Genomic DNA, 288,358 nt, shown 5'->3' with positions numbered 1-288,358 from the left:
AATGATTACGACTCGCTTGTCAACTGAATTAGTCGACTAATGCCCCTAACCATATTGTCAGCGTACGTAATTGGGGCAGTTAGAGCGTACGTATAATATAAAGTTCCATCTGTCATCTCAAAATTCTAATGGCCTATTGCCTAATTGCTGGTCATATGTTTGATTTCTTTTTGTCTCAATATTTATCAAATCCCATTTACATTCTCATTTATCTCAACTTATGAAGTTTTCTTACTTATGAAGTTTTCTTCTCTTGTATATAATGTTATTGATTTTTAAACGACAAACGATTTGTTTGTTCTTTTTTGTTATATAAAGTCCTCGTTCAATTTAAAGGTGATTTTGTAACGTGAAAGCTAAAACCCGGTAGCCCATCCATCCGCACCATCTGAACATACATTAGCCTTATCACAAATTATATTTTAAAACTATGAACTGTCAAACGTAAGTGACAGTTCTAATAAATGTGTCATTCGGTTTATTTTCTTTTTACACGCGCCATCAATGTCACCTCAGCATTCGATGATTTAAAAGTTCTCTGCCCTTTCTTTGTTTCGGATTTTAGTATGAGTACGCATATGACGCAACGTTTGACGTTCGGATTAAGAATAGAACATGTTTTTAGAAGTTTGGGGCGATATAACAAATTATCATAAGGCTCGATAATGAGTTCGAGGGTGACAGTTGTGTTATAAACTGCCCCCTCGATTGTTATGAATTCGTTTTCGGTTACTCAAACAAAACATAAACTTAAATATATCGGTCTGCTCATTAATACTCGCAAGATTAATTTGGAAGCTTTCAAGTTTTACACGAATCTGTTAGGGAAATGATTTCATGGAATTCGGTGAATGGTATTCAACAAAGAACTCAAAAATTCCCAAATTATTCATTGTTAATTATAATATTTATTTCTGTCCTTAAAAGACATTTGCTCCAGTTTTCCTAAATTCTCTTAAATTAACTTATAAGTTCAATGATATGAAATATTTCTAAGATTTTGAACATTAGACTCGATGCTATAATCAAAAATATATAAAGTCAAGCAAATACTTAAATAGTCACGCACAAAACGTCCGTGACCACGTATGTCATTATATAGAGACAATAAAAAATAAACGGAGTCAATGAGGTCGTATGATTGTTTTAAGAATTATATATCAATTCCTGTAACAGTGGTGTCGCGTGCGTGCACTCACGACACGGACTATCGACATACAAATGATTGTAATTAAATATAAAATAACATTGTTACCAAAAACACCCACATAATTAATTCTATCGATTAAAACTCACTCGTAAATCTAGTGTTTTTGTTATTCAGACTAACTTTGTTATTACTTGAAATTTTTGACTTAAAAAAAATCTTGACTTATTTATTCATAAGATCAAAAACCCCTTAAGATGTGAATCTTCAGCACGTGGTGAGTGACCCTGTGAAATCTATTTATGTTTTTCACTCCGTGACACATATGGCGCTCTGTGCCTTTGTTTAGTTAATGGCATGGGGTTTGCACATGGTAACATGGTGTTCCATTTTTGTTTGGCACATTCAGTGTGGATGTATTGCTTACGCTTATAAGGAGTAAGTAAATTACTTTGAAATATCAGTTCCATCTTAGTTAATACGATACTTTTTTTATTAAATGTATGGCTAGGTATTGTAAAGAAATAGATTTATGAAAATTAGATTGTTTTTATTCCATATTAATTATGTTCACATACATTTTAAGAATTATTTTAGTGAAAATATGTTATTTAGGAAGTAAAGATGGACTATTGAAGTTGACTCAGAAGGAAGAGTTGTAAAGAAGAATAGCAACCTCCCGTACTCTCTATTTTTACATTAAGCTCGGATACTTTATATAGTATTATATTCTGTTTCCTTTGGGAGAATGATGCTACCCCGGTCTAGTCACTTCAAATACCAGTTAAATACCTTAAAACATGGAGAAAAATATTAAGGTTTTTGATCTGTTTTCTAGTTAATAAACATTTAACACCAACTATTAATAGGAAAAGGTCAGATAATGAGACGTTAGGTTATACGTAATTCATTTTATTTTGTATTAAATAAAAGAATAGATAATATAAATAACTATATATACATGGATATAAAATACAATTTAAAATTGTGAATCTAGTTAAAACCGACCTTGATCCAGGCACACCAGTGACCACTTCCTGCACGCATACTTTCAATTAAATTAGAGGAAATGATTAATAGTTAGTTCAACTATAGACATTTAACTATTACGGCATATTGTTTAGTTTGGGCGCGTGTTGAACGGTTTATCACTGACTTTATATCTCCGCCATTTTATACTATTGTAGACCTTATGACTATAGCAATAAAACATAATGTTCAATTAATGTTGTATTCATGTTTGATAACTATTAAAAAAATAGCAACTAGTTATGTTTAGTGACCATTACTATTTACGAATATTTTTGATATATTCACCTCATATACCTTTTCTGAATTATTTTATTTAGTTTGTTTGTTGGGAATTAGTTAGTGTACATAAATAACTATTAAAATAAACTTAACGATGTTTGCAGAACATTAATTTGAAGCAATAAGTAATCAGGCTTCGTAATGGTAAAAATGCACTAAATGCAAATATTATAAATAATAATATCATAGCTGACTGATTGAACGTCAGCAAAATTAATCTTTGATGCCTTATTTTATTATTTTTTCTGTTTCTTCTAAACATTCTTCTACGTCATAAAATACCACATCTAGTTAAGGAGCTTTGCATCTGAGCACAGATAACAACAAACAAATAGAAGCGAATATACATCCTAATACCTTCAATATAATCCCCATTTTAGTCCGTATATATAAAAATAAAAATTCATTAAGTTTTTTTTGTGACCCTAATACTTTCTATGGAAGTAATTACTTAATAGTTGAAGATAAAATAATATAAAAAAGAAACTCCCCCAGCCACTTTAGCGGCTTACATGTAATTAGCTTTTAACATAATAAACGGGAGTTATTTTACGGTGACGAAAATTAATTTACGACCTCCGAAAATAACAATTCGGTGACTTGTCAAGACGCGAACTGAATGTGTAGGGAGATTAAATACAACAAAATGGCATAATCACGACGCAGTGAAAGTTACAGAACGAAAAAATTCGTGGAAATAAGAAGAGTTAATGCAGAATTGAGATTTTGAAAACACGATACACATACACTAGTTTAAAAGTGACTTAATTAAAGTAAGAGTATAGTAGATACATTTCAGAACGTCGTCTGCTATATCTATAATATTGACACACAAAAATAATTAACATGTCCACACATATTCACGAAATGAATTTGACCATAAAATCTATGTCATCTATTTGGTTTGCTGACAATTTTATAGCCTTTCTAATTGATAATTGAACAGTTGAAGCATTTGAAATGAGCAAATCTATGACAGCAAAACGTTCCAGAGTTATCTGAATGATGATAAACGTAAAATGTATCAACAGTGCCGTGATAACGGATTCTTAATATTGTACTGTATTAGTTAACGTACCCTCGTAGTTAATGAATATGTATGACTTCAATCAATCTGAATCCATCCCTCGTAACTCAAGGGCTCTGTCAGTCACTGCTGCCCTCATGTTTTAATGGAACTTTTAAGTTCCATAGTGTAAGTGCCCATTGAACAATAGTGGAACGCGTCCGGACAAAGACCGGGTTTGTCTTGGCAAGTTGGCATTAATTATTCTATATTGATGGGTTTTGGGAACAGGATGTTAGGATACTTAGGTTTTTTATGACTCTGTTTATATAACTAACCACACAGCTGTTCATACCATATAGGATCTAGTGTCTGAATATGTTCCTTTAGTGTTTATCAGCAGTAATGTGTAATTTCTATGGAATTCTCGATCTAATAAAAGTTACAACAATTCAAATGCGACACAAGAGAAAACCGACACAAGCGTCTCGTTTTTTCTTTCAAAAACTACTTAAAGCTTTGCAGCTCTTATGCGCATGCGCTGCGGGCGATTGGCAGCTGTGTGCGCACGTGGCCCGTCGGAAGTAAACACGCAACGAACTGAGCGAGCGTTGCATTGTTTCAGTGCAGTCCGTGAGTCGCCTGACGTGATATGAGGTCTCGGATCGGATAACAGTCGGCACAGTCCACACCAAAGTGCATCGCTAATTTTGTACTTTGGGCTTCAAATGCGCAGCTGCGATCTCATATTTAAATTACCTTATTGAAGAATACATTTAGTTTTGAGAATACTATTTTAGAATACAAAATTTTTGAAGACTGTAAAATAATAAATAATCAAAATTGCAATTAACTTAAGCCGTAAATTTACATGTTATTATAATTTGATACAGACCAACATTTACTACGTCCACCGAACGAGGGATCAAATGGTAAAAAATGTTAAAATCAAACTTGTTCGAACATGAATTCGATTAGGACGAAAGGCTTTGTTGACAAACTAGTTCGGACAAGACTGATCTTGTTATCTTATAAGACACCTCTTTACTAATGTTTCTGGAAACATATTTTATTTATACATGGTATGATGGATGTACTCTGTAAGTAATTAGTACGTTTTATTGTGTTTTTCCATTCAACATTGCCAAGTCATGGTACAATTCGTATCGAAAATAAATTTAAAAACTTCAATACATTTGTTTTCAGATCGTAAAAGTAATACACATAGTCCCACCATATAATGTGAATTAATTTTTTTATGCGAAACTAATTTCAGAACAGTGGTAATTTATTGAGAAGCGATAAGGCCGCCCTATCGGTAAACAAAAGACTCGGTCCCTCAGCGGGGTCCCAATCCATGATTCCTATACCAGTCCGTGTGATACAACACTGCACACACAGTACATTCAGTGACCCTACGCAGTACGCACACAAGCTCGTCTTGTACACGTCGCAACTTGCACAGCCACCGGCCTGTAAGTTCTGATGGCATCGCATTCGTCCGCCGACCGTCGTGAAGAGCGCACGTATCGCTCGCGATCGAGTTCAGTGAACGTGTAGTGCTTATGGACAGTCAAGATGGTGCGAAGCTTGTCGCAGTGGACGAAGACCCTCAGCTTCCCGGCTAGGTTGTCTCCGAACCGCACCTCCAAGGAGAGCATGGTGAACGTGACGCCTGGCTCCCCTGGGGTTTCCCCTACCCCCAGTGCTTCATCTCTCCCGCAAGGCTCTGACAAAACAATTTCCCCGATCCCTATCACTGAGATCAGTCAAATAGTAAGTCGCCCTTTCATTGGGGAACGACCCTAAAACTTTTTCATTTTATTATTGGGGGTGTTATGCATGTAATGAGTATCCATTTTTCTATATCTCTAAGAATTGGTATATTATATTTGGTATATCAAACTTTAAGAAAGTTCATTTATACAGTTGTATATACTTATTTATTATTGTCTTGTTTAAGTTGACCATTTCTGCAGTAAGCAGATACCGGTTTATATCCAAACATAAAACATTTCAGTTGCCTTTATAAGAAAATTCGCTTAGAATTTATATTGTCGTCTGCAATGTCACAATTAAACGACATCATTTATTTTTTCGTCATACTTTTAATGACTCGCTTTTAAAATGGCTGAATAATAAACATTAATACAAAGTGATTTGATTGTTTACAAATATTAAAAAGCGTTTTTGATTCTTTATCCCTATATGATGACACAGTTAGATATAACTGGTTCTCCATTAAAGTCACTAAAATACGTGTTTGAATTGTTAAAATATTGTACGCCATATTAGCGAGCTATTAAGCTGTAGGTTTCTGAAAGGAAATGAACGATACGTGTCTCGGTTCCCACGTAGAAAGCACTCAGTTGAACGGATACTATAGTTAGCATGTATTGACGGTTGTCTTAAAACAGTTCGATTAGAACGTCGTATTGAGCTATCGATGTATGTTAAAACTGGCGTTGTTGTGATTTTGTAAGGTGTTTTAGTCTCGGGTCTGTACGGCCGGTGCGCTGCGCAGGCGCACCGTTATGTCCCCCTTGCACTCACCTTGACAAGGCCGCACAGAGATGCGAGTTTTTGCAAAGCAAGATAGCACATGACTTTCACCTTTTGAAATGCCTTTCTAAATGCTGAAGTGTTTCAAATTTATTTAGGCCTCGTGTTGTTCGTGAAATCTTATATACAGTTGTCATTTTAAACATATTTATAATTATTTTGCCACCTAGCAACTTATTATTTAAATAAGACTTCTCTGCAAGCCTTGTAATTTTGCATTTATTTTTTTAATCTTAATTATTCACTTCATTAAAACCCGTTCTACGGTAAATGTTGGAAGTTCTAACATTCCTAAATAAGTCGATAATCAAAGTGTTGCACAACTTTAAGTTATTTAACACGATCTCGTGATTGGGACATACTAAAGATCCTTTTGAAACATTACGGTACGTTTTGTTGACCTCTATATGATTTGTTGACCTCTATATACTATACAAAACACAGTATTCTTGTTCAAAACATTCAAGTTCGACATGGTCTAAATATTAAAATTAGGCATCAATGATAGAAAAATAATTTGAGTCTTCATCTTGTGTCAATACGTATACAATATATAATTCATGTATCAAAGTGTCTTCAACCCACGGTTTTGTTTGAGAAGTCCGTAATTTATACGTTTTGCAATAAAATATGTTGATTGTCAAATTTTACGCTTCACAAGACGTCATAGTGTTCCACGAGGGCTGACAGTAAATTAAGAAACATGTAATAAAATAAAATTCATTTGTAATCGTAAAAGAAAGCCATCAATAACTAAGTGGGGTCGTTTTATAGTGCGTCGGTGTGTTTGTCATTTAAAATATTTTTGACGACATTCATTGAGTGACAATAAATTATATTTCATGCGAGTTATTTTATGAAAAACTTTAATATCCATAAAATTTTGCGATCATATGTTTCTTTGAAAAAAAAAAATGTCGAATGAAGTTTGGAATTCGAAATAAATTGAAAAAAAGTTCCAAATTTAATTTCAATGTATTATGTTAATTTCCTTCTTCATAACATTAAACTTCTTTCTATATACTATATATAAAGTTACAGACAAGTAATTGCATAGTCGATGGTGAATATAATGTAAGGTTTTTATTGTGTGGCAACACAGACATCTGCGGGTCAAATTCCTGCTTGCCATGTGCTAGCTACTGATGGGAAACGGTCCGTGCACATGCCTTAAAATGTAATGTTGATTTGATAAAGGAATATTAATGTTGTAGCGGACTCTATAATAGCTTTCACATCAATAATTAACAACTATATAAAATGTTATTGCATTTAATTTGAGTCGCAGAAAGCTGTTGTGTAATTTTATTAAAATTTTACAGCCAATTTCGACGGATGAAATTAATTCATTTGTATATATAAAAGATAAAGACAATTTACGATTCCCATTATATAACGACATTTATGATCAATGTTTTATTCATTTGTATTTTCTACCATTCAATGATCATGTACGGATGGGATATGTACAAAATAATACAAGAAGCGAGATCTTATTTCTGAAGCATCTTCTTTTTTTTGTAAGGGAAGTGTCTTAACAGCTGTTGCTATGAATGTGACGGAACCAGACACCAATACTATTGAGATCTCTAAATTATAGACATTTTCATACCGCGTAATAACTTCTTCCTTTAACTCATAGCTCTAGCGTGTTCAATGTGTTTATATTTGATCACAGACATGTATTTATTAACAGCATGTATATATTATCTTGCATAATTTGCTTTAAGAATTCTTGTTAAACAAACCCTTGGTTGAAATATTATTTTATGTTTGATGTAAAACGAGAAATAAACCTACGTATTAATAAAAATCCTTTGTTGAAAAATTACGATCAATATATTCATTTATTTACTAAAGATTGCGTAAATATAAACATTTTAAATATTTGCAAGACGTATTGGAATCTAAAAATACGAAGTCAGCAGATCTACTCACGCAATATGGACTTTGTAACTTCAAAACAGACTATCATTTAAATTTGTTTACAAAAATTATATGTTAAAGTTAATAACAAAATTATTATTCACATAACAACTAATCTATGAAAATTTTATTGTAAAATGCATCCTCAAAAAAACAATAAAAAGTAAAGACGCGGGTTCAACATTAAGAGCCCAAGTTATTGTGTAATATTAAGAACCGTTCTGTGTTATATCAAATACATATGGACGGATGCGAAAAAAGATTCGTGAAAGATAAAACTGAGTTTCCGGATACAAATATTAAACAAATATTGGAGACCATAGACTATAGATAAAACATAGATAACATATCCATAGATACTTTACAATATTTTTATAATGTACGATTATTTATAAGTAAAAATGTCGAGGGATCATCAATAAATTTAAAACTATTTAACTTTTATCGAAAGCCTCATAAAGTAAGTTTCGAAGTTCCAGAAAAAAAAACGTTTTTGGCATCACGTATGTAGCAGATGTAGCATATCGGAACCAAGTATAGGGCGAACCTTGAAAAATTTGTGAATTCCATTCAGGCACCTGCCACCAGCAGATGTTTGTCGGAAACTTATGACGATTTAAAGCGCGCGGACCAAACAGCTGACTGTCGAATTATATGAAAAAATCTTACCTGGCCGTCCTCATTGATCAGCTGATTCCGAGGCAGATGTCTCTTTTGATGCTTTGAGTGGAAAATGATTCAATGAAATCGTTCAAAGAATACATACTCTGTTTCTATGCAGACACACTGCACGGCCAGCTGTTTTGTGTCAGGGTTAATAAAAAGTAGTTATGAATATTGCAGTTCAAAGGGCAGCTCTCGATACATATTTATAAAACATCTAAACAAAAGTCGTCCCCTTCTCTGTGCGTCTGTTTTGTATCGACTTGTTTATTGACAGACGTCGAGCACGGGCCCTCAGACGGAGGAGTACCTTTGATATTTTATGCAGTACTATTTCTGTTACAATTCCATTGATCTAGTCGAAGAACACAATACACCGTATGGAACATAGCCGTTAAGTTCATATGGACTTGTAAACGAGACGCGGTTAAAATTAATATTTGGGAGCTCGAATGTTTTATGAGAGATATATAAGTGGGAATGAAGGTGAAGAAGCAAGTGGATTTAAGGCGATCCATCACAAATCCGTAATTACCCAACAATAAATTACTGACAAGGTATCATTTAGTTCCGATCGTTTCTTTATAATGTTATATCCATTATTACAGCTCTTATTCCCTTCTTTTGTTATTTATATAGTATCCATTGTAATCGTCTTATTGAATTAATAGTATGTTAGGTATGTCTTGATCGCTAGGTATTAACGATATCGCGTCTCTCAGTTTCGTAATTAATTCATATCTCCAAGAAAATGAATTTGGATTTTCTTAAAAGGAGTTTTCTGACTTGTTCGTTGGCTAATTTAATCATAAAAATGGGATACTGATTTGATTAGGACACTGATGATGATTTGGGACATTACAAATATTCGTTCTTAAAATCATGGTGACCTGGAGGTTAAAGGCCCGCCTCTCATACGCGAGGGCGCGGGTTCGAAATCTGGCAAGTACCAATGTGATCTTTTCCGAGTCATATGTACTTTCTAAGAGTATTTGGACACCACTGACGGACGGTGAAGGAAAACATCGTGAGGGAACCTGGTCTTATAATGTCAAATTATAAGATTGAAATCACCAACCCGTCTTGAGCAAGCGTGGTGATTAATTTTTTTAGCACAGCAGTAGTAGGCTCAGCAGTAGGCTCCGATACGCTGATGATGATGATGATGATAAAAGTAGATTGAACTTTATAATGGTTTCGATCAAATCAATTAATCACCAACGGGTTTGTTATTTATGATCTAGACATGAATCCTTAATTAGTAATTTCGAAGCTCAATTGACCGGATACGCGGCCATTCTAACTCGGTTCGCGAACCGAATAATTTGACCGCATCGGCATCCGGTGTCCTTCATAGCAACAATCTTGCATTCATACTAAAGTAAACCACAAGAATTCGTTCAAATATATGTATAAATAATGTTTAACTATCAGCACTTAGCAAATATTGTGTTTTCCTTCGGGGCCAAAAAATAAAAATATTTTAGGACTTATTATGATCAAAACGTGGATGTTTTATAAAGAGCCACATTTATGCAGCAATGTTAAAAGTAACAATTGAGTAAATTTTCGTCATTCTGTGAGAAAATATCTGAACCGTGACGCATTGTGCGTTTGTTTTTCAAAGTCAATGGCACAAATTTTGTCCGTTTAAGTAACGTCAGACGGATTCTTAATACGTATATGCATTGCCACTGTCACGGTAATTGGTTCACATTATATTGTTAACAGATAACTGATGGTTATTCGAAGCACAGAAATATAATAGAGTGAAAGGTCTGTTAAATACCGATTCACAAGGTATTTCGAAATGAAGTAGGTCCTGGGATATTATCAAGAGATTACGTCAATAACAGACAAAATCCAAATGAATGACCGAATCGGACGCGTGTCGAATATTGAGAGGTCGGCCGATATTCGCGTTAGTCATTAGCTATACACAGGTTGTGTGAGAGTTGAGAATATGCTGGCTTTAACTTAGTCACCAGTTTGTAATGCGTACGCAGATAGCCTCGTAAATTTATCGCGGCCGCAATTGTTGCATCTGAATACTAAATCGTCAAAACAAACTTTACCGGGTTCGCCGCGTGCTGCAATAACATCGAGTTTGGAAATCAAATATTATATAAATACCTTTGTCTAATTGACGGCTTCCTATTAAATACATACAAAGATGACCGGTTCTATATTATATCGTCCCTTGTATTTGTAATGCCATTACAATTAAATTAATGAAACACCCTTGAGTTTGGGAATATTAATAGCCTGAAGCTATTTAAATTTTGCGAATAAATTACCGCCGAAATGTTTATAAAGTTCCCACGGAGACGCACGCGAAGACGGTACAGATTAAAAAATTAAAAAACAAAGAACACATCCGCGCCCGAGGCTGAATCCAGAATCAAACCGATTTTTTAGTCAGCCGGTCATTTAATAGTCTCCTCTCTATCATTATTGTACATAATGTTCTACTGATCCTAAGCACTTTATGACGTGAGTTAGTGATGTGATTTATCAGCGTGTTCAAACTCATCTCTGTAAGAGCATGTTTACTTCTGTATCTTATTAAGTACGGCTGTATTTCATATTTAACAGCTTGTTATGTCACTATTATGCTAACGTCTGAGTTAAGTTTTTTGTTGCTACCAGGATATAAAGACTAAGTACTAAGACCGTAGGAAGTGGATTTAGCAAGCCTACTTTTGAGACCGGTTTGGTGAGATGGGATTCGCCTGTAACATACAATTTTCGTTTTATATACCCGATGTATAAATTAAAGTAATTCTCTTCGGTTTTGAGATATAAATAAATATTTAATAGACAGTTTAGAGTCATATTTCATGTATTTCGAGGAGCATATTTAACTTGATAGGTATGTAATTATTAATTTAAGCAAGTCGCTCGTTGATTGCTGTACATATATGGAGAGAGCTTTGGTAGGTGGGCGGCAGGTGTGACAAAACAGAGACAGCTCGGTCAACATTTCTTCTTACAGTACATTTTCAACAACAGCCTTCAAACTTGTAATAATTAATTAAAGTTTTAGAAACTTAAAAAATTTTAATACTTCTACTCCATACATAGTTATAGTATAGTTTATATAATAAAGTGTCATTAAATTTGTAAATAAAACAATGGAAAAGAAGACTATAAATAATAAAAAAAATATAGAACCTACATCCGTTACTCCTTAGTTTATTGTTTATAAAATTAATCATCTTCAAAACCAACAAAACAAACGAAAACTTTAATGATATTCTCTCCGTCACAAATTATTAATATACATATTAGTTAATGGCTAAATATGAAGCTCTGTTTGACATCTTAAGCATCGTAATTACTCTGTACATTGGGGTTCTTAGAAAAAGTGATCGTTATTTTAAGAGGCGTGAGAACGTTTGCACTTCATTTTATTTAACGGCTATTTTTATCCGACAACAACGTTATCAAAAAACGAGGCACAAATGACTTTTACTACGTAAAGTATCTCAAATGTTAAGGATATAGCGTAGTGTAATTTATTTATCTTATAATTACTTTTAGTGCATTAAAATACAAGGTTATTAAGGAGTTTATATATGGAACTTTAAAAGTTACATCGTAACTCATAAAATAGAGACTCGAAACTTATAAATAAATAGATAACTTGATTACGTAACCAACGAACTGATATAAGAAAATAAGGTTGAAACGGCAATAAGATCTAGCGGTTAATTTGCGTGTAGAAAAATAACTTAGATTTTAAATACATTTCATAAACAATAGTGAATTAATTGTTATTGTAATACAAAACTACTAGGGTGGAAATAAAACTGATAATAATCTCCTTAAGATTCAGATATGAAAGACATAACGTTACTTCCACTTGCCACTGGTTCATTGAGACATGTTGAACACGCTATGAATGTAAACAACCTATTATAATATATCTTTAAATAAATCGTTTCCCAAATAGGCCTAACATATAACCTTAACTTTTGACTTTAATAACGGCTAATACTTATCAAAACTTGCGATTACAGGATATTCTATATTTTAGTTTTGTGGGTCAGTTAACGCAATAAAGTGGGTAACAGACATGGGTTTACGCAAAACCGCTTCGATGTGATGTGATGTTTTTACTGCACACGTAAATACCGCTTTCTAAATCGCCAGTTTTTATGAAGCAACATCAATTAGGGATAAATGAGATCTGGGCTATGACTCGATGTATTAGTAAAATGTTATATTTATATGTTGTATGTATATGAAAGGTCATAAGTAGGCGGTTTCTTTGATGTCAAAAGTAGTTTACCGCTCCAAATGCATTATTACGATGTTTATCAGATTGTTTTTAATTAAATGTAAACTAATGCGTTCATCTGACAGTTCTCACAGTTTTGTTAACAGGCTCGCGTTCACAAAATGTATTTTACGTGACCGTGTCTGTGTATCAACTGGGAAATCATCGTCGGTTAATTACGTTATCACAAAACTCCCCTAAAATGTGTACAGACTCTGCTTGCTATGGGAAACATAATTCGAAATGTGACTTCATAATTACAACGAGACGCGTTTGCGCATTTTGAAATGAGATGGCGCTACTTCCGCTAGTCTAAGATTGATATATCCGGTCAACAAGTAACTGTACATTTTAACATTTCTTACTGTTTTATTTTTTAAACGTCTGAGAAATTTATACTATAAATTATGCGTTTGTAGAAAAATTTTGTCTTGAGGCATTTCTTTATTGTTTTGTTCAAACTTGATTTGTCTTATTTGTATATATAGTATTAACAACATTAAACAGACAGCTCAATAACAAAGTGAGTAATAGTTTTAAGAAAAGTACACAAGGAAATAATAAGCGTTCTTTTCAGGTGAATCACTTAACTATACCATTTCATTCGTTTAAAAAAAACTAAAAATCTTACGAAGTACTCCGTACTTTAAGTATTTTATTACTTTAATAGTCGGTAATAATAGTTGATGTAAACAATAAATATAGTTATATAATTTCTTAAGTGCGTGTCATTATTATTGATTTATTGACATCAATATCTTATTTTGTAATGGCAATTCATCATAAATGCACTATTATCGACGCCATTATAATTATTTATCCCTTTCTTGTGATATTAAGAAGAACGAGACGGGCGATAAAAACGTCAGTTTGCATATTACACATTAATAAACTTGGTGTTGCCGCTTTTTTGTTTCACTGTCAAATGAAGGAAACTGTTGTTAGAACGAGGATTTCTTGGCGTCTCCCGATTGTGTATGGTCGGCTTGATTTATTGTCTGTCCGTGAAGCAGCGGAGATACGTTCCGTTTAGCTTTTAATGACCACTTGCGAAATATTTATACAACATGATATTATGCAAAACGCTATTATGTTGTTCGAGCTCGGTGTCGCAAGTGTGTTCATTTTATTCCATTAATTTATAATTTTGAGATCGACGTTTGAATTTCACGAGGAACTTGCAAATCACACGACAATCACGGCGATATCCGGTCTTCGATCTGAGGGCATTTTATTAGCATTAATCTCTATTAATCTATTACCGACCTTATGTAATACCTACTAAGGCTGATTTTAAAAATTGTCGAAGTATGTGTTTTGTTCAGTATTTACTGTCGTGCTATAACGGCCTTTGTGCCATTGTTATACGGTCGGGAATTATTTGAAAGTGTTAAGGTTTAGTGCTGTACTTATAATCCATTTGATTTAAGCGGTTAGTGACTGGGGTCACACTTACTGAGTGAATTGTGTGATTGAGTGAGTTATCAATGGTACGTTATAGTAAAATTGGCTTTGATTCATTGTACGAGATTACTGTTAATGATTCGCCAAACAATGTTGTGTGTATTATGTTCTAGCATTAAGTACTGATTTGGGAATGAAAGAAAAAAAAAATATTAACTTTTAAGGAGAGACATTTTAGCGTCCATTTAAATAACAAATAGACAGGTTTGGTTTATTTTTAAAATAACGTAAAATAATTGTTAAATATTAGTCTCTTCTAATTTAATTGGTACGCACGCGTTTTACGTATATTGTGTGTATAATTTATGAAGAGCAAATAATTATTACAAATGAAGCAAAACGATAATGTTTCCGGTCCGCCGACTGATTTACTACTATAGTTGTTGCGGCGCTCCTCTCACCAATGATAACGCTATATTATTACTCACTTGAATTAATTAAACCACGTAAATAATTTTATTTGAAAGACTTGTCCCAAACTCTTAAACTCAACGAGTTAGATCTTTGAAAGAATATTTAAAATCTTCCATTACAATAATATTTAAATCTTATATCATTCGAGTCTAGCGATGTTTCATTTGAGATCGATCTGAACTATGAGACGTGATGAACGTGCCTGGTCTGCTGGAATGCGTTGCAGCGCTTTTTGGAAACGTCCTGAAAAATAAATCGCTTATATGTATGATAGGAATGTTATATAATCTGTAAAACGATGTTGGGAATAATTTGTAATCTGTGATTCGAATGTCAGTGTTAGAATAGTTTTTTTTTATTTCGTTATAATAATGGAATGCGTTTTTAATAAATAAACAAACGCCTGATTCTGGAATCCTAAAGCAACCGGACACCCGCTTAGCTGTTGACAGTCCACCTAATTGGTGTCAAATTGCTTCGCACTGAGTGCTCTATTTTGGATTTTAATTCCATTTCTTACAAATAACGTCATGATCGTATGCACATATATGTATAGTTTATCGAATTGTAGTTATTTTAATGGCTGATTTACTGTATCTGTGACAAAACAAAGCGTGTTATAAGACGTACATACATATGCTGAGCTGCGGCGCCGGCCGCCGGCCTTCGATGACCGGTCGTCGACCTCGCTTCCGGTCTTTACCATAGATAATTATGATTTTCTTTTAATTTTAAACAACACACATTCTCAGATTAGGGTCTGTTAGTTTTTTTATAGCAACACTTTCTTCAAGTTGTTCATGAAATCACTCACTGCATGTGTTAAGAACATCCACCAAGTAGCCAGTGTGTGTTGTTTCTGAACACATCAACAAGTCCATGAGCTCGTGTTTATATGGAGCCTCTAATTGGTTCAGGCCCTTGCCCTACACCTGGTTTAACTTAATACCTGTTTACGGTTCACTTCAAGTTCAATGCCTTCCCCACAGACACTGCTACCAATTGGTAGCGCAACCATATTACTTCATCTACCTCATTGGGCTCTGATTATCGGTAACTAGCAACCAATTCACTGACAGCCCAAATATACCAAAAACGCGGGGCGTTTTATTATTCAGGGATGTTTACTTTCTCACGTCATCGAGTGTCGACTGATTAACAAATAGTGTTATCTAGTGTTGGTTTATTTTGAACTTTAAGACTATACTTTAGGGTAAAATTGCTATGGATTGTTACGTTGATATGTTTTGTCGATAATTTTTCATGGAGTAGGAATTAAAAAAAACCAACTGTTGAATGAACGTACTTTAGAATAATTCACGCTAAATGCTTCCTGTGTTAGATGTAGGCACGTACTCATTATTAAATTTATACTCAGATGGAAACCTAAAGTTAAAAATACCATTCAAAGTTATAAACAAAACGAGTTCGCAAAAGAAGTTTAGTTTGTCAAAAGTGTTGAGTTCTTTTAGTAACTGAGTTTCAACGACAATATTATAAAAAAAATGTCTTTTGTGATTTCATAATAACTTCTTGAATATCTCACATTTAATTCATACAAGGAAGGAGGATGGTGTGTTTCTGTCCTACCTCCACAGCTTACAGACCCTCACTCGTTTCAACGATGGCTAAAAAAGAGACCCATTTTTTTCATTTCTGTTCATTTTCGATTATTTCGTCAAATTCCCAGTTACAATTATTATTAGTAACACATAAGCACATAATGTGTTGTATATATTTTTTTAACAATTTACTTATTAGTTCTTATACATTCCCTTATGATATTAAACAAACACATGATATTTTATTTATGTTCACAATACAAGTATATGGTTAACAAACATGTTATTATCGGGGCTTTCTTTCATGAACCTGTAGGAGTAATTATTGAAGCTCATATTATAAATAACAAAGGGTAATTTAATTTAACAGCGGACATAACCATCCAATAAATTAAGTACAATTGTGGGAACCGAAATAGCCTCTTAACACGTGCCGTTTTAACTTTTATTGCACGACGTGTTTATTTCAGTATTTTGAGGACTGTTTGAAATAACGTGTTGTTTATATTAAAACAATATACATATCTTTGATGTTAATATTGTGGTCCGTAACCCTAAAGGAGTGGATTACGAGTCGCCGACAATAAACGTTACTTCGCAACCAGTAATAATATTTTGATATTATTAATTCTTGTTGCCTCTACCTTACAAGAGATCGTAGTCTTACGACTAGTATTTACTGTATTTTATATTATCAAACAGTAATATCATGTGCCCAATCAATTGCTGTTTTGAAACTTACATACGTATTTATAAATTAGTGGTCTTAAACATAAAAGGCATAAGAGTCTCTTGTAAACGCCTACCTCGGTGTGGCAGCTTCACCCACGCGCAGACGGCCTTATATTAGACCTTGTTATTAGGGTAATTAATAGATATTCACAAATACTTGGTAAGGTATTCTACAAACATATAAATATTCATTAATTTGATAAAATTTTAATGGATCCAACGACCTTGTCTTGTAGATATTGCAAATTTGATTAGTATTATTGAATGTACCACACTAGGGGGAAATGATGAATGATTTTTTAATATCAACAGATTTTGCTTATGCATGGTCGTAAAATAACATATTTCGCTTAGAAATAAATATCAAAACATGAGCTGGAGATATACGATTCAATGATGCAATATACAGACTCGGTTAATGGTCGCTTTCAAATAGTAATTTTATGATCATAGAAGTACTTATTATCGGATGTTATAGAGGAGATGTCAGTCGGCTGACCGGCCGACGTTTCTAGCTCGTCCTAACTGCGTTCCGTGACCATTTTCACTCACCATTTGCACACACAGCTCGCTGGTCTTAATGTGTCACTGCTGCAGGTATGTAGGAAATCTGATCTGAACGTCGCATGATATCTGAAAACTATTTTTATTGTACACAGAAAATGCGAAGATATAATTCACTGGAGACATACAGAAGCTAACTAATGGTATCGTACAAATGGCATAGCAACATCACCATTTCCATCTGTCTTTCTCAGTCCGAAACTAAAGGTCCTAAGTGCGCGTGCGCCTCGGAGATCAGTGACGTTCCTCGACGGTTTGTTTACGGTACAACGCGGGCTATAATTGAGCGATGCGGGAGAGTTCAACACATCACGGTCCATCTTTTTAGAATACGACACAAATAACCTTCTATATTTGTAAATTTATACACTGCTCGCTTCGAGAGCATCCATTCTTTGTTGGCGCGTATCGGAATATTGCCCTTGTGTGCTGCACTTTTAAGGCCATATTCGCATGCTTTAATAGTGATTAAGTGTTCTATCCGAGTCAATATTGTATAAATCCTAAGGTGCTAGGGCTATGCATCCATGCCGATGGGCGATGACCACATGCATCAATGTTTGTAAATAGAATGCATCTACTATTACGGCGTACGAAAGTTCTTCTTATGAATGATTCCGTATACATCGCCCGGTCATTGTGGCGATCTTGAACGTCGATGATAACAAAACTGGTGTTGTATTGCATAACAGATGTCAACGACGATTGTCAGATAGAACGTAAACACGGGCGTGACGGCTGTGACATCTTTATACATAGTGAAAGATGCTTGGGATGCTATGGGTCGTTAGTTAAAGCGTTGTTTACAAACAACTTTGTGCGCTATTTCATCTCAGAGTTGTTTGTTTACCATTCGGAGCCAATGAATGCATTCTGCCGCTACCATAGATGATTTCAGAGAAAAATTAACTACAGTGTGTGAAAGGGAATGCGTTCAAAAGATTCTAACGAGTTTATTTGCTCGTCTCGTTAACCAGCTGGTTTGGGAAGTGAAAAATCACGCTTATCTCCGCATAAACACAAGAAACGCCGGTCCACAGAGGCAGCCATCTGTTCGTTGCACCCATATAGATAACGAAAATGTACAAATGGAAACGTAACCATTCAGTAAGGAGCCCTTGCTGCGAGCGCTTGTCTCGTCTACAATTGATAGCGCGCGAAAAACAAATCGTCGGCCATTTTGCATATTTTCTAACGATGTGCTCCATATTCGAACGTGCGGTACGCTTACGCCTGTTTGATATTCTCTTTGAGTTTTGGTTTATTTATAATCGCGTTGTCCTATTTAATCCGTTATGCCAGCCGCTACCGCTTCCATCAGTCTTTACAGCGTTCGTTGCTTTCGACGTCGTGTTTTTACTTCAACAGACAAAATGTTTAAATATATAGTTAATAAATTAAAAAAAGTGTCCACTAACCACATATTCAATCGGAACAATGTAAATATTATAGCTAACATCGACTTTTAAATTGTAATCAATATAAAAAGAACGTCTTTTTATTACAGATATATCCCGATCCAGAGTCGGAGAAGGCTATAATGGGTTCGGTGGTTTACTGCATCCACCACAAGGAAGGGTGCCAGTGGTCGGACGAACTCCGCAAACTGAAGGTACGCCTGTGAAACGTAAATATTTATCGAGATAAACTTAAGAGGGCGTATCGTAAAGAGAACGCACGATCGATCATTTTTATTCCTTATCTCTAATACGACACGTGCTGCCCTAAATATCGAACTCTGAAGTTTATTCTTCGAAGTACTTAATCTACATATTTGAAATGTACCAGACTGTAATAAAAGACGTCTCAAGCCGCGTTTTGTTTATCCGTTGGCGTAGACAGTAGGTAGTAAGATATATAGTTTAAAATTCAGACTTTTGTGGTTTCGGACACTTTATTTGAGTCATGAAATTTCTGATAGATGAATCGAAGTGCGACGGAATAAATTGCATTAGTAAAATATTAAATGAATTAAAAACTTTGAAGAATATTAAATTAGAGAAAAAAAAAACTAGCGGCAATAATGTTTTTAATAATTTGTATTTTAAATACTAAATAATTCTAAGGATCCGAAACCAAATGCGGCATAAAATTTATACCAATAATCTCCAGGCGCACCTGAACACCTGCAAGCACGATGCTGTGCTGTGTGCAGCTCAGTGCGGGGCGATGATCCCGAGGGTGTTGATGCAGGACCACCTGCGTTACACCTGCCCCCGGAGACGCGCCAACTGTGAACATTGCGGGAAGGAATTCTCCGGTAGCGCTCTGGAGGTACGTAACACTGTTTATTAAAAAAATAATTTGTTGTGATGTTTTGAAGTTGCGCTCTATATAAATAAGTAAAATATTGTGGATAAAATAGGTCGTATTGCTTTTGAGAGTACTAAATTTACTCTATAAATTCATTAACCAACAGTGTGACGTAATAAACGTAATAATCCAAGTATTGATTCTCGGACCGACACATCTTTATAACATCGATCATATCAAATTCCAGGAGCACCAAGGAAATTGCGGTCATGAGCCGGTGTACTGCGAGAACAAGTGCGGGGCCAAGGTCCAGCGGCGGCACACCACGCAGCACGCCGCGCAGCACTGCAGCAAACGATTGGTGCCCTGCAGACACTGCGGCCAGCGGTATACACAGGTCGGTGTGCTGTTCTGAAGCTGTCACTTGTGAAAATGTACTGCCAGTTGTACACATATATAATGTGAGTCATTTCTCCAGGATACAGTGTCAGCTCATGGCGCGTTATGTTCCCGGGCCCCGGTGCCGTGTCCCCAGCGGTGCGCGGCGGCCCCGGCCCGGGACGAGCTGGACGTTCACCTCCGGGAACACTGCACGGCCACCGCCGCCGTCTGCCTCTACAGAGACGCCGGCTGCCGGTTTAAGGTACGTCACACGCTAGTTCCTGATACGCGACCTTTATTTCCGGGTTGGCTTCCGTTTCCATTCATAGAGCTTGATAGTGTCGACCTGGATATATGTAGGAAGAACTGGAATCCTATGATGTGTCGATGCGATCATGTTTTAAAATGTGTCTCTGTGACCAAAACATACGTCTTTATTATCGAAATTAATAACTTAAGATTTGTAATTAATAACGCGGGCTCCTGGTCTATAATATGATTAAACCTAACACCATTTCGTCAGTGTAGCGACGCGCGGGTCAGTCAGGGGTTCAGTGATAATGCGAGGTCCTATCGAGTGCTCGCATTGAACTGTTTGAGGCGAGTCAGTTAGATGAGAGGACAGCTATAAGTCGAGCCGCTGACACCGTTTACTAACAGTTATGAAATGAATGACTCCAGACGACGTCACCTCGACAGTTCTGTATTGTGTTTTATATTCAGAGCGAGTGTCAAATTCATGATTTAGTTACTACTAGTATTTAGTTCACGTGTCGTATGTTAATGATTTGTAAAAGTTCATTCTTATCTGACCGAGTTTCGTTGGTACTTGGCAGGGACTGGTCCTGATAATACTGCGGAGCGATATGAGCTCATGTTCCTATAATAAATATTAACTAATGATTACGTCTATTTAGAACCTCTTTATATTAATCACACTTTCTCGCTTATTTAAGGATATATATTCGCTTGCGTCTTTTTTCTCATAAATGAATTATTTTATTGTGTTCGCGCTTCCCAGTAGCGGAGTAGGTCTTACCAAGTCTGACCGTCACGAGCTATGAGTTAAACATTTGCCTTTCGAGCTTAAATATTGAAATAAGTAGATAATCACGTGACTTACACGTCACGTTACATTTTTTTCGAAGTAGTTGGTCCGCTGATCCTCAATAGAGTGAAAGTAACTTAGATAAAATTATTTATCGCAGGGCACGAGACAGGCTCTGGAACGTCACACGGAAGAGAGTGCCCAACAACACTTAGCCCTGGTGTCAGCGCTGGCGACGCGTCAGGCTCGGCAGCTGGATTCGCTAAGGGCGGCCGTGGCCAGGCTCGCCGTGAACTGCAGCGGAGCCCTGGTTTGGCGCGTCACGGACTGGGCCGCCAAGATGGCCGACGCTAAAACCAAGGACGGGGTCGAGCTCACCTCACCCGCCTTCTACACCAGCCAGTACGGATATAAACTACAGGTGAGCTTGGCTTAGGAATAAACTCAGTTCAGAGCTTATGAAAGCATTCATAAACAAAAAAACTTAAGTTTACATAAAGACGTGTCTTAATTAAATTATATCTCCACATGAGATTACGTGAATCAATCTTTATTCAACATTGTTTGTAAACGAACTCAAGTTAATAATAAATGTGAATAATGTCATGACTAATGTCGCTAATATCGCACGGCTTACTCACGAGTCTCAGCGCTGTCCCGAAATAACTATCGACCCAAGGTTACGTCTGTTTCTCTTTCTTGCACAATAATATTATATTTAAATTATATAATCAGAATCAGAACGTTCAGGAATATGTCTGATGATGTTCCAGGCGACGTTGTTCCTGAACGGTAACGGCGCAGGCGAGGGGACGCATATTTCCGTGTACATCAAGATCCTGCCGGGCGAGTACGACGCTCTCCTGCGGTGGCCGTTCGCCCACTCCGTGTCCTTCACGCTGTTCGACCAGAGCTCGAGCCCGGAGCGCGCCTGCAACATCGTGGAGAGCTTCGTGCCGGACCCCACCTGGAAGAACTTCCAGCGGCCGTCCAAGGAGCCGGACGCGCTCGGCTTCGGCTTCCCGCGCTTCGTGTCCCACGAGATGCTCAAGAAGAGGAACTTCGTCAAGGACGACGTCATGTTCCTCAGGGTCAAGGTCGACCCCAGCAAGATCGTCGCCGTATAGTCAGCTAGTGTTACGCGTTAGTCATAGGTTAAGTGTACATAATCGAGTGGGCATTTTTGTTATGTCGGTTATAAGACTGGAATCATATCGTTTCTTTGGAAAGCTGTCTCTTTAAAGCGCCGTCTTGTCGCTAGATGGCGTTGCTTAATATATATTACCGGTTAGCGGATATGATTGAATATATTTTTGTTAAATTATAATATGCCATTGTCGTAACGATATTTATTGTAAATATTTAGCTTTAAGGGCGATTACGCTGCATTGTTATCCTTTCACTGAAGATCTCTTGAGTTTCACTGCCGCGGGAAGACGCTAACGAGCCGAGCTATGGTTCAGAATGTTTCTCGACGCTATCTTTTCGTTTCGTACCGTAAGTTCCTTCTCCCGAACTGTGCCATATTGCGGAACTCTTAAAGTACCCACTGTATCCCTCGCATCTGTTACACACACTTTTATAGGACACTGCAAAAACTGTGTGTTGCTATGACAACGTTCACTCGCATTTTCTTTGGCCTTCAGACTCGATATAAAGGCGCTTTGAAGAATGCATGGACTTCAGACCCCTCTCTGGAAGCATGCTTCGGTTCAGTTACAGCGGCAGATCTTTTTGTATATAGTTTCTTAATTTACCTTAATATCCTTGTATATAATACAGTCGTCTTGTACATAGGTTGTCTGTCGTATTTCTGTGTTTACAAGCTGGAGTTAGACCAAAGTGTTTTGATGACTTTGCGGTAGCGATAGTTGTGTACATTTTTTAGCAAAGTTAATCAATGCAAAACGTATGATCGCGGCTAAGCTGTTTGTAATTATTTTATATATAAGCAAACTATATCTAAAAAGTAAATTTATTTTCAAAATTATAAACCTACATTTATATATTAGTATGAATATGTTTCGCCTCTATCCGTCGGATCTCTAAGACGCTTGTTTCGTCGTATAATCTCAAATGTAAAGATACATTCCAAAAAAAAAAAACACTATTGTAAGCCTGGTTCCTTCGTCGTTTCTTTTGGACTAAAATTAAGTTCGTCTCGTCTGTTAGGAGTGTAGGCTAGGTTAGGTAACTTGATTACAAGTGTTTGAGTCTAGCAATACAGGAATTTTCTTGATTTCGGTTATATTTAGTCCGTTTAGGTTTCAGTAACTCTAGACAACTAGTTAGCTTAGTGTTTTGTGACTTCTTCTATTTTAGTACCTTATAAAGAAATGAGACTAACGATATGGATTAAGTCTAGTATATAAGTCGCGTTTACGCATCTAGCCTGTAACCTACACAATGTACATTTTACGTTAAGATGAAAAATATATATTTTTCTCTCATAATACTTTTTTCCTTTCTCTGTCCTTTTAGTTCCAAGGCTTGAGCATTAATTTGCAACAGAGTGTATCATGCAGTGCTCCATGTATGAGCGACTGTAACTGGGTCACTGATACAAATGTTGTCTCATTAAAATGATTCATTAATATTGATTTCCTAATTTAGTATATATTTAGACATTTCGATGCCAGTATCAAAATAGACATGTTACAAAGTAATTGGAAACAGATTAAAAATATGTACAACCAAAAAGGTTGTCATAAAAAATATATTTTTTGTATTTAATGACCACTTGCTGTGTCACCGCTCCTTATTACCTTTTTCTTCATCATCTCAGACTCCAAATGGAGTTTTGATTTAAGACCTATTGAAATATTAAATTAGTATACATCAACATCTTATTTCACACATTTTTCTACAGCAGATGATGTGACAATGCTTACTAAGTGTAGCACTCAGCTTGTTTTGGAAATTAAATGTATTTTATTAATGGCAACATTTAAAAAAAATAGAATTATCAATACAGAGTAAATTAGATTATTTTTTTTTAATTCTAGAAAATAGAAAATATTTTAAGAAATATTTATTCTAATAACATAAACTTAATCTAAGCTCATTATTTACATACATATTAAAATACTAACTCTTCAGCAATTTCAGTTACCACAGATTATGAAACTTTATTAATGACAAATTTATACATTTCATTTGTTGAAAATTAATAAAAAAAATATATACAATATTTATAAAATGATCCCAATTTATTTACATAAAATCTTACAAGACACAACATTATCCAGTAATGGTTGTGGATAGGACATCTGTTCTTGTTCAAGTTGTCAATTCAACTCGTATTTTTCTTTTTGCTGTGTAATCCCTATACCAGTCGCTCATAATGTCAAGTGTTTTGAGAAGTCCCTGACTGACTGTAGGTGGAACTGTTCAGAGTGGCCGGTATAGTTTTTCTGCTCGTCTGAAATGAAAAAATATAATATTACAGACATATGTGTACATAATGAGATTTAAGACTTTCATGAGTATTCATTATAATAAAACTAATATTGTTTCAGATTTACTACAAGAATTTGATTTTCCAATCCAAAGAGAATCCCAATATTTTACTAACTGTTTAGCAACCGTGATCACAGGCAGGCAAGATATAATGGCAAAAAAAACCAGTTTTATTTCACATGAGTACATATTTTCCATACAACTACTATAAAAATTAATTAAATTAAATATAGTAAAATACCACTTTGATTCTGTACAACTCATCCATGGCCTCCGGCAAAATTGGTTTGACTGAATTTATCTCCATCATGGTTAAGTGATCTAATCTACCATAAGATCCTCCCGACTTCATGAGTGCATCCATAGATGTTCTTAACTTTGACATGCGGATGTCCCAGATATCCTTAATTATAGTTTTTATCTCAGCTGCTCTTGGAATATCTTCATTAGCCGCTCCGAGGATCAGCTTAGCTTCCACCATGTAATGCTCATTTGGCATTTTGGTGAAAAATCTGTTATTAAATGCGATAAGAGGAAATATTTGAAATATAGACTTAAAAAAACTTTTTAGAAACATGGTAATAAGTAGTAATTTCCTACTATACCTCGATTTTTTCTCTTCTTCTTTAATACCTTCTAAGATCTCTATGTCCATCCAGTCCGGTGGAACAATACGACACTTTTGCTTTTGTTTTAACATCACAGCTAACCATAGTGGCACATTCATTGGTAAACCAGCACGGAATGGCCCAAATTCCCCACAAATTAAATAAATTTTATCGTAAGAAAAATTTGGTATTATGCTCACTATCCTATTTTCCCCAATAAACTCTATTTCATAGGGATCCATAATAACAAGTGCAACAATGTAATAGTAATACACGAATTAGATAAAATTTAATAGTGACATTGAATTTTATTCTGCAAAAGAGATATGAAAAGAATTTAGAACCTACAAAAATTATTCTCATAATGCCAAAAAAGAGCGGGAAACTAACAACTTGCTGTTGAATTCTACTGACCAATGACAGTTATATTAGGGATAGAGTATACAATAGTAACATAAACACGAAGGAAGTGGATTATTTTTTCAAACCATAATAAAGTGTCTAAAATAATCTTATTTTATAAATATGATTACTTATATTGCAAACGGAATGTATATGTGGTTATGTAAAACTAGCGACATCTTTTCATTTAATTGATAATATATTGTGGGACAGCAAACTCAATAATTTAAAAGTCCACTTGTAAAATTTCAGATGGCGTTGGCCTTAAATATTTTTTCAAAACGGTAATTTATGTTTTGAAACTATTAAAAGCGATATTTAACCATAAAGGTATATGTAAAACATATGTAAAGTAATTAAAAATGTTAGCATTTAATAAAATGGTAACTTAGTTCATAATGTGTACTAGTTGTTATTTGATATGTTCGTAACAAGAAATTGAAACTTGAGACGATCGATGCAAATCGTTTTGGCAAAGTGCAAACTCCTAATTACTAGCACTAAATTAGGGTGGCCGGTTGACAATTTAGACGGGTGTTATTTATGATGTCCGCCACCACCGAGGGTCTGAAGGTTCTTCTTTCGTCTCAGACGTGAATGGTTTTTATGATTTCATTGTAAGCCTTTCTAATCCCCAGTTAGCTAACTTTAAATACCTCATTTTCAGTTAAAGCTATGTAAAATCCCATTAAAAAGTATCTAAAGTAGGAGTAACACAAAAAGGGAACACCACACGGAAGACCAGTTACGACTTAGTATTATAAATATTTAATTAAACCTATTCAAATAGTGTTTGACTTAATGAAGTTTTGAATTAGACGCAAATAACACAAAAGCGGTTTAAACATTTAAGTGTAAACTACAGAATGTACGAGCCAACATGATTTATACTATGTGAACAGTTAAACGAATTTGTTTTCGCTGTTAAAGACACATTGTCTCTTCTCGAACATTTCTCCTGAATCTACATATAAATTCGTGAGATCGCGCAAATTCACCGAGTCATTTAAAACCCATTCGTTTCTAAAGGACTGTTTTTGATAGCATTTGTTTGGATATTGCAAAATACCGCCATCTAGTCTACGAATACAAAATTACAGTTTCCATTGCCAACGTAGATGACGCCACATGATGTACTTAAACTTCAACATCAGTTCGTAATGAAACTTTTTAATAAACTCACCTGCTTATATTTAAGTGACATTTAAGAAGACGGATTCGTAAATTTAAATTATTAAAGAGTCATTGAAAAGAAATAATTAAGAATATTAGGAAACTATTTTAGAATTCCAAAAAGCTATGACACTTAAAACCAATCCAAAAACGAGCACAAGTTTTTCTCATTCGGCACAAAGACAACACAGATTATACATGTAAATCACCGGTACGTACGGCTGACGCCTAAATTCCAACAAACGCACGTGCGAACGTAGCGATTGTCGTTAAATCTCGACGATCGGTTTGTTTACGATTATGCGAGGCGTAACCGCGACGGGATTCCACACTGTTTACTGTACGGCTCACCATACACTTATTACTCACTGTTTTTACAATAGTGTTGGATCATATCACATTCTTACACCGCTGTTATTAAAAATTATAATTAGATAAACTAATTACATGTACAGATTATATGTTGTTATCTATAAATATACATGTGCGTATTTTAGTGTCTTTATTTTTAAGTCTAAAAAATATCTACATACATATTGGCTGTTTGAAAAATGTTTGTTGCATGTATTTATATTTAACTAAATATAAAAAATGAATGTAAGCAAATAGAACAAAGTTTGCAAATCCTGATTCGTTGGATCATTAATGCGTGAGTAATGTTGATTGCGGCCGCCTTCTGCCCTCCGCAAGGAACTTTGTCTATCTCAACTTAGATAGTAAACATTCGGTTTTAAGTACAGGCCCTTTAAATTTATAATTAAAATTTAGTTTTCTACATTTGTAACATTTCTTATATTTAAATCTAATAAAATTTCAAACAATTGAAGTGTGCCTGTGTTGCTGTATCTCGCACTGTATCTATGCATTTTAGTTGTGTGAGTTTCGTTTTAATTTCTCATGAAAACTGTTTTCAGCATCTGCATTATGTTAGTCGCAAGTAACTTATATCTTAAAGAGCGAATCGTAATTTGGACGCATTTGCATTCGCGAGCACCTAATTAGTTTTATGGCGGTTTGATAACAACTTACGAGGCGATAACAGTTATTTTTAAACTATCCTCATTAGTGACTTATATTAAGACTATTCCGGATAATCAGCTTATATAAAACTCCAAAGTTCTTGACGTTATCCAAAGAAAACACTTTTTAAATCATATAATTTTATATATTCGTTAACTCAGTGATTTAATTAATTGTACCTTATTGAATTAACACATGTCTTAGACTCTGGATTGTCTCGTCAATCCACAAACAGCGGGCCATGTCTGTGTGCTATCGTTTTAATTATGAACTTTATCGATATTAGCGTATGTGTAAAATATTAATCACGAAGTTGCTCGATTAGCAATGATCAATGAACAATGGGCTCGAATTGCTCGGAGTGCTCTGACGTGCTCGAATGGCTTTTAATGGCTTATTTTATTACGAGTGACTTCGAGCGCGAAAGAGTTATAATTCCGACAGGGATAGAAGTATTGTGAGTTACTTTATGGCTGTTAGTTTTGATTCATTGATCTAATTTAATGGAATTATTTCATCTTTGGAAAATTTAATTGGGCGTTTCATTTGGATCGCGTCTGCAACTCGGCGGAGGTCACACACACCTCGGTATACGTTTGCCGAATACAAACTAATAGCTTCGATAGATTGAAAGGCGAATTAGACAATAAACGCTCACACGTGACCCGTCCACATCATATACGGACGTGACCGGGACACGAGCACTAACTATAAATCGTGAACCTCCAGCAATACAGACCTCTATCGTGTAGTCTAGGAGCTCCTCGTTATTATGTAACATAAATTAATTTTCTTAAATGATTCTAACTTGGGCCATGAATTTGCTCAGTAGGAAATATATTTCTTTTTAATTTTTTCATTATAAGTGAGATTTATTTTACTCTATTGAATGGTAGGTATTTTTGTATTTTCATAGAGGCACTCGATTGTTTCTCGTTTGAAATGTCTTTCAAATTATATTTTTCTAAACATCTGTCAGTCGTCGGCTCTCGTACTAGTGTATTGTACGGCTAGCGTCGTGGGGTGACCGTGGCGGGTTCTCGTCAGACTGGTCGCAACACGACTATGTCATTATTGAGGAGTGTTATTGGTATTATAAATAAGGATCTCATGTTATTGAGCGGATATTAAAATGATTTTCTTTGTTTTGTATTTTCGGACGCCTCTACGAAATTGGATAGTGATGTAGCACGTCTACGAGGCTACGGCGAAAGCTACGGTTACGACTACGCTGCATATCGTGTATTTGTGTTTATTTAAATGTTTCAGGTTTTTCTCTTCTTATACATTCATAGCTACTTTAATAAGTCAGTCGTGTAGTGAGTATTTAAGTTTAATGAGCAGAGTCCCCTTGATGTTCAGCGGTTATCGACTTTAGTTTTCCAAATCAAATTGAAATCGCATCCAGATTTAAGTTTTTGTTAATAACTTTACATAATTATAGTTTATTAAAGATTTTTCGTCACTACACTTATAATATTGTGCACTCCACAACGCTAACATCTCTCAATAAAAATGTGCAATATTAAAATTAATTTGAGTAATTTACAGTAACAGCTAATTAGCCGCTTGTCTGAGAGCCGTCAGTTAATCTCTGGTTTATCTGAATATATGGAGGAGTGAGTGTAAGCCGAGGTTTTTTCCTTGACGAGCCCCTCATACTAATTAAGTAAATGGCTCGGGGTGCGCTGATAATAAACATATATCATATTAAATCGCTCCTTTTGCTGCATCTTATCCTACACATTATATAACCATGAACGTATGGATATTTACTTCCAAATGACAGCCTCTTCTATTACTGGAGTCAATGTTTTTCATTTCTGTTTTATTTAGTATGAAAATTAAATATTATCTGAGAGTAAGATTTTGTTTATATTATATCAACGATTTGTTTTCGGATCGTGTAATGCTATCAAATTAGTAAAGGAACATTGAGAAACAAGAGAAAAACTAAAAAGACGCGTTCCGACATTCATCGAGGAGGTGGCGGTCTCCACGAAAGGGGGAAAGCGGGCAAAACTATAAATTGTCCTTTAATTACCCCGGGGCAGCGTCACATCATGGATCCAGACAGTTTTATGACGATTTACGGCACATTTCGACGCGGGGACCGGCCCGCTTTGGGAATCCAAGCATCCTATCTTCCTTGACCTTCCTCCCTCCTCCTTCCCACTACTCGCTAGAGGCGAACGGGGCAACATGAACACCAGCGGCGGTTCATTTTATCGTGGTCGGCATACGTCACCTTTTACACTGCCGGGGGGTTTTAAGGCTTTCAGTTCTTTATGGTAATGAAATCTGAGCAGGGTGACGTGCCGAGGTGATGCTTCTGAGAGTTTTTGTTGTGCCCCCCTTATTTATCGCACGTTTGAGGGTGGGGTGCTTCTGGAAAGTTCGAATGTAATGTGTTCCGCGTTCCTTGATGACGATCGTTGTTTTGTCGATTGAGATTGTTTTGTTCTCTTCCGACACGCGTCCTTATATTACCGAATGTTTTTATTCCAGTCAAATCTCTGTAAGCTAGTATTATAATGAAGTAACCGGTACGGTTACATCCGGTCGCAGGTGACTTTCAACAATGTTAAAACCCGCTCTAAAACCGTCCCCGGCACATTCACAATCATAATCGTTTAACAGTCAATTTTATTTGTCGATACAGTTGGATTCAAACGAGAGTTTATAAGCTATAAACGCGCAAACAGACGTTTCGGCGTAGCATAAAATCAAATCAACAGTTATCCCGTGAGCCTACATCACAATCAGGTTTAATCGTGTATGTGACAAGTTAGCCCGTTCAATTCAGCGGCCAGGTTTCGATGATATCCCGCATGGTGACTTTTAACCCCGGCTATCTCTCCGTGTCGTACCACAGGGGGAGAGGGGAGGATCGTCGCAGACTGGTTTTCGTTTTACCGTACCACGCTCTCTCTCTCCTGATATCTCTGAGTGACGGACAAGTATGCATTCAAATCGGTTACTTAGCCTCTTCCCCTTAGAATAAACACGGGCTCGATTTAGTATCCAGCCAATTTACGGTATTTGTTGCGGAATGTCGAAATGCTCTTTGAGGGTTAAATTGCATTTAATTTGCACTAAATAAAGCTTTTGATGTTGCTCTCGAAATTAAAATCCTCCTTTGAGCACCCGGCTCCCGCTAACTCATATGTTTGTTAGCTATAAGGTGTTAATTCATTTGTTGAGCCGAGAGAGATTTTATAATGTTAATGAGATCAACAAAAATATCAATTATAAGAAAAATGACAGCAATAGTAAGGAAGGAATCAAAACTATTTTGCATAAAGATATTAATCATGTTTATATTAGGAGTAAAGAAAACATTTTCTTTTTCGAAAATTATATTTTATTGCTTTTATCGTGATGGAAGAGTAAAACCAGATGTACGTAATAGTCACCCCAGGCATTAGTTATTGCCTTCATAAAAACATATAAGCAGCTATAGCCATTGATGGATGTCCTCCACAACACGACTCACAAAAACTGTAACTGGAATCTGCGACTTTACGTGAGACATGATACCCTTAAAATATATTTATATATATATATATATATATATATATATATATATATATATATATATATATATATATATAAAATAAAGGAGTATTCAAAGAATGAGTACAAAGTTAAGTCTGTAAGAGTCCTTAAAATGTGTTTGGAACTTAGACAATACCGTAGAAAATGTAAAAAAATATATCATTTATTAAAATTTCAATACTTGCAACTAATATAATAAAAGAGTATTCTTATTCACGTTACCAACACCAGTAATATTTTGATGCGTAATTATCCGTGGTTATGGGATTTTCTATGGGTTTAATGGCGTCTTCGTTCCTATTCCTCGGCGTTATGGGGTGGGGTAAATATAATTTGATTTAAGAAATGGGTGTAAATCGTTTTTATATTTATGTCTGCATATTCATAGATAGATTAAACTTTCCCAGATAGTCATTTTCAAGTAATAACTGCATAAGGATAGTAACGATGCGAACATTATGAAATATTTGTATTTATTTCATAGTTAACGAAAATTTCAACCAAGAATTCCCATTACTTACATAACGTGATGAGAAACGTCGTTAAAATTCTAAATTTAAACTTTATTCCGCCATTAAAAGATAGATGGCGTCATAATCGTTTCCGAACAGTAAAACTTGACGACATTTCGCACAATAACGCGTTGTTTTAAGCATATCCCAGCTTTTAGCGTTAATATTAGCTGTATTAAGTGCATTCGCGTCGGCAATACTCGTATACAGTAATTAGATATATAAATAAGTTCCTTTTACAATTTTCAGATGGCGACACGGCGGCCATCTTGAGCTTCCTATTAAATAAATAATCTATTTAATATTATTCCAATATTCCATTTGTTTTTCATTTATATAAATAGGCCTACAATTTTGATTGCATCTTAGTAGAAATAATTAGTTTTAGTCAAAAATTAGAAAGAGATTTATAACAGAATATTAATAAAATTTATCTAAGTAATTAACTAAACGAATCCAGTTTTGTTTCTTGTACTAACAGCCGGCTAATTAAAAAAGACATACGGATACGTAAATCGGGTAAAGCAATAACAGTTCAAGCAAGCATTAAGCCCTACACATTAGGCTCCTAATTTCCAATTAGCAAGCAGGTAGCGTAAAAAGACACCATTACCGTTGGAGCGATTCCCGCCAAAAGGTCGGCCATCTTGTCCGACCACGTGGTACGTTCGGAAAACGCGCGCGTGCGAATTATTGTCTATTGCTGCATATGTGATGTTGTTTATGGAATTAATTTCGGTCATTGTGCTTTTGCTACCATTTTCTGTTTTAGCAGAATGTTTATTGCGTAATTTTGCTTTGTTCTGTAAAAGTATATGATTATTGTGATTTTAATGAACATGATGAACATTTAACGTTTTAATATAATGCTTAAAAATTTATTTTAATAAGTGACCCCACAAATAAACTTTCTTTTTAAACATATTATATATGTTAGTGGACATGGATAATCGTAAAACTAACGAAGTGTACAACAAATTACATGAATGCAATTATATATAAAACATTATGTTCAACAGCTTGTAACGTCCCAGTTAGAATAACAATAAAGGCGTCAGAATCGCCGTAATTAGAAAAGTTGGATACATTTTGTATAAGGAGAATTCGTATTTTGTGGCGGGAACCAACATTACGGGTGTCAACGATGGCACTGCTTGCTGCTTTCTGGGTTAACTTGACTTGTAGCCAAGATTGAATATCTTTTAAACTTTTTTCCTTTGTTTAATATATTTCTCAACGTTTTCATGAGGTAAGACCGCTCTGGGAGGTATGTCACAGTGAGGGTTGTGTTGGTTTTTCCCCCAAAACCAAGTTGTAAAGTTAGTGTAGTTTTAGAACAGAAGTACGGAGCCGAATCCGAAAATGTTATTCTTTATGGTCGGCACTAACTTAATTGCTTGTACCCTCGTCTGTCCCTTGCTCTAAATGACAATTTATTTAAAACATTACAAAGGGATACAGGATGTTCGTCTATAGGAATGGAGGTACGTTATGTTATCACTGTTCTTAGAAAATTAAAATAACAAAGATTAAACTCTCAGAAATGTTTCGACAAGTTTATTGCAAATGATTATAATACTAATAAGCCCAAGTGATACTGCTTTGACACAAAAACCATAAAATAAACACAATAAAAATGAAAATGAAAAGGACAAATATCGTCCGTAAGCACCCTGTATACACTCTCCCCCATACCGGGTTATAAAACTGAATTTATATGACAAACTATAGTTTAAAATTCAAATAGTACGTGTGAAATCTTGCTCAACCTTAATTGCACTGACCCACGAATTACGGGGGTCACTTGTTCGTGCGAAACAATAACATCGTGATCTGGGGGTTGGGGGTTGGAGGGGGGGTGCTGGTCCCTCTTAATGGCTTTAATAAAGGTACGTCGCTGTGTATTTATGATTTTATTACGATATATTTAATTAAAGTTTTAGAGTATGTACCATCACATTGGAGTTAATTCATTTGATAAATACATAATAGTATTCAAATGAAGATTAATTTAGAAGCGATTGTTTAGAAATTAAAGTATAAAACATTAGTTTCTCCCAAATACTGTTAATTGGATTCCTTCTGTCATGAAGGTAGTTCTTAATTATGACAAGTTTTATTCTCAACTATACTCCTGTTACTCTCAAGTGGGTAGCGAACCTGAGAACAAGCAATTCAAAGGTGACTCTTTAAGTTTAAACTGATTATATTAAAGCATGTTGATTTTATTGTATGGGATAATAGGAATTGAAATATATTCGTAAAATTAAATATATTTTATTTGAACTGTATATAAAATCACTAGCAGTTATTATGTATTAAATAGGCAGCAGTTATTTAAAGAAGTCTCGAGTATATTTTATATATATAAAAAAATATTCATACAACATGTTACTCAGGTTTAGTCGATAAATAATCGTAGTTGCCGGCCAACGACAAAATCGATGCAGCAGTTCTTGAGTTACGAGCGGACGTACATACGTACATAAATATTACCGTAACTCACGGCAGCCGTTCACTCCACCTGTTACTGGTCAACGATAGCATATTATATACACGGTTATACTATATACTATGTACATATGTATATCACGTCCGGTTACATATTAATGAATACCCTTACTAGTTGTATAAAAGTGTCACTGGTAACCTGCATGTAAAGAATTTAAATAGATCGTCTAACATGTTGCTCAAGAAAAAGTAGTAGGCGTTGGATGCAAATTGCTTTTTTTTTTTAATTTAATTATTAATTTTTATTTTAATATATATTATGAAAAGCAAAGCAGTTTAAATATTACAGTCGTTCACTTTACCTAAAACACGTCAAAGTCACTCGAGAAATCCAAAGCTGTGTCTTAGGCAGTATAATTGTAAGAGATGTCCAAGATACTTGGTAGACTCGAAGATAAATTACAAAGTGTTTGTATAATCAACAGAATGTCAGGACGAGAATATAATCAGAACAAACCATCCAGGAACATTTGGATATAAACGATGAAATTAGAATAAAGGTGTTGATAAAAAACACGATGAACAATCAGTGGAATGGACGCCGGAGACCAGATCAAACATATTTTCAATTCTCATCAAAAAAGTGGTCACCGTTATGACGTCCCTAATAAAAACTCGCAATATTCGCGTAGTCGCAATATCGTAATGAACACCCTGTATACACGGTAGCCATTTAATCTCACACCTGTATCAGCCTGTATATATGTGGTTTAAGCTACGAGACGTGCAACTCACTTAAACGGTTTCATTAAAATAAAACTATTACTATCAGTAATTTTCCAAAATTATTTATACCTCTCCATTATTCCGTAAATTCATATATTTGATGAAAGATTAGTATACATGGTTGTTCACTGTTCACGTGTCTTATCAGTTTTCCGCTGTATCTCGTAACTGGTAGAGCCCTTAGGGTCGCTAAACGGCAGACTGTTAGCTTGTCCTAAACAAATACGTCCGACCATCTACGTAAGGGAGTTTCAGTCGCATTAAAACATTGTTTAGACCTCTAACACGTATCATTAGGTCGATCCGCTGAGTCCGTAACACGAGGGGTCTTTTTACAATCAAGATTATTAAACACGTTGATGACATTGACGGGGATGCTTTTATATTTGCCAAATTGAATGTACACCTTTTTTACCAATCTATAGATTACGGTTGTAAGGAGTTAAAGTCCTCTGCTGATGAAGGAATAATGATAGCTGGCAATGTATTTGGTCAAAATTATAATAAACTGTTATTATAACAGTTTTTTATAATCGTAAAATCTAGATGTGAGTGGAATAAACATAGTCTCTGCAAAAATTTAAACTAAAAAGGTTAATAATAAAACCTAACTTAAAGTTTTATATTCATTAAGTATAAAATAAATAATACTGTCTGTGTGTACTAAGATTGGCTTCGGTCGAATTTGGCGTAATAGAATGGGGGAAATGAGGTACACAAACATAGTGAAGATATTTCTATTCTACTTGTAAATAACATGTAGTTTGCAGACTCAAATTTAGAATCTAGAAATATTGTTTAACGAGCGTCGACTATCGTCCATTACTTTTGGAATACTAAAACTTGTCTGCGCCAGTAAGTTGTAACTTTCCCGCCAATCGTCCGACGTCAATTCCTGCGGCAAAGATATTAAAAGTTATTCAGTACGCCTCGAGCACTCGACGCCGACGGTCTCGCTGGGAGCTTAATGACAGGACTTAACATTTGAACTCTCGTCGATCTATATGCAATTAAAACGATTCTTACAGATCTTTTAGATGATTTTTATTTTCCCGACCTATAGATGACTTAATGCGACCAAATTATATAATATGTTATCATTATTTTTTAATTGATTCTGTTCATTTTCTTTGCTTTACACTGACAACCCAACAACTTGTAATCTGATGAGTTCCAACCGGTCCTTCGAAACTTTTTACGGTGTATGAATATTTAATAGAGGATGTTGTGACGCCCAACGTGGGAGCCTTATATTTTCAGCTTATTTTCGTTCGCGAGTTTAACGACAGTGATTTGAGGAGATAAAGAGTGTAATTTAATCAAGGTTTTCGTTGGAATTTTTGTTTTTTTTTTCTTCTTTATATTTCGTTGCTTTTAGCATTGATTTGAACTTTTAATGCAATGGTTTAACTTATTTCATGAGTAAAAAGTGTTTGTGTGCCTTTGTTTTAAAAATCTTTCAGGTGATGTTTTATTATTTCCGAGCAAAAAGGAAATATGTGTTTCAATATTATAACAACTGGATAATGTCGTAAAAAACATATATATATCTATATCTTTTAACCTGATTAATATAGAAAATTTATCAAAAAACAAATTTATTACAAAATATGGGTCTCTCCATTGGAATGTTATTTATGAAAAATGAACGTTTTTAGTAACTTATTATTATTACAAGCTGATACAAATAATTATTTATAGATAAAAAAAGTGATCTAAAAAGCACGAAATAAACAAATAATTTTAAGAATTGCTTATCATTTACGAAGAACGAAAATGTTATGTTGCGAATGTTTCCAATTTAATTTTATTCCTATAAATTTACTTTTCACTTAGCTTCTCACACAGAGAAGATTTTTGTTTTTAATATTGTAGTATTTAAAAGTTTTTCCAGGAAAGATTTCGTATAAATTCAAATTATATGTAAAAATATTACTAACCAAATACATATGAGACACCATATCAACTTTGTTATCATTCGAACAGAATAGAACAAAAAGTCTATTACCTGTTATATTCCACGTCCTTTGAACCAAAACAGGTGTAAGCAGTATCTTTATAAAAGTGCCCCACGTTGGGCGCCATGAAACTGTAGAAGCGCCCCAGAGAAATCATCCCAGTCGATATTTGTCGGTTAATGAGCCAGCGCCTACATACGTATTTACAACTAACTATTTTTATACGAAAAGTTAAAGAAATGAACACGATACGTATTAAATGATTAAAATATTTATACTAGCATAATACAAGGAGAGCGTGGTTTCGGTAAGAGCTGAAAAAATATGGCGTGAAAAGTGAAAAAATGTAAATGATCAAAGGAAAATATTTAAAAAAGGAAACAGAATGCTTCCATCAAACCTGAATAGCCGTTAGTGAGCAGCGGCTGCTGATTGGTCCACTGGCTCGGTCTGGAAGGAGGGTGCATTTGCACAAAGGTACAGAAATATGTGGCTGGTGCTAAACATTAACGATTATAGTCGCCAAGTCACGTCTAATTGCATGTGGATGGTTTTAATTCAGATGTAGCCAGCTGTTATTATATGTATAACAGTTTTTTTAATGCTGTTTTATTACAAGGGTTCTTGTAGATAACTTATTTGAAAGTAAGATTTTCTTTAAAAATAATTTTGTTCAAACTAAAATTAAGGATTATTTTCCTATAATTCCCACTCCTGAAAGATTTTTATGAAATAATAATAATAAAAGACAGTTATATTTTTGTTTCACAAACTAGAAGAACTATAAAGTTCCTGTATAAACCCATCCCAACTAATTGTAAGCGCGCGTTATCGCGAGACAAACGCGTTGGTGCAACGCATAACCATTACCACTTTTTGGTTTCGAGAAATTAGCGCCTTTTTGTATTGCACCGTCCCGCGATGCTCTGTATTGCTCTTTGTTCTTTTACTTCCTTTTGGATCTATTCAATTCCTCTGTATCGACATTACAATATATTTCAATATTCGTTATAAAATGCTACGTTTACTCAGACATTACCATTCATATAACGTAAAAAAGTGTAACGGTCTTTTAATTAAATACTTTTTATAGTTTTTTGGGTGTAACTCGATCAGGTAACCTTTAATTGCCGCCGCTCCGACCTAACAAATGTCGGATTAGCGGAGATCACTCGTAATTAACATTCCGCACTCTGTCAAGACAAATTAAACTTCTATCAGTACTTCATTGATGTCAGGGTTGACAAACCTTCGGATATATTTTCTTACTTTTTACTGTTGATTAATTAATTGAATAATCGAATTGACTTAATTGAAATTTAACATTTAGAGTGAGTGATTGTTTATTATGTCTAAGGTTAGGTCGTGATCAGGTTATTAAAATAATTAACTGAGACTTAAATTCTTGTCTTAACCTAATGGTTTTTGCCTTAATACGCGAATTGATTTACTTTTACGCTAGCGACCCGATAGTTGAACACCCCTCAACGATCCTAAGACGAGACGAACATTCGACATCGCTCGTTACATTCGACATCGGAATCCGCTCGCAGACGAGTCCATGTTACCTAATAACGTCTATAGAGTTACAACTTATATTAAAGCTTTTTTTCCTTAATCAAACAAAAGAATGAAAAAATTTAATTGTAAACAAAATAAATTAAATTTTAATATATATAAGTGACAACTGAGTATAATGTATGTTTGATTTTAAACTAATTTAAATTTATCCAGCAATCGATACATCAGTCAATTTTCTTTGACCATTTTTATGATGTTCCTTTTACACTGCAAAGATAGAAGAAATTAATAAAAAAAAATTGTATGAAAACATACAACATATACGGCATTTCTGTACCGATTGACGTTAAATATATAAAATGTCTAAACTACCTCGGTGCACGATACTCTAATTGGTAAACTAACTGGAACGCAAATCCGGAAGTAACAAGTTCACATTCTGTCCGTATCAATGAATTTTGTTTTCAAATTCTTTTATTTGGATTTCATTAAGGAGACTTTTTTAATGCTATTTGCACATAATATAATATGTTCCGTCAAATTTCACTGTACTCATCAAGGACCCATATTGAACCCCCCGTATTAATGTGGCCAATTTGTAAGAGAGCACGAACGTCTTGGATAAACGAAGTCCACGCGCGAATGATTCTTGACTTTCATGAGTTATGATTAGAGTTGAAAATACGAAATCAACATAACTACATTGTATCCAATGCGTACACGTTCGCGTTAATTCGCTACACTAATTTGAGTTTAATTAAACAACGAAGTCGTTTGGATCCTAAAATACACTGTATTTGTTAACTTTTTGTATATAAATTGAATGTTAAATTCACTGAAAACATTATAAGGCTTTGAAGGCTTATTTAGAATTAAAAAAAAACGTTACAATCGTTGTGTCTATGGCCTTTACTTTATACAGATTATTATAAATATAAGCTAAACTTTAAGTGATAGAGAGTTAGTCAGTTTAACCAGTTAAAATTTAGAAGTAGATTTAACCGAAGCTTTTATTTACTGATAATACACGTTCAATATACAACTTCGAAAGTAAGAAATTGGAATCTCGTCGAAGCAAAGGGTTAGATGTTATCAGATGGGAGCCGAGAACAACTCCAAACTCATTTATACATCTCAATACAAAGGGATTATATCTAAATGTCATTGATCTCATAATAAAAGGACCAAAATACAAATTAAACAGAGATATAGAATTGCTAGAATCGACAAAAACGGTTCATCTATACTTCAACAGCCATGTGTGTATATCAAGTGTGTTTATACCAACAAAAGCTATGCTTTAAATTATATATATATATGTTTTCCAAGTACAACATCTTATATTATTTTATTCTTTATTCAGTGTTATCGCGTTCCGTGTAAGGGTTATCAAGAACAGGCATTTAATATGTAGTTCGAGATGAGAAACAAAGAGATCTCTGATAATGTGACGCGGCAAGGACATTGAAACTTTGTTTATAACAATAGTAAATTTATATTATATTATTTTTTACATTGTTCTGTTGTTGTTCTGTATTCTGCATCACAGGTGCCACATCCATATTTTAAGCTTGGACCTCACCGTCCTTACGTGCCATTAGGTGGGGAGTTACTAACAAATTTGAGTGGATGTGCAAACTTCGCAGCACCTTGCTCCTATCGGACTGATGAAGGTAAACAATGTTTATATAGAACTGATTGTGAACTTGTGTTACAGCGTTTAATTTGCTAGATTGAGAATCTCCGCTGACTTCATTTGGGACGCTGCGATAAATTGAACTTAGGTGGTTTGAGCTTTGTGAGCCTTTAAAAAACTATGGTAGTATGACATTAATATGCAATACATTTATTCAAGTAATAGCTTCTCGGAGATTAGCTGGGTAGAAAAACAAGTGAGATAAATATCTGGATTGATTACACGTTATAATATTATTAGCTTTTATCAAACTTGCAACGTATCTCTATATGTGCAAGTCAATTCTAAATCGTAGGTATGGTTCTTTATCCGTTTGTCTGAAATTTATAATAAAATTTTAGTTTGGACGATACAAAGATAAATTAGTTGCGGTGTGCTGGAAGTTAAGGTCCGCCTCTCATGCATAAGGGCGCGGGTTCTAAACCTAGGAAATACCGATGTGAAAATTTTCGAATGAGGTACTTGTATTTTCAACGAGTATTTAGACACCACTGACAGGTGGTGAAGGAAAACATCGTGAGGAAACCAAGACTTATAATTTCAAATGATAAGTTTGAATTTGTCAATCCGCCTTGAGCAAGCTTGGTGATTAATATTGTAACCTTCTCCATGTGAGAACTCGCCTTTGCTCACCTGTGGACACCAATAAGCTGATGATGATGATGATGGATAAATTTGTCTATATCTTTTAATCCAATATGGCAGTGTGTCTAAGATCGCGGATAAATATCTTTAGTACACTTCTACGATATGATTATCAAATGAAAGGGCTTGCTAAGAATAACTCATAAACGTGTCTAGCTACAAGTGAAAAGTCAAAAACAAATTAAACGTCAAACACATTTTAAAGACTAACAGTCTATTCAAAGTAGTGGAACAAATAAAAATATTTGCTTTATTTTATTAACACAAGTTAGTTAAATATCTATATGTTATTGATATTAACGATAAAAAAACACAGAGTAAGTAAATGCGAATACATACATAATATTTCTAATTATTTTGTACAATTGATTGTAATCAATTGTAAGCTAGGCAGCTTGGCTGACTATAATATGATAAATTACTATACAGTATACAGTAAAGCTATTTATTAATGTTAGATAGTGTACCAAGAAAATCATATGCGAAAAATTAAAATATGAATTGATATTTTTAATCAAAAATTTCTATAGAATATATAGAGATATATTGTATAATGTATTTGGTATTCGTTCAAATATAACACATTTCTGTATCAGGAGCTATTCAAACAGTACATTTCAATAATGCCGCCGTGTGTCTTAGTTAAAATTGGTTGTTAAACAATGCAGTTTGCGTTGGAGTTTACTTGAATTATAGTTTAAGTTGGACTTCTCATATTGTTTACTGTCGTTTACCATTGGTAAGTGATTAAGAATTCTGTTATGTGTTTTGGGATGGAATGGAGTGGACGTTGATATGAAAAAAATGTTTTAGGTTTTTTGTAATTTATAAACAAAATGAAAGGCCTGTATATATGATTATATTAATTGAAATGAAGTCAATTGAAGCAATTAATTTAAAACTCTATTAATTTGTTAGTCAATAATTAACGATCGGTTCGTTGATTGATTGACCTAGTACACGATATGTGTAGACGAACAAAATCATATCCGCGTACTGCCTGGTTTTATTACAGAATAGAACATTATAATCTCAAGTCGACTTCACGGTTTCTCTGTTCCTCACAACTACAAGATACACTTCTCAAATAGCAAGTTAAACTAAAGTAAGTTGGTGAATCGGCCGATCGGCTTTGTCGTAAGCTGGAAGGCAATTATCATTAATTATTATTAAATGTGACGTTCCAGTGATAAACGGCCGGCCGATAACTTGGTCAAATGATTCAAGTTAGGGTTGTGCCGCTTTAGAATGTTATTGATATCTTCGATTTATTCACACACTGTTTATATCAGGGGTGTCACCCAACGTAATTTCGATCTGACGAGAAACGTTTCTTCTTATTATTATAGAAGTTACTATACAGGGATTTTTAGTGCCAGGATTGTTAAAATATATGAAAATCAAAGTCTTAGAACTTTAATATGATGGAAATAAGACTGTTCACATCACATCCTGACATACTATGCAGAAAATATGGAGAGAAATATGTTTTTTTTTATTTACACTAAAACATTATTTCTTGTGTGCGACTTCGTTCGTATTTTTTCTAAAATTTAGCGTTACGTTTTTAACAAACACACTCTCTGAATCTAATATACATATATATTAAGCTCTAATAGCGGCTAATGTGTTATAATATTCAATATATATTTTTATTTGTTTATGTTATTGTGTCAGCTATAATTTTATATGTAATCACAATAAATAACGTATACTGTTGAGATAAATTCATATATTAATAAGGGTGTCACTCGTGAGTTATACCGTCTACCCAACGTTTAGGTAAACCGAGCCCATTAGCATTAATTTAAAATATTATTTACTGTTCCCGGTCTCATTCCATGATAATCTTAGAAGATTTACCGGTTAATGTTAACTTTTCTTTCTTTTTTCTTTATATATTTATAGCATAAAGTTTCTAATTGTGTATCTAGTTACTTTGAGGTGATATTTTTTCAATATTTCTCATTATCGATTGGTATTATAAAACTTATTAAAATTAAAATAAACCTAGAATTATCGTATTATTAAGGTTCTATTGTACTTAGATGTTTTTATATTACTTTAAATTTACGTATTAAAATAATTTATTAATTATGTATTTATACGATCGTGAATACCACCGATATTGTTTAATGTAAACGAACAAGTTTTTTTATGTTAAATACTCTCATTAGGTGACCATCGGAAACTCAATTAATATTTTTGTTATGTAGAACTTGTTAAAAAGCTTTTTTTATGTTTATCTGAAAAGGGTTTTCGATTAAATTAAATGATTTTGTCATCTCAAGTTGATTGAAATTGATATGAAATTTTGATGATGCTTTCGACCTCACTATTTATGGAAAAAAGTCATTAAAACTACATTTATATAAAATGGACCTTGGGAAAATTTTCGCATCAGTGAAGGCTAAGTAGTCAGTTATACCAAATGCCAGTTATAGCAAGGTAAGACCAAAAAAGTATTATTTATTTCTTAAATTGACGAAACTTATTAAGGCATCTTTTAAAAATAAGTCAATCAAATATATATTACGTTTTTTAACAGATTCATCGATCAGTTAGAGAAATATATTTTTTGTAAATAAGATAGGTATATATCCATCCATAATTGATAACATCTTTAGGAAATTGATGAGTAAAAGAAGATGTGTAGTAAATGGTTTAAAATCGATGCTAAGAGATATAGTTCATTATTTATAATTAATTTAAAAAAGTAGTAAAACTATATTATTTACTGAATATTATATATTTTTATATAAAATAGTATTGTGCTATAAACTATGTTATTAATATGTTACCTTGTTAACCATAAAGTAACCTACATACTGGTCATGGGTCCCATTACACTATCAGCTCATAATCATTAGCAATGGTTTTAAAACTACCCTCATCGAGATAGTGGCTATGAGACGCCATGTTTACTGTCGTGTCAGATCCGAGAATAGTACACACATAGATGCTTAATTGATTTTTATTATATTCTACACTAATTCGTATAAATTTCCATTTAGTTGGCTTTCAGTTTGTTTGCAAGAATATTTTATCATTATTTTAAATTTGAATAAATCTCTTTTAATAATGATAAATAAAAAAATGCCTTAAACAAGTCCAATAATAAGGTATCCGAGTGTGAACTGGTCTATATCCGGTGAGGCCTTTTGTATCTAAACAAAATAAAATATCTTAAATATATCCGACCGGTACAAATATTGTTCACGGGCGTGCTATAGCGCAGGTAATCAACCATTTGCATTTAGATGTGGGTCTGTTTCTGTGTCCTATATAAAAGGTAGGGGCTGAGTTTCGTTGTAGTTATTCTGTTATCATTTGCATGTTTATTTATAATATTATTATTTTAACTTCAACATAAAGATTATTAGATATGACGCAAGTTTGTTAATAATCTAATTTTATATAATATTAATGCCGATATTTTTCATTCTACCTAAATTGTATATTTCTAAAATATTAAAAGTGTAAAAAAATATGTTTCGGTTCTATTCAGATGTTTGTATGATCGTACAAATTACAAATCCTTCAATCATTTTGACTTAGAAATAACATTTACATTGAAATTTGTTTTTTAAAACAGTGAAGATTATATATAATTGTAGATTAATCTAAATGTAAGGACCGAACATCGTCAATAACTAGAAATCCGTAATCCTCAATCATAGCTGTAAGTTTCCACCTGGGAGGACAGACCAATAAATAGCCAGCAAGAAAAGCAAAACGTATGCGCATCGGTAAAGCCCCGTACAAATCTGGCCACTGGATAGCGGGTCTGATCGACAAATCCGCCAGATTACGCGCTGATACAAGCCATGTTTATGAGACAGACTCTACCGGACTCCATCTGCTGGCTAGGGCTGCCGACTTTTAATATAACGTAAATATTGTTTACCTCATGATTACAAAACAAGATTCGGGGACACATATTAAGATAACGGTGACACTAAGATAATGGTATAGTTGAATACTTAACGCAGTCGCAGACGTAAAGTTGAAAAATACTTTAAAATACGCCGAATATCCAGTCATAGTTTAAGTAATTTCCGTATAAACTGCTAATGTTGCTAATACGTTGCGTATTCGTTTCGAACCATTACATAGAAAAACATTTTAAAAATCTAAACAAGCTGAAATTGTATAAAAGCGTGCAATCTTTATATCGGCCATATTAGTGTTACAAATACGAATTTAAATCTCCGAACAGAGAACAACATTAGATAACCTAACTTGGATAACAAAATCGTAAACATTGTACAACTTTAAAAACGGAACAAACCGAATTTTCGAACGTTGTAATAAAATAAAATAAAAATGCAAATTGTATATAGTTGGCAGCCCTGAGTCCGATACCAGATAGAAGGAAGGTAGTATAATATTTCGGCTCACAAAACGAGTCCAACTTTTAATAGCGTACCGTCATGTTTATGTTATGGCCCAATCGAAAGACAACCTGACTTGTGATATAAGGCTACGCCGCTACAAGCTTTCAGTTTCTTTAACAGTTTTCGTTGGAATGAATATACTGGTAACTTTTCACAAATTGTGTCATGTTTAATCGTATTTACTTAGGATTTTAAATTGCAACTTTTGTCTCTTTTTGGTTTATTTCTTTCGTTTATAGTTTCATGTTGTCGTTTATTTTGTAGTAACTCGATTATTTGATCTGACACTGTCAAGGACGAGATCTCACTCCGCTGAACACTTGAATGAAAGATTACATCACGGCCGCTAATATATTTTGTCAGGAGAGACACAACAAAAATTTAACACGAAATTGTTTTCCGGAATTCCTTAATTTGAAGATAAACTATATCATTCGAATCGGAAAAAAATCTTGTATTACCATTTTTATGCTAAAAAAATTACATATCCGTATAAAATGCATCAGAATTAGTCTTAAATTGTGTTAAAGTCCGGGCGTTATAATATATACAGAGTTACGTGTCAAACTGTTTATCAAACTAGCTATTAATATGTGTGTGTGTAGTTCTCAATTAATGTTTCCGTGTAACACTCAATCCATAGTGACAGTGAACATCTTAGAGCTGCAGTAGCAATGCTCGTAAATCGAGTGTCTTAATTTACGCCCGGCCATTGGCAAGGTTTAGGCTTATTGATAGGCCGTTGTCGCCTTGAGATATAGCTCGGCAATTTGTAGCTGAATTACGGATAATCAATTAGTAGTTTAGAAGAAAAATGGTACTTCCACGTGGAAATTTGGGGTGTTGTTCCGGAAGGTAATAAATTGTTTAGAATTTATCGCTGATGCTACATTACAGAGACAGCGAATTTTAGTAAATTAAATTTAGTTTAGCCACTACAGAGCTTATACTTTTTAATTTTAGCCTACGCAGAGATAACGCTGAACTGATATGGAGCTAGTTGTAATTTCAGCGCGTTGGAGACCTTAAGTAAATTTATTTTAAACACATACATCATAGTAAACCCAGTATATTACTGCCGTTCAAATCATCAATATAGGTAACAGGATACAGGCAATCCAGACGCGTATGCCCTTAAATCAATAGGTCTTTGTACAGGTATAGTACCATTGAGACCTATTTGATTTAATATAATGGTCATACACATTAGACGATCAATTGGTCGTCAATTGTTGGGTTAATTTGCAGTAAATACACGATAATCCGCCACGTTGAGGGTGATTCAGTGTTATATGACAGTGACGTTTGTTTTAATGTTTATTGTGATTATTATACGTTTTAGTTATGATATGTACTCGACGATAGCATTACATAATATGAAAGTGGGCTATTCGTATTTGTTGATAACTGGTATCCAGAAATTTTGAATATTGTATTTCCTTTTTAAATAAAAGTTTAATATAGTTTTTGATAATAACGTTATTTATATCACCGATTAAGAAAATCTGGTAATATTAAAAGTTTTTAAAATAATAAAAACAGTTAATTTAGAAGCTAATTCTGCCAAATTTAATTTCGTAACAAGAGCAACCGCATCACAAACTACGCGGTTTACAAAAGCCGCAGATTAACATCTAACAACTACTAACACCTACACCACAATTTCGCGATAATACCAATAGTAAACGCGACTGAGATCACACCTGACTAACTGCCTCTAACTGCCTCTAACCGGTTTCAGCCGCCGGAGACTGCCGTAATCCGGTGCAATCCAGTTCGCAAACTTTGTTCCCCCGTGTTTGCTTTGCGGTTCACGCGTTTCCACTCATCGTTTAATGTGACAACCTTTGTGCGTATATATTGTATTGTGTTCTACTTTATGTTTAACATAACTTTTCTATGCCACGTTGTGTAAGATAATAAGTGCTCTCGTATCAGAGTAACAGACACATATATATATACATACTTACTTTTTTGTTAATGTTAAATAAATGTATCTAATTTGTGAATAAAATGTTGACCAAATTGTAATAAAATCGGAATATTTGCTGTCACATGAAACTCAAATTAATTATGAGAATCCAAAGTAAATAATCCGAACAAACGTATCTTTTTCTAATAAGAGCATATTAAATTCCTGACTGTAACCTCATATACTGCAGGAGCGGTGCACCGATCCAAAACACCTAACACATCACGCTGCATTAACCATGGAGTCTTTACGATTACATTTGGGACATTTGCGATTCTACAGCCGCAGTGACATTCCGCTAAAAGGGTAGCTGGTAATTGTTCTTTTATTTTTTACTGTATATTTTCGTTTGGTTAAATTCAAATATATTATTGTATTCACTTAAAAAAAGCTGGAGTTTTTTGATAATCATTGAAATTTTGGTCACCAAATTATGTGAAAACATAAATACAATGTTATATAACTTTTAATATTTTCTGGACACACTCAAATAGTGTATCTAGTTTAAGTAAATTTGCTACGAATATAAAATTAAATGAGGTATATTATTTACGAGTTTTAAATTAACCGTCTGCTATTATAATTAGATTTACAAATGTAGATTTATAGCAAATACCGATATGAAAACATAATTCATAAAATATAAATATAGAAAAAAAAAAAATCAAGTGGAGATAAAACTAATACGAGGTGTAATAAAAATAATCAAAGTACAACGAAACGTACCTAACTTAGACAGTCAAATTTCGCATAGATGTACAATTTACCTACAACAAACTTGAAATTCTTAAAATTGAAAACAGAAAAGTTATTAAACATGTACCATAATAGTTTATTATGTTGGAAAAACAGATTCAGCGCAATTACTGAAAATCTAAGACTAGAAGTTTATGTAAATCGGGCTAAGCCAGCTTGAACCGGTTCTCACCAGGCGTAAACCAGTTTAAGGCGGTTTGAGCCAGTGTGCCGGTGTGGGAAGTTTGTTTTGTCACTTATCTAGAAATAGGTTAGCCTTTTGAGTCTAATTGAAGATGTTTGGATACTAGATCTTTGTTTTGTGTCTTTATTTTACTGTGTTTAATGATAATCTTAATTTTTGTTAGTAAACGCTTACTATTATTTAATAGCAATTGGTACATAGTATTCTAAATTTTGTTACTTGTTTACTCAACTCATTACTTAATTGACTGACTACTTAAGGTGATCATTATTATTGTATCGTCTCATTCAAACAAAACCGTCTTTCAGTTGAAATCAAAAACAGTGACTTGTCGTACATTTGTACAATTTTACCGCGTCAGCGCTTATCAGCTGAATAATCCTTGACACAAACGTCAGCCCAGAGCACTTGATGTCGGATTACAGCCGTCCGGACAAAAAATATCCGGTTTTGATTCTCCTCTTTGACTTTTAAAAATGTTATAATTTTTGTTTTTACTCTTTACAAGATAAAGCAAGTTTTCTGTTCAAATAAAAAGGACTCTGAGCGTTGTTGTTGAAACATGGAAGCCATCAATAATTATTCATTTTAATATAGTCCCCCTGTCCCACTAGAAACTAGAAATAACGAATAGTTTTTTTTTAACACTGTTTGCCGCATTTTATATATAGCTTAATTAAGACTTAATATAATAGTTAAAATAATAGTAAACCAAATAGGTTAAAATTAGTAGCATTAAATAATTCTTTACATGTAACAATACGTTAGCCAAGTTATGGTATTACAAGAAAGGCTTTTGTCGATCGGATCATTACTTAACTGAATTCTACACAGTTACCAGTTTGTCCGGCAACTCTCGTCCTAATGCAAATCGAATCTCGATTGTTATAAATCATTTCATTGTTGTCGTGACACGCAGTCAGGTTGTGTTGTAGATTTCTTGACAGGGATCAAGTCCCGACAACAGGCCTATTCTGAATTTACGCTTATTTGATTAGGATTGTTTTTGTTCGTTTTTAATAGTGAATCTGTTAAAATGAATAGTGGAAGGAGCTGTTTGATATTGATAAAATGAAAAGAATCCATTAATTAGCAATATCTATAATATTTGCTATTTTTATGACTAAATAGATAACAGAGTGAGCTACGTATAACCTGCAATCGAATGTGCATTCAAAGCGGAATATTTATCTTCTAATTTTTCAGGTATACTTTAGGAAATTCAAATACATATTCTTTTTTTAACTTTTAATAACCAAAACAACGGAGCAATCCCTCAGAATAACACCGCGGAGTTTGGGTGTAGTGAACAATCACAAATGAAAGGCCGCGAGACAAAAGGCGACTTCCTTTGTACTAATGAAGAATGGTCATCCTACATTAGTGTGTTAGGCGTTAGATTAATTTGAGATGGCTTCAAATTTTGCTCGTGTTTGTGAAGGAAACTAATGCTCTGATGTTTATTTTCACCTAGCTAGCTCACCTCAGCTAGGATCCTGTTACCGTTTCCTGAGAATCTTCGCGTAAAACCTTAATTATGGCAACTATTATATTTTGTAGTAAGTATTCGTTTATGTTTATCTGGTTGCAACTGGAATAAAAACTAATTCAATTATTTTATTTATGAGAATTTATGTGCCATCGTACAGCGTCAAGTTAAATTAATTTTAGACTTTTTCATCTTGGAATGCAATAAGCTGAACAGAAAACTAATTTCCATTGTCAATATCTGGGTAAATGCGATAGTATAGAACATTTGGCAGTAAATATAACGTTTTAATTTATTATCAAACTTGCTCAAGATGCACTTGGGAACTGAACAAGTTTCGATACAGGGACTATAAATTGATAAGAGGACGTTTGATATATTGGTATTAGATGTTAATACCGAACGTCTCCAATAAAATATATGAATAGATCTACTTTTTGGTACCACACTATATATTGAGCTTCAAGTTTGAATGACAGACTATATTTTTAGACTGTACGCATATAACTGTTTCGAATTTCGTCAATTCACAAAATATGTCTATGTGCCAAAGGACAAGGGTCAAATCTAAGGGTCACTTGTAGCTGGTAAGCTGAACGTTGATTTTAGTTTCACGCTGGTCAGTATTTTAAAGCTGTATATTAACAAGCTGTATATCTGTTTTCGTATCGCGTATGATCAGACGTACGATGCACCTGGGACTGTATTAGCGTTGACATATTTATGTTCTCGTTACGCCATAATTACGTGCACACTTTTCAGGGTAATGACTACGTTATGAGTACAACGTGAATAAAATGTGCTTTATTATGTGTGTGCTTTTTTAATTAACTTCATTTGTGTTTATAACATACTTACTTAAAGGTGTAACATTTTTATTATGAACCTTGTCGTTGCTATTTTGTTTGTATTTTTTTGTTTGTTATCTTTTTACTTTGATTTTGAAATGTAAGCATCATGTTTGGAATATGTGAATTAAAAATATATATATATTTTTATGGACTAAATTTAAAAATTGGTAAAATATGTTCTTTATTTAGGATTATTGTCAATTAATATAATATAACGTAATTTTTTTTCTAGAGAAAGACACTAACTATCAAGTGTTGATGTCTCAAAGTGTTTGGAGGCGGATTTCAGGTAACTTGGTGTTAAAGCAAGATGAAAATCTGTTTACAAAGACAAACTACTCCTATTTAATACGCTATCATTATTACTCCGGGTGTTATTTTTAATTTCTAATTGTACAACTTATGTATCTATGTATATATAAATATAAAATTTTGTGTCACATTGGTGTCTTTAGATTTCAGAACAAAACTTTTACCAGAAAAGAAATCTCAGTTGTCATTCGTATAGACTCGGTTCAATTTTACTTTTACCATCGACTACTAAAAATAAGCATATCTTACTAAAATGCTACAGTGTTCTTACAGGTTATAATCTAAAATGTGCGAAAATACACTTTTTCTCAGTAAAGTATAATTTAGAAGGAGTTGTAAATAAAATCAAATAAAACTGAGTATAATTGCAACATTGGTAGCATCGTTGCAATCATCTGAGATGCTGCCGTAAGTGTTACGTGTCCATCCATTAAACGGGTAATTGTATATTAATGTTGCGCATGCGCATCAAGCCTTACCCGCGTTAATGTCTGGTTAGTAAACGATGGATCATGTGTCGTAATAAGTGAGAGGTTTATTATTGTCAGCTATAATTATCTGATCACCTTATATGACACTGTATTTAGTATTGAAGTTTATTTACACACCAAGTTGGTCATTTACCAAGATTAATTGACATGTGATCTGAGATAATCGTTAGATTTGAAGCTTACATTCGAGAATTACCTTATATATTATTAACTGGATAGCTTGTGAATATTTTACTGTCTGATGGTAAGTAGAAATAAATGCTTAAGATGTTAAACGCAGTCCTGTACAAGTCTATGATAGACTTGCTTGCAGACATCAAAGCAGTTCGTGTCTGGAGACAGATGTAGTCAAAGCGTCTCAAACCTTTTGCAGTCTCTCCACGGAGTCCAAAGTCCATGAGGAAAATCTGCCAGCATCTGATAGCTGTATATCACACACCTTTTTGGATAAATGTATGTTTATCATAGCAAAAACAAACTATTATTATAAAGTGTTTTTTTTTTCCTAAATGTATTTTCATATAAAATATAGGCATCTTTATCACAATTGTGTATTAAATTTTGGGTACTTTGTATTGAAATGGCCTCACTAAAATCTCGGACATAGGTGTCACTGGTAGGTCGCCATGGAGAAGGCTGCACTAAACATATAAAATAATTAATGGCAAAATATTCTTATGTAATCTATAAATTATTATTTTTTTCATATAATAACCGTATATGGTACTAGTAGGCGTTAATTAGTTCTTAAACTATAAAGAAAATATCCGTATATTTAGTATAAGATAAATGTAATTTAAAGTGATTTTAAATAAAACAGTAATTAAATAATTATGATAAATTTTAAGGTTATAGCGAAAACTATACATCTAAATAAAGAACTATTTCCATACTAGTCACCTGGACGCGGTTCTATCAAAAAATTGTAATTGATTTTTTCACGGGCGATGCGTCAAGAGCGAACGCAAATGGCTTACGTCGGCCATATTGAATTAGTGCGTGGACCACGCGGACAATTCCAGGCGTGGAGAAGAGAAACTTACAATTAAATAATAAAATTCATATTTATTTATAATTATTTATTAGTAAATTTGATAAAAGCCTGTATAATAACAGTTTTTACTAATAACGCCACTTGCCATATCTTGTATTCACATTTGCTTCACGATTGAAAACACGTTGTTATTATTCCTCTACTATATTTTATTTGATTTCAAAAACTTCTTATCGTCGTTATTTGTAAGAGGAACCTTTAAGTCGTGTTCGACTCCACGTGTCCTACACGCTGGCGTTGCTCACTCATAAAATTAATTAAAAAACACTTCACTCCGGTGATTTCGTATAAATTGATGGAAAGCGGGCTGGTGCGCTGTGACGTCACTAATGGACTTAAGGAAACTTCATGAAAAACTGTCAAGATTCAATTAAGGGGGACAAACGTGTGTACTTACAAAACATTATACTTTTATATTTATTCACACTTTATATAAACAACGACCATCGCATGCGGGATGTTCTTAATGATTTTACGGTTCGTTTTATCGCCTCATATTTCGGCGTTCGTCATATTCATTATGATAAATGTTTAAGAATAATCTGTTAATAGGTTTTAATACCAGTAACTCAATTAACCAAATCTGCCTGAGTCGATGGCGTGCCGGCCTCATAAATTGACAAAGTGTCCAACTCTCATGAACAATAGAATAAGTTTCTGCTTACGGTCAGTGAGCGGACTGTGAGCTACATACGACTGATTATTTTGTACTTACACACTTAGAACGTACACGATGACCTCTGACCTTTTGTATATTAAACACCTCCAAAAATATTGTACTCTAAGAAAACTATTAAATCTAATTTATTCAGTTATACAGTAACATACTAAATCTCTTCAATCTAACATCTGTCTTTCCTTCTTAACTCAATGACATAAAATAAAAGAAAATTAAAGTGTAATAATAGTTTTGATAATAATATCATTAAAGAAATGTTATTTTAGTAAACTCATTCGTCGTAACTTTTATAAGAGATGATATAAAATGCGAATTATGTACTGGCCATGTACCCGTGTGTTTCTCAGCAGGGATCCGCAGGCACCATCTATGATTTAGTCCCTAACTTGGACTGGACGGAACCAAGCCACGCTTGTTTGGCTAATGAACCATGAATTTCTATTTGTTGTGCTGTGTTCAGGTAATTAAGTAATAGGTGTGTGTTTGTCTTGTTTATGTAAGCTTCGTATAACTGTGACAAAGTTCTTAAGTGTTATTGATATTCTACTGGGATGTATTTGTCTTAAACGATTTTATTGTTCCCCGAAGCGGGTTTTAGTTCAACTAAACCTATCAGATGTTGACAAAGCATTAATTAATTTATGAGTTAAAATCTTTTATGTCAGCCCATTTGAATACAATTAATTCTTTAGAAGCAAAGTCAAAGTAATGTTCTTTTGCAAAATAATTTTACAAAAAGAGAGTGAAAAGAATAAAATAGAATTTAAAAAATCTCCCAATTTTATATATGCCTTTAACTACATTTGAATCAGTATCCGGTAATTTGTTAAGTATTTATAATCAAATCTGGATGTATACTGTAAAGATTGTAAATAAAGAAATAAAAAATAACTTAAGTAAGATTTATTTAATTACATAAAATTTTCTGTATCAAAATTCAAAATACTTTCAATTATAAAATTAACGCATTAAGTACTTCGTGTACAGTATATAAGTAAACAAAACTTAAACGTTATTATTAGTAATATTTAAATAATAAAATACTTATATGATAGTAGCTACCTACCTACCTACCCTCTTTTACTTATCAAACGCACGATTCTGCCAAAATTCTGCTAATTCCCTAAACTTATCGCAGCACTCCCTTCTTCTTCTCGGACTACACTGAATTCCCGGACTATTCAAAACGCTGCTAAACTTTCTGACCAACGTGGTGACTGAATCCAAAGACTGTTCCGCACTAAGACTGGACATGGTCTCACTGAACTGTTCGAATGCCTCTTCAATATGTCTGTCGATGTCACTATTATCGATATTATCTTCCTCTGATACCGTGTCGTCGAACGACAGATCCGTCGCTGATATACTGCATTGTACGACATCAGGAACATCTTTCTTCTTCATCGTATTAGTCGCTGAAGACAGCTGCTCGATAGATTTGAAGATGTCATCTATTTTATGACATATGTCTTCAATCGAAGACGCCGAAGTTATCTGCCCGTTGATGAAATAAAAGCGGTTGGAGGAGTCGTTCTGAGGGTCGTCTTTCAGATTGTTGATGAAATCTTTGTAGTCCAAAGCCGACCCCGTCGATTTCTTGGAGAGTTGTCTTCCAATTTTCTTGGTGACTTTCTTGAATAGGAACGACGAATCGAATGTTGTTTTTAAATCTAATGTACTGAACACTGGTTTCAGCATCGGCAGGTCATCTTCTATTTCATTTTCTAAGTCTACTGTCTTCCATTCCTTCTCTAATTTCTTCCAATATTCGTTTTCTGATAATATGGCGTCTGCGTCAATAAGGCTCATGATAGAAATCGTATGTTGTCACTTCGAACGCAACCGTTAAACTGAATATGAAATAATTGTGTTTCTTATTATAAGTAGTGAATAGTACAGATTTGTGATTAGCGATAATTGTTTTGTTTTTGTTTTTGTCAATAACAATTTGTTTGCAAATAGTTACTTCTATTTACTTTGTAAGCTGTACCTAATAATAGAATAGAACTTTAACGACTTTATTACTGTATTCAATAATCTTTGTGTCGTTCTAGTTAATTTTAATCGCATTACCTACAATATTTAAACTTATCAGTGGGTTCCTTATACGTGTTACAACCTACCCTCGCACGGTTTATAATTGAATCAGTATCTCACGGTAACGACCAACGCATGTCATACATTTGTTTCGACTAAACACATTGCTTTGATTGTTATATCTATTCATTATGTATGTTTATAAAAAATCTAAATTATTTATTTCACTGTTTAATGATTTGCATTCAAAATTTACATTGTGTCGAAACAATCCTATGATTAGTGTAATTATGTTTTTCTTAAATAAAGTAATATTGAATGGTAATAATCAATAGTAATTCAATCTTCAGAACATCTCTTTATTAGTTTATATTAATTAATTTCGATGACGTATGCGATAAAGCATCTGTTATTAATAAACAGTATGTAATCGTTATTGTCTTGTAGCGCCGTAATCTTATTTATCCGTTACTCCAAACCGTCCGCGGCAATTAAACGCATCCAGTACGGCTGTGTATCATACACAGTAATCCGGGGACAGAATGATAATAACAAAAAACAATAAAAATAAAGAATTACCCCCTGCGAGCTGTGTGTGGAACAGAGCTTACGTACTCGTTCCACACAAAGTGGAGACGAAGGATGGTTTATACTAATAAATTAATTATATTGTATTTTTATTTATTTATATATATTTTTGATAATCATCTGCTATGAGTTAAATCGATGTATTAATTAAATATAAACATTGATTCGTATTTCCAATATTATTTTCGTATTTGATTACTATTAACTATTTCAATTAGTACGTATTAGTAGATAATTAATTGTTTCGTATTACATAGCTACGTGATTAATGTGTACGTTTAACTGTAACATTTTTTATGTTAACATCGACTCCATTCAATTTTAACCAAATCCGAGTTGTGTACTTTCGTTCTTAATATGGGACAAAACTGTTGGAAGAACAACAGTTTTTTTGTTGTATATTTTATGTTGTGTGACGCTATAACTCAGCGGTCTGACGCGACGCCTGAGTCCCTGATATACTTGCGTAGAACTTATTTATTTTGGGGCAGTTATTTTTATTTATATTCGTATTTTATTGGTTTATTGTGTTACGGACTGTTGGCCCCGTTTTCTTAAGTGGCTCGCATATGATATATACAGCTATGTAAGCCGTTGTGCTTATATATATTGCTTGTTATATATCATTTATTGGATTTATTTTTTGGCCGTACATAAGTGATTATAATTCTTCTACGATGTTACAGTTGCGGACGTTTATATGATATAAATTTTAATGTTTTAAGAATTCACAGCATCCCAGTGGAAGTGTCAACGGGAAAATAACAGCTGCGTTAACAAAATATTATCTCACTAAGAGATGTCTAAAATATCCTAAGTGTTTATATTCAAACACGATGTTAATTTAAATTATAAATAAACCCATAATTACACCTTTATATTTTCTAATAAATTATTTTCAACATTGTTTTGTATTGTGTTACGATCAATGAAAATGTATGTGCGATTAAAATGACATTGATATTTGTATTTCGTAAAATAAAAAGAGAGTGTCTAGATTCTGGATGTCTCACATGTTCCGTCTCTTGATTTTAATCATTGAATACTCAGCTGTTTTTTCACACCTAGAGTGAACTGAAAATTCAAGCCCTTATCAGTTAACTGTCACACCGGCACCGTATGAATGTTATTTTAACTGTCATCTCGCGTGTGTATGTATGTGTGTGTGCGTGTATGTATGTGTGTACGTGTATATAAAATATCCGTCCGTCCATATTGATTGTAATCCACGTCATTAAATCAAACCAGCAATTCGCGCCCACTCATTACGGCCGCGCCATTATCGTCCCGTTGCGAATATAATCATCGGAGTCGTTGTTGGCTTTTGATTTATAGTTCTCTGTACGGTAGTTTTTGATGATCGCGTTCTAGTTATGGCTTAGCCAGATAATTTTGGCCGATATCGTGATAAATACGCCTGCTTCCGGTCATAAATATTATAATATTACAGCAGTTTTTGTTTATCCTCTTTAAAATGTGATTATAGAATGATAAAATTACTTTTAATAATGTCGTTTCGTTTATGATATTAAAATTATGTTAAATATAATATGTGCGTAATGTTATAATTTAAAAAGTATTTTTGACCGAACAACTTAGATACGGGAAGTTATATATGTAAATGTAAACATTAGCGTTAGTGCTAGACATGTCGGTGTCTCAAAAAATTATTAATTATTATTAATAATATAGTTCTTACAGATGTTTTGTATAAAAAAAATCTATACACTGTTATTATTATTGGGATAAAACAAAACATAAATATTTAGAACGGGATATTAATGTTAATGGACAACCATAACATTTGAGTTACATTGACGTTATAACTCGAAACGCTCGGCGGATGATTTTAACGAAACAGTTAATGTACGATAAATTATCACCGGATTCAGTTACTGCTTTAAAAATATTATATTTAATTTTGAAATATGAACGGGGTTGTGACTTTGACGTATTTTTATTTGATATTTTTAATCTAAGTAGTTCTGTCACTGGGCTTGTACTTAACTTCTAGACTTCGCTAGTACGTTACTCTACTATAAAAGATAATAGTCGACAAGTCGAAATTTATTATAGATAAAAAAAATATTTTAATTAAAACAACAGTAATTTTCTTGAATATTATTATAGGTCCATTCATATGAATCAGCGAGTCACCCCGTCCTTCGGTTCATTATCATTAAATCATATTTAGTGCAGTCATTACGATCCGCGGTACTGACTGCGATCAATATAAATTGCAACAGCATCTCTAGCTCTATACTTATTTAGGATACGCGACTTTAGGATTTTGAAGCAAATTTATCATCAAAAATCATTAATTACAATATAAATTCTTTATTAAAAACAACAGCTTTTAGTATATATTAATAAATTTTATTCGGTATAGTATGTTTTAGTATTGCGTTAAAGTAGATGTTACATATGTATATTTGAATAACTCTGAATGTAAAAATCTTTGAAGTTAATAATTTTAATTGTAAGCCCCTAGTTTGGTTACAAAATTCGCAAAATTACAGCATGTAAGTATGCATTTCAAATATGCAAACAGCGTGTTCACATTCGGTTCTAAATCCACGATGTACAGGGTGCGCGTGCAATAGGTGCGCCAGATATTGCCAATACACGCCTGCAGATTTAAGATGGCCGACGTCTACTTGCCTTGTTTTAATTGGACGGTTTGACCAGTACTGTACAGAGCGGTGTGCTTCAAAAAAATAAATACAAATTACCGCCTCTTCTTATTCTCACAGTAGATGATAATTACACCCTACTAAAACAACAACACGCGAAACACGTGTATACTATATTTTTATCCGAAATTGCTCATTTTCTGTACAAAAATGTCCGCATTGTATTTTCCTGGCATTGTTTCTTATTCATTCAGCCGAAATTAAAGTATAATTGCACTACGTCTTATTTTTTTCTCTCGCTGTAATATAAAGGTTCGGGTCGCAAGCCGCATGTACCGTTTATATGATACTTCATATGCTGTGTCGCATATTAATAGTGTTATAACACCTCCGTAGAATTCCCTCGGGCTTAAACCGCACGGCGCAAGTTACGGCGGCGGCCGACTGTGGACAAGCGTCCGTATTGCAACACACTTTATAGCGCCGATATCGCCTCGCAATCACCGGACAAAGTCTGAGTTGCGTTTTGTACATTTCGGAGCAACCTGTGGATGATATATTATCCGTTGTTATTCTTTTAAATTCGTCTCTAATGTAAATAAGAGTATGATACTATCGTATCAGTTAGTTAATTTGTGTATTAAGTAAAAACAAAACGATAGTCTCCGGCCCCAGCCTTACTCGTTTATTCTAATTACTGATAATTATCGTTACCGACTCAATTGGATGCAATTTTAATTCCCCATTTTGCAGTCGGGACTAACGAGCGTAACGATGGGTTTTTGATAATATCATTAATATGCCCGGCCGATTGTTATTGCAGGTAGACGGATTGTCATACTGACATATATTAATATAATTCACATGTATATGTATATAATATTTGATTTTTTTAAGTTACATTCAACATTTTAAACAATGATTAACATTTTGGAAATAGGAAAAAAGCCGCTCATCTTTTGTACGTCCTCAGGCGAAATAGATTTTGTAAAAAGCACGTGAGTGACAAGCCACTGTCGAGATAGTGACGCTAGAACTGAATGCACAAAAATTATATTACACTAGCTTTGATATCTATTACAAAAACATAAGGTTCAGTTTCCTCTGATACATTTGTTTTGATATAAAATTCGACAGACAAACTATTGTAAAAGCATGTACGTGTGGCTTATTTCATTGGATTAAAGTCGATTGTCAATATATGTGAACGTGAATTATTGTTTGTTAAGTCTTCTTTGTGCATTTGTTTGATGGATCCAATTTGAACCGTGCACTGTCATACTTAGAGCACATAATAGATTGTTTCAAAATTATTAGTTTGTTAGTGATCGTCCGGCATTCAGACATGTTTTGCTTGTCGGACGTGGTGTCAGTTGCGAACAATGAGTTATAACATAAGATATAATCAACTGAATTTTTGACCTTTGACCTTATGTGTCATCGAAACAACATGAACAACATTTTGTTGGCAAACATGAAATTCATAAAATGTGAAATGTGTAACATTCATTTTTATTTCTTGAGTTTTTATTTTAGCTTAGTTAGAATAAAAAATAAGTTGACCGATTCGAACATTTTTTTTTGTGTTCGTATACACAGTATTGCCTATTATTGTTGCAGGTTAATGTCATGGAATAATATAATTTAAAACTATCGTATTACCAAAGGCTCGATAGCGGAGCCATCACATTAAAACAACTTTACTGTCCAACGATTTCCGAATCGACGCCATATTGTAGTGTCCGCCATTTTATCGCCACAGTCCGCGATATACGACGGAATTAAAAATACATAAACATGTGACGTTTTACGATAATTACACGTGCACTTTACATCGGTAGCTTTATAATGTTTCACATAAATACGGGTGAACGTTTCGGCTAGTTTAATTTCGGATTTAAAATGCTAACCTCATTAATGTTTTATACATCCCTCTATTTTACTTTATAAAACTTAAATTTAAAATAGAGATTTTTTTTTAAAATAACTGCGCGTGCGTCCTAACACTCACATATTTAGGTAGTAAAAGCTGGTACACAAGACTAAAGAAAAACAACTGAGTTTTAAGCTTTATACTATAGATAATAGTACCGGTAGGGAACATATATGATAACTTTTATTTGTAGGTGAAATAAGTTTTATTAAAACTATTTAAGAGTAATTCAATTCAAAGTATAGCACCCGATACTTTTTGGTGATTTAGAATTGAGAATATTTCTTTAACTTTTAGCAGTAAGGTTGCTTGGTTAACCTTATTTGGGGGATGTTCTAATTCACTTTATCTTTTTTTATTTCCACGTGATGCGAATCATATGATGCAGATCCTTACGCCTTACGGAGGTTGTACTGTTGGTTGAGTGTTGTTGAGGGTTTTGTAGTAACCATCAAGTAAGTGTGATTTTTATTGAATAATCTTCTTTTAGAGTTTATACAGTTGTGGATCCTTGGAAAGAAGACTGAGTTGGCTGACGACAATCTCAAAATGGTCCTCAATCGCGATTTAGTTCTTGGACATGGTTTTTTTAAGACCGGTACTATAAATTTGACCCATCACGTTACTTACTATACTGGACAGTGATTATCAAGAGGGAAGCTCGGAGGAGTTCTGTATGAGATACATCTATTTATGACACCTGATGTTTGACATATTTAATCTGGCTTACTTGGAGTGCGAATCATCAAAAGTCATCACATTATTTCGGATCCCTGGTTATATATTATATATGAAGAAGAATGTGTATGATCTTCGTGTTTTTATAATTTTTTAAACACCTTACACTTTCATATGCATCTGGAGAAAATATTCATATCATTACAACATAATTAAAGGCTTCATTTTGTAACAAGTATTGTAAATAATGATTATAACTAGCGCTAACTGTGAAAACATCCTCAAATTCTATACATTTTAGTGGTTACAGCGGCTTGCATACAATCCTTAATTCTTTCATTTAAAGACATTACATACATCAATTTTTTTAAGCATGTTATTATACTCAGTTATTTTAGGATAAAAGCGACGCACGCCTACATAATGGCGCGCGAAGCCGCGGTCAGCAGCGAGTGTGCTCGTAAAACGCATAAATAACAATGTTTATCCGATTTGTCCGTCCATTTCACGTAATTAGCTAAACTTAACGACTCACTTATTTAATTTAACGACCGACAACAGAACATATTTTATATATATATTTCATTTCGCTAAGCGCTAATGCTGTTATTATAATTGCACCGCACATTAGAATGTAATTGACAAACACACGGTAACATAAATTGATTATATTAATATGGGCGTTTGTATGGTAAATATTTAAATTTAATTTGCAGTTAATTGTGTTCGGTTATCATTTTGTTTGATGATAATTATTATCAATTAAATGTTATTAGGTCATCTGCTTTCGACGGATATGTTCCTGATATACTACAATATTCCCATTCATTCATATTATGAATAAAAATACGTCTAATCTAAAATATAAATGAAATAGCTGAACAACGTCATCTCATTGTTTTTGTACGAAATTCTTAATTTAATATACGTTCATTTAATAATACCTCATTTTAAATCTTGTCAATTTAACCAATGCTCTCTTTGAGGTCATAAAGATAGAATATTTCTGGGCTCCAGTAGACTGCTCTATATAACTCATTGACGAGGTCACGGTTAATATAAGCCAAGGTAATTAAATTAAAATTATTAGCTTACTTATGTCTAGCATTTGCTCGTTAAGTCGTCCTTATTGAGTCGTTCATTGTTTTCGTAACATTATGTGCTATGTTATAGAAGCGTTTGTTATAATAACAGTCTCAGTTATCCCGCGGGAGATTGGAGTTAACTTTGATATTTCATAAGGCAAGTTAAATACAGCAAGTTTATTCTTATTACTGGCTAACGCTATCGGAGGCTGCGGGCGTGCTTAAACTCGATTTATACTTTCGATTACCGCGCGGCTGAATAAAAAACAAATGAGCTGAGAATTTGTTGATATGCTCTGTGGCTGGAGGGAACGTTACGGACCTACCTTGTAATAATCACCTTTTTTATTTTACCAACCACGAATGTTGACAATTTGTGGTTTAAATATATTATCATAGATACCTTTTTATAAAAGTATGTACTTTATTGTACTGAAATTACACTAGAGATAGAAAAGAATTATTGTACGAGATATATTCCTGGATCAGTAATGGTATGTCCATAATAACCTTACTTCATCATCTCAAGGCGCGGACTTACGCTATTACACTTAACGTTGCGCTAGATTTGAATGTACTATCAAAGTCCGCTTATTTGTCCGTGTTTATTACTAATTTGTCCTGTTGTTTCATTACAATAAAGTAGGCAAATTAGATTTTATGCCTCGTCTTCGTTTGCGTTTCATTTATTTGCTACGCTGCTACAAGGTGCTACGGTGCTACGACGGCGTCTGGATCGTTGTTGTTGTTGTCGTTGGAATATTTCTTTGAAACTTAATATATTATAAATAGGTTCATTACCATAAGTTTAAAAGATGTCTCTTGATGGACGTCATTTAAGCTCATTATTGTAATCGACACAGTCAGAGTATTCAACTAAAACAAAGACCAAAAGCTACTATATTTTTGAATTTGGGAATTTAACGTGAATCTACAAAAAAAAAAATGCCTTTTATGTATAAAATCTCAATCTCAATATATCACGAATAATTAAAAACAGGAAAGCAAGAAAAAAAAGGTAATAATTAATTTAGAAGTTCAGGTCAATTTCTAAAATATACCGACGATGTTGAAAACTTTTGCTAACTAAAAATAAATACAGTCATTCAGTAATTTCCGCCAAGAAAATCCTCTTAAGCTGAAGAAAGTTAAAAAATAATTAATGCTTTCGTAAATATTCATACCTCGGCTGGAGTTTAGAGTTAACCCCTAGGGTTGGGATAACACGCACTGCTATAACAGACGGAGACGTGGCACAGTTTTATATAATAAAGCCTTGATAGGTCAACCTTAAAAATTTGGCTCATATTAACCTTAAATTTATTCGTTTATAAAACCGATAACTTAAATTTCAAGTATAACAAAATATTGTAATGTTAATGATCATATAAAATAATGTTTGACTAAATTAAAAATTAAATATAATTCACTATAAAATACGTTTATATATTTCTTTATAATATGTGTAACATATAATACAGTTTGTTTTTTAGTTGCAAGTCAGCCTAAGTCAACACCACATAAGCGATATTTTAAGCAGACAAAAGAAGAGCTGGTTTAAAATCATAATTTACCGTCGTGTGTTTCCAAGCTGAAGGGTTTGTCGAAACGGCTCCGATTTAATTTAAGTCGTGGCCCGTTATCGTCGGTGGCCCATTGTTTTTCTTCTTGAACATTTTACGCTCAATTTGACGTGATTCCTTTTTTTTACGATTAATTTGATTTTAATTAGTTTGCGGCATTGTTTCGGTAGATAAATCCTCCGAGTATATTGTTGATTGGCCGCAGTTTATAATTTTATATTCGACGGATCGGTTCAGAGATAAAATATGAACTTGCAAAGTGATCCTAAGGTTTGTTGCGACATCAAAAATGAATTAAAAACTCCCTCGCAGCCCTACAACGGCATAATACAGTCTAGTGGATATATGGGCGCGATAAAAACGTATCCATCCCGATATGCGTGCACTAAATCACCACTTAATAGTCGAGAAGATCGTAAATATGTCAACATGCGCCAATATCTTGGGATCCAGGAGATTTTTCCCTTGAAGCACTCTGTCAGGATTTAGTTGGCTTCCATTTTTTGAACAATTATGTCCATTATTTGTCAGTGAAATCTTAATATTATTATGTTTTACATTATAATTGATTCAATTCTCGCAGAAAACGCCTATCTAAGAATTCTGTAATAGTCAATTGAATGAGATTGCTTAATATTTTCTAAATGAAATTATATGTCGATATATATATTTGTTTGAAATGAAAGGCATTTATTATGAAGACATGAATCATTGATCATGAGATTAGTTAATATAATCAAAGATTTCCCAACTACAATTCCTTACAGAACCTTGGGCATTTTCCCCTGTTTTCCTTCAGGTCAGAGCGCGAACGTTAATTCTTCTTAATCTCAGGATATTCAGGCATTTGATGAGGTAATCACGGCGATTGTTTTAATGCTACTAGACCACGGTAGGCTGTTCACAGAACTATAGTAACTTTGGAGGTGACAGTCATTATAAAATAAAAATAGATAATAATTTAATTTTATCTTCCTATGGATCGCTCCATAGATGTAAGTAAATGGAGCCACGTTACTGCTTGCTAGTTTTTTTTTTTGTCATAATATAATTCCTGTAGAGTGAAGATAATAATCTACCTTTTTGTTTAACCTTCTTTGTTTAACCTTCTTTGTAGAATATATATCGCTGAAGGCGAAGTTTCTTTGCTTTATGAAATGTCTGTTCCAGTACAAAGTAAATCATAGATATAACATTATTGAGGCCGGTTACAAGACTCTGCGACGCTTCTAACAGTTAATGCCTTAATCTTGAGTCGGACGGACGCTAAGGTGTTATGGATACGCTGTCGTTTGCATTAAACAAACGTTCATTAAATAATTCATGACAAAAAAACTTAAATATAATATCTTTATCATGATCATCTTTAACATATATTCATAATTGTCAAAGCGCTGTTTTATCTCCTTGTTGAAGCATGAGAAAAGAAAGCAAAGAACATTTTTGAATGATCGTATCGTTCTCATACATTCACTCTGAAAGTGTCTTCATGCAGCTTTGAGAGTTCTTGTGTGATAAGATGTAGATTATATATACATATTTTTTTATCAGGACGTCCACCCTATCGCCGTACCATCACCTCGGAGGTGTCTCCCCAGCCATAACTCTTAAACTGTACCCCCGGCGACGCGTTAAGGAATTATTATTATGCGAATAAATACTCTGAATGTCAACCCTCCCTACGAGTAAAACAGGATACGTCCTTCCTTTTGTTTGGTTTTGATAGTTGAAAGTCGTTTTTGGAGTTTTAAAATGAGTGTAATGTTTACTTTTGAGAGAGAATAATTTTAATGCTGCAAACTAAGTGATAATTTTTCAAGACGACTATGTGTCATTAAACACGATATAATTAAATGTTTTTTTTTTTTAAAGGAATGTGATTGTTTTCATTAATTCAAAATTGTTTGTATAAAATATTGTTTAACGAATTTCAGCCTTTAATATGTTTATATATTTTTCAGACAAGATGATGCTGAGAAGATGTAAATACAGATGAGTTTTTTATTATAAAATAAAACACCTTTCTTTGTTATCTATCTACATTATATAAAACATCAAATCTTTTATATAAAAATAATAATCTATATAAAACACGAAATTATGAATTTAAAAGCCGGGTCTAAATTATGGTGGGTGAACGTCTTGTTTAAATCAGGCGAGAATGATGGCAATAACAGTTAGCGACGAGTTACGACGAGACGAGATAATGGCGGCTAGGAGATTTCGTCTAAGTAATTGTTAATCTTGCGGTGCCGCCGCCATGATAATTGTTTGTTTTTATTTCTTTGGGCAATTTTATTGTTGTATAGGGTTATTTTGTAAAGGTGAATACCTAATGGTGATACTGGACAGTACAGGTGCATTAGAAATCATATATATCATCTTATTTAATCAACTATCAAAACAGTTCATTTGTATTTTAACACTAATTTATATTTAAAATTATCTGTGAGTTGATATTAGAATATTGAAAGGTCATAGTACAATTAATTGTTTTATTTTGTTACTGGTTTAGTCGTTTTCAATAATCAATCCAGGAGTTTGTTCATCAGCACTTAATGAAGTACCCCGGCTTCCAACCCATGACAGTATAAATGCGACTATAAATCGCCACACATGCTAAACTAAGATAGACACGCTGGGACGCGACAAGTCAGCGGAGCCCTTATCACAGTCACAGTTATTTACGGCCTGGCCTGAGTTATGGCCAATTTACAGGCAGTCATTAAGGCCTTAATGGCCTCAAGGTGTCCGGGTGAAAAGTTTGTCGGATAACTTAGAAGGCGTCAGCGTTTTGATGATATAGTGCGCCTTTTTGCCTGCATTGTTAATAGCGTCGAAGTGCCTTAAATGGTAGGTATAAAAAATGGAAATATGAGGCCGAGTTAAAACATACGTTATGTTGATAAGAGAAAGGGTGAATGTCGTGAGTTGAAGACTTAGCCGTAGGAGAGCAGAAAAAAAAAATGTTTTTTTAAAGGATTAATTAACTATTTAAATTGAAAATGTTAGGTCCAAAAATATGTTTGCCATGACATGTATGGCAATGGTCCCACAAAACGGCCGCGCTTGACAATAGCAAAATTCATTACAACGAGCCGACATCGCTGCGAATGATAACCTCATTTGTATGGGATGAATCAAACACACATTAAAGCATTGTCATACGGGAAAATTATTGTGACGCCTCTCGTTACTAGTACTTTGGGTGCTAGGAACAAGGACGGCTATGGAGACGACGCTTAGTTATTCACACATTTTGAGATAATTTACTATGCAAATAGAACTTGCTAAATCATCAGGGACTAGTTAAATCTTCATCTTCTCGGGAAGTTACTAATATTTAGAAGTTAAAAAAATTACAATTCCAGCCTTACAATATGTAAGATGTTCCAAAAGAATGAAGGTCTTAAGGAAAGACCTGTTAACCAACATAGTGTCCCTTTTCAAAATATAAATAGCAAACACAGTTTAATCCTCAACTACATCGTCTAGTTGATTCAAAATTTAAGGCTCAAGTTAAAAGTAAAAACCTTCAGAAACTTCAGTAGGATTAGAGTCTGCTAGGTGTCTTTCCGCATAAAGATATCGATGGGAATGTTATGACTAACATTCATTGTCGTACAAGTGACTATACTTGTTATAATCTCCAAGCTGGATATGTAGTTGTGAGGTTTGAAAGCGAACATGAATCCGGATCAATCAAATTCCATTCAATAGAAACTTCGAGTGGGATTACGTGTCTTCTTTTCGTTGTAATTATTCGGAATATTCTTGTTGTTTTCATGTCTGTATAATAATCCCATAATTTATCATCCTCTCCACAGATTCTATTTCCAACAAATTTTACATTATCGGCCGCCAGTATGACAGCCATGTGATATATACTCGGACGTATTATAAAGGCGATAAATAAATAAATTTCGACTAAAATTTAGGACGCGAGTGATTTTATTGGCGAGATAGAATAATGGATGCTTTGTTCCGTTTTATTATGCCGTTTATGATAGATAATATGATAAGTGACGTCCATCATCCAGAGCAATGTATGCTACATACCGTATCCAAACGGAACATTTCCATTATAAGCCATTTTCACTTCCAGCTAGTTTGGAATCAAATCAATCCAAATTTACTACCTTTGGGTTTGTTCCACGATGTTAATTATCATCGAAACAGATATTAATTAGTGCTGAACGCATCAGTCGTATTGTAATCTGTTTTATCTAGTTTTTGCGGGCTGACAGCGGTGGTTCGTTGTTTTGACACGGACGCCACAATCGCACAAATAAATATAAACTTATTTTTGTTGATAATGAATCGCATTTAATGCACATCTGGGCGTGATTGCGGTCGTAAACTGTTTGTCTGTCCTGTAATTATTTTAATTATAATAAGTACACGGCAATCTGTTTTTGATATTTCAAATTGTCGCTATAATCCAATAGCTTTGAAACAGTTATTGGTTAATGGAATGGCTGTTGTAAATGGAATTCAATTTGTGAATGTATTATCTACATTTATTTTTTATAATGAAACTTAAAAATATACCGATATAAGAAATGAAAGGTACAAATAGTTTTAGTTAATGAAATTGTTTAGTACCATTATAATATAACCTATTAGAAATGTTTTGTAAAAGGTAAATAAATACCATTTGTTTTTTGTTTCATGTAAGTGTTATCTATTGTACTTACTAATGGGTATTTCTAAAATAGCAAAGCAAAAGTATCTTCATCTATATATACATACGAATCTTGTTATGTGTACATTCGTCACGTTTCGATCGTCTGTCTGTCATCGAGTGTGCGCGGGAGTCGATTGAGACGACTCAGCGAGATTGAGACGAAATACTATGTTGTAGAGTTTAAAACTCATAGAGAGGGCACTATGATAATTATATATTAATAGAAGCGTTGTATCATCAATAAATCTTTGGAAAAATTCTTGTATAAAATAGATTAAAGAATTATTAATTATTAATTTAACTACACATTGATACATTGTAAAATTTTTAGTTTAAAGTTTTTTTGATATAAAGAAAGTTTATTTTACTGAATATGATTTGATAATATTGTCAAGAGAGTGTATATATATATAGAGAGTATATATATATATGGAAAAATTACCACTGTATGTCGGGTCTGTTATTTTTGCATGTTTCATCTGAGCAGTATGCTGTATGGTTGGTGTTGAGGGATTCATTCGCTTGATGACGAATTGTTCGAGCGATCTCACGCCGTCTTAACGTAAACACAGCAACTTCGCTGTATGCTGTAACCATGATTTTAACATCAAATAGTTTGCGGTTATTGTGTTAAATCATTGAAATGATAAAAATTTATACTCATCATTAATGAACACAAGGCAAGTTTTAATAATTTGTACATTATAGCGAGAACACTGTGTTATATTTAAATATACATTAATCATATTCGTTTGCACATAGAAATGTAAAGTTTTTAACCAACATACATTTTAAAACAATTTTAACCTAGTTAACAACTTTCCTACCTATTCCTACATTTATTATACAATATGATATGCGTTGCACGCCGGCCTGAGAATTACGTCGGAAAAATTTGCCTTGACATGTCGGTCCCTGGAGCAAGACCCCCAGGACGCCCAAGAAAGCGATGGCTGGACACCGTGAAGCAGGATATGAGAGCCAATGGACTTACCACCGCGGATGCTAAAGACCGTGCAAAGTGGAGGAGTTTGGAGCAGGAAGGCAGACCCTGGCTAATGCTGGGATAATTGCCAGGAAGAAGAAGAAGAAGATGCGTATTACATAATAAGAACAGATAGTATTATTGTTATATAAAAATTTATTGTATAGAACTATTAATTTATATCGCACCCATCATTTTCTGACATTCAACAAATGTGGATTATATGAAAAATTCCCATTAATTTCAATCATGATGAACATCATTCAACTGATATTCAATTCTATTTTATTTAATTTAACATCCAATTAAAATATCTGCGAATGAAATGTTAGTAAATTATTTTTTATTTATTTATTCTATTACAAACATTTTTTTATGTTACAGAGAAAAGGATGAGAAATATCCTCAAAGTTATAAAAATCATGGTCGTTATAAAATCGTACACGCACGTTTCTTGATTTAAAATCTTTAACAAAATATGTATGTAGTGTTTTAAAGGTATCGATAGATTTATATGGACCAACAACATGATTCAGAGTAGAGTGGCCAGACTTTACGATCCAAATATTTATATTAATACAGTGTTAGTTGGATAATGCTTTATGACCTATATTGTCGATTGGATAACTTGACTTAAATAAAATCTTTCGTTGGTTCTTTTATTCTGTTTGGAACCTTGAAAAGTCAATATTAGTTTATATACAGCTGAAACAAGTGAGGAATTTGTTAGACATTTAATTTTTTGTGTATATTATTGTGTGTTTACTAATTTTTTTCGCAATAATTTTGATTTTTATTTATGCTTTAAATCTGAACCGGATACACGACTGATTAGATTAACTTTAAAGTTAGACTTGACGAACAGAAACCTGATTTTTAAGTTTAAATATGTCTTTATTTTATGATATGGTGTATTATAAATTTTGTTTAAAATAATAAAAAGATAAAAACAGAGTCATAGAACGGTTTAAAAGTTTTTGTATAATGTAGTCATTCTTGAAACTAATACCAGATTAAACATAATAAAATATATTTATGATAAGATTTAAAACTAAGATTATATTGGAGAGTGAATACTGAAGAAATTAAGTGAATTCAACATACCTAAAATATAACAATATAATTAAAGTAATGTGGGAAAAAATATAATAGTCTTTTGTAACAATTCTAATAAAATGGAATATTAAAATGTAACCAACATCTATTATAAACAATACTCTCAAAAACATTTTCAGACATGAATACCTTCACATAATAATAATTACCGAGCACAAAGTACAGTAATATAATTTCCCTCTAAAAGGTAACGTGAAATATTCTAAGCGTGCATTCTAAAAACCAAAGCCCCGTTAACGTTGAATTTAATATCTGTTTAGTTGTTACGCTAAAACCTCTTATAATTCTGGCGGCACCACACGCTGCTCGTAAAGAGGGAACACTTGCAGTTTTTGTCTCTTGAGCTCGTGGTCACTGCATTGTTAAGAGGTAGTCGAGATAGGCCGATGTTAGCATTAAAGATACCGAGTTTGTTAATGAAAAAACTAGATGGCGCTGCTGTACCTACTCCATAATTAATTCATTATAACTTACGTCAAGTTCAAATAAGAGTGACATAAAACCAGCGACAATGATATATTTTTAATCTACGTGTAAGTTAATTAAGATTAATAATCTGTATTTTTTCAGTTTTCGTCCGCTTCAGGAAAGCTACCCCTTAATAGACGACCAGGTATTTAGCCGAGTATTTATAGCGGCGTGTTTAAGAGACTCAGCCAGCTTTGCCGATCTCGGCTGATATTATGTGAATATGTGACTTCGTGTTGCACATTAACGGGGTAGCGGTAGATCGACGCCTCTCCTTACCTTAATAGTTTACAAACTTTACTCTAGGATGCAGTCTAGCGGATGATTCCAGATAAAAAATATATGAGGGATAATTTCATGTATGAGTATGAAAAATGAAAATTTGGTATACAATATTCATTATATAATATTACGAAAAAGTTACGAAGGCTGTAACTAAACCTAGGGCTCGAAGTGACAGCCTCGTAACATAAATCGGTCGGAGCCCTCAAGCAGGCTGTCAGGTTCTGATAGACGACGCTGAATAAACCTGACGAGACGAGCTGAATGGTCCCACGGAGCCCACTATATCATTTTTATTACATGCCATCTTCATTTCCATATTTCATATTTGCATTACACCCCACCACCCTGTTTTAAGCGTTCCAGTTTTTCTGTAATCATTCGCGGTCGGTTAACTAAATGTTACTTTTTATTATAATTCGACTGCAAATGAATCAACATTTTGAACATCAATCTGTTTAATGTCCGATGCTTCCTTCTATTTTTATTTAAGATTTGTCTATTTGAGTCCTCGGTTGCAATTATACTCACATCAAAACTAGTTAAAGCAATATTAGTGATGTCACTTCACTCTTCGTATACAACCTCTATATTATTTGAAAACATATTTCATACAAGTCTATATTCAAGAAATAAAAATCAATTAATATTTCAAAAGTTGTTGACTAACGTCACCATAATTTCAATATTCCCACCTGCTTTATATTGACATCGCAAAACATACATCATGTCAGTACAAAGAAAATGCGGCGAACAATGCCCAAATTAATTATCTCACGCCCATTGCGATGCAGATGGAAACGAGACAACGATGTGTGGTCCAAGTCAGAAACAGAAGCGGGTTGGAGTTATAAACGTGAACATTGTTACTATTGTTTGAAAATAATAGATGATATGAAAAATTGTGTACTTTACATATCAATATTGGACGCCAAATAATGTTTTTGTTCCAATTTATCCGATAATTACAAAATATTTCAGTTCCACATAAGAACACTTGTATTATGGGAGTAATAATTTTTAATAATTATGGTGTACTGATTCAATAGTTATATTTTAAGTAATAATGAACTGACAATTCTCGACGCTCGAACAATTATTGATAGACGGGTTTATATTTAAGGCTTGACCATAACCAGATAAGGGAGATAAATATTGGTTTCTACGCTTGTACAGCCCCTAACCCTACTTTATCTGAAGCACGGGCGCAAGCAACAAAATTATAAAAGGGTAAATAAAACAGAAAGCTTACACAAGTCATAAATTTGATTTATAGAGATTAAAAAAGGCGCTTTAGAAACGGCTCGGACGAAAATTTTCGGTGGGACGAATCGGGAGACATCGGTACTGTTTGTAAAAAAAAAAAACGAATCTTGCTTTATGTGAAGCGACTCACAAAATGAATTTCATAAATTTTAAAAATAATAGCAAAAAAAGAAACTGCCGCTAAATATGATCGTTCCACAAGATTTCCTTCATAATAAAATTCTAAGATCTCATGTTGTGAATTGTTTGAAGATAAAAGAAAAACATTTTCTTTTTTGGGTGTAGTACATTTCATCGCTGCCGATGGTCCTAAAGGGGGTGCGTAAGAAAATTTACCGCCGCCGACATATTTCAGGCGCGCTAATCCACCCTTAATGCGTCGCTTTGTTTACCTGCTGACCCTACGTTTAACGGACGATTATACACCAGGTGCTGTGCTGCAGGCTGATTTGGTGACGTTAGAATTATTAAAACAAATAAAAAATATAAACAGATTTTAATTATTATAATTATAACACAAGTCATTTAGAACCTCAGACAGACCTGATAACTAATATATACTTGTGGCGACGTGATAGAATGTTGTATTGAGAGTTTTAATGCGTCTCTTTTGTTAACAGTCTCTTGAACGATCAACGTTTCTATAAGAATAACAATATTCTGCAATATTCTTACCTCTTCAGTACCAAATATCCTGCATTTGGCGTATATTTGTATAATTAGGTTAATTTGATTGTGATATAAGCATCAGATCCAATATTTTCGTTATAATATATCTATATATATATATATAATTTATCTTTATCTGATGTCTATCACCGATGACAAAAATGTTAGTTATTTAATACTATTAAATAGTTAAAAAGATAAACCAGAATTAAGTAAAACAATAACAATATCATTAGTGAGGATGCATAAGTTTTACATATAGTTCTGAACCTACAAAAACACTATAACAAATAAACCAACCAAACATTATACATAATAAAACTAGGATCTAACCGTACTTATGCCTTCTAAGATAATATTATATATTGCTATGAAATAACGTTAACTTAAAAGTCAACCTTAATTACATATAAAACAGAGTTTCGGTATCAAATCTTTACTCCACTTTTCGTATCACACTATGCATATTAAAGTACTGGAGAGAATATCTGTTATTTAAAATATATTATCTTCAAATATCGATACATGCACTATGCTTCTCTCTCCTTTCAGCATTTTTCTGCTCCAACTCAATCGTCTTCATCTCAATCGTTAGTGACCGACGGGATGGGAGGTGGGGTCAGGGACAACGGCCGTTAGGGGGACTCGATGCCTGTCATACGTGACGTCTGAAGATGGCAAGTTTTATGACACATTTTCTTTCAATGATATTTTATTTTAAATCCTTATAAATTTTACGCAATTTATATTTCTACATCACCCGATGTCAGTTTCGATATCTCCGATTTGTATTATTAAAATTACACTGTAAAAAAATATAGAACGTAAAAAATTATAAGGGTAGGTGTTAAACAGTTTTTTGTACTATTTATACTAATTTATTTAATAAGCTTTGGTATTAGTTTTATTAAAAATAGGGGGAATCAGTAAAAGATCATAAATACACCGAGGGGCAAAATAAAGAAGTAATTGAAAACACTAAAGGAATTCAGCTGTTTTATAAAACTACTTCTTATGCAAATGCTTGCAGTAGATTTGGCTGTAGGGGCCGTTGTTTAGCTCAGTTTTCGATTTGGCAAGCCCCGCGCAATACTTGTGTCTATATTTTGAACTGAATGTAAGGGAACGTATTTTACTATATGTTATTATAAAAATCCAAAAAATTACGGACAAATTTTATTTCAACCGTATCAATTTGGCCAAGGATTTAAATTTATTGCTATTACCTAAAATAAATACATATACGAGTAAGTAAGCAGGAAGATAGGTTAATGCTTTCATCAAACAAATATTCACCGTATTAAAGAAAAAGGTTGTATAAAATCTGGAACATAGTCTCTATATATGATTATATAGTTGAATACAGTACATTAATAGATTTAATTATACAGTAAAATCCTATCCGGACTCCGGATACATCAGCGTACAATCGAAACGATAGAATTTTACGACGCCCTGGACGCACTTCGGCAAGCAGCCGTTGTTAATATCGCCTCCCATGTAAATCTACTAGATGGTTCATATATATAAATTCATTCGCAATTCACTTCTACTATTTAGTTAACAATACATTTCTAACTGCCATTTCTCCCGTCTTTTCTTTTATATTTCAATTGGATAATATTCTTGTAATTTGTATCACATTAAATCACACGTACAAACGTAATCAAATCAGTTTGTTTTTATAACTGAGATGCATTATTGTAAAAATATATATTCTTTTATATTATCGCTTCATTTCCAGTATTTTTTCTTTGTCTACGTCATACATTAATGCAATACATTTTACGACTATTACAAACTGAGTTGTGGATTTGTTTTGGTCAAATAACCGAAATTATCAAAGTTGCCTACAAATTGATCGGTAATAAACATACGAATGTCCTTCCAATACAATTTTATTGCAAATTATCAACTATATGATGTTTTGTAGTCACAACGAAGCAAAAACTAGGTAACTATTAAATAAGTTGCAACGTTGCATTTAGTTTATAGTTCCACATTCGCAATAACTAAGACTTACCCATCTAATAATTGGATTATTAATTATGTAATTATAAAAATAATTGTCAAATAAAACATTACCTTCCTTTCAGAGTCTAATGTAGAAACTACGAAAGGAACTTTTAATTCACATCTATAATTTTGTGTGACATAAATATTTCGTTTAGGTTATTTCGAAACGTCTCAAGGAATATTATTTTATATAATGAAATTCAATATGATTCACTTACTACACGAAATTCATTACTATATTAATGTCGTCAGCATTTTTCCATCTTTCCGACATTTTTAAAAAACGGTCTCAACCTTGGATATATGTACGTATGTGTCGAGATACCCTCATTTTCGGTTGTAGGAATAAAAGATGGCAGATTGCAGACTTATCTGTTTTAAGGGTAAGATAGTGTTATTAGTATATAAAACGGTTTTCATAATTATTGTCAGATTACGTTGTTTTTAATAAATAATACATATAAATTCTGTGACAATCGTCGTCTGATTTTTGTGTCACCATTAGTTATTTGGCGCGAACAATTCAATACAGACTATTGTTGAATACTACTATTTGTTATTTGTCTGAAAATATCTGATACAGTATAGTTTGTAAAATAACCCTTTCTTTTCTTCGCCTTAAGTGCAAGACGGGGGCAGGTGAGGGGTCAAACGTCATCGATCGACGTCCACTCCGTGCAATCACATGTCAAGTTACAAGATGTATGACTTATGAAAAGATATACCATTCTAAAAATATATATGTACCATAAAATAAGATTCTGTAACTAGTACTATGTGTTTTGCATATTATATAATTATGTCTAAGTATTTTAGGTGAGGTGAGATTTTTAAATTTGATATGAAATCAAATAAATGAATAAAAAAAATTTCCTTGAAATATCTATCCTGCAGGTTTATTCATACAGAACAGGAGAATACATTGTACATACATATGACATATTATGAGTGTGTAATTTCATGTATAGAGTCGGGATTTAGCACTTGATAGTTGAGCTATGCATGTTTAATGGTGGTCACTTTGAGAGGACGCATCTCTCCCCAGGGATGGACTTAAAACTACAGACTGTCTCCAACGTCCCATACGATACGAGAAAATTAAGAGCCTCATTTAAAAAACTTGTCGTAAAATTAATATGTTAGTGTTGAGTTATAATCCTCATACTAACAGTTTTCTACTAAATGCTTTAGAACATGAAGTAATGTAGGCATAATATCAAATAATGCTATTACGAACGCGTTCCAATGGACACGCACACTCTCAAAGCGTCTCCATATGAACTGTCTTACCGTAACACTGCTTTGTAAAGGTCACATTCGATACCACCTCTGCATATTTCAACCCCGCCGCGACCACACCTCGCTCCGTAAATGCTATCTTTACACTGACCTCCCAACTTACCGTCATATGCAGCAAAATGAAGTTCAAACGAATATCGCTCTCATGTCGTCGACTTTGGAACAGATTTTCGATTCAAGAATGAACATGTTAAATTGCAAAGATGGTAAAGCCGAGTGGTCGCGTTTGAAATATTAGCAGCTTCAGCCCAGATGTGTGCATTCACGGAGACACCTAGGTACGTGAGATATTTGCGTTTTGATAGCGCCTTTGAGGGGAATGAATTTGCCGAAAGGCTTTGGCTGGATCGTTTGAAAGTTGAATGAAGGCTTTGGGTGTAAGTGAGAATTGATAAATTCCACATATAGATAGTATTCAGCAAGTGTTCTTTGATCAGTAAAATTCACTTTAATTTGAACGTAGTTTTAGTAGCTAAGTATGTGGAATACTGAAAGCTTCTTACATACATAGCAGCCAGACTTTATATAGTAGTGGATATAAATGTTCATAAAAAGTTTCGTACAGAGAACAAAACGAGCTAATCAAGAATACAACCAAACGATACGTACAGCTCATTAAGAGTATGTCACTTGATGAACTAGACAGCACGGTCAAATTAACCGAAGACTCCATTGTGTATAGAGGAGTTGTAGTTCGTGGATCCATAGTGCATTGTCAGCGCATTTTTTTGTCAAGCATTGTAGTGCGAATGAGTCATTTTGAGACTCGACATTCGTTATATATAGTATTCTGCTGTAAGTACGGAAAGATATCTCTTACAATTTTATTTTTAAACGGAATGAATACCGTATAAAAATGAATGAAGTTTGTTTATGTGTTTTTGTTATTATTCAAAGTCCACCTAATTACAGAACTGAAAGACTACAAATAAAATGTAACGTTTGGAAAGCGGCTAATTACGGTTTCTTGAAGTTTTTCTTTTAAATACGTATAATAAGCTATTGTTGTCCGAGAGCAGTACAAAGAGGCTGAGCAAGGCAGCCATCACGCATCGTTGATGATTCCGCCAAAGCTGAAAATGAACTGCATATCACTATACTGTATCATGTCCGTTTACAGGGTGTTCAAAGCTTTAATTTTTTTTTACTTCTTAAAAATTTTAATTTGTTTTAAAACTAAAGGTACTTATATTGTAATGAATCCGTATGAAACACTGAACAGCGTATGTTTAATGAACTGACTACTTTATACCTGGTGAGATTTTAGTTTTATTTTAAACAGCTATGCATATTTTTCATTTAACTCTTTTAATTTAATGTAAAAGTTTTATATTTAATATATTTCAGTCACACTCACATTCGTCATAATGAAAGTTTTGTGCAGTAAAAAATTATGAAATATGGTACATTAAGTTATAACATTATAAAGCATTCCAGAGCACCCTGTTAGCTTCCTTAGCACTAGTTAGACTGTAGACGTCGTATGCCATGCGAAAAAAATTAAAATAAACAAAGCCAACACTCGTCCCATACCCGGCGGCCATTTGTAATAACGCTTTTGTCTAAGATTAGCTTTTAAGAAAGCCTTTATTCTCGCCCTCACCGTAGTGTGACTGCTGTAGAATTAGTGCGATTTTTTGCATTCTACGTCCTATTACATCTTTGTTTACGGTTTGACTTTACATGATGACAGGATGGAAATAAACATTAAACATGTTTCATGATATGTCTTAAATTAATTAACATTTTCAATTTTCTCAAAAAAATTAAAATGATACCGATTTTTCCAAAAAGTAAATTCCATTTTTATGGATGATGTAAAATTAAAACATTTTTTGGAAAATGTTTTAAATTCCAGGAATGCTACGTTTTTAATACTTTGCATACAAATTTCACTTTGTAAAGGAAGCTGTGATCGTTTTCACACGTACCGAGATTTGTTGGATGTTTTCATATAAAGTCTTAGGTTTTCTTAAATAATTGGAAAGTTGTTGTTGTATTCATAGAATTGCTATCATAAAACATACTGAATTAAGTTGTCAGTTTCTTTTCCTCAGTCTTAATGTTTATTCTCCTGGGTAAAACTTGATGGTTTTAAATATATTCGACTTAATTCAAAAGACTGCCTAATGAATGTGCTTCATTCCGATGGTTACAACACCACTTCCAACAAAAGAAAAAACAGAAAAAATAAATTAAAAAAACATTGCTCAATTGAGTCCATTTTCCTCAAGCCGAAAGGAAGAAGGCTAAAAGGAATTAATGCAAAACAAAAGTCTCGCTATCTGGATGTCTGGTGGGCGTATCTGGCAGTAAATTACGGGATGGGCGTCAACCCAGCGCCATGTATCAATCAGGGGGTACCAGATTTATGGGACAGTTCGCTTGGAATCGTTAGCCTTAGCGACGAAAATGTGTTACTGTAACGTCTTTCCCCTTGTTTGCGACTAATTTCCAACTTCAGAGCACCTATGTCGATTTTTTATGGATTATTTTCTGTGAAATACGTCTTTTCGATAATGTTCTGTCTTTGAAGTAAAAGTTTTCAGGCTGTTTTTCTTCTTGTAAGGAACGTTTGAGGGAATTCGAGCAGGGCAATAATTGTGCTTGCTACAGGAAATGACTTTGTGTTTCGACATTAGGAATATTTTATTCATTGGCTGATGTATTTGTTTTAGCAAATTAAATAGAAATAGGTTAAATATAATTATACCATATTTCATGCTTATTTAATATTCTAGTATTAGAAATCAAATCTGACACATATATGTACTCATGATTTTATCTAGCCTTTAGAGAGGTCTAGAATAAAACTATTATTTACAGTTCCAAAGCAGTCTTTGTAATTGAACAGACTTGGAAAATATATATACATATATAAGGACAAATTGATTTATTGTTAATACATGTTTATAACTACATATATCTATAAGTGCAAAAAAAAAAACATTAATGTCTTGCTTTAGTTATAGAATAAAGTATAAAACTTGGATCAGAAAAAAGGACAATATCTTTGGAGTAGAGTAAGACAAAAATTTATTTGCCTTTACTTTGTGTAATGTAAAAAAAAATAATTGCATAATAAGCAAGTACAACACAAGTAGAGTTAAAACAATGCTCCCGGTCATTTCACATCAGACCATCAATCACGAATCCTTTACCGCATTGTATCGTTGTTGACGTGTCTGGAAAAAAGGCGTCCACGCAGCCAATTTCCTTTTCATAGTTAACTCAATGTTTACTGTTTTGCCTGTTAATTAGTTCCAGTCGATGTTATGATTAAAGCTAAAAGCAAAGAAAGAAAGAAAGTAATTGTTTTTTGGATAGCGTTTTCTTACATTTATTTATTGGATTTTTTAATACTTAGTTCGCTAGCTGTGAAAATTATTATTGTGTACAGTAATAATGTTTAGGAAGTATTTGGAGAAGTGAAGCATTATTTTGAAAACAATCTTCCAAACTCGATTGGACCACCGTACAGAGGAGGATGTACGATCGACGAGCGGAACGATCACCATCCGATAAACAGACCACTACTCACCTGTATTTATGATACGAAATTTACGTCTGTTGTTGCATCGCGATTTACAACCGACTCAACACGAGTTTACATTACTTTGACCCATAACTTTGATTGTTTTAGATTTGAGAGCGAAATCGTGGATTATTTCAGACATCCGACGAAAACAAACACGAAGTTTAAACATTACAATTATTTGTTACCGCCAATGTTATGTTATTGTTTCAGAGTGGCTCGCCACTTGTGATTGGCAATCAAGAGACGTATCGCACTAAAACTTAAAGTATAAGATTCGTTTAGGAGCTATAATTCAATGTCATTTTAAAAGTTGCCAATAATAAAATATAACCTACGATTCTGGAAGAATTTCATTTCTACTAACATATTTTTTGAAATTTATAATCAATTAGAATTGTAAACAAAACAACATTACAATAAAAACAAAATCTTACCACAACATAAGTTTAATCGTTCAACTCGATTAGCCGTCTTGAGGTAACGTCAGATAAGGTACAGTCAACAGATAAGCTGCTTTCATTACAGCCCGTCGCAGCGGCGATGGATAGCGACAACAAATCGCGTCTGAGTTATTTGTAGCACTCTTAGTGCAATCTGTTGCTAACTAAATAGAGCCCGTGATGGCTAGAAAATAATTAATGGTCGGTTTAATTGTTTCGTATATTAAGATGTAATTTATGGGGTCATTGAATTAATCTTACACGTATTTTGGAATGTTAGAACATGGAATGGGGTTCAGGAATCTATTTTTTGTTCGATTACAATGGTTTATTTCAGACTGAAATTGACTTATTATTTTTATTATGACAGATAAAAAAATATTTAATTTATTTATTCACATCTCGTCTGCCCGTGATCACTGTTGCTGAAAATTAACCGAAACATCGGGATTATGTAGTTAAAATAATAAAAATTCGCGTAGTAAATCCGAAAAATATTAGTTTTTTTTTAAATATTTAATTTATCCCACATGAATAAAAATATATTCTTCAATCTTTTAAGAAAACGTAATGTAATAAAAGTTTAAGCTGTTTAAGAAGCGGGAATAAGCATTAAACAAATGTTTAAACTTGTCTTTGATGATTGAATAGTAAATATTATGTTGGTTATGTTTTTATAAACAATACTCCATAATGAAAGTTATGAAACTATTGTTTTTGGATTATTAAATGCTGGGAAGGGAAAGTATGTGTGGGAAACTGTAAAAGAACCGTTTGATTTAATATTTTATTTGCATAACAACGATGCCGGGTTGAACGTAGCGACGTAGGACATTGCCTTGTCGTTTTTTGCACAATTATGTCATTATAACGTAATTATATGTATTATGGCTTTAACAAGCCTTTGTATGATATAATATTTCATTGTAACGTTCCGTGGGCGCAAATATGTTCGATATTGATGGTTTAAATTTATAGAACGGGTTAATTATTTTGTGGTTAATTGAAAAATACTCATATTTTTTCCTGTAATAAAATGATGTCTATATTTTAAGTAGAACCTCTAGCAATAAGTCGATGATAATTTCTGTCATTTCCATGTAATAGTTTTGGGACAATGTTTGTACAGATCTAATAACCGAAAATTTTATTAAATAAAAAAAAATCCCCATACATACATCGTCATTTAACAGCGATACTGGCAGGGGTGAGATACTTAAACGAGTATTCAGGGGCAGAAAATCCTTTACATCAATTTGGAAAAGAGTTGATAATCAGGTGGACTGACACTAACCAGACATAGCTGCGGACCGCCTCAAGGATACTGTCTAACAAATCAAAGAAATAATATCGAAATCTGGAGATCAATTTGAGAGCTGTGCTACCACAGTGAGACATGACATAGATTTCAAACTTATAACAACCCTTTTTTGCTTCGAGTGTTAAAAATTATTCCATATATATGATTTTTTGATTATTTCTTTACATTCAACATTATGTTCATTTTACAAGAAAAATTATTCCAGTATTAATTTAACAGTTTAAATTTAAACAATTGTTTAAGTCAGCCTTTAAAGGTCTATTTTATATAATTACAGTCAGATATGAAATACTTTTGACTAGTAGCAAAAACAAATATTAAAAGGGTAATAATATCTATCCAAAATTGCTTTAGTTAATTAGAAATTCAACAAGCTAGCTTCATATTAAGTTATAGTGAGTTAAAGATGGCCAGATGCGTCTTCAATTATATGGTGCTGTGCCAAATTCTTATGTACGTGGAGGCTGCTGGCTTGTGATCTTAGGACTGTTAAGATTGAATTATTTATAGCAGGGCTTCAACTAATTGGAAAATTAAATGATTTGATGTAAGTATTACGCTTTTTCATCGCTCCATAGCTAAGAATGTTATAATATTTCTAAAATGCCATGTTTTGAAAAGAATGTCTTCAGAGACTTACTAAAATCACTATTTAATACACATGAATATAAAATAATGGGTTAGTTTGACTTCAAAATGACTGTTTTCTCATACTTTACTAGTAATTTCCAAGATAACAAGAGAAACAACTGTCTGGAAACTAAATGACACTGTCGTTGCATAGGATAGACAAATTCATAGAGCAACGTATAAGCCACAATTTAAACATCGAGAGGTGAGCAGAAAACCCATCTGATAGCAAGTGAGCACAACCATCTATAGACATCTGAAGGTGTTCCTTTAGATAATAGAAAAATTTGAAGAAAAACAGGATAAGTCTGCAAGGATAAACCTATGAGAGCATCCGACACTCTTATTCATCAAATAAAACAATTTTAAGAGATTTTTTTAACTTTAATCGTTTTTGTAAGATTGGCACTGATGTTGTTGAGATAGTTCCAGAACGACCTACTGATTTATGCACCCGACGGAGCACTTACAACTATCTTTTTACATCACGCATTCAGTAATAGATCAAATAAATTAATCTTCAATGTTATAGAGTTATTTATTAAAAACAATATATGTTCAGTTCTAAAATAACAAAAAAAATTAACGAGTATAGTTGTAGATTAAAACTAGTTCATACTTTTACAATTTACATTTTTATTTTATGGTCTTGAACATATATGTACATAATATTTCATTGTGTTAGAGTTATTCAATTTGAACTGAACTATATTTGAAGTCTCTATAAGGCAAAAAAGTTACTTGGATTGTTTATCTTATTTTTATAGTCTTCCGTTTTTCTTCACAGAAACAAACTCGTTTCAGATAAGCATAAAAAATAATAATAAACAAAAATCAACGTATACCAGAGGAGTTTCTTACCGGCATTAGTTCAGACCGCTTGCAAGGCAACTCCGGTTAATTTACCGACCGTTAATTAAACCCTCCGCCGGACATCCCCTAACATGCTGAGACGAAATTTTTGTCTAATAAGGAACTCTGTGTACGAGAAATTTGATTACTGGACTCTACCAAAGTATCTAGCCGGATTAAGGTTGCCTGTATCATTTGAATTACATATATTTAATCAAATCTCACTGGCGGCATTTCCGTTCTCTGATAATACAGATCTATATAAATTCAAGTCATGTTTGATTGAAATATATCGTATTTTAGGTTGCCTCTAAAAAAAATGTTGTTTTTCACGAACAGTCGATAGTGACAAAAATATTACGTCAATCTCAATGAGAGACTGGAAAAATATTTATGTATTCAAACTGTCACAGCGGGAAAAGTAACAGAATTCGGCTTTTATTTATTAAAAAAAAATATCATCACTTATCCTATCAATAAAGCGATTTAAAATAGAGTTGTTGTGTATTGAAATGAAATCATCGTCGTGAGTTAGGTCCATCGCTGCTTCGGTTACAATGGAAATAAATTTGCCCGCAGACGAGCATTGGATTGAAAGCAATATGAAATGCTCATAAATCAAGGTACTTTGGTCAATTCATGCCGCGTATCACACAGTGCCAGTTTTGTTAATTTATTCGAAATTCATGTTTTTTTTCTTTATATTTAAAGTAACTTTAATGATACATTGTACAAATAATTAAGCATTTTTTAGCTAATACTATACGTTTCAATTGCTATTAAGTAATAAAAGAAATTCATCTTATTGTAAAGGTATCCACCATCTGGAACAGTATCTGTACACTAAAATATAAACAGAAACAAAGAAGTATACATACCAAAAAAAATACATATTTTTTTTGTCCCAAGTTGTCGGTGTCAAAAGGATCCAAATTGAATCGGCGTGAATTGTATCAGTTAATCCAAAAAAAAACTTGTGACTGCGGAGGTTTAGAGTCGCAATAAAAGCAGATACCTGTCAGTTATATTTGAAGTGAACTTTTTGCATATCGGCTTTAGTGGCTTTTGTCGAAACCCTTTTATGTCGTGATCGATTTATTTTCAAAGGGGCATGTAAATTTAATGGTTTCCATGCAATGCTCCTAGTTAGTTACGTACGGTTCCTGAAAATAATTCTGCTTACTGCGAATGCAATAACAAAACGTTCCTTGTTTTTGATAGGAGCATTTTTATTTATTCAATTTCTATAAAACCCTTCAAAGTTCTAAATGTTATTTCCCTTTTTGAAAATTCGTTAAATTGAAACTTGATTATACAAAATCACTGCAAGCAAATAATACAATCAAATAATAACACACAATGCACGCGACACGTCACCACCGACTACCCAACAGGACTATGTCCTCCGGCGTTAGTGCTCCACATTGACTCTCATAAATAAAATAATAGAATATAACTAAGATACATACTCGTATTCAAGGACAGTCGAGATATAAACCATATGATAGGGGTATATTAGAAAGACGTATCAATAATGATAAGAATGTTAGAGACAAAACGTAATGGAAGCAACAAAAGAAAACAATATCAAAGACAAAGCAACACAATCATTATAAGGACAGCCGCCGGCTCTATGGTGCGGCTACCTTTGTTGTATAACATTTGTTTTTTGTTCAATTAGCTGGCTAATACGATATTTGAATAACCACAAGGTATTTTTTTAAATTTATTTTTGATGATTGCCAGTAAAAGGTCACTCGGTAATTTAATGTTGATTACTTTATATCCCGAATTCTTGTTATTATTTATGTTTGATATTTTTAATGTAATTAACATAATTTTATATCACTAGCATACATTTTCATAATTAACTCTTATATTCATATTTTTATTGCAGTTATTCGATTATCTTAAAAAATAATGTGAAGAATTATGACATGTGATATTAAAATTGAGTTTCAACATTATGAATGTTCACTGCGTTGTTGGTATATTCAAATTAAATTAGGAGCCTAATTAAGTCAATGAGCGGTCGGTAATGTGGCCTTGAAAATTTCAAAATTATTCATATTACATTATGTCAAAAATGTTTATCATAAAAGATGATATTTTTTTATTTTTATAGTTGTTTGATGTCGTGCTATCAAAGGTAATCAGTTAACGGGAATGCGACATGATATTAAATTAATTAATATGAAAATGAAAGCAAAATTAAATACCAAAAAGCTTAGTACAAGGTTAAAGCACAAATGATTGTACTGACATCTCATTAGCTTAGCGGGAACGATGCGCCCTAGGCACTATTGTGACGTGTGCAAAGCTAGAAGAGACAGCGATCCTTATCATGAGCGGTCATCATTAGAAATATCTGACGATATCATTTTTATATTAGTCAGGTAGTATTAGAAATAGTGATTAGTTTAAGACACTTTTAATGAATGAGTATACCCTGCTGAGCACAATGTTTTAAGTGTGTTATTTTAATATAAAAAAACGGAAATCGCTTCCGCTCGTGACATGAACTCAATTATAAGGTAGAGTACAGCACATATCTGTATTTTTGCCCGATCAAAGGAGCGTTGCGGATGACGTGCTTTTGAACCGATAATCAAATTAGCAATGCTTCCTTTTTGCGCGAAAAACTGTTCTGTCAGCGGATCGTGTGTACAGACTACAGAGTATTGTTTTGAACTATTCCGTTTGTTTGAGTTTTATTTTGTCGAAAGTTAAGAATGTTTATTCAATTATGATTCCTGAAAGGCGGTCGGTTGTAAAATTCAATATTACATTACAAACATGGCGTGTCTTTATTATATATATATTATATATAAGTATTACTACGTTGTATATGTGTTCATTGATTTTGTTCTACATCAATATACAAAATCAAATCATAATAACGATCATCCCAACACTACAATCCTGCAGCAACCACTCTCGACCCCTAAACCCTAAATTTTCATACTTTACTGATTTAATGACGTCACAAGGCGCCCTCTATCGAATGTCAACTCGCATAGCTTTCTGTCAATGTAGTCATGGCATAACTGAAATTATAATACCATCCAATATACACATTAATAATATAGCTGTAAGGTCCAAATTGGATTGTATTTATAATGGTGTTATTGTTGAAATGTTCTACCATGTAATGCATAGGTTAGATATTTGAGTCACGAATCCATTTTATGACTAATTCCATAACTTTGTATGTGAATTCGGGATCAGGTATGGCGTAGTGTTTACTGTCGTATCTTTGTCAAATCTCCTTGGAATAGGCCTGAGGGGATTTGCTTTAATAGCCCGACTGAAGGTACACGTTAAGTAGATTTGGTTACGGATTTTACCAAATCACCGATATGTGATATATGCAGCAAAATATTACATGAATAATGATAATATAAATGATTACATGGCAATGAGTGGGAATCACGTATAATTTAGGCGCGAATACGCGTTTTATTACATTTCTTTAACAGCAGATCTTTTGTTAGATAAGTCCACTCATATTAACATATGTTAGCATGATAAACCTTTTAGCATAATAAGTGTACCGCCCAAAACAATTATGATAAACGTCGAAAAACACATAACAACCAACACGTGTTTTAATCTCAGCAGTAACGTGAATAAGAAATTGTGATTGGATGTATGTTTTAACTCCCTTAATCCAGAAACAACTAAACAGATTAGTATGAAAGTTGGGAACTATATAATTATCATCATGGATAGTGTACCGTTAATAGACATAGTGTGGTTGACAACAATCATTTGAAAAATTATTGTATTACTTACAATTATCAATGGATTTCGTTGCACTCGGCAATAATTACACTTCATATAGTTATCATTTTACTTATTATATTGTTCACTGTTAGTATTTGAACATCAAACTATACAAGTATATTAATAACCACTGCAAGACAATTTGAATAAATCGTACTGTTATATAAGTTACAAAGACCTGACCCAAGATTTTCAATTATTTCACTTATATTTTATTATGCCGTGTCATTTTCCTCTTACTTGTAACAAAATGTTTTATATACTGGTATTAGTTTATCACTGTTCCTGAACTTAGGTTTTCTTTATAACTGATTGACACACGCATGTTTAAACTTCATACTCTTTAAGAAAGACTATAGTTTTCTTGTACCCATGTAACCTTAATTTCATTCCGACGAGGGCAAATAAGGTTATGTCTTTAAAATGTATTATTGTGTTCGTGTATATGAGTGGGTGTTTTAATGTGCTCTTTAAATAAAGAATATACAACAAAACCACAACGTCCCAAGACCTGTCTTGTTCCATGTTAATACGATCAATATTATGAAAGACCATTTTTTTGTTAGTGTTCTGGAGAAAAACAAGGTTAATTTATTAAGAAACTAAATGCTTATAAAAATCTACGAAAATCCTACAAATATTAAGGATTTTTATAATATGTTATTGTAATTATTAAACATAAAAAGTCTCAAACAATCAAATGATGCGAAAATTTAAAAAAAAACTGTCATTTGATATCTAAATGGTTAGTATTCTTTATAATGTTTTTTGAAAAACAATTATCGTATATTTTAATATCTGTAACCACGGCAGTTTATTTCACAGAAGAAGCAATAAGTCGTTACTTTTGATAAATATCGATAATAAATAAACAAAAAAAAAAATAACAAAGTAATCTGTGACAGGACAATTGAAACTGAAAAATTAAAGGCTCAATCATTATTATAAGTAAATGATTATGTTGCCAGATCTAATCATCTATAATTAGAACACAGTCTTGTACAAATAACGAAATTTAATTTCTTATATATTTCGGTGATTGTCAAATGTACCAACATCTGTTCCAATAATTCGGAGCGGCTCGGATCTCATTAAATGCGTTTAATTTGAATTAATTACGTTTTAATTCGCTTTCAGTTTCATTAGGAACGTCATATGTGATATAACAGGAGCTGAGTAATTAAGGGAAACATTCACAACGTATTTAAATATAATGAAGAGAAGTAAGAGAAGGATTTCATATTTTAATTTATTAATAAATTAAGCTAAAATAATCAAAAGGTATTTGTACTTCTGTATCTTTATATCATTGTATTTTTTCTATTCATCTTTCTTAGCCCTGAGTAACGTCAACAATTTTTATTGATATCAATAATAAAACAATTTTTTTTTTGAAAAATGCTACAAAAATATTATGGAAAGACTAGGAACCAATGTATTATTAATAGCAATTTATATATAGTTTGTTTAAATCTGATTTTAAATCATTACTTTCCAAATAACTCTATCAACGTGGTTTATGCTTGACTAGCTTCTGTCCGCGACTTATTTTGAGATATTTGAATTATCTAATTCCGTTTAGGGATGGTTGAGTTAGATTAACCCACTATCAGTAAGAATAGAACTATCTACATTTCAAACGGCCATCACAACGGTAATCCTTATAAGGAATAATTCCTCCCCCTTGTAACATTTCTTTTTGTTTAGTTTTCCTTTTGGCCTGAACTTTAAAATGTGTACATCTAGAGACTTCTTCAATGAATAGCCGATATGACACTGAAAAAATATCGCAAATTGGACTACAAGAGTTTGTGAATGTATTTATTTCACTGTATTGTACAGACTATGATTTGACTTGCACTGTTAAGGATGGCAAGTCACGTGAACTATTTATACTTTACTGTCGGTTGAAGAGTTTCTTGTTACTTCATTATGGTCGTGCGAAACATTACACAGTGGAAGGTTCATTAAACCATATTCGATAATTGAATTCCTAAGATGTTTACGTAACTCCAGTATTTCACGCAAGCAATGAAAAAGAACACGTGAATGCACGAGAAGCGTTTTAAAATATATTGTTTAATGTAATACATAAAATTTACATTATTAATATAAAAAAAATGAGTACCCAACTTAATTTTAAACTCAGTTGAAATATATTTCACCTGGAATTAGCTGCTATATATTTGTTTAAGCGTAAATCTATATGGTCATATCACAGTACGAAATAACATCGTTTAAATACAGGAGCAATTTGTGCTATCGTTCATGTCACTATATTATCCTTCTTATATAATAGGCGGTACAGAAAAACATTGTGTAAGTTATTACCATAAAATGTTAATAACAATGCGCGGTCGTTTTAAGATCGTTCTACAAGGAAGTGTGTCAATGATACGAGTTAAAAAACCCATGTGTTGGTAGTCACAACGAACGTTAGGTGAATTGACCAACATATGTACTGTGGCGTAAATACAAGTACTTACTTACTACTATATTCAATGAATTTTGACTGTAAAAAGAATTAAAAAACCTTACAATTTTTGCATATAACATGTAATTTAAAATATATTTATAATATGGAACGTGGACCAAATGTAAATGAGCTTATTCTTATAATTGAAACTTGCACCACTCTACCTGACACGTACATACATATGGTGGAACGGTTTGGGCTGGGCTATGTAGTGACCGTTGTGTAGGTTCGACGTATACTTAGAAGTACTTAATACATAGTTTCTTAATTTAAAGAATATTATTTATGCCAGTTGTGATGATTGTTATAAAAATACAACGATTTCGACTAATCCAGAAATGTCAAGTTATTCAGTATAGTTAAAATTTAATTTGAACTTATGAAGTATTTTATATTTTTGTAATCGATTAAAAATATATTTGGTTTCATTAGTCACTTTTTTGTTATTTCGGTAGGAATAGAATCACGACTAAATTAGCCATATAACATTGTCCAAAATCTGATGATTCCTCTCGCAACCAAACAAAGCATGTCTAAAAACATTTCCGTCGTGTTTTAAATTAAATTTCTAATTATCATCGAAGATTTAATTATAATTTTATAACACTATAAGTTATGGCTTAGCTTTATTGAACAACTGGTCGTCTGATCTCATGTTACAACGCAACTCAACGCAGCGCAGCGTTACATAAAACAACTTAGCGGATAAAGTTTAACCGACCTCACCTGGACATGCACTGGATATTGCAGATGTAATACACATTCTAGCTATTGTGAAATGTTACTTTTAAATATTTTTAGTTCTGATCTCTTTAATATCTCAGCCATCATCCAGCGTATGCTTCACAAGCAATGCATTCGGTCTCTATTATTTGCGATGTTTATAACTGTCTAGGTATAATATGAAATTATAATTAATTGTTTAAAAAGTTATCTCCTATACCTTATATGGCTACGTTAGTATCTACATATACATCCCTGTGATCAAAAGAATTTTAGGACATAGATATTTATTATTTGAATATCGTCGAAATGGGTTACTTAAAGCAACAAAAATCTCGCATACAAAATAAATAGACGTACACGTAGAATACTAGTAGGTAGTGATAGCAACCAAAAATGTATAATAATGTACTGTATACGACTCGAATATAACATGGAATATTATAATACAAATAACAATACGAATAATGGTCTCCAATCGTCATTACGCAAAGACTATCGGCAGTAAATAATTTAATACAGCCTTTGTTGCCACACCGGTCCTTTCTAAGAGATCGTTGAACAGTTACTTAATCCTGTGCCCATACAATATGTATTAAACGATTTAAGACATGTTTCACACTAATAAAAATGTAGTCGTCTCACCGATCACCGCGTAATGTAGAATGCTCGGGAACTGAAGGCGCAGTGAAAGTCACGAATGCAATATATGTTTATATAAAGACAATCAAATATTTTAATGTTAGATTATTTTGTTAAACATATGTAAATCAACGTCTGGCGTGTGAGTGTGATCCATTTCATAAAGCCATCTCATCTGCCTTTCTAATAATGAAGTCATCTATGAATTTTTCGCAACGCGCTAACAACCTTATCTCGTGTCGCTCATTTATAGTGACAGGTGAAACTAATACATACAATTCATTTTATTTCTGTAATCTTCATAAATTTGCACGTTATTTGTTTAACTTTTACATTGTCAAGTGTTCCTTTGGTTTAATTACAGTGATTATAGTAATGTTAGTTTGGTCGGAACTATCGGCCTCTGTTATTATGATAACATATAGGTTTTAGGTTTGATTTAGAATTATCTTACGGTGAATAAAAATATGAATTATGTTGTGTTATAGTATGTAAAGCAAGTCGCTTAAACGTTGATTATTCACTGATAATACGTGATTTATTATTTTGCAACTAAAATAAATAAATACTTCAAAAATTAAGTGTATTTTATTTAATGAAATGACCGTGGCTTGTACGACTGGAAACATTAAAATACTGAATCCTTGAAAGATATTTCATTAATTTTAAGTTAAAGGCTACTCAGCTTTCAAATATCTTGATTGTTGCTTGTGATTTTTATTGAGGACATTAATTTTGAAAATATGTGCTTGATCCTAAATGATAATTAATTGAAGTGTACACATATCATAAATGTAGAAAAAATATAACTATTTTATAAATGAAAGGTGTCTGTGTGTGTGTGTGTGTGTAGTGTGTCAACTTTTACCTATTACAATTTTTACTGTACATTGTGTAGAGGAAGTGCTTTGAGTGATGAATCGTGATTACGGTACACATTCAGATAGCGTTGCGTAAGACGAGTGAATGTGCGGGTCAACTTTAGCTTATGACGTACTGATGTCCGTTCCCATTGTCCCTCGCTAAAGATATGAGCGATGATGGACAATGAATACTTTTTGTTTTATAATATTCGGGATTATTCGAAGCATCTTTTTCGACAAACTAATTATTACAAAGCAACACATTCGATACGCCACTGCGTATAAATTCACTCGACATTATAATTTTCTTTTGCAATGTTTTTGTTACAAAAATAATGTATTGAAACAAATATCATCTTCTTGTTATTACCAAGTTAATTTGGGCTGAGTCTCAATAAATCCTTTAGTTTTTTAATACTGGACGATAATACGACGTACGTTAATGACTGTTGTAAACGTTGAATGGAAACGATATCAACGGGTGCGGAGTGCGGGATCCGTGGCCTTTCTCTGTTTTGCAGACGATTTAACGATATTCAATATATGCAAGTAAGTTTGTGCGTGTGTATGTTTGTATATTTTAGATTGCTCATGAAAGTTATCAGATGGGTGTGACTGATTACTGGAGATATCGAAGTTGGAGGTTAAAAGTTCTTTTGAGTGGATTTTGTTTGAAAGGTTTTATTGATTACCATACTATTTATATGTAATAAAGTAACAAATTATATATACCTACCATTGCTAAAAATAATAGAACACTCAGAAATATATAAATTTATTTTTAGATTTGATATAAAGTTTTTGAATACGTAACATCTGACACGGTTATATCATTGATGACTATGGAATATCAGTTGCTTGTTTGTCTGTTTACTTTGCGATTACACTACGTCGTCAATGTACACAATGTTGCACACGGGCAATCCTCAGACCAAAGTCGGATTTGATGACATGACATTGACCCGGGGCCAGTGACCGCTGACACGCGAATAATAGCGCCTCCTCGCACTTGACAGTGCAATGAAGATGGTATTATCCAATGTTTTGAACGATGCTGTTCAGATTCATTTTGTTTTTTTTTTTGTGACTTGAAATAAAGAAAAATTTCGGCGATTTTAACTGCCGTGGTGTTCTGTTTTTAGAAAAAATTAAATGAGATGAAAATGTTTTTTTTTTTTAATGATTCTGTATTAGAATAAAAAAGAATTGTAGCGAAAAAATATTTTTCAAAGATCTTATAATTGAAAAATATTATTTTGGTGTACTTCATATCCATTACTCCGGAAAAGTACTGAGATGAGGAGTGGATAAACTTACTTATAAAGTTACGGGTGTTTAAAATACATTTTTAATTACGATTTTATTGAAAAAAATCACATAAACTAATCGCAAATTATTTTACAGTAAAGTAAGAGACAGTTACTGAGTAAATTATAGAATTTTTTATTTTAAATATCCATACAAAAAATAGAGTGTCTATATGTGAGATTAAAGTACCCCCTTTTTATTGAACAAATATGTTTTAAATCTCTGTAAATTTAAATTTCTGTCTCTTCGTCTATTTAAAGAAAGAAAGAAAGAGCTGAATTAATAAGGAGACATTTATGACACTTTCTCAGCTTTTTAGTCTTTCACTAGTTTTTATTTATCAATATTAATACATAATGTACTAATATAAATAAATAATTTAAGAAAGAATTATGCTTTTAGTGAATATCATAATCAATTCTTATAATCGAGGAGACGGAAATAAGCGTCAGATTAGTTTACGAAAAAAAAATTTGGGAGGAACATAAAATGTTTAGCAATATAAATTATAGGGCATACATATAATTAGATTCAAAAGTTCAATACTTATTTCAATATAGAGATTTATATAACATTTTCTTTGAATATCAATATTTTGAGACCTTTATATGCTCAAAGGTTAGCTGGATAACGAATTAGATTGGACAACTTTCGTATATAAAAGTAATAGCTCAAATATATTACGAAACTCATCACTACAGATACCTTTCTCTCTGGTTTCAAATATTGGATTTTAAATATTAAATCATAACTATCTTACATTAAGCCAATCTCGTCTATAAAATATTTTTTTCCTAGCAATAATAATCTTCTACTGATCCGTTAATACTATGAAGAAACGTCAAGGGAATATCATGTTCTATGAAATATAAATCGGTGCACAAGTTACAATTGCTAGCTATGTGTAATCCAGCTATGTCTTATAAGTAACGTAGTGACCTGGTGACCCAACGTTGATTAAAATTTTTCGAAATAAGGCAAAAATTAAGGACATTTGTAGAATTGAGAAACCATTTTGTTAACAGTAAATAAAATTAGGAAATATTTAAACAAATCAAGCATATTAAGGTCTTTTAGTTTCATAGATACTGTTACGTTTAGAATGTACGTAATCGGAAGGTGTTTAAAATATAATTTTACACATTTACGTCGTTACTGTCAATGAAAGTAGTTGAGATAAAAATCTTTTCTTTAAAACATTCCACTTAACAAGCGCTTAACAAACTATCTATGAAAACGAAAAAACAAACTGATAAGCTGCTTAACATAATGTTTGAATTCGTTATGTTTTTTTATTAAAATTTTGGATATAAATCAGTTTTAGATTGATCATTGTAAACGTATTTTATAGTGTAACATATGCTTAAACATTTATTTTGTTATTGATGATTTTAACAAAATTTTTTTTATCGTCACAATATAATATTATTTATTAAAATGTTTCTCGAAATTAAACGTAGAAGAGTAGTCCATAAAAAATCTTTAGCAAATTTTTACATTAAATCAATAATTCAGGGTCAACTTTTAAAATTGAAGTTTGCGTAATGTATGTCGGTTTTTTTAATATATTCAGCAATTTTGTATGATAATTTCTATTGTATTTAAATTTTATGGCTTCTGTTTGAAATATTACTCAACCTCTTGAAATGCAATAGACTCCTAATTTGGATGGATATCTCTGTCCACCCAAATGACGTTATGAAATTGATGTTATTGTACCGTATTGTTATACAAATCATATAGACCCTACAGTACTGCTCAAGGGATGGACATGCTATACTCATGAGCCTGTGAATTTGTATAACCTAGTGTTTAAGTACCGATAGTTTTTTTATTTAATTCACAGTTGATTTATTATAAGGAATATAATTTAAACTTGGAACTTAAAATCTTTGAAGAAACATTAGAATAATTGAATAGTGTGTGTAGAGTGTATAGTCCTTTGATATTACGCAGAAAATCCGCAAAGTCCTAGAGTCTAAGCTAGATTTTAAAGCCGACTTTTACTTTTGATCTGCATTAGGAAATAATCGTCATTGATCCGTTGATTACCAGTTTCAATGTTTTTTGATAGTGATCGGTTAAGAAACCTCACTTATCGACCTTTAAGACCTCTCGAATCTAAAGCCCGTTATTTCCTTCACTGTGATCCAAATATTTTATTTTCAAAATATATATTCAGACTTAATAAATTTTAAGAGTTTGAATTAAAAAAACATATTTTTGTTGCACCAAAAATTATGCGAGGAATTCATAGACGGATGTCTTAATGTCGCTATTAATAAATGTTATTTGAAAAAAAATGCACGATGATTTTTTAAATTTTTATAAAATTATAATTTTAATGTATTATGTACGTTTAGTTTCTGAATATGGTCGACCTTGGCACGGTCTGTTACACTGCTCCTAATTATGAGAAAACTTTCAAAGATTTCTTAGTCTACGATTCACCCACTACACCTTTAGAGTATTTATTTGATTGCTATTAATTGATGTCATTATTATATTACACAACCGATGAAGGTATGTGTTGCATGTATGTTGCTTTATTGCCATGATATCGTCTTTTTTTACCATTTCCAAATTCAGACTCTAAATGAGGAACATATTTTAGTTGTTTTACACGGACAAAACATCCTTGATAATAAATATTATTGTTAAATCGGGTTCTTGTAATAGTTAAGTATATAGTGTCTTATACAGCATCAGTGCTAGACTGTTGTGTAGTAAATACGTATTAAGGCTTTCGGGACATCGAGTTGTCACTTTCCCCATAACGACATAGACATATGCCATGTATGTATGTATGTTTGTATGCAATACGTTGTTATATTTCATTATAAACCAGTTACTTAATATTAAGTAGCGGACCTTGGCTTTCATTTATATAAAAATTATTACAGTTAAATATGTTTCGTAAACTTTTCGTGTCGCTTTTAAACTAGTTTAAGTTTTAACCATTTTTGGTAATTAAGTTTTTAATTTTTCATGAGTTGAGTAATATCCATATTACAATTTTAAGCCCATTTGTACAAAATAAATTATTCAAAGGGTATATGATGTGTATATTTGTATTTGGACGTATCGTAGTCACTTTATAAGTTTAACGGTGTAATTTATTTAAGATGCCAATGCATGTTAAAAGAACATCAAAATTCTGTCAGCGTACGAGTAGATGTAACACGGCTTTAATCCGGATAGCAATTAAATATTAGCTTTTTTTTCTCAAAATATAGTCCATTGGTAACCCGTCTTCGTCCTCGCTACCGAACCGATAGCCCAAAGTAAAAGTAGCTGGCAGAATCTCCGCTATAAAAGCGCCTAACCACTCCAAGAAGCATCACACAACCTCGACCGTTCAGTCAGTACACAACAATCATGGCCAAGTGGAGCATTGTAAGTGTTATGAAGTGCAGTGTAGTGTTACGGACATACGACCTAGTGCTAGTGGTCCCCTCGTTCAAAACTACTAATTAAATATGTGACATAATTGTGTATTATATATACGGAATCATTAAAGGCGAATAAATTTCGCATGCGTTATATAAGTTTGCCGTTTTCTATCTCGATTAATATGTCCATATTTAAAGTTTATGTTGTCGTCTCGTGAAAGCTTAATCCGAAACTATATTTTCATGTTTTATTCATTAAAGAGATGACTAAGACGGATATTTTTCGCAGGTCGCCCTCGCCCTTATCGGCTGTGCCGTTGCCGAGCCCCCCGTCGGCTACAGCTACTCAGCACCATCTTCCCTGCTTGTCGTAGGAGGCGGCCACGGCCACAGCTCTCCTCTAGCAAGCGGCGGCCACTACCACTCGGTGCCCGTCGGCCACCAGTCCTCTGAAGGATACCATATCGACCCCCATCTATTGGACAAAATCAAGCACATCATCCTGAAGGACGAGATCCAGAACCAAGCTTACCAATCATCCGTCGGAGGTCACGGCCACGGTATCTCATCTCACTACGGACCTCCCGCTCCCGTCTACGGCGTACCTCATGACAGAATCGTGGGTGTTGAATTAGAGTCTCTCCAACAAGGCATCCAGGTCGCTCAGTACCACCAGGCCGAAGAAGGTTACGCTGGTGGTTATGCTGGCGGATACTCTGGATACTCCAGCGGTGGCTACTCCAGCGGTGGCTATTCCAGCGGCGGACACGGCTCAATCTCCTACAGTGCCCCATCATCCAGCTACACCACTATCGGAGTCCCGTCCGGTTCCTACGGCGTCCCCTCTATCTCGTCCTCCTACGGCGCTCCTCACCACTAAACGAAACGAAACATTAGTCATCTCATTACATTTAATGTTATGAAACCCATGTGATCACATCTAGACGTTAACTGTATTATATTTGTTGTTAATGTAAGTTTCTGTAAATAAATCTATCTTTTGTACGAATCACTTTTCTTAAATTTTTGATTCGAAGTAACTTATTGGGTAATCGCTTTAAAATGTTTCAAGTGAGGTATGCTCACTATGTAACATTGGTCAGACCATAAATGGTACTCGAAAGATGCATTAAGGTAACATCGCACACACAAGGTGAAGCGAAATGGTAACGAGTTTAAAGTGCGAATCGATCGATCGACTTTATGATGTTGATGTCAATGAAAGCTCGATGCAATCGATCGAGAGATGGACCACCTTTGTCTTTAGAGCGATTAAGGCGCGGCATACTTTTACTTTTAAAGACAACCGGTCATACATGATTCAAATCAGATAAACGCCTCGCCATGAAATATATTAGCAGCAATTTCATAATTGGACGTTCGGTTTAAATTAGCAAACATTTATTATCACAAGTCCATTTTAAATTCTCGACCAATATGAGTGAGGCCGTTGCGTAACACTAGTACAGATAAATCTATAGTTTGCGTAGGATGTAATGGACAGGTTACCTCATACAGTTATTTTAGCGAAATTAGGAAATATGGTCCGTCTGTTTGTAATCGAGTGCATGATGCACTTTCTCTTAAGCCGTTCTCCTGATATATTCCGAATCTGAGTTGCGTAATGATCTCGGAGCGTGGCGTGGCCAACATATTAATATATATATCACTAGATAAGAAGCGGTCTGTAAGTTTATAAAGAGTGATAATATGTTGGAGAAACATTTAGGTAAAATATAAACAACTATCCGCTCCGTTTATCAAAAGAGTATTTAGGTTTATTACTGACTATAGAAACAATAAAATCTCGTGAATTGTGTCATCATAATTTTATTGACTATAAAGTAAGTGAACATGTTCATGAATATTTAAATTCGGTGATCGCATGTCCTTTCGCTCGCCGAAGTTGAAGAAAGTTAAGTAGGCGATAGATTATATAAAACATATTCATATATAATTATTCTTGTTAACGAATTAGTGTAAATATTTTAAAGAAAGCAGTAAAATTGTACACATTTCTCTCAGTATTTATTTTGTACTTATATGTATGTATTTATATATCACCCTCAAAAATAATGTATACTTTGAACTCCTCCGGACTTTCTCTGATCTCTCCATTATAATGTTTCATTCAATGTAAAATTGTCGAATGAAATTTCTCACGGGATTCTCTAAAAACTATATATGTTGTTATTGTTTATATCGAGCAATTCTCGTGCTCTGGTTAAGTATAGACATAAAATTTATATAATTCTAGTTAAGTAACATCAAAGTGATCATCACGAAGTTATCAAATTATCTGTAAATATAACTCGCGAAGTGAAAACCAGAGTATTATAGACCGAAGAATGTATTTGAAAATTACTCTGTGATTCATTTCGCATTTTACCAATTCTTATTGCGTCATGTGCAACTTTCAATAACATTCAGATATCATATCGTTTTTTGCCTTAAATTTTTTTGGATATGTTAAATTCGCTTTACTCCCATTCTAAATTTTTATATTAAAACCTTTTGGAAAATGTTAAACCATCAACAAATGTCACTGTGAAATAAATACCATTCCACGACTTCAGATTTTTCAAGCACTTAAGTACAACATTGACATGAATATACTTCAACTGATAAATAATATGATAAAAACTGTATAGATTATTGTTTTTTTTAAGACAGAGAAAGAAAGGTTAAACAAATTTACAATCATCAAAACGTTCCTGACATTAAGTTATCGAAACAATCTGCCCAAAAATAATACACCAATAAAATCTTAAACGAGTTCGACGGTGATAACCGGGCGTTTAGTTAAATGCATTTTTTTTATTATCATACATAGTAATGTGATAAGAACATTTAATTTTCTTCAACGATATCTTTACTGTATCATTCTTATACTATATATATATATCTTAGTTCGAAAACACACAAAAAAAATATATTAAATAGTCTCGTCTTCAGTTTCATTTTACTATTCTTAATTGTAAGAGGCGTGATATAGCTTCGGTTAAATTAAGCAAAATGAATTCTCAAAAACTATACAGAGAAAGCCTTATAATATATTATTAGCTCGTGAAAGTTAATGTCGCATATAAAGGAAAGTTTATTAAAGATTAGGAATTAAACGTGATACAAAATAAAAGCAATTTAACACTATCAAGTCATCACACACACACACACACACACACACATATATAATTAAAGCATTTGATGTTAAATTAAATAATTCATTCCTACTACCTAATTGTTAAACGCTGTCTCATGTTTTATTAAAAAAATATCAAGGTTTTGGCCTCAGCTCTTCATATCAGGTTAGTTGATACTATAAAAGGATATATTTTATAATTGTATGTTTAAAAAAATGTAGGTATTAATACAATGTTTTAACAGTATTTTGTTAAAATTTTAAATCAGAAAACGACGGAAATGTATTTTTGTTGTATTAGTACTCATTATTCAACTATGGAGCAAGATAGCTACAAGAAATTAAACTACTATTATAGGTAGTTGGAACAATAACTATATGATGTGTTTGTAGCAGTTACATAGTATGGAATATGAAATAAAAAAGTCTAATATAAAATACGCAGAGGTAATATATCAGTTACGTTATTCAGACAGAAACGGCTAAATCAGCTAATTCAAAGGCATTAGCCGGAGCGAAAGGGTAACTCGCACTTACATAAGGCTAACTTGACGGATGCTTTTTCTAAAACCACAGAATTGCGCATCTATTAGAGTGGTATATTAATAAATTAAATTAATATAAATTATAACTGTTATATTAATGAGACAATAACATTTTAAAATTATATTTTCTACATCAAAATACAATATTTTTTAAAGTCTAGTAAGAATATGCGAAAGTACTGCGCACGCGCATCTTTCGTTGTTTCATTAAATACGAGTTACAAAATGCATTTTGTGAATAACAATAATGTAATTTAAATTTATTTTATATTTACACGATCGTAATGACAGTGTGTCTTAATATTTATAATATCCTTTCTCTTTATTCTAAAACAAGCTTATATTATTACAGTTGTAAAATTCCCAACGGATTTTTATCCATGTCGATTGTCGTCTCATCAACGTCGTTTCACGTCGATTCGTTTTGTGAATGAACTCGCTCAACTCATTTACCGTCATTATATATAATGACTGTGAAACAAATGTCAATAGTGAATCGTTTACACGCGCAAGAAGTTAATTGACTCGCACCAGGAAAGATACGGAACTTAAACATATCTGTTTTAGTGTGGTGGTGTATGGAATTTTAAGTTGACATGGAATATAGCTTAACATTGCAGCTGTTATGCGGAAATCCTGTACATACAGCTGTAGATAACCATAGACAATACCTACTTTCACCGATCATCGTGACGCAAATATCGTGGATAGGGGCCATTGATCTGACTTTAATATCCTAGTTATTCAAAAACTTAATTCAACCATCAATATGAGATAATCCTTAAATATTATGAGGTCTTAAAATAAAAATTAAAAGTCACGGGATCCTACTTGTTTCTGTAATGATATCCACTGTCACATTACCGACTTTTAAAGTTGTAGTAATTATTTCTTCATTTAAATGTTGCTCTCCGAAATTAAAGTTGCAACGTTCTATAACTAGCAGTTAAAAGATAAACAAGTCAGTTTTCAATGTGTGTGTCATCTGTATACCACCTACACCTACGTCATTATATTATCGCAAAATTTAAATTGATATACATATAGAAAAGGTTACCTCTGAGTGAAATGTAATTTTGTTGAATACTTATTGCAGGATAAAGCCAATGTCCGGGAAGAAAAAACATACAAAAGCAGCAAAAACCAGCGTACAAAGGCTAGTTTGAAATAAGTAATGATTCATTTTAGAACTAATTTAACAAATGAGTGAATGAATGATGATGAAGATTTTGAAATTTGAAAGGTGGACGTTTACATTCTAACACAAATTACAATCTAGAATTGAATCTTGGTCAGTTGGATGCAGGATTGCACGCTTCCTTGCTGTTTCATAATGAACGGGTTGTCCGACACGTCTCGATGCTGTGGAATTATGACCTTTATTTGATTATTATTTGGTGCATTAGTGTTTGGAAGTGGTAAATTGGTAAATAATATGAACTTAGATTGGTTGAATTTCAATACTTATTTAAATAAAGCTATAATAACGAATGTTTTTTATGGCTGTCTGATAAGTAAAAACGATTAATGAAACATTTGTTGAGGATTGCCCTATGGTGAATATATTTGTAAAAATAACTAACATCATGATCCAATCGTTATAGACTAGAGCTACTTAGCGCCACCTGTAACTTATTTTAAATCAAAAAGTGTATTTCTCACATATTCTGTGAAAATTTTTATTCAAAAAGAAGTCCAATCTGAGCAATCTTAACAACCATTTCAATCTGTACACACCGAGACTACTAAAGTAAAACACTTTCAAATGACCCAACACTCATAAAAGGGAGTTATGTGTTTCGCATCGCGCATGCAAATTATAATACGTAATGGATATTACGTTATTGTTAGAAGTTTCAATGACAAACCGATACGGGAGGTCCCGTGATAGAGGTTTCAAACGGTCATATCGACGGTATCCATTATAATTCCTATATAAAGCATTATACAGCAAAAATTTAATTAAATTGACATGTAATAATCTTATAGTTTTATTTGAATTAAAGATTAAATCCTTTACACCTATCACGTACGAACTATACATATATAAATATATAAATCGAATATATCATTTAAGATCATTTCTCGTAAACATAAAACAACAGGTGTTGCGTACAAACAAACACGCATGTGACTAAACTTGTGTCACGATATCGTTACGGAATAATGTCTTAACATTATAATCGAGTTTGCATCTGTATTTGTGTGTAATCTGTAGAGATATCACATATGTCACCTGTCAATATGTATTGCGGTTTAGAAATAGTATGGCTGAGGGTAACTAGAGCTAAACTATTTTTGTTTTTTTTTTTTTTTGCTGTTTTCATTATTGCATTTAAAGATGCAACATGTTCAATTTATTATCCGTTCAGTTTATTTTTTTTTTTAGTTACTGGAGCACATCTCCGTTTACTCAGATTTAATTGTCCAGACAAAAGAACTATTGAATGTTGAAATTCTCATATCATCGAATAGAATTATATTACATAAGCTAAAAACCGGTTTGCATTAAGCGCGGGTTAGCGCTGTTAGTCCGGACGTGTAAACAATGTTTGATATAACAGCGGGTATTTAAGAGAAAGCCGTGAGGTCAGTTTGATCTGATTCACAAAATTGTAGAAATTTCGAGAAATTACGTAAAATAAATTATCGCAAAAAATCTCCGCCTCTATTTGACGCAACTACAATTATTATTAAACGTTATAACCGCACTCGTGTTACAAATGTTACATTATATTCGTGTTGTTCTACAATACTCTAATTACTGATTTTATCAAAACTAAATTACGTTGATGAACATATTGTTAATTGCTCAACAAAGTATTCTTAGCGTCTCATAAGCTGGCTTCAAACTGTTACGTCACCCAACGTGATATTCATTACCAGCCGATCCATTTACTTTTATCGCCCATAAAGTTGCAAAATTTCGATCAACCTCAAGTAAACGAATGTGAATCATGTTAAACTGGTGTAAATTTAAGACAAACCAGCACATTTAAACTTCGCATTGCGAGAAATACAGAAAAAAAATGTCGAATATTACGAAGGGCGAGCGACATTTTCTTATCATTATGTCGAAACGGAATGCAAACATTAAAAAGTTTGAAATATCGGAGTTCGGAGAAAGGATGTACAAACGTGTTCGGTGACAAAATGTTTTGAACACCTGACTTGTTAATATATGACTCACTCGCTTATTATTGGTATCAAATATTGAAAAAATCTTCTCAAAATTTCGGACGTCATCTTCATTTGATATTCATATAAGCATATTTTTGGAAAAAATATACGTACTATTATTTTGTATAATTTCTTTACATCAAATGCTCTATTTTAATATTTTCTTGCCTAACTTTTGTGATTAATGAACTATATGTATTACGTCAGATAGCTTCTCACTTCGCAATAAGAGAATCGCACTTAAATCATATTTCATTTGACGTAATATACAAAATAACTTAATACATTAACAACAGAAGATAAATTTTAATGTTATTAACAATAGATCTTCCCGCTCACATTATTATTATATTTATGGCTTTATTTAGGATTTATTTTTTTCATATGTTGCAGACATAAACATATTTTCGGGAGGCTCGTTGCTTTTGTCTTCATAATACCACGTTAGATTGTCGTAAGCTTGGAAGTATTACCATATCGAGTGTCCGGTGAGTATGAAGTTTAATTACTATTATGATATAGACACGTCGACGTCCATCGCCATTTATAAAGTAAACTATATTAATCTTATTTAATATAGTCGCTAGTCTCGGATGTCATATCAGAGATCTTGATTGATCGTCGAAGAATCTGTTTATTATTAGACACAATGCTTCTTGATTAATTTGTACCGGCGTGGCCCTCAGCTATGAGATGCTATTGACGTTATGGAATTAATTGCTAATTATTAGACATTATTTGACTGATATCACGTTATCGTTTGTGTCTGTGGCTTATGTGTTATATTAATGATTGATCCTATTCGATCTGTGATGGATTTCTAGCAGAAATTGTCCCTTAAATGCAATTAAATCGCTTGTAATTAAGTTCATGTATTATTTACAAAAAAAATTGAATCGATCGTTTTATGTATAAATCTCGATCGACTATATTAATATCTGTGGTAGAACTTTAAAACACAATACGTTTAGAATATTCTATGTAATTTATATGAAAGTGATTATAAAAATTAGCTTAGTGTAAGTTAAGTATATGACTATAAGTTGACAAGGTCTTCTTCGTAGTCTTTTTATCTGGTATTTCCAAACGGCTTAAGTACAGGACGTTGTCATTAGTGTCAGGTCATAAGCGTCGGATAAACATGCCTTAATCATCAATTGGAAATTGTGTCGAGTTTGACATGTTTTTATTTATAACTAAATAATATAAAATTATATAGAAAGATGTTTTGTATTTATTTATTTTTTATATGGTTTAAGTTTTATGAAGTAAATGTTTTTTTTTTCTGAATTACCCATCTCTGATCTGGGTAAATTTAAATTCAATTATTACACCAAACAATAATATCCAAAAAAAAATTTTTCAGTATATTACCAATAAAATTCCGCAATAGAGATCATCTAAAAAAGCCTTATTTTAAAAATGAATAAAATTTAATATTTTCATATACAAATATTGAAAAAGTACACAATAAAAAAATTATAAAGCCTTACAACTAACCGCTTCCGATAGTTTTGATTAGGCATAAATCAAGATATATTTCATTAAAATTATTAAAAATATATAATTCTAACTAAACAAATAAAATGTTAGAATGAACTGACTTAAAAGTAATAAAAATGTGTCAAAACACAAACGTAATAATAAACATTAAAAATATGTTGAAGCTCTCTGCTAATTAGAGCAATAATATTCAGACGCCGAAACGCTAAGCGAAATTTACACCAAGACAATATTAGAGGAGAGAAATGAGGAGAGGATGCAATAACAATAAATAGCAATAAATAAAAGGATTCAGTCGCTGCTTGTATTGTATGATACTAATCCTGAAAACTGCAGAGACATCGAGTCGCTCTTGCAGCTACATGTTCTGTACAGGACCATCAAGAAATACACGGATATTATCTTGTTGGCATCAAATGAGCCCTGGCGTCCAGTAATAATTAAACTTAATGACTATAACGCAAACATATTAAGGCTTTTATATAGAATTAAAAACCATTAGTAATCATGACATTAAATGGAACATTAATGACAATATTTTTGCATCCGACCAGAAATTGGAGCATGTTTATTATGGAATTATACTCAACAGCTACTCCATGGAATAATTCCCGCAGAACTAATCCAAGGCAGCGCCGACTGTTACGGCGATTACTTTAATTGGCTCAATCTCCATTCAAAACCACCTAGCGGGGGTTCAGATTTATAGCGAAAGGGTATACTGAACCCTGTTTATGAACGGAGATAACGGAAAAAGCTAGACCAAAAATTCATGTATAGCTTTTATGTAGTTTTAGCGACATTGGACTTCGTATAATAAGAGATATTCATTTTATAGGCAGACTCCGATGTGGCACATAGATGGAGGTGCGTCTTCGAGCGTTTTTGACCCGAATGGTTCGGGAATTATGTTATTATAGTTTCTTTGAGGGTTCAAGGAAATATGGAGTAAAGGCTAACCTACATAAGACTAAACCCTCCCGTGATGCCGGAATATAAATTATATCTGAACGAGATTGGCTACTTTGACTCAAACCAACGAGACTATGCTCCGCCGGTTGGATATGCTATCAATCGAGTTTTATATATCCTATTTACTATTATCACCTTCTTGATTTGTTCAATAAAGGTAAAAAACAAAAATAATAAATTATATATACAAAAAGTATAAAAAATACTAACTAATTAGTATAAGGTTTGAGGCACCTCATGTATCATACTACATTTAAAGGTAATAAATATATAGTCCAAATAAAAGTAGAGCATACACCAATATCCTTATGAGTTAAGCCCCGATAATTTTGAGAAGGCAGGCAAGTTAGCGCAGACTGAAATATTGGCGCGATCTCTACATCATAGCCAGATATTGATCATCGGAGCGATCTGATTTATTAATCAAAAAATAACTCGTACCCCCACGACTGTAACCAGCAAGTGGTAATGTTATTTTGCTTTTTTTCAAAGGGTAATAGTTTAGCCAACTAATATGTTAGCTGGACTTACGACCCTCTTGATTGTTTACAATCATAGAAATACTTACTTACTTTTAAACTCCCTCTTAAATATCAAATCATAAAGCGCAGTAGCGAACGTCATGGACCCTGTACGTGTTGTGTTTATTCGACATGGAACCCCTTAATTTACTTTGTATTTGACTCGCTAAACGGTAGAATCGAAGTAACCCGTTGTTCCATCTTTCCAAATAAAATTAAATGTTTATCCGTCTACGTTACTGACATTAATCCATGATTACTTACAAGCTACTCTCGATCAAGAATTTACTCTTTGGCTATATAATAATTCCCGAAAAACAAAAAAAGGATAATCGAGGTCAAACCTTTATTAGACCTACTTCTTATCTAGATCCCTAAGTTCCGAAGATAATTGGGAAGCAGATAAAGGCCAGGTGGAGTTGCTACTGTTATTATTTAACGCACCGACTCAGAACTCGTCCGTCGGAACTCCGATATATCAACATTAGCGTTGTCCCCGTCCGGTTCGAGACATCACCCCTGATGTAAGGCTTCTGGATGGTGCAGGAAATTGATTACTGGCGAAACGTCAATTATTATCGAACACACTTCATACTCTATCAACACTTTCTCCTTGAGCAATCTCAGTCGCGTCATATATTTTATTTTCTAGTAAGTTATATTAATTGAAAACTTAAATAGGAATCCGTTGTAAAGTTAATGTGGCATTTGAATAATTTTTCTTTGCATTGCGCAGTTTAATGAAAACTTCTAACAATGTTAATGTGAAGGAAATTTTCTTTAAGAACTTTCTAACGTGCCACAGCCATTACGCTTACATCTGTGGTAACACCCATGGGACATCAAAAATGAAGATTTAGTCCCTAGCCGCGTCATACGTTAAGTCGACTAATGAAAACATGGCCGAGTGATGTAGTGGACGGGTCCAGAGGTCGACAACTTGTCTTATTCTTTACTGACAATGTGGACATACATTTTGCTCAACATATAAGTAAGCTATGCTGTAACATTGCAGCAGGCCTTAGTTTATGTCTGATATATAGTTTATAACAGAGGGAAAACTTACCGAATAGGTATCGCTATTATTTTATGAAAAAATAATTTATTTTGTCATCAGCTCCATCCATCACTTACAATGAAAATAGCAGATAAAAGTTACCTCATTACTAGCAATGATACATTATTCACTAAGTCATTTTAAGACTTAAGAATATGTAAAAAAAAATATTTCTAAGAAAAAAAACCTAATTACATATATAAAATAAAGCGTTCAAAACAAAAAGTTCTTTTACAAATTCAAACAGTCCGTCAGTTATTGAGGGTCGCAGGGGAGCTCTCCATCAGGACGTTGCTTTAATAATTAAATATATAACAATGTTAATTCTAGTTTCATCACTTTGTATACTCGACGAATTTTCAAGGTTTTTTGCTAAGTATGAACAGATATGTTCGATAAAGATGTTAATTTTCCATCATCTATTCCATACGCCGTTTATTATTTTGATCATAAATACAAATCGGATAATAAAGTATGCGTGATCCCCGACACATGCAACGGTGATGCCTAAAATGACTCATGACTCTGATACATCCAACGGATATTCAATTATAGCTTACTTCAACACAACCATTTTGGTCAATGTTTTGACAATAAGATTTATTGCCTTTAACGTAAGCAAATATCAGTCCACTTTAACAGTTCACGTGCGCCAGCGCATTACACAAGCGCCATCTATCCATCAGCGGCGCGCATTACCTTTCATGTTACCCGCACCGTGTGATAGATGGCAGCACTCGACAACAGATTTATAGTCTGATGAGATTTTTATAGAATTGATAAGTAAAGGTCAACATCGAACTTTTTAATTAAATGTTTAATTCTAATGTACATTCTGTTTATTTATTTGTTTCTTGTTTGGAATCGTTTATTACAATTGATTGCATAAACCTGTCATCGCAAACGAGATCGCTAAATACATAAAAGTAACGAAGAACCAAATATCCGAACGTAATTACAATACGTGAACGTAACATCCTTCATAACGGCTAATTAATAAAACTTAAGCCATAAATAAAGTGCGGGGTGGCTGTTAGCAAAAACTGTTAGGATCATAAAGCTGTCAACGGATGAAGCACTGCCTTTGTTGCGATGTAACGTCGAACGATAAATCTGCTGAGACAATTCGGACGGGGTTGGATCGCTTCTTTGAGAATTTTTGGTTCACTTCGATGTGTATTGAAGCTACCGAGTCCTGTTTACCGACCATGTTGAATTGTCTATTACGATATGAATTAATTGAACAACAAAACAATGTTATTGCGTTGATTGATTTCGTATAGGGTATTATAATAATTAGTTACTTAAAAATAGCATTTGCACGTTCTCACATTATATAACAGCAGTCTAAATTAAATTTGTATTTAATGGGTGTGAAAATAAATTCGAGGAAAACTAAAATAATATAGAACATTTTTTGCAGATCAGTATGTTTTTATTGGATCGACGGTGACTTAATTATATGAGAGTGTCACGTTAACGAATCAATAATTACCGAATGTTCACAATGATTGTAGCACAGTGGCGCTGGGGAAAAACCGTATCACGCCCGGGGCTCGATCCGACCCATAAATAATAAATACTAGCGCCGTGCGTCTGCAGATAATGGTAATTTACGAGTCGCTACCACTGCCGTCAAATCTTTGGCAGCGGACTAGATCGACGTTAGGGACTTTTATGTCACTGTACGTTCAATTTGTTTTTAGATTATCTTTAGCTGCACAGCTTCCCGTTCCGCGGTTTATGTCGTTTGAAGTTTGATTATCTGAATTTTCACGTTTAAAAATTGTTGTTATATAAATTACGGTTAGTTATTATTGTGCAAGAAAATTAAATAGTTTCATCAAATCACAAAAGAAACTCTGTAATATTTTATGAAAGTTGAACGACAATTAAACACAAACGCGACGTCAGAATGTATATTTACGAGTGTAGAGTCAACCCGCTCCCGTCCGATATCAGGCAACTTAATGTAACAAAGTTCGCGGGGAAATTTTAATAATAATATATCTTTGTAATTTATTTGAACCGCTAGGCGTCGCAGCGATCGACGGCTTGAGTTATGAGATGGAAGTTTGTTTAACAGTGTTATATTAATATTATTAAAACGGCAGAATTATGATGGCGGTGTTTATTTAAGAATAAATTACGTTCGCAACGTGAGATGCTAACGATAGAGACTCGAACACCTCAGCGATCGCGCCGCGGAAGGCTTTCCGGTATAAATCATGACAAAGACATCTCATAGATTATGGTCATTAACGAAATTATCGCCCTTGGGATATTTTTAAGCGTCCAACGTTCCGCGAGTTTTGAATTATCATTAACTCGTAATTTTTAACGATCTGTTTATCTGATCTTTTTGGATGTTTAACACAAATGATGTTATAATGTTACTATATTTATTTTACAGTGCCATCTCTCGTAAGTAGCCGATAATACATTGATCTACTCATTGACCGCATCGAAGATAATGGTCACAGACCATACACAAGATCATAGTTACCAACCCTAAATATTCTACTGAGACTGTAGCACCGTGATGATAGATTGTTAAAAAGATAAACAGGTTAATTTCTAAATATTTAGATATTTTTCGAAGATATTTTTAATGGTCAAAGACCATTTATACAACGCCATCTATGAGAATTGTATCAAATTAAATTGACCATACTCCAACTATACTAAATGACAGGCTCGTGCGCACAACATAATATTAGCGTCTTGACAAACGCGTTTTATTTTTAAAAATTATAAATATTTTATAAGAAAATTAAAAAGAAAACAAAAAGGAATATTATTTAATAATAAATATAAAAATAATATAAATACTCAACTGTTTGTTATAAATGCATGTGGTACCAACAGAAATGATTTATAATATGCAGTTTAACACCGCTAGATGGCGATGCCGGTTAAGTGGTGCTATTTTCGCCTGTATTTAGTACTACGTTGACCGTATTATTTATCGCGCCATTACTGAACAAACCCTTAAATCATCACGTGACGCCCTTATACGTGGACCTCATAAAGTCTAAACATTCATAGCTCTTACCATAAGCTAAATAAAGACGATTTTTCAACTTTTTTCTCCACTTCGACTAATGAATGGCAGACGCTCGGCCAAACTTTTTTTTTCTTTATGAAATTGTTCAGAGAGCACTTAGCAGGAAAATCTATTAGACAGGGCAGAAATAAAAATGAAGTATTTGCTTGTTTCGCACGTTCTACAAGCGAGTTGACTCTTAATGTGCAATTTTGTGACAATTCTAAAATTTTAAAAGCGTTAGTTGTTTCTAATAGCAGAATTTTCTATCGAGAAAACTTCGGAAGAATGTATCCATGATAGGTGTAAGTTTACACATTATTATAATTCGAGAAATTCAAACCTCGGTATATTTTCATCAACTTAATTCGTTTGTTTGCGATTCAAAATACAATTATTTAATTCAGCTTAGATCTACGTTACTTTCAAGTCTTTGTATTGCGAGCGACATATTGTTAACCAATTACAAAAGAAAGAGAAAGGGTTCACGAATCGGAATTAAGGCAAATATCGCCCTTTGAGGTGATATAAAATGTGACAAACACAAAAACAGCCTCAACAAAGCGCATGTATTTGGGGCATTATCGTCTTGCCCCACAAAAGGTTGAAAAGTAGAGTTTCGCACATATCGTTATCACCGGTCTGTAGGAACCCTTACGTTTAGGGCGACTTCCAGTGTGACCCAAGTTGGGAAACCTTTACAAACATTCACCACCCACAGTCATCATGAGGTACAGTTATTGTCATCTAATGAGGTTTATGATAATTTTATCTATCTAGAACACAAGCTCTTTGAGACAGTTTTTGTATAAAATAAAAATGAACGAATTCTCACAGATATTATTTGATACAAAGTGAAAGAGCGAACTCCTTTGACGCGGACCGAACACTTATTTCGCAGGGAGAATTATCAGAAGTCGTTCAAATGATTTATGTTCACAATTATTGGGTTATTCAGGTACGATGTTTTGCGATCCCGTTGCGATAGCTTGAGACAATGAGCTTTCATTTAATGGTGTTTTGAAGGCTCAGACTGCGGGGTACGGCCGAGAATTAGTTTATCGCTCTCATTACTTACTCCGTTCATTGAAAGAAACGATTCAGGACTGTTACTGTATTGGTCTCCTTTAAACTGTCCGTTTGTATAAAATGTGTTTCAAAACTGTCAGTATAGACACTATTGCTCTTTTTAATATCAGAAACTATATATTTTAGTTTCATATAAAACCGGTTCTCGGATATATCTAATTCCAATCAAATCGCTCCAGGGAATATCCTCAGGTAGAAATCCAGGCAGAATCTATCACTGTCCGGATCTGCTGCATAAATCCCACAAGTAAAACACAATTTTGACATATCATTGATCTATCCCGGGGATCATCTCAACACCTAGCTCCTGTCTCCCAGGGGATGTCACACAAGCATAAGCTAAAATAAATAAAACTATTCCTATAAACTAGAAATGTTATCTTCCATTGCTGCTACGTTTGGTAAACTTGTTAAATAAACTCGATTAAAAGAGTCAATGTATAAAATGTTTGCAAAATAACGCTTCATAGTAAAAGAGTCTGTACGCTATTGTAGAAATTAGATGGTCTTATATTTTTAAGTTGTTGTCAAGGGAAAATGTATCACATAACATTGTTTTAAGGTTAATATTTAATTGGGTAAAGTTCGCTTTACGCCCTTTTAGTGTCAGGATAACGGCAGATAGTTTGAAAGACAGGTTCTATCAAGTTGTGACAACTACATATTGTGTATTTTATTCGGTAGGTGTACCCTCTGCTTTGAATAGGTGCTCTATGAAATTGGCTTCTGTATCGAATGTTTTGTATAGAGTACAATAATTCCTTGCCACTTTAACAATAAGGTCTACAGTCGCTCGTTACTCTTTGAGTTATTATGTATTTGTCACATGCATTGTTTACATGGTTTTGTTTAACATTAAAATTTGTTGATAGCTAGTTCGTTCAAAATTAGATATAACACGAACATTACCTACGGCTGGATTAACAGGTTGGTTTATTTTAAAATCATTAAACATGGTCAGTTATATTTATTCCAATTGAATATATTCGTACTTTTAACTATCTTATGTTTTTTTAAACAAACGTAAAAAGTATTTTAATTTACGTGTGATGGAATATAAAAAACTAAACGTCGTAGAAATAAATCTGAAGAGAGAAAGATTTTGTTCATTATAAGAATTCAACCGTGATCTTTCAAGACTAGTTCATTTCCTCAAATTCTGTCTAGCAATTAGTAGAGTACGTTCCATATTGTTATCAAACCGGTTCATTGCGGACTGATTTATTTGAAGTGTACAATGTTATCTGAAATAGGAGGGACGAGGGAGCATCAAAAAAACTCAACATTACAAAGTAGCTATAAATAATACTTATCGGATCGGTTTTAACATTTTAATAAATATGATTTTTTATATTAATAATGATATATAAATCAATAATGTAACATTTGTTAGAAGGCAGAATGATTTGTTGTGAGGTGGAGGCTTCCAACTTACAGCGGATTTTGATACTAGAATTATTTCTACAGAATGTATTGCAATATGTATGTTTATACCAATTTATCTTTATTATTATATATTTATTAGTATAACATCATCGAATATGGTTTTAGTATTTTTATTATATATTTTATTTAAATTTAAATTATCAAGGCTGACGAGTTCCTCTATACCATCCAGGTCTCATATCGATGCAGATGGTCTCAAGTCGAGCCTCGTCTTCGATAAAATATAAAGATCAATTCGGGATAGACTGACAAACACACTGTATCATTAAACAACTGTAATAGCAATATTAATTTGCTGGTATAAAAAATATTGATAACAATAGTTCTAGATCAGTTCCAACACGGAATTTCATTGGATTGATAGGAAGAAAAAAAATGGGTACCATCAAATGATATTTTGAAATGAATCGAGATTATAGTGGCATATATCTTGTGAGGATATACTAGATGAATTCTATCAGACTATGATCTGTGATGAATAATATGTTTATAATGCGGAGAGTTAAAATCATACAAGAATTGAACTATCAGGATACTTAACAAACTGTTGAAGTCGAGTGTTGTTCGTGTTTTGTAAGGTCGCAGGCCGACGTGAGCGTCGATACTGAAAAATCTGAATTGAAAATATATATATAATGTCGTTCGCTTTGTATTCCCTCGCCGCTTGAAATTGTTTCACATAAAAACTAATGTAGAAAAAACATATCGAGCAAAACGTTTGATATTTAAAACTAGGAATAAAAATCAAATAAATCATGGCGATCGAAAAGGAATTTGTACAAAATGGCTCGTCCGCCGACCGTTACATCGTCTGTCACTACAAGCTGTTTACGTTCAGTATTTGGGGTAAAATACATTTTTTTTTAATGTTTACATATATTTATTTTATCTTAAATAAAATAACTGTAACACGTTAAAAGGTATGAATACCTCGAATTTCCGCATATCTAGATAAGTCAGCGTCGTTAAAATTTAATTTATGTTTTTGTAATTGGGTGCAATTTTTTGCATTTCTAGTTGTCGAAACGATTATTACTAATGATTTAATTTTTAAATAACTTGTGTTTATTTACATCTAATTAAATTAAACGCACTAATTTTGTATTACCTGAAAAGGCACTAGATGGCGTAACGAGTGAGAAAAACCTAGAAATATTTTGTTGGTATAGTTGATTTTTATTTTTTTTAATGGTATAGTTGTTTTGTTTTGCGTTACAAACTCAGTAGCGTTTTTTCCTGTACATCATCCTCAACTAAAAAAGACAAAAGTCGGCGAACATTATATGACTAAAAAATCTACATAAAATAAAAGTATGGTGTCATTATTTACAATGTGGTCATAAACCGTTCCCGATCCCAATGGGGTCGTTCGAAGCCATAGATAACATCTATGCGCCCGCGCACGTCCCGACTGACTAATGATAACGCCAAACCAACAATTAAACCCCATTCGTATGGGACGGACGTACATCACTATTGATTTGTGATTGATTTTATATACTGACCATCGGTATCTTTGGTACGGACGATTTTACACTCTATCAACCTGCTTAAAGTTGCAACTTGCCTGGCAGAAACGACGCTGTCCTTTATTCGATCGTAAGAAATGAATAATACGATTTCAAATACATTCGTATGGAAACTGAGCTCGTTGCATTGTAACACAGAAATTGAAAAGTAAACCTTAGTGCGATTGTAATAAGTGTTATTGTACTTTAATATGATCGGAGGCTTCACTTAAGGGCTGGTACTTTGGACTTTATTATATATGACATACGATATACAGGTTGTTTAAATTATGTTTTTATATACATTTTAATGGATTATAGTTCTTGATTTATTGGTTTAGGCGTGACCGTAATATATTGATGGGCGGTTTTTGATTTATAAGAACAAATTAGAGGAATAAAATTAATTTATTATCGAATTCACATTGATTTACCAGAGTATTCTGCAGTTGCATTAGATTTTTGATTGTTTGTGAGACGAAATATATTGCGTGAAGTTTAATTTGAAATTTCGAAGTAACCGGGAAACACGGCGTAAGTCGCTCTCACAACCAAACAAAAGAATAGTTGAAATCATACCAAACAGTCAATATTTTATCCGAACAATAGTATGATGGAGATTTCTATGAAAGTTAAAAAACCAGCTCGTAATAGATAAGACGCGATAAAGATTTGTTACTTTCGGTTGATTTTTTACAATGCGAAACGTTATATTGTCTATACGTATGTATTTGTTAATTAAAACAATTGTATAACTGACGTATGGGAAGGAAAGGGAATCGAAAGTCGGTAATTAAGACGGCGATAAATAACTCTAAGGCGGGACTCTGTAAGGCCGGGACTAGATGGAAAATGTTACATGTATCATGTGAATATTAATATTATTATTCAATATAATATCAATAGTTTTGAATGACAAATATTACAACATAACATAAGTGAAATAAACTCAATCGTATTAGTTGACGAGTGGTTTGTGTATAGGAATATTTTTTTTTTCTCAAACACTTCCAAAATATAGACAAACTGATAAAATGATGTATCGCCTCCATATCAGCGGAGAGTGCAGTAATTGTATAGTAACATATCATTGAAGTAGTGAGCCAGTGACATATCTGTGTGTAATAGTGTACACGACTCCTAACAGTAAATCATGTTGAGCTGTGACAAGACAGGAACTGTTAATTGCTATAAACATAGGAATTTTCGTGAAACGCAAGATTTATGTTACTTATATGACACCTCTCATAGGATGGCTGTATTGCCTTTGTAATGTCGACTGTTAATCTGTTTGATTGTTACGAAAAGTGCTGGTTTAAAAAATTACGACTCATTATTGCCTGATTATCAGTTGTAGGTGATTAATAAATTTTGTGAGTTTATCCAACATAGTTATGAGTGATTAAGTTGACAGAATAAATCACGGTAGTTTGAAATTTACTTAAAATTGTTACAGTTGTCGAAACATTTTCTTCTAACCGATATAATATATTGCGTCACTAGTTGAACCGATTTTATCTTGTAAATTATAATTATTGTAATACTTACTTATTTCCTTTAATTCCACTTAAAATTAAACGACATATAAACTTTTGATATTAAACGTTATTCTTTAATTTTATTAATGTTCCAACAAAGCCCGTCTCCTTATCAATTATGGCAGATTTTATCATTCAGTCGGACTTGATATGTAATTTGATATTGAAGCAATAACTTATACATTTCATAATCATTACACATATTTAAATATCTTGGGAGGTCTGTTTGTTTGACATGAAAGAAATTATTGCTCTTTTATATTGCAATACAACGCGTCATGCAGCTTGATGGGATTTTTTAATTTTCGATGCAAAATTAAAAATCACTGCCGTTTTCGAGAACAGCACAATATATTTATTAATGTGACCATGTGTCCTGAAAACAAGCTTCACGTCTTCATTAGGATTGTTAGCTATGAAGTTATGTCGTCATCATCACCAGCCTATAGGAGCCCACTGCTGAGCAAACGCCTCCTCTCACATGGAGACGGTTTTTAGAAAAACTTGACGTTATAATTTACGTCCACAATCTGTATTGTTTTTATATAAATTTTTTAATGCTAGAATAAGATTCACATCCAAAAGAATGGACGAACATCGTTTCTGTTTATTAATATAAACGTTAGCTTTACGAGAACGTAAGTGATTGTTCATATTGTATTCAAATTATATAAAGAAAATGAAGCGTACCCACGGGACAGTTCGAAGTGTCTTACGATCATATAAAAAAACGTCCTCACTGAGAGGTGTGTGCAATTATAATAAAAGGTCCGTTACTTATATTTCAGGTTAAACAATTTTATATCATCATGTGATGAGGGAGCAGCAAGGAAACGTGATGAACTACTTTTTATAGAAACAAAGTTTTCCCGTATCAAATTTGATTGCTGTGAGTTCTCCGGATATTGGTATGAGTTAATATTTGATAGTTATTCAAACAGAGACACTTTTTTATGTACCAAAGTATCGGAGCGGTGCAAGCTTTGAGTGAACTTTCATTTACATTCGCAATAAAAACTCCAACGATTTTTTTTATATTCTTGGATACTAATTATTTGTTCATAAAATAATATTGACTGCACCGTTTACTGCTGATCGTCAGCTCCGTGAACTGTCAAAGGATAATAAAAGATGAAAAAAGATAAAAAAAGATGATGTTAATCGTAAAGATGTCGGGTTGATGACGTGCCGTTAACGACTGTACCGCTCGATCGATCGTAAAATCGGATGTACTTAATATTACTTAGATTTTTTTTTACAATATACAAGTTATATTATTTTATTCATTAATTTCTTTTATAACTTTTGCTTAAATTATACTTTGAAATATACCGATTGCGAAAAATTTACGTTAAACGAGCTGTGATGTCATGGACTGAAAGAACTAGCCATAAAAAACAGTTAGACACAGCTTAAATCAAATATTTCGTATAACCAAGTACTAAAAATACCTTTTCTTTTTACAAAATATAGCATAATTAATTAAAACTCTAACTGCATTGTTACAGTCCTTCATAAAAATTATTCTAATTAACTAATCCTTGAACGGATATATTCAAAAGCGGAAGGCTTCTCATGTTTAAATATTCTAGCGCTGAACATTGCCCGAACTTAACTTAATATATTCATATTTTCCTTTTAGCTAAACGAAATACAAGAGGCAGTTAGCAGCTTCCTAATTTACACAATGTGAAAAGAAGCGGGTCATGAATTTTTACGCGCATATAAAAGATATGGCTAAAGACGGTTCCCTTCGTCCAATGTCCGAAGTTATGTACACCCTGACACACAGATCTGACGACGTTTGTTTATTGTATCACAGGGTTTGTGTAACTTTAATAGATAGAGAGTGGCCGGGTATACATTTTATTGTAAATAAACGCGTAATTCTGTGCAATGTGAACTGGAGGGTTGACGAAATTTGTTATGATATTGGATTTCAGGAGCTCAGAAACGGAGTACATTTAAACAGATCTTAACGACATGATCTCTGACTTCTGCAAGGAGAAGAAAGTATCGAAGACTGGTAACCTTATATAAACACTGGGATGATTTTAATATTAATGAAATACACTATGCGCTCAGAACTGTTCCTAGGTATTTGATTCAACATTTTGCGTATATAGTATCGAGATCATTAAACGTACAGGTCTTAGTTTTACGACGCACACCCATCAAAAGATTAGTGAATAATCAGTTAGGAGCTATTTTAATTATGTTTGTGTGTAAGAAGGGTTGCATGGCCCATATGAAAGGGCGTATTCAGTAATGTTTGTTAGCCACGCTAAGACACATAAGACGTTATTTATAGGCGGAGGATGTCCAAAAAGCTTAGTTGTGTCAAAAGTTGAGCGTTAAATCATTGGCCACTATCTGAGTGGTGCAGGCCGGACAATCGCCACTGGCTGACTGTCACCATTGTCACACGGTCATTACTCTATATCGTGTGACATTTAACTTAACATATTGATCAAAAAAAAAAAATAGGTTATTGGTAATTTTTTGTATTTAGTAACAGAAATGATTTTTATGTTTATAATTTTTATTTTAGTTTCTTAGTTTTTAAATAGACGCATAGCATGTAAATTGTATACAGTGTAGAACCATTTCATGAGCTAGCATATATACGTTTATAATGAACGTGTTAAATGAGGCGTCTCATGTATTTTTTAGTTTGACGTCCGACAGTGGAGATACGGTCAAGTTAAGTGATCCGGCACAAAATGATATATGAAGACATTTTCACACATTACAATATGAATTTTTCGTGTAAGGAAATAAAAAAAACATTATCCAGCCAAACTAGTTACGAGTTTTTGAGGTTACATTAAAATAAAATAAAAATGTATATCACACATTTTTTTGCCTTATAGTTGAATCATAATTGAGCGTCTTACAAACGGTTCCAGCGATCTGTGTACAGGCAGCCTTATATACTTTTGCATTGTAACATTGTATATAGGAACAGATATATGTAATTATAATTATTTATATCAGTGGGTTGGAACTAATTTCATAAAACAACGCATAATTCAAAACCGTTAATGAAAATCGATCGGAATCACCCACTAGTTAATTGACTTCATCCTGCAATAGTAACTGTGGCTACGCATCACTATTTTGAACTTTAACGCCTTGTGATAAGACACATGTTAATATAATGATGAGGTTACATATAATTGCTTGTACTAAAATATGGTCCTATTTACCCCCGTGTAAGTCGGTTCCAACTTAGTTACATATAATGGAATAGATCCATTTTGATTATAATTTTATTTAAAGAAATTACTGTGTTTTTACTGTTACTGAGTGTTTTTCTAACCCTTTACTTTATCCTTTTGGAGGCGTATTTAAAAAAAAATAAACTGAGGAAATACGTCCATTTTTGTTCGCTATAAACAAATAGCGTTACATTTGTTGAAAATCGACAGGTTCTAACTACAAAAGCCAAATTGCTCATGAGGGTAGTCGCCTTAAAGACCTATTTATTTATTCTATTATGGGTTATAACATTAGTTACAAGACAACTTACTTGTTGTTTTTTTATTATTCTTATCCTTCATTGAGAGGACTAAGTTACGTCATTGTACACGTTTGGTATATTTTAAATGTCTTGTGTGACTTGTACTTTTACTTGAGGAAGTCTATTCTTTGGAGAAGAAGGGAAGGGGATAAAAGGAATAAATCATTACTTTATAGTTTTTTAACTTTCCAGTAGGTACTCTGAATTTACGTAACGAATAAAAAATGTTAACTAATACAATGCAATCTTATAAAAAATGGGCCAAAGTTCTGATTTGATCTAACAGCTATCTACCGAAGTATGTAACATTAATTTGTAGCAATAATTACTGTACACACACTGAACGATAATCATATGACCTAGAAGTCAGATTTTTTTACACTTCTAATATTCCATTTTATTATTTTACTCTATGCAGTATGACGTTATAATTTATAATAACTTATTTATAATAAAAATAAATAGTAGTCGGCGTTAAGAAGCGAAGAGCTGGTGTACTTTTTTTTATTATCATCAAAAAAATATTGCACTTAAATGAAAATTGCATTAAAAATTTTACGACACAACATTCAGACGTAAAATTAGAAGCAAAAATAAATTTGCAGTTATTAAGTATCAATTGTTAAAGCGAGACGGTTTGTGAGAGAGCGAGAGGGGTCGATCAAAATATTCATAATGAAAAATATGAGATAGGCGATCAGTTCGGGGATCGCGATCAGACAGATAGTGTGGAGACGGCTTTATTAATTATATTTAGTGTTTTACTCACGACTCAGGAGTTCCTGTTAGATATATTGGTTTGGAAAAAAAAAAACATTAAAGACGTTAAATTTAATTTCTTTTTATATGGATGGTTTAAAAAAATTACTTATATTTTTTTGGTTTTGAGTGACGTTCTAGACAAAAATATTCATATATTGGTTTAATAGTTGTGAAAACAATGCGATGAATAATAACAATGAAAAAATACGATATTTGATGTGACATGAGTTGGAAACGATTAAATGCGAAAACTCCTTCCATGAATATAAGCGGGGTCCGCACTGAAGTTGATATAAAGGATAAAGCTACTAAATAGTGATGTTTATTGGAACATAAAAGTCGGTTCCCTTAAAACGACAATAAATATATCAAAGGAGTTTTTGTTACGATTCGATCTCGTCATACTTATTATTTACTTCATTAAACATTATACGAATTAAGTATGGAAGTTGCACGGGTGGATATAACACACGAATTCATTATTATATTTTTTCTCTCGTGTCTTATATTTTTAATATTCCTATTTTATTGGTTAAAGTTTTGATATTGTTATAAGTTTTTAATAAAAAGTATTTAATTTATTCTACAAAATATACAACCTTCACAAAAATGTTCAGTCGTAAAGTCCACAATCCAAGTAAAAGTTTCTGGCAGTCGTTCTAAAAGTACTTCTCTCAACAATAAAGAATATCAATCAGAGCTATTTATGGCGCGGAACTAAAGCTTTTTCAGTATAAGCCGAATAAATTAGAATGAAAGCTAAATATTTAACTGACTTGTATACGACAGCCACCTCCGAAATGTATCGCATAATTTGGACCAAGTAAAAAGTCGTCAACTTTGAAACCAAAGGAGTGTGTGGATAAGACGGTCATACTTTTTAAAGATGTAACATTTCTCGTAACATTTTATATTTCCGCTAACATTTTATGAAATCTCTACAAATTAAGGACCTAAAATGATATATATTTTTTTCGAAACGTCGCATGTAATCAGTAGCTTTTCTAGTTAAAATCTTTATGGTTTTTTCGTTTGACATTGCGATGACAACCTGTAAAAATTGTTGTCATAATTCATTACAGTTTCTGTGGTCGCGACGTACAAACAGACATACAGTAAGGTCCACACAATGCTATCTGAGCTCCCATTAAACGCAATAGTTACGGGTACAAAATTTATTGTTTTTCATCTTTGAAATCTTAGCGGAGTCAAGTTGTATAAATCATGCGTTAATGCCGGCGCATTATACAAATTCAAATTTATAACCCGATAAAATTACGGAATGGCCGATGGGGCGAGGGCATGGGGTGTCCCCCCCGGGGGGCCATCATTACGGACAAACTAAATACGGCTTTAATTCATTAGGCATTGAGGTAGTTTCGATGAAATATTCGCTTTAATGTTTTTAATTATTGCACAATGGCTTTTGACATGATTGTTCTGACGGTTTTAATATTGATATGCATCGATGGTGAGCTATTTTGTGTAAATATCGCTAACAGAGCTGTCCGTCATTCCGTTTGTGTTGAAATGTCTTGTAATATCAATAGAACAGACATCCCTGTAACAAAGGCTATCATCCTTTTGATTTATGTGGCTTTTCCACTTTAAACCTCTTTTATTTCCATTGGCGTTTAATTGAATGATCAAATCGCTCGGTATTAAGGAGTATTGTCTTTGTCTAAAACAATGGAATCAATCGATGACGTTGGTTTCCCGTTCGCCATTTTTAATCTGTGACTTTTGACAGTTCAATTCGAGGTTTGGGTTCTTAGTCTTTATTAATGCTCTCGAAATTGTCGATTGTTACCGCAATTTGGTTGGATCTCTCCGAAAACAATTAAATTTTCTTTATTGCATCTTTGGCGTTTCTGTAAATATTCTACGCATTGTCTTCCTAAATCTTCTCATTTACTGCCTTTGTTTTTTCTAATTATTCGAAATATCTAGATCTATTAGAATATCTTAATATATGACACACTGTAAGGCAATTGTGTCACATGACAGATCAATATGATATGTGACGATATATTTTGTATTACAAAATTAATTGGGATATTTTGTGCAGTAATATGAAGTTTAGTAATTAATTAATGCTAAAATTGTAGTCACAATAAAACCTCACACGTCACCGTCCCTTCCAAGGGACGAATACATTAAAACCGCATACGACATAAATTAAAAAAAATATGACAGAACCCGTGCGAAATTCACATCAATCAGAATTAAAGCAACCTGAGCGAACTTCTCTCATAACTAATAATTAGCGTGCATACAAATGAAATATAACAAATATATCCCTTGGCGATACTCTGTACCCCTTTTACCTGAGTTTAGATTCAACCTTGCTGTGATTTTTGTTTATTACATTTAAAGATTAATGTACATGTTCGAAAATAAGGTTTTTTGAAATGATTTACAAGTATACTTAAAAGTATGACGTAAAAACGTCATTATTACTCGGGGGAAAGACACATGTCGGTTGACATTTGGTGCGTGTAATAGTCGTATCCCCCTTGGTTGATATCAGTTTGCTATTTTGCATGATACTCAAATGCTACACAATAAACATATAGAGATACTATGTTACTCACTCATATTTTCGTTACTTTTTCGTATTCAGTATTGTTTTCTGTCATGATACATTTTGTATATGTGTGTGTGTGTTTGTGCGTGCGTGTGTGCGTATGTGTATTTGTTTGCCATAGTTATCGTTTCGTATCCGTCAAGTGTTTTAAAAAGGTCGCTAAATGACATCAAAGAAACTGTAAACCACATCGTTAATAAAAAAAGCACAACTTCGTTTTAACAGTCTGTGTAATTGGATTCTTTGTTTTTAGACTCTTAAAGGTAGTAAAATATATACATGTGATTCTAACATTTATTATACAAAAAAATATCTAAATCCAAATTCTATACACAAATGGGAATGGCACATTTGTTCTCCGTAATACATCCGAACTCATCACAAATCAACAAGACGCATGTCTTCCGGGACCGGGTTTCTAACCAGCTAATGGTTTTTATTAAGTAACACTGTTGTCTGTTACGTTTTTAGAGTTAGGCATTATTATCGAAAAATATACTAACATACATGTGACAAAATATGGTTTTTGGACGAAGAAGGGAAAAGAGGACATAGTTTTTAGTTTTGAATATGGAATCCGCGTTGGAGAGGATGAAATTATAATAAAAAAAAAAAATCAATATTGCTACTGTTCCATGAGTACTGTCTATAAGATACCTTGAATTGGTATATTTTTTACGTTGTTGCGTTAGTTAAATACATACATACTTCATAATCGTACAGTCTCTGTTCCAACTCGCCGACACCATATCTCTCAAACAAAAACCTCTAAATAAATAACGTTTGAAGTGACATTTAAGGAGACCGACATATTTACAAGATCTGTTTACGTGTTACTTAGCTTTAAAGACACCGCGATTTTTAAGTAATGCGGCTTCTGTTACTTCATAAGTTTGGAGATAAAGCTGATATTGTACGGAAAAGTAGGTTAGTAAAATAGATGCTCGTTCTTTAGATCTGGCCGGCTCTAACATCGTATGTAATTTGTAATTACTCGTCACGAATAAAAGAACTTTAATATATTTTGATTCATGAATTATTTTTTTATTATATTCAGTAGATCGATATATTCTTTATATACGAAATGAAGCTTTCCTCAACTCAAAAGACAAGTCGTTGTTAAAGTGAATCTGAGAACTAAACAAAGACTTTTAGACTTTTGAAGTTCTGACTCACAATGGACTCCCTTTTAGATCCATAGAGTTTTCCTCTGAGTATGCTTGGGGCTATAAATTCAAGTTGTTTTTGTATGTTTATTTAGTAGTTTTATCTCCGTGACCGGGTCTTTATTAGTGACTTCCGAATCATGAGGAGGTTTATTTAATTCCTTTTTTGCATAATGTTGTTTTCTAATTGAGTGTTATGATTACTATGCGAACTTAATATATGACTGGTATATTAAAATGAGAAAAATCTAAAAAATAGAATGTGTAATAAATAAATTATATAAAGTTATTTAAGTGCTAAATTTTTCGCTGACAAGCTTATTTTACACTGTGTGTTTCTTTTATCTTTTATTTACCTCACTTAAACGAGAAGATAAATAAAATACCGCGAAGTTAGTTTGTAAAGAAGCTGTGAAACAGACCCAAATAATTATTCATTGTGTTTTTAGCAGGCGCGCCAGAAGCCCGCGAAAATTGTAAGAGGCCACGCGGTGCCTCCGTCATGTCGTAAAAATTGTCCTCTATAGCTATGGAGAGGATGATGGTGCTAAAAAAATAATAAAGGCTTGTTCCTGGAGCTACAATATTTATTTAACTGAAGTCAATATTGCCTGGCCGATGATGTAAAAGGTCGTATGAAATAAATTAATATGATCACCAATCAGCAACATTAAAATAGGTTCAGGTATATTTTCAAATAAGTGAAAAATTTATGTGATAAATATATACATGTATATATTTTTTAATATAAATCAAATATAGATAATATAATTTATTAAATGGTTTCAATTACACATAGCTCAACAGCAGCCGTGTCCGGTATCCGAGCGCAACCATCTTGTGACTTGTTAATGCGTATCTTAGCATATTGCAAGTCTAAACACCATTATTCCCATCCCGGCCAAATATAGAAACGTTATCAGGGAAAATATTTGAAGGCGGGCGCAAATTGAATTTATTATTTAGGTCCAATCAGGCCGGAGCTGAAGCGTGCATATTTATGAAGTGCCTATTGACGGATTCTTTCAGGATCAAACGATGGGTCTGGGACGTTGCTGTAATGATACAGGGATTTCCATTCCGTTTATGGCCTGAATTGAAGGTTTTTACGGTATTATATTTTGGATAGTTTCGACACTGTTTAGAATTCACGTTGTCAGCTGCTGTCACAGCTTCGATCGCTGTATTTTGAAGAGAATAACGTTGTTATTTATGAAATTATTTTTAATTATTTTATGCATAAAATATATTTTAAAATAATATGCTTATTTGAAATACGTCAAAGTCTTTGTTTTATTAAATGTGTTATAATGTAGTTGTATACACCGATAACAGGCTATACTCATATATCTATCAATTTAAATTACCTATGTTTGTAACAAATAATAAACAGACGTGAATGCGCTCAGCTATATCATTTTTAATAATGTTGAAAGTCAGCTAATAAATCTTCGGAACACATTTTACTTTCATCTTCACATCGCATCAAATACTCCAGTTGCAGTCAAACCCTCGGGAAAGGGCACAGGAAACTGCCGATAAATCAATACACTAGACAATATAAAACATTTGACACAAAACAAAAAAAAATCGCAGAAAGAATTACAAGCAATAACATGCAGTAGTGTTAGCCTCACCAAAGAAATCGATCTGCTGCTAAGCGACTTTGGTATTTATGCTGAGATGACAGGGTTGTTATTAGCGGTAGTACTCGTGTGGCAGTGATTTAGTCCCTATCGGCCGTCAACCTGATTAATGTCGCTAGTAAATCAGCGGATTACGACAATGCGAGAAATGACGAGTCGCGGCCGAAACGTTAGCGATACTTTGTTCGGTGGAAGTTATGAAACACTCGCGGAAATATGACGAACATAAAAAATATATTAATTATATATAAATACGTTCGCCTTTTCCATATTCTAAGTTATATAAAGTTTATGAAATCAATTCATATCGATTGTGTTTAATGTACGGAAATATATTTTAGTGTTGCCCGCTGTTCTCTCGTGAATTGCGCCGCGTCACTTGTATCGAATTATTGAGTAAACATAACGTAATCGCGAAATGCAACTGCAAGGGTCCAAAGAAATATCATCTGACATTCATCTATCGACTGGTGAGTGCTCGTTGCGTTTATAATGGTACATGACGGTGGTTGGCGCATTAACTACGAAACGTTGAGGTGCAAAAACTCTTTGTTATTTGTGATTTGTAAGAAATAACGTTTTACAAGATTAACGTTGACAAGCACGTAAATCAATGTGGACATATAATGTAGAGCTTGTAAAAATATATATAATTGGCGGAGCTTTTGATATCGTCCCACATATTTATAGCGGCTAAGCTGTAAAAAATATAAACGTTAAAAAAAATATTCATTATGAGGGTTAAAAAATATTCGAGATGTATTTATGACAGCCTTGCATTTTTATAAAAAAATACGATAATGGACTGTACACTTGGAGTTATTTATTTTATCATTATTAATAAAAAAAGGTCACATAATGTTACAAGCAGCGTGAACAAGAAGTGAAAACTAAAAAAATACATAGCGAGTGTCACGGACTGACAAATTGATTTATGTAGAGGGGTAACTGGGAAGTTTGAGAACATACGGAGTGTACACGCGACATGCGACATGCGGCAGGCGAAGGTGAGGAATTAAGTGACATAATTTATACATTCACTCTCTTTTAAGCACAAGTTTAGAGTGTCGGCTGTAATATAGATTTAATTTATTTGAAATAAAATAAATAAACGCTAATGTCATCGGAGATAGTTGATTTTGGAGAGTTTTACAACTCCGAACGTACGATAACTCTTGAAATATGTGTAGATAAAATGGTTCAAACGAGGCCCACGCGTTTGTAAAAAGAGTTATTAAACTTGATACAATGTTACAGAATAATTTAGATTCCTATTTCAACTTATGTTTAAATTGACGCTGTCCTGTCTGCGGCCGCCATTGCTTTAAATAATCTAGTTTATATATTTTATTATTGCTATAATTCAATTATTTATTAATAGCATTGATTTTCAAATTGGTCTCATGTATATGTCATTAAAATCTGTCAAATAATACATGGCGAATCAATGATTATTGCTTTGTATTTCGGAAGAGAGTTAGTTGATAAAAAAACCCTGTTAAGCAAAACATAATCATTTAGGCATCTATTTAAAAATAATATTTTTTTTTTTATAAATATAAAAATTATAACTTTTCCGACTTTTAGCAAACTTTCCACGTGATTCTGAATGCCTCCTGTTGATCACCACACCTGTAACTGCAGCTCCAGGAGTGTACTTCTCATATTGCTTCTCCGACTTTTTAAGTAAAATGAACACAATGGAATTTTGATATGAGGGAGAAAAGATGCTTAGAGATTTCAGGTCTGCCTTATGTAATGCAACGCAGAGATGTACTAGGATTGCATGACCTGTTTGAAGTCTACCGACCATATTTACCATTTTTACCATGCGTATTTAGATCCAGTGTCTATTAACTTCAGGGCACTTAATTGACTACGTCTGTCTTATATATTTAAATATATTTATCGCCGAGGTAATTTGACTTTATGAAGGCAGAGTATATTTTTAATTAAGCATGGATTATCTTCACCTTATCATCCAGGTGATTGTAATTAAAGTGCTGAGGCGGAAACCCTTATATATCGAATATTTTATTGCATACATTAACAACACTTGTCACCGAATAAAAATATTTACAATCCAGCATATCAGATGTTTTCGGATCTTCCAAGCAATTGACACCTCAAAGTTTTATGGTCAAAAAACCATAAAAATACACATTAAATAGGATTTAGAGTGCGGGATCCAATCGGATGTGTGTTGGTTTATTACTGGGTCCATGTGGGTCGCATCACCAATCCTGTATGTGCATAGCTCGTAAACTAGATAAATAACGATCTCTTGAGACAGTTTAGTTTAAAAAATTTGATTCGATGCCACGGTTATGGTAATGGCTGAAGATTTATGATCTTCGATCTCAAGCCATCCTGCAGCTCGATCGACGCTTTGTCGGCTGATTTTTATATACCCAATAAATTATTACTTGAATATAAGAAGGCAATAACCAAATAATTCAATAATAAATGACAAATCGTAAAATCGCGAGTTTATTAAAGACTGATGTACACAGACGGAACTGTTTATATCACTCTTGTATGTATTAATCGAGTTACCAGAAGAACTTATATATGTGTCTGTTTCTTAAAATATTTATCAGATAAATACATTAATAATAAAATAATCACGCAACGACAAAACCAATCTCCGTTCGTCCGAATATAAAGACGGAACAACGAAAACAAAACCTGAGATAAACATCCTTTAACATAATCAAAAATATTATTTAATTTATGTCAATTGTTTTAGGAATCCAATCAAGCTTAATAACATAGTTCTGTTTTGTATTAGATCATAAAATAATCAAAATTATGAAGGATCCGAAAGGTCTACACTCGAAACATATGAAAATGAGCCATACTGCATTAATAATAAGATCTCGTTTAGTCGATGGAACGCTCATGCACCGAGTGAACTTTTTTTTCAATTACAAAAGCTCTAATCCCTCGCGGTTCTGAGCGCGATTATTAACTCAGGGTCGTTAATATTAGGTCCATTTTTGGATAGCCTTTAATTTATATATGACCTTGCACTCCCGGAAAGGTTATCCACGAAAATGTTAATATAATAGTTGCTTCAGTACCACGGGTTTTGTTGGCGTGAAGGCATAAATCAATTTTATAGCCCCATCTAAATCAAACGCGTTTTAATGGGCGTCCCCCGTCATATCATAGCGGAGTATGATAATTTACGGCTACTATGTGACGAATGTAGAAATAAAGGTCCCCCCCTCCCCCATCCTTGGGCCCCTGTCCCCCCAGTAGGGATTAGTTTTATGCCCTAAACCGCAGCCGTAAATATGTCACGCGGTATCTTGCGGGGAGCGTCAAGAGATAATTTTTGGATTTACGAAGTGTAAGCTCGTTTTTTCGTCCCATATTGTTTTTGATAGTGTCATCCGTGAGTGATTTAAAGTTGATGCTGATGTCCTGGTAATCCTTTGTTTGTCTGACGAACATCACGGCTCGGGGACTGATGTGACACACTACTGTTATCAACCACAATATACATACAATCTGTAAATATAGTTTAAGAAAAACTTTAAACTTCATTTTAGTACTAAAAATCACATAACTTAAACACAATTATATATAAGAAGTAAACTGAATAAAATTAAGAATAACTGCTTTAAGAAGTCTCGTTATGCGTCTTAAGACAAGTGTTTGCGTGAACTCTCTTCTAATGATCATTCAATCCACAGCTCTTTTTTGTCACCGAATGAGATCAAATAAAATATACATTATTTGTCAGGAACGTCATTCGGTAGCAAGTTCAAAGCACGTCTCCTTCCAGCGATATGCTAACTAAAATAATCAAAAACCGTGTAACATTTCGTAAACAATAATGATCTCATTCATAACAAAATACGACGTGAAATATGCGGCATACATAAATTTCATTAATTACCGACGTTGCCGTGATTAATCACAACAGTGTAGATTTAACAAAATCATTATATAAATATCAGGTCGGCTCTGACGGCTCTCCGGCTACACTCATTTTGTAACTAGCTTTTCAGCTTCAGGTATTGATGTCGAAAACGATCCGTGTGTTGGTAATACTCTGACGTACATTTGTTATGCATTGTCATGTCTAGCTATGTCGTGCCTGCAACAAAAACCATAAATATATCGTTTACTTTTATCAAAAAAATTTATTATTAATTTTGATCATATTCTATAAAGTTCGACTTTTCGATTTGATAATTACCGAGGCAGTTAATAATAATGTATTTAATATCAAAATCACTTATATATTTATATATATATATGTATTTGTATAGTGTTTAATTAAGATTATTTTCTTCTTCTTTTCCAAAGAGCATTGTCCACGACGTTCCTAGTGTTCACGGCTCATATTACTAGATAAGACATCACAATAGTCAGCTATTGTTAGCCGGGTCGTCCGACAGTCTATCAACCAGCGTCACGTCAATATCGGAGCGACCAAATAGTGTTTCAGTTTAGTGTTATGTATTTTTATTCTGCGATTTTATTTTGCCATCAATCGCGTCGATCGTGTGTCCGCATCGTGCATCATGACACTATGTCATTCAGCCTCAGATAAATAATACTCGTCCGCTGGGACGGCACGTGTAAAAATCTATGATTTTAATATTCACTTATTGAATCGATTTGGCTTATAAATATAATATAAATAATATATAGGTATACACTAACTGCGGTTATACAAGAAACAAAGAGAAGCACATTAGACACTTCGATCTTAATACATTGTAAGTTTATAACAGAGTTTGAGCTTAATAAAGAAATAGGAAGTTTTTGTAATTCATATAAATTTTATACGGCGGTTCTGTTCGTAGTTGAATTGTTTATAAAAATGTCGTCACGTAATGAAAAGTAATATGGAAGATATGTCTTTAATCGAAACTATCAATTAATGCAGAAATATCAGGATAAAAAACAGTTTAAAAACCATGTCATATCCAAATGTAGGTACATATATAAAAAAACAGTTATCAAAAACGTGACGCATCAAAGTCCAAAAAATAAAATTGATAGCTACATGATGCACAAAGCGGTCCGCGGTTATAAAATAAATCAGAGGATTGTTTCATTTCATTTTATTATAGTTGTGCCAGTCGAGCCGACTTTTGTATAAAACACTAACTATAAAAATGTTATTTTACTGTTATAATAACTTCACGCCGTTCGACCAGCTCCCATGGACACTCGACGGCTCCCATCAGCTCATGTCGATCACATAATAGAATCTTGAGGTTTGAAAGAGCCTTACGCTAAAAATCTCAAATATGAAACATTCTTATAATTGTTTTCATACAATCTAACGCACATGAGCATTCATATTTTATTAAAGTCGTCGTAGCTTGTAAGTCCTCCGTTATCTGAATACATATTTCGTTATAAAACTCGGATGATGTCTGACGTAAAAAAAGGAAAACTCCAAGAACACATTTCATTAAGTTGATACTGGCGTACCCTAATATACAATATTTGGCCTATTACTTCGGCCGACCCATTGATTTATAGGTTATGAATCAACCCCCCTCTAGGCCATTACGCGTTGATGTATCGCCCTGATAATGAATCTAGCTGTATTTTTGCCAACGTGTGATGGAAATATGAAGGTTGGGGCGTTGAGTTATGTTGGATGGTGAAGGACTTGGCGTGCGAGGCTGTAATTTTAGTAAAGTTTTTTACGTCACGTAAATGCGTTGCAGCTGGGGACGTAATTGTATTAAAATGGAAAGTATCGTGTCGTAATGTGTCCTGTCTGTCCATTTATTCGTATGTGTCAGTTCTTTTTACGATATTATTTTATTTTTAATTGTATTTGTCTTTGCAATGAATTAATATTAAATTAAAAATAATAATAAGTATATCCTTTTTTATTAAATTATATAACCCTATCTTATTAGGAAATTAAGTATTTTAATCATTTTTTTTTTCATCCTTGTCTAAAAATTTCAATAAGTTATCAATTTACTGATATCGAAGGAATCAGCTTTACTTGCCTCAAGTTATCAGTTGGAGCGTTAAACACAATTGAAAATAAAAGTCCATTAAGTTTCAACTTGAAATTGACATTTCATTCAATATCTCCATTTGAGTGACGCGCGTCTCAGATAACGTGGCATCTGACAATTGACGAAGGATACCGATCGAGTGCAGATACCGCTTTCTGCCGATCATTACATTTGTTTCGTTATTGGAATCAGAGAGGCTATATTGACAATTGATACTAGAAGAATAGCTTCCCAGTTGTAGTTTGAAAGAGTTTGACATTGCTAAGGGAACTATAGCGATTAGTGACAGTGAACGGCCTACAGGAAATAAATCTTTATTAAGTTCTTAAACTTAGACGTCATCAAAATAATACAATGCATAATTTCGTATCGCCGTTTTTAATGAATGTTCAGATATCCAGTGAATAGTTAGCACAAAATAAAACAGTTGTTATTAAATCGTCAATTTACATTCATCAAACGACAAAAAAAATAAACAAAGAGTGACAAAAATGTTAAAGTCATGTACTTTAAATAAACACTAATTACCGCTCTCTTGACTTAGACAATACAGTGCGATAACTGCAAGTCATGAACGCGTCATTAAAAAAACATACTGAAGGCAAAAAAAGAAAGGACTCCTTTCACAAATTCGCGCGTCTGACATTTGTCAATCATTCCCTTGCGCTGTCAGCTGTCAATGACAATTAATGGCGGTCTATACAAAGTTTTATGGATTTTATTGCTCCGTTTGTATGTGGGGATGATTAATGTAATCACTAATGCAAATCCTCACGGCCGAAGCACGGTCTGGCGTTATTGTATTTCACTAGTTTTCTATAAAATTGATTTATTGTAATAGTTTCCGAGATCACTGTGTCACTGTAGGCGGCGATTCGTAGTTAAGTAGTGTTGGAATTGTGAGTATTGTGTATATCTTGGGTGAGACGGTTATTGAGCTTTTGGGGTTTTATGAAAATGTTGACAGGATTGAAATAAATGATAGCTGTTGTTGAAGTCATAAAAATATTTGTCTGACAACTTTCATTTGTAAACTAACATTGTATCTCACCGTGGAGAAGTATGGGAACAAAAGTCATAGTTTTAAATAATATATAATATTCTAAATTTTAACTTTCCCAATAAGTGTTTTTGATCATGTTTTTTTTATTCGAAATATTTTAATTTCAAAAATGAGTTCAAATGCAAAAAAACTTTTCTCCTTTAAGAGTGAAAAATTTGGATGGAACATAACGTATCTTCCATTAAAAAAAAATCTCAGGAGAATAAAAAAACAACATTTCCACCAGATGAAACGATGATTAAAATTTAAAATCTAATAATGAATAAACTTGAATGAAGTAAAATTATATCCTTTCGATTTTAAATGCATTACAACTATGGTACACATAATAATACAGTTTAATTGCAGTGCACAATCCAATTTTTTTTTTTTCCCTATCTAATATATTCACAAACACTCAATCCAATAAAAAACGGTTATACGTTCATCAAACCCAATTTCATTATCAACGAGCCGTCACTGTCACGTCACGTCAATGTCACTTACCTGCCAACTGTAACAATGACAGATAGTTAATTAGTGTGTACCTAACAACGCAGAATACATATGTGTGAAAAAATAAATTGAGGCAAAAATATAAAGTCATTTCAAAATTTTGCATTTATAAATTGGAGAAAACTTTAGAATTGAAAGTTTTGCTCACTTTTATCACTTTCTTTGCCTATAATATTATAGATTAACTAACATTTCAAACTTAAATATAATAAGACAAAGTTACAATTGAGGTTTAAATGAACATGCCGGTAAGTCTTACCAGATTCACTTATTTATATATTTGTTTCGACATAGTTTCCTACATATAACTTCAAATTTAAAGTTCGAGTTCACGGGCTTGTTAAGTAATAACACGTTTTGGGTATATCATGCTGTCTGTGGTCCCATCACAGCAGCTGTTAACGATTACAGCCAAAATAGATCAAAACAAATTGTTTCTTTCGCGCTAAAACGCTCCCGCAAACATGCCTCAACTATTTTAGTTGAATGATATATAGCCGAGATTTCTGTCAGACACTTGTTATTTCAGAATTGTCAGTTGTTCATGTTACTGTACGGACTCCAGTTTTTAAAGAATACTTTTTTCGTTTTGAATGAATGAGATCTTTAATATACTGAATGGAATATTGAACAAAGAATCTCAAAATCTGCTTAGACTTGTCCTGTAATTATTGCTTATTTGAAATATTTGTTGGTTCCAAATAACACCTATATAATACCTATAGTGATTTTGGTAGCAATTTTCTAAATTCTGATGAATAAGGCAATTCATTGTTAGATAATCAGCAATTTCTTAGTTGTAAAATTTTGCGGACCTGCGATGGATGTTCGATCTCCTTTTTTTGATAATACAAATGAATTAATTAAGGTTGAATTACATATGTCTTTTTCGTGTTATTTATGTATAATAAACAATAGAATATGTTATTGTTTTATTCAAAAATACATAATTCCGCCCGCCGCGCGTAGAACTCAGTACACATAAACATTCAATTTAAAAAGGAAAGGTTGAGGTATTATGAAGGAGTGTCCAATTAAAACTGTATATTACTATCGCCTTGCAATCTGTTTATCCAAACTGTTTCATTAAAAAAATATACATGACAAATTACGTGCAATTTATCGCTATCGGCTTGATTGACATATCTTTTGACAGATTAATTTCAACTAACTGAATAAGGGCAACAGAAAGAGAAATGTACACTCCAAGTATGTACCTGTGTCAATGATTATAGATCTTTTAATTTAAAAGTATAGACTTAAATCTTCCAAACTAATACTAAATGATCAAAAGCACTTAAAACTTTAGGCAGTCGTTCTGAGAAGAGGGCGCAGATGCGCGCGCGCATGACGAGGCTTGACAGACATAAATCAATTGTCAAACTGAGACAACACTTATCTTGAGACTAATAGCGAAGAAAGATGGTATGGATATGACCATCATGCATAAAAAAATAATTACACACTGTAATTAAGATATCGAATATAAATAAGTACAATGAAATGGTAAAAACAAAAAAAAATGAAGTATGTTTACAATCAATAGTTTGTGATTTTAATGCTCTGTAAATTATTCTGTGTCTTGAAGTTGTAAAATTGTGAGATACCCGTCTACGAAATTCATTAGTCGTATTTAACATAAGACGGTCATGTCCATATAATCTGTCGTCATCGAAGTTCAGTCGGCGGTCGCTTAATAAGTCCAAGTGGCGCTCCGACATTACAAAAACTGTCGTTAAAATATACAGTCACCCACAAAAATGTGCGATATATACACGTACTGATGGATTGAAACTCGGCTTTACGCACTCGGTAATAGAGTTGATTATTAAATGTGTACAACATAACAGATAGAGGAACTATAATGTGTGTTAGTTTTGCGGTCGTGGGAGCCAATCGATTAACTCGTATGCAATTAATAAATACTACAAGTGATGTCATGTGTTCGACGGTCTGTGATATTACGGTTTTTCATAGAACAACAACACGCTATGGTCGGTCACTTCCCTTGGATATGAGGGTTGAACTTGAAACGAACTCTTAAAAACTATAACCAACAATGTCATGCAAGAGCTCGCACCTGGTTCAAATTTACATTTAAAAAACATGTTTCCTCAGTTTTTATAGACTAGACAACTTCGTAGTAGTATGAAAATTTCAAATAATAAGCGTTTATTAACATGTCTTACTATTTTCCTGTATAATATTATATTTTTCTAATAAATGTCTTCTAATACGTTAATGACAATGTTGTTTTACGGAACCCTCCGCCGTCCAGGTTTGTTGACATGAAGTAGAAACAAACTGTTCAAGTTACAAAATACATAATTATATTAAAATATAAACCTTTATCAAATATCTGTTAACCTTTTTAATGATTGACGAGTCCAAATAAAACGCTCACATTATCGGTTCCATTTAAAATATAAACAATATATATATTTTTTTAACTAAAGAAAATGGTGATGTTATGCATTTTTATATTCGAAATGTAGCTTTTTTGATAAGCACTAAAAAATATATAAAATTAGATAAACAAGAACAGTATAACTTAGAAATATTCTTTCATAAAAGTGTGTGTGCATCTCTCATGACTTGGCCCACAGCACAATCCACCCTACTTTCGTGCACACGTCAGTCAACGTACATCAATCACAGTTCACGACTGCTGAAGTGTTTTACTTGGAAACAATGCTTTATTGTAATTATTATAAAGCTTAAAATAGATCGACCTATTTAAGGTAGGTGTATTCAATCGATTGCTGAGTAAATTAACTGGTTATGAAAATTGTTTTAAATAGAGGTTTAGTTTTCATTTCTATACTTGATGGTTTGAGCGAAATATTGATCTTACAAGACATATTTTGTTTGTTTAACGTATTGGAATTCAGAATAGCGTAGTCTTTTTGTTAACGCTGGTGCTCTTTAAACAAGTCACAGGTCCGCTTCCGTACTTGTTAACTTGTGACGGAACAGAAATTAAAAGAAAAACCCATGCATTTATAATGTATTTAATTAGGTTCTATATTTGTGGTTATAACAACTTTATATAAAATTTCCGATATTTTTTTTACAAATCACTCCATTATTTACTTTATGACTGTTTTGATCGTGAAAAACGAAGTTTAAAAGAAATTATTTTTTCAGTTATACATACTTAAAAACTTCATAATTAATTGTACACCATTTACTTTATTCATTGGTGACCTACTTTTATAATTGTTCATATTTTGCTTTATACTCTCACGTGTCACATTATAACATTATAATTAATAGCTTAAAAAAATATAAAAAAAATGTTAAACTGCATTAAATTTGACACCTGATCAAAATAAGAGCTCAAATTAAATGTCAAACCCTTTCACTGTTCAAGGCATGCACCTCATTCTGTCACAATACCGTAAATGGGACCGAGGGACCCTACTCTCAATCAGCTGTCATCGAAATGTCGCTAGCATTGACGGGTTAAGAAGTTTTGAACTTACGATATTACTTATAATTGCTGTAATTTTGATATTAATCAATATCAGTTGTGTGATTTACCACTCATTAATTTATATTTATTATCGATTTTATTTGTACATTAATAAATATCATATTGTATTAACGAGATCTTATTAAGCAAGATGAGGAAAGACAATAAAGTTTTTCTAATTTTATACATTATATATGTGACAGAGGATCGTTAATACATAATTCTGGCTTGTTGTACAACTGTATTGAAAACTTTAATGTTATGGGTATTGAGGTATTTATTTTCATATGCATTTTGTGCATTCACTAATAGAGTTGTCGAATTGCTGCCGGTTTAGCGTCGGCGATGACCATACGGGTATGTGTTCCGAGGAATCAACGATGGAAGTATAATAATAAACAACATCTCCAAAGAAGTCAATATTGATCGAAGGGAGAGTGTGGTGCAGCTCACGTGACACGATTCCGTCTCTCCTAAAATACCCGTCGACGTCAACCCGTCAGCGTCGCGTGGATTGATCGACGGGTCCCGTCGGCCCGGGCTCGTCCGTCATCCGTCATCCGTCATGTGCATGGAGGGTTCAGTGGACACGTTCATTTTAAAGGTGGACTGATCTTGTATACTAAAATAGTTGATGTTGTTGTTTGGTACTTTTTCCACCAGTTTAGAGTTAAATAATATTTTTTTTACTATATCCAACACTGCTCACAGACGTTATTATTCATAATATGAAATTTGGCTAAGATATTATTACTTTAAATTACTATTATTATTATTATTTCTTTTGTTGTATTTTTCTGTAGTAAAATTAACATAGCTCCTTATGGAAAACCTACTAGAATATAATAATCACTGAAAGATACAAGTGCTCAATTATTAAACGGCCACCGACAGCGTGAGCTACTCACAACGTAAAAAGTTATGTAAAATGCAGCTATTCGCTATAATAATTCATAGTCAAACGTGTTCAAATCTCGCTATTCATTAAGCGCAGTACAAAAAGTCCCAATGCAAGATTTACGATCATTTTGCACCGAAACGCATATAATTTGATTAATGACGTTGTCACTTTCTATCGTTTTTGCTATCTTTTGTCCGATTTTAGGTGCGGGCGGTAATGGACACATGTCCAGGCATCCATCAGCTGACAGATGGCGCTGATCGCTGGAGGACGAGCGCAGATGCATTCGTACATAATTTTTCATTTTAATTGTAATTAAGTGTCATTAACATGAACATATTTTAACGCGAAAAAATGGCCTGTACGGAATATAAACGCCAGTTTATAAATAAAAATACATATTAAAACTGTGCAAGGAAACTTTTATTTGTGTGTACGAAATTTTCGGTTTGCATTTAATGGCTATAATTGGAACGGACAAATTGAAGAGAAGAGGCGAGGAAAGTTTAAGCGAACGGTGTCTCGAAGTGTCAGCTTAACACGAAAATATAAAAGTTAATCATAACCCAGATCAAAAAAAATGTGAAATGCATTAATTTATATCACCTACGCAGGCGGTTGTGAACCACTGCGTCGTTCCAAAATAAACAACGGCCAGTTAACAACATATCACTGTCAGACTTTAAATATGACAATACATTACGTTTCTTAGTCATGGTTTTAAAAGTTTTCTTAATATTACGTTGCGTGGAGCATTTTGCGCAAGAGACCAACAGACACAAACTTTCTTATTAAGTTTTCATAGGTTATTTAAACACATAGAAAATTATACGAAAAAATAATAATTATTATTACGAAAATTAAAGTTTTAAATACAAGTGATGTTTAATATTATAAAAGGTGTAAATTAAAACACAATTTTAGCAGTACCGAATAACCTTAGATTAGTTTGCAAGGCTTCTTAAGTCCCAAGTTCTTAAAACAGTAACATCTGCCTCCCGCCCACTTAACCCCCGCGAAGACAAATGACGGGCTACCGATGGACATCAATTCACTTATTACCGACCTCAAAGTAAATCATTTATTGTGCGATCTAAATCTGGCTATTTACTCAACGAGGGGTCAAAGAGACCCATCAGTCAACGAACAGTGGACTCTTTTGTGCAATGAACTTGATGGCTAAGGTTTTAACCTTAAGGTAACATTTTATTTCATACATTTTAATTGTATTTTATAAAATATAATGCACACATGTGTATTCTATACGCATTTAAATAATACAATCTCTTAGTGACATTTTTATATTACTACACAATATTAATATTAAATTGTAAAACTAGTTCCGCAACTCCTAAAATAATTAATATGGCAAAAGCAAAACAATTTTATGAATATAAACATCACACAAAATAATTATAGTTTCAGTTATTTTTTAATATATTATTTTCATGAATTCACAAAACCTTTTAATAAGAAGTATGGTTATGGTTAGACACCACGAAAAGGCTCTTAGATGTAAGATCTGGTCTGGTGTCTGTGATTATGAATTATGATAAATATTTGTGGGTCAATTGACCGAGACTGCGCCGTCTGTTAAGAGATCTCGAGGAAACTTAGGAAAAAAACTCGAGGATAAGCAACCAATCGATACGGGTTATTGGAAAGGTTCTGGTGTACTAAGCTTCAGTACATTTCCAAGTATATTTGAAAATAAGGACGTTATGGAGATTGCCACTTTAATTTTACAAATATTTTTCCAAATTCTTATGAAGACCGCGACGTTACAAGCCTTGTAACCTCTAAACAGGACACAGATTCTACTTCAGAGTTTAAATCTTTAATGTTCAAGTTATAAATAATATACTTATGATTTTTTTATCAACCAAACTGTGTGTCGTAGTTCTTTCTAATTAAAATTTAAATTCAGTTTTCATAAGGGCATCTACCGAGTGAGGTTTCAATAACACTTTATTAAGCGCTGTTTCACTTTTAGTATATAAAGATCACTTGCTTTATATTTTTTATTTCATATGAAACTCATAAAATTTAGGAAATGTTAGGCATCGGTTGAAGAAATGTAGTAGGAGGGAGATAGTCTGTCGGTGTAGGCTTGTACCAGCTGTTGGAGGATAAACATTTCGAGAAATAACAAGGAATAGCTATTGGCAGATCACATCGTCAGAAGCATAGGTAAATGGCATAGGATAAGTCGCTCTGTCGTTTGCAAGAGTATGTCAGAATTATAGATTGAGACCAACCGTATATTAATATGGACTAAGTATGAGAAAAGTTAGGAATAAACATAATATAAAGAGAAGAATTAGATTCTAATTAAATTCAATAAATGATTTTAGGTTCGACAACAAGAAACCGAAGTAAAGTACCAAATAAAACGACTTATCTAAGTATTCCTTTGGTCTAATGCTCTCTATTTGTAAGTTCTAACTGATTCTTTTTTAATTTGTTCAATATACGAAACGTGTCTAAAATACATATAAGTAAGTAACAATCAAAATTTATTTGTGTATTTATGAATTTTTTAAATAAATAAGACAGGTTAGATCCTGTGAGGCAAAATAAGGACTATAAAAATATTGGCACAGACGCAAATATTAAATGCTGGGACATACAGTTTTTAAAAGAATTTATAATAAGCACAATTTATCATTTGTTAAAACACTCGTCAGACGAAAACTAGAGCAGTGAATAAACCACTTTTATTGCGGGCAAATGTTTTGTTCCCGAGGGAGAACATGAGGACTAGAAAAGGTGTAAAGGTAACTTCATATCAATTTGGGAATTATAACTTACAAAATAATAAATCAATATTAACTATGATATTCTAGAAAAATTGTTTAATGATATGAGTAAATAATATATTATTATTTTGTATGAAATTCACAAAATAGAATATTAATCGTAGTTTAGATAGTATTTATGAATTTACCATTCCTTAAAGCTTGATGTTTGTTTCATATTGCATCAAAGGCAGGGATCTAAATTTCCATTTCTTTAATTTCAATTAAATCTCATTTTTCATGCTTGTATAGAAAGTAATAAAAGAACGCCTGCGGAAATAATCCAAGTGATTGAATATTATTGGAAGATATCTATTTGATCGAGTCACTTATAACAAGCAGGACTTATTCTAATATAGATTTAAATTATAAATAAACCTTCCACTTAAAATTACGATTAAAGAAATTTCTTTGTATTTTATTTTGCAATTTAAATGAAAAAGAGTGAAAAAATGGGTGCAAAGCAAATATCATTGCAATCTGAAGAATAATCTGACGGTTTCAATCTTCGATATTCAAAGCTGCTGCGAGGAAACCCTCAATCTGTATGTCTAACGAACACGGTCTCAGTATTTGTTTGGCGCCCACATGATCTGTCGAGGCTCTCGACGGATGACGTCATTAGAGTGATCGAGAGGAGGTCCTGATGAGGAGACGTCACCGGCCTCCTAATTATACACCAGTTCAGAACGGTTAATGTGCGTTTGTTGATCTTATTGATGTCATGCTGGTTTTAGTTTTAATGATGTAAGCAAATCATTTTATAAGTCATTACTAATCTAATGTTAAATTTCAATAGAATTTAGTTTAATGCTTAAAATATCACAATTTTTAATAGAAAAGATTTATTGTATTTTAAAATTACTAACAGTTAGGTTCAAATTCTTCGATACGATAAACCCATTGGCTGAAAAGAAAATTCTAGACATTCTAGTTTTTTTTGATTTTCATAAGAGTTAAGATCTGTATTACTGTTTTATATAACTTTTGTAAAATTTAAAATGTTTTTTTTCTGTAAAATACTCTAAAATTACATTAAATTCATTCATATTTTCTATGGAATAGAATTTAATAAATATAAATTTAATGTTGTATGTATTGACCCATACATTGGGGAATCCTAGTTACTGAGCACGTTACATTCATTAATTTAAATATAAACAGTGTTGTCACTTAGCTTTAGCAGGGAGGGAAAAATTTTGGCATATTAATACAGTGTCAAATAAAATAACTTTATAGTATTTAACATATATATTTCTTTGAGCTTTTAATTGCATTTTGAAATACAACATAAAATATTAAATAAGATTATTAAATTTGGTAAAATCAATATTCAACACCATTTTCGTTAAAGAATGAGCAAAGTCCTCTCGTCAGAGCTAGCGTATACATAATATTTTTCGTATATATTCATTATTATCGTTGACATGATTGTTTATAGTTTTAAAATTTTCAGTTTTGTTTTTTCGATCTCTAGCGCCATGCATGAGCCCGTGCTGCTAGAATGTATGTAACATTATTTAAATTAAATTAAGCGGATTGTTTCTAGTTTCGTCTGATCTTATGAAACGGTATCATGTCGGCGCGAGAGATCGAATCACACTTGTTTATTGGTTGATATCTTTCGAGACTTACATTATAAAGTTTACAATATTTTTATAATATATAAAAGAGCTTTTCACTCTCGAGTGCCGTATATACATCATCGTATAACTGTCGTTACAATTGGAAGAAACCTCGACACATAGCATTCTACGCGTATACGAATGTCGTCGTCCTTTAAAACAAAAATTGTATAAGTATCACTTTTAAATACAATAAGGTTTTGCCAACCGATCTATGCGCTGGTACAATGGTATACACGAGTTCACAGTAGAGTCCCCTAAAATTACTTACTTAAATCTAAATAATAAATAGCAACCTCGCGAGGAGAGCGTATCTAGAGCGAAATTTACACTAAGGAGATTGTAGTATTGCATGCTATGACCGGCGCGCCGTATGTACACCGCACAACAGACGAACGGGACACGAATGAGATTTGATCTCCGAGATTACAGACATCGACGGATCTCAATGAACAACCCAAAGCTTCAAAATATACATAGATAGTCTAACCGCGTTAACCCTAACTCTGATTTACATATACATTAAGTAACTCAAAAAATTATATTGCAACTAATTTTCATAAAATACTGACAGACCTATGCGATACCACACGGTCGCACGTCGACCGCTGGGCGACTTCAGTCGCGTACACATGGCGAACGATAAAAGAATTTTATCATTTAGATTATTAGCAAAAAATATACATTTACAAGAGATCGAATCGAACTTTTAAGACTTACTGGTGACTTATAATATTTACAATTATCGAACTGGAATTACAACATAGTGTGGAAGATAAGCCGCGGTGAATCAACCGCGCGACAACCGTCTCTCTCCTAAAGGCAATATTTTGAAAATATTCTCTTATATCTAAACGAACGTAAGACGTTTGGCGTATACTTATGTCGCTAGTCGTTAATTACACTAACCGAACTATGCGGTGAATTCTAACGTATACCTAAATAATTAAATTGGCAAAGAGTTTCGAAATACTTAACGTCGCGTCGCGACCTAAAGACCCTAGAAGGGTTCAAAGTATCAGGATATGGTATCATCACAACTGATGGCCGGCCGACCTCGCCCTTTAGACGTACTTGCTGGATAATTGTTTCGCCAGTTCCGTATACTTGAGGAATTTAGAGTGAGGACTCTCATCGAAAGATTGAGACGGACTTCTCGGATCTTGAGGTGAGGCCGCGTTTGATCCGCTGCTCTTGTGAGGTCCTGGGGATGGTGCCGCCGGTGGAGCCTTCACTGGCACAGGCTCCGGCAGGGCGCCGTCTTTAACGAAATGCATCTTCGATAAATGATGCCGATAAGCGCCCTTTGATATAAACGGTGTATCACATAAGGCGCATTTCATTATAGAGTCAGTCACTACTGCATCGTTGCAGGCCCAGCTAAAAGTAAGGATGCTGGGTGGACCAGCGGGAGATGGGGCTGGGGCAGGAGCACGAGATGAATTCGTTTCCGTTTTATCGCAAAGTTTTTGTAAAGCTGCTAAAGGGTGACTGCCTCCGCGACGAGAAGAACTTGGCTCGTTTGAGGATCCTCCGCCGGTTAGGTTATCAAACATAGAAGAGAGAGCTCCTAGGCTGGAAGCCGGTTTCCTGTCAGTACCGGGCGTTGGCGCTGATCGGTCACTAGCCGGACTGCGAGGACTAGCAGCTGGACTTGGGCCCTCACTTTCACGTTTTGGAACAGTTGGCTTTACGTCCTCGTCAACTGCACTGCTTGGTCTCTGTTGCTCTTCCTCATCCTCAACTTCAGTTTTTACTCTAACTGGTTGGCTACTCAAGTCTACACCGTTTTCGCGTTCTTCTTCATCTGTGACTTCTTTTTTTATCCTAACCTCAGTGAGCCGTTCCTCAGATGCCGGAGTTTGAGAGCCTCGAGTATCAGGAGTAGTACGAGGCGTCATGTGGTAGGAATCCAGCTTCCTGTCTGGGGTTAGAGATTCAACCCTACTACCACCCCTTTCTGACATAGAACTAGACTCACTACCGCTGCGTTCACGGCGACCGTATCCCTGTTGATGGTGGTAACTTCTAAGCATATTCATCGTCTGAGGATCTACTAACGGTTTGGTATAATCTACGCTTTCATCTATTCCTAACCTTTTTAGGATACTTGACCCGATTGGAGCATGTGAAGCTCCACCTGGTATACCGGTACTGAATGTCGGGAGCGTGTATCAAAGCTTTTTTCTATTAATTGTTCTATAGCATTAAGCACCGATGGAGATGAACTTTTGTCGTTGCTGGCATTATGATCTTTGGAACTGGGAGAAGAATCATTAACCGAAGAAGGAGAACGGTGATGAGCTGAACCAGGAGATGGAATTTCCTCGTTAATGCTTTTTCGACCATCGCGACTAGTGGGGGTGATATGGCCAGGTACATCAGGTGGAATAATATTATTAGAAAGAAGAGCACTTTTTAGAAAATTCCTTTGGGTGTTTGACATTGGTGATCCAATGCATTGACGAATATGCTCTACAAATACAGCAGTCTCTATTTTGTCTCCACATTTTTCGCAAGTAATACGGCTACCAGCACCGAAATCCCTAATCGGTTTTCCCATGGGAACACCGTTACCTTCGCCATTTTTGAACTCATGTTGGGCTCGTTCAAGTTCAAGTAATTTTCTTACTGGTAACGATTTCTTTCGTTTTTCGCGTGTCTGGCGTCTTCTACCACCACTCTCCGTAATAGATCGCATAATATGTTCTTTATAATGAGAATTCTTTACCATATGATTGCTTAACTCTTTTAAGGAACTAAACGCTTGGTCGCAAACCTTACAAGTTAATACCGCGCTAACATGGCTACTTGTTCCTGTTGTTGGAGGAACAGCGTTATTTGTACCCGGGGTGCTAGAGTTAGATCCCTTAGCTTCATCTGAGGATTTCCAGGAAATTATTTGTTCCTGTGATATAATATTAGTATAATGCTGAGTGCGTTGCATATGACTCGTCATTTCAGCTAAGGAACGAAAGCTTTCTGCACACCACATGCATTTTAGAATTTGCCTAGTTTGCTCTGCACCCTTTCCTAGCCAAACATCTTGACCTCGTACTAATTTTCTAGGAATCGGCATGTTTTCTTTTATAAGCATATTTAAATCATTATGGTTTGGTTTTGACGACCCACTCGAGGACGACGAATTATGGGATGGCGTGGAAGGCGAACTTGATGGTGGTTGTAGTGAAGGAGGAATCGGAGCTCCAGTTGAAGGGGGTACAGGAACGTTAACTCCACAATGCTTAGCTTCCTTCATGTGAACAGTTAGATCAGCAAGTGAATTGAAGCTCTTTTTGCACCATACACATTTTAGGACATCTTTTGTCTGGTCTGCTCCTTTATTCAGCCAATGAGATTGCCAAGCTGAATGTCGTGCAGCTGCATTTGGTGTAAGACCTGCACCCAAAGCTGCACTTTGAACAGATCTAAAAAGTTCTTCTCCACCTAATCTACTCAATTCGCTCATTTTTTCCAGTGCTTTAGTAGCATCGCTTGGTGTAGGCGCTCCATGTTTAAGTTTACCATTCCAATCAGCTGGAACTCCACCTTTTGGTGATAAGCTTGCAGCAGCAACGGCGGCAGCAAAATAAGGAAGATGTGGCGCGACCGGTGTAGACCAAGGTGTCGATAAAGCTTTGAAGTCGGAAGTACGAGAACTTTTTCTACTAGGGACGGGAGATGGAGAATCCTCTGGCCCCCTTTTTCTAGTACCTACAGATAAGTCTAATGGACCATTTTCATTCTTTGTGAGATTAACGGCGTCATCCTCCTCATCGTCGACCGGGGATTCACTTCGTTTAGTGCTGAAGTCTAATACGGCATCCGCTCTTTCGGCGTCCGTAATGTCTTCCTGGTAGGACATGAGTAATCGTTGCTGGGCTGCCGCAGCTGCTGCTCCGAGATAGGCTGCGACGGCAGCGGAGTGGGGTGGCATCAGCGCTGCGGGCAGGGCTGCCGGTAACGCTGCTGATAGGGCGGCTGGCAAGGGCAGGCTGGGCGCGCTCCGACCCGAATACACCGAGTCGTTAGAGGGACATCGCGGCGCGCCGGACGACTCCCGCGATAAACATCTTGGACTCTCCCTGATGACAAAAACATACATACTTAATAAATAAAATCAATATCAATAAAAAAAATCTTATGCAATAGTATTTCTATAATTCATAATAAATCTATTGTTTTCCTTTTATGAACATCGTCTTTGTATGTGTCGGTCCTAAATAGAATCCATGTAATGTCAAATCATAGAATAGCAAATTAATGAAACAGGTTCTCGATTTTTATTAAGTCAATAAATAAGAACAGGATTGTCTTAAAATATTAATAAGGTTTAATTTAATTTAATTTATTACATTGATATATGGCGTGTTTTGACATTCGGTTACTTGGCTTTGTCGTATATTGATTTTTGTTCCTGGTGTGTAAAATTTATAGCAAACCCTACGTCATATTATTTATTTTTGATATTTCGTTATTATTGAATTAAAAGGAAATACGTTAGGAAACATGTTCACAAAATAATATTATAATAAAATAGATAACAGTCATGTAATTGTCACTTAATATGTGAATTGCACCCCTGTATAATACGACTGTTTTGTACGCTATCGAGAATAGTTTCATTATACCTGTACACACTACGGTCTATGAAATTTCTCACTGGATATTTTTAATTTAATATTTTCATTAAAACTAAAAAATTAATTATAACTTCCTTAGCATGGTGACTAATAAAATGGACAGAGCCAGAAGAGCTTTAATACAAAAAATAATAATTTATGAATGATGGTTAAAATCTATCTCAAGAAGTGCGAATATTTATTTATATATTCAATAAAATAAAATGTATTTTATTTAATTAAATGAAATATACGATAACATACAGAATGTAAAAATGATTTCAATAATTAGTGAATATCGCTATTTAATTGATATAAAACTTCAATGTTGATCAAACCCACGTTTTATTGGAAAAAATATAAATAATCGAAATCATCAGAGACAAGGTATTAAATTCAAAGTATTCTTCCTCTAAAAGTTTAAAAATCATATGAAAGTAAACGGTATAAAACATATACTTTCCAGACGTTACTTTATTTACGTCTCCAAACAAGTTGATGGAAAAGATGTTCCTTTATAAAAAATATAACATGGCTGTGTAAGAAGAAACTAAGGAAATTTATTTAAAATAATGTAACACTTGTACAAAGAAAACGTACCTCACGTGGTCGTGCTCGACGATCATTTTGGACGTAATTTTTTCAGTATATTCCTAACAGACAGTACAGAAACAGTTTCAAATCCATGAATCGAACAGCACTTTATATTTAGAGTCACTTTTACAACAAGAATATCAACTTCCCAGGTTACAATAGAAATGTAAACACGTCGCGAAAGACGCGCCGCATAGCCCGCGGTCGAGAGGGAAGTGCGCGGTGCCTGCGGCGGCGACGGAGGACCCGCGTGGAATGAGACGCCGCGTGATTTACGACCCGCCTGCAGCGTCCCCTCACCTCACCTCACGCCCCTCACCAGACAGAGATAAGCTCTCTGCGAACCGACCGCTCGACGTGAACGAGGGAGACGGCTACACCGAAAACGCTTCGAGGGGTGTGCGCTGCGTAATGCAAGCGTGCGTGCTATGCGCGATGTGGACGTGCAATGACGGCCGATCGTTCCGATGACAGGCGACCGACAGCACAGCACATAGCTGACTCACCGACCTGGCGACGATGGATCTTCATACCAAATAGATAGGTAATAAATAGCGAAACTATACATGAGACCGAAAAGGACTTTTAGACTTAAATATTGTCGGCGAAAGTTGGGAAACTTCTATGGAAGTTAATAGCGGTCTGAAGACTGCCCTTTAAGGGTGGACGTTGACAAGGAAATCGCGCGTAACAAAACGTCGACACGAGTCCTTTACAATAGGACAGACAGGGGACAAGAATGGATTTGAGGATATCATGAACAGATTTCCCGTTTTGATAAATAGACAATTTTCCTTATTTCATAATAATAAACTCCCGTGACATACTTATAAGAGAACTTATTGAAATAACGTTCGATAATTTCCTAACTATCAATACTAAAAATAAAAAAAGTGTAAATGAAATTAGTACACGCTTTTCGAGTCATGTATAAAAATTCTATGTAAATGAAAAATATTCGAGGTAAGAAATCAAATAACTCATTACAAAAAAATGTTGAATCAGCTTTATAAATTTCCGTAAATATTCAACCGAATCGTCAGCTGTTTATTGCTTCCTATAAGCATTAGTCGTCTGCGGGTCAATCAATCACTCGTATTTATGTGACACGTATTGTGTTCTCTTTCCCCCACCCACGCACGCCATCAACTTGGTCACCAATTGACACAGATTAAAAAAAATAACAAATTTTTAAGGTCTCCACCGATCTAAGAATGAACAGAAATTATACTCTGTGACTTTGAGTCAAGGACATGGCAGACCTCAAAGTTAGTTTGTCGTCGTGCGGGCTTAATATGGGGACACCTGACACTGCTTGAATAATTTCGCAGTTACAACGTGGATTTTAAAAGTGGCATATGTTTTGGTAGCAATAAAAGTGAGCCGTTACAATATTTCGGGTATAGTTTATCAGTCCGGGTGCGGACAGGGATTTGAGAATACTAGAAATTAGCAAATAAAGTATTTTAATCGAGAAATCATTAACAATTATATCGCAATTAAAAACTAAGTATTAAGCTCACAGCATTTATTATAAATTGGCTACTGAAATTAAAATTTTCATATCCATAATATAGCGGAATTGATGTTAATGGATGTGAGCTCTACCTGGATCTAAAGGGAACTACCGCCAAAGACCAATACAGTATAGATTTACGACACGCACGGATTGATATTTGAATGTTAAAATTGATATAATAAATATAAATCCAAAATGTAAACAATGGATCCTGAGGATCCAGCGGCGGAGTGTTATGATTGATGGCGTCTCTTCACTGCAGCTAATTGACAGTGATGGAACAGGGAATGATACAGAACCAATATATAATTTGCCGTCAAGAAAACATTCATAAACACACCTCACCGTATTCTTAACGAAATAAGATCTTGATTCCTCTGGCGTTATGAATATTAACCTTATTGGCCGCAGAAAGAAACCTACCTGCTAAGTAGAGTCCAGTTTTTATTGGTTTGAAAAATATTAGAATCCTAATTAAGTTGTTGAAAATTAATTTACTGATATATCTTAGAAACAAAAAATATAAAGAATAATGAATTAGATGCGATGGCGAGAAATAAAGAAATGATTGATTTTAATGTGATATTCCAATGCACCGAGTAAATACAATTTACTTATTTTATATTTAGTTTTGTATTTTTTTCTAACTATTGTAACTCACAATTTCAAAATGTTTTTCAAACACTCTTTACTCTCATACTTCGATCGCTCTAGTGAAAAAAATATTTTGGTGAAATAAGTTATAGTTTCATACAAAACCAATTTTAGAGTGACGTGCATGTGTAGTTACAAACTATGTATCAAATAATGATTCCAGATAATCGGTCATGAAAACAATTGCTGTCCGCAAAAAAGCCGTTCCAAAATGACTGTTGATTATATTTTGTTGAACTTCGATCGACTTATCTATAGCGATAATTATCAGGCGATGCAATGTTCCTGAGTGACTACAAAACAGATATTGATGGAGTGTCAAATGAAAAATTCTTGATCATTTTTAGTGTCACCTACTAGCTGTCACCGGACATTCGTTTCTTTGCCACCAGCGGCGGTGACATTCGCACGAAAATGGTCTCTATTCCGTGGAGATATGAAATGATACTGCTTTGATTCGGACCGTTATGAATGAAGACCGTGAACGGTTGACAAGTGATCATCTAAAACAATGGCATCGTTAAAGTGGACACTACGGATTGAAGAGACCACCGTCAACTGGACAATGCTTGTGTCGGACTGTTATGAATGCATGCGATAGCTGATAGTTGAATTATCTTTACACCTGATATCTTTGGCCGTGTGATTTATTTATATAAACAAAGCTCGGACCCTGAAGTTGTCAATGAATAGAAAATATCTCTAAGACGTTGTCCATAGGAATAGATAAAATATTACGGTGCTTTTACTGAGCACTTAAGACTTCTTTACACATCAAATTCTTTGCAACTTCAGAATGTTAATTTGCGTTATAGTATATTTTAATTTGGTTTCAATACTTAGAAATATTGCGACTAAAGGTATACCTTTCAGCATTGGGATCCTGTATGAGGGTAGCTGGTATGCTGTGCTCTATATCCCGGTCTTCGGGTGTGGGGGAGGCACGGGATGCTGGCGATGGAGAGCGCGACTCCCCTGCCTCTCCCCGCGCCTCCCGTTCGCGTCCTCCTAATTCCTTCACTCCGCTTTCTGGACTTGTGGATTCCTCTGTGGGAAAAAAAAATCGGTAAAAAAAACAGAATTGACATAAGTATTTGTATATATTTATACGTAGCTTCTTGCAAAGTCCTAACTTCTTTCATCCTTCGTTCGGTTCATCATGTAAGTTTCTTAGACCATTTTGAGGTAAAAATGTATAAAAAAGATGTTTTATCTTTAAGTAACAAAGAGATAGAAAGTTTTTTGATACGTAAAAAATAATTAAGAAAGAAGGCAAAAGAAAGGCAAATAATAAAGCCAATAATGCATTTGTTCAAGTTAGTCAAGAGGGTATAAAAGACCGATTGCAGATAATACGAAAAGTGGTCTTTGTTAGTAATGCAGGTCAATAGAACGAATCAAAAGCACAAAAATTTGTTCCATTGCCCAAGCGCAAAGAGATCAACATTATTATCTCGATTACAATCGTCACTAAATATTATTTAGGCTATATGAAGTGGACGGGTACGACGTTCACAATTATTTTTCTATATTTACGAGTAAGATAAAAATAGTCAAATAACACGAAAACGGGTCACGCCGACAAGGAGTTGCGCAAACATGTGATTAATGATTGATTGATGATTGTGTTACTCATCAACCCGGACAGATCAATTATTCAAACTTGGTTATCAATTGACATAATTCCGATGAATTGATAACAACTGTTTCTACATTTTAAATCTTATCTTATTTAGCGACCCGTCATTTAACAGAAAAACAAATTTGATTCCCTGTCATAAATTTCATTATTCAAATAGTTATTTATAGACATTTATTAACAAAGAAAATGTTGACTATTTATTGGCACCGTTCATGTGGTTTCCATCACAATGCTAATATCAGATTCAAACTTTTTATATCATATTCTTAATCCTCAATAACTGTCAACCAAAAAGAATTAATCAAGTATCGCTCCGAATATGAAGTTATTATCCGAAAAAGGGTCCATAAAAATTCGTTTTGTAATCTGAGAGTGTTCCAAAACGCCATGGTGGCCTGCGCGGTCCGCTTATTTCACTGTCCATTGGCTCGTGAACCGCGTTTTTGCACGTTAATTGATTAAAATGCATCGTGTCAATCCGCCACGGATGGCAAAGATGCGCCGAATGAATCGCCCCGGGCGATCCACTGCAGTACCACAATCGAATAAACACGCTCGATTCCGATCAAAGGAAGCCTGTGCATCCGCTAGTGCCTGCCTCTGAGCGCTCTCCAAAGTCAAATTTAAATGACGCGTGGCGTTATCGTGACGCTTTTGAATTATTGCCCGTGGTCTGGGAGTGCGGCCATACGCAATCATCTGTCCGACTTGCTAGTTAGAATCGCTTTCAGCCATCGGCCAAAGTGGTGCATGTAATCAGATGAATAGTCGTCATGCATGAATGCCTGATTGGAAATCGGACGTCCTAATAGAGAAGGAACTCTTAAAGAAAGGTGAGTGGACGGTTTTAGAAGTAAACAATAGATCAGTTCCACAGAATAGTTCGTGAAATCGATGGTCATTTGTTAATGTTGATTGGCGATAGATAGTAATGACAACGCTTAAGAAATGCACCGAGCCGCAACAAAATCATAAATCTTGATAGTATCGGCGCTACACAAATGAGTATTCTTATAAACTGTATATAACATTTATGTTTGAAGGTTATTAATAATTATATTTGTAAATTTACAGAATTTTTCGAAAATGATAAGGTTGCTGAATCGATGCCTCACGTTTTTATTAAACAAGTAATAATATTTTAGCACGCTACTGTGTGGAAGTGGTGTTTAACTCCGCAGGCTTCGTTATCGGTTGTGGTAAATCGAACGGTAAGTGTGTCATACCTATGAAACGATCAATCAATCGGCAGATGGTAATAGTCCAGACGGTATCTACCGATAACAGGTGACGGTTTGCAATCATTACATATTTAACTTTACAAAAAACTATTATTAAACAGTTGCCTTCTATATCGAGATAACAGTTGGGACTAAGTTTTTACTCGCGTCACATTATTTATATCAAGGCTGTCTTATGTCTACATCTCATCCGCCCTTTCGGCAGTGGCCATATAACACATATGAACCGATTACTATAAGTTTTCAGTTAATCGATTGCAGACTTTTCCAACTTTCAATCACGGTCGACACGTAATTTCCTCGTCTCGTAGTCGGCTCGTCCGCTGCAGCCGACGGTACAAAGGAGCCTTTGTTAGCGCATTCGTTTCTCTAATCGACTTCACAACTTTTTAAATGATTGAACTATTGATTGGCGTTTCATTTTTATTTATGTATGTCAATCAAAAATTCAATTATAATCTGACAATGATACATATCACCTGGACAGCAAAGATCCAACACCAGACATCAAAGGGTATTATTATATCGATTTTTTGAAATTTTCTTTTACAGTTGTGCCCACGCAAGCTAAGTATGTAAATAACATAAAAATGGGATGATTATATAATGTTACTTACACTCTTAGCAAACATATATATATAACAACATAGCATTTTATTTTTTTCCAAAATATCAACATACCAAAAAGAACAGTGACAATAGTGAGTGAAATTATGTTATCACGAATGTATCGTATAATTAAATTAAATTATAATATTTGAATAACAAATCAAGTGTGCGGATACGATGCTGTTTTAAATTAATAACAAAAAATATAACAAATCGGTCCACAGATAACGTCTGACTTGAAACTCGATATTAAAATGATACAAAGACTTTTTGCACTTTGTTGGAAGCAATTAATTATCTTATAGATATTAATTCATAATTAGATTCTCCATGGAGCTTTTATTAAATGTATGGTAGGTGTTCGTTTATGTATAGGGACATTTAATGGCATAGTCACATCTATAGAAGTTAGTATAAAAAGAGTAATTTTAGTTAGTAAAAAAGAAAATATTACAGTTTTGTGGCTGATAATAGTTCAAATACTTAAAAAAATAAGATTTTTTTGAGTATTTGAACGTAACTATAACCACGTAAATTAAGGCTGTAGGGATCGTAAAATGTAAGATAAGTCGGAGTCAGTGAGATAACAGATTACACCGACTGGCGATATGCTCATGTAGGGCTAAGGCTAATCTTAATGCAAGCCTACCGAATACACGGGTTATCTAGACTTTAGCTTGAATTGTTAACAAATATTCGCTCGAGGCAGAGTCGAGGCGTTAAAGGTGCAGTTCTTTATTTAGACCTTAAGGTTATCTTTGTAGTTTTATCATTTCCATTTAAAACCTTGTTTTATAACGTACAAAGCTGTGTTTGTCTTATTGTCGACTAGACCCGTCCTCTTGTGTTTTTTGTCGCTCTGATAACAGAGACGGAATGTTTCAATCCAAGACGACGACACTCAGCTGCACCGGACCTCAGTGACAGTCAACAAGTCAACAATATTAATTAGCAATAGGATACGATAAACAATATAATTACCAACAATCCATCATGATATCACAGTTGACTGATTATCATTATTAATTTCACCTGGATTTATTTCTATTTATAACAATTTATTATGATTAAATAGGCTTTTCATTTCCCATCTAAAACTGTTTCCGAGTAATGGTCTAACGGACATACATGACAGGCTATTTGGCTACTTAACATTAGCATAATTCGCACAGCGTGATCGCTGCGAAGGTTAACTCGTATTCAGTGAGCCTGCGAGATGAATGATCACTGTGACGTGTAACAAACGAGGCAGTAGTGACGTCATCGTGACGTCACGACGCAACAGGTTCCCAAAACGGATCGTGGATGCATTTATTAGTTATTTTCGAATAGCATCTTTATACTTTCGTACATGAAATATAGACTATTATTTCTTGTAACCAAATATCCGTCCGCTTTAATTTTGATAGATTTTAATCATACTCATAATTAACTTTACACATTAAGATAAAAATCAATATTCAATCATATTTAATTTGTTAAAAAATAAAATCTCATTAATAAAATCACAATACGCCCTCGTAACACAAAAAAATGTACTTAAATAAAACGTAATATTTCCATCACTATTGAAATAAACGAACAAAGCAGACATTAGACACGTACAAAGTTAGACAAAACGCAACATTCCCGATGACAGGGGAGCAACAAGTACTCATTTGTAGCTGTCAGCGACTCCCCGACCCCCGACCAAGAATCACTCGGTACTGAGCTTCTTAACATTAAGATATGGGAGGTTTTTATAGAGGATGAAAACAGATGAAACGGTTATTAAAGACACGACTCAATTATCTTTGTTCTAATATTAAACTTTAAAATGTCCCAAATATCAAAGCGCTCTGATTAGAGCTTCCCTCGCCTCTCTTTCACTCGTCATCTGTTATAACATTTTTCTGATTTAAGAAATAATATTTGACTTCTAATCATTATTCACAAAGCTACGTATTTCATGGACAGACATAACTTTAAAAACGAATAATTTACGGAGTTCGTTAATATATAATATAGATATTGTTTATGGAGTGGTTCTACTACTATACACGTGAAGAGTGATTCTAGTAAAGTGTTCTCAGTTAATATTAAATCATCCTTAAAATTGAAATAACGTTATCAGTAATGACCACAAATCACCATAAACGACTATTCATTTTAATATAAAATAAAAACAAACATTAATTCACGTTATTGGACACGATTATATATTTAATTGAAAAATAAAAATCGAATATCGAGATGTATATTAAATAACGATCTTGCATCGATTATGACACGAATCGATACCGTGATACCTCAGGGTAATTATTCGGGTCTATCGCATTAATATCGATAATATCAATCAACGTCAGCGGGCAAGTTAAATTAATACCTTTATGAATCGAGTGTCGTCACATCAATCAGATGATATTGATTGATGGCTGATGTCGTAAAACAAAATTCGCGTATTACCCGCCTCTACTGACGCCTCTACTGACTGGTCTAATGTGTGTTCCACACAGTGGCGGTCCTTCTACCTACTCCTATATTATAACTATTAAATGAATCTTGTTTAGCGATGAATATTTAAACGATGAAGAGTTTTGAGCCATGTTAACTGGTTTTTAACTTTAAACAATAAACAAAGATCCTGGGCTGTGAATTATAATTAAATGATAACTTTCACCGATCCTGATAGACTGCTCCGACCCGGGATTATCTCGTGAAAAATCACGACCGAAATCATGTTCGCCATCCGTATTTGTCGAGGGCCAGAGATCCGGACATCATTTTCATTAGGAGTGAGTTCCACTCCATTTATACTAATGCTGAGGTGAGGGTTTATCCATCTGTTACCATTTCAAACCAAACTCGTATCATATGTCAGATTTGGCACGGAGTTTTAGATGTTATCAAAACAAAAATATATTTAATTTGATTACATTCTTTTTATCATAGCTTTGGTTGTTCAATTAAAAATATCTTTAATAATATTTTTTTTTTCACTAGTAAAGATATTTTAAAATTGTGCAAAGAGTAAAATGTGATGATAGAGTAATGGTAATTATTTAATATTATTTAAAAACATTCTAATACGAAAGTCGTTAAAATACGTCTATCCCCGAGGGTTAAATCTTCTTCATGTTAGCAAAGTATAAAGTAACATTTCGCTCCTTTATTACTGTACCATTAATATTAAATAAGAGAGATTTATTCAATAATTTATTAAGTCAAAAAATAATGTAGAAACGTTGCTATAAATATAATTAGAGTGAATATCTTGCGACATGTCGGTGTGAGTGTACATTTTATTATAAGTTGTAAGTCGTAGTTGTAAGTAATGGTAAACAAGTGATGTATAGTTGTAAAGACGTGCTCAGCTATGCACTATTCACACGAGAGGCCTCGTGTAGCGTCAGCGGAGACATTGTTTATTAATGTTTATATTTTAGACACGCTCGTAAAACATGAACGTATACTTTTTATTTCCATTATAAATTACGTGATCTATTAAGTTGCGGGTTGGCAGTAATAAAACTACTTGTGTAATTGTTCGAAGCAATGAACAGCTAATTTTATTTTATAAATTTCCGTTACATGTTCCCTGCGATTTGTTATCTGTAATATATAATGTGGTAGTGTCAAAATTTGGTTCATTCTGTAACTTTTTAAGATGTGTCAGAACTATGATTATTCCTTTATACAAATTCTATTGAATGTTTTTGGACAGCCGCTCAGAAGCCAATTTACAGTGTCACCGTGAACCCGCAACTAACTACGATAACTAATCTTTTATATGATTGATTAGTTTAATTATTATCAAGTGCGTTATCAGATAGATCGTGGAGTAGTGTTTTTCAGACAGATCAATTATGTTTCCCGTAAGTTGTATTGTCGCTAAGTAGCCCTCGCATGCATCTCATTGCTGACGTTACATTTGATCCAATCCTACTTGCCAAGTACCTGCTCTATCGTCCCCGATGCAGAGGGCGGGGACTATGTTGCGTTTTGACCAATGATTTTGCTCCGTTCAGGCAAAACTAATTATACTGATTTATGCTCCCATTGTTCATTGTTGTATGTCTTTCTCTGGCTATACGTTTTAATGCATATGCATCGTGATGCATCGCCTATCAACTTTTGTTTTTCCGACATCGCAATGTTCCAAGTAGCGAGTTCTAAGAGGCGTCCTTCAAATGTAAAAAACGTTCACAATGTGTTATTACAACATGATCGTAAAATAAACAAGACATGGCTGACTTAACAAAGTCGATATGTCGTGATAGGTGAGCACTTAATGAGTACATGTACCTATAGGAAAACAAGCTGTAAACTCCAGCATTATTATGATGATTAACTATTAATATAACTACAATATTCAAGCACGACATAATCAATATTACCGTCATACATTTTATCATAATAACGTTAAATGTATTCCTCCCAGTAGAAAACAGACGAGCATCGTAAAACCTGCGCCGGCGCATTCACCTGTCGCCCGCACGTGGGCGGAGTCGGGGAATTTGATTTTCGCGCTTTTTTCCCTTTGGTCCCGTCATCAATGGCGAAATTCGGGTGCGATATTTTCTGCAGTTGGAATCCGAAGGCTGTAACTGGAGTTGAGATATTTATTTCTTCAGCCGCCGTTCTGAGATTTATGAGACAAGTTCGGACTTTTTTTGCATCGAATTTATTTGAAGGGTCTTTAATCCAGGTATTGTACAAGATAAAAGATTTCCACGAATTTATATCTGAACTCGATCGTGACGGTATAAAATACACTTAGAGGTCACGGCAACTTTATAGCAATCCTATAATAGCCGGTTCAATATGAAAAATGTGTAACGCAATTCGTCATAGATAGCATCGACCGTCACAAGTCTCGGAATCTCGTGAATACATTTTGATACTCGTTCGCGTGTTGTAACGATAGTGGATATAGTGGATAAATAGGTCAGGTGTCAACCGGCGGATAAGTCGGCGAACAAACAACAATGGTCAGTGCCTTCGGGGAGGTGAGTGGTTTTCGACAAGATTGATAGTTAACAATTATGAAAAATGATTTCAAAGCTAAGAACCCAGATAAGAATAATGCCTTTTCAATTCGTTCTATTGCTTTATATGTTGAAGTATAAACAGTACGTCAACTACAGGTTACAAAAAATAATTTTCTAAATATATATATTTAAGGTCGAGATTTTTTTTTTCAAACCACAAATATAAATTACTATTAATCCATAAACATGAATACAACAAATGACATAATCAAATGAAACCTGACACTGTAACAACGAACAAAGGGTGAGGTTATTCAAAGCGACTGACAGAATTAAAGAACGACCGCACGTTTGTCATCAAGATCAAGTGTTTCCTGCACTATCCTGTCCCATCTGAGTATACATGGATTCACACTTGACTGGTTACACTTCTTAGTGAAAAATAACGAGTACGAGAGAAGAATTCTCAGAGAATCATGGCAAAATCGAAACTAATTATAGGCACTTATTTAATTAATGTTACATTTTTACGAAAGCTACAAATTATTTTACCATTGGGCACCCACGTTGGTGGAATAAATAGCTTGCTTTTTATTCAATCAATTCATATAAAAACTAGGTTCAAAATGTTGAATACGGGAGAATAAATATTGTTTAACAATTATTTGTTAAATATGTTATGAAAAAAATAGATGGTTGAAATATAAATCTCGAAGCTGTAAAGTATGCGAGTGGTCACACTGCGTCCAATTTCGGATTCGAACTCATTACCATAACGCGAGTGCTGCCACTCTCCACTGTCCTTACCGCAACCACGATACTATTTAAATATCCAATTTTATATGTGTAACTGAAGCAAGAAACTAGTGAAAATTTTAGATTCTACCCTTTCTAACATTTTACTGTAGAAATTAAAAAAAAACTATCAGTACTGACATACCAACTTACTTAATTTCATCGTTTTAATTTCACATGCACGATATAATTTCAAGAAAACCCAAGAATAACAAAACAATAGAAAAGCGTTAATACTCTGTTCCACATGTTTAATGCAGATTATTTTACAATATAGTATTTGGATGCGCACTAGAGTCATCTTTAAGTCGAGAATGTACGGATCGAATTTCATTAGCATATCGAGCTTGAGGACACTTCAGCACAGACACCATGCACACCCTAACTCGTGTGATTCGTCGCCAGATTAGACCTTGGTGTTGGAATAGATAGTGCACATTATCATATTCAAGGAGCTGACTTCTAGCTTCTGAGGTTTCCTCTTCCGAAAATATTAATTGCTATATAATGTGGAATCACCAAACAATCTGATACAAAACAAATAGATTCAGAAATAATATACGTCATTAGTTTAAGATCATATAATTCACATTAAATTTAATAAGTTTTCTAAATGAGAATTATTCTAGCGGGATCGGAGTAGGGTGAGATGTTATGGATGCACCGAGCAGGACCGAGGACGACCGCATTTTATCTTCGACTAATGATCTCCAACGCTACGTAATGAGGCACCCCACCTTCCAATAAGGTATTTATGAGAGCGTCCTTTGTAATGGAACGTGTCAACTCGGCGGTGGAAAGGTCACCCCGTATTATCGTCCAAGAAAATTAGAGAAAGCATTTTGCGGTGAGGATTACAATATATTTAGACAATATGCCTGCATAGCACTTTTTAGAATAAAGTGTGAAGAAAGTTTAATAGGACACACATTTCATTCGTTTTCAAGTTAGCTTAATGTTTACATGAAACAAATAAAATAGTATCTATTCGTTAAGAAAAATAATGAAGTAATTCCTTTGACCGATGTCATGGTTTAATAAAGTTGTCTGGGTACCTTACCGTGAGTTGTCTCATCGGCCACTTATGGAAAGGTTCTAAATAAAGGAAAAGGACAATAGCCGATCGCATGTCGCCGTACGCAGAATGCGACTCGTTAAGTCGCTTCGAATTTAAGAGACAGCTTCTAAATATCCAGTGGCGGCGTGCGCATGCGTCGGGAGATCTGTATCGCGCGCACAATACCGCGACCGGCCGTCACGACGACGGTAGCAGAAATATGGACGGGCTCGCATGCCTTCTTGTTTTATGTTAATGCACCTTTAAACAACTAGCGAAAAATATCGCGGACGTCGCAGCCGGTGATGAAATACCAGATATCGGGTTCTGAAATATCGCTCGGTGAGCTAACGACGAGAGCTCTTGGATAATTGTATGGGGTCATTCGATATATAACGAATAGAAGGAATAAAGCACGATATAAATGTGGATAGTATCGTCCATCAGAGAAGGAAGTGTAATAATTAAAAAGGACTCGTCGCAAGGACGACGCATTCCCACTCGCGCTATCGACACTGTCGATCTGCCGCGGGTGAAATTCCGAAACCTAATAAGTCGCCCAGTCTCATTTGTGTAAGGAGTCGACTGGAAAAAAGAACAATACTGATAAAGGAGACGGCCCAATAATTTAGGGTCATTGTTTCGCCACTTAATTTATGGAGTGCGGGTGTACGATTGATTTGTAGGTTTAGGAGGGGTCTGTAAAAGAGTCCGGGATAAGTGCTTTTAAAGCCAGCTAGGGTTTAGCGTCTAGGGCGTCTCCGAGCGTCAATGCGTCGAGAAAAACTCAATTTATTCGTAGCATCTTCGCAATATACATACAATGTCGCATTAAAATGCACGATAGGATTGGCCGGTGATACTGGGCGGGATGCAGACCATATACGCGCTCGTCGTGATGCACATATTAAGTTAGGCCTCTACATGGATGCGATCGGATACCGGAGAGGAATTACGATACTCACCGATGACGTCTCCGATCGTGAGTGTCCCTTCGGTAGTGAGAGCACAATGGGCGCGCCGGAATGGAATTATTAAAGCCCTAAAGCATTCAGTGTTACATTAAAAGGCGGGCGGTAAACGTGCCTGTAAATTATATTCCTGAAACCTCCTCTAATATTATCTGTAATAGACAATATCACGAGCCCGATGCTTATTTATGACTCGAAGGTTTTGTTTGTTAACAATTATACAAAGGAGATTGATATTTTAGAAAATTTTTGTTTATCGTAATAATGTTGGCGATGTGGATGTTTTAGATGAAGGCGTTTTTAAAACCAATCCATAGGTAAGCATCGAATTTGAGTTTTGTAACATTAATTTATGTTTTCAAAGTATTTGAAATTATCGATATGTCTTCGTTGACAGTTTACTAAGGCAGTTTCAATATCGGATTAGCATTAATTGGAACGGTTGGCGATCCAAGATTACGCCTTCTATAAATGGCGAGAGGGTTTATGGTATCGGGTGCTGCGTTGTTGCCGTCAAGTGCGCCCGCGCTGGCTTGTAATTGGTCGAGAGCTGGTTGACATTTACACGCAACCAAGATGGCCGGCCGATGCCATATTGCGACGAGTAATTGACAAATCGGCTCGTTTGCGCACTGGCGCCAATGTTGGATCCATTTGCACCGTCCAGTTCATTATATTGGTCGCATTTTTTGTTTGCATAATTATAAAATTAAGTATGTATTATCTTTTTGTTACTCAATTGTTTTTGTTTTATATTATTTATCAGATATCATTGCCTAAGTCAATTTTTGCAGACATTGGTACAAATGTTTGTTCGACTAGCTCTTCAATAATTGGTTGCATGCGACGCTCCTATAAACGTTTCTTTCGCTAATAAGCTAGTTTCTTGGAACCGTGGTGTTACGTGTTCGATTCCCGGACAAATTTCACAGCTTGTTTTGTAATTACACTTTGTTTCGTGCGATTCGTAGATTAGTTCTATAAGAGTCCGTGTTGTTTGTGCCTATAAATGTTTTTTTTTACTATTTTGATGTTATTTGCTAGGATGCCTTGTATCCATCAGCCACAGCAAACTTTGATTTCTGGTTAATTGTATTGTTAAAAGGGGTTTATTTGATATTCCTGACACTTTTTAGTATTGATTGATGAAATAAAAAGCTGTAAAAGAACAGGATAATTCATTATATTAGTGCAAAAACTTTCCAATTTCCTTTGAAAGGGTTTAAGACGTCGTCTGGCGCCAGCATGATGGATCAGCTTGACGGTCTATCCATCAAGTATGGACAGTTTATACAGCGGTCATGGCGGACTTATATAAATATGGGCAAAGGACTTTCTATTTAATGTTAAATAAGTAGAAGATTAGAGCTACAGTAGTTAAATACAGAAAACGGACAATAAAAGAATTATGATCTACAAATAAATATATGTTTTTTTTTTAATTTTGCAAATTATTCGAATGCAATAAAGTTGTTAAATATGTTAATTATCTTACATCTTCCGATATAATGTAAAATTTTGTGTCTCTGTAGTACACGTACAAATTTCTTTAATACAATCATTTTTCTTATCTACGTGTCAGATGATCGATCGCGCTCACTTAACCAGGTAAACAATTCGGTCCCTAATTGCCACCTACCGATTTTTTCATGTCAAAGTCAATAAATTTGAAACTATTCAAAATTAGGTTTTATTGATTTGTAATAGAGCTCCTAATTAAGTGATCACATATATGTCAAAATTAAGGGGTTGCATGATTGATGTTGTGTCAATAATTTCGAGCCATCGCCAAATGTCAACAGCGATTAGATAAAAATAGTTAACATATATATATGAAGCGATGTCTAGCTAATACTATACATAAATATTATTTTAAAAATGTAGATACAACTGGAACTGTTACAATTATGTAAATGAAACTAATTTAAAGGTTCTATTGTGGCGATGGTAGCTTACTTTATGGTTTCAATAAAAAACTGCGAAGTTGAAATAGTCCGCTGGTAGGGTGTCCATAATAAACATGTCAGAGGGACAGTCCGATACTCGACATCGCACTTATCAGTGACCATAACGTCCTCAATTTTACGACAACCTCTCGATGCTCGCGTACGTAAATTCAAACAAAACGTCAAGCCGCGAGATTTTATATTACAGATCAAGGAAATTGTAACGATATTTCAGCGATAATGTTTTTTGTTACCGAACAGATATCTTTATGTGTATTTCTTGGACGTTCATACCGGTCACATAATGGGGTTGCATAAAATGTTATACTGCGAAACGTCTGTTTATTTGTAGCGATAAAATGAATTGGAATAATTTATAAAGTTTACGTATCATGGGACGTCGGTACTTCACGGTAAATCATTTCAAAAATACTTATATCGTCGGGTAAGAGACCACGAGTCCGCTATTTATCGAAGCCTTTTCAGCTTTGTTTCGCTTTTTCTATCGTGATCATAGCAAAAACGTAACCGGTCTGCGTGTAATTCTAATTAGGCAATTCAAGCTCCGGTCGGTACTAATGGGGCGACTTCGGTGCCATAAAGCAAGTGCAATCTGATCGTGTGAACACGCTGTCCGGGTCCCGGGAACATTGTGCGCAGACATGCGACGTTGTCACCCTAGTACTCGCGAATACAGATTCTTCTATCGATATCACACTGATGAATTCCTCTTATTTCGACTTTAAGTCTTGATGAAATCCCTTGATCACAAAAGTCATTTAATGTTCAATTTATTTATTTATAATAGAAAATAGCAACATTAAAAATTACACAGAAAAGTCACTTAAGGTTTTCCTTCATCGAGATTTCCATTGAGCTGCGGTCGTGACACAGCAATACTCGCCGAGACACGGTGTCATAAATTATATAAAAACAAACGTCACCGTACAGGGATACACACTCCGTGCCTTATTGATGGAAACCATTCAAACACCATTTAGATAGTGAGCTGGCGTTGACGTATTATTATTGTGAGACTCGGAACAGGTCGACTGCGCGGCCATTGGATGCGGTGTATTGTAGTCGTTTTTATTCATGTGATAATAGTTATCGATAAAACTTTATGCTCCGAATAGAATGTTTTTATGATATTATATATTTATAAAGACATACCATATCAATATGTGACTTCGGAAATACCGAACTCAAATCACGCCAGTCTTCCGAAATATATTAAATGTTTGACAAAAAAGCCTTCTTTTATTTATCAAGGTTTTAATTACGACCCCAATATTTATCAAAGTTTTCGAAAGTAAATTTATGAAACGTAAACATAAATTATTTGAAAGATTACATCGTCTTCTTCCATCGTCGAACGATGTGAATTCTCAGATCTTAATTTAATGACAATCCCAATATACATCTAGTTAGAAAATATCTCCCGGCATCTCAGAAAGTAATATACCGCATCCAGGGATCTGACGGCGGAACCTATGTCATACATAACTCACCAGTGACAATCGAATCTCGTCGGTTAAAGAAACTTATGCGCTATTCTGGAACGGAACATCCTTAAACTCAATGGCGTATTAAACTAACTCCCAGAGCGGTTCCACTACACTTGTATATTGATTTGTTTTAATGTCATAACATTATGTTTGTTATGGGATGACAAACTAGCAGACGGACTTTTAATACACTCGGAGTATTGCATTAAAAGTGTACATGGGAAGCATAAGAGGAATTTTAAGGAAAAGAAGGCGTGGAACAAGAACAAAAATCTAGTTTAGGTAAATTATAAATACAGATATGATTTTTAAACATGATACGAGTATACGGATCAGCTTCAATTCCAACCAAACTTTATCCTAACAAATATTTGACTGACTATAAATGACTAATTATAATAAACAATCATAAATTATAATCGTTCTACTTTTATATTGTATGGTGTATTTTTAAATATTAAAAAACAATGATCAACTTTCGTCCAGCCAACCATCTTGACATACTTTCTAGTTTAAAATATATTAGTAATAGGATTTCAAATGGCGTGTTATATAAAATGAAAAAAATAAACTTCCGCATTTTGAGGCCACGTGAAAATATATGATAATAAAAATAAAATTGTATCTTGTGTCGGATCGTAAAATTGCACTAAAGTCTTTTAACGGGCTCTTAACGATCTATTAAATTTGATAATACACAAATTAGGTAACACACAGACCATGAGTGACTTTAAATGTAAGTTTGTAGTTAAGAACAATACTATTTAGACTATATTTTGTTCCATGTATAAAACTACCCTTGAATAAGACAACTTAAATTTTCTTAATATAACAGGTACTTTAATGGTTTACTCTGTCGGACACTTTTTAGGGCACAAAATTATTTCTTATTTTCATATTCAATTTAATTACTAAGTAAAATACGTTATATATTGCGACACGTTGTCTGATATCTACACTAGAATACAATTAATTATAGTAGTATGAATCGAAGCGCCGGCGCCGAGGACAAAAAACACTTTCATCTCAAATGATAAAATTAAAAAACTGTAACCGGAAAGGGCACAAAGACAGATTTATAACAATCTAGCGATGATCGAATAATGACGATACCCACAGAGCTGTTACGTACAGACAGGGAGTATTAAAATATCATTAACAGCTCTATGAGATTTATAATACTGTCGTAACAGATCTTTGGGTTTGTTTATACTTAACTATAACTGTAATAGCGAATCAGACGAGAACCAATTTGACACAGTTATATATTTTTATTCTTTACTATATTATGAAATAGAGGGAAATCAAATTAATAACATTGAATGAACGAGACGGCTCTGATTGTTCAACATTTTCTTTTTCTGATCCGTCGTTGTATGTGCGTGACAAATTTATTAGTTATGGTTTTTTGAGTCTCCATGAATCTTGGTTTCCGACGTCGCCGGTCGTCTGTCCGTCAACACACGGTAACGTTGTCGGGATGGAAGTTTATATGTTTAATATAACTTTATTTAGTTTCATATATATGTGTGTAGGAATAGGTACCCATCGAATGTAACGCCAGTAGGTTGGTCTGTAGTTTGGTCTGAGTAGGGATATCGTTGTTAAGTGATGCAGCCACTGTCTCAGTGATGTCTTAAAGAATTTTTTATGGCCGATGAATTTCGCAACAACAAATTTAAATAAATAAAAAATCTCACGAGGCGTCAGTTCGCTTCTTGTTTTAGTATTAATTACAAAATGAACTCCCCGCGGAGGCGCCGCAGAGTGACCCCTGACCCCTAACATTTTATATCTATGCCCGTTACTATTTTAAGCCCGTTATTTTGTAATGAACTTATACGAATTATAATATAACATACTAAATTAGTTTAAAAAACAAACAGAGAAGTAAAACCGCGGGAGGTTACTAGTATACAGTGACGGTTATCATGTAATTTGTTAAATTTATGTTATAGTTATGTGACGAACTCGGAAAGTTTCACCGAACATATTACGAAAATCCATCTATGAATGGTATCATAAAATTTTAATTGTATTAATAGAGTCATAAGTTTATTTTATTTTAAAAATTACCTCAAATTATATAATTTCCTAAACGTATATTTAATAGCAAGAAAATTTAATTTTAACACATTCTATATGTAATCATCTCCAACGGAACCCTAGCTTAGAACTTCCAATGAGCCGGCTAAGTCCTAATTGATAATTAGTATTCCGCTAAAGGCCCGGCCGGCCTACGTGCCGCTGGACTCACTTCACTATTGACGTTTTCACATATATTATTGCTAGCACATACATTTTAATTTAATCAGAGTCATGGAACGTATTACTCAAGAGAAATGTTATTTAAAACTGCAGCTAAATTATTATCAATAATAATTATTACTATAACTATAAGTGCATTTATTATAAAACATTAATTGCTTTACAAAAAACTATATAAATTGTCTGAAGAGATCGAAGGGGACTTTGAACATGAAACGCATTCCATCATCGCAAAGTAAGTGACGCAGACCTCCCTCCTCGGGGATGATACGTGATGCTGATCGGGGAGTTCACCGTCTTAGAAGCAGATGTAGATTACCTGCTAATTAGAAACATCAATGGACCGCTGCGTCTACGGCTTTGGGTTTAATTGATTAAATCTAAAAATATATTTTCTATTCAAACATATTCATATATTTTAGACATTAATACAAGGTCAGTGGGATATACAGAAAAAGTCGCAAATCGTTTCCTGCCAACGTCAAAGAGATAATATTATACAAGAAACATTATTTTAATTTAAATCCGATAAAAATGATTAGCGTACATTTGCAGAAGTAATTTTTGAGCCTGCTCGATTGTCAGTCGGTGTTTTATTGTCCAATTTAAATTCATGTATCTGACCTACCTCGGGCGATTACCATATCTGAAGTCGAGCATCGCCGGGTGCCTATCGTGTACATCTCGTTCGTGTTCGGTAGCGCTGACCTTAACGATGCGGACCTATTGTTTATTGGAACCGTATATTAACTAACTCGTGTTATGTGGAAATTGTTTATACTTTAAACAAAAATTCTGACCCATATTTATTGATCGTATACTAAGAAGATTAATTACTCTGTAAAAGTTAAAGTTAAATAACAAGGACTGACAACGGAACACGATCAAGATTGTTTAATTTAATTAGAATCCCGGTATATTTCGCCATCCGGACGCTAAGATATTTCACGAAGCGTTCTAAAAATCCACCATATCGTACCTCATTAAAGGTCCTGCTTCAAAATCCTAATGAATCAGTATTAAGCCAACATCGACGATCGTGTGTTTATTTAAATGAGCCCTTGATTAAAAACGATCCCTTTGAATATGCACCTGCATACTTGGACTAGTCGATGCACTTTTATAAGATACAGCCTGTGTTCAGCAACAGTCCCTCGTTGTTCAAGCGATTCTGTGTAGGTATTCATTATAGGAAAAAAATCGATATTAAATTCTGTTGCAAATAAGTTTATCTACTTAAAAATATTGCATGTCTCAATCAAAGAGATTTAAGAAAACGTGAAAACAGTAAACATTATATACCAATACGATACGATTGTAACAATTCGTAAATATTTTCAACGCTTCCTTATAATAACAGCTTACAAGAAAAAAAATTTAGTTTTAATAATTAGTAGGTAGTAGAACAAAGGATTCACATACAAAGAATGTATGCGCATTGTTGCGGATGGACTGAAAGCCGCGCGTCACGTTGCCTTCTGACTACTTTGTCGTCTACCTTTTTCTTATTTTATTCAGAACGTTGATATAAACTCCGCTCTCATTATTAGCAATTACAGTTTTTAATTTATTCCAACGGCCAACATCTGAATCGAATCACGATACCAATCAAAAACTCCCAACATAAGATACTTGACTTCATTTGCAGTCTAAGTTAAAATCAATTATGCCTGCGATTGTTTCGTTAGTGGAAGCAAATGTTTTTTGTCCCTCCCCCATGTAGCCCCCTCTTCCTCCTCTCCCAAGCCTCCTCTTTGTATTCCTCCACCGTCCGACTGTCTCCCGTTATTCTGTTTGGATTTCTTTTGATGAACTCAGTACTTGGAAGACTTGTGATTGTGTGCATTTTGCTCATTTGGCGCATTTTTTTTTTGCTTCATCAGCGGATTGTGCACGTGACCTGCACTGCAATAGAATTCAGCAGTCCTTTCACATTTCAATTGAATTTTGAAACTTTTGAATCATTATTGGAATACTTTGAATTAATTTGTTAAAGTTCATCGAAGTGTTTAGCATAGACACATTCTAATTTAGAACCTTTTGTTTTGATTTCATTTATTAGTACATAAAAGAAAAATAAAAAAGAATTACATCCGGGTTACAGACACAAACAAAACTATAATCCAACCCTCAGCCTTAAAGTTCAATTTTCTAGTAATATTTAAATAATACAATATCCTCGCATTCATTATGCAAACGATTTACATAGGTTTTTTCCGTTTTAATTCTGGAGGACGTGTTATCGACTATGAATAGGAATTAAGGATTTGATGCGTCTCAGATGAGATCTTTACGTGTAAAGAAAATTCCGGACGGAAATTGTTCTATTTCCTGTTTTGTTAGAACAATTGTTCGAGCGGTGATTAGCTGTAGATAAATTTAAGAACATTTTATTCAAATCATTGTTATACTTATAAAATGTACCGGGATATTGGTAGAGGATTTTTGAACAAATTAAAGAAATGTTTCATAAAGTGTATAGTAACATGGGCATACAGGATGCGGACTATCGACGCGACGACTCAACCGCATCACGTATCGATATTAGCCGGCTCTAATTAAAAATCGTAAATATCGAACCCCAACAGATGTACAACACTACGGATACATTTAGGTTCAAACTTTTGATTATTTTTTGTTTCCTGTTTTGTCATTTAATTGCACAATAGTTACAAGGTTTTTTAGTTACTTTTTTTTTCTTATACGTAGAACAATGTCAATTGTTTACCGATGCCATTCATTGGAATTGAAGCCAAACTTACCTGAAACAAACGAAAGTAAAACATTAAATTTAAAAAATATTCAATCGAGCGATAAGTAAAAGTAAGACAACACATCCATTAAGATGGGCATACATTATCAGATATTTAGTTACGGAGTAATTACTGATCGTCATAAAACGACATTAACTTCCAAACAGGAGTGTACCTAAGGGAAGGTCCGTAATCCATTTAAGATATAAAGAGGTATAAATCAAACTTAATACGAAGCTACACGTGCTGATAAAGCTCGACACACACATGCAGATCTTGAGGTTTACACACGATTTTTATCTCTCTCCTGAATGGGATTAAACGGATGCTGGTTCCCTATGAATTATGAGACATTGTTTTGAATTTTGTAAAGGTTTCTCGACATATATCAATAGAGAGGAGTTACATTCATTGTTCCCCGTTGATTATCACAATTGATAAAATATAATTGTTCTCTGATTACGTTTTCTTTCCATTCAGAACACGCAGTTAAGTTACGCTAATGTTAAACCGGCGTTAGACACACCAATATCGCACTCGCAAGACAACAAATGCAAGTGTGCAAGTGAAAATAGAATTAAGTTGGGGTGGGGGGAGGGAAAATGCAAAGGAATCACCCTCGCAGGGGCTAAAGTGTCCCAGACCGGACACTTTGAACGAATTATGACGGTCATTATTAGAACGTGGACAGAATTAAATTGCCCCCCTGCCTCCCTCCCCCTCACCTCACCCCCCGGACCGGTCCCCTCCCCCACACCTAAGTATACCTGTCTGTAAGCTGTAACACTTATCTGGGGATGTATTCTGTTTACTCGATATGTTATCGAATGTATTGTTCGATTATTATTGACAGAGATTCATATAATACAAATATTGTTTTCTATTTGTTTATTTTTTATTTCGTTAATCGACATTATTTATTTGTTTGAAATTCTACCAATACTAATTTTGTGTTAAGATAAATATATTACAAGTATAATTTGGTGGTAGAACACAGGGACGAAATGTGCGCATCGGTTTTTATGTAACTCACCGGCTAATATTTACCATCGGATTGAGTACAATGGAACTAGATAATATAGGTACGTTTATGAGCAAACATTAGCGTAGATTACTTAGTATCAATAACCGGTGAGATTTGTTGTAATCTTAAATAGTCTACTGAAGTACGACTACTAATACGCTGTAAAGCACAGGAGGCGGCGGAAGTCATATACTCCTATGGTCATACATATGCATTTACATACGGGAATGTCTGATGACTGTTTAAAATTGTTCTAATCTATTCATAATTACCAAATATGTCATTTAATTAATTACAGAATTAAAATTAAACTAGGTTTATTGCTTACTTATTGTCGAAATAAAATATAATCTTTCCGTGAACACGCTAACTGTAATATTAACCAAGACGTCTTTCATTAATGAGTAACATTCATTAAAATTTTCCGCTTAATTAATTAGCACGATACACAATCAGCTACCTCACGTACCACAACAAACTAATACAGATAACGAAACAGACAAGTTAAGAAAACGCAACATCCCACGATCCCATGAGATATGGCAAATATTAGTGCAATATCCAACAAAAGGATTATATCTATTTGCCTTTTTATTGGGTCGTTCGGCGGCGAAGTTATCTGTTTACGCGCGGTATCTTTGAACTAACTAACTCTTGGGTAAATTAGTCCGTAGAGGTTGGAAGTGTTAGTTTGGTTTATAAGATATGTCTGTGTGTTTAGTGTTTTAATAATTAAGAAAATATAAAATACAAATTGATTTTACTAAACACACATACACACGCACGCATACATAGTAATCGTATGTATGGGGGTCTGACCACGAAACAGACCCTCTAGGAGTTAATCTAAACCATTATTAACAAAGAAATTGGACATAAACCCAATCTTATATTACGATATAATCCTAGCGTCACAAAGCAATGTGCCGACAACACTAATTCCGACGATAACCATTACAAACTCTATTAAAACGAAACATAACGTATTTAGGGATGGGACAAATCGACAAAAGGTAAACAAACTCTATTAAAACAAAACATTACAGGGATGGGACATGTCGATAAAAGGTAAACAAGTTTTATCGACACAAACCGCAAAAACGCGGAGTCAGCGAAGACGGTTAAAACAGCGCTCTAAATACCAGCTATTACAATATTTGCTAGAATCTCGTTATTTTTAAGTATCCGTCAGGGCTTCCCAAAGTTTAGGGTTTGGCAACACGTTAGTGTGATAATGTACTACGAAATGTTATAAAATAATAAAATAAACGACGTGTTCTATGTACAGGTTGACACCTTTTTGAGGTAATAGCTGTTAGCAGAGTTATCTTTTATGAAACAACATTACAGCTTATAGAGACTATCAAAACTACATTTATCAGAAGTGTAGCGAAGCGTTATTATAAAACTCATAATTTCTTAAAGTTAAAAACAAATTATGACATTCAGTAAGAACATTCATACGATAAATAATTGCTGAAACAATGTACATTTATCTATTCGGATGTAATTTACGGAAGTTTGAGGATCACAGACCACCGACTGCGCAGCGTCATAGCGCTGTAAATTATAATGTTTTATGGGTTAATACTGCAGATAAGGAGGGTATGGAGGGTAAGCAGGGTAAGGAGGGTAAGGAGCCTATTATTAACAGTGTTAACGGGACGGGGTACCAAGGGGCGGTTTTTCGGTTTTTCTTCACTATAAGTGTAGAGTCACATAACTTAGATATTTTAAAATTTTGCATAAATTTAATTTGGCACCCGTGATTTACTGGAAAAACTATGAATTAGACCTTTACTGCAAATATATAGTATAAGAATAAAAACTATATTATTAATATCACATCTTCAATAAAAACTAAAAGGTAAATAAAACGAAGTACCTACTTTGTATGTGTGAGGTCACCCTTAGATTTGATTTTTAACGAGGCATCCCGTAGTATGTAATTGTCTTTGAACGGCACGGAATCACTATTTATGACTCGCGTCGGGCGCTGACATTATTTTTTATCGTTTTCACTCGTCTTAGAAGGAATTTTATTAAAAAGTTTATGTTTTAATATTCAAGACACATGAAAGTATTATTAGCGAACAAAGTCCGTCGAAATACTGACACAGCATTATGTATTGTAACATAACCATACATAAAAATACAAAAACCAGCAGCCGTTAATGAAATCGTAAATCGCGGCGGTGGTTTGGCTACCGGACTGTTGGCCAACATTTTTGTGGTGACACTTCAATCATCTGCGCTTTGCTGGGATTTTTAACTAATATTGTATCGTAATAACACTTAACATACAAATTATTGTTAACGTTTAATTAATCAGATATACCAAATATATATTTTTTGTTTTTCGTAACAGTTAAATTAGTCATTGATTTCGTTGCAAGTACATTAGTCTAGTTTTAAATAAGTTTATTGGAAAATATAAGTAACAATATAATTTTCTTTCATTTTAAATGCTGTAAATGTTGCATTCGATTGATCACCGCTCGCCAATAATCAGTCTTGCCCGGGGCTGTTCCGACCAATTACAGAAGATCGCTGTCAAGTGGATCCCATACTCGGAGGACGATGACGCGCCTGGAACTATAGGTGGCTTTGGAAAATTTTTACTATTTAATATAAGTGAGACCGCCTGCTCGTCGTAGTATGCTTATTTCTTAAAAAAGAAAGTATTCCTTTCGCTGCATACTTTTATATGAACTAATATTACTAATAAGTTTAGAAAAAGCGATTGTTAATCTTAATGAAAGAAATCAAAAAGTCAAGAAATAAAAACTAAATCCCATCTCAGAACGAGCAGTGAATCACAATACAGCATCATCTATGACACACAACCAAAAATTAAATCAGACTTAAACCAAAACGCAACAGATTTATACACTCGACGCTAACACACTTTCACATGTCAATGGATTCGCGTAAAAGCCTAAAAAGCCGAAAAATAAAAAAAATTGCTCACAAGCTCGCGTACATGCATCTTTTTCAGTCGGCTGACAAATGGCTGCGAAACGCAGGATGAGTCGCTCCGATGAAAAATCATTCACAAATTCTGACGCCGCTCGCTTAGCCGGCCCGCCCCGGACACTTTTTAACCGAGCGCCATCAATAAAAAGCCAAAAAGCCGAGAAAAAACACCGTGACGTCACGAGCTTCGCGCCAACACCGGTGAGCGAATAAATCAAGCTCTGCTAGCATGGAGTCGGCTCGCCCGAATTGTGGCGTTTTATAGCCTTTTGATTTACACGGCCACTATTGCCGAATTTTAATGCATACGATAACCCGTCGGTAAATAAAACGTAAAAGTTGTTCAATGAAACACGATTGTTTCGTTTTGTCCCTCACACTTCTCACTGGAAATTTGTTTATAAACTCTGTCGCGATGTCAACATTTACAAATTTCACTTACAATTTTTCATTTAAAGTATAATTTAGAAATTTTGTTGTGAGACTGATCATTGAAATGACTTTTGCTGTGGTACCTATGTACATATGCAACTGTGTATTTCATACACAAATCGATTGTGATAATGCGGAATTTTATTACCATAACATGAAATCCGCTCCATCTTTATCCAACCGCTGACTTTGACGGACATGGACGCATCACGCCCGATCAACTGGTGTCCCGCGGCCCACCGCTTGCTCACTCATTCACTCTTCCATTCATTCACTCACTCTGACGGTTTCGAGTGATCACAGATCAGCTTTCGCAGCCCTTTTTTTATGCGAAACTGATTTCAGATCTTTTTTTTAACGACGCTGCCTTTTGAAGTGTTTATAATTCGAACCGGATTTAGCGACTCGTGTAATGTGGACCCACCATCAGGAAGAATATTTAAGAAATAAATTAATCAATAATTATCTTCAATTAAATCAGATGATGCAATGTCACCTTCAATATATCCTTTTTACAGATCTCAAATCCCAAACAAATCCCAAGTCTTAAATAAATAAATTTAAAAGCACTATCTACGAGTATATTAAACACGACTACAAAGCTATATCTACATATCACCGTTAGTATTCATTGTCAACATAAATATCTTCATAATTATTTCTATAATAATAAGTCCTGAGATAATTCCATATATTTTCTGTATCGTGCAGAACGAAACGTAATGTTTCTCCCCTATTTTCTCATTACCGAACTCTTGTATTATAATATCATATATTACAAATACCAAATACCCGAGTAATCGAAACGTTATCTTCAAGAAAACGTCTTAACTACTCGACGTCTGTATTCCGCACACGTCTCCTCGACTGATTGACACGAGACGTCCGTTCCTTCCCCCTGCACCTCCCTTTACCATCTACTTATAGCCAGGGGGTACCCCCTTGACGTGAGTAAGAATCATGTGAAAAATGTCATTAATGCACGCCACTATAGAGTTATATAAGGAATATGGTGATTTTGTAATTATGACGCTTTTCACATTTATACTAATACCTATTAGTCAATTACATCGATTCCAACATTGTGATAGTCTAAAGGATTTTATACGATTAAATTGAATGTTTTAAGTTAAAAAATCACGCGATGTAAATAAAACAGTGTGTAGTGCAATTTGGGAGACAGGGGCGGACTCAAAAGTTTGTTAATTTGGACTAGCAATTGGATTTGGTACGCGCGGACGTCGAAGCGTACATAAGTTTGAATTGCTTGCAGTTTAGAATAAATAGCCGCTCACAGTGAGGCACTAAACGGTTTTGTTTTCAAAAACTAAACTATACAGGGATAATCATATAAGTCATTATCGAGCAATATAAACCTGAACAACGTATGAAAAATGTCTAATTAATAAAAGGATGAAAAGAATAGACGATCATTTTTGTATGAAACCTCAGTACGATAAAGATATCAGACGAATGTGTGTTAATAAGCGCCAGACTGCGTGATACAAGCCGTCAATATAGACGCAATAACGCAAAACTCCAAACAATAGACATTAATAAGAGCGAATAACGCTAGGCGTTCGCTAGCTGTAGTCCGGGATGCGCTTATTAAAACATTTCACCCGGGCAATATCTGGTGATAGCGGGACGTGCACAATATGTGCCGCAAACTCCGTCCGCATGTGACGACCTGTGGGAATCGCGGCCGAGAAACTTCATTAACTCCAACTGCCCCCATCCCGCTTCCCGGGGCCACCCGGTGACGGACGGGGACGGCCGTCCGCTTATTACGTCTCGAACGTGCCGCGAAAATCGAAGAAATGTGACGCAAATACGTGAAGCTCCGAAGAATCGTCCCACTGATTGGGCGGGCTTTGTGCTCGGCTGACCGTTTAATACGATCTGTATCTGGACGGGGCCATTTTTAGGATTATTATATGCCATCAGTTTTATTGCGTGATTGCATCGTATTTAAGTGAACGCTTTCCGTCACCACATAAATAAACATTGAACTGAATGTAAAAAAAATGGTCAATAAGATATTCCATTCTGTAAAATGTGCAGTCACATCGGACAAAACAATACAATCTGATGATTTTGCGATTGCATACGAAATAGTCTGAAATAAATGGCTATCAATATATCACGAGCCCTACCGAGTTACACTAAAAATAAACATTTTTTCCCATTTCATCCCGCTTCAATTGCATTCTGTGATCCCTCAATCAAACCGAGCATCGTGAAACTATCGTTTATTCAAACGGACTACAATTCGGCTCTGTCGTGGTACATTTGATTCACATCATTTAGCAGGAATTTCAAATCACCTTTCTTGAAGATGATAGGGCTAAGGTGTCCTCTCGATTAATATTAAAATTCGGATTTATGTGTAAGATTCAGTTCGTATTGTCTTAATTGTTCCCAGTTCATCTCATTGCTCGTAATGTCCAAGTCGTTACGATGCTATGCAGTATCCGGTATTTTTCGAACGTTCCTCTTCTCAGAACTGTCGACCACACACCACTGTCCGTTGATGTATTGATTTAATACCTTACATACTTAGCGTTTTACACGTTCCAATGAACGCTGTCTTTACAAAATATTTATTCTAAGATAACAATAGCCTTGAATGCTTTTAACGTTCCAATAATTTAAGATTGGATTATTTTAAAACGAGATTATTGGATAATTTTTTTAGGACAAACACCACCGTATGTTTTTTCTCCAATTAGGTTTTATAAAACCACAAATATATCAATATATATATTTCAATGTTTCTAGTGTGAGGTGACATTTTGGAAAAAAGATATAGATCAAAACTAATATTCTTTACAAAAAATGTTGAAACGGACAATCCTCGACTGACGACGTAACAATGTCGGCATCAAGACTGATGACTGACAACAACCGAGGTGGTCTGCCACCTGCGCCCGTGCCAAATATTGACAATACACATGACACGACACAACTATGCAGAGTTACGGAGCTTCGGTTTGACTAGTAAACACATTAATCGTCACTGTTTATACTCGTACTAATGACAAATTATTAAATTTATTGCAAAATATTCTACAGATGAATATATTAACAACATTTTTGAATGTATCTTATAATGGTCACAATGGTCACAATATTTTTATCAATCAGTAATACAAATCAACGTCCTTCTCTTCCCCTGACAGAGTAACATAGGTCTAAGCCCGTCAATGTCGCGTGTTTCTTTATGTCGCTCCGAGAGACCCTGTCAATCACGCGTCAGCGACTGGATTTCTGTCCGTCTGTCTGTGTAAGACGCGTAACTCGACTCTGAAAATCCACTTAATCTTTATTGACATCGCGTCGTATTACAGTGGTCTGTGACCTCGCCGAACAAAAGTGTCGTCTATTAAAATGTCATAAAGATAATAATCGCACTAACAATCTTTTATTAGCTGGCCGTCTTAAGGTCGGTTTAGATTTTTCTTTTTCGTTTTTACTGTGAATTAAGTTACGTCACTTAGTAAGTATGTGTATGTTTTTCAATGGGGCCATTTAAGATGATATATTTTTTTTATAATTTTCTCTTTCTTACAAAAACCTGAGACTTTTAATACTGTATGTTATTTTGCCCCATTTGTTAAGTTTTATGTTTGATATAGAATTTCTCAAATCAAAATTGTTCATATTAATTTCTCCATAATCATCAATTTTAGATTAATGAGCTGTCATCTCGAGATAGACTGTAAATGTTATGGGATATCGCTAGAAATAATACTTAAATTATGATACATTTATTAAAGCCGCTGTGTATAAAACTGGTCAGGACGAGGCGCTGTATAAAAAAGGTCCAAAATACAAATGTCATTCGTCATGGCTGACGTGACACCTGTGTCGGAGCTGAAGCTGTGTCAAAAATAAACACGGTCGTGATCGCCGACCTCGGCTTTCAACGAGCATTGTCCGAATGAGTCGGTGGATTGAGGATAGGAAGACAGTTTGCTATGGACATTACTACCAACTTAAACATTACGTTATGCAGTATAATCTGATTCATTGGTATATCCTTAAATTTTGATTATAAAACAACAAGTGGAGCGTCTTGAAGCTACTTTTAAATAGGTATCAATCTTGACTGATACGTAATTTAGTATCAGCATTATGGTATTTCTAGATTTTATATTAAAAAGGCCAGATCCACTTTAAACGAACCACCCAAAATCAATTTTCGCCACAAGTTTAAAGATAACCGGTTGATTGATTGATGTTTGTTCAGGGCATTTAGAGTCTACCTGGCGTGTGCTCTTATTGATATTAAGATATACTACATTATTGTAGAGTTAAACGTCACGACGGGCCACAGCCTCTTATTAAATCTGACAGCTCTCAATCAGCGATTTGACCCGTTCGTGGAGCCGGCGAGGGCTTTAATTGAATTGTCTATTATTTACAATCGATCAAGGTGTTTACATGATGGAAGCCTCCCACAAAAATTACGTCCATTTAGGAGGCCCAATTAGAGTGTCAAATTAAAGTGTGATAAATATACATCCGGTGCGGCGGAATAAAATATTAATGATTCATACGTATTCCTTGCAACAAAGTACTGTAACGCACAAACATTAGATTGATTTAGTGGTAGGTACGTATAAAAAAAAAACAATATGAAAAAATGTAACATTTGTAATAAGTATTGCTTATTATATAAATTGTGACATAAATATTGTATATTAATGTAAATTATTATTAAATGTATAAAAATAAATAAAATATCACCTTTTACTTATTGAATTCAAAAATTATGGAAAAATTTATGAGTATATAAATCTGTTACTCATTTTAATATTCATGTTTTATAATATGCATACATTTAATATACTAAATCATTTGTATTTTTTTATATCATCAACTCTGCTCTCCTGTATAGGCATTATTAAATATTTATTCTGAATGATTATATAGAACTTATATTAGCGCAAAACAGTGGAATCTTTCGGTCTCCGAAAAAGTATAAGTAAGATGGAACAAAAAATGCAAAATACGGCCTAGCACAAGTGGTGTTAAAAGTTTGCGGATTATCCGTATATATAGTTGTTCAGGAGCACATAGAAATGCAAATGAATGCACTTCTTTAACGCCGTCTCATCGTTATTGCGCTCCTGGGGCACCTTCACTGTAACGTGGCGACTCCATTTTGTATGCGCCATTTTCTTTGTCAGCTTAGCAAGAGTGGATAGAAATGTAATGATCCCGGCTAAATTCAAGACTTAGGAGACCACTGGTGCTGTATTTTGTTCATCCATTCTTATGTCACATACGTAAAACGCCATTTATCTGTTCACATCAATATAATGCGTCTGAATATAAAATAAATAAAGTACACGTCTTGCATTTCCTTCAAAACTTTAAAATTAATTCCGTCACCTCAAAGTCAAAGCACGTCCCTCTTGTTTTGAAGTTGGTCCCGGTAATTGAATGACGCAATCAATAAATTGGTTTATCAATCTGATTGATTGGCAAGTCTGTCGAGTCACGGCCGACTACAGCCGACGTGGCTACGGCTTGATCTTGAGCCGTTTTGCCTGCTATGATTTATTGGTTTATTTGCAATAAACTTGACACGTCAATCCATCTTCAAGCGCTGCATCTCGTCTCTCATTCCTTTTTAGGCGATAAAATTCGAATTTTAATTCGATTCTCGTGTTTTAGTTTGTTCGATTAATTGCGTCGCGTCGTGTTAATCGATTCAAGATCTTATCGATTTTGTTTATTTGTTTTGCAACTAAATACCGATGAACACGAATGCATCGGAAAACCCGTCTTGATTACTCGAATTATAATTTTTTGTGCTTTCGTTCAAAGATATATCTAACAATTAAATAGTTACTGATTGCTTTATGAAGCAGATCAGTTATATTTAGAATAATTTAATTGCAGAATACATATAGTACTACCAATAAAAATCTTTTAATTCTATATAAGCATGTATTTGCATCACATTTAAATTATTTGTCGGTCTTTGTTCCTTCCGCCCATACATTATAAACCTGACCTACAGAGTAAGGGCTGCCATGGATTTATTAAATATTAATATCCATATTTATAAATTTCTAACATTATTTATTTATTTCAGCCATACAACTCAACATTCTTAGGTAAATATTTTATAATGTTTTTAGATAAAATACAATACATTTCAACTTCTTCGTGTTAATAGCGACGAGAAACTAATAATATGAATACATCATGAAGATTCCTGACATGCATTATAATGTTTGCGGATGAAGTTGAGCGAATAATAAAAGGTCGCGTCCCTGACGAATGAGATGCATCTCGCGCCATCAATCAGTGCGAGTCGAGACGAGAGCCTGAGGGCGCGGGTTCGAACCTGTGCAGATCAGAGATAACGCCCCCGTGATACTATCAATACAGATTATTATTAGTATCGTAATATATTAGAAAAGGTAAGTTACAATAGCGAGAGGCAACGGAGTCGGTTACTTTGATTTAATTAGTGTGAGAATTGATCGCTATTCATTTTTATATTGTATTCTCAAAATTTACTATTACAAAAAATATGATGGTTTTAAATAGCTCTGCCCTTCCAAAGCTTACTATGTAGGTAGATATATAAATTTGTATTAAAGTTTATATTTATAATTGAAAATAAGCTTACAGAGTTGTTTATTTTATTCGATGTCTAATATAATAAAGTCAAGAGCAGAGCTGCAATCCTTCCGACCCTTGAGGAATAAACGTCAGTGGGTGTGACGAGCTGCGACGGGATTAATTTGATGATAACTAGTCGGTAAATGAATTATGGGAGAACATTATAACACATCACTGATAAATAGTATTTTTATATGTTATTCTAGTGTCATATTCTGTGGGGACTCGTGGGCGCCTCGCAAGAGACGTTCCTCACTCCACACGTCCTAACGTAATGGTCACTACACTCACGATACTCGTCTGTCCGTGGAAATGTTCTGTCAACGATTTGTTAAGTATGTTTTAAACTGCTGAATACTCATTTCATTTGTATATACGTGCAGTTGATCGTCTAGACTCTAGTATATGTAATAAAATAAATTAAAATGTAATTCTGTGAGCACGCCAACATTTAAGATCCGGTAAATAAAACGATATAAGCGCGCTGTACGGTGGTACACTTCGTCTCAAATTGCAAGCGGGACCTGTCAAGCTTTACGTCACTCCAACCATTTCTTAGAGACGTCCGTTAGTGAGGTTGCAACGAATCGATAAACAGACTACGTGTCAGTTATGCTGCCGTGGTAGTTTTCAATGTTGGGTAAATTTAAAATTATTTTTTATAATGAAAAAAAATCTTTCTTTTTTATTTCATATCTCCTTCAATGATGACGACATTTTGACGATAGAGAAAAAAAACTATATTTAACGATAATTCAAAATATATCACACTGTTTGTATTGTAAGTGTCGACACACGTCACGGTCTCGACTGCTGAAAGATGAGATCGGCATCTTTGTAACGACTTAGTTGTGAAGAATCTTTCCGAATACATTAAGCAAACCGATGCCAGTAATTGATAATTGAAATTATGATATACTTCTCTGATACGGCTATACTAGGCGTCACACCCGGTCGCACCTGCCCAGCGGTGAGGAAGTCTTCTCACGTCACGAGCGACAAAGACGGACGGCTTTATATTACAGTATAACAACACAGACTCACCTGCCAACGTTAATATGAATTATTACATGATCGCGTTTTAATCAAATATTATTTATTTGTTGTGAACGCGAAGTATAGATAGTCGTTTATATCGACCGTGGATCGTTTTGACTCTGATTGAGTACCTTATTCTAAAAAGACATTGCGGCTGAAATGAATACAAAAAGATTTTGTTAAAATTCTATATTATCAATAACTTAAATATATAATATAATTAGTAATAGTAGGTATTTCTTATTTGAATCCCTCAATAAGACTCTTATTGGATTTAAATATCTGTATGGATTGACTTGACATATTTTTTTGTAACTTTAGATTAGCAGTAGCATCTCAAGTCCGTACTTTGATATTAAATCCTTATCAGATAGAGCTAACAAAAATAGATCAGTCGCACATTATGTTATTAACTGATATGAAGCTATTTGTTCAAATACCTTTATCATTATTATCTTTGTTGTACGCTGCAGCCGCTCCACTAATCCCCTCGTTCCGACGGATTTCCTAAAATCACAACTAAACTATGGCATATAAAATTTTTATTTTTTCCCGATAACATCTCAAGGAAACTTTTCATGAGTTGACGTACTTTTCTCGTCGACATTTCAATATTCATGGGATTAAATATATCATTTGAATCTATAGCATTATTACCGTATTGACTAATGACGGCTTATCACTGTCGTGATCGGTTTTATCGCTTATACAACCGAAATGAAATCATTATTTAAGATAAATAAAGCATTTGGTAATTTGAGAATCGAGGTAATGCTAAAAACAAATTAGATAACGTGTGTCATTTAAAATCCTTACAATGAAGAATATTGAAAATATTATAGTTTGTAACTATATAATTTAACTACATCCTTTTATAGATAGTAGTATGTCAATTCGGGCGAGTGTATTATAAAACGAGTAGCGAACAGCTGCCCTGACTCGAGCGACCCCTTGATTCAATCAAGACTTGATTGACAGTTGACATAATTAGCCTACAGGGCATTATTTTGTACGCAGGTTAACGACCTTACATCAACGTTTATATTTATTTTATGACTCAAAGGTTTTATGTCTTATTAGAATTTGATCAGATCCTATGTCCCTCCTCTGGTCGAGACCAATTGTTTGTTCATACGTGTTTTCAGCGCAAACTCGGACATAAATGTCTAACAAGAGTCACTCTTTATGGAGCCACACACAGAACAACGTACATGGAGGGGAATCGAACACGCATACACCTACGACAATTATTTACAACTAGACTTAAGCGATATTTTCCAAATCAAATTGTCGAACGATCATCTTGTTAGACTCCCACTCTATACAAACTTGTGAATCATTCTTGCAAGCTATTTTATACCATATCCCCAAAGATTTAGAGTTGAACGTAACATACAAACATAAATAATTTATTAAGTGACGAATAATTTGCGACCTTCTAATAGCTCATGTACGCCTGGTACTTCACAGCTGAGGTGTGAATAATACTAGGGAATCAGACACGTGTGTACGTATGTCTGAACGGACAGATGGATCCTATTGTAAAAATAAACATAATACTTTAAATTCGTATGAATTTATAACACATCGGATTCAGAATAAACAAACTATGAAAATATTTACAACTTCGTCTAAAATTACATGATATGCAGTAATTTTAAAATTGAATTTCACGCTGAACCATTTAATATGAAATCGATTATAAACAAGTAAAGAAACGTATCATAATATTGCAAAAATTCTTGAGACGTGTATAATAAAAGGAGAGATAATACGGGGTATAATGACAGTACCTTGACGCAGTCGGGATTAGCTGTCCGTCCGTCCGTCCGTCCGCCTGACTGTCGGCTAAGGTTGCGTGCTGGCTATCTAGTGATGAATTAATTGCGAATTATGTTGTATGGATAAAATGTTATGAATACAAATTAAGAAACACATCCCGCGTACGTACGAAAAATGTGTAATACATTTTCATTCAACGTTTATTTTGTCATAAGAAAATAATTAAGAAATCCTGCGTACAGTCAACAGCTTCAATTTCTCTTTAAACTTATGACACAAATTTATCTCTGACGAAACATGGATTTCTACAAAGAGTAACCGCGTGGGTAACTGAAGGCACTTTTCGCAGCACAATTTCTAATTGCGAACACCTCGCAGAGCGCATTAAAAACCATATTTTAATTCATAATAACACTGCATAGTATTTTATACAACATAACAATGTATCTTCATTATGGACGCAGACTAAATACGGCTTTATTCAGCAAAACATTAAGCTATGAATCATTTAGACAAGCCGGTGAGATAAGATCTTACGGAGTGTTTCGGTAGCTCGCCGGAGCGCATTATACTTCGAGTCACTCTCAATCACTCAAGCTGTCCGCCTGTCAGTCATAAGTAAGACGAACGGGGGGACTCCCCACACCCCACACCCGCCGCTGCCTGGGGGTGGTCAGCTCTTGAAGACAATTTACTGTGCTGGCTCAACTTGGATAGGTATTTATTTCTAACTGTCGTATGGGCATAATAAGGATACACTATTATTTTCCAAATTATAACGCGTTGGATCCCTGACGCAAGCCAAAAAAATGTTTGCGACATTCAGCTCACCTAACTTGTAATTGTAAAACATCACTAAAATTTTGAAGCACCGTTAAAATGAACATAAATACAACGAAATGAATATATATGTATTCATTTAGACAAATATTCATACCATGTGAATGATGATAAACTTTTAAAATGAAAATTATTTAGTTTTCATTTAAGCCTCTCTTATTTCTTATTAACATTTAATAACAGAAAGTGTTTTGTGGGCAAAACAACGGTACGATTAGCCACAGTCACTTTGACCATAATTGCATGTATAGTAGTTATAAATTAATATTTTTCTTTATATTCATGTAAAAATAAATCTCCGAGATACCGGTATTCTGTTTTATTAGCCAATAAATTGAAAACGAGATTATTTTTAATATGCACTTACTCCGATTTTTAATACCGATATAAACGACTCATAAAACTATTGATCTGTAAGATCCATGTTTCCTTATTTGATTTTAATGGATACGGTCCTTTCTCTTCCAGGTATGAGACGGACGGACAGACGGACGGACGGATGGACGATCATTATGTAATCGCCAGTAATGAAAATGTCCAATTAGACATTGCCATGTTCACTTTTAACATACAATCAAAAACGCTCTCCTGGCGAGCTAATAACATTAGAGGGGTGAGGGGTGAGGTTTTGAGGGGTACGGGAGGGTTTTGGTAGGGTGAGGTTGGAGGGGGGGGGGGGGGGTCGACACACGTCGCTCAGATGTCGCTAACAGACGGACGTCTTTGTCCGCCGGTTTATTTACTCGTTCACTTTGGAACGTACAGAAGAGTCTAGTTTTTTAGAATGTCGGAATTTTTGTGTAGGTTAAGTAATTGAAATTTAGCGCATCTGCTTGTTCTGTGACACAGCTTAAGACTTAGACGCAAGTTTGTATATTGATGAATTAAGATACAAATTCGTTTTAATGTTTCCAGACCTTCGATATTCAGTTCAGTCCACATTAAGCCAAATGAATTCCAGTACTAAACAAACAATATCTACAGCGTAATATAGTTTAATAAAATAACCTATCAGATATAAGATTGTATTACAATTCATAGTGGATTCAAATTGGAAAGTAGCTCGTGACTCGCCGGGCGGTAAACATTGTGTTATCGGTAGCCTTTTACTGCAATAACTTAAAACAACAATAGATACATTCACTTAGATTTATTTGATTTCAATATGTCACAATATTGAAGGTTGAACAGAATGATATAATCGTCCAGTAATTTACATATAAATTGAATATGTATAATGAAAGTACAATAACTTTTAATTATTACTCGCTTTCCATGAATTCGATATTTGTTCTATACAATAATTAATATATAATTACTATATTAAGTATTGTAATTCATCCGCCGCCTCTGAGACAGCGGAGGTCGTGTCGTTGATTCAATCAAACTTGACAGCACAAAGTCGATGTGGGTCGGACAATGTGCCTATCATCGATTTTTCTCCCCTGTGTTTGTGTTTAGAATAATTCGTTTTGCGACATCCAGCACCGAACACTATGTGGATGTAGTTAGTATGTTTACAAGGAATCCTTGGACAGATCCTATAGAATATTTAATCCCTTCACAAATATGTGAAACATTGATATAACGTCACTACATCAATATATTGTATCTGAGAGAGATTGATTAATATAAATCAATAATTCCGATATGAATTAAAAAGTGCATTAAAGTCAGTTAAAGAATAAAAAACCGCAAGAGCCGTATCTTCAAAGTAAATCTGCATGACTGCACTCATTCATACACGAGACGTACTGAACACTCGACTATTTAATTGACGGGCCACTCCATCAAACCAACCTTGAAAACTTCGCACCAAAACACTCTCACTCAGATTTCAACTTTGTGACAACGCAATACAACTCATAGAAATGCAAGGAGACGAGATTTAGAAAATTATAAATACAAACGAATGAAGAAAAGTGAACCTTAGGTCGATGCAGTAGAGATCATACGGGATAAAGGGTCTTTTAAAATGAAACTCAGATGCGTAGCTGTCTACAGTGAATGTCGCATGTCACACGAGTGTAGAAGCAATGACGCCTTTCTGTCTGTGAAAATATATGAAATTTAGAAAGAAATTATTAGGAGTTACAGACTGAGTAATTAAAACCTATCTGTAAACGCAAAGTAATCATTTAAGATCATTTTAATTGCTTTCTTGAACAGGCCAAGTTTGCTTTCAACTACTGTTTGGTTGTAATAAAATCGTTTTAATAGATTCTTTCTTAAAACAAGAACTTGCTGTATTGACTGTCGAAAGCTCCTTCAGTCTAAAATAGTAAATGATGTTTGACAAATAGTGAACAGATGTCGAACGAGCGGGAGGTCCCAGACTATTCCGCGCCTGATTTTATATTTTATATTTTGAGTGTATTATAACGCAAAACCAGGGAATGAGTTTTTGACATCACCTTACCTGCGATACAAACAATGAGTATGGGAAAATCTGTTAGCCAATTAATCCCAATACACCAACCATCACAAATAAAAGCTGACCGACATCCATACATTTGAGACGTTCGCAAAATCGATATATCAATCAATAAATCGTTCAGAAGATTGAGATATTTCACTCCAGAGGGCAGGCGGGGTAAGGGGGGCGGTTGAAGAGGGGGTGGGGAGGGGTGAGGGCTGCGAGGAGTCTCTGACGGATATATCCCGTAGACAGCCGTCAATCATCCGGGATATGATGAGAATTAATATTTGTGTTAGAGTGCTGGAAGCGTCTTGATCGTTGATAATGATACCGATGACGTCATAATATTGACATTCTCTATAAGGGGTTTCAAATACAAGCTTTAAAATATGAAAACTAATAGCATTTCATTTTGTTACTTAAAAGGGTCGGTTTGACGAATGACTTGAAAGTTATAGTTGTTCATTTCAAAGCCAATCTCGCTTTGAAGTTTTTAATTGACTTTATGTAAAGTGAAAAAGTACAATATTGAAGTTGAAAGCAGGACAGCGGAGCTCAAACATCAAACAGCGTCAGCACGCATGCTTCGGGAAATCAATCAAGTGGAAATCTTAGTGGGGGCAGTCAGGGGGTCCTTGACCTGTCCTTGTATATTTTTCCTCGTTGATTGATGGGTGTGACGTTGAAGACTGAAACTTAAACATATGTATACATTAAAACATTATTATTTATCAAAACGAAAAGTCCGTCTGTTCTTATTTCAAAATAAAATATATTTGTACTTCCGTATACACCATCGTAAGAGTAAACATCGCGCGAGTGGCTTCATTAAGCGAATTTGCTGAACCCTTATTATTTAAAATCAGTTCGACAACATTACGGGGTATATCCAGTAAATAACGAGAAGCCTCCTAGTATCATCTATAATAATATTTTCGCAATAAATTATGATTAACGTTTATTTGGTCCGCTATCAATTCATATCTGTCAAGCTATACAATCACTTTTGCAATTAAAAATATATGCCACACGTCAATTAATGTTAATATATGTCAATCAGCCGAGCTGACGGCCGGCGCGGGATTTTATATTATCAATCAATCGTGTGTTCTGTTATAATTGATAAAATCATTTCTGGCTGTTCACAGGTTTTACTCGCTTGCTTGTTAATGTGTGCGAGCTAAAGTGAAGTGAGAATTTTATTCATGGAATAACGAAGTGTAAATTTGATAAGAATTAAAATAACCCAATAAGAAATTAACAATTTTAATATATTTCCTGATCACATTATTTTTTTTAATACTTCTATTATTAAGTGTTTCACTCAGTGAAAAAATCGTAGATTTTATGCAAATTAAAGTTCTGAAATGAAACACTATCTGTAGATCCAGTCCTACAATAAGAACCCGCAACTTCGGAATACACCAACGGTTTTCATTAAAACTAAAATGGAGCCAAGTCTTTATGAAAACAATATAAAGGACAGTCGATTACACAAACGCACTAGATTCAAAATGAAAGAATTCGCTCTAAAGCCTCACATAGATTCGATAAAAAATACCCCCATTCCGATCCTCGAATTATAGGCACTTGCTTCGTTATTGCTCTGACAAAATGGTCTATCTGCCGTCCCTCTCGCCCCCGTGGAAGTTCCCAGGAACAATGCGGGAGTGCTAAAATTTTATTCGCGACACACGTGGCCTGCGAGGCCTGCATTATGCAGACTTACTTTAACTAAAAAGAAAGATAAGTGCATATTTATACTATCCGTACGCGATATTTCGCCGCCACCGTCACTGTAAAGTGTTCGATTACGATTTAATGTCGCGGCGATTCGAAATTTTAAAATCTCTTCTGTTCGATCCTACGAGGGAAACTGGACCCAGTGCTCTAGGCGCTAGATTCTATATTGGTATCTAGCGATTGATAAATATGTGACTAGGGAGTCGCCTCGGTACCGCGTCGAGGTCGTTACGTTACAGTTACGTAGGCTAGAAGCAGGCGCTAGAATGTGGCGCGTTACAGGCGTACTTTTTAAATAAACCTCAGAGAGTCTGCACCGAATGTCATTACACTATAACAAGCCGATAAAAATCAGTTCAACAGTTTTAATATATGCTTTATTATTCGGGAAATCAATTTTTTTGCACGTAGTAGTGAGATACTCTGAAATAAGTCAATAGAAAATTATAATACATGAACGTGTTGAATCATAAAACAGTTAATCTCCTCAGACTCTGTTTAAGGTCATAATCAAATGCTGACATCATGAGACGGCGTTTAAGGGATTTCCTAGCGGTTTCGAAATTTAACATACGATATTGACATAGTTTACATATATAGAAGAATATTAATCACTCGTTTTTCTGGGGATTTGAAGTTTTTTTTTTTGACATAATATCAATAAATTACAAATACATGAAGACTCATAATTATAATTTTTACTTGCGGTACAAGTTAAAATAACATTTGAGTTTGTTGGTATGTCCATTGGACTTAGTAATATCTATTAATTAGTTTTGTAAACCCAACTTACAGGTTTTGTAATGAATTAATGTGGAGCTTTGATTATAATTTTTATTTTATTTTAGACCACGAATAAAGAATTCTTGGAGATAGACTGAGAGACATAAAGGACAATATAATTCTGTTTATAAATTTGGTAAAAGTAGCATTTTACTCGACTATATATTTATATAAATATATATTTTATTTTTAAAAAAGAAAACAAAAATTAGACAACAAAATATACTGTAAAATAAAAAAAATTGCTTTACTCAAGCATGGAAGAGATAGTGAGAAGGTTTTAGCTAAATCATTGAAACTTTGGTCCAAGGAAGTTCATTAAGTTCCCGAAGGACAAGAGATGCTTTAAACGGTCCACCGAGTCATATTTCCCTTGGTTTATTGTAGTATTATCTAAAACTTTACCCGGACTACACACGCTGTTATCTCGCAACAAGCTGGAACTCGTTTCTAAATTAAAACTTCCCTGATCATATACTTTCACAAATAGATCGTTTATTTAACGTTTTCCTGTAGCAATTTAAAATCGTCACAGCGGGGACATGTTAAATTTTCAAATACATATATCTTATACATCAGAAATAAAATTAATTTCGCAGCAATAAAGCGACAGTTATACGGATATAGCTCTAGAACACAAGTAATAGTTACGAGGTAGAATATTTTCGTAGAGATCATAAAGCCGTCACGGATGACGAATCTTTCGGTGATGTTTGATTTGGCACATCCGCATCAGTGGCCAGTCAGGCCAGTCCGAGACGTCGACAGATACATCAAAGTCCGAGACTTTGCACACGAAATAGTTCATAATATAGACACGACAGTGATGGAATATAACATGCAGGTTTTGAACTAACAGACGACAAGAACTCGGAGTTATAGTGAAGTGACCCATGAATATTAATATAAATACAATATTATTATACGATTATCAAAACCTAGAAGCAGCTCCATTAAAACCATAGTCCGTCATGCAGGAGTAACTGTGAATATATCGTGGGAGTTACATCAAATAATAATGACCACAGAACTAACACGATTCTGTCATAAAACGTGAAAAATAATGCGTTATTCTTTATATAATAATAAATTTGATGCAGTGGGCGGAAGGAGGACAATAAATACTGTCGACATCCCGTCGAAAACTGAGACTTCTGCGTGTATTTTTATATCTGGACGATTTATAAGCGTTTTTAATCGAAGAGTTATGGGCAATAAACGCTGAGCGACGTAGGCGACGACGGATCAGAATAGAATCAGATCGTAGACGGACAGACGAGTGTCACTCTGAAGCGAAAATATGTCAGAGATGTAGCTCATCAGCGGAATGAACAGTTTAAATGTAAGGAGGTAAATGTATAAGTATAATTTAGTCTTATACTTAAAATGTTATAAACCTTCCCTTAATTTAGATTACAACTTGACATTTTCAATAATAGCGTTGTAATAATGTCACAGTGAAATGTTCCTTATACTCAGTCGCATAGAGGTGAGTTTCAGAAACAAGAGAATCACTAACAGTAGTAAACAACAAAACTATAATTCACGCGTCTCACAATTCTTAATGGCATTAACATTCAAATTAATATGAATATTAAATACCATCAAGTTTTATATTTGTTGATGGAATGGATATTATGTTGTATACTAAAGTTCGTAGAACTCTCATAGAAAATTAATACAATATTGACATTGAAGCCATCACAGGAAGATCCATATATTATATACAAGAAGCGCAAGGTTAAAAAAATACTAAATGAATATGAAATATTTGAAAGAATAAAGTAATCGATTTACAAGCTAACATAGAAATGCTATTTAACACTTTTTTATTTTATTTTTAATTAATTAATAAATAAGTACATGTAATGATTTATATGTATGATGTATAGAGGCACCTGGCTCGATCGCCAATAGCGTGTTTATAAAGGTAATACATCGAAGGTGAATCGTTGCAACGTGCACTTGCCGTGAGGATGACTGAAACGAAACAGAACGGTAATTTATGCTCTCGCTGATAAACGCAACACGAAAATGTGCAATGTCTCTACACAAATACGGGTATCCGCGGTCAATCAGCGGACTTTCGCAGAACTGTTTACGTTCACAAAAACAATACACAGTTCCGAAACGATGAATTAAATAACTCTTATATAAAGCTTTAACCTATTAATATTTCACAGCGGGAACTATTAAACGGACCCATAAGAAATTATATTATTAGCTAGTTACAATGATTTAATTCGTTAACATTGTTATATTCTTGCATGTGTTGCCAGCAATCGTGAAAACTGGCTCCTCCATACTCGCAGCGACGCTCTACTTCATAAATTAAGAATCGGTATGTCCAATACTCTAGTCTGGCGACGAGCCAGTCACCTCTGACATTAGCAGCTGCTAAAAATGACAGCTTTAAGAGGCATCCCCTTGAAACATCGGCAGAAGGGAAGGATAGCACAGTTTCCAGTTTTACATTTTGCAACAAAGCTTTCTTACATATAGTATGTGCGAGTGAAATATATATATTTTCCGTACATTGTTATTTTAGAAAAAAATATAGAACAATTTGATGACGATGTCTTTTAAAGACGATAACAGCCATGGAAAAATAAACACCGCAATGAATATTGTAATTACGAACTCAACTATAACCATTTGAAATGCCGTTAGCGGCAGACGACACAGCATCAAAGTCTTCTAGATGTAAAACAGAAGTGAACAATATGCTTTCGTTACCATAACACTCAAACTATTTGCATGGACAATAAAAATTAAAAATACTGAGCATTCCTAACTTTCTTATTGGATCTTTATGTTTATTAAAGAAACATTGTAATTGATATAAATCAATAAAATACTATCCCTCAGTCGTAAAACTAAACTCCGTACAACAAGTATCAGGTCAGATCGAATATAGCTTTAACGACGTTCAAATGGTGACATTCTTAATGATCATCTGGTGTGGCATTCCGGCTCTGAGAGGATAGCGGTGGATCGTAAACAACTTAACTAACCTTCCTTACTATTATATTTATAACTTGTTTTGGTTAACAATAAATACTCTCATGAAATTACATTACATTATATTCCGATAAACAGACCATTTCTTCATATTGTATAAATTGTTATATCAATTGATACTTTATTTAAAAGTTTAAAACATTAAAATGAATACGTTATACTTGAAAAATTATTACAGAAGGAAATATCTGTAATAAAAACAAGAATTGTTTAACAAACATACAAAACATTCAATTAGGTAGTAACAAGCCACTAGATCATTAAGGCGAGGTGGGTGTTCGAGTATACATGAAAACTCAATTAGTCGCAGGTAGCGCCATCTTTTAATTGCGCCTGACAGCTGCGCGGGCGCAAATGGCTCTCGATCGGAGTTGGCCTTCATGGAAAGACATTTATAAGTAAATAGTAATTAGCATCAGGATAAAAAATAATCAAACTAAAACTAGCTCCACAATGGATGAGTTTCTGGAGGACGGATGGAGAATTGTTAATATATAAATTCTTAGTTATGTAAACGATTCCAGGCCACCGAAAGGAATCGATGTTAACTTGTGTCAATATAAAAGTTGCGCACGCGATCCATCGGGACGGGCAGTATTCAAGCGCGTCCCCACCACCCTCTAGGAGAGGGGAGTCCCTAAAGAAGACGTATCTCGGCACCACAATCCATTGTCCATTGTTTTTGCTCGATGTTATTTATGACGGACGACATTAATTCCGTCTCTGTCCCTCCCTCGGCCAAGGTACTCTCCTCCCGCTCTCAGAAGCCTTCCGTCCGGTAATGCCGTAGCTAATAAATTACGTTTCAAAAGATTATTTATTAGATTATTCATGGTGAGGTATTCTTGTGCCGTATTGGTTTGAAGGACATTTAGTGCTGCGTTTCGGTTTTTAGATTTTTTTGTGATTGATTTGTGGCATCGGCGTCGGAACAATGGCTCGGAGCGCGCTGTATTGCATGCCACGGCTCTTGCGATGTTTGATTCATGAGGACATGTTTACTAACAAGCGGCTATCGTGGAGAATTATTGGACGTCTTTTGACTATTCGGCCCCATTACCGTTTTGGAGATAAACTTTTGTCAGGTTCTCACGACAATGATGGTTTTATTTCATATGCATAAAAGCTAAAGATATACTGCAAACATTGTTACAGAAAAATACTCAAATAAGTAAGCTAAATCGCTTTTAGTTTTATTGGTAATTATGAAAGAAAGCACTAATTATAATTTCAAATTTTAATTGGCTCGAGTGTAAATACAAAAGTAAAATACAAGGACGTAAGCTTTTATTAACGATTACAGATTAAATATCATAAATAATGACAATGATAATAGCGTAGGTAATAATACTTACCTCGGGACCCGTCACGACACCGCTTGTATAAAGATATCTATCCCATTATTATGCGGCCATTAATTAACTTACACGAAAGTTTTAATTAAAAAAAGGATCTCTATAAGAAAGGAGCGACACAGACGCGCCGACGAATTCAAAATCCCCCGCGTCTCAACCGCCATAAATAATTGGGACAAAAACGTCCCCCCGCAGGCCCCTCCCCCTGCCCCCGGATAAGTGTCTAAAATTTTCACAATCCGGCAATAAAAAGATAATTTATTAGAATAGCTGTTATTGTTTTCGTTATTTATGTGTATGGAGTAATGTAATCTAGCCGGGCCGGGGCCGGAGCCCTAAATAAATAATTTCACTTTAATGTCGCTCCTTGTCTAATCTCCTGAGCGGTCGCGTTGTCCGCGTCCGCGCCTCGTAATGGCTACCCGAGGTATTTTTAGGTGTAAATAAATATGATTTGTTGTAGGGATCATGACAGAATTTAATTTCGTCCTCTGAATATCTGGATATTTTAATGAGTCATCGTCGAAATTCGCTTCAGAACCGATAATGGGGCTTTTTAATGGAGTAACATGGACCTCGTTAGAGCTCTCACCTGCCCCCGGGCTGAGATCAATGGATGCTGCGCCTATTTGCGATCGGTGACTGAGTTTCGATTATTGTAAAGGCGTCGTGTGCCATTTGTGGGTACAATATGGATATAGAATTATATTTATTTTTCACATAATTATTAATCATACATAATAATCATGCATAAAAATAACAGGTTAATCAACAACTATTGTGAAAATCCAAGACAATAGTGCAGTTTGCAGTTATCGCAAGTCGGTAGTTCCGTGGCCATTTCTGAAAATGAGTGTCCTATTGGAGGGATCCCCCGCGCCGCATGATTTACGCCACTACACTATTATGTTTTGACTTTAATAAACAGAGCGTTTGTCACGCGGTCGGAACGACGACGACTTGCCAGTACGGTCGGCGACTTAGGACCGCGCTATACTAGAACAATGTTCCATTTATACCAGTGAAATTAATGACTTGTAATAGTTGCTTCATTTTATTATCTTTTAATTAACTGAATTATTACGACGGTGTATAAATAACAGTTAAATGGAAAAAACTTTCTTCCAATAAAATATAGTATGAGCATTACATATAAAAAATGATGCTAGTATTTTAATTGTATCTTCAAAATAAACAGTTTCAAAATGAATATATCATGACTGTAATAATCCTCAAAATGTGTGTTTTAATATCGTCCCAGGTCGCTCCGTGTACCGACCGATAGCTTACAACATTTGCGGCTCACAAACGGTCTGGAGTTCCGTCCACCGTATAGTTTCTCCCCAGCTTTTAATTATAATACTTTATGGCCCAATAAATCACGGCCACCCCTTCCTACCCCCGCCTCCTTTGAAGGATATCAGTTCAATTCTCGCTCGCAATCATTTATAAAGAAATTATTCGTTCCTGCGCTCTTTAACAATTGTTACGTCTTGAAACGAGTGGTGTTTAAAAAAAGCAACCGTTTTATATTATATTTAAATATTTATTTACTAAGATTTAATATTATTTATAAGATATAAGACTTTTTTAATATTTGATACCAACCATGTAAAAAGTCGGCATTACTAGTACGTAAAACATAATTAAAACTTTAAGTATAATTCAAAGCATAAGTCATTTATACTTAGCGATCAACTTAAAAAATAAAAGTAAAAAGAGAGTCTCTGTCATTTGATCACCGACACTCCGTCTGACCTTTAATTGTGCACAGTCAAAGGTCAAAGAAAACCGAAATGCAGTCAGCTCAAGAAAGGAAAAACGATTTTAAATAACTCCGAGGGTTCTTCGTAACATCTCAAAGGTGATGAACCTCCACAAAAACGGTTTATATTAAAATAAATAACTAATGATTCGTTATATAAAACAACGTTTTGGAACGTCGCGACGGTACACATATAAATATGTAGTATGGATATATTTTCTAGATCCAAGTTGATAAGAATCGAAGGAGCAGACACAGTCGCGGCAGATATTACCGTATTTTTGTGTTGTACCGACTGCACTGCACTCATAAACATCATACAAAATGAGCACTAATTTCCCGTTGCCTCACCGCGCACAAAGAGGGCCCGTTTTACATAAATTTGTCATATTTGCACGCACCCCCCAGACGCCGTGCCAAGTATTAAGCGGGCGAAAAGCGATTCACAGTGACGTGTCTTTGGCGTTATGTGACCGCTGAGCCCGGATTAGCGATTTTAATTGATGGATTAATAACACTAGACTAATTTATAAACCCTTATAAAACGTATGTTGATTACTATGATTTAGTAAGAGACTCATAAAACTAGTTTATACAGATTTTATAGCAAAATAAATCATAAGTTCGTATTTATTCTAATTTACAGAATTTACGACAAAAATATTTTTATGTCGCGTATTTATAAATTTTAGATTACATAATACAATAAGGAATGCGTTGTCCGTCCGAGGGCTTGGAATATGTAGTAGAAATATTAAGTTAACAGCTTTATGATTCCAGCTCTTTAAAATTTTCTTTATCATATAAAGCTCATTACAAACTTACTTTCATTATTATTTTATTAATTGATGCTTGGCGAAATAAAAAAAAAAAAAAAATATACATTAATATAAATATTAAAAACTAGAGGTAATAAACGCTCCCTCGTTCTGAAATTTTTTTTTTTATTTGACTCATAACATTAAAGTCAATTTTAATATAAGGTTTTCAATAAGGACGTCACAGCGTGTAGGGTTGTTGCTGATTATAGAATGTCTTGAACATTATTTCTTATTCGTCAAATGAGCCTCATGGTGTCTCATTCTGTGGAGCGTTTAAGTATTGTTGAGTGGTTCAATCTCCAACTCGTCTACAAGACAGTCGGAGGACGTGATCGGTCGTCGTGTTGTCGCGCGTGTATGGCCACCCTTACCTCTGACAGATAGAAGTCGGATTTATGTGTTTACTGTATAAATCAGGAGACGTCACCGTCGCGGCTTCTTTTTTCGTCTACAGCTCGTCGCTCCGTATATATCATAGTCCGCTCATTTTATGTCTTCCGTGCTTAGGGTTTTACATTTTTGCCAACAATAACATCACAATCCTGTAAGATTTTATTTCCACCATATACTATATCATCAAAGTGCACATTTTATAAATAAAGTGTTACTATTAATTCATATACATTTATAACGACTAATCCCCAGTGAGACTCTTAGACTAATAAAATAAATAAAATCTCACCAACAGTTTTGCAAACGGAATCTCATATAGAATACCGAACATCAAAGACGAGAAGATAATAAAAATAGTGTCAGCAGATAACAGAGTCTTAATAACGGAGACGATGCACACAAAACAATAAATCCGCGTAATCTTTTAAATATTTGTATTCCGTGAGACGCTGCGACGGTATCAATCATCGTCTCCTTAACGAGTCCGCCAGCTGTTGTGTATGGGATTGATAGAGCTATAAACTATATTTATCGCAGAGGGACATCCAGAATAGTGTACCGATGTTACACCTCTACACTCGGTTCCGTATATCGAGAACATTAACACAAATTATTTTTAAAACATCAAAACGAACTTTATAAAAATCACCCGATCTTAGACTCAAAGACTGTTTTTCTGACATACATAATAAAAATTACTCTTTATAAAACTATTACGAATAATATATGATTATATAAAGGTTGAAACCAAATTCCTCATTATCTATCTATCTATTTCTATTAAGGAATTTCCACTCTGTCGAAATATAAATTTCATGTGGATGTGTTCTAGGAACATGTCTTATGGGTACCGCATCCATTGTTAACACTCTGTGTAGTTCAGTGTGTAGTGACGGGCGATAATGTCGTAAACAGAAGCTCACCCACACGGGGCATCTATAAAACACGCATTATTGTCATCAAACGACCGCCGACCTCTTTAAATCCAACTCTATTTTCTTATGAATCTGAGAACTACTCGATAGATCTAACACATCAAAGTAAACACAGCATCATCTTATATTGTCCAAAAATACGTTGCTGACAATTAAATTTAATGATACAACTGAAGTGAGGTTTGACTCGTTCCGTCAACAAGGCACTCTCTCTTATCACATTCAGACAGACATTAACTATTATTTAAAAAACACGTTCTAGGAATGTTCGTCATATTTCTGAACACCAAATTTGCCTCCACAGCAAACAGTGGCTGAGGTAAGTTCGAAAATAGAACACGACAGCGGAATATGAAGCTGCAAACACAACCCTACTTATATATAGGCGAGTGCATCTAGTGTTGGTAAGTTGCTCGTGTATCCACCGTCCGCCCGATACGGTGCACTCCTTGACAATCGATTGACGGGTGTCCTCCCCCCCCGGACTCTCCCCCGGGCCCTCACCCCCTCCGCCGTCCGCATGTCTCCCCGTCCGTCCACAACCTCCTTGCAGCACTCCCACCTCTCCGCCTGACCCACATAGCCGCCATATTTATAATAATTGAACCGCGCCAGCGAATTCGAATGAGTTATAAATCGGCCACATTTACTATGGTAATGGAGTCTGAAGTTGGAGCTTATCTGGTGTCTTATACGTTGAGGAGTTTCCAAAGTAGACTCATATTTTTTAATCTTTATTATTTTAATTTAAATTCTACGTTTCTTTGTGGCGTACAAAATGGAAAACTATTCTTCCGGAGATATCAGATACCTACTACGGACATATATATAGAATATGACAAATATCATCAAAATAAATGTCAAGTAGATGTAGCAAACGTAGCGTCATGAGGACAGCAGCGTCCGTGTCACGATGGTCCTCGATTTGAATACCATTTATCCAAGACATGAACTCAGAGCAGCGAGATCAACTAGTTCAGTTAGATCCAGTCGCCTGACATTACTCGATTGGTATTCACTCACTGTCACTGTCACCGTCGGCGTAATTTACGATGGTTACATCAATATTTTTATTGACTCCATAATTCACGGAGTGTCACATAATTCATTCGTCCATATAAGACGTGGATTCAGGTTGTTTCAAGGTTTGGGCAAATTCATCAGAAACATAAAGTTTTATTTTAATTCAAATGTATGTTGATAAATAAATATATCTGCTTTTATCTCTGAAAAAATATTCTGGCTTTAAGGCTATATAAACTAATTAGTTTCTACAGCCTTAAAGCAATACAGTCGTTCGTTTGTCATGAGCAGGAATTTACCAATTCCCTCTAAGCACGAGTTTCCCAACAAAGTTACGTTGTAATCCTTCTCACTTAGGTCAAACACGAAAAATCCGTAACAAATCAAGTTGCAGATGGTCGTGACGGATAGTCTAGTTGGGCGGCAGTCGAGAGTCGAGACAGACCAGCGGAGTTCCCTTTGACTCCCGTCTTAAATTATGTCCGGGACGTGATAACGAACGGGGGTGGCAGAGGGTGGTAATATTTACTTTTGCGACACACTCGCTGTATTGTCTAACGGTCGGAGCTTTGATACTAATGTTTGAGCGTCATTTAAATTTCGGATTATTATTATTATTACTCTCCTTCTTATACTTAAATAAGAGATATGGAACCTTTTTTGTCTCTTCCCTCCACCTTTGTTAGAAATTTATTTAAATATTTATAAAATTTTGAACCGAAGAATTTTTGAGGAAACGGCTTTGTAAGCGGCAATGAAAAATACATAATGATTTTTTCCACAATTGTTACAGAGTTGACGTAACGAAAACAAGACGTCCCGTGACATCATTGAGATAACGTCAAAAGGGTTGAGTTCCGCCGAAAGAATAAAAAATGTCCCTTATCAACGGACCGCTTGAAAATAAGTACGATAAAGAAAAAAATATTAGCCGTATAAATTGGGCCAAAGATAATGTATTATTCAAAAAAACCTTTCTGTTAACAAAAATATATTTATGGAGACGCGTAATTCAGATATATTTGTTATATATATTACTTAAGAAACTCGAGTATTTCGAAAAACTAATGTCTTTACAGAGAAATAAAAAATAACTACTTAAGTGCATCGTTATGTTTGTCTGCCAACCCTTGCCGCGTCAAACTTTTATAACTTAGATTCCAATTTCGCTGGACATTCTTTTGGGAAATCAAAGGTTACTTGAAATACCACTTAACAGACTCACTGACCGGATTGACTCAATAAATCCTTTGTGGCGTTTTCATTGCCGCTTTTTGCGCTTATCATAATTTTATTGTGACAGATTAATTGTGCGTTAAAGTTTTGCAGTGTCGCTTTATGTTTTAAGATGATGTTAACTTGATATACTGCATTCTGTGGGGAAAAGCAGAAACATTCCAGCAAAACAAAAACGGGTTGCTTTAAAAAAAAAAGACTGTTTTAATTGCCATAAGATTCTACAATATTAAATATGATCCAAGAAAGACAAATATATTAACATTTATTGATACTTCATTTTTTACAAAACTCAAACCTGAACAGAAAAACGAAATTCAATATATCAATTCTCAATTAAATCAAAATTAAAATCCATTGAAATGAAAAAACCAATAAATGATGGCCGATGTAACATAACAATGTAAAGGATCTCAGAGACCGACGTCCAGTCCAGTCTCGAGAATTAAAAGTGCAGGTGAGGAGAACATTGATCTGGAGATGGAGACGTCACCTCCCCCTCCCCTCGGGGCCAGCACCCTCTCCCCCCGGGCAGCACTCCGCCATAGACGTGTGGACGTCCAATTGATAATGGCCGGCGAATGTATTTATTTTAACTAATAGGGGAGACACGGGAGGAATGCACTGCCTTCGCTGATTTGGGATTTCGAATAACGAGATGTTTTCTTTATCAAAGGTTCCAGTTACAATGAAACTAATTGGTAATATTTTTATAGAGGTACGGTAAAACCATTTTTTGTTTTGTATAATATACAAGAATGTATAAGGTTATTAACACAATAGACAGAGTATTTACATAAGAACACGTAAAATCTGACGAAGGAATTTACTAACGTAGATGAAACTATAATTCCTGAATCGAGCGACTGGTTACAAATTAGTGAAGCACTCGTTCCTACTCGACCCATCTCCACATCCGTCCCGCACGAGGACACCATGACTTCAGAGAGTCTCGGACTACCGTTACTGTCCACTAGAGATTATTTTAATAGTTTATTACACCGTCAATACTTTCAAACTTACAAAACTAACTATGTTAACAATAAGCAATTTCATAATAACCAAAAATATAAATGAATAAAAGGAAAACTACAGATGTCTTACATATTTTTAAAGACTTACTTTGATATCCTATCCCGAAACCAACGTAAACATTTTCTTTTAATACAGCAATGAACTCTGTGTAACACGACGTCTATAGAGTTAGATACTATAAAATACAGTCCGACATAACCGGGAAGGCATGGTCCGTATGTCTGGACACGTCCCGGCCGGACTCGCCCGTCTTGCAGCGTTTGACTGAGCGAAATCACTCAAAAGTTTTAATGCCGCTTCCGTAGGGAAGGAAGCCGCCCGTCGCCCGTCGCCACCCCAAACCCCACGTATAGCTACGTGTGAAGTTTTACGTGTATGCTTTTAAAGATGCAGTTATTTTGTAATCCCATGACAAATTCTATGTGGACCATTAGTTGACATTTTGTATTAATGTCTTGAGCTTAACAGATGTAATGTGATTTTCGGTTTCGTCGTTGTGGGTCATGGTAATAAAAAGCAATTGAATTAATTATTAAAAAGTATTTTATAAAAAATATTTTTCGTGCATTTTTAGCAAGCGCTATTTTCTATACCCGCATAGCAAGACTTTAAAAATTTCAGCCTGCCATCTTTAGTTTCTAACTAAATGTCTACAAAATTTCAGTTCAATGAGTTAAAGACACATTCATCAAAATTAAGTTATACGGTTCCAGTAAAACAGATATATTTAATTACTTGCAAGATAAATAAAAGGTATTGATAAAATCGATGCATTAAAATCAAACGGGTCACTATAACTTATTTTCAGCACTTTTGTATTATGTGTGAAGAATCTATTCGTAACTTAGCGTAATGAACCTATTAATTTACATAACAAACACAAACAAAAACAAACACCGCAAATACAATTTAAATCCGCAGTTATGACAGCGGATTTAATTAGCCGCGGACATTCGAGATACGTCAGCGGAATGAAAAGTTGATTGAATGGCTCTAACCGCGGCGGGTGACGGCATTGATAACGGGAATCATCCAACCTGCCCCTACCTCCTCATTAATAGCTTTAATGCTTCACAAATTTTCACAATTATTTTTTTTTAGCAATAATCATGTGTAAAACATACGATTCTTGATAGACAACGAAAGTTTATTATAATATTTTTATGGAAAGAACACAATGGATCCCCAGGTTATTAACAAGTTTTACGATTCATTACTCTTTATAAAAATAAAGTTTTTATTTAAATATTTCCATGCCGTACATTTTAATCAGCTGTAATTTCCACATTTTAAGTTTGACAGTTATATTATTATAGTTATTAAGGAAGTGGTTTTGCAATAACCATCTCGCTGTTAGCTACAGAGATATTTTTTACAATATATAGATAGATATCGATATCTACAGACATATTTTATTTAATATGTATCACAGATAATACAAACAAAATATATCTAAACTCTTAAAGCTTCTTTATAATGAAATTCGACCTGCATCATGCATCGAACACGCCTTCAAAATACATTGTGTTTTAAAATAAAATGTAAGGATAGTTCGGTAAAGTCAATTTATTTGTAATAAAAATTTAAACCATTGAATGAACCATCGAAATGAGGTTAAAATGAAATCGTAATAACATACGATCGTAATCAGCCAATCCCAGGGGAACTCGTGAATATTCACAAAAATGCACTTATTATCCCGTGATCCCGGGATCTCGGAATGATTGGCAATCCCGCGTACCGGGATAAGGCGAGGTTTTAATGGGATTCTCACCTAGACGGTGACACGGGCGCCAACCAAAATCATGAGTGCTTAATTAAAACAAATGTAATAGGAATTTTACTTCGTCTCCTCTGGTGCGGTTTAGAACGAAAATAATGTTCACATCAATGGGCTGTAGGTGTTGTAGGTCCATCTCTGATCTGCTCTTATAACAACAAGCTTACCTGGAACAAACAGAAAATAATAGTCATAAGCATGAAATTAAAAAGCAAATATTTTTTTATGACCAACGTCTGGTAAAAAATATATATAATTTTGTAACTGTACTTTCAACTTCTATGACTGCGCAACGTTTTCATACGAAGTATGTGGTTTTTATACGGTTTAATATCATTTTAATGTTTCATCATTTTAGATGTCAAAGCTATTTTATTTTAGATATTTTTAAGGAAAGCTTAAATTCATAACCTCGCAGTTCTCTCGACAACCAAAACCGTAACTTTTGAACGGGTGAAGAAAGTTTACGATACGAACATATGTCGTCCGTCGGAAGCTACTTAATGATAATGAATATTTTATAATACAGTAAAAGTCCAACATATTACATGACACAATGCATAACCAAAATCAAATAAGCGGCTAGTGTCACGACCTTAGTAAATGTCCCGTGACAGTAACCGCAAAATATCAGAAGCTACTGTCCTTTGTTTCGCAGAACGGGCCGGTCGGGATTCGGAGTCCATTGGAATTCTTTATAGAATGAAGTGGATTTAATATCGAGGCGGAATGTCGCATTGAAAGATAGTGTCCGGCCGCACCTCCGACCAGCGCACACGGCAGACTTTAGAAACACTGGATCAGTTTAACACAAGCAGTTTTGCTTCATGTAAATTAAAATACATTTTTATGTAATTTTAATTGTAATTTATCGAACAAATATATATATATGAGAAAAAATTGAAATTTATTGCTAAGCTACATTTCTTTTCGTCACGTGTTGTAATTTTTTATTATATTTTTATATATACAAATCTTTTTTCGTGTCTTTCTAAACTGCGATATTTTATTTTTGCGTCATATCCAGTCGTAAGTATGCTGCGACCACATTACGTTTAACCCTTTCTGAAACCCAGTTTTATATTTTCCGAACTCTTGATCGAATTTTATTTTATGAAGTGCCAAGTTTTTATTGGGTCCAGTTAGGAACACTGTAGTTATGTTCTTGTTTTATATAAGCTGGCTTTGCCTGAACGCTAAATACAATTTACATCGGGACGATTTTTTTATTTTTTGCTCCAAACATATTACACTGTTCAATTCTACATGCCCCTTGTTATCCTTAAATCAAATAAAAATCTTTTAGTCATCAATAGTGTAGAGATCTAATAACACAGTGGTATCTAAAAAAGGCGAAGCGGGTCGACGTGCAGTCTTTAAACAAGTCAAGACAGTCGGTGTGAAGGCAGGCAATATAAACCCAGCCGCAATCCCGTATCAACGGTCCGAATAGCTGGAATACATATGTAAATCGGATCACGAGCACGCTTATTGTATATCTAATTTGATTTCTTTTGCAATACCGTGATGGGATTCAACGAATATTGGTACTACCTGGCCGTCTAATATCGCCAGAAAATACCCGACCACCGGATACGGGGTTAAGCGCTCTGATACCAATAGTTTTACCGAGCTGAGTTTTTAAAATATTTATGAGGGAGTGACGGTGAGGTTCGCCCTGTAATCCAATTTCGTGTTATGTCTTCTGGAAGTTACTTATTTTGCGGGGGTTTTCGTTGGGTCAACGATGTTTTTTATATGTTTTAATTAAACTATATTCATAGGGAATTCGATGTCTGTGGCAGATGGTCGGTGTTTACGTTAAGCTACCTGCGACGATACCAAAGGGTTGGATGCAATCTCTGCTTTTATGAAAATTGGGTAGCTTATATTTTACATATTATTGAGCTCCGATTTTATTTCGCTCCTAAATATAGGACATGTTAGTACAAACAACTCGAAGTCGCTTTAAAAAAACCTATCATTTCTCGTTTTCAATTGTCGGCTTCACAAACTTTTTTGTAAAAACCATAACTTGGTCCCAAAATAATCTGACTTGGTTCAATCTGTCACGACCAAAAAGTAAAACTATCTCGTTCCAACTTGTCCCGCTAATCGAGACTTCAAATGTCTATTAAAGACCAATTATACGGACTTCAGCCGCGACATGCATTAAGTCGGACCCGAGAATAGATCACACTTAGCTGTAACTCATGGGCATATATTAAAAATGTTTGTTAAACTGCCAAGTGGTGTCAATATGTTATGAAAGTAATTAATTCAATACTATAAAATTATAGGTTTATATAGCACTCACATATTAATCAAATCTGTATATATAAAAAAAATATTGGAACCAATGAATGGTAATAGAAATAATTTTGATCAACATTAACAATTCAGGTTAATAATAAATAAAGATTCTGTGCGGTTAATGCAGGACATTTACTAGCACAGCGCGAGTTGACATTAACCTAAAACTCGTGAAACATTACTCGACGAAGATTCATGTTTGACAGCGAATTTTATAACAAAAACATTATAGGAATTAAAAACCGAACATTTAAACCGCGGTTCAGCATCCAAACTATATATAATAGTTTGCCACAAAAACAAATATATGTTCTTCACAATACTGTATCTTTATAAAACGTACTTTTGGATAATTAACAGAACTTCCTGAAGTATTTCAAAGTTATTAAATGAAAGACGGAAATAAACCGTACAACTCAATATTAAAGAGTAAAGTTTGAAGCTTGTTAGGGCGACTAAAGAAATGCATTCCGCGAATCGGTCGAACGCTCGAATGTAGCGGAGTGTTTTAGAACAAATCAACACGGTTGTAACTATGACGTCAAGTTAATTAAAACAGCGAAAAGTTGGAGATTTAAAAGCGGGGTTAGGAGTCAGGATATTGTGTGAGCGTTAGCGGAATATATATAGACTATTACCATATTATATAGAAAAGTACATTCAGACAAAAGGTCTGAAGAATAACGTTTATAGAGGATAGTTTGAACAAAAATGCTGCATAACAGATTTTATTTTTCTACCAAGCTTTCTATTAAATGCTTAAATAAACCAAATATGCACTTCAATACTTCTATACTTATTTGTAGTGTATGTATGTATACATACTATTTTGATTTTACGATTCGAGATTGTCCTGAGCATAGTCGCTGTACGCTCCACGTGAACAACGACAATATCAATCGGACGGCATGTCGATACGAAATAACAATTTGAAATATAAAAAGAAACTACTTATGAAACTGCTAATGGAAAAATTATTAGCGCTTACTCAGTTGATATAGAGCTTCAGTTAAAACTGTATAGCCGGATACAAAGGAAACCAAGCGAATTAATAACTATATAAAGTTGTTGCCTGAGGCTTTTCCCACATATTAAACTTATGAGGCTTCATTCGATTTCTGGAGGAGACATCAGATCCGGACATAATGACAATGGAACTACCTCTCATTAAAGAATTAGTTTTGAAAGTCAGCCTTCAGTTGTAGGAATAATTCCTTAACGAACTTGTAGTGGAATTGAGCACTTTAACCTTTTTAAGTCGGTCAAAAAGTTGCTTAAGTTATTCCTTATGGCATTACCTACGTGCAACTAAAATTCTTGTCAAAATAGGTCAAACCATTCTGGAGATTAATCGGAATAAACTGACAGTAGCAATGTGTATAGTTCAGTATAAATACGTAAGCTGCTCAATTAAAGTTACAAACAGACACTTCTAATCTATTCATTAGCATAGCGATAATTATTTAAAGGTAAAGCATTCATATCCTTACGTTCACATTTGAAGTCGCTAATTTTGTATTTGACGGTAAGTAGATGACAATTAGATGGTGTAGAATCGAATCTCTCTCATAAGTCAGGCCACACTCAACTGGTCATTCGTCGCTAACTTTAATTTGAGAACTTTCCACAGTAATTCCGTGTGACGTGTAAGCAGACAATTTGCTCGTTTGACCGTCTGTCGTCGTAATCAGCTGTATTTCCGTGTTTCTATATTCTTTGTCTTTTTCCCGGTAACTTCGCTCGGAGTGACTGTTCGTACCATTCGATCTACTTTTCAAATGTTTTCTTGCATGCCACGTTAAATGCATTCGACTAATTTCGCGGAGTTTTCATTTTTCTTTTGACTCTCAACAACTATATTGATACTACCTGGACGTAATTTTCTGCCGCCCCCCCTCTCCTCCAGTATCTGTGACAGTTCCATATTTAATGTATTCTACGAATAATATTTAAAAAAAATCTGCAACTCCCCAACTTTTCCTAAATACGGGGAATACTTATAGTAATACTAAGCAATAAACAGCTCGTATTCTTGAAATCCTACGAACATCTGTTCTGAACAGAGTACAGTGCGGTTCAGCACCTGGTGGGGCGCCAATGAGGACTAATCAATACATTGGAAGGTGGCGAAAAATAACGAATGTTGCATTACTGATGCCCGTGTGTTTCCACAACCAGTACTGTCTACAAATTGCAATTACAAAACATTATTATTGTAATGTGAACATATTTCTACCGTAAATTGATCACAGACATCTTTAAGGACTATCATGATGTCCATCTTTCATTCAATAGCCGCGATAAAAAATTAAATTGTATTTAAAAAATAAATAATACAGATATTTTTGTTGTTTCAAGTACCTAGATAAAATGGGTCAAGAATACTTTTCTAGTAAATAGATATATGGGAGTATTTTCTGCAACAGTATCGTAATATAGTAAAATTACAAGTTCTTAAAGATTCGCTGAAGGTACATGAACATTTAATATATCGTAATAAAAGATAAATTTTTCCTAATATATTTTTATGTCGACGGTAGTCAGCGTATGCAATGTAATCGAGGGCCGGCCGGGGACGTATTGGTCCGTACTCCGTAGTTGAGACGCCTGCCTCTGTTTTTAAAGCTTTCTTCACCCCAGCCGCCCCCACAATCGATGCACGTCACGTTAGTGCTCCGCCCGATCAAGTGCATATGAGCACTGCTTTGATGTCTGCGAACGGTCACTTTGCTGATTTCATTACAAGTCGCTTCTACATTTATAACAAATTCAATATCACATTTTTAACAGTTATGCCTAGAAAAACTGGCGCTATGAAATAAAAAAAAGTTAAATGAATTTAATTGTAATGAATATAATACAAAGAATGTCTTAAATTGACAAACTTTCTAAGTAGTTGCGACGGATGAGGGGTGCGGCATGGGCGAGGGGGTGACGGCGGTGACGGAGGGGGTGGTGGTGGTCTGCAGTGGCAGTGACGTGACAGTTGTCAGGAACAGGCTCCGAGCGACTGATTGCAATATTGTACTGTTCTTATTATATAAGTTTTTATGCTGTATTAAACATCATCGTCATTGTGCCCGGCACGTACAGATTAAAAAGTATGTACCATTGTGTTAGTCATGACTGTTTTAATAACCTTTATAATTAACAAAGGATCCGCTAAAATCCTCTGTGATGTGGAGTAACTGCGTTAAATTTTCGAGTTTACTTGCACGTAAAAACACCAAGTCGGTGACGGGCTGCGAGTGACGTGTCACTGTCAGCGACACGCCCGCCATACTGAATGCACACTGACACTGCGTTTGTGAAACTTGGATTTGCTTTGTCTTATTATTTTCTTTTTCTTTTGGGAAATTCACCGCTTTTAGATGTCAACTTTTAATTATCAATAATTTAAGAAATTATACTTGAACCTAAATGAATTATTACAGTAACATACAAGTTACTTTAATAAAACTTCAAAATGTTGGTAAAAAAGAACGTTTGAAGATAGAATTAGTAAGCAAGAAAACGTATTTCAAAAAACAAATAAACATATATATATATCGTAGTAATAAATGGCTGTGTTTAGTTTAATGTACCTAAATCTGTCATTGATCGAAAATTCAAGAAGCTCGTGGATATTCAGAAGCATATCCGAAGTTAAAACTCTTGGCAGCACGTGTCTACAAACAGTCAATCCAGCAGACATCGATGTGCAATCAATAATAAGTGAGACCAAAATAGACAAGACGGAGTCAGAAGTGGAACGGTTAGTCGCGAGCTGTCATCGGATCTATCCCTGATAGAGAATAGACAACTAGAAAGTCGACAACTGAGGCTGACGATTGACAGAAAATTGACTGGATGGGAAATTTTAAAACTACGAAGATTATCCGTACTACAAGAATACATGTTCATCGTGCTAAAGTGATAACATGTTGTGATTTCGTTCACTTTGAACAAAGGTTTAGTTAATGAAACAGAATATACCGTCAACCAATGTAAGACAATTTTACTAAGTCGCGGGCTATCATGTCAAGACGGAGACACAGTCGTGATAGAAATGATCTGGATCAAGCAGTTTAAGTAAAAAGTGCTAGCGAACTAACTCTGTGATAAGAAACTAGTCTGTTTGTAACGGGAAAAATGCTTAATTTTTTCTTTAAAAGGTAAACGAATGGAATAGTTGTATATTAATTTCTTTGCACTAAGAGAAGGAAATTAAACGCTATTTATTCGATAAATAAAATTCATAGAAGTCTTATAAAATTCATGGCTATTTCTATGTTAAATATTGATAAATTAAAACTATTTTATTCAAAATTAAAATGACCAAGTTACCAAACATCGTCAAAATAAATTGTCACTTGGGCCATGACCCTCTAAGACTGGAGTGATATTTCCAGCGGAACAGAGTAAACTTGGGAACGTGGGAGCGACAGGACTGGCGTCATCTCGATGCAAGTTGATAATGCAGCCTCCGACTGCCACCACTAAACTCTGACTGACGGCAAATGTTTAATTAGCATTTGACGTCGAATTTAGTTACTCAATTAATTAAAACTCTTGATGTGTTAAATTCATTATTTACATATTTTATTTTATTAAAAAAGAAAAAAGTTTTTTCAATGAATGTATTTTATTGTACTGTACTTTATTATTATAAAGCCTAGAGTACAAGAAATTAAAGCAGAAAACTCTGTAACAAATGTGAAGTCCCATTCGAAAAGTCTACATAAACCCATTTAACATAACACGAGGTGGAGAAATCGAAGCATGCCTACAATAAAATAAACATAAGCCAAGGAGTTATTCTGAACACCATCGAGGGCGATTGACGTCGAAATAGCGTCACAGTGACAGTTCAATGAGAACGAGCAAAAACAAGTGCCACGCGATATATACAATGACACATGTGATATACCAACAGTGCTATCAGTTCTAAGAAATATCAGTATTGAAAATATAGAAGGAACGATTCGCACATTAATTGAGAGGTAAACATTTTTTTGAATTGGATGTTTACTATAGAGACTCAAAATCTGGAGTTACTCTCGGTGTTCAATGCCATAGAATAAAATTTTGAGCAACAGACAGCTAGGAAGATTGCTATGTATATATACCTATTCACCCAAGTCTCGAAGTCAGCCCGAAGCGCCGCGGAACAATGTTAAAATTTAGAACGTTATAAACATAAAGCGCAATACAATAACAAATAACGAGGCAATATCAAAGCGGGAGCCGTCCGTCCGACGTTCTTGAAGCGAATGCCGCCCGAGTGCACCCGTGACAGTCATTTAAGACTGACACGGGGTGGTGGGTGCCCCCACGCCCTCTTACCATACCCTCCACAACCCCCACCCGCCAGATGGATTGATATTGCACTGAGCAGACGTAAGACGGAGCGATTGCATACGAGAAAATAAAAAACACTGGTCGTTTTGTACCCGATTCAGGTATTGGTGAAATATGCTGGTGCAAAATTGAATACCTCGGGATTTTCAATTGCAATTTAGCTAAATTACATTTGAGAATAAGTCTGCTTGGGATACTAGGTGTGAAATAACTTGTGATTGATAAATATAAAACAGTACCCCGAATAAATGTAGTTACTTTACGTAAATAATGTCCCAATACGTTGTGAAACTTTTGAACATAACAAAATTTTTAGATCGTTACGAGTCTAAAAGAAAGAGGAACATTAGAAACCCTCTTGAGGGCTAACTTTTATGTTTAATATTTTTTATTTACCTTCTTAAAACGCTTCAAATGTCTCACATCAAAATGTACAAATTTATTCCAACCCTTCAAGCCATGACACAAACGAGACGCTCGAACGTCGCGATGGCGATCCGGGGACAGTGACGTGACGGACTTCCCCCGGGGGGTGGCCCCCGGGATAATAAGGGGGAGAGAACTACTTGGTTGTGTGAGTTTTAAAAAATGTGGGCATGTAGCGCTCCTGACAATTAAGTATTTGTAATTTGACTGCCTTAAATGAGATCTTTGATTTTTATCACAATAGATCTGAGTGAAATTTCATAATTATTTAAAATTTGTCTACAGTTAAATATATTTCTACATTACCTTTAATTTTAACAAACAATCACAATCTAACTTAATAACTTCATAAACAATCTCATTTAATGTGTGTTTGAAAGTCCTAAAGAAATTTAGGGTTTGTGCTTTAGTAGTTACCTTAAACAGGTAGCAGAGAAAAATAAAAAACACAATTCAAACAAAGTATGCTTAACGTCTGGCGCAGACATCACGTCATTTGCACAAAATTAAATACCCTCAAAGACGGACGTTCCTTGGCCGGACCGAAGCCCCCCACCTACCCCACCAACACTCTCCCCCTCCCATTACCGGCGTCACCACCCGCACTTTGACATCCCAATGCAGGTGACACGTCGCAGACACGTCAAACAAAACTTAGAAAATATGATAGACTTTTATTTATTTTAAAATAAATTTAATGTTCTCTGGAAGCTTATATAAAGCTTCATTGAATTAATTATTTTTATTAATATTTCCTCCGAAACATGGCAGCTTCTCTGGATCTGTCATTCAGTTCAGTCTAGGATCAGTATGATGAAACCTTAATTGAAGTGCAAACGTAAATAGAAAAAATATAAAATATGACTCGTATAAGATCGTCGTCGTCCTACGTCTAAGTACACATTAGACTGGACGTCCATCACGACGCTAGCTCGCGGCAACTATTGATATTGATTCACAGGTGAGACTATTGGCCATCGATCGATTTATAATGTTTTACTTCTTGCTGTACTAGTACTATGCAATTGTGTAGTTTTTTTATAGTAAAATACAATCCAAACATTAAGATTGTAACTAGCGATATACATATAAGTAGGTTTTGCTCAAGGCAGGTGAAGAGACGGCAATCTCAAACGACGGTCCTCCAAACAAATTCCATATATAAGAAAGAAATAAAGAAATTAGTCACATTGAAAAGAGTCTTTGTAATATTTTGTTTTCTATTTCATAGATACAACAAATGACTGATTTCACCTACAGACACACGATTGCAATTCTTTTTCTGACAAAAGGCAACAAATGCAATGAAAAAGAATCCTTTTAAATTTACATTCCGACTGAGGTAACGGAAACACGATTGACGTAAATTAATAGCCGGGCTTAACGAGACACGAAAAAGTAAAACACCCGACATACCTCTCTTACGCCCCATAAAAACGCGGCAGAGACACATGTCCCCCCTTATTATCTTCAATTAAGAGACTCCGATAGTGCCATGACATACGTCGGACGTATCCAATATGCTCTGACCTCTCACCACACCTCCGGGACCATTCGCTCTTCACAACTGTCTCAGCTTTTGGGAGGCGAAGTGGTTCTAAATTATTTGGACGTCTAAATCCAAACACGTTATAAATACAGTTAGCGCAATCAATATTGAACTCTGTAACGTCGGATTAGATGTTCTAGTAGGCGACTTAATAACATGTTGTGTCAGTCGGCCGTGAGTGATGTACGAAAGACGTTGACGAATGACGCACCGTTACATGTGATTAGTGGATACGGCACGTTTCCGCAATCAAAAGAAATAATGATGCAATGGATATAATGTTGGGCTGCCGTGGGACCTAACTGGCAGTTGTCATTACGAAAAATATGACTGCCATAAAAATACTTATTAATGATATGTAATCATTCTGATTTATTTTTTCCGCAATGACAGTCAAGATAATATGTATTAAAGACATTACTGTATAACTCAGGATTTGTATAATATGATAAAAGATTTTTCATAAATATTATAACTGGTTCTGGGAATATCTATCGCTGTAATATGATTAAAATTACTATAATATTGGGAAGTCAGAGCACGTGGGAGACGGATGCACGTCGAACGAGATGAGCTCTGACGGTCCAAGTAATTTGATTAATGACAAGTGACAGTTGACAGGTGACGTCTCGTTTGTTTATTTTAATATAAGAGAAGAAGCAACCTCAGCGATTCTACATGACGCGTTGACGAGTTTGCGTTGCGACGAGTTGAATACGAAATATTGACGAATCTCAAAAGACAAGATTTATTAAAAAAAAATGTTACAAAGGTGATATATACAACTATAAAATGAGTAGATGAAAACGAGAGACCGATACCAAGGACGGTGATAGTTAACTGGCACCTTTGCTATACGCTGTGTCCTAACAAACGGACTCATCAACCTTCGACAACTCAAATAAAACTCCGACACCCGGAAGACACAACTCGTCACAGCTACGAGTCGCCGCGATGAGATATGACGAACGCTGTTATTTGATTAACGACTTGTGACATCGCGTTAATTTGTTACCTCAGTTCTAGTTGCCCCATTTATTTGTCGCAAGTCTTTACGGTGTACATATTTAATATGTCAAATACGAATGTCGTGTGATCTTTAAACGAACGGATGAATATAAAACGGCGGACCGGCCGGAATTCAGAGTGTAGCTAACAAATAATACAAAAGGCTGCGACTAAATAAGTGAAAGAGAGTCAGAAGCAGCGTTTTCCTTCCCTTCGACTAATTTCGCTTTACGTTTATATCAGTACATGGAAAAATTATATTTTTAAGCCGCGAGCACAGAGTAGGATCACATCGCGCCTTTACAATCACCGAGCTGACGCGGCCAGACCTCCGACGAACTTCGTCGGGTGAGTACGTGCTCATGAGCGAAAGCGATTCGGACAATGCTTTAATTTCTTTATTTATACACACACGTGTTTTTGATTTTATCAAAATTTATAAACTAAAAGTCAAAATATAATTATCCAAAAAATTTTAGAAAATATATATAATAACATATTTCATGTTAAAGCACATTGCATATGTCATCATAAGAGAGATAAACTTTTCAGCGGTTTAAGATATCGCTTCTCTTACAACAATGCGTGCAACCTTAATTCGGGAACACACTAGCAATTTCCCAACAAAATAAGCGAATTAAAATAGCCTCAAAGCAACTGCTCGCAAAGAAACGCTTGCATACACCAGGTTTATTTTTAGCTGTTTATAGAAGGGGTGAGTGACGGTTGGACTGCCTTTGAGTCAGAGGTCGGCCGACGGTTATGCTAAAAATTAGGTAAAAGAACTTTGAGACTCACGTGTTTACTCGCCTCTTGTTTGAATATGAGGCTAAATTAAAAAGTCTTCGGCCGCCCTTTATTACGTATCAAATTTATGGATGTATCTTTATAACGTCTGCACTGTTGTTTGTTCAGAGAAAAATTAAACGTGATCTTATTCAAAGCACATTTCAATGAGAGCGGCTCCCTTTTTGAGGTTTTTTATCGTTTTTTATGTTTCATTTATCATTTTTAATAAATATACGACGACGAACGAGTAGCGTTTATAAAGTATAGGTGAAGTTCAGATAAATTAGGCAAATAAAAGAGGAAATTCCGCTACATTAAATCTTCGAATCCGAACAAAGGCATGTGCTCATTTTCTATTTCAACGGAGGTAACTCTATTATTCCTTCTAATTAGCGAGCATTTTAAAATCTGCCAGTTGAATAGAGGAAGCTCTTTAAAAAACGTCCACGCTTTCCTTTACACGATTATCGAAGGGGGTTTAAGATGGGAGGAGGAGGAGAGACGGGAATTAACAAATGTACATTCGCTAACAAAAATCGGTCGATTTTTAATTAGGAGCCGAGTCGGTGGGAGGACGTGATCGGAATAAACCTATCGCTCATTGCACCAGGCGACGTATTAGACGCTGAGAAAACTAAGTTACACTGTTCTACTCGACTGTCCAATCAGCAATTGTGCTTAATGAGATGTCCTCTATCCATGTTTATTTCATTTGATGGGATATTTTACAGGCTTTACGTGATGTTGTTCTCAGTATTTTACAACAGATAATATTACTCGCATCCACATTATTAAACGCTATTCTAACAGTATCTTTGACAACAATTTTTTTTTGTATTATTTGTTCTTTCCTAGAGACTGTCTTGTTTCAATTAGGATCACACGCTATTTATCAGAACGACTGCTTATTTTAAGGACTTCGCAACTTGGTGCCCCAAAATTATAAAATGTTAATGTTGAATTTTATTTTTATTTTTGCTGATAGATATGCACCTGACATATGAATCATGAGTAATCAGAAATATATTATATACATAAATTAAGTTATCTTATATTAAACGATGATCTCAATATTTAATTTTGATTAGGACCAAGTGTCTAATAAATGAAACTTGAAATTTTATTTAAATCGATCCAACGGTTTTACCGCGATACGCCACCGACTGCAAACCTTGATCATGTAATTTGCATATTATTATATAATGTTCAATTACAATATATAGTAAAGATGTGAAACGAAGTCGGTTCTGCCGTTTAACATACAAGCGTAGATAGACAAATGATAAACATATTATTAAAGTGAACCTTCAGGTACAAAGTCGGAACAACTTGTACGTTTTTCTTTTATGACACCCCAGCCTCCCCTCCTTTCCCCACTTCTCTTCAGCCCTCGTCGGAGGCTCATGCTTACAAACTGTCGCATTACAGGCCATCCCTTGAAGAACAAAGCTACTCGTTATTTTTCGAAGTTCTTAACGAAAAACAACTCTATACACAATACAATAAGAAAACATTGATCGCAGCATAGATACATTCAAGTTGACACAGATACATTTACGATAAAATTAAGCCATTATGAGCCTTATGCCTTTGCGTTAAGATTGAGCGTCTATGTAATTGAAGATCGGTAATGTTAATTCTAAGCTAATGATATGAGGCAATAGAATGACGTCTCTCAGAATTATTCAGACCTCTATACCTGAAAAATTTAACATGTAAGTAGATTTTTCGTGGTCCAGATGAAGATATACTTATTGATATAGAATACTCATAACGTCTGTTGGTTTGCCATAATGATGTAAACACATTCAAACATTGCTTTAGCCTTTCCCGTAGAAAATGTATAAGATTTCAGTAAAACTATGACATTTCTTAAAGTCGACACAAACAAACATTAACAAAATGTATGTCGCCCACGATACACATAATCGAAGAACAAGGCATTGCACTATAATAGCTGCAGGCCATGGGTGCCCAATCACCCTGAGTGAAAACCGCCATAAAAGCACTAACCTAAAAGAATAAGGATATAGAGGAGACTATAGAAATATGCAGTACATGCGCAACCTTTACGACCCTCCCAGAGACAAAACACTAAGTGGTTGTTGTAACGTTTCATAAAAGCTTACAGTTAACGGTTGTATGATAAAAATTGAAATGCTAAAGTGAATTACAGTCATCATTTAAAAAACCCAAGTATTATCGTATATAAAGATATAATAAATAATTTTATTGATACAATAGTCGCGTGTCAAATAAAAATAAAAACTTTATCAGAAACAAATGTCAATGAGTCGTTAAAAGAATTTTAATTTAAATAATAACAAAATTGTATAATAAGTCGTATGTTATTAAAGACAATTCTCAAGTCTGTAGAGACCAATCGGGCTGAGTGAGAATCGCTATAAAGGAAACGGTTAAAAGCAAGTGCGGAGTTACGGGCCGGAACAAGATTACGTAGACTAAGAATTTAGTCGATAGTAGGTAGATAATGTTTCGTGGTTAATTCGCTTCTGTTGCTCTTATTCTATGAGAGCCTCCCGTTTAATGTCCATTGTACTCGGCCGGTAATGGTGGAGATCGGAAGCCATAGTTAAATATTGATTAAGAAAACGTAAGTAGAATATTGTAGGTCGAATAAATATAAAAGACGAAATAAAAGAAACAAACAAGAACTCGATCTATAACACCATACACTTATCTTAACATAACCAATGAAGAAGATGCCTCTGGTAGCTCGACGCCGTCAAATCGAGGGAACAAACGAAAACACATAGAAACTAAAACCATTAACTGGTCTAAAGGACAACTAATACTCCATTAAGATATCAATCAATACAAGAGCAAAGTTTATTGTGGCTCCCGATGGCCCGCAGTCGTAAAATTAGCATCCAAATGGTCACGGCATTCTGAGTCAGTGCTTTTGAATTCAAGTGATGCTATCGATAGACGAATCCAAAGGCATTCTATTATATTACACTTTACTATTGTTTTTTATCGAGTATACATGATGTTTAATTTAACTCACATGACAACAAAAAGATACGTCCTATTATCTAATATGTTTGTAAAGATATATTACTTAGATATATTTGATTATGTATAAATATTTAAGTAGCCAGCAATTTGAACGTAAACTATTAAAATTATAACCAAATAGATCATCCGACGACAGCAAATTTATAGCATCATAAAAATGATAAGCGATAAATAATGTCCACGGAATTAATTAAGATGACCTCATATTGAATACGAATCAATATGTTGTATATTTTTAGAATTTATTTTGTTGCCAACTTTTTGTAGTGTTTTATAATTTTTAGGGTTCCGGTATTACAATATTTAATATATTCTTAGTGTTTATTTTTATATAGCAAAGTTAGAAAAATCTATTTCTTTGTTAACAAAACCACGTACTAGCGACGAACACTCAGAGTGCTTGTATTAATTTCTTATACTTATTGAAATTCGTCAAATGTAATCAATATTTAGGCTTTAATAAGTTGTTGTTGTCGAAAACAGTGAATACTAATTAAAATTTTTGAAATTTATTATATGTCCAACCGTCAATTTACATCGCACTGCATAATGTGAAGTGTTTCAATATCAGACCTCTGGTAGGGTCCTTATGATATCGTAGTCCGTGAGACTTTCCCGTTAATTCCCGTTAACTCGCTAACGAGCGATTTGTTTCAACGATGCCGTACAAAATGCAAATGTCTGTGTTGTTCGAAATGATTTAATTATCATATTAACAATGGCTATGACAGCTATAAGAAATAATCTTAAAGTTTCACGATCGCTCCATCAACACAAAATATCAAAGTCACAATAACGAAGAATGGGACGTTCAAATAATGATATAACATTTGTTGTTAGATTTATTTGTATTCTAAGATGATAGGGCGATAACGTCTTGACTAGATAACGTGTCATTAAAACAAAGTAAGCCTCACAAAACATGTATATACATACATATATATCAATGGCAACAATTTCATTTTACTTTCAAACTAACTTTTCAATTGTATAGTTTTATTTGAAATAGAGCCACTTATTTATTTTCTTTCACTTAATTTGTAAACATTAACAACTTTGACACAAATACATTGTAACAGTAGACGACAACCAGATTACAAGACAGAGCTTCCATAGAAGTCGATAAACCACTAGAGGCTTATACATCATAAATCCAGATATTAAAATGAAATACAACTATTACGTATAATTAAAAACGATACCGAATATCGAGGAGAGTCCGCGCTTCAAGTGAGGGCAGGTCACACTGGCGGCCATTAATCTCGTACGGACAGTCCCTAATATATTACACGAATGATATTTTGTAATTTAAAACATAATAGTTAATTTCATATTCGGTTGTAAATCATACATTTAATGGGCGTGTGGGACGAACTGACTGACTGAGATCCGCTGATTACATCTATTTAATAACATTAGATAAATTAAACTTACATGGGCGACGTCACGGACGAGCGAGGAGAGTGAGTCACTCGATAATTATAAATAAAAATAATTATTGCTAGGATATAAATTAGTATGGCATGTTGGCAATTACAACCTTTTATAGCGTTTCATGAAAATATCAAACGACTACCTATTTGGACAAATGATCACGAAATCTAACGAGATCAATTTAGATCCAGACAAGGTTTCGGAACTATATCTAGATGTTCCAGATCACAATGAACCAGATATAAATAATATGACTTACTTCAATTTACCTACAAATATGAAGTTTCATTTATTCCAAGAAATAAATATTAAACAGTTGATGTTGTCCGGTAATTATAGTAACATGATTATATTTTAATGTTAATCTAAAGTTTTACGAATTCTTATCTATTGCCGGAATTTTTGAATAGATTTGAATGAAAATGCATAACATTAAAAGTATTTTAAAAATGTAGAAAAAGATGTCACAGCACAACACACACACACCCCACACACACACACACACACACACACATAAATAGCTACCTTCATTTACATTTTACATTGAATATAAAAATAAAAACAGCAACATTTAATTTTTATTTAATACGATATGTAATAATTATGTGTCTGTTCGCACATTCATGTAGGGTCTGCTTCAAGTGCCCGTATCAAATAATTCACATAAACATTAATTTCCAATGCTTGTTGAATTAATAATAATCACAATTAACCGGATTTCGTTCTTCATAGATCACGGTCAACTTTATCACACGCACATACTCGTTGTTATGTACATTTGTTCCAGTTACCTGAACATTCTCGTGACATAAAAAAATCTCCGGCCAAAGAAGTTCTGTCCCTTATGTACGGGTATGTAAACTATCAAATGTGACGTAAGAACATTCAAATTTATGTGGGAGCGAGTGGGCGCTGTAATCTCGATGTGACGATCGTTGTATAAACGTGCATAACATAAAATGATATACCCGGAGACATAATAAGGCCTGCGTTCATTGAGCAACGCTAGGAGCTTTGATTGTTGTCTATATCACCGCCGTTTATTGGACACGAGAAGTCCTCGAGTCGCCTGTTCTATGTATCGCATACGATTAGCTCCATGTTATGTTAACATTGATACAGAAGCGCCGGCGGTGGTGTGTGTGATCAAGATGTGCGTTACCGGCCGGCGCAGGCGCAGCCCCGGTGACAGATTTATGTGAGACGACGATATCGGCCGCCTCCCTCATTATGCCGGACGATTGCGTTCGCGATTAGATAATTAAGGCTTAATGTTTCGTCTGCTGCGTCGGATCTATTGTACAGTGCTCGGCCTATTTGTTACGCGGACTTCGAGCATCGTTACGGATGATTTGTAATTAATATCTCATCGGCTCACGGATATGATTCTCGATACAAGTTATAAAAGGTTTATGTTTGACGTGGATATACGAGCCAGCACGAGTAGACTATAGTTTTTTAGTAATGCAATCGTGTTCCATCATGTTATTTATACCCGTTGCCCGTTGCTCGTTGCTCGTTGCCCGTCGCCCGTTGCCCGGTGCAGTGGTACACTGTATCGTCACTATCGTACACGCGATCGTAAATCCGGAGCAGCGCGGACCGCGAGAGAGCGACAAATCATTCAAACTCGAATCAGAGGTGATCGTAAATACGTCTACGGAACACATTAATCATTGAAAGGTCCAGAATGAGACCGACGCGAGCGCACGCTATTGGTCCCTCGGATCGAACAATTATTCAGACGTCGCCACACTATTGGCCGGCAAGGTTTTTTTCAACGTTGACAGCGTGATGGATTCCACCCTTCGACTCTGGCGCACGTTAGCTCGGTTGTATGTATGCTTTTTTGTTGTATGTTTTTATATTGGTTATTATGTTTTGAATAATTTCCTCTTATTTTGTCTGTGCTTTAATAAATCGCTATATGTCTGGCGTTATAATTGAGCTTTCGAGTTCTCCGCTTCGGTATTTATTACAATACTTTATTTCGTCATGTCAAATTTTAAATTCTTGTTACTTCAACGTCTTCCTCTAAGAGGATTTCGGTATAGGTTTCTACATAGAGCCCTGAGTGACTTTATTTCAATTTAAACAAATTTGAAAACCGCACTTAGTTTGAACCTAAAACATTTAATATTTATAACATACAAATGTTAGAAATATATTAATATATTACGAATCTCACACATGCGTTACTCAGCGAATGTTCTGTTCTTACTTAATGTAGCAATTTATTTTTATTTATTTAAATATATTAGTATATTAAATGTAAATAGAGATACGCCTAGTTCATGGTTCCCATCGCCGGCGTTTAGAAGTCATAACTTTTTTATTGCCTCGATAATAGTTTAATGAGTCGAATGTAAGAGCGGTTCGTTTCATCATGTTGTCGGACGTAAATAAATACGCTATATAATATATTTTGATCAGATCTTTATAATTATTGATAGATAACAAGTTTACACTTACAATATATAAAACAATTTTAATGGCAGACTATATGTTGGAGTGATTTCGTTACTTCCTATACTTAGTCGTTTTGTATTGTGACTGGAAATTATTTGATACCTTTTTTTATAGATATTTATAAAGGGGAAGACCCCACTACATATCTTTGCCGCTCAAGCCGCCATATTTCTTCGAAACGTATTCTGTCATGATGTTGCTTCTGTTGATAGTGACACAACATATTTTTTTCTTTTATATAGATGTTAAGTATTAAAGAAGCATGTCTTTAACACTACAATGAAACACATAGCTTTTCTTAAGGTTCGTTATTCTAAACACGTTTTCGTATATGTGTCTGAATGTCTGAAAGTTTGATCTGTTTCTTGTAGGTTAAAAAAGATTACGTATAGTCTTTGACCCGAAAGTTAAGACACACTTTCCCGTGTAGTGTTTACAATATAAAAAAAATATTTATTTAATACATAAAAAAATATTTTATCACGAAACTATTAGAACACGACATTTGAAAATGATGAATCAAGCACAGCTTTCTATTATTTATATGAACAAAAGCCTAAAAGGGAAAGTTGAAACAAAAGTTGGAATCCGGAACCAAAAATAAATTTTCTGAAATTTTTTTTGAAACCGATCAACATTTCCTTAGTTACCTACTCGTTGTATGTATGACCTACATAAGAAATAAAAGAGAATATTTTTTCAGCATGTAATTAAAATAAAATCTAGAAAAATTAATCCATCCAAATAAATGAGCCATTAACCTCAAAGTCTGAATCTATAAACAAAATTAAAACTACAAAAACTTCTGTAACAATTAAAAGATTTCAATAACTAACATACAAAAAGGTACTTATCTTTTTAACGTAAAGAATGCTATGAAGAGGTAAGAGAAGATTCCGCCACTTACCTGAAAATAAAAGAAAACAAAGGATTTAATAAAAGTCACAGCACAATATGTTAACAAAGCAATATTAGAAATGTAAAAGTAAAATTTTATTAAAGTGAACGACAAAAATCTTAACAGCAAAAGGCAACGTAACAATCTTATGCAGATTACAGCCTGTAACTGTTCCTCGGAGCAAAACTAAAAAAATAACTAAACTCTAAAGGAACAAACAGACACTGGAACAAATTCAACGTCCAAAAAACTCATTAGTGGCGCGGCAGCCGAGCAGAAATACCGACAAATTGGAGCCCGAGGAGCCAAGAACATTAAATAGCCTGTGACAACTGCATTAAGACTCCCTACACACTGGATACATAATTTTGAAGCGGAAATAAAGAATACGTTGAAATGCAAAACAATGGGGAATAATTTACAGCAAACAAAGAACGTAATGGCATAGGCATAGTTTGAGTCTGCCGGCTGCGAGTGAATATTACGTGTCGTGTATCTACTACAGATATCTGCTTAACACCATCAAATACGCCAGAGGAATCATTACGCTACTTTGATAATTACAATATGCTATTAGTTTTCATATAAGCATTTTGTATCAATCAATTATACGGTCGTATGAGCATCAGATCAAATTGATCGGCTGCAGTCAGCATTCCTCATCGCGTCGCGCTCCTTTGATATGACACGAATTAATTCTGTCTTGGCAACATGTTAGGATAATTCATTCAAATTAATATCTAGCAACTAATATTTAGTAAACCATAACTCCCTACAGCATAAAGCCATTAAATAAATGTACACTACAAGAAGGAACATGTCTGATAGCGTTGTTCCACCGTACAAACTACTTCTAGCGGAGTAGATTGGGAGCGCACCTCTATAAATGTAACGATATTTACTTTGATAAAAAATATTTTATGCTCTCATCCAACCTATATCTGCAGGTTCATAGGTCCTAAAGAATCCTAGTGGACTGGAAAAAAATAAAACGAAATTTATCCTATATACCGTAATATGAGAAAATTAAAATTTCAATAAAAACAGCAAAGAAACTTTAATGAATGAATTCAGATTTAAAATTAACTTGAGAATCCGTCCACATATTTATAAATTTTAACATTCAAATATACATTTTATTTAATATATTAAGATATAGATATTACGAGAGTATCAATAAAGAATAAGATTATTGCGTCTTTATATAATAATGAAATTTAAATTATAATTATCGCCATATTCGGAACGACTGTCCATTCATTAATGAAGTTGTTGTGACACTCGTGCGGATGGATTATGAATAGTTTTATAACTGAATCACAATACTCGTATCCATATTGTTATGTACCTGCAATGCTAAAGTTCCAAACCCGACGATGACTTTAACCTGTACTACTATTTATATTACTGTTTTTAGTTTAAAGTTATAACTGACTGTGAAGATTTCTTAAAACATCTTCATAGCACCAACCCTGAACACTTATAATGGTTTTAATACATTGGACTTCATTTTACATTTATCTGTAGGGTAGGTTTTGTAACTGAGTTCTTCCATTGATTTTGATAATTTAAATAAAGTTATCATATTATAAAAGTTTCTTTGACTGAGACGACTTGTACATATTTATTGAAAAATAATTTTCAGATTTAATGCGAGGTCTGTTTCAATAACATTTTGATCCGACGTTCCGAATACTTTTCAGAAAACGAGTTAGCAAGAAGCTGAGTTGGAAGCGCCTCTTGTATATTATATACATAACTTAACGTTGATAGAGAAATGTTAATTTGTTTTATTTATGTCCAGAAAACATAAATTCAGATTTCACTCTACGAATTAACGACTAGAAGAAAAAATAAAATTTGATATCACATTCCGACCTGAAGTAGGCTTCGTTATACGTTTTATTGGTATTAAGCTAATTTAAACAAAATAATTATGCAGATTATGGAAAAGAATTCGATGACAGAAAAAGATAACTCTGTGATTCTAATGCTCTAAGCTCCGAGTATAAGAAATAGTAAACTAATAAGTAGTATGAGGCTGTGACTGCTGTCTGTGATAGCACCGAAAGGCTATCAGAAGATATGTTTAGTCCGGTTATTTTAGTAGATATTTCGATTTCCATCTTAATATGTACTGAAACATTGGAAATTTATAGTAGCAAGCCACTACTACCGGATCTCGATGGAATTCCTTGACAGACAAATATTTTATTTAAGTATAACCATTGTTTTAACGACTGTCGATCGAGGTCAATCAAATACCACATTTTATACTTAACAAGATTCTTTCGAAGATATCTCACATTATATTTAATTATTATTAATATATGTAACCGAAACAGCTATATTTTATTTATCTTATAAGAACAAAAACCACGTTAAAACTTATAGACATCGTTGAAAAATATGTTTTTAGTTAATTTCTTTTTTAAACTTCCGATATCCATTCGAATCAAACTCGAAAGATACCCTCCGCACCCGCAGTAGTGGTAATGCCACTGTTATACGGATTACGGAGCTAGATAAGATCAACACACATTAGCTCTCAGACTTTGACCCGTGGTCCATTATTTATTGACGCCGGCGACAAAAATACCTCGTCACGTCTACAGAGACAGCTCGGCAACCAACTGATTACACAGCACTTCACTGACTAAAAAAATTAACATAATTAGTTCAAATATAAATGTTCATGTCTAATGAGTGAGGGAGGGGAGGAAAATGTAGTTTAGGTTGCATTCAATCAGAGAGTATTGTTTGACGCATATGATTTGTTAACAAATGAAAAAAAATCATTGTTGTTGACTTGACATTTAATGTTCCCGGTGGAACTTTAACATCACTTCGTCCCAAAGAAAGAAACCCCATTTGATGTCCGAGGATAATATATCAAGGGTGTTGTAAGAATAAATATAAGTAGTAAACCTTTGTAGGTCTGTATGTTTTAAAGGATGCTTCTAAATTATATTCAAGTGGTAAGCCGCAACTAGCCCTCGGTAATCTTCAATTCCACAGTTCACGTATTAGGTAGCTGCAACACTCCGATCGGATAAACAAAATCAAGACACGTCAAGGAACAGATTATCACAGAAGGAGAGGTCGGGACTCGACGAGCTCAGTAAGCCAGCCCTTAGCACGCCTTACACTCACCGCAATCTTGATGACAGCTAACTATTGTATGCAGCACATGCAGCTCTGAGATGCATTCCTCACACTGACTTACATTATATACGAGTATATTTAACTAATTCATCATGAAATATTTGAATAGAAATATCGAAATGATTAATAAATAGGCATATGATTGAATACAAACGCAACGCTTAAATCATGATTATTTTACTCTTAATGAGTTTATTAATAAACTATAATTGTTAATTTGAACATGTTTTCCTAATGGGTCAATCGAGTCAATGTAGCAGTAGGACGTCTTGAGATGTCACGCTGTCAGACAGACAAAGAGCAAAGCTGTGTTAAGAGAATACGTCTGGCTGTAGCTGAGGACTCGGAATTGGATATATAATGACCTGGATAATGGAAAAACTTAATGTATTTATTACACAGGTCTACAGGTGAGACTCGATATAACCATATACAGAACCTTCTATCGTTATGTGTTTACTGACATTTAAACTTAATTAATTTCAAATACAAGGACCATCGGTTAAAGTAACACAGAACAATGATAAGTGCGGTCAAGATGCGAGAGGTCAGATGAGAATCGATCGCCGCAGATGTCACAATTAATCGCCGGCTTCGGTTCTTCGACGCGGATAAATCAGCGCTGATTAAACACACTCATATTCATCAAGACATTCACTTATCACTCAACGTTTTTGCTTATTTTTAAGCCGACGACATCGAGAGCTGTTTCATTGTAGAGGACTTGGTTGGTTGAGTTTTTGAAGTACTACCTCACGAGAGGAAACAAATAAAACATAATCGTCATATAAATAAATAAGACAAATGGAATTTTAACAAAATAAAAGAATTAAACGACTCGTTCACTACATCTAACTAGCACAACACGCTCTCAAATAACAGGCTTATTTTAATTAATTTACATTCTAATCTACGAGACATCTTAATAATTTATTTAAACTTAAGGACACCGGATCCACTCAATATATTATTATAATTGGACTATTATAACAGTTAACAATGTAACGTGTTGTTATAAATATATGCAGGTACTTTAGTTGAGGGAAAGCCAACAGCGACATTTCTAGAAGGTTAATATTATTTTCATATTGAAATATATTAGTATTAACATACTGCTCGTCCATAGTTTTATTGATACTTTTCATAACATTCAATATTATATATTTTAAATACTTAACCCGTGTGTGTCGATTTCAACAGTTAAAATACGAATCTAAAATGTTATTAAATATTTAGACTGATTTGAAATTAAAAAAAACAACGAACATTTTGTAAAAAGTTGAAAAAGTTAGGATATAAATATAAATAAGCAAAACACACACACACAGCCCGTTTCTGTATTAAACAGAGCTCCACGAAACACAATAATATAAAGAATCTTTGGACATAACAGTAAATCACAAAAAATAACAACCAAGGAGCGGAGAAATGGCTCGGAATCTATAAATCTATGAGGGGGGTATCTGACCATCACAAACATGTCAAAAACGACCATAAACGTCCAGGATATCATGTGCAGATAGTTTATTAGAAACACAATGTAACCTTATTGATGAAAGCGACCTTCGCCTTTGTTTGGACGGCCGGCCGTGACGGACTCCGAGATGTTGATTCCTTATTTATTGAGATTGGGGGATAATTTTATAGCCAGCCGTGTACATTCCTTTAAAAAGATACCGATTCTAAAAAAAGGAAGGAATATTTTATTTATGTACGTTCAGGAATGACTTCTTTATTTATGAACAGACTTTCATCATTCATGATTTGATCGTTTTTCATTCGATGCGGTTTGTTATTGGTTACTCTCATATGAAGTCTGAACGACTCTCCAACAACCTCAAGGACGACTTTATAACATAACACGATACTTGTTTTGAATTTCATAAGACTTTGTTTATTTAATTATATTTAGCCCATTCCGTCTTTGAAAATAAATAATGTTTTTTTTTTAGATTGAAGGCTCTGATTTTTTTAATACATCATCTATTACAGTAATCTTGTGAAAAATATAATTTAATATTTAAACTTTTTTCACGTCGCAAAACAAATTTTCAAAATTGATATATTACGTCTAAGTGAGATCTTGTAGGACTGGAATCTCAGTGACGGTAAAGTTAATTTATCTGAAATATCTTGATAACGTAAAAATATAATTATCTTAATTATTCCCCGTCCTCTCTATAATAAAAACTTCAAAACTATTATATCTTACACTCCCTTGACAGATCTTCAATCGAATCTTAGTTTGTAATCTGCAAATAAAGACTAAATACTTGTTTTATAAGTCGGAAATCTCAAATTTAAATTACGTACTGTGACTTTAGAGTAAATACATGAATGAAATTAATAGAATATTATTTTAGGTAACATTAGGCTTCACAGACTTATATAATTATTTTTAAAATGTAACATATTAACTATATATTGTAATGCATCGCATACCTTACAGACAGACAAACAGTCTAAACTAATCCATGTGATTCACATTAGATACAATTATCACCTGGATCTACACTTTTAATTGAACGCCGGAGAATTTATAGCATCTCCACTTTCAATGTCTTGAAACTAATAACTGTCTATTCCCCGACCGATGCCATTATTTGCATCGAAAACAAAATTAGTCTTCCGACACTCCAGACCCGATAAGAAACAGTGATACCGACAGAGTATTTACAACACGCCATCGTTCGCACCACACACGCTCGTATTCAGAGAACGCTAGAATCTATAATAGTTCAATGGAGTTATTAGCCATGTTATTAGAGCGGCTACAATGTCACGTCTCTGATATACGCAATTAGTCTAAGGTGCTCCCTGAAATACGGGTAGTTTGATAGCCACGGACGCGGAGAGACAGCTGCCTCACTAAAAATACGCACTGGACGCGCGATTCCGCGTTTTTCACTGTCCGTGGCCGCATCAATTTCTGTCTGCATTTGTTAGCGAATGACAGATGTTTTACGCCTCTGACAGCGTCACCTCTACATATTTTAATTATCTCGTAACCTTTATCACCGTCGGATAAAGTCTATTATTGGTCGGACGAGGCGAGAATGTAAATTGGGCGCAGCGCACAGTCAACGCCTTGTAGTTGTCAGAGTGATAATGACGGTTGCGCTAAGGACGTATTTATGTTAACCCTTTGAGAACTCCGAAATTAGAACTGAAAAATAAACAGACAAACAACGGTCCGCTCCAATCCGTCAAAATCAAGAGGACACAATTAGAGATCCGCTTTTATACGACGTTGGCGTAGTAAAAGATTTTGTAACTTTCATTAACTTTAAGTATAAGATTTATATACTTAAATATAAAAAAAAAGATATTTAATATATACGTACATGAATTTTTTATTAACAAGACATGTTTAATATATTAGAAATAGGTTAATTTACGGCGTCCCAGGCATACGTTACAAATTGTGATAAGCCAAGCCATCATTGCATAGCATTAAACATACGTGCTCACCTCTGACAGGGGCACTTGGAGAGTGATCAACCGCTATAGTGAATTACAATGAACAGACATAGAGTAATTAGTGTTATACGAAACTGATTGAATGAGGCGTCGGCGTCACGACGCCAGCAGCGCGGTCCGCCGGCCGCACGTTATATGTTAATTATTATATGACATCAATGTTATACTAAATAAACCATTATTGACATTCATTCAGTGTTTCTACTGAAGGTAAGATACTCTTATTGTTCTTATGTCAGAAATTATATATATATAATTTAAAGTTAGATATGTTCTACTTATAACGACTGATGGTAGTCAAAGAATGAGTTCCGGACGAAGAAAAAAGACGTTTAACACATATCACACAAATATTATGATTTTAATATAAATCAATAAAAATGATAGCATCGAAATTTATTATTTACATTGATATTTAAACGGGCACTTTAAAATAAATGTACGTATGAACCCAGTCGCGAACAATTAAATCATTCAGTAAATAATTACAGAGGAGCATATTTCAGGTCTCAGATGAGGAGATGAGAGCGCTCGCACCTGTTAGAACTTATGTTTATTATTGAAACACCTTTTCAAATGTCGCCCATCTAGTTGTCGACATTAATATGTCCGATATATGACTCATAAGACGGTATTATTTATAAGAGAGGGGGGCTTTTATTGGACTTCATTAAGCTATTACAACTAAACTATCTGCTAAAGCAAATAACAATAGGGGTTAAAAACGTCCGTGGCGTTTTGTTTAACCTTAACAGCATTATTTCTTAGCGACCGTATTTTATTTTACATAAGGAATCCACACACACATCCAACATCCATAGTGCTTTGTTTCGTTGGCCTATCAAAGCCTCGGAGATCTACAAATAAAACATCGACATGTACATCTCCAAGTTTTATGACCACACAAACAGTATCAAACGACCCAAAAAAAAAACGAATTCACATCAAAAAATATCTAATTTTATTTAATGTCCGAACCTGTCTCCGTCACACGTACCGTCACGGATCGAGCTTCAATTTATTGGTCTGTATATCATCACAACTTAACCATCATAATAACTTCTACGTTAAGTCAAATTTATTGTTTATCGACGGGTGGCGGTCACTGTGGCTCAACCCTTATGTTATCAAAATGGAGTTCGTCCGACCTGAGTCTCGTTCATTATGCCCAAGTTCATATATTACATGACTGATTTATTTATTTTGTGCGTGAGTTTCGGTGATTCAACAAAAATTATATTCGAGCCGTAATCAAAATGACTTAGATTTTAAATACAAAGAAGTCGTATCTCGTATCCTTCTGGATTTCAGCTAAACATTCGTGAGTTGTATATAATAGTTTTGTATATGTTTTATTTGTCGCTTCTAAACATAAACCAAAATAACATTAGCATAAGGCGAGAAACATTTAAATTTTCAAATCAATATAACTCATGTTATGTACGAGATGTATAAATACAAAATATTAAGGCATTAATATTTGAATAAACATGTCTAACTGTGAGTCTCCGAGTCTCAGCCTGTGGAGTGTGGACACACGGGCGGGACTAGTTAAGGTTTCATTTGCATTATATTCCCTTGAAATTCGTTCCAAAGGAGTTGGTCCAAATTTTCATTTGTTTGTCGACTTTTATTTTGAAACGATAAATGATTTGGCGGTATACCTATACACCTATGTACTATGTACACTATGTACTATGTACACTATGTACTATGTACACTATGTACTATGTACACTATATGTACACTATGTACACTATGTAATATGTACACAATTTATTCAGCTCTTATTATTTTCATATAGTCTAATGTAATATAAATAATTATTTGTAATCTGAACTATTCCTGTATCATAAATATTATAACTCACAAGGGTCGTCACCTATAAATTTATATACAAAACATTATAAACAAAAATTGTTTTGAAATTTAGATATGGTAAAAATTTAAACAACTCTAAAACAAAGAATTTCCATTCTTATGCATACGATGCGCCCTTCACATATATCTCTGTCCTTAATGCGCAACAAAACACGAGCCGTGCAATACAATTGAAATTTATTCGAACAGTATGACACAGAGCCGCGGATCAGAAACACCAGCAGCTGTATTAAATATATAGCATTGTTTATTTCATAATTATTATTTGTGTCCAATTGTTGTCATCGTTCGTACTTTCCATGGCCTGTAGGTGTTTGTCCGTGTGCCTGTCGGTACAGTGCGGAATGAAAGGTAGATGAGGCTAGAAGCGAGCTTTCACCGCAGTCGAAGTCGGACAAGCTCACCGCTTGCCCCCATATAAAACTAGATAATACATCTAAGCGAACAAACTGCACCTACTGCTGTGTAGTCTGTGAGAGAGCACAGATCGCGGCTGGCAACAGGTAGTCGCACGCATTCGCTTCCCCGAACTGAACACGAGACGTTATCGACACGATTGATATACGATCGGTGTGTTTTAGAATGCATTCCCTAACCTCTGAATATCTAATGGGGCCCGGAATTATTTATGGCAGTACAATATGGCCGGATTTGGAGCTGATTTCGCCAGTTCACTATTTAGATTATCGTAATCGTCAACTGAGAGATGTTTTGTAATCTGAATATTAAGATTCCTGGAAAGGTTTATGGTGACTAATCGGGTTTGAGATAGCTCATTTAACATTAATTTGATTGCGACATTGTGTATTACATTTATATAAATAAATTTTAATATTAAAACAAAGTGTATCCTGTCATTAGGATATAGCTATATTTTTTTCTATTATTAATATGAAATTCTACGACAACATGGCCTCACAGGAATCTTAGCGTTGTAAACCTAAATGCAACATTGTGACCCGTACTATACAGTAAATAATAATAATAAACGTCTAATAATCTGACGAGAAACTTGATACTATATTCGTTTGATAACCAGACATCAGCGTTTAATTTACCTTCGATGCTATTTCTGCAATATACATGTAACGTATATACTAGGTAGTTTTCCTTTGACTACTTCAACATATGAATTGCGGTAAAATTTGACGGGTAACGACGTCAATAAAGTATTATAAACCTTTGTATTTGATAGGTCACATAAAATGTATAAAAACATCTTTGATCATTTACGTCGGTCCGATAGTAAAATATTATTTTAAAATAATTCGTTTATGTGACTGACAAGCCGAGCATCGTTATAATCCCACTCAGCTGTCAATTACCCATTAAGTATCGATTCAATGCATTAACCATTTTCTTATAGAAAATCATAATGGCTGTACGGAAACAAGAATTGAGAGCGGTCATTAATTACGTGCACCTAACAAGCGGCGAGGCGGGTACGAGACGGGGACGATTTATCGCGCGATCGACTCGTTATTTAGATTGCTCTCGCGACGATAGATGGCGCTGAAGGCAGCCTATCAGATCCACGAAAGCGCGGGCGCAGCGCATCCAACTCTACAACTTTGACGTTATGACTGCCACTAGTCGGAGGATTTCCGTTAACTTTATACGGCTGTTACAACTCTCACATATCGTTATCATATAACTTTACATGAACGATAAATATCTTCGAAGACTTTAATCTTCGTTTTAATATTACATTTAGGATTTATCATAAAATTAAAATATTCCCACAAAGTTATTGCAACCTGTGCCGAAGAAAATAAATGAATGATCCAAATAGAAGGAAGCGTAACACAGAAGTTAAAACCTTTTTAGAGGCGACACGTCGCATTCCACTTTTAATTAGGCCGCGACCATACCCCAGATGGAATTCATTAGGCTCTAATTAAATATAAGGACATGATCCGGCTAAGGCGAGTGAAAGTACGCGTAGCTACTCCGGCACAATCTCGGTCTATGCTCTTGATTAATTAAGGCGGGTTAATTTACAGATTTCATCCCGCAGGTACATTACGCATAGCTATATTCAAACATTTGATCATGCACAAAAATCTGTTCGTGTAATTGCCCTTTTAAAGGGCACGTTTTTACATTTTATCGAAACATTTAGTATAGAAAGTAGTTTCAGAGGGAAGTCCGCATCAAAGGCGCAATGTATTACAAGGCGTGTCTGACACTCAGCGCCGCTATCTTTGATAAGACATATGATTGATAACGCGCTTGATAGATCCGATGCACGTCCGGATAAATTATACCCCACTTACCTGCAACGAGTGCAATTTATTTTAAAATATTACAACGACGAACCGTGCTCTACGATGTTGATTACCAACGAGACGAAACTCATTGTTTTGTACGTTACGTAACAAATATTATATTATTAAAAGAATTTGAACTGTAATATTATTAGTTTATTTAAGAGAAAACTGGCTGTCTCCTATTTAATATTCACGTACAAATAAAAAAAATTAAGATTATATCAAAACTTTATATACATACATATCTATGATTATTAAAATGGTTTCCAACTCTTAAAATGAACGGGGAAAATTTGAAACATTACATAAATTCTAAAGTCGAACAACATCCTTATACATACGAGGATAATTCAAAAGTATGGAAAGTGGCAAAACGGCATCTCTTCAAATCCTCTCTCTGTGTTATTATAAACGCGTTATCTGCTTGATCTTTTATGCATTCTCAGATGAAAGTTAAGTAGTAAGCAACTTCGCTGTACACTATCATAGTATTAGCATAGAAATGTGTCTACTGGCCTGAAGGACAGGACTGTGCGTCCTCAGAACTGAGTTTGTTGACCTCCTCTAATACAGTCCCTACATTTGATGAAGTCGCTGTTGTTTCAAGCGAAAGTTCCTTCATCAACTAAACAGCTATCAATACAAGAACTTTTTTGCATTAACATAAAAAAAAGGATCACATTGAAGTGAAACTATACATAATGATATATGTGATTTAGCTTTCAGTGAGAGGTAATTCGAATATTTTTAAAAGTAATCGCGATAAAAAGTCCCCAAGTCTCGCACTAAGCCAGGTTATAACTGAAACTTAAATGGCACGAAGCACATACCTACCGTAGACAGTAAAATGGAAATGCAAACTGAATGGTTAAAGTTGAGAGTAGTTCATTTTTGAATCGCCTCATCTGGGAGATTCCAGAGCGAGTGTCATTCAGACAACTGTATCTTATCCTATACAGTTGAGATAAAAGTTCAAGATGAAACCTATACGCCTCGGTATTGTGTAGGACGGTAATGACTATTAAGATTGAAACAATGGAAGGAAATTTTAATTAACAATCAACATGTCAAATGTTGAAACAGGTAAGGTAGGTGACCGAAACTGTCGCAGGACTCGCCTGTAATCTGGACAGCAGTGCGAAGTGCGATGTTATCTGACGGAGGCTCAACAGATCACGGCCGGCGAATAGGTAACTCATCAGCTTACCTGTTCATTGATGCGTCACAGTTTGGACATCTAAGGAGTTTGACAATTGGAAAGGAAACGTCTAAAGAAACTTAAGTCTTAGGACCCATCTTAATGAAATTCTTAAATTTTTTATCCTCCAATTGTTTACTTGTCGCCGTGATTATATTTAAAAACATAATTGTCAATATTTATTACATAATAATAATAACAGTACTATATTGTTTCATATTATATTTCGTTTTTAATAGTCTAAATTAAATACAACGTAAAACATTGCGAATTACATCAGAATTCAGAGTAGTTGATAAATTAATTGCTTGGGAGTAAATAATAAACACAGTGTAAGTCATAGTAAAGGAACTTTTACACGACTTGTAGTATAATTTAGTTTTATTTATTTTCTATGTATTTGTTACAATGAATACGTCGATACCGTACAAAATATCTAAACAAGAAATCTCATAAAGACAGCTTAAAAACTGTTTAATTCAGAATAAATAAGACTCCAAACCCCGGTTTATCTTTATTATAAGTCTGTCTACTAAAATTATGACAACTGCAAAACTTTCCATCCCACTCGCGCTCCTTGTATCGCGTAGCTGTATCTCGCTCTGGCGTTATGCAATTCTTGCAGAGATTTTAGAAGAGTGGCGAGGGAGCAAGGAGGGTTTACGAGTCTTGGAGGAGTCGAGTTTCAGTTTCGTTCTTTAGTACCATCTCGGGGTACGACCTGAGCTGGGGTTTTAATTTGAGTACTTTATAAGGCATTCGGTTTTATTAGTCAGGTGATTTGTTCCTCTGCAAGCAGCATCTTTTATCTTGTTCCTTCTGGAGTGTATTTATTATCGTCGCTCTATATTCAGTTTATATTATAATGCAGCTTCACAGACGATCTATAGCTGTGGATCGTTCGATCTTTCGCAATGGAATCTTACATCCCATACAGATCGCCGCAGGTTTCAGAGCAATATAATTATAGTAATATCTCAGTAACCAAAGCCTGACCAATGAAGCATCGTTTGACCGGCGACTACGAGCTGCGGTCACCGCTCTGCCTGTGACGTCACTATTGTCTTCATCTTATGTGACATCGCCTTAATACATGAACTTAGCGCGTCTTTGAAGACATCCTATGCTGCACACAGTGTCACATTCTATATAATACCTCACTACTAATTCGAACAAAAGTTTTCGGATAATTTTAATACATAATTTTTAGTGTGTCTACAACTAATTTTAAAAAACTAGGAGGTATTTATCATAAATATGATAAGTCATTAAATCTAATTCGAGAATTAATTGAGAACCACTCTTCGTAGTCACAATGCCCATCATCATAAGATTAAGAAATCACATTGGACCCATCGTAGTGAAGCTGACTATAATTCGCTGAGCTCTCATGTCTTGAAGCTATGCGTGCTGTCATCAACAGTGAATTGTAGAAATGTTCTACAATACCATATGTTACGGCTACTGATAATAGCCACAGTGAGGACTTGCATAATTGTCATTTATGGTATCGCGTCACATTTTGAAATTAGTTTAATATTGTGGTTCAAAAACCTGACTCACCCCTAACACAATAAAACCCTCTTCACGTCTATAATGAAATGAAGTAAAAGAAAGCCACAATGCCAGATGATGATCAAGTAACAAGTTTCCCACAATAACCGTCATTCATAACGAGCTCCATAGTTAGGATTAAAATCAAACAGCGGACCTTGACCTCCAATAATCGCATCGTATCGATTACAGCGTGACAAGTTAATCTATGTGTCAGAGCCTCAGCGGGGAGGCAATGGATGCTGTGTAATTACAGGACCAGGTACCTCATTACTGAAATGACTGATTCATATAATGTATCATAATTGGAATGTATGTAAGAGACAGAACTAGCGACGTCTTCGAGAAGAAAACTAGCTGGGACAGATGCTTTCCTTAATTAAGATATGTCCTTAACTTAGATATACAAAGTATGAACTCATGTTACAGATAAAGCGATCGAATAAATACGACCTTTTCCTAAAAAAAACGCCGACTGCGACTCATTTGAAGCGGATTAAATTATGCCCAATTACTTTCGTCTGTCCTCCGCCTTCAGAGGATCGATTTAGAGTTAATTGATGACATATGAAATGAAACATTTACATATATGACCCTGACGTATATACACTTACATATACTATTTAAATAACACTAAGATTTTCGGATATACGACCTGTTCTTTTAATATTTTAAAACTACGTACTCCCGACGATGACAATTTTCACCTCGTCTGATCGTGATTTGTTGCAAAGGAACCGAAACGTCGGGAGTATTAGTTCTTAAAATAATTAAAAACGCAAAGTATATTCGAAATTCTTACATTTATTTAAATAAATACTCGCGAAAGTCTTAGATATCTTTACATACATACCATATTGTTGTACCTACTTCTATCAACTTTAACCAATATACATATATATATGGAAATATAATTAATTTAAAAACACAGTTCTTAATATTTTTATGAGATCATTTAAAACTTAATATTTCAAAATATAATAAAATTGATATTAACATCAATTGGTAAAAGTAAGCACATCAGAGTTATTGAGCTGTAAATAAAAATTAAGTTATAGTGGAACAATTTCTTTACGATCGATAACGTCAAATCAAATCTCATTTCCTATAACCAAATTACGTAAACATTCTTTTTATGAGTTATTTACATAAATAACTAGTAAAAAACTTCGTAGCGCTAAACAAACATAAGTACATTACGTTCAACACCTGATTTTCCGTAACCCATAAAAACCCCATAAAAAGAGGCACGAAATAAACATGTCACATGAACTTCGTTAAAGCATAAATATAAAACGGTTGGCGACTCCTGCGCGGGTTAGGAACGAGCGTGGGCAGAGCAGCTCGGCACGATGAAGAAATATACATACCAGAACACGAATATAACGAAGACGGCTCACACTGACCCACTGATGGTTCCCTTATGATAATTTTGATCTTTGGACGAATTTAAGAATATAAAGTGAGACATAATTAACATTTTATAATAGTTCATTAACAGTCAGAGATCAGGTTAACTTTGGAATACATATAAACATCGCTTTCCTGATGTTCTTTCATAAATTATATTATATAGTTTTTGTTTTTGACGAAAAAAAACAAACTAGTTTTAGCATATGAAAACTATATATTTGTAAATCATTTACGTATCATAACACACGGAGGAAGCCGGTTAATTTTATGAAGCGATTAATTAGAAACGTAATAATAATTTGACTTAAAAACTTAGACAGCTCCTTCCTCAAGCAGTTTAAGCACATTCGTTTCATCAAACACACGTTTTCAAAGCGATCCTTTCAAACGGACACTCAACCCTTCCATCGATCCTTAATCCCCTAATTCACAAAAAAATCCATTCAATTGAACGACAAGAACCTATCAAAGGTAGAGACGCGCTAAAACCTTATACTGGACTTTAATTAAACCCCGAGTGGGTGGTTGGGCCTGGAATGGGTGATATGTGGGGGTCTGACGGGGTCGAAAGCAGGAGAGGGGTCCACATCCCTTTACTGGACGCTTCATTTTGGAGGGCAAAAAGAATCAGGTGTCTCGTGATAAGGTGGGGAGAAATGTTTCATATGTGAGTGCTACTGGTTTTTTTTACCGGTGTAGACTTGATAATGTACTTCCATCTTGGTCACTCGCCATCACAGACATGCATACATTAAATGGAAAATTGAATAGTCGAATATCTTGTTAATGGAAACAGTTGGAGCAGTTGTATTAAGTTACATAATCCGATGTTTATTAAGACGGAGACGCTCATGTGTTCCATGGTGCAAAGCAAGTTTTGTCTAATCGTTTCATTTGTATTATAGAAGTATTCTTACTAACAGAGATTAGAAAGAATAATAAGAAATATATAGCGAATACATTAAACCTTAGGCAGGTATGGAGACTTAAACAATTAACAGATATCCAATAAAGGTACATACATATATGATAAGGACATGAGCTCAATATCACAAGACGTCGATGGTCGTTTTTTCCTCTTTGAATTGTTAACGCGAAGGGGTGCGCCATAGAATAGATTACTGCAGACTGGCCTAACGGGAGGCTGTATATTTAATCAGACGGACCCTCTGACGCGTCTTTTAATAACCATTAAGTAGCTTTTTATCATTGTACTAAACTTAGCTCTATTCAACGCGGATAGCGCGAATAATAATTTAATACTTCTTTAATTTGTACTAACTATAAAACTTTAATGGGCCGAAGTCAAAGATTAAATAGCTTGTGAAATAAATGTTAAACCGTCCTAATAAATAATGTCAGGGACAGTCTCCCTGAATTCACATTTTACAACGATGTACAATATAAATAAATACCAGTTTGATGAATATAATTTTTGAATGATTCTTTAATGTATACAGTAAACATATATTCTACAGGTGTACATAAACATATCTCATTAAGCTAGCAGTAGCTTAGCTTCCTTTGTGCTGGAATCCCAATGCAACTAACGCGGTTATTGGCCCATGAGTCAGCAATCATTTAAAGTGCAACAGCATTGTTCTTGCCAAATGAGGAAAACAGGTGCGAGCTATACGGAAATAGTTCAAACAGTCAATTGTTACACTTTGTTTATAAAATTATTGATGTTTTGTAATCAAACATAAGAACCATTATTACTGACTTGCGTTATGTTTAAGCCATTATATCATGAAGATGAAGGCTCAGGATTTAGAATATAAAAAAAACGTATCGGTATCGTATCGTATCGTATCATAGGGTGAGATGCAGACTCTCAAGACACCCGTAGAATGTGATTAAAGAATGATGAAGATATTATTAAATGTAGAAGCACTAGTAAAGTTGATTGACCTAATTTTTAACAGCGAACAAGACAAGACTAAGACGCGGATCGGATGCAATTATGTTACCGGTAACGACGTTAAGCAATTATTGCAGCTATAGATGGCAGCCTTAATGAAGACGAGCTGCAGGGAATATTGAAAGATAATACACTTAACATACAGCCTTATTAGTTAACAGTTTAATATCAGACGCTCCGGTCGGTTTTATTTGAAACTAAATAATAATTTAAATTGGAAAGATTTTACGATATTTTTTATGATATTTATATCGCTCTCTTCTTAGTGTCGTCTCAGCTCATTTCAATTTACTCTCACACTGGCCTCCTCCAATAGTGCCGAGAACGCAAATGTGAATGTGCAAACGAATTGAATAGTAGAAATGTAACAACACTATCTGTTATTATATTTATTTTGTAAAATCAAAAATTTCACCGAGTTAAGAGTGTTACAAAGATTCATTAATTGTTCTTCATACGATTCCATGTTTACATATTAAAGATGTGACTGCAGTGGAATGATATTGTGTAATATTAAAATGTACATAAAAATATAATAATGCGACGGTTGTCTGAAAATTTTATCGTTCGTATTATAAGTTTATAAATAAAACCGACAAGATATACGTTTTTATGCTGACCTCGAGTAAAGTAGACAATAATAGCAAAAATAAGACAAACCGACGTATCCAAAGAAACCTTCGTGTGACATCCGTGGGTGTCACGTGTCCGTGTTGTTTGAGTTTTCAAAAGGCTTTGATTTTATAATAATATACAGAGAGTCGTTCAAATGACGTACTTTACTGCACATTCCTTATATGCAATAAGTAGGCAATATTTATTTTCAATTTTAATACTTAAATATAACGTGACAGTGCCTACATACTCTCAGACATCAAATGTAAAGCCTGTGGAAACGAGTTTAATGACATTAACATTGCTTCGACGCTATTTTATACATGCATCGCTATTGAGAGTGCGACCTTCAAATGTTATGTCGAGGATTTGAAATTCAAATCGAGTAAATGTGATCGTTTAAAAATCCGATAGTAAATTGGAAGGGACGAGGTGACAAATGTGACTTCGGACTCCAGAGATGGCGAAGTGAAATCGTTGTTAAAGTTCGTTCAAGAGTGAGTCACTGGACAAGCGGCTTCCGTACCGCTGGACAGCGGAATAAAGTCTTAATTTATATTTTAACATCACATTCATAAAGAACGCTGCCCACATATAAATGATACGTACGGTGCCTCGCCTTTATAAAAATTGATTTAGTAATGTAACGTTTCACAATACAAGAAGTGTTCCAGTGTACTCGGATTCTAGTGACTGCAGGACATAGCAAATTGAAATATACGACTGTCCAACTTAACATCAAGTTTATTGCAGAAAAAGTGTGACAAGCGACGCGGGCGCATCGTGGGCGGGAGTGCACACACACACAAACACACACATTCACACACACACACGTGTCAGTCCATCTCTCTCACTCACACAATGTAAATGATGAGGGTTTATTTATTACCCGGCACGGTGCATTATCATTTTCCAACTACTGAGAGACGTGCTCCATAGGATGCCATTGGATGGATCGAAATAAGTTTTTATTAGTACTGTAAAGATGTTTGTATTGTGTGGATCATTGGCTAAGGATAACGGCAGCGTGACTCAATCATATACCGTGTGCTATATGTATCTACTGTACTTTTTTTGATGGAATTTCTGTATAAAAGACGTTATAGACCGATTGTCCTAATTTAACAAAAATCCTTACAGTTTCGAATTTGTTTAAATATATCCTGCCACTGTTCTACGTAATTGATTTTTTATTTGTTTATGCATATTTTTCTTAATCACATAAAAAGTATCGTTGAATGATATTAGAAATAGGCAGAAATTTATAGCCGCCTTTCACATAGGCTTCTTTTATTCCAGTAATACAGCGGCATTATGACCGAACTCACATATAAAAATTCATGAAATGCTAAAGAAAGAAGAAATTTACTATTTCTATGAGAGAATCTTATTTTAGTTAATCCAAGTAAAAATCAAAACAGCCTGGACTTTATCGGACCGTTTGAAGTAAAGGACCTTTAATAAAACTTGTTTAACAGTAAGTTAAACTATAATTTTTTGTTAATTACACAGCGGTGAAGGGAATTACCGTTACCAGAGCATAGACTCCGTTCCTAGAGAGAACTAGCAGACGATAAGTTGTTAGGAAAAAAAATCCATCATATAAGTCTAAGTTAAAAAGTCGATTCCTAATAAAACCTAACTAATGAAGTACAGTGCTTATAAAAATATTCTCCTCAAAAGTATGTAAATAATTCAAAAACAAATCATTTAATTGAATCGTATATTAATAAAGCGCTATTAATCATTTAAAGACAGGAGTCAGAAACCATTGGGCAACGACCTATAAGGAAGGCAAGAAAAGATTTTAATTGAGTTACAATTTTTTTCAGATTAAACCGCGACGAATATAATTTACGCATATTAGGTAATCATAATTGAATGGCTCAAGATTAGTACTGATAACCGTAAATCACTGCAATAGAGAAAGGCAATTAATGATAAGATGCATCTTGACCGTACGTAATATACAAGACATTACCTGTCTGACTGTAAAGGTGAAGACTCAACAGGAGTCGAGTACACGCTAATGAGAAATCATTTACATTCAGATAAACTATTACTTCCCCGTAAAGGATTTATATTTTACTTCAACTTAAGTTGTTTTAAATAGAACTTTAATTTTTAATAAGTTATTGAAGTGATAGGTGAAAATCCGTGAAGCTCCTAGTGCGCCTCCATCCTAACGCTTGATGATAATAGCGTCGTTTTATCGCTGCGTACGCGCATCCGACCGAACTCACTGCAATAAATCGCGCAATCCCGCAATCATCCCGGAATTTCTTTACAGCATCACTTATTAGGAAGTTAATACTATCTCGTCTGATACCAATAAAAATTGTAGACGTACGTCTGAGTAACTTTCACGGTAAGAGGTTTCTCGGGTACGATTTACACCAAACAATTATGGTTACACAAAACATAAAGTAATAATCTTTTACTTTTATGAAGACCGATTTTTCATATTTATCAGAGACATTAGTCGTCACCACACATGAGAAACACATAAATCAAAGATAGTGTGTCGGACATCATTAAGGAAGAGTATTACATGTCCTCACATCTACAGTGTGAAGCTCCCGATGTCTATTCTATTTTCATGTAAGCCACATATATTTAGTGATTGTATTTAACAGTGTATCGCAAGTCCGGAACGCACAGACATGACGTATAATGGCGTAATAAATTGCGTAGACACTGCATCGCGAGATTCACAAGGTGTGCTGGCCTTATTTATGAAACCTTTATTATTGCTAAAATATTAATAGAATTATTACAATGTGAAAGTTACCATACGACGGTGGAAAACGTTTGACGCATGACATAATACACGTTTAATGATTCCAAGATCCTCTTAAAATATTACACACGGATGGAAAACTTGGACAAAACTACAAATGTCTATAGTCAGTGAAACCGCGAAAAAAGTTGAACGAGCAACAAGTATTCCACAGGTGTCTGAGCCCCTCTTCCTCGAGCACCCCCCCCCTGGGCCCTACCACCCCCGCACGGCCCCGTAACCCCCTCCCTCCCCCTCGTCACCATTAAGCCTCCAAGTAATCACACAAGACACCGAGTCGAGATTGATCTATTTGAAATTGTCTGAAGAATCACAGGATCAGAGGCGGACGTTTGTCTCGTGAAAAGGAAGAGGAATGTATTTTTTCACTGTCAGAATGAACAATTACGTGTCGAACTTCCGAATACGGTACTGATGTTATTTTTAGTACAACTAAAGTGACGTCATCACGGAAAATATGAAGTAAGTAGGCATCGATCAAACCATCCTCACGCCAGCAGTTGAACTATCACGACGGAATAAGTCATAGCTGGGACGTGACATTACCACTCCTATTGATCAACGGCCTAGACTACAACTGTGGGAACTGACTGAAGGCCTTTACGATAATGAATTACTGACACTAAATTAGTTGAACATAATAGTTGAAATGTGACAATCGACACTACTACGAGTTCAAACGATCTACGTACATGCTTTTAAATGTCGCAAGTATCAGGTTAAATCGAGCCAAATTAATATGTTTCAAGCCCTTCAATATAAAAAGTTTTTGGCACGCCGTCCGGTTTATGTTAATTTTTGATGGTTTTGTAACAACTCGATACTTCAACGAGCGTTCGGTTTATAGCGTGAGGACGACGGGAATAAAATGACCAAAATATCGCTAATGTGAGAGAGCACTTAAGCCGCATTTAAAATCTGCGACAAAATCATATACACTCCGATATGGCTTCTGACGACCGCTCGGATGACACGCTGACGTAAGTACACCTGCCCCATAAGACCGGTTGTCAGTCAGCAGTTGCCAATAGATTAGGTATTTACCTGACATGGCGAAACCGCATACTTAGCGAATGGGTTTCACTGTACAGGCTTAAACACGCTTCATACGACTTATAATACTGACCTCACCTCCGTAAGGAATAATCTTGAAATACTCAGAGTAATAGAAAACTGAGATAGTGCACTCCAAGATTGTGATATATTTATTCACAAAGATAATCAATAATGACAAAGAGCGGGAGTCAAGTTAAACTAAACTACTTATTTCACACTCGAGGGGGTAAATACTATTGAAGGCACCCGACGTCTCTCGCCGCTGTTATTGATAGAATTTATCAACGATAGAGCTCTCAGATGGTCCAAGTATTGAGGAACGTAACTCAGGGCGTACTAATAACACTTCTATATATTGTTATATTCCACTGACCATATGAAGGCTTTGCAGCATCATTACTAGTATGAAGAATAGTTTTAAGCTATCATCAATTTAATAGTAAAGACAGCATCGACGTGAGCGGGACTAGAACCCTTCACTCTCAGCATATCTCGACTCATATTACTCCGCCAAATAATATATATTTTTTAATTTAAACTAATAGTTATTTGAGTGTTTATCTCAAACATGATTCGCAATGTAATTTGTGTATCTCTCGCCTGTTCCACGCCGCTGTCCGTCTATGCCTTGCACCACCAACAGTAAAGTTGATCGTGGTGCGCGTCACGCCATGTTAAGTCATATAGCCTGTAAACGACCTGGGCTCGCGGCTTCACAGCCCGCATTATAACCTCACTGTAAACAACATTGACGTATTCACTATAACTTATTACTGAGATAGATTGTGTCGGAGCATATAACACACTGTCGACTGTTGGTAGCTGGTGGCAACTATACGACCAAAACAAACTGAAGAAAATGTCCCATCGATGAAACTTAATAGACTAAACATAAAAATTACGTATAAATTTAAACAAGCATTCAAAGTAACTAACTAAACTGGAATTGGAATAACCGAAACCAAGAGGTAGTTAAACGGATTTATTGAAAACTCAATAAATATCACTTCCCCAGATAAACAAACTCACACTCTAATTTAAGTATGTTTTAAATTTCATGATTTCTATAAGAAGTTACGTCAGACCCCTAAAATGACGCTTTATAGAATGAGAATAGAACACAGAAATTGTGGATATCAGTTCACATTGTAGACCCGAGACCTGAACGTAGCTTTAATTCAATCGCTTAATATGACGGCCAAACAAACTGAACGTTGTCTTAGGATCGACATCCGTGACGGGCGAAAGCCGTGGATTCATTACAATATGAGAACGATTATAAACAAGAGTAGCTGACATAAACTATATTTAATTATCTCACTAATCGATATTTAGAATTTAAAATAGGGTCAAAATTTCCATCGACCGTACGACATTAGGCTGTTTGAGGTTATTGAATCTTTTAATTAGCATACGAGTTTAAAATATTTTAAATTATGATGAAATCAAATATTATGTTAATGTCAATGTATAACACATGTAAATTCTAATCATTTTGACATCATTATACAATATATGTAGATGTATTTTGTGGAGCGCCATTTTAGCGGCCACCTTCATCCATCAGTCGAAGCACTTAAAACGATGCAGGCCGAGTAGACGAACACATTAACATAAATTTAAAGTCGAATTTAACACGCGAGTGAAACTCTCACTCACTCACTCATTCGTTCAAAGCCTGATTAACATTCACTGATTTCATTCATTCAAACAATAACTCTTTAAATGAATACCTAGTATATGGAAACTGTCAGCAGTTTAGCTTTCAATCATTTGATATAACAAGTTGATACCAGCAACTTCAGATTCTGTTTATTATTTAAAAGAAATAAGAAAAAACTCACAAAATATTTACATAATAATTCATATCAATAAATTTATTGCTCTGTTCAAATCATAGGCACGCGGAGTTATTTGAACATAGTCGGTAGACGATTATTCAAGTTACGATAAAAACAAGATACATATATACAAATATAATATTTAATCGAGTGTTTTCTATTTTCAAATCTACCCAGCAATAACAATATATCGATTTGAACGATTACATCGATACCGGTCTCTTTATATCGACAACTGACACTGGAACTTCCCAAACAAACAAACCAACATTCACTGTCGAGTCTCCGTCTCACGAACACAACCGTCGCACCGACCGTAACATACGAACGAGTGCGCTATATTAAGATAATATAAATATCTGTCTCAGAATATAATAGCTATAATTTGTCAATTAATATATCTGTATTAATAAATACGTCGCAGCTAGAGGCATTAGTAACTCGTCCGGGATGACAACCGCCTTGTTGACCATTATTCAGATAGATTTAGTTAGACACGAGACATGAGGACCAGGTAGCGGAGACTCCGATAAATATACGACTCTGGTTATATACGGAACACTCTATATAATATAATGGACACCTAAAGACGGACACATGAATATACAAACATCAAGACTTAATGTGGAGGACGAACAAAATTATAAAAAGCAATTAACATTTAATATATTGGAAATATATTCAAGACGATGGAGCTTCACAGGACGTGTTGATTTAGACATCCGATGTTATAATTATTTTATTGATAATAATTTAAGATGATTTACATTACAAATTAATATATAAAACGCTACCGTTATGTGTAGCGAGGAGGTATAGGACGCGGAACAGGGGTGACGGGTGTTGACATATTATGAAAAAAAAAACGCCTACTAAATATTAAACATAAAATATAACACTGATAGAAACTAATCGAGGCGAAAATAGACGTAATAAATCTATCACACGATATATTACCAGCGTTTTATTTTGTATCATATATTATTAAATCGGCGGTAGACAACCCTATCACATAAACTCGATTTCAACTGATGTGTTCATATTAATATGTATAAACTTATATTAGTTTTAATGAAGTTACAGGCGTTCGATTTACCCGACCACTTACCATGAGTGTACGCAGAGACGCTCACGAGATGTCGATGTTGATGTGGAATGGAAACGGTCTCAAATTAAAGAAATAAAATAACTTTCACAGACATATGGTCGGCGAATTACATGCAGTAAATAGGTGTACCTGCAGATGACTATAAGAATGTCGATGCAATATCACATACACACACAGGTACACACCAAACAAAAAACAAATAATTTAAAACATGTTAATACACGAATAAAATATTTTTAATAAATAAAATGTTTTTCGTCTTAATTATAATTAATGTATTTTGAATCGTTTTGTTTCTTAGCTCTGGAACGTTTCGTGTGACTTCGCGAAATTCCGTCAATGATGTTTACTAGCAGGTCGTTGCTAGGCAACCGTCACACCAGACCAAGGACGAGATCACAGCGATCGGAATGTGGACGAGAGAAAGATGTAACTGGAGATACAAAATGGGTCATAATATCATATAAATAAGTCTCTGAATTAGTTATGCTACTTTAATAAAGTTACTATTAAATTGATGAATTCTACTAGTTGGATTTATTTTAGAATTACTGACTGAAGAGACTTAAAATACATCAAACATATATGGGACGCGACCTGATTAATCAGCTCCCAAGTGATACTGGAACCAGTTAAAAAAAATACGTAAAATTTAACTAACTTAGTCGACGACAGCTAACGTAATGTTTAGTAGACAAATATAATAAGGCGGTTACAGCTAGTTATACGGTGAAATATAAACAGTGGAGAGCGATCGATGTGTCGGGTCGTTAGCTGATGAGATATCGTCACTAAAGTAGGCATCGCACTGCAACTGTGTTACATCTCACCTTCATAAACAACCATAAAACTATTCACTACGCTAATATCATGCAAGTTTTATCGTCCTATAAACTTATCGTACAGATATAATCTAATTCACGATGCGGTCTTAAGTGATTGTGTCTCGAAATAAACGGCAATAATTTATGTAAAAATAGAGGGACTCATTCACACAGATTAGATGACGATACATTGAAGTGGACAGCGCGTCTGTATGGATTGGGGAATTTAGTGTTGTATTTATAGAGTATACGTCTGAATCGGCCTGAAATACCCGGTAAAACGCTTTAAGAATACCCTGTTCGTGTTTGGTCTTTTTACGATCTAATCAACCAGTTAACTAATTCATTTCATAATTAACTGAGACTTTTTTCTTTAAAACTTTGTCAAAATTTAATTGTTCTTTCAATAGCGAATAGCTTCATGGTTGCTCTCTTCAGTGATTCGGTGTTATTATTCCTCAGATTAAAATCCTCGGCTGTTATTTTATTTGTAACAATATTAGAATATCCCAGATGAAACACATTCTCTCCTCCGCCGTATCTTAAATCATTCTAATGCCAATCGTATATAATAAATAACAGAGATTGGTGTCTGTTTGTTGCTCTTCGCGTCTGAGCTATAATTTAGATTCAGACTTTTGGCAGTTCTAGTGTTTACAGATACAGGTGTGAAATGTTTAAAATTTATTAAAATAAGATATAACATTCAGATATCAAGAACATATTGATGTGGAAATATAAGTCGATCAAAACTTATTATTATGGTGTATAGTTTTATATGTACTTATGTATATATATATATTAACTATGCAAAATATTATATTCAAAATATATACAACCAAATGGGCTCCTTTTATTACGTATATTATTTATAAAAATAGTATGTTGGGGCCACACAACTGGCGGGCGGACCGTTTACGATGCTCCAACGACTCGACAACTGTTTACGTCTCTTTATCGACGACTTAACTCACTTTATTACGTCCTAAATCTATTTTATTAATGATTTAATACGCTTTTTATTCATCGTCGACCTAATCGATCTATTTTTATGTGAGGCCATAAACTCGTCGACTGATTCAACTTTAGCTTTTGCTTGGCTTTTGTTTTAAACTTAATAACTAATAAATTCAGTTTAGTAACTCTTTATAGTATTTAATGTGTTATTATGCGTACGAACTGTAGACACTTAGTAACTTTCACGTACCATAATTAGTTATTACTCTAATATAAAGCGTGAAATCTTACCGCATACTGCTCACTCATTCACTGATGGTAGGTCTTTTTGTGCAGATGTTAGGTAATACTTAATTCTTTGGACTATGTTGAAAGTGTCACAGCTCAAGGCCAGTGCGCCGTGGCCTTAATGAGCGCCCAAATCGCCTTATAAAAGTTTACGACGGATAAAATCAGTTATAAAAGTCTATGAAGTCGTAAATTCAGCGATCGGTCGGAGCGTTTAAGAGACGGGAGCTATTCCGAAGTCTATAAATCAGTGATCGGTTTTGTTCGGCTGTTTTCGGACAAGATCTTTACGATTGTAAAACGTCCACTGTTTGTAAACAGAGGCTTCACGTAACTAGACAGATTTTTTGTTTCCGTTATCATGAGAGACTTAACGATTGTATGGAGTGCGACTTTTATTGGACACGAAAAATGATTCACAATACATTCAGTGGAAACGATCTATGGCAGAATTTATCATAGTTTTTATACGTTCCATTAATAGTTTTCCGATTGAATCATAGAGACAAATGGTTAGGGAGTGACGGAAAAGATTTGTATTGCACGACATGGAACATGGGACTTACGAAGACACGGAACGATAAATAAATATAAAGTAATCAGCGAGGCGGTTGTAGAATTCACACCATAAAAGAGTTACGCGCCTAAAGAGTGTAGTAAACTTCCCTAAACAAAAATCACAATGAAACCATATTTAACAATAATGAAGCGGAAGGCAATGAACTAAAAGGATTACTAATAAAGCTGCCGCTGTCCGGCTTGTATCACATCAAGGAGCCCCGCGTCTCGCCCGCCCGGCCGGATTGTGGCCAAACTATTGTTTTAACAAATAAAACAGGCGATATGTTCGTCCAGTAATCAAATGTGAGAGTTTGTGTCGGTCGGTTCAGACGTGTCCGTGAGCGACACTAAATCCTCATTCCGGTAGAGTCCGAGTTTATTTATCGTATCATTATTCAGATAAAACCAACGTATCTGGAGCACAGCGAACGTAAACCTTGTACTTTATATTAGAGCCACTAAACTGTATGTCAGCGAGCACTTGTCTATCAATAACTCTGGACACTCGACACTGCTCTATTATCCAGTTGACACTTGAGTATCATACATACGAGCTCTCACCGACAATTCTAAATACTGAAATGTTTCTGTGCTCTTTCTTTTCTATTTCTTGGATCGCATTATGACGCTATCTTCACAATAATATACAGCATTATTGTTTCTTATTTTTTATTTTCCTATTACGTCATTGCTTTTAAAATTATTACAGTATAACTTCTATAAATAACTTTGTCTCGACAGGTGTTCATGGGTAAGGCAAAGAATACGAACCAGTCTCCGATAGTGCATGACACAATATAATAACAATATAGGTTCATATTGTCTCACAACCGATATTGAATTAGACACAGTGTAAATTTGACGGCAGTAAAAATTAAAGCAGGTTACTGACCCCCCGCGGGTCCCTAAACAAAGGACGAAGAAAGTCGGAGGTCCGTCTGTCAGTCATAAATTTGCCTAAACTTGCGTAACACTCACTATTTATAATGTTGTATTGTGTTCGACAAAAAATATATATGTAAATCATGTCATTTTTATGCATTCAAAGGACCGTAGCATTCCAATAGATTTTAAACTCGGTTTATAAATAAAATATGTTAAAAATAATAATAGTTAAACTAACTAACCGCGGTGTTATAGAGTAACTAACTACCTTACATAAAGGCCGTCACGACTCACGATGAAATATAAAAGTGTAATGAAAACAAAAACTTGATGAAAAACTAAATTAGAGATGAAAAGTATCTTTCAATTAAAAATTACCAGATAAGGAAGAGTTTCGTAATTTGTAAAACAGTCCTGGTGAATGTGTGTTGATCAATACAGACTGAGACGTTGTTTCAAGCAAGCTTATTAGTGTGGCCATGCAGCGAGCGGGTATGACATTAATTTCATACAAACAAGCTTTTAAACCGACATTAAATTATATAACTGTGAAATTATTATAGGAATTGATTGATTTCATTAGATCAATTCGATGGCTTATTTATAATAGTGTTGATAAGTGTGAGTCAGCAGGCCGAACCCTGATGCTGGAGTGTCCGTCACCGCTCTCAGTAGCACCCCGTCCGACATCACCCGCCCTGCCATTTACACCCATAACAACTGACAAAAACGCGTATAATAGCAAAAATAAATATTATTTATCGCTTCACGGTGGCTTAGTTTCGTACAAAGCGACCTATGAGTTATTACTCAGTATTACATTTGTGTTTGCTGCGACTGTCTTTTTTTCTATAGCAGTAACTTTATATTTATTGCCAGTTTTAGTTGAATATTCAAAGTCGTCACGTCACGCTGCCGACTCTGGATATGCATTTAGTTTACTAAAACTCAAAACCTCACCCTTCTGTATCCGACGACGTTACATACACGGAGCATGTCGATTGATAGACAACTCATTAATGCTAATGGACGGTATGTTAGTATATAGTGTTTAGTATAAAATATGAGTGTATGTGTGTCTTACCGTTCTCGTTAGTGCCAAGCCAACGGTAGGAGGGTCTCGGCTGCTGCTTGGAGCGCATCTCTAGCGCCGCCGACCGCTGGACCTCATCTGAAACAATTATATAACGTAAAAAAGAGAACTTATAACTTAAATGTTTCTTTACAAACATAACTTTATATGTAAGTAGTTTGTAGAAGAGATTTCCGTTGGAATATTTTAAATAAATTCATGAATGTCTCACGCGACGGACAGCTGACTTGAAAAATATTATAACTAAAGAATATGCTCCTTTAAGACTTCGGTTACAAATAATTTGTAGCATTCTAAGATTTAAGAACTAATAAAATGTATTTTTTTCCGTTTCCATCCAGATTCTATAACACAACTAAACTTAACCTCTCTAACTACTCTTTCACACCGGTTCTATTATATTTGATCTCTCTGCTAATAGTTTCCATGTCATCAATACGACAAAAATATAACGCCCTATAAAGTCACAGTAACATAGTAAATAGCAAAATACATAATTAGACGAATTAAATAACACATAATAGTGTTTACATTATGTTTTTATATACAGCAGTTTGTTGAGTCGTCAAAAGTTACCTCACAGTCACCGTTTGTAATCAGACGCACATCCTTTAAAATACATTCCTTGCAAACGAAATTAATAAAAAAAAACTTAAGGTAGAAACATTATCAATAAATTAAAAAAAGAACCGTCATTAATATGAAGCGAGGCATGAGATATCGGAGACAAATTTATATCTTCATTTAGATTAACACTTATTCAACCTTATGGCGTTACACTTAAAGAGGATTTCGAGTGCAAAGGTTGGTTTTATTTATAGGTAAAAATCTCGGAACTCGAACGATATGTCACAGAATTTATGAGCAGCGAGCGACGTGTGACGTTCTCGACTGATTCAAATAAACCCGCGCACATTAATACATACCATAACATGTTGAACATATGATACAATAAATTATCAGATTCAGAATTAAAAAGATTTGAAAGATTAACTCGATATAAGAAAATGAGAAACGCCCGAGGATTAGCTAACTGGCGGGTTACATGAATACTTTAGTTTGAACATAGCGCCGAGAACGTATTCCAAATTCAAATATTCAATTATAAAAGTCAAAAGAAGCGGCGTTTCGTTAGCGGCCAGTGCTAGGTCGTGTTAGGTTTAAAACAAATAGCCGAGCACCGGTCCAGGTAAATAAGAACTCGCATTACTTTATTTATATAAGTTCTTAGCGTTGACTCAATGACAGAAAGGAAATACGGAATACGAAACGGAGAGCTTACGTGACCGCGGACGGCCATCGACTCATAGAGCATTCTACTCTTTTATTAATATTCCATTATTTGACAACGCATCGGAATGATAAATACCATTAAATATTATATATACAGATAAGTGTGACTATCTACGTGTACGTTTTTAATTCCTTTTGATATGCATAGCGTTAAATTAATTCGTTACTATTTGCTCAGCTTAATATTTTCAGCAGTGGTAAAATTATATATATTGAGTACATCGAACCATAGTTTTATCCAAATACCTCATTAATGTTTCCGAGTAGTCGTTATCCTGCACACGGTCTATAAAAATCCTGATATAGTATTGACCGGCTTCTAATCGCACAAACCTCTCCACAACATAAATGTTGCCATATTTTAATCACGTAATTAATTCACGCGAGACCTTAACGATTATTGATTCGGCTGCCCCCTTTTAATAAAGAATTGTAAATCAGTGTTTTAATGGCCCTTCACACGAGACGCCTGCCTTCTGTGATCTGAAGACACATGCCTTACAACAAAAACTCTTTAATCCGTCTAGTGCCAGTCTGTTGAGGGACGAATCTCTCACAACATTAATTACGATAGTTTTATATTTCAATGTCATCAACTGCATCGAGTTACGTGCTCCGTTCGCTCGTCCTTCCCAGTCTATAAAAGTAGCAAGTCCGCTGTGTTTCCTCCAAGGGCGTCACCATAAACCCTCCACTATAATATTATTGGCTCGACGTACACATTTTTTTCCCTACATACAACTTTAACAATTTATCGACTACTCCGTGATCGTATTCTTGTTTCTCGCATTGATTAAATCCGAGATTTGTGTTGTCATTGATTGGTTGTATATTTTTATTGGTGTTTTTACGACTGTTTAAGTGGTCGTTACACTTGAATGGAAATTTTAACTAAAACAAAGTGAGCGCCGCGACTCCGCTCGGACCGGCGACGCATTCGATAGTTACATGATGAAATGTTAGTAAGCGAATGGTTATAATACAGTGTAGACGAGTCACACACACAACCAGCGATTCCTATAGGGTATCAGTAACCGATGTAATCAATCGGCACACATAGTATATAAAGCACCTCACTCGCTTTGAAGATTTGTTACGCGAAATATCACCTCTCGGGTTGTGTTAAACGGAGCGCTATATCTCAGATTGTCTCCTAGATACAGGCCCGGCGATGTTTCCCCGCCACAGTCTCCACTAATAATTGATCGGTATCTCGTCTACCCCGGGTTTAGAATGTACAACAATTGCGATCTGGTTAATACAGGCCACTGTGGACCACTCGCGGGGTTGAGCTCTCCGTTCATACCTGAACAACCGCTTCACCATATTATTATAACCAACTGTATACTTTATATTTAAAAGTTTATTGAAACACGAAATATGTTCGTGTGTCGTGACGGAACCTGTATTAAGAAGGTTCGGTTAGTCTTATCAATAAATAGCAAATGATCCATAGTTACAGATTGATATGAAATAAAATCGATTACGACACATTGATTATTGCTTCAAGAACTAGGATATTGATTGTCCTCCCAGGTCTCGGGTGAGGTGTGTACCCGGCGTTCAATACCGTGAAATCATTAAACTATGATTGATGCACTCTTTAATTATAAATACATGATGTATAGTCCCGGGCTCGGAGTGTTGTGTTCTTGTAATAATAACCTAATACACAACGGATTCCATCATCATTACCCTCAGAGCTATGTTATGTTATGTGTTCTATCCGTCTCTGCAGCTACAATGAACCGATGACAAATAAAACCCAGTATATTTTCAATTTATTTGTCCCCTCACTGGCAGTCATTTAAATTTAACTGACGGTTATCGAATATTTTTGTTACCGTCGCAGTGTTGATTTTCATTTTCAAATATTTCTACGATACAAACGTTGCATTGTGACGTAGTAGGTGATGTAATTGGTTATCAGCGCCTGTTCTGATGATGAAATACACTACAAGGGTAACTTTAAATACACCGTTGGATCATGGGATAAACACCCGTACCACTCCGTGGTGAAGATGTCGAGGTGTATTCGTCAATTCCTTAGTATTTATTAGACAGTCTCCGATCACGATTGAGGTTCATCAGCGCAGGTGGTGTTCAGGGGCGCCATATCGACTGTCAAAAACTTGTAAAATATAGCTTCGACTGCGTACGGTCGAGCTAGCAGCCGTGACCGACGCTGAGCTTTAACGTTACCGGCATAGAGGTGAGGTCGCCGCGACACGGGGTGTGTTGTAGGGAGCCGCGGGCGTCGCTTCCTTCACAAAGATATCTTGAAGATTTATTCAAGCGTCTACAATGGCGAACGTTTTAATTCTTTTCATATGAGACAGATTTATGCACGGACAGATGCAAGACCGCCAGATAGCGTTCGACCGACGACACCCCGGAGAACTAGTATGTTGTACATACGTATAACACGTGTCCATATATATTACATAGAAATGTTGTAATTTACCGTATCAATAAAACGGACGGCGGATCATGAAATATAAATTCTAATTACTATACAAAAAACAACATAAACACAGATGCATGAATAGGCAGTAAAAGGCAGATTAAGGTTCTCCACTGTATGCACTTACGTCTAATCCTATCAAACGTATTGCAATTTAAAGAGCGTCTTAATACCGGTGAGTAGTCGAGCGGTCCAGTGTAAATGATAACGTAAATACGCACGTACACACGTATATACCGTACAGTGCATCGTAAAGTGAAGTGTATTGTAGGCGAGCGTAGAGCAGAGCATCACAAGAGGAGTTTTTCATAAGCAACAATGCGAGTTGTAAAGCTGTGGTCCATTGATTATAGCTCTTTGTTCGTCTTTGTCACTTTCGGGAAATCGGGACTTTTGGGACGGCATTGTTTTTATAGAGCTCAGTATTGTGCAATCTTGCGAATATTTACAAAAGCTCTCTATAACATTGTTTACAGTTGCCCCTTCACTGCGAGCTGCTGTCTGTTCTTAACTGTTCACTTACTAAACGTGATGATTCCCTCTGAGCCGGTTTTAAAGTTATTACTTAGTGGGATTACAAAAGAAATAAAAAAAATACTTTGTATTTTTATATATTTTTTTCCAATAAACAAAAACGTTGCTTATGATCACAGAGTCAATCACGATTTCTTTTTACAATCGGAATCGAGAGTAATGACGACTGTTACAATAATTTTATAACTAACGAATTTTATAACGTAGCAATTAATGTTTGGTTCGACACTACAAAATCCATAATTTTCAACTAAAAAAAAATGTTAGCAAAAATTTAATGTGTCCGATTTTAATAAACGGAGAGCATGAACCTTAATAAGTAGTGATCAAGTGATCCCGGGGTTGGTATGGTGACGTCATCGCCGCCATTTTGTTTGTGTGCCGATCAACGTATTTACCTAATATGATTCTCATAATTTGACGAGGCGACTGCTTTGACAGACGACATTTAATTACCGTCCCCTCTCCCCTCATTACCTGAATATTGACGGTTATTGATATCTTCATATTTATGACGGACGCTCGGATTACGACACGACTCGAGTCAGGAGAACGAGTGAGGATCTCCGTGTGGGACATTAGTATTGAAATATGACAAAAGAAAATAGTTATAATATTGACCTTATTGAATTGTTTAAATAACTACGTATCAAAGAAACAATATAACAGTGAAGTGAAATAAAGCAAATATGGTTGATTGACACAGGTGTCAGGATTTGAAACCACCAGCTGTATAACAAGAAATGATGTAGCGAGGAAACGATGTAACATGTTTGTGAAACATATCGAATAATTACAGTCGCAGCACGAGTTGATCGCACCGAAAACAGTTATAAAATTAATCTCTCGTTTATACACAACACTTGCTTACTGGAAAGGAGACGAATCCGATATGTCGCAACGTATAAACACATCCGCGTAAGCTTTCATGCCAAAATTGCAGTTAATTCGACGTTGAATTTTTAATAATAAGGCTTTAATTAAAATATCCGTGACGGGCTTGATTAATATGTTCCGTCATATGACTCCTTCATTAAAAATATGTCACCACGGAACCGTTTGAAAAATATATAAATATTGAGTTTTGGTTGATGTGATAGGAAGAATAGAAAATATTGAAAGTGTTTTATTTGAGACGTGAAAAATATTAGATCAGATTAAAACAATACGGAGAAGCCGATAAGGAAATAAACTGACGAATGAGTGACGTTGAGTGACGTGGTCTCCTCAGAAGAACATCTCACTATCCAGTCACTCGTCACTCGGCAGCAGCTCGTGAAGCCAGTACCGACACGATACTTTATTACTCTGTGAACTGATACATCTCTCAACGGAAGATTTGTACAGTTTAATAATACATTGATGACACATCAATACATAAACATCAACGTTCGATTAAAAATAGACGGAACGAATGAAAATATTTTATAATAAAATAAAATGTAATATGTATAAACGATATGCGAGGGACGGATTAGAGAAGAAATGTGAGGAGAGATCAACAGCTCTCGAGGTGCAACTGGCCCGGCCGACCGGCTGGTTCCTACGCACTTATAAAACAAACATACGACGACACACGCTGAGCGAAAAACAACTCTAATACCAGGACATACGGCGGGGGAAGAACGCACGGGGAAATTGCATTCGCATATGAAAATATAGCATCTCGCGAGCGCATTACAAAATGAGGCAAAATTATGATGGATGCTGATGCCTCGTTTCTCGCTTAATAAGACGAGATTCTACTTTAGCGGGTTTCAATTAATAATGCACCTTATTATTCGCTAGTTAGAACCCACATCAGTCTGGAGGAGCGTCGGGAATCAATCGCGGCCGTCAGTCGACTCCGGCGCAAGTGTTAGTGAGCGTAATGAATGCGACAGATCTTACGGTGTTCGGTTACAGGTTTAATACTGTTCCGTCTCCACAGAGACAAACAGCGCTTAGACGATAATATAAGCACTTCCATATTAAGTTTCCCCGTTAAATAGAACTCGCCATCTTATAAACATATTTTATATAAGAAATGTATCATAACAAAATGGCTGAATTTCTAGGCCCTTTAATGAAATAAAGTTATTATTAATAAACAAAGTTTTTTAAAATCTTTCAAAAAAACCTCTATCTAGTAATTCCTATTCCCTCGCAACAGTAACTGACTTACTATCATCACAAGACAGTTCCGTACCGTGAACCTGTGTCAAGTGAACCTGAAGCCTCTGTGCTGTTGTGATCTGTGCATGTATATCTGACATGTTATCAAGCCCAATTACCGTGACACGTGACGCAGAGCGACGGACAGTCGTTTGGCGAACGTATTATGAGTTATTTATGATGGAGATCTGCAATCTGCACTTATAATGATAAGGATAGATGGTTAGCGGAGACGACGAGGGGCGGCGGCTAGCTTAGATTTATGGATGCTTGATACAGGGCCGCGTCTCTTGTGATTGTGTATACTTATTAAATACTAAGGAACATTGTGTTCAATTCAATGGTAATTCTTCCTGTAGCCTCGGGCATCAGGCTGCGAGCCCTCGCCGCCTGGAAGTACTGTACGCACCGCGCCACCTTCCACTCCTTCCAGACGTTATAAATATCATAACACGTAATGATACTTCTGTACCTCCGACGCCACTAGACAATTGGAGTCAAAAATCCCATCGATACTAACTGACGTACACACGTTTATTACTGACATGAATCATGGTCCCATATTGATATAACTGCGTGACAGGCATGAATCACAATTGTCGTGTCGTTGACCCCGCTCAACGTCTTCAGTACTTCAATTGACAGATAGACTTCAATATGATACGTCTGAAGCTGAAGACCTCGCACTGTGAGACATCAGTGACCGGCGATCTAATCGAGACGAGAAAGCTGATATCGAATAAAAATAAAAGAATTAAAAACCCGAGCAATAAACATCGAGTGATTTTATCGAGTAATATATGGTAATGCGAAAAACGAGGTTCAATCATAACTTTGGCGCTAATGTTCGGAGTGTGACAGGCTCTCTGCAGTGCGTTCTCATCGCTCCGATGAGACACTAAAATCTTTATAGGTGAGATTATCTTACGTTTTATTAGTGAGCTGAGTGTCGCGGCCGGTTGCATACACTGTTACTGACACTCGCGGGCACTACACTACACGTCTCGGCACTCCTCACAACATCACCGGCCACTTCTACCCTACTGTGTCTATTCAAATCGTAGGAGTAATAGATTCTCCTTTATCATTTTGTACGAAATCAAATATTTCTGTAGCTATTTATCTGAACCGGTTAACTTTGTAGATAATTTGAAACAACTCAATACTAAAAGAGGCAAATAAAATATTATAAACGAAACTATAAGCCAATATATTAAACATATATATGTATATTAAGGAAATTTCGTCTGTACATTAACAGTACATTTAATATGAACCAGTCGTATAATAAGACCGTTAAAGCAATCCCACAATCCCCAACCTACATTACACTTCACGGGATATAAATTTTTAAAGTTAAATATTTTAATTAAACGCTATTACATTACGATATAAAATTTTATTGGTTTATTGACATGCTTCCATTCATATCAATACGTAACCGGCGGCACCGAGTACGCCGGGCTGTAGGTGCTGCATACACTTCCAACTCGATGAAATGAACATCGCTAAAATTGAACGCTTAAGGCCGTTACTGCATTATACGTGTCGAATGTGATGTCAGGAGTGAGCCTTATGGAACTGATAGCATCACTTACGACTGACGGACCGACAGACATATTACTGTGCCAGTTTACTACAACAACAGTATCGATAAGTATTTAGTGTACGTGATATAGCTATTTCGTTACACACTGACAAGACTTTCTGTGCTGGTGTCTATACTTAGAATCAATTATTATTTATAGTATACGTTTGTATCAAATTTTATTCGCCCACTTCTCCTTGTCATATGCTTTGTCTGTCAGGAGCGGTATAATTATAAATATGACATAATTAAATCGCAAATTAGTCGAAGGGCAGCGAGCTCTCGAGACAGGTTTATACCTGGACGTCGTCATCAGAAAGAACCTGACTTATTTTAATAATTCTGTCAACGGCATTAGATACAGATTTTCAGGTGAGATACTTATATATACATATTTTAAGAAATTATATATTATAAATTGTTAGATAAATAAGTTTACACACAAGAACGGCTCGCGGCACACAGTCAACAAAGTAGACGTGAATATTTCCTATTCAATGAGGGTTTCCTTCCATGTACAAAATCCTGCAACAGTCAAACGTATCAAGCAAATTAATATAAAGTCAGATGGAATGACTTCTCCCGCGCCAGATGTGCACCGATCGATACAAAGATCCAATGGAACACAAAACGTGGCGAAAAAAAATGCACGATCCGAACAATATGTAAAACAAAAAAACGAGTGCAAGAACAAAATATAACTCATCTGAGTGAGAGCGGCGACGGAGCAAGTGGTTGTTTTTCCGAGCGGTATCTTCATATCCGGGCGCGCTCCGACCGCACTCCACACCGTCGCGTTAGTATCGAGTTCGCGATGACGTTCGCCGTGCAGCCGGCTTTGAGGTGAGAGTGGCGCGAACGTCGTGTGCGGTGTGACTGAGGTCTTTATCTGAAGACTAGAAACAATCTTGACGGGGCGCGTTATACACATTCACGAATAAATCGAAAAAACGACACCGCGTAATGAATGCGACGCCGGCGAAATGAACTTGTGTTCGGGGACTTGACGTCACTCGACTCGTCTTTAGTTATGTACGATTGAACATCGGTTTGTAGTAAATACGAGCAGCTTCTTGAAGTTTATTTGCAGCTCACGGAACCGTGAAGAAGACGCAAACAACACACATCACTTACAGGCTACACAGTTTAACCCTCACCGATAAGTCAGCGCGGCTCCTCAATCACTATATACGAATCGTGTAAGCAGACGAATGTATCGGACAGTACATTACTTAAGCGACAAATCGTTACATCGGCTCACGACCGATTCTCGTCTCTACCGCTTGGAACCTTAGGGCGACATCGGCTCGGAGCGCTCGTGCTATCTAAAAATAAGAAATTGCATTTCAAATCTGTGCTTATCGACAGAACGGACGTACCTGCCGATACCCGAACTGATAGAGTGGGCTGCTTGCCTCATCATCTAAATTATTAACTCCGACCCTCGACCCGTGGAAATGTTTACATTTTAACTATTCCCAGCTCACGGATTGTTAAAATTTATCTATTTTTATTAACATATTTTTATATTACTAACGTTTACTGTATTTAAATGCTTAGCCATATTATAAAATTTCGTTGTAACATATTTTATTTTCGCAAACGTTATCTTGGGCGACAAATTTATTAAGTATATCTTAATGCAAGCTCTTCGCTTTACTCGACGGTATATAACGCCAACCAGACTATCTCATTAAAACACTCCGAGGAGTTTATCTTCAAAAAGGAGCAAGAAAGAGAGCTCCAATATATCTATCCTTATCAGTTATCAGGGAAAATAAATCGACGGATTGAAATTCAGGAGTCGGACATCAGCCGCGGCGTCCTGTGTTCTGTGCTCTGTGCTCCGTGCTGTGTGCTCGGTGGCCGATGCGTGGGCGCACAATTTGCATACGTTCGTTAGTCTGTATCGACATTCGTCTTTTTATATCGACATTTAATTAAGCTCGTGTGAGGTCCTGCACCTTAATAATAATTGCTCTCCGATACCGATTGCTGCTTAATGAAGTGCTCGCCAGGACACCGGTTTCATTGATCACGCTTGTGACGCGTCACGAGCACCGACTGTTATAACATTCTCCTCGACTTTGTTCTCGCACTCTTCGCTCCGATGGCCTCCGTTTCGGTGCCCCAAGGTTGCGGAAGCCAGGTGAGGCTTCCACGTTAATAATTAATAATTATAATCAATCGAAAACACGGCGAGTCCGCTCGCCTTTCAACATAACTATCGATTACTAATTAAAGAATAACAAAAAAGCAACGTCCGATAAAAATTATCAGTTATCCACACACGCCACGGAGTAATTATACTTTAAAAGAAACAGTAAAGCCAAGCATGTTATATATAAGATTCCTGCGAACAAATTTCCTCTAGTATAACATCGCGTGCTCACTGCAAGGCGACCCCCGGTGACGATAGCACTCAAAGAAATACAAATAAACCTTATTAAATAGTTAACAATTATTCCATCGATTCGCTGACTTTTAAATGATAATTATACATATATTAAAATATAACAGCCGCTTCAGACGAGGCGAGCACTCCATAAATTTTATAAAACATTTTGCAATTAATATATAATTTCGGAACAAACAAACAAACTCATAAAAGTGATATTTCTTGGTGATTTAATATAAACGACTTACGAAATGACATATGGGTTATGATTAAAGTATAAATTATAGTGCTTTATAATAAAGACTCGATCTTGAAGCGCCGTCTAGGACTTCCATCACGAAATCAGATACATATAAAGATAAGTAGCAACCTCAGGCTTATATGGAACAAAGTAAGAGCTACATATTGACAATGTTTACAAGCAGTTTGTATTATTATAATAATATATAAAAATAACCTGAATTCGTTTATATGTTCCATACAGTTATATCTCGATAATTTCAAACATATTTAAAATTGCTAAATAATGCAGTCAGGTAAAGCACCTGTACTATCATTGTTCGGTTTGCAATATCGGTCAATGCCCCTAAGAAGTTCTTTTGATACCTATAGAGCTATAACAACAACTACAGGACTGATGTACATATTATAGTAATTAAAATATTTCATCGTACGAGAGCTATGGTTTAGGGTTAAGTTTAATTATATAGAACGGGAGCGAGCGGTGGGGTGCATTTTATGATTCATAATTACTGACATATTAAAACATTGGCTTTAACGACACAGCTCTGAAATTTCCTCTTCATTTAGTAACAGAAAAAAACAAGCGCGCATTGAAATATACGATGTGTATAGTCTCGAACAATAAGAGGTATTAATAAGAAGAGAACGGATCGCTGTGAGTGTGTATAGTGGAACGTCTCTATCAGCGTACCCGATCACCGAGCCGTTGACTCCATCACCGCGGAGATGACACGACAACAATGACTCGATCAGATCATTATCACTCCATCAGCACCACAGCTCACCACACCGCAGCACGGCTCACCTCGGACAGAACTGACGTTGACTTTACTTATTGTTGTCTGTACTCCCTTTGATTATCACGAGTTTGACGTTCCACTTGCTATGCTGACCACTGGCACTTGAGGGTACACATCGAGGCTTGTGATCGTTTGCGTCTTAACACTGTTGCACAATCATCCGTCAGGAAGATCATTTTGACTCCCGGCTCAGTTTGTCGTGAATACATAAACACTTGTAAATTTTTCTAATTTATTTTTCCGAACTGCCTCTAGTCCACGAGCGAACAATATCGACAAACTTCAGCCGGCGGTGAAGTGAAGCACAATCAATGTTGTATTCAAATATAAGTTCAGGCAATCAAAACCGTGGGGCCGGTAATGAATTTTGGAGATTTAGCGGACAAAAAGAACGGACAATGGCTGCGTATCAATCGATTAGGATCCTTTGTGTGAATTGATAAGAAAGCGGATATATCTCATTGGACGGATGTTTTCAACTGACCCGGTTTCGACTTGATTCCAGATTAAGTTTTTAATTATTGGATTTCTGAGCCGGACCGTCCCTAACACTCATATCACGTAGGATAATTTCATAATTCATAACTTCTATCGTTCACTCCCGAATCTATTTTTCTAATATAGAGCTGTCTTTTTCCGTCCATCTTAATTTAAAACATGCAATATTCATAATCGGCGAGTATCGGATTCGTTCGTAATCGACGTCACAAACTGATATTTCGGTTCTACTTTGGTTGTTTATATAAAAATAAAACTGTCAGGGTTATTGATTAACCTACTTTAAAAGATGTAACCGATATAAATATTAGTTTCACAGAGATAAATTTCAGTTATACTACAACTAGACGTATCGTGTGTAAATTTCATTTACGTGGGTATATTTGGACAGTGATGTTGAGAGGCGAGGTCCGTCAGTGTTGTTCGTGTTTCTGATTCACGTCAACAACAGCACAATAATAATACAAGTCTAATAATTACCCGCCATGCCATATTAGACATTAATTCAAACCCGAGACTTGCAATACGACGTCTCGTTTGATTCATGCGCACGCGCTTATAAATCTGTCGTTCTGGACAGGTTGCAGTCGAACGAAAATGGATTCTATTTTTATAGCAATTACTTTGCAAATAACTCAGCTCCAGTACGCCATGGATACGGGTGATGCCAATTGTCTTTGCGCGCAGATTAAATTGATTTATGTGACAGTTTGTCCGTCAGTCGTTTCTCGGTAAGTCGTAAAGCAGTGTCCGGGTCGGACCGCGTCGCGGAGGACTGAGGAGTGTTTCACGATCCTAGCTGATCGGAGATGAGACGGACATTCGATTATTATTTATTACCGACTCTGTGTCCTGTTGATGGTCCCATCTACACATCTGTATTAAATCGCAGGAACAAATGCCCTCAGTCACGAGTCTCAGTATGTTTGTCATATAACATTATTGTTAACAGTAGGTAAACGTTTAACATTTAGTTATTCTCGTGTTATGCTCGTGTCAGTGCTCACTTCTAACAGGGAATAATTTACATTCTGTCACATTATCCCAAATCGAAATTGTCTAAACGTTAAGCTGAAGCATTTACGATCATTAGTGACATTAGTTCTATTTGTGTCTAGCATTCCTAGAAAGTGGGGAGCGGCACAAGTCGGACACGTCGCTGTCGTTTTAGTGAGGAAACTGTTGACAAAAAGACGACGGAAGACGTGGTCACCGTGAAAAATACTACTACTACTACACACACACACACACACACACACACACACACACGCACTCTGGACATACTCACATTGTAACTGCTCTACCTGGACAGCAGATCTGGAACGATATGTAGCGTTTAATATAAAAGATGATCGACTTCGACGAACGCTGAGTATTTCAAATACATGACACAAATAAATATATAAAAAACGGTACAGCGAAAAAGTCTAAAATATGCTTGAAATAAATCGAAATGAATAATGTAACTGCCGACTGATCCCGCGTCACTCAAACAATATCATAGGTATTGCTTCCACGCATTTTTGTCGCGACGAAGATTGTTGACCGCGGACAGACATCCAATTTAACAATGAACATACTGTTCGGTCGCCGGTAGGGATTTAATTACTACGACTATAAAAAGAGGAGTAGTTTATTAGCAATAAATATATATGAATGTATCATTAAAACTCGTGGAGCGATACATCTATATATAAACATATATCATTGATTGATGTCTCAATATCACGAAACAATCAATGCCATGGTTCCAAATAAGTCGTAAACTTTCTGTTATTTTATTCGTAAATAATGAAATCGACCGCTTCCATAAATCATGTAACCGAATGTAAATACGACCCTCATACCAAGTTATTTATATGATTACGGCCTTTATTGCTACACGTATAAGAATTATGCATTTATGCAAATTTAGTACAGCTCGCGAAATAGAGCCGAACTAATACCTCGATCGAAATGGTTCATATCGCTCTCTCAATAAGAGCTATATTGATATAATTCGATCGGATATTAAACTCGGCACGCCTGATGAAGTCCTTCGTCGCCCGCTGCGCGTGCGCATGTGCCATGTACATGTAGTAATAATCGTTGTTAAATTGCAAACAATGTTCTCATTGAAAAAAGAGCATTCTTATAAAGCTTTTTGTATATCCAACGAGCGATCAAAAGTTTTATAAATAAAATGATATGTATCCCTGTGTGGGAATTTTCATTTTAATCTAACATTACTTATGTATGTATGGAGAAGGGAGAGAGGACGAGGGGACGGTTGATCATGGGATGATAATAGTAAGTCATCAGACAATCTTCAAAGAGAATCGTCTCTAAGCAAAAGTCAATAAGATGAAGCGTAAAGCGCTGGCGGAGTAAAGAACCGTTGGTTGCGTCCGTTCTATTTAATTAGATTCTCGTGAAGTCGTGAAGTCTTCTATCGGCACACAAAAGATGAATTTGTTGTATCTATCGATTACGATAAAGATTTCGTTTGCGGTTAACAAAGAGTTTTCGTATCAAATCACACAATTAGAAGTGATCGGCTGTATGGTTGTCGGGGTCTTTGTCGGCGCTTGTCATTGCGACTGTTGTGTTCCGCTACGGCCCGGCGCAGGCCGCAGTCGCTCCACACCCACGTGCTCCGACTCTAACAAGCAACGAACCTCTATGGGAAGCAATTTGTTTATCATATCAATAGTTTCGTTACACTAACGATAAAGTAACTTTTAGCATTCACGGATCTGTTAACTTTAAATATATAGTACATATTATTATTGATTTTGTATCCAAAGATATTTTTTTTGTTGAAACCCCGGCTAGTTTTCTAAAATCCGAAATCAAATATTTTCACATCAAGTCAAGTCTTAGTTTTAGTATATATTTCATCTTAAATATCAATATTCGACTCATTCATATTAATATCACAATAGCCTCAATAAGAACACACCAGTGATGTTTGGCATGAGACGGCACAGCTGAGACGACTCGTAGGAATTAGAATGATCGACATCATGAGCCTGCGATTTATGTATTGTCAGGGCACTCTACACTGCGCCGTCTACATTCCAGGTTCCACACTACATACTCCATACTGCAATCTTCATACAACATATTGCACAATTCACATCCAGAATTTTGACTACTACTCCAGTCACCACACTGAACAGTCCACAGTCCAGTTTCCACTCTACCCATTCCACGCACCGTACTGCACCATCCAAATTTCAGGTTCCATACTATATACGACACACTCCACAATGCAAACTGCATAATACATATTACACACTGCATACGCACTGCACATTTCATTTTCAACATACTATATTGCACATTCCACATAAAATATTAACTTCTGCAAATACAACAAATTGCACATTTACAGCCCACACGCCACAATGAAGGTTGCAGGCTGCACACTCAACACTACAGACTGCACTCTTCTCAATCTTCATCTCACATAATTATATATTGAACAATCACAACAATATCATTATATCCATCCAAAACACCCTTCATTAATGTCTTCACACATATAATTATAATTGGTCAATATGTATTGGAAAATAATAAAAAAAAAACTTATCGAATAACGAAGAATATAAAATATGACACGACATCTTACATCACGTACAAATAATAAAAGTTTAATAGTTAATTATTTTTGTAACCGCGAACCGCTTTGCAGAAATAGCACGAGGTATTTTACTATGGACTGAGTACGATAAATATAGTCCGTCGAATTCACACACAAAAAGTATGTTTTATAATATTTTGAGTTGAATCGAACATAAACATGTCAAATTCGATGGTATTTGGACAACGGCCACTGATCTATCAGCGAGATACAAAGAGGAACCGATTCAAATGTAAAGATAGATACTTTTACCTAAACAATAATAACGTAATAACTGTACGAGTTCTCCGGACCAGAATATCTCGCGGTGACGTCACTTCCGATAAAAGTTTTAATGGTTATGATTAATACCAGCGGAGTGCGTATTTTTCCGCTTACATTGTTACTGCGAGGACTGAAACCTGCTAAACCTAGAGGAGGGCGCGCTATCACTGACATTATAGGACGGAGCTCCTACAAAGATATACGTGACTTGCGAATAGACGCCCTGTTGAACGACACGGTGTACATGCTGCAGCAGAACTTGGACACTCCGAGTAGACACATTAATATGTACCGATAAATACTAAATATAATTAATATGATTACATTATATACAGCGAAGTGGCGCTAAAATGAACGCGCTATGAATAGTTATCCGTGAAGTTAAACGTGGAGTCCTGAGTTGTCATGAAATCGTCGTCATTGTATCGCATCAAACGGCGCGGCTAAGTGACGGTGATCGACAAAAAGGGATGAAGAGAGATTTTATTAACAGGCTTTCATCACCGACAAAAAAATAACGTTGAATGAGATAACAAATGATGTTGTTTGCTATTGAGAGGAAAATGGATTCTGCCAGGATTCGATCGCACTTAGCACCTTTGACGGAGGTGACGGGGAGCTGACTTGCTATAGTATACACACCCACGGGTTCTCTCACATTCAACATCCCCCCACGAGCCTCGCCCTCCCTCCGGTGTACGTATACACCGTGTTTCCCACACATTACTCACAGTAACAAAGAAAAGTCGAACTCATTGCGAAAACAACGAGCAGTTTTTAAAACGTCTCGGAAAACTAATGTTCCGTGACATTTTTGAGATGTAAAAGAATTTTATTAATTAAAGTATTGCTATCTGTCGGTAAGCGACTGACTCAAAACTACAGACTCCAGGAATGTGCTGAGTCACACGGCCACCCCAAAGTTTGCGCCGACAGCTGTGCACTTATTGTTATTCACACAGGTGTACGATAAATTAGCCATAAATGAAAACCCTCTTATATTATTTTATGTTGTTGTCTAATTGAATTATATTTATTGAGTTGTGTGTTGCGGCTACGTCACGGCTACGTCGCGGACGGTCCTTACACGATAAAATATGAAAAATAATTATAATAGTCATAGAAGGACAAAGCTGTGGGAGATGTGAGCCTACGCCTACTACCGAATACATTTAAATGTATTTAATGTAGTATCTCTAAACTTTCTCCTATGATCATCGGCTCCTTACAGTTGTAATGAGACCATAGTAGGTACTATTTTCAATGTATTGTTATACATTTTTGTGTCAATAAAGTTCCCCTGAACATTATAAAACTTTATAACTGACTAAATTATGAACAGTTTGCAATATAAGAACGACTGAACAATGCTGTTGAGAGCTTTATTTAATATCACCAAAGATATAACTGTAAAGGTAAAAATATTATATTCTCTAGTAGGTATGTATTTGAAACAAAAAAAATAGAGAATCTTATTAATTTTTGTATATTATTAAGAAACAGAATTATAAAGCATTATTCTGTCTCCAAGATCATTAACAACCGTTAACTCTATGTAAAAACAACATTTGTTTTAGTCGTCATTACTATAAGTTTTAGGAGATTAATGGAATTCTCGTTACGTGTCAAGTCAAACAACTCTCGCTGTAATCTCGGACCACACTCTCCGGATACGGTTATTTTTAATCATCATCTCATCAAATATTCTCAATAAAAGAAACAGAAGAATATTTAAAATCACCGCACAGATAATAAACGAGATACAAATCATACCGTTTCTTTTATTAAATTACATTTCTATTTACATAGCTACGTGTGGTCTATAATTTGATCCACTTTACAGTCGACGAAACGCCAACGACAAGTTCACGTGACGACATCTCATTACGAATGAACGTTTAAATAACTCGAAAGTAATAACATCAGAGACGACCGACGTGATTCGATCGGGACGGCGATCAAACTGGAATCGTCATCTTAAAACTGCCATCGGATCGGAACGTATAAAAAGTTCTAAATTGTCGATGAAGCTGATGCTGGGCCCTGTGATGATTGGATTACGAGCACGCTCATGACGAGGACTATAAAAACTAATGAAGCCCCGGGATCGTAAACAGACGGGTTCATGAGAGATGTCGCTGGCAGATTGGGAGTAGGCAGGGTACCGGCCGGCAGCACTCGCCGATGTCGGACATTAAATTGTAAATTATAAGTCATAAACATCGCGAAGGTTTCTCCAGAGCCGTTCCCTGCATAACTTTGCATGTTATTCAGGGTTGGAGTGTTTAAGAGGCATACCAGCCGAGAGACCGGATCACAGGGACCGTTAAACATATCCAATGTCCCTCATCGACGATCAGCTCCACGGGGACGACTGAACTGATTATGACGAAGAGTCAACGACCCGCCTGACGACCGAGACACTCACAGCCTGGAGGCAAGTTGCAGGTTACAGGTTACAGGTTAAAGGTTTGTTGTATTGACGCTTTCGATGCTATAATGAAAGACTAATGTAGGAGTCGGTGTGTGTTGTAAATAACAATATATCTGCCGGCCGTATATCTGAGACGTATCGTCAATAAAAGCGCCCCTCGGACGCGGAAGTGTGCCGCCATTTTGTCAAACGTCATCCACCAGATGGCGATAAATGCATCGCTCGCTCGTGATTAATGTGAATAGTTTACAATACGATGGTGAGAACTGAGAGTAAGTACTAGCCGGTTATATCTGTGATGCGCCCGCGCATGGTTCGCGGAACTCGTTACATACACATACATACATACCACCGCCACCGGCTACTGTTCAGTTAGGATACTTAAAACAGGGTTCCGTGTGGACGAAACCTAATTAATCTAAAACAATTTTAATAGAAAAAAGTAAATAATAAAGTTAATATTTATTCAAAAAAATTTTAAACAAATTTCATGAGTTTAATGTAACTTTAAAAAACCTGCACGGGGCTCTACATTAGTTAATTTATATATTCAATGTTAAACAACGCACGCTGCAAACAATGCGGAACTGCGAAGCACAAAAATCTTTAACATATCAAAAATAATATCCTCCATAGATATGTGTTTGATTGTTTTTTCCCTGCAATCGGCGCCAGCTTAACGGATTAAAGTTTTTATTGTGAAATATTAAAAGGTCTCAAACTGTCTGTCAACATTACATACGATAACAAAGTCAATCAACGAGTCCAGTGCATCGCTTCCCACCGGCGCGGCGCGGCGCGGATTTACGAGTCTTACTTTGTGTAGTTCGTCTGAACACACAGACAACTTATACACAGCACACATCTCCTTACAATAAACAAATATTTTTAATATTATAACACGTAACTGACGCCCGTTAATCGAACATTAATTATGAATTACGAGCGATCTTTCAAATCATAACAATATTATAGCTATCGGAGAGTGAGTTTTAACTCGGTCCGTGACAGCTGATGATCTATAAAATATAACGACGCCGCCTAATGTGTATGTGATATGTATCGACTATAAATTATGTAAATCAATATTATATGTGTATCAATAATGTGTAGCGCTTATAACCTGATCCGCGGCCGTACAATATTGGAAGAAGCGGCCTCGCTCAGGGTCTCGGTGCACGGACTCTCGCCGGCCAGAACCGTCTGTTACTGAGATATTTGAACCCATCTCGTTATAAACGACGCTTGAACTATTTTGATCAGGAAACAATCGTCGGGTCAGAGGTCGACCCTCAGCTGTGCAAACGTAAGATAGTGCCACAGAGGAAAATATGTCAGGGTACGTTCAAGCTAAATAACATCACTCCATGTGGCTGGTGGCATACAACTATTGGTCGGAGCGACTATTGAAATTATTAGGAATTTAATTATTTAGAAAATTAACGGGCGGCGGGCGGTTTGTGTGTTGGAGAGCAAATTGCGCGGCTGGTGGACGGCCGGCGTACAACGTGTTCGGAGGAGTCAGGGTGGGCGGCCAGAGCTGATTGACGGCTGATATTGTTTTGTGAACACCGACGAGACCGAACACACCGCTACTAGCTGATGCTGTCACCCGCCTCGTCATAGCTTCAATATATTAAATGTCACACGGTTTTTGAAACTAATTGTTCTCACTCTACAAATATTCGAGATCGTTAGAAGGTACCTATGGAATAATTATAGATTATTATGTCACCGTAAAATAATGTTCCGAACCGATGACACACATTTTTCTGTTTAGAGTGTACATACTGACTGAAGGTTCTCCCGTCTCCTCGCCACGTTTCGTTCGAGTGTCGTGTTCCGTGGTAAGGGCCGCGTGTCTGTCCTGAGCCTGAAACTGTGGTTTCATCGAAAATAGTTAATTTTAGTGTCGGTCACCGATCACCGAATAGCCGGTCGATTAGGTGGTGCGGAGGGCGGGCGGGAAGTGGACCGCTTTGACGTTCATAATGAACTATAACGCGACACGTTATATTATAAAACGTTCAGGAGTCACCGGTCGGGAGCGGGAGCGGGAGCGGCCCGGCTGGCGGCTGACTGACGCTCTCTGCACCAGCAGTGTTGTAAACAACACAACACAATGTTGATCGCGCTCACTGAATACATCTCCGCTGCAGCTCAACTAATTACATTGCTGTTTATCGAGCAGTCACTCACTGTATGGGTTATATGTTACTAATAACGATGACCAGCTCTGACACCTGGAAGTTTTATATCAGCCTCATTTAGATTCACCGAGTTTCAGAACGTCCAGAACTCATTTGATAGGGAAAAGTCAACGATGAAAGAGTTCCTAGAAAACTAAAAAACAGTAATCATTCTAAGTTAACACGAGTCTTCCAGAAGCGATATTGTATTATATTTGTATGTAATAGCGGGGCCAACGAAACCAGATAAATTTTGTAAACAAGTTTAGCTCAGATACATACAGACAGTTCGTCAGTTGGACAACGTCTCAGACGTGTGTTACAACGCTGACAATATTAACACCTCTAACACAATTAAATTTTTATAATATATAAATCCCAATGTTCACTAGTCTGAGGACGGAAGCACGCTATAATGTATTTATGTTAAGATCTGCTTGTTTGTTCGTATGAATGTTCGACTGTATTTCAAAGACTTTTTAACGGAATTTAATCTATATTCTTTAAACTTCGTATCTAAGTCCGTGGGCATCGGTTATATGATTCGAGGTCAAGGTCACTAGCCTTTTGCCTGGTACGTACTTTAAATATTATACCATTGACATCAGATAGATTAGAACAGGCTTATACAACGATATATATATAGTGTATAGAAGACGCGCATAACCTCACAGTCTTAAAGACAGATCGACAATGTATTTCTATATGCAGGCGGCGATGCTGCGAGTCTTAAGATTAAAGCATCTTATTTTACATACTTTTTGTTTAAGTATTTAAGCAACACGTCCGCTGTCATACAGCTAGTATTGTAAACCTCATGTATATGTGTATGTATGTATGCATGTATGTATGTAGCGCTGTCCGTGTGTGGTGTCGTGAGCTCGGGCCGCTCTAACCGTCGAAGGTGAAGGTGTTGTCGGTGGAGTGTAACGTTAACTGCGCACGTCACGTTACGCGTCAACCGATACCTCGGCGCTGTCTGTTTAAGATATTTGAATATATAATTCAGTTCGTGACCGTAGGATAGATTTATTACAATGGTGACATTCTCGTTATAAACTGGGGACAATAGTTATAAGGTTTATCTATCGGTATGTAAGGAAGGAGTGTCTGTCCGTTCATTCACATTACACACTACATCTTAAACATTTTGCAGTATCAATTCTGGACGTTTTATTATATTATTTATGAGTGTTTTAGTTCTAGTAATAAAGGAATGCGACGTTGTAAAGTCGACCTTATTACTATACGCGTTACGGTCGTGCCACGGCGTCCTTGCAGCCATCGATCTGCATCACCGCCGCGTCACCTTTGATTGACGGACAGACGGACGGACGGCCGCAGGTCCGATATAATTACACTGCATATTTTATATTGCACAATAATAAACAACACGCACTGTAGTATGACCTATCACAGAGGAGTAAGGTCCACATTGAACTGACACCTCTCAGACTGCTGACGAGTGAGGACACGATAGAACTGTATCAAGGAGTCTGTTTAGTTTACGTCACATCAGGATTTGATGACAACTAAAGATATCACGCTTAGACTGGACGAACAGAACGTGGGAGAAAGACTGACCAGAGGAGGTTAAAATAAAACATGTCATTCAATGATGATATTAAATATATGAGTGACCGTGGAGTGACGAGGAGTGATGGGGAGTGAGGGGAGTGAGGGGAACAGGACGAATATAATACAATACAGAGAGCCGGTGTTGATGAGATGTAGCAATAAAAAGAGACTAAGAAGCTGTCAACACGTGGTAAACAACCAGTGTAACATGAACCCCGGTGAAGATCTCCCCATATTTAGTGGCTCTACACCAACAGCCGCTTTTTTTATCGAATCTTAAGCGTCGGAGCGGCTCAGTGGCTACATCCCGTGTGAAGACGCGCGCGGCATCTCTATTATCTGCCAAAGATTAGCCTGATGACGTCACACACAGAACAACATGGACCGAGTGGAAACATTCAGAGGAACCTGAGAGGTCGCGGGGAGATTCATCAGGTCGACTGTCGGACTCAGAGCGTGTTCGTACAGGAATTACCACATTACCAAGGAAAAAGAAAGAGAATTGATATACTGAGTATTGTTGATTAGTCAGTCAGGACTTGTCTTAAACCTTTTCAGTGCAAATACATTTCATTAATAAAAATCATTTATAATATTAATATCTACACCTAACTCCGAGTCGCGCTGGACACAAGACACACCGACTCCGTGTCTGTACGACCTTCTCCTTGAATACCATGCAACTGCTATGTGAACAAAACACGCTGTCACTGACTGCCTTGACTACATGAATGATTGACTGATTGACTGATGACATGATTGACGGACGGCTGACGTCACGTCAGGTGATCTATACGAAGTCAGTGCACACGACACACGGACAGTGCTGTGTTGACTTCTGTATGTGGAGGTCCTACTAGCAGCAGCTGATACAATTGTGCTCCATGTTGAATTCTCCAGAAGCCTGCAGAGTGTCGTATGATCAGCCGGGTCCCCTCACCCCAGTTAGTAATGAACCACTCCGGGGTCAGACTTGAGCCAACTGTCATACCCACACTCCAAATAGCTGACCAATCACAGCCTCCTCTGAGGCTGGATGAGATTTAATTCTAAGAACACAGACTCCACTTGAGGAGCATAACAGTCGATGGTTTAAAAACTGTGTCGATCAATATGTGCCGGGTGTGATGTGTGTCGGTCGGCTCGTTACCAGCTCAATAAATGTTCCCATCAGTGTGTGACCTCGTTACTAACAGACGGAGCCGAGGACGGACTCGGTCAATACAACACCCGGCCGGCATCAACACAACGTGGGATAAACAGTGGCTCGGCGCGGAGGAGCTGGGGGATCAAACGGCGTCGTGAGCTCGGCGAGCGATGGACGCCTGCAGGTGAAGCGTTGGGCAACGCGAACACAAACAAGCGAGAATAAGGATGAGATCAGGGAGGATGCAGCGGATGGGAGCTGCGGAGGACACTGGCGCTGTAGGAGAATTGGCATGTGAATTTAACGATAGGTCATTGACCGGGCCGCTCTCGCCTGTTACACATTATGTCTGTATGTCACTGGGCATAACATACAAAACAACACGAGTGTGTTTATTTTCATTTAGGAAATAATATGTATATATATATATATATATATGTGTGTGTGTATGTATATATCGTCTAACGCACATCTCATGTAAAAACTGTTGTATAACGTAACGCTCTGTGTGTAGTGTGAACGCGGAGTAAGCTTATACAGCACCTCAGTAACCCCGCTCTGTACTGACTCACCGACTGTATGAAGTCATGTCCAGTGGGAATCACGACCGTGATCGCGAAACTCCTAACTGTAGGTTTGATCGACGAAATACTCACATTCATTCTTATTATATTGGTTTCTAATTCATAGAGAAACCTTTACTTACTAACTGTTTAATAATCAATAAAATTAATAATATTTTAAATTTATCACCAGCTTATTGAGAAAAATATCCAGACAATTTTAAAAATACAATTCCAATGATGTGTGTTGTGTGTTTGTCTGTCACAGTTAGAGGACTTGATCTCAAGAAATAATGAGGTGGCTAGGCGGAGTGTCCGCAGGTCGCCGGCCACAGGGGACTGTGCTGATTATATATTTATTCGAATTATAAATATATATATATATAAATAAAATGAAATTATTTCTCTCTTTGTATGTCAAACTTATAGCGTCTCGTCTGATGAATATATATACGAGTGCTAATTTGATTTGCTATAAATTAATAAATACACCACGACAGGTACCGACCGACATACAAGTGAAGGAGATAGGAACCCGGCATGTGCATTAATTATATATTTATATATATATATATATATATATATATATATATAAATATATACAATATGCACAGCCTAATGGTCTGACTAGAAGTATTATTAAGAGGAACGCTTCAAATATTTTTTTTAATGTTATAATAAATAGTTATTGTGTGTGTGTGTGTGTGTGTCCGAGCACGGCTTATCAGGCATCACGTGAACACCTCAAGCATATATATTGATATTCATCAGTTATTACACAGATATTAATTTAAATATTTTATAACTGAAACCATTTCGATGAAGTTAATCGAGCATTCAACAGGAAAAAGAAGAGAAAGAGAAGGAGAGAGGGGAGCGATGAATTATATCATTAGTACAAAACAAAAATGGTTAGTTAGAGAAGTATTAGCTAGCTGCCTGCATAAACAATACTTATTGATAATGAAGATTATAAGTTTCGGCTACAACGTGGTCAGAGACCCTCCCCCTACCCCCTCGGACCCCGCGGAGACGCCCCGCCACCCCTCCCCCCGCCCCTCACACACACACACACACACACACACACAAACACACACACACATTAGCAATAGAAATGGCGGTTAAAAAAAAACAACAGAGAGACGAAGTTCATAATAATAAAGAATAAGAAATAAAAATAAAAAAAGTTAGTTTATAGAGAGTTTAACAAACGACACTGAGTTAGAAATACGAGCATCAGCTGACGGCTCACTGTTCATATTAGAAATAACTGATTTACCTAAAGTTACCTACGATATAGATACGGGTATGTAGGCTTTGTTTGTTTGTTTGTTTGTAGTGTGTAGTGTCCGCCGCCTTCGGTTCACTGACAGGAACTAAGTCACTACACACGCGGGGATTTACTAAGTTCGAGCACAGACGACGCGACACACGGACGGACAGAGCGGCCGGAGGGATAGCTGACAGGAGTGATAGGCACGGAGAGCATGACGACTCCCCCGCGCTCGGCCCTCACCTGGGACTGACACCGCGCGAGCCTCGGCACGAGCAGCTGGACTCCAGCAGGAGCGGCACTGAGCACAACACGCGCCGCACTGACTACACACACTCCGCGCCACGGACACGCGCGGCCTCCGACAGGGGACGGCGCGCACTGACTCGACGAGACGCTCTCGCCCGCCACGACGCGCGGCACGACTCGCGACACGACGCGGCGACACGAGGCCGACACGATACGGACGAGCTTAAAACTTTAATTTTTAGTAAAATATTTTTATATTCTAATCGTTACTAGTCGTCCCGTCCCGTCCGTCCCGTCGGTCCCGTGACCTTGCCCGTCCGCTCCCCCCCGCCGGCCGCGTGCCGCGCGCTCCGTCCCGCTCGCTGGCCCCGCCCCGCCGGTGCCGGCCGCCCCCGCCCCCGGCCCGCCCCCCGCCCACCTCTCCGTCTCTCCCCCGTGCCCTCTCCGCCGCGCGCCGCTCGTCGCCGGTTGTTGTTATTATTGTGCCTACATCACTCACAACAACATTCTACTCAACGTTTTTACTTTCCGTTTTATTTATTTATCACTTTATATGTAACATATGTTTTCGGTGACGTGGATCGGTCGCGGGTCGATGACCTTGGTGACGTCACTGCAATGAACTTGTCGAGGAGAAAACCATAACAAACAGACGAGCGAAGGAAATATTAGAATATTAATAGGAATATACCTACCGATAGAGCATACACTGATTTGTGTGCGTGTCCTCGGGTGGGCAGGATGTCTTAGTATCACCTGTACCTAACACCTATATATAACAGGACTTATATTCACAGACAGTTACTATATAATTGCTTTACATTATTAACTAACTTCTGTTTCCGGTTTTGTCTGTGTATCATTCGACTCCTAGAGGTTCCTTCATCAGATCCTGACTGAGTTACTTAATCACTTCTGAACTAAAAACTATTCCAAACATCGTGTAGTCCTATTAAGAACTTCCTCCTTCTCGAGGTCGGTTAAATTATAACCTAAGTGACTCTTTCTCATCTTACCTACCTGCACGTGAATTTCTCGTCAAAGTCACTCTAACAAGGGTTCTCCAACTAGTTCTAGAGATTAGCAGGAACAGACAGACAAAGAAGGAAAACATCGTGAGGAAACCTGGTCTTATAATTTCAAATTATAAATTTGAAATCGCCAACCCGTCTTGAGCAAGCGTGGTGATTAACGCTCTAACCTTCTCCATGTGAGAGGAGGTGTTTGCTCAGCAGTGGGCTCCTACAGGCTGATGATGATGATGATAATGATGATGATGATGAGACAGACAAACAGATACCTATATTTAAATATCCACGTTTGTTGCAGGTGTCGTCTGTAGGTATACTTATGTACTTACACGAGCGTTCGTGAAACGGTCCTATCGTTAGCTTCATATAATGAACGTGTTGTGTGTTTGTCTGTCCTCGGGCCGCCTGTTGACAATCGACACTCTACTCTCTCATGCTCACTCTCTCGCCTCGTGACTAACAATCAGCATTCCATCTTCCGTCATTGTCTCTGATACAAGGACACGCACACGAGACGACACTACAACCTCGTATTTTGAAGTCGGTTAAAAAAAATTCTAATATTAAATAAGTCCCAGGTCCGCTCCTGTCCTCGCCGTCTATCAGTCCGTGTGTCCGTCTTTCCCTCGCTCTATAGGTAATGTAACCTCATAAACCCTGCTCGCGAGTCACCGCTCTCAGGTGACTCGTGATATAGTTCAAAGTTACCTGTGAGGGAGCTCCAGCGAGCAGACGGAGCTTGTCTGTCTGTGTGTTCGCTGCTGGGTCGGTCCAGGGGAGCCGGCGTCCTCCCCGTTCCCGACACCTCGGAGCAGGTATAGGTATTCATATCAGTAAACCCTAGTGTTAATACTCCTCCTACTCCTCACGTCACCCTGTAAGCCTCGTGGCCAGCCTCTCGTCTCCTCATCCCTCATAGTGTAATGACACGAGTCCTGTTTCTCATCATATAAACTCTTATTTATTCATCTTCAACACATAATATGACACTCGTTAAATAGAGAGTCAGAGCGAAGGAGAGTCATCGATGTACATTTTTAAACCAAGTTTACATCATGAAGTCTTCCCTCAATCTCGTAACTCAAGTGTGTAACCGTATCGCGAGGTCCCTTTACCTCATTTTAATAATAATGTTTGTGACGTCACCGCCGGTCCGTTATCAACGGAAGCCGGCCGCTGGCTGGGGACGAGTGTCCAGTAGCTTCCCGTCACTATCACCAGGAGCCTGCATCAGGTCACTAGCGGCTGAACGTTCTTTGAGTTTGTGTAGACTGACTCAGCATTGCATATGTTTACTAATACCTATTATTTTTTTTTATTCGATGTATGTAATATTTGAATAGTCTTATTAGAGAACAATAATAATTTAACTATCCGTGTTTTAAACCTATCATTATATGTCTGACGTGTTTGTAGAATATATTATTTTCCGACCGACGCCGCGGTATGTGACTAGATGTAACATTATTTACTGTTCATTTAAATAACATATAGCCCTTATCAAACTACATAATATATATATATAAGGTATCGTACAGGTGAGTGTGAGGTCGCGCACCACTCTCACCTCAGATAAAAACTTGCAACATATCATAATACACGTACCCGTTCCCCCTCACACGCCCCACGTGCCGTGTTTACCGACTAGCGACGAAGGTGGTGATGTTTATGAGATACAGAAATACAAAACTCACATACAAACATTATGTTACGTTCGTGAATAAGACGCCAACACGCCACATCCTAAAAAGGACTTTAAATATACCAATACTAGTGTGCGCCCGTGACTCTGTCCGCGGTGACTCCGGGCTCCGTGTTAATGTGACAAGTATTAAGTGTTTCAGAACAATAGACAGGTGCAGCGACATCTGGAGAGTGGCGTGAGGGGGTCAGATGTAGCATATATTATTCTGTTGTCTTAGCATACTAGTAAATATAATCAGAATCGGTTAAGCATTTTTTACTTGAAAGAGCACCAAACACCACACACCAGAGATGAGGTCCAGATGTCCAGGAGACCAGCGTCACCACATCAATATACTCATAGAGATATTATAATGTGTCTCCGACATTCTCCAAACCATTTCTTGTCATCATCCAACGTCATAACCTCCACCGAAAACTTGTCTAAAATTAATTATTATCAAAGAAAACGCAATATTGAATTAATGTAAAAAATAAGATCTCTCTTAAATCAATAATAAGGTACTATCAAGTGATCTTTAGTAGATATGTTGTGATCAACATACAGGCATTTATTTATATTCCTAAATATTGAATTAAAGTAAGTCGTATTGCACGTCACGACACACCCTGGGTTACATACATGTTACATACCCGAACTCTGTCCGTCATCTCAGACTCATCTCGCTAACAAACCATATTTAACTAAACAGTTGACAGTACAGTAGTTAATATATAGTGTTAAGAAGTGTTTGCACTATATAGATGGTATAGATAATGCAGAGATGTCGACAGGTTCAGGGAGGTACTCGAGAGTCAGGAGATCAGGAAGTCTTTCAGGTATATCATTGGATATGACGTCACAATAGATCTATCACCTCGCGAGTATTTAAAGGTCCCTGTACCGCGAGGTTGTCTGTCCGGCCGTGTGTTCCCACAGCGACCAGGTGCCGGGGCCTGTATGTGTCTAATGGAAGTAATAACTTGAGGTGAGTGAGACCCTCTGGACTGGTTTTCCCTGTAGCTGCCTCTCGCCGGCGCCCGCGCACTAATGTAGATAAACTGATCGCTCCGATCCCTTACTGGATTAATTTATGGTAATACGCTCCCATGGAGATACTCCGCGAGCGACTCACCATTAAACGCTTTTTATGTGAATCCGCCATCTTTGATCTGAGCGGTCCACCTCCAGTCACCGTCCCAGTACCAACACGACCGCCTTCACTACACGGCAATGTGCTTACAAATAGCAGTACCCGACATCTACTCTTGCATAACTTCATCGGGATATGTGACGTCAAATGTATTACAGCATGACGTCACCGATCGTCATAAAATTAAACTACCGACAGCCGCGTGAGAAACATCACGTGTGATGAGTTAGATGAAAACTAAATAATTATTATTGTAAGTACTATTAGCTACTAGCAGTCGGACGGCCATGGTAACGCGACTTGAACATTACGGATAAATAAATATTACATACGAGTAAATACTCACGAGCGATTAAACTCAAGCTCTTTAAGAAGCGAGTTGAACGCTAGCGTGAATAATGCGTATACATTTATAAGAATATTATAATTGATATCAGATACAAATAATGCGACGTGTAAAGATCTCATGGAGATACGCCTCGAGTGTCCAGACATGTTTTGTGTCTTCTGGATATAAAGTGTCTACTCCGTGACCTCGGAACCTCGGAAGACCTTTGTCGAGGACACGGGATGATAATACACAAACTGCTCCAGGTGATAACTCCAGAATAAACACCAAGAACAACCCCCCCCCCACCCCCGGGCGTGTGAGGAGGAGGGAGGCACTTCACACATCCTCGTATATCCTGATACATTTATTACGTCGGAGTTAATTTAACACAAAACAAAAACGGAGCCCATTCGCACGTAGCGTAATACGATAAAATGTTCCCCGAGTTCGTCCAATAAAGAGAGACGAGGGAGGTTGGAGGAAGGGAAGGTCGAGGAACCGCGAGGAGCGCGGATGACGAAAACACTCGTCTCCAGAACAATATCAGGTATTGAGTGAGGGCTGTCGGCCGTCCACCGCGGGACCAGACACACTGCACACTCCACACTTACATACATAAATAAGCAGTTTCAGTGGATCTTTAAGTAAATAAAAAAAAGGTATTTATTAAAATGTTCACTCGTTCTGTGAAATAGTTAAACTGATCATTGCAGACTGATCATCCTATGTAGGTTCTATATATATTATTAACATAGTACCCCTTCGAGTGTGTTCAGTTCCGTTGTCCGCGAGTGTAGAGGTAGGTACTTGTTTATTCTGTATTCACCCTCAACCGATATATTTATCGGTTAGTATCCTACCTATCTACGTGTCTACGTGTATCTACGTGTACAGCGCCGACTCATAATCCGTGTTACACTTCACAAGTACGTAGCTGAGAGTTATGAGACCCCGCTCGTACATAACTCCGGGTTACGTAGCATTCGTTCCGACCTCGCCGCGTATTAACATTTGGAATGCTCAATACTTTAGTGTTCCGTCATAAACATCAACGGTTGATGGCTCTCATTGGTATTCGTATACATTTGAAAGGTCGACGACGTCACGAGACTGTGCAGCAATCAATAAACTCCTCGGAGGAGGAGGACAGTTCACAGCAGCGACGCGATCTCAAGGACGCACCTCGTGAGTGTCGTCTCAAGCATCACGTCATGTGTCCTGCAGCAGGAGGTCCTTGAATGTTTTTTATGAGATATTCTTCAATATACGTGATCTCGGTGTACAATAAATCTCAAGTGTATGTATACACGCTGTTCATTGTGCACAAAGAGTATATTCTGTTCGGATCGAGCAGAAGTAATCACGAGGCGAGGCGTCACTAGAAAACAATCCAATCATTCCGTACAAAATATCTCGACAATCATTTATGAAACAATAAAAGAAACGCGTCCCTCGAACGAACATTAGCCGTTTACAAAAACACATCAGGCTTTAATTGAATGATAAAACTGTATTGACGAAAACGTAGGTTACGGCCGCGACATTCAGACGGCCGGACACGCGACAGGTGGCTCTGTATACGTGTGTATGTTTGCGAGGATTAAGAACCTCGCGACTTATGTTTATCATTAAATACCTCCGCGGTCTCTAAGTCACCTTTGTCGTTTATTCTGATGCTCCGCCGACATTTGTCACAGTCGTTCAAAACGGCCGAGTCGTTTTATTGTGACGGCTGGTTCTCGGTTAATGATGTATCAATATGCAAGTTACTCGGTTATTATTTTTATTCGGTCGTCGGGGGGTCAATGACACTCCATATTAAAATATAACCGACTTGTACTGTTGCTGAGGAATAAATGTTTGCGAAATCATGCTCGATAGCTTTCACATCGTTTAAATAGCAACACACCGTCAGTGAGATCACGTAAACCAGTGGTAGGAGTATAGGGATACTTTTCAGTTTGTGTGGTAGACCTGCGAGCAATGAGGTGGTCAGGATACAGTTCTCACAGCTGGAGATTTAGAAATAAGGCTTATTAAGAGAGTTCAGCCTGCGGACGGGATGTCACGCGATATGTAATAAAACCCATTTAAGTTCTTGGCATTACCAAGATCGGTGTGTCAGCGAAACTATAGTTAGGTCTCAGATAGCAAGTTTCAGTCTCTAGTTTAGCCCTCACAGCAACTTCAACCTGAAAGCCCAGAGATAACAAGAAGTGAAAAGAACACAAGGGAAGTTATTACTTAAATACGATAAGACATCGTAATGGATTATCATGTTGCTAGTGATCAGGAAAAATGTTGCGACTTGGACAAGGTCACAACATAAACGGCCACAACGTAAACAATGTGATGGCGCTGACAGAACCAGCTAGTGGAACTTAGACTAGCAAACATAAGAAGAGGTGCCATGCCACCATCTGGACAACTAAAACAGACTGAACCTTCGTAACATTGATAGTGAGCAAGTGCAAAGACTAGCGGTATACTCAAACAGAGACATTTTATGAAGAAGAAGAAGAAGAAGAATTTAACGGTAAATATATTTTTTACGTAATGGGGTTAGATTGGCATACATTTTACAAGATACATATCTGCTAGGACTCTAATATGATTCAGAGGTGATGGGACTTGACCGAAGCGGAGCTTGGAATCCCACAGCTCCAAAATTTCTACATTTTAGAATAGTCACCGTTCCCACTAACTCTACCCACGAGTTTTGAGTAGGAAATTTGAAGAGTGTTCTGCAGCATGGCTATCCTCTGCTGTATCTGGGTGATGTATGTTTCATAAACATATATTTGTGTTTATAATAATGAGGAATTATTTGTGTTATTCTCACAGTGCATTCATTTTACTGAACATAACGTTGGCTGGAAGGGTTTACAATAATATAATATATGAAGAACATAATCGATGTGTATCGATCTTGAAAAACAAAAAAAATAAGGTTTTATTAACAAGAAAAAATACCCTTCATGGGGATATATTCATCAATGAAAGTTCACAATAATGTTTCATATTCCTGAACCCGTTGTTTCACCTGATAGTATTTAATTGATTAAAATTGAATTAGTCGAGTACGCTCTGAATTATTTTAGGACTATGTATGTATGTATGAAAAAGTGGGTTTTTGTCTTGTTAATCGATTCCTATGTATCTTGTCACTTACCAACGTGTTCCGATACTCCTAGAGAACCAGAAGTAAGGCAGGTGGAACCGTGGTATTCAGCTAGTATGTTAAAAGTGTTATAGTTTATATATTTGGACTCATTTTCCCCGAAAAAGGTGTTAACGGAGAAACCGTTTGTGGAAAATAAGTGGAGTAAAAACGGTTCTAAACGGCTCTTGCTAACTTTGGTTTATCAATAACATATACCTATTGAAAGCAGTCTTTTTACTTTAAAGTGTGTGTTTATTCAAAGTATTTCACATTCTCTATACTTCGAGGAAACAAGATATCATAGGTCAAATTTATTTCCAAATAAAAAATAAGAAAAAGCAGGACAAGTCGAATGCAAAGTGTAGTGTGATAGTTAAATGTCATGTGTGATCCATAGTATTATATGATGCATGTAACAGTATCAGGCGCGGTGGATTGATGAGCTACCAGCGACCGCTTCCGTGGACACGCTTACACCTGGTAACGGTACCACCAGAGAACCGAACACACACACACACAAACAGGCCCCTCAACAGTGTTACAAGGAATACATACATCCATAAGACGCACTCCATTGAACTCATTACTCAGGCGGCGAGAAGCAAATACATCAGTACTTATGTAGAAATAAAATTATATTTTATTTTATGAAAATTATAAAAAATAAATTGTTATATGTTAATAGTATTGGTATCCTGAAGTTATACACGGAGTCGGAAAATTCGATAACCAGTGTCTAACGAGCTGGAATTTAGTCTCAATAAACACACCGCACTATAAATCATAATGTGGACAAGACAAACACGTCTTAAGATAGTTCTCATCAAACTATTATTTCAATAAATGGTTAGACAGCATTTTATTTATATGATAGAGAATATAAAATAATGATGTACGCTGAGGGAATATCTCACACTACATCGTAACAAGACATTGGTTGTAGGCAATAATTTAAAAAAATATTATAAATAAGCCACATACAACACAAGCCGACATGTCACATCTAGTTGTATCCGAACATCGACAGATTGTTTCAATGGAGTTCTTGTTCCCAAAGTATTCTTGTCATATACTAATATATAATATTTCAGTTAATCAGATCTATTAAAAGCAGTAAATATTTTATATATCGTGGTGATTGTACCCCTCATGTAGACTGTACGTACTTACGTGTAGACTGTCGTGTAGTACTGAGGACTGTAACTTGTAAGGACTAGACCTCGTAAGGTGGTGAGTGGTGAGGATGTGAGGATGTGAGTGTGCTGGGCCGGTGTGAGTTCTGCCAGGTGTCACAGGGCGTTCCCCCCTAACCCTCCCCGCCGCTAACGACTTGTTGAGGCTAAACAACTGAAAGACTGAATAAGCCGTCGACCGCTGGCGGCCAGGTTAATATTAAGTGTACCTGTTAAGTGTTACTCAACATGTGCTACAGATAAGGAAGGTCGCCTGCACATCATACATCTTGATTTGACTTCAGTCATATTTGTTTTGCTGGGCGTCCACTATTTTATTCACCTGACCTCAGTGACCTCTTACAATAACTATATCGAAACAGCTTAAATATTAATTAATTGATCAAGGGATGCCTCCGGCGTTTAAAAGTAGTTTTTTAAAAGCTATAAGCACATCCCATTATATAATCAAAGCAGCAATTTCATATTTATTAACCGTCAGTGACAGGGATCGGTCTGACGTCACAGTGTACCTCTCATCACTATATTAACTACACGGACACACACAGGGACGGTCGGACACCGTGTTTTAATATTAAGCTAACGTCCAAATTATATAGAAATTAAATTGTTTATCGTTTTTATAAATAAATAACCAACATTTATTGATTTTTCTTATTAAACGAATCCCAGTTTTAAGTCAGAACTAACATAACATTTAAATATGTGAGGCACGCACTGTGAGAGGTGCAACTGAACTAGGTTCAGGAGCTCCTTGGTTTACAATAATTAAGAAAGAAATATAATATAAGAACGAGCACGAGGAACCAAGGGGATGTTTAATTGTTACAAAGATGAAGATAGAAGAGGTTCGTCTTAAACAGCAGAGTTTTCTAAATGGAAAAATTCCCTGCTCTGATTGTTTATAACAGCTACGGCTTACCGATGATTATATTCTTGCTATTCTACTGTTAACACTATACTATACTACATACACACATATTGTAAAGAAACATTAACAGCAATAATATAATTAAATATCAAACAGATTTAGGAAATTACTTTCATTGAAATAAACATTTGGAAAGTCACTTAGCTGTTTTATGTAGTCAATGGAGTAACTTCAATGTTTGCGTCTCAATGAATTATATATAAGAGTTAAATTATTTTAAACACATACATATACATATATATAGTATGTACAATGAAAATAGTAATATCTGGATATGAAGTCGGGTTGATTGTTTCAACTGTCAAGGGACGTGGCTTTAAGAAATAGATTTGTCTAGAACGACTCTAGAATGACGGTAAAGTTAATAGCTTCGTACGATTTGAAGGTTTAATTTAATAGTTGTCTAATATAGATTCTAGTAAGATAATTTCCAAAATAAAGTTCCTTAAATTACCTTGATATTGTTATTATTTAAAGTTTTTTATGAATGACATTACACGGTTAGCACTGTACAGTAAGTTATCTCTCTTATCATCTTATAACCGACCCACAACTGAAAGTCAATTAACTCGCGTCGGTACCGACTTAAGGATATGAAATTTGATGTTGAAAAATGAGTTTAAATTAAAGATAACCTTTAACGTTAACTACACAAGATAATCCATTAAGAAATTAAATTTATATCACAATCTGTATCCTACTGTTAATGAAAAGCTTACTTTAAGGTCTTGTTTCAAACTAACACATGTTATAAGAATTATTAGTTTGACTGAAATTACAAAGAACATGCACTGCCACCTGTCTCTGCCGTTTAGATGGATATACATAGATACACATAGATATAGATAGATATAGATAGATTTAATAAAACAATATAATATAATTGAAAGTAATTGTCGAACTCAGTAATTTGTAATATAAACGTTTGCTGGTATGTCCGCGTCAAAGCAACTCTCTGTGTATATTGTAGTCACCGTATCAGCCCAATCAATGCTGCTAAATATATTCATCATATTTCGAACACCGATACATATTTCCTTTAAACCGATCCCAACCAACCAAGCAACAGATCCATCAGGCTATCGAGCGTAGTTCTGCTGAATGTCAATCACTCTACCTTCACATTATCTTAAACTTCTTCGTCTCATTTATGCAACATGCTAAGAGTATATTTTGTATTTATATATTCCGTTGCGTTATTCGACTTTAACATTTCAGTGCCAATAAAAAACATCACGTACAAACTGACTGTCAGTGCTATTTTTCAATGTTTCCGTTAGAGAGTAGTAATGTTCGCATGAAGCTAAGTGTCTTCAGGAAGTTTAAATTACAATAAGGTAAGTATTATATGATTAGAATGATGACAGTGATCCCTTTTCCTACACAACAAGCTGTTATAAAATTGACCAAAGTTGAATGACCGAGGTCAGTCTTCATGGAAGGTTGTGTAGCTGCCATCCACGATCCGCACTACCGACAGCTCCTGACGACCTGAGACTTGTCCGACACCGCGTTCCCATTGTACATTATATAATACAAACAAACAGACACGACATGCAGCATATAATACATTAATACTAACAAAAGTATATAATTGAAAATATATTCAACTCTACAATTAATGTTTGTTCGTAATGCTAACTTATTCTAGCAATTCGTTCAAGTAATGTGAACTCCTTTAAACTAAAACCAAACACGAATTCTTTGTAACTCTATCCAAGAGGTCTGAAAAATCCCAAATAAGATGTGAGTGTGTTGTTACAGTCGGGCGAGGAGTACAATGGACACGTGCCTAATAGACAGCAGTATCAGATGTCTGCGGACTTGGACGGTCTGAGTTTATGACCGCAGCTAATTTATTACAAATAGCCCTAGTTCAGGCGCGACATTCACGAGACGACAACATATTAAGAAAATACAACACGACTAATTAAATCTATTTGACAGCGCGGACTCGCTGCACGGAATACTACGACAATATGTCAAATTAATAAGATTTTCTTATAAGAATCAGTAAAAATTATAACTTGAGAAAAATCTCAACGCCTTCCTCACTCACAGACTCTCGTCACCTCCGGTGCCAGCGTCACGTGAGTGAACACTGTAATCTTCATAATATATAAGAATTATCATCAGTACATGTGTAAAGTAATTGTTACATTAAACCGCAATACTTTGTTAGAGACAAGCTAATGACTATCACTAGCCGGCAGCCCGCTCAAAGTGCATGTAATTATATTCTTATTAAAACAGGTCATTAATCAGCCCCGCTCTTAATTACTCGGACCACAATCGATATATTTCGCGTGAACCTTATAGCAGCCGTCCGTCCGTCCGTCCGTTCCGCGTGTGGCCTGACCTTTAGTCACTTCCGATACCGAAACCTCCTTCTAGGTGAGGTGTTGAACCCGGAGTGTCCAGCGGGTTCAGTGACCTGACCGGCGTGTGTTCCGTACAATAACCGAGCACGATCAGTGTTATGCGGATGTTTTTACTTTTTGCTTAGAATTGATTAATCCGTCCTATGTTCATTGTACTTCATAGGAGCTGGTCGCAGCACGCGAGCGACTGCCTTGTCGCCGGTTCAATAATTATTATGCTAATAGTTGGGCCTCTCCCCTCGCACGTGAGTGGAATGCTCTTCGAAGACATAGATTAAGATTCAATTAGATCTAATAACTGCCGGCTCGACCGACCAGTCCCCGGCCTCGTGTAGCGGATGTGTTACAGATGTTAATGTAACGTGGACGGTAAAATTTCGGTTCGTCATGTTACAAAAACATAGACTCAATAAAAAGATAAGCATGCAGAAGATTTTCCAACTATATCTGTGGGGACAAGCTCTGCTCTCGACGCCTGAGCCTCTCTGTGCTTCTGATTTGCGTGCGCTAACGCAACAAAAACTTCATATTCGCCGATCGCTTGACGTGTGACGGACAGCTCCCAGTGGAAACCGTGTCCAGCGAGCCGTGCAGACGACGTCGCTATAAATCGCGAATCGCGTAACTTCGTTTTTTATATCTCTCC

General features: G+C 35.0%; 5 protein-coding genes and 1 long non-coding RNA gene across 10 annotated transcripts in view; 3 read left to right on the top strand and 3 right to left on the bottom strand.

Annotated features, from left to right (window-relative positions):
* The window catches only part of LOC116767608 (TNF receptor-associated factor 4), a 54,569-nt gene extending 30,801 nt beyond the window's left edge, over positions 1–23,768 (top strand). For 2 of the 5 annotated variants that reach the window (XM_032658012.2, XM_032658011.2), the window contains exons 3-8: positions 19,141–19,245; positions 19,746–19,907; positions 20,134–20,283; positions 20,365–20,529; positions 21,476–21,736; positions 22,089–23,768. In XM_032658012.2, the coding sequence (XP_032513903.1) occupies positions 19,141–19,245; positions 19,746–19,907; positions 20,134–20,283; positions 20,365–20,529; positions 21,476–21,736; positions 22,089–22,442 (1,197 nt within the window). In that variant the 3' untranslated portion in view covers positions 22,443–23,768. Of the gene's footprint in view, positions 1–4,952; positions 5,241–17,470; positions 18,855–18,885; positions 19,073–19,140; positions 19,246–19,745; positions 19,908–20,133; positions 20,284–20,364; positions 20,530–21,475; positions 21,737–22,088 lie in introns of those variants that run through there. The other 3 variants (XM_032658008.2, XM_032658010.2, XM_032658009.2) reach the window with 3 other exon arrangements.
* Positions 23,769–24,380: 612 nt separating this feature from the next.
* Positions 24,381–25,971, bottom strand: LOC116767435 (probable DNA replication complex GINS protein PSF2). The gene is made up of 3 exons (XM_032657754.2): positions 25,380–25,971; positions 25,016–25,286; positions 24,381–24,736 (listed from the first exon to the last, which is right to left on the bottom strand). The coding sequence occupies exons 1-3, from the start codon at positions 25,622–25,624 to the stop codon at positions 24,662–24,664; spliced, it is 591 nt and encodes a 196-aa protein (XP_032513645.1). The 5' UTR covers positions 25,625–25,971; the 3' UTR covers positions 24,381–24,661.
* A 20,205-nt stretch (positions 25,972–46,176) lies between these two features.
* LOC133320126 (uncharacterized) lies at positions 46,177–51,144 on the top strand. The gene is made up of 4 exons (XR_009753575.1): positions 46,177–46,356; positions 47,243–47,350; positions 47,664–47,786; positions 50,986–51,144. It is a non-coding gene; the product is annotated as an uncharacterized LOC133320126 (long non-coding RNA).
* Positions 51,145–54,170: 3,026 nt separating this feature from the next.
* Positions 54,171–55,351, bottom strand: LOC116767586 (uncharacterized). The gene has a single exon (XM_032657972.2). It carries the CDS (start codon positions 55,096–55,098, stop codon positions 54,370–54,372), a length of 729 nt encoding a protein of 242 aa, XP_032513863.2. The 5' UTR covers positions 55,099–55,351; the 3' UTR covers positions 54,171–54,369.
* A 41,110-nt stretch (positions 55,352–96,461) lies between these two features.
* LOC116767497 (prisilkin-39-like) lies at positions 96,462–97,590 on the top strand. Its single transcript, XM_032657834.2, has 2 exons — positions 96,462–96,589; positions 96,875–97,590. Exons 1-2 carry the CDS (start codon positions 96,572–96,574, stop codon positions 97,463–97,465), a joined length of 609 nt encoding a protein of 202 aa, XP_032513725.1. The 5' UTR covers positions 96,462–96,571; the 3' UTR covers positions 97,466–97,590.
* Positions 97,591–141,785: 44,195 nt separating this feature from the next.
* LOC116767227 (protein tiptop) lies at positions 141,786–275,966 on the bottom strand. The gene is given in 5 exon segments (XM_032657466.2): positions 141,786–144,327; positions 144,330–146,263; positions 150,434–150,614; positions 250,540–250,626; positions 275,840–275,966. Coding segments are annotated over 4 exon segments (3,258 nt in total). The 5' UTR covers positions 250,598–250,626; positions 275,840–275,966; the 3' UTR covers positions 141,786–143,242.
* Positions 275,967–288,358: the final 12,392 nt, after the last annotated feature.

Source organism: Danaus plexippus (genome assembly GCF_018135715.1).
Source record: "Danaus plexippus chromosome 9 unlocalized genomic scaffold, MEX_DaPlex mxdp_24, whole genome shotgun sequence".
Classification (NCBI taxonomy): Eukaryota; Metazoa; Arthropoda; class Insecta; order Lepidoptera; family Nymphalidae; genus Danaus; species Danaus plexippus.
Note: the sequence above shows the minus strand (reverse complement) of the source record. Positions and strands in the feature narration are given on the sequence as shown.

Bases quoted from the DNA above. Each gene is read 5' to 3' on its own strand.
- LOC116767586 (XM_032657972.2), bottom strand. From the start codon at position 55,098: ATGAGCCTTATTGACGCAGACGCCATATTATCAGAAAACGAATATTGG.
- LOC116767435 (XM_032657754.2), bottom strand. From the start codon at position 25,624: ATGGATCCCTATGAAATAGAGTTTATTGGGGAAAATAGGATAGTGAGC. The intron at 25,287-25,379 runs GTATAGTAGGAA...ATTTAATAACAG, and splicing joins GAAGAAGAGAAAAAATCGAG to ATTTTTCACCAAAATGCCAA. The intron at 24,737-25,015 runs GTATTTTACTAT...TTTTCATTTCAG, and splicing joins AGTTGTACAGAATCAAAGTG to ACGAGCAGAAAAACTATACC.